Source organism: Rutilus rutilus (genome assembly GCF_951802725.1).
Source record: "Rutilus rutilus genome assembly, chromosome: 10".
NCBI classification, from domain to species: Eukaryota; Metazoa; Chordata; class Actinopteri; order Cypriniformes; family Leuciscidae; genus Rutilus; species Rutilus rutilus.
The window spans coordinates 29541937-29830294 of record NC_140215.1 but is presented as its reverse complement, the minus strand read 5'-3'; the positions used below and the strand labels follow the sequence as shown (position 1 = coordinate 29830294).

The 288358-nt window shown below is 37.7% G+C and overlaps 1 protein-coding gene across 2 annotated transcripts; it reads left to right on the top strand.

Annotated features, from left to right (window-relative positions):
- Positions 1-135808: 135808 nt before the first annotated feature.
- epha3 (eph receptor A3) lies at positions 135809-260838 on the top strand. Of its 2 annotated transcripts, XM_084421091.1 has the most exons (18): positions 135809-136078; positions 144799-144863; positions 152526-153183; positions 193791-193946; positions 199744-200079; positions 210897-211021; positions 221682-221844; positions 223970-224072; positions 224551-224615; positions 226822-226947; positions 229166-229351; positions 233462-233523; positions 236777-236986; positions 243072-243221; positions 244748-244941; positions 250463-250618; positions 255921-256013; positions 259143-260838. In XM_084421091.1, exons 1-17 carry the CDS (start codon positions 135994-135996, stop codon positions 255994-255996), a joined length of 2916 nt encoding a protein of 971 aa, XP_084277217.1. In that variant the 5' UTR covers positions 135809-135993; the 3' UTR covers positions 255997-256013; positions 259143-260838. The 2 variants fall into 2 exon arrangements, with proteins under 2 accessions (XP_084277217.1, XP_084277216.1); XM_084421090.1 differs by lacking the exon at positions 255921-256013.
- The last annotated feature ends 27520 nt before the right edge of the window (positions 260839-288358 follow it).

Sequence of the window (288358 nt, the reverse complement as noted above, 5' to 3'; positions counted from 1 at the left end):
AAACTATTTTACTTCTGAGAGAAATTACTCGAGGGTCTGAGAAACCCTTAAAATGACTTTTTTATTTATTTATTTTTAGCAAAATGAATAAGACAAGTAGGCTAACAAGTGAATTTAGGTCAATGATAAAGCTCAGGTCATATCTAATCTAAAAAAATACAATATTAATTAAATTCATGCAGACAATGTCTTTATGCGGCTCTTCTGTGATGAACATGAATGTTTTAAGTTTATAAATTGGAAGTCATTTTGGTTAAAAAAAAAGGGAAATTGTTTAAAAATAACTCCCTAAAAGGCTAAAAATCTTGGGGAGAAGGTTTTTTTTTTTTTTTGGCTAAAGCAGTTTGGTGAAATCATTTAATAATATTTCCAAATTTTTGGTCTGCCAAACTAAAGTCAGTGTGGTATAACCAACATGCAGGAAGCCATTTTGTTGTCATGTGACAAGAAAATCATAAAACAGGAAATTCACACAACAACAATGATAATATTTTTGACCTTGGGATGGCAAGGCTATAGGTCAGGTTTTCAAATGTTAAATTGTATAATTACATGATATTTGTAAAATGCTTTTTTATAAAAACATTGTTTTTTTTTTTTTTACCATTCAAATGTATTTAAAAATGATTAAGTATAATGATATAAGGTTGTACACTCATATTCATTTATTATTATTTTTTTTTTAAAATATTTAAATAATTTTACTTGATGGTTAAAAATCATTAAATTGACACTGCAACACTGTTATTTTTTAATGTCATGAAAATTCAACAAAGAAAAAAGTTTGCAACAAAAATAAAAAGATTACATTCCTAAGAACCTGGAATATAACTATATTATTAAAACATTTCTCCTTGCCATCAAATTGTACATGAATTAAGCACCAAATCATCATATTAGACTGATTTCAGAAGGATCATGTGACACGGACACTGGATGAATGATGATTCAGCTTTGCCATCACAGGAATAAAATACATTTTAAAATAAGGCTGAATTCAGGGTGATAGGGACACTTTTTGCCATTGAGATGACTTGGGAAGTGTCCTAATTAACCTGAATTCACCCGCTATATTAAAATAGAAAACAGTTATTTTAAATTGTAATAATATTTCTCAACATTACTGATTTTACTGTTTTTTGATCAATTAAATGAAGCCTTGATGAGTGTAAGAGACTTTTAAAAAGTCTAATTTATTCCAAACATTTATATATTTTATTCTACACTGTACTTAGTGCAGAGCATATCCATAAGGTAATATTTTCATATGTTTACTTAAAAAAAAAAAAAAAATGAAGCACCACAATTGTTATTGTTTATTGTTAATAAAAATGTTTCTTGATAGCATGCTACACTCAAAAAATTTACTCTTTACATTAACTTAATTCAATTATTGACAGTGGTTATTATTATATCATTCATTAACATTAACATTTTGAATCTATGTAAGCTCCTTGTGTTGTGACAACACAACTGAATGAGAAAGAATCTATGTGAAATAGTAATGTCCAACCAAATCAATGGAATTACTTCCCTGTAACTTAAACCGGCTAAGTTTAGTGAACATGCTTTAGTTTATTTAAAACTGCACTGAAAAATAAAAGTGTGTAAGATATACAAGATTTCTCAATTGAATCTCTAGACTATAGTTAGCTTTTAGCTATTAATAGCGCTTATTAACATATTAAATGATATGATATCTTTCAACCACAAGGATTAAAGTTATTTGAATCAGTCCACAACCCTAACCAAATGCTCCACTCTTCTCCACAATGGTAACCCACTGTAATTTAAATGGTTCTAATAATTCCAATGTATTTGAACATTAAACACAATTACACACTATCAAGTCTTCCCCTTTCCTCATTTTCTCAAAAACACATAAAATAACACTTCATTTCAACATTTATTCTCTCTTAATTCAGCTATATGCAAAGCATGCTGGGAACTAACAAGCACCACAAGTTTGCAACACAAATCATTCATGTAATCCAACACAAACGGATTAAGTAAACTTAAATTGTACATATTTAAGCAGTTGAACAATCAAATTAAGTTTGGACAAAATGTGTAGCAATTGTGTTGCTTAATCATTTTTGATTTCTGAAGGATCATGTGACACTAAAGACCAGCAATGGCTGCAAAAAAAATAAAAAATAAAAAATCAGCTTTGCTATCACAGAAATAAGCAACATTTTAAAATATATAAAAATGGAAAACAGTTGTACCATAATTAACATTATTACTGTTTTTTCATGACTGTTTTGATCAAATAGTGAGCATTTGATTGAGCACTTGGTGAGCATGAGAGACTTAGCATCTCTTGTTTAAGTTTAATAACTAAAAAAGAGTTTTTGTATTTTCTGATTTCTTTGTGATGCAGTCATTTGTGAAGTGGACTGAAGGTCAGTCCGTTGACCCATACTGTGGTTTGCTTCTGCTGCTTTTGGGCTTTGCATCTCACTCAAAGGCTTAAAAACACTAATTCCCATTTCCAGCAGCAGTAAATGGGTGAGAGAGGGGGGTGCGTGAACTACTTGAGGGATATTAGTGTCATGTCAGCGGGTGAGATGAGAGGTGATGTGGCAGAAGCCGAACTCCACCTGAAGCTGTGGATCGAGCCACTGACCTCATCACACAGCTTGTTAACTGATCACACCCAATCACATCTTAATCTCGACGGGCCCGTGAAGCTGTGCCTCTGGGACCAGGTCACCAGTGGACCTTCATCACTACAACCACTGGCTTTAGTCTGCTCAGTGCACGGTCCAACTGATGGACGTTATCCGTCTCTTTATTGTCTAGGATAATCGTATAAGTGTGCAAAGCATGAAATGCAATCATATAACACGCATGAGAAAACGATAATCTTGAAAATGCACCTGGGTCTCTCAATAAATCTCTTTTATAGTTCATTATAAATCACTAACATCCTTAAACCTGAGATTATATTGAGGTCATCTTGTTGATGATGTTTAAAGTGTTCAAATATTATTTTATTGCATGTGATACAAGCGTAATTTTACTTTGTGCATGATGTTATTTTTTTTTTTTTTTTTTATTTCACCTCTGACTTATTGACAGGGATTCAAGGTTGTTGATTCCGTAATATACAATTATTATGTAAATAGACTTTGAGATTCGTAAGTCCATTCAGAAGCACTCGGGTTGGTGTTAATGGGGTCAGACTGAGTTCAGAGGTCCAGAAAAGTCATCAGACCCCCGATAATCTCTATCCCACCCTCATATGAACACATAAACTGACAATGTCGTGCTCTTAAAATTAGACTTTCATAAGGACACAGCAGCTGCATCAAATGAAGTGCTGGTGACTGTGCTTCTGAAAAAAATTAATATAATAAAACTAATATCTAAATTGTCTCTGAATTTTGTCATTAACACTGCCAGTGGTTTACACATATCACTTTTAAACTTTTTATTTGTGTGATTAATTCATAAATTGCACCTAAATGATTTTTCATATTTAAAATTAAAAGTCCTGGTCTTGGTCTTGGACAAGAGAAAAAAAATTATAATAAATTTGGTAAAAAGTTTCCAAATTTCTTCAAGTCTTAATGTGATTTTCAATACAAAGAAAAAATAAATAAAAATAAAATAAAGAAGAAACAAAGAAAGAAGCCTGTTTTAATAATAATAAAAAAAAGAAAGAATTTATTGTGATATCTAAATTGTCTCTAAATGTTGTCATTGACACTGCCAGTGTTTTTATTTGTGTGATTAATTTATAAATTCAGATTCAACTGGACTACTTATGTGAACTCATACAGCACAAATTATGATGTCCAAAATATGACTGTTTTTAAAGGAAAGATAACAAATATGCTTATTATCATTTGCTGTTTTCATCAGTGAGAAATTTTCAGTTGCCATTGTGCTCATAAGTGCTTGTTTTCAGGGAATTAAAGCACTGCCACGGGGTCATGCTGTTTTTATTGCACAACAAGACTGGACTTCGAATTGCCCTTTAACCCTAGTAGTCAAACCTGATCAACCCACTCATGCAGGAGTCGTGAGATCAGGACGCCGGCCTCAGCGATCACATCATGTGGGCTGAAAGCAGGACATTTATCAAACATTTTTGTTAATAGCATTTTTTCCCTGCAAATTCTTAAAAAAAATTTAAAAAAATAATAATTAGTCTGACACTTTATTTATATGACACCTGCTTTTTTTATTTTTTTATTTTATTTTTTTTTAAGAATTGAATATTCATTGAATATAGTATATTGTCATAACCTTTTAAAATACAGCGTCATTTTCAACACATTTCAAATGATGAGTGTTTAAATACATGCTTTGATGGAAATGATAATGGTGAAAACTACGTTTAATTATTATTTATTTTTTTATAAAATGATAGACTGGTCCATTAAAACCACCATTTATTTAGTCTAAATACCACAAAATTAAATAACATTTTCAGATATTTTTGCATTATTTGACAACATTTGGAAATTTGGAAATGATGCACAAAAATAGTCTGTTCACCAGTGACATTTGTTTAATGTCTCCTTTTTAAACAGTAACTTGCAGGACAATAACTTAAAAAAAAAAAAAAGAAAAAAAGTCCTTAAAGGGGTAGGTTCACCCAAAAATGAACATTTTGTCATCATTTACTCACCCACATGTTGTTCCAAATCTGTATGAGTGCCTTTCTTCTGTTGAACACAAAAGAAGATATTTTAAAGAATGTTGGTAACCAATGGCTACCATCAACTGTTCGATTACCAACATTCTTTAAAATATCTTTACAACAGATGCATAAAAAAACTAAAAAAACTTTCCCAAATAATTCTGCAAATTATACAGGGAACCCTCTCATTTGGTAAACTATAATAGAGGTTACAATTAACAACATGGGTATTATAGCCTATTCAACATGCTATTTATTTTAAGATATAACAATTATACTCTCACATAAAAACTTAAATGTTTGTAGACCTATATATAAATTATTTTTCATATTTATGACTAAAAGTCCTGGTCTTGGACAAGAGAACAAACAATAATAATAATAATAATAATAAATTAGGTAAAAAATATCTATCTATCTATCTATCTATCTATCTATCTATCTATCTATCTATCTATCTATCTATCTATCTATCTATCTATCTATCTATCTATCTATCTATCTATCTATCTATCAAATTATAAACTTGATTTTATTAAAAATATTGATATTTATTAATATTACTGCCTAAAAATTGTTTTGTTGTCTTATAACAACTCAAGCATCATCTCAGGAGATGGTCATTCATTTGATGTTGTTTTGATTTTATAGGTCACAGCTATAATTACTGAGATTGGGAATTTATTTCAGTTAATCTGTTTAATGTGTAAAAATATGACTTCTAAATTAAAATGATTTTAGAGGGCAAATATTTGCTTGGTAAAAAGGTAATGTCTAACACTGGATAGTAATAATTTTTAATAATATTTTATTTAGAATTTTGGAAAATAAATAAATATTTAGCTTGCATTTCTTAAAAAAAAAAAGAAAGAAAAAAACCCTACAAAATCAGGTAAGGAGTCTTGTCCTTGTTCTTTACCTCAAAGACTCCCTGTCCTCCGCTGGGTCAGCCTATTAGATTTTTCCAGACTTGTTTCTTTTTTCTTTGCCTGATCTGTCACAGCTCGTTGATGGGGTTAACAGTGTGAGAGAAAAGCTATCTTGTTGAGCTTACGTTTCACTTTCATGTCCTCTGAATCCCTTTTCGTGCTGAGATGTCAAGTAGGGATATGTGAAGACATTCCTCTAATGATTCCTCCAATTTATGGAAGCAGACAGCCTGTGCCAGGACCCCTGTATTGACTGAGTGACAGAGCGCTCTCGCCACTGAAAGGCACTCCTGTTTGTTATTCCAGACCCTCCTCATCGGACGGAGAAATGTGGCACTGGGGGCCAGTTCTCCCTCCTGCAGTCATCTTTGAATGGCTGCCACCAGCACACAATGTGGGCAGTGCCAAGGAGCGGAAAGCAAAGAAGAGGAGGAAAGAGAAACTAGATTAGCCCTGTCTGCAAGGCCACTGGGCGCCTGCCTGCACCGAGCAATCCGTGGCTTGGCTCTGCTTGAAACACAACTGCCAGTTTAATTGCAATGTTAAGACAAACTGCAACTTTTTTCCTCGATTTTTTTTTTCCTCACTTGTCTTTCTTCCGCTCCTTCTCATGCTTCAAAATCCTGTTATTGAATTTAGTTCAAGTGGACAGTCAAAAGTGTTTCAATTCAGCAGATAAAATTGAGAATTTTTAAATTGGCTACTTTTAAAATAATGTATGAATTTCAATTGATTTGGTCCTGAACCACAGGATATTGACGCAAAAAATAGGAAGTGAAATTGACTAAATGTATTTTTCAAAGAAATTCAACATGTCATAAGATTTTTCGTATGAATTTAGTCCATTAGTTCAACACAACAAAAATGGAGAACAGAGAATTTTTATTTTTTTTATTTTAGAAAGTGTTTGTCCACTATTTATTACATATAAATATTTACATTATCTACATATCAAACATATCAGTCAATATATATCAAACATTATTAAAATCATCTAATATATGTAACTTTCATTCTGCACTTACAGTTTTTCTCAGTCGCTTTGGTGCATTTCTCACATCACTTTTTACATTTGCACAACATTTAGTGCAGTTCTCAAAACAATTAGTACAAACTACAAAACCTAGTTGATAACCTGCAAAAGCGTGTCACTTGCTCAAAATGGATAGCTCATTCCTCAAAAGCAAGTATTCATGTCAATGAAAGTGTCAGTGTCATCAAGATGAAAAGTCCTGACACCATTGTTTATGAACAAGATAGTCAAATGGCTTTGTCATGTTTCCATTATGACAGTTTACTCTGTAAATGTTTTCCAATGCAAAAAAGTCAGATCTTGGTGACACTACCTGAACATGCTCAAGACAGCACTATTATACTATTTGCACAGCCATTTGAAAAATACAGTAAAGTTACACTTTACTGTATTTAGTGAGGTAACTGAGTACAAGACACTAAATATGTTTCACATTTTTACTGCATATGCTCTTTGCAATTCTAATTTGTTCACAGCATTGTGCAAAAGAAAAAATACACCCTTATTTACAACAAACATAAACACCCTTTGGGTAGAGCTGTGCACAACTGTACACAATACTGCAGTACATACTGGAACTGAACATACAACATACATAGTACTGTAATCATTCATGCACATCCAGACGTTCCTCATCAGTGAAAGCTGAGATTCACCTGAGAGAAATTGTTCAATTTAGGAGACATTTTCAAAAAAAAAAAAAAAAAAAAAAAAGTGTAAAATTTGCTTGACAGATTTTGACAACTAGTTCAACATTGTTGTATGTAATGACTCAAGCAATGAAATGAGGACTATTAGTTTTATATTGAGTGACTATTCAGCATTCACATGTATAGTTCATTTTGACTGACATGACATAAGCAAATGATAATGTTATAAAACAGCAGAGAGTTGTATGAAAGCAATTGTTGCATGTCCAAAAGCATTTGCAATTTGTTGGAAGGAATGAGAAACTGCTACTATGATGTGCACAAATGACTAAATGTTGTGGAGGTTGAACTAACTGTTGTGCAAATGTAAATAGTGATGTGAGAAATGCACCAAAGCGACTGAGAAAAACTGTAATAAAGGATATGGACCAAATGAAAATGCTGATGTAATTATTTCTGTTAATAATAAAAGATAATGATCCTGTTATGCTACAACATGCGCTGATGTTGCAGCTGCTGACTCATCACATTAAATACGTAAACATTTTTACTGTACATAGACTTATAGAACATAATACACCACAACACACCAGGTTATTAAACACACAATACACTCGAATGCTACACAAATCCGTGTATACATGATCGTCAGTGCCAGCAAACAGACCGTGTTAACATGACGTCGGTGTATGTGCGAATACGATACGTGTGTGTGTACTCAGTCCGTGCATAGTCACAGGCTTATACCGTGACATTTCCTCCCCCTTCTCTAAACAGCACTTGTGGTGTCCTGGAGAAGAAATCTGCTGTGCAGTTCTCAGGACCAGTCCGATACAAAACTTTAAAATCAAATGGCTGTACAGCCAGGAACCACCATGTTAGGACATTAGTGTCCTTCATTTAGCCAAGCCAAACTAGTGCCCGGTGATCAGTCTCCAACTTAAATTTGCTACCCATGAGGTAGTACCTGATAGAGTCTAAAGCCCATTTGACAGCCAGGCACTCCTTCTCTACGGTTGAATACTGTTTTTCTCGTGGAAGGAGCTTCCTGCTGATAAAAGCAATGGGTCTCAAGTGTCCTTGTTCTCCCTGTAAAAACACAGCTCTAAGACCATGTTGTGAAGCATCAGTCTGAATTTTAAAAGGTTGTTCAAAATCTTGACTTTGCAACACTGGTTCCCTTTCGTTGTCACTCCGAGTTACGTCGGATGACGACGAATGGGGTTTCGCTTAGAAATCCTATCATCTTCGAGTATTAAAACACGAGCCAATGGCAAGGAAATGCCATGGGTCTGCGGAATTTGCATAGCGTAACTCCGCCCCACCCTGGGGGTATAAAGGAAGTCGCGAGCAACATGCAGATATGTTTTCGCTTCGGAGCCAAGTTCAGTACTTCACTCCACAAGCCTTTTGAGTGTCATCTCAAATCTCTTCGAGACGAGCGGCTCTTCAGTGTGTTGGTGTGACGGCGCTTCCAGCGAGATCGCATTTCCTGCTGCTGGTTTGTGCAGTAATCTGCCGACAGTGAGTGTGTTTCTCCCTGGGTGCTTCAGCACTCTGCTGAGCTTTTCCACTCTCTAAAAAGAGCTGCACGCGGCACGTCTTTTTCAAGACGGTTCGCCCGTGTATTTTCTGGATGTGTGTGCGTCAGTCATCTGCCTAACGGTCGCGAGCGCTGTTTTGCGTGTTGGGCTTTATCACGCTTGGCAGCGCTCGTTGATGAGTCATGTTTTCATTGCGGGAACATGACCATCGCGATGTTTATAGATCAAGACTCAATGATCTCCATGTGAGTAGAGTCCCCTCTGCCACACCCCAATTTATCTCTTCCTCGAGAAGGGATACTTTGGCTGGTGGCCAGGGTGATCTGAGGGTTTGGTGTGGCACAACAACCGACGATTCAATTCCTCGGGCCACACCCCCCTCCACATCGCAGACCATGCACTCACAGCATCACAAGGCGGGCTTGATTCCTCTGGAAATGAAGTTTCGACTGCGTTGCCTCCCACGGGAGTGCCATCGTTGCCGGGACCGATCCAGAGCTGTCAGCCATGCTTTCCCGGGCAGCTGAAAGCATCGGCTGGAGTGGCCCCGCCCTCCCCCCGAGCGCTGTAAGCTTCTCCCGGACGTGCATCAGGACGCCTGCGCTGCGCGAGACTCCACGTGACTTTCGCGGCCCGCGGGTGTCCTCCGCCTTCGCTGCTTTCGATCGCACGGCGATCATGGTCTGTATGTTCCCTGTCACTACAGTGGCACGGTCATGCAGTGCTGTGTGTCGCCTGCGCCTTCGATGCAGTGCTGTCCCGGGAGTTCTGTCGAACCGGCCGCAGTGGAACGCTAGTCCTTCCCTGGCCAACCCTGGCAGAACGCGGAAATTCTAACCACGCCCCTATGCTGGGACGCTATGCCTCCCATGCCCGGCCTGGTTGTTCCGCCACGCACACTACTGACCTCGCTCTCGGGCGACATCGGTACCTGCGTGATCCTGGGTCAGGTGATGTCCACTATGTGGTCCAGACATGGGCTTAGCCAGGTTGATGTGGCAGGGTCTGAGAATTCATTTTCTCAGCTCCCCCATGTCCCAGGCTGAGCTCTTTGGCGGTGTGGCTTCGACCACCTGAAGCAGACTCGGGTCCGGCACCGATGGTCATCCATCCGTGCGGCCTCCTCAGTCTGCTTCCCGCCAAGCCCCCCTCCATGCGGCTGCTCCCCTCTGGCCTGCAAACGGACCTGAGCAGGAGGAAGCCGCAGGAGGGCGGCGCTGCCCGTCTCCGCCCCTTAGACTGCCACACCAGCCTAAGCAGCACCTTGAGGCGGGCAGCCTGGTCGGCGGGGTGGTTGAGGACTGCGCCCAACAGTCTTCGATCAATCCACAAGCAGACTGAGGCTTCTGCACTGACGGTCATCCGTCGGTGTGGTCTGCTTAGTCTGCTTCCCACCGACGCCGCCTCCTTGCGGCTCCTCCCCTCTAGCCTTCACTGGCCTGAGCACAAGGGGGTCGCTGGAGGCTGGCACCGCCTGTCTCTGCCCCTTAGCCGGCTAACACCTGGCTGAGCAGCACAAACCTGAGACAGGCAGCTTGGAGTTAGGGCTCAGTTCTTCAGGAGCTGGTAGCAGGACCACTCCTTCCCCCGCTTGAGGGCTGGGTGAAGATCTCTACAAAAGAACTAATGCTCTTTCTCTGAGCCCCAAGAGGCTGTGGATGACAGCACGCGCCGCCCACGGGCCACGCTCCTCTCATCCACCTCTGTCGCCAGACCCCTGCCAGAGCACGCCCCCGTGGGACGCTGGTCCTCCCCTGGCCTCCTCTGGCAGGACGCGGTTTATGGCCGTGCCCCCGCACCGGGCCGCTATGCCACCCACGCCTGGGCCGGTCATTCCGCCTCGCTGCACCCCCGACAGTACGTCTGTGGTTCGAATAACCCCGCTGGCGCAGTTTCTGGAGGCCTGGCTAGAGCTTTCCGGACTGTCCCGCCGGGTCGGAGAACCATCAGGCTCGGCTACGTGATTCAGTTCGCGTGGTCTCCTCCCCGCCTCAGGGGAATCCGCTCACTATGGCTGGTGGCAATGCCCCTGTCATGAGAGCGGAGGTCGCTACCCTACTGGCGAAGGGTGCGATCGAGACTGTCCCTCCAGCCGAAATGAAGTCTGGGTTTTACAGCCCCTACTTTATTGTACCGAAGAATCCGGTGGGTTACGACCAATCCTGGACCTGCGCGTCTTGAACCGCTCCCTTCAAAAAAGAGGACGCCGTTCAAGATGCTCACGGCCAAACGCATTTTCGAATGCGTGCGGCCGCAGGATTGGTTTGCAGCGATCGACCTGAAGGACGCCTACTCCCATGTCTCCATTTTTCCTCGACACAGACCGTTTCTACGGTTTGCTTTCGAGGGACAGGCATACAGTACGCGGTTCTCCCTTTCGGGTTAGCCCTGTCTCCTCGCGTCTTCACGAAGGTTGTCGAGGCAGCCCTTGTTCCCCTACGCGAACACGGGGTTCGCATCCTGAACTATCTCGACGACTGGCTGATCCTAGCTCACTCTCGAGACCAGGTTTGCGAACACAGGGACCTTGTGCTCCGGCACCTAGCTCGTCTGGGCCTTCGGGTCAACTGGGAGAAGAGCAAACTCTGCCCCGTGCAGAGGATCTCTTTTCTCGGTATGGAGATCGACTCGGTCGCCATGTGCGCGCAGCTTACGAGCGAGCGCGCGTAGTCACTGCTGACTTGTCTTCGCCAATTCAAGGGCAAGAATGCGGTTCCACTGAAACTATTTCAGAGGCTCCTGGGGCATATGGCATCCGCAGCCGCAGTAACGCCGCTCGGATTGCTTCATATGAGACCGCTTCAGCTTTGGCTTCACGATCGAGTCCCGAGGTGGGCATGGCAACACGGCACGCTCCGAGTCCCAGTGACTCCGTCCTGCCGTCAGACCTTCACCCCGTGGTCGAACCTCAATTTTCTACGGGCTAGAGTGCCCTTAGAACGAGCTTCCAGGCATGTTGTTGTCTCCACAGATGCCTCCACCACGGGCTGGGGTGCCATGTGCAATGGACATGCTGCTGCAGGTTCCTGGACAGGTCCTCAGCGCCTTTTGCATGTCAATTGCCTCGAGTTGCTGGCCGTACGCCTTGCCCTGCACCGCTTCCGAGCGTTGCTCAAGGGTCAACACGTACTAGTCCGATCAGACAATACCGCCACAGTAGCGTACATCAACCATCAAGGTGGTCTACGCTCCCGCCGTATGTCGCAACTCGCCCGCCACCTCCTTATATGGAGTCAGAAGCATCTGAGGTCGCTTCGAGCCATTTATATCCCGGGACACCTGAACCAGGCGGCCGACGAGCTGTCTCGAGTTCGGCCTCTCGCTGGAGAATGGCGACTCCATCCCCAGTCGGTCCAGCTGATTTGGGATCAGTTCGGAGACGCACAGGTAGATCTGTTTGCCTCCCACGACTCGTCCCACTGCGACCTGTTTTATTCCCTGTCCGAGGGCACGCTCGGCACGGATGCACTGGCGCACAGCTGGCCGCGGGGCCTACGCAAGTATGCGTTTCCCCCAGTGAGCCTCCTTGCGCAGACTTTGCGCAAGATCAGGGAGGACGAGGAGCAGGTAATATTGGTTGCCCCGTATTGGCACAACCGCACCTGGTTCCCAGAACTAGTTCTCCTCGCGACAGCACCTCCCTGGCCAATTCCTCTGAGGAAGGACCTGCTTTCTCAGGGACGGGGCACCCTTTGGCACCCTCGTCCCGATCTTTGGAACCTCCACGTGTGGCTCCTGGACGGGAGGAGGTAGGTTTGAGTACCCTACCACCAGCGGTGGTGGCTACCATCACTTCCGCTAGAGCATCGTCCACGAGACATGCCTATGCGTTGAAGTGGAACCTCTTCGTCAACTGGTGTTCTTCTAAACAGCATGAACCCACGAAATGCCCGATCAGTGTCGTGCTTTCCTTCCTGCAAGAAGGGTTGGAGCGAAGGCTGTCTCCCTCCACCCTGAAAGTGTATGTTGCCGCTATTGCCGCACATCACGATGCAGTTGAAGGTAAGTCTCTGGGGAAGCACGACCTGATCATCAGGTTCCTGAGAGGAGCGAGGAGACTAAATCCTCCTCGCTCTCCTCTCGTTCCCTCTTGGGACCTCTCAGTGGTTCTAACTGCCCTGCAGAGTGCTCCCTTTGAGCCTCTGCAATCAGTGGAGCTTAAGTTCCTGTCTATGAAGACAGCGCTCCTGGTTGCATTGGCCTCCATCAAGAGGGTAGGGGACCTGCAGGCATTCTCGGTTGACGAAGCGTGCCTGGAATTCGGGCCGGCTATCTCTCACGTGATCCTGAGACCCCGGCCTGGATATGTGCCCAAGGTTCCCACCACACCCTTTCGAGACCAGGTAGTGAACCTGCAAGCGCTGCCCTTGGAGGAGGCAGACCCAGCCTTGGCACTGCTCTGTCCAGTACGCGCCCTCCGTGCTTACGTAGACAGAACGCAGTGTTTCAGGACCTCAGACCAGCTCTTTGTCTGTCATGGTGGGAAGCTGAAGGGAAAGGCTCTCTCGAAGCAAAGGTTGTCTCACTGGATAGTGGACGCCATTGCTTTGGCTTACCAGCAGCAAGGTCGACCGTGCCCCCTTGGTGTGACGGCCCACTCCACCCGGAGTGTGGCATCCTCTTGGGCTCTAGCGCATGGCGCCTCGCTAACAGACATCTGCAGAGCTGCAGGCTGGGCGACACCTAATACTTTCGCGAGATTCTACAATCTCCGAGTTGAGCCAGTTTCTTCTCATGTACTCGCTTCAACTAGCCGGTGCTAGATTCTGCTCAGGTGTCTTCGCTTGCTCGCCATTCCTCTCCACGGACGGGATACGTGCGATATTTCCTCAGGTGAGCCTCATAAGCCCTGAGTCTCCTCCAGCACTGTTGACGTCAACGCCAGAGTTATGCCACCGGCAGCTTTCGCGCTTGGCTAGGTGCCTCCATGTGCATGGTTCCCCCTCCGGGCGACCCCCACATGTGTATTCCACTGTAAGCCTCTTGAGCATGTGTCTTTCCCTTGGCAAGCCACCTTGCCACCCCTGGGGTTGAAATATTCCACCTGCGGCTGGACACCCCAGTGACTCCGTATGCAGCCCTTCGGGGTCATATGTGTTTTCCAAGTCCCCCCCTTCGGGTTGGGCATGATTGCATATTTCCACTGAGATATGCTTCCCAGTGTACCTTGGTATTCCTGTGTTAAGTAGGAGTCCTTCGTCCGTGCCAGTCTCACGACAGGGAGCTCAGACTTACGCAGGGCACTGGAAGACAGTCGAGAGGTGGCGTGATTATACGGGAACCCCATTCGTCGTCATCCGACGTAACTCGGAGTGACAACGAAAGGGAACGTCTCGGTTACGTATGTAACCCTCGTTCCCTGAGTAGGGAACGGAGACGTTACGTCTCCCTGCCACTTCCGCTGTACCGCTGGAACGCCTGAGTTCAGTCTCGGCTCCTCAGCGAAGACATATCTGCATGTTGCTCGCGACTTCCTTTATACCCCCAGGGTGGGGCGGAGTTACGCTATGCAAATTCCGCAGACCCATGGCATTTCCTTGCCATTGGCTCGTGTTTTAATACTCGAAGATGATAGGATTTCTAAGCGAAACCCCATTCGTCGTCATCCGACGTAACGTCTCCGTTCCCTACTCAGGGAACGAGGGTTACATACGTAACCGAGACGTTCCTTGCACAAAGCATCCTTTAAATCCATAAACTTTCACATTCTGCAGTCCAGTTAAGCTTGTTAGGCTTGTTCTTTTTTTTCAGTTCAGTAAAGGCTACAGCCTTTTCAGAAAAGTTTAGGATAAAGCATCTATACCACCAGGCCAAGGAGAGACTGCACTTGTTTCTATGTTGCAGGCCGAGATGAGCTTCCGAAAGTCTAAGCAGAATCTGAGTGAACCATCTTTCACAAGCACGATGGCGTTATTCCACTTTCTTCATCATCTCTAACTCTTGTCTCATGATCAGCAGCAGTCTTTCTGGAACTCTGTAAACTGGTTGTCAGATAGGTTTTAATTCTTTCAAGTAGATGTGATTTTGTAAAAGTCCTGTCATACCAGGTGTGTCCAGGAACAGTTGGTCAGGTATGCAATCCAGCAGTTGCTTCCTTTGTTCAGCTGTCAGATGTTGAAGGTTTAAAGGGCACCCACTTCCATGAACAGGTAAGTACTGCTCATCTGCCTCGTCCTCCTCCAGTACTGCCCTCACCATTAGTTCCTTCACGGCAGTCCATGCTGGTTCTGGCGGGGAAGAACGACCATGCCACTTTTTCAATCTGTTGACGTGGAAAGTTTGCAAGGGTTGATTTCTGGATGGCTTTTCAATTTCATAGATTACAGGACCAACATTGCTCCTCACCTGGTAAGGATCTTGCCATTTGGCCAACAGTTTATTATCCGATGTATGGAGTAGCAACAAGACTTGCTCTCGTGGTTGAAAGTTTCTGATTCTGGCCTTCTGGTCATACCATGCTTTCTGCTTCACTTGTGACTGTTGCAAGTTCTGTCAAGTTTGGGTAGATGCCAGTTGTAACTGCTCTCTCATTTTGAGGATGTAAGAGAGGATGTTTTGCTCAGGTGGTTTGCCACGTGGCTTCCCAACTGTCCCTCAGGACAGGTCTGACCTGGTGAGCAAAAAGCTGTTCAAAAGGCGAAAACCTGGTGGATGCTTGGGGTACTTCACGGTAAGCAAACAAGAGGTAAGGCAGCCACTTGTCCCAGTCTTTTCCAGTTTCAGACACAAACTTCTTTAGCATGCCTTTTAAGGTCTGATTAAATATTTCTACCAGACAGTCAGTCTGGGGGTGATAGGGAGTAGTTTGTCTTAATGCCCAGTAACTGATAGACCTGCTATAGTGTGTGACTCATGAAATTGGGACCTTGGTCAGTTAACACCACATTAGGGATGCCTATGTGTGAGAAGTTGTTTAGGAGTGCGGATGCTATCTGTTTTGATGTGACCTCTATCAGGGTGTATGCCGCGGGGTATCTGGTTACATAATCACAGATAACCACAATAAACCTGTTTCCTTTTTTGGCTTCTCTCCACAGGTCCAACAATGTCAACTCCTATCCTCTCAAAAGGCAGTTCATCTGCTGGTATCAGAATAAGAGGTGCGCTAGCAGGTGTTCTGCCAACTGTCAATTGACACTCAGGACAAATCTTGCAATATTCTTTCACCCTGCTATACATACCGGGCCAATAAAACCTTTTGGAAATTCTCATTAGCGTTTTCATGAATCCCATGTGAACTGCCCAAGGAATAGAATGGCCAAGTTCATCTCCTGAAGGGTGCTATCAACAGAATCTTGTGGTTGGATCGCCTGGGTTAACTTTTGGGCCTACGCTAGGGGAACTACCCCACACCAAGATATCTCCTGAACCAAGTCTGCTAGTATAGGCATGTCAGTTCCTATCAAAAGGCAGATCTAGGCAGATTTGGGGCAACTCTGACTTGTCTCCATGTACACAGCATACCGTTACGGTCTCGTCAATCCATGACTCTCGGGGTATGTACTGTGACTGCACTAAGGTACGTGCACAACCTGTGTCTACCAGGGGTGTCAGTGGTTTACTTATCAATAAAACTGAAATGGTGGGTTCCTAATCTGGTTTAAGGACTACTGCAGGGGTGGACTGAGGCATATAATACAATCTGGCAGATTTGAGTTTTCTCAGGAGCCAGTGTGGTCTGTATGATCTGACTCTGCACAGTTGTAACAAACTACATCGCCTTTAGGCAATGTCTGGCGTGTGGCTACAGGTGGTGTGGGCTTGACTTTGAGAGAATAAACTCCCCCCTGACCCCACAGACTTACCTTCCATTGCCGAAAGGCTGGCAGCATACCGGAAGGTCCCGGAAGATACTTTCCACGCTGCAATGTAGGCTTCTACCAGGTTGGCTGCTTCTTCTGCAATGATGGGATTTCTTTCTTTCACCCAAGTCTTCACTTCTGGATACAGCACACGCATATACTCCTCCAAAACCAAGATCTTCATCATTTCTGTCTTGCTGCTCACCTCAAACTGGACCCACTTTGGAAGGAACATTCCTTCCAGAACTCACAAGAACACTGCTAAGAATGGATGTAAGAGTAAAAAAATTCTTGGCTCAAAGCTGCGCTTAAAAGTTAGTTATCAAGCATCTCAGTCGTTATTTAAGTGAAGTGTAGGACAGTGTATACACTTTTTAATGACACATTTTGTAATATTTGCGTCGTTTTATTTCCGTAATATGGATTATTTTCTTATCCAAATTTGTGAGGAGGCACTGCCTCCCTTGCCTCCTTAGAGAAAACGCCCCTGGTGTAGACTACATTTTAAGTGTCAGTCTTAGAGACGATTCACAACACTTTGCTGTGCCACAAACAGGATTTTGGATAACGACATAAGCATGGACCAATCACTGAATAGATTTCCTTATTTAAAGGAACCGTATGTAAGATTGTGGCCAAAACTGGTACTGCAATTGTAGCGGGTAATATAAATTATATAATTCAAAATTAAGTGTCTGTATTAGTTAGCAGACTCTAATAACAAAACAGCATTTAAATTATTTACACTTTGGGCTATATATTTATATATAAGTGGACCAATTGCGCACCAGAAAATCACAGGAACGGCTACTGGAGGTAGTGGATATTCACTGAAGAACACAGGAGCCAATAATGCGGTAAGTACTTTACTTTGAATAATTTCCCCAAATAAAAGTAGGCCTTTTCAAAAGAAAACAATTAAATCAACAATAGGAAAATAAAAACAACAAATAAATCACATTTTTCCAATGTAAAATAAATGGAAAAAAACTCTTCAAATTATCACTTATCAGTTATCACTGGTTTATAGTCACCTGTTACCGTCACAGTGAATTAACCCTAGTAAAACCAGATTCACTGTGTATAAGATAACCCTCTCCTCAAGGAAAACTCATTGAAAGCAAATCACAGTTCAGTTCAATCAGTCACTGATATCAGATTTCGTTCAGTCACTTATCTCAAATCCAACAGGTTTTTTTTTACGATTATTTACTTTAATCTGTTAATTCACAGTTCCATTCAGAAAAGAAAAAAAACATCCTTCCTGAAGAAAAGAATGAAAAACAAATGATGTCTCTGTTGTCCTCTTTCTTCTCCTAGCGTTCGATTGGGTGGCTCGCCATCAACGGAACTTTCCGATGAATTAAAAAAAACCTGACCTATTAAAAAGCCAGAGATCGCAACACAATATAGATATTTATCTGTGTTCAATATCCCTAAGGTAAGTAATTTCCTTATATTACAATCAATATTCGCATAATACAATATTTACAATAATTTTGCATTAACTTCTCACGTGTATCACGTCAAAGCCACGTGAACTACAGCTCCGTGTGAGACTAATTAACTAAACGATTAAACTTTTACATTACAAAATCACATACAAATAACACATACATCTTACAGTTTCAATAAACATTTGTAATCACAACTGTCTTGTGCTTATTTCAAAATAAGACGATAATACTTCAAGATTGACATCCACACGAACATAAAATTAACTGGATTCTTTCAACACAACTGTCTCTTCATGAAATCCAAAACGTTTTTAGACAAAATCAACAGTTTACACCTATTTCCTTCTTTTTTAGAGAATACTCTCTAGCTTATTGCTCTCCTCTCGGTTGCTTCATTAGCGCTGCTTCTACTGACTGACTGACTGAGTTTCTCAGTCTTCTCTCATTGGTCAATTCTATAATACATCTTATTCGAATTATTCCTCTTCCACAATTTTTTTTTTTTTTCTCTTTCTCTTACATTATATTTCCATTAACAATCATATAACTATATGTTACAATTGATTTGAACTACATACAATTCTTATTATTAATCCTGAAATTAAGTCAGGGTTACACAATCACTTTCAAATTACTGTAGAGTGGTGCCGGATGCCGAAACACTACTGACTTCATGATTAGTAGATAGGTGGAGGGTGGGGCATCAGGCCAAAACACAACATGACAACATCAACATCAGTTGAGGGCTGCAACTTCACTTTTAAATGACAATATCCTGGCCGGACTACTGTTGTCAGTGATATAAGTATTTTAAATGAACATGATTTCTTAATGTCTGGTGACGCATCAGGGCCATTTTATGATTAATTGAAATACATTTCTACGGTTCCTTTAAGAATATTCTCAGATATATTCGCATTGAATGGTGAAATTCCCAAGAGGAGTTTACATTCAACAGACATTTGACAATAAATAATTTTCAAGAGAATACACTATGATATACACATTGTAAATGAAAGATAAACACGTTTTCCACAATGTCTTAATTACAATTTTTAAACCGGTGTGCTGTTGACAGATATAGCCTAGATTTTATGATATAATCAGCCACCATGGATTCCAAAAGAAATTGTGGCGGTTTTTAGTCGAACAGCAGAAACATGTTTTAAAAGGCAAGTTCAGCCCAACATTAACCAGCACTGACAAAGATGATGCTAAGTTTGAAAGTAGGAGTACATTTCATGAATTCTCAGCACTTAAGACTAAAATGGCACTTTGAGAAGCTTGATAAATACTAGGGGTTGCACGACTACTGATTTCTGCTAGTCGATTTCTTAACAATACTCGTCAAACAGACCGTGTTAACATGGTGTCTGTGTATGTGTGTATGCGATATGTGTGTGTGTGTTCTCAGTCCATGCATAGTCACAGGCTTATACTGTGACAATGCCTAACCCTTATATTTATACCAATCTTTTTGCAATTTGTCAACAGTCACATTTATATTTCATGTGAACATGAATTATTGTTTATTTTCATATTATTTATGTATTTCAACCACACACTACCCAGTGACAGGATTTCTTGGTTTTACTGCAGATGATAAACAAAATACTTTTTTTCCAGATTTTTTTTCAGTGCAATCTTATTCAGTGTTTTACTGACATAAATATATTTGTCATCTATAGTGATAATACTATAATTTGATAATAAAAGAAAACAAATGAAAAGAAACAAAACATACCAAAAAAAAAAAAAAGAAAAAAAGAAAAAAGAAAGAAATCAGACTCATATAGCTATTATGGAATAATGTCAATTATAAAATGCAATTATATAACTACAATTTGAGCAAAAAGGTATATGTGCTGGCTTTATAATACATTAGCTAGGGCAGGCAGGTGCTTATAAGATTTATCTTCTTGATGTATTTAAATGGCCTAGAAATTTGTAAACACAGGAGAGCTATTTCATTCTCTGTACTTTTTTCACCATTTATGACAGTAGTAATCTGTCGTTTAAAAAGTACATTTAATTGAGAAATATCGGAATAAGGAGATGTGTCCCTCTCAATGTTTGTGAGGTCCACTACTATGAATAATCTGTCACAGTTTAGTACCCCCCCCCCCCCAATATTATTGTTCCCCCCAAAATATGTATTGTCCCTTTCCTCCCATGAACTCTTTACATTCCATGCCTTTACAAGACGGAGCACATGTCTGTGTTTTGAAAGGCAGTGGTAGAGTGATTTCTTCCACTGATACAGAAATCAGCTGTGCATTTATTCTGCTCATGGTTTACACAGGTTCCCATTTTCCCATGAATTTCATTAGAGTGCCACACAGGATCAACAGGTTGTGCTTATTTAGAAATGCAGAAACAACTTCTAGGCAATAAATCCACTCCACTATTGTGGGCTGCTTCAGTCCATCATGGCAGAATGTGACCCTGGTGCTATAAAGTCACACTCGCTCACTGCTAGCCTGTGACAGATGAGAATACTGCAAGTCTGTGGGCATGGCCCAGGCATCCATCACCTCGGACGGCCCGCTCGCCTCCTGATTTACACCTCAGCGTGAGATGGGGCGGTCCGGCAAAGGCCAGTCCCAGCTGCTTCATCACCACCTCCCCCATCAACGACAGCCGAGAGCTCATGCTGCCTTCTGCGTCTGCTGTGTGAGTGCCGTCCATCCATTTATACAGAGAGTGGATTGTGCTCTAAACAGCTTATGAATCACAGCTGCTTTGAAGTGCTTTGATCCCTTAGTTTACTTTTAAAATACCTCTTCTTTGAGTCGGACGAGCACCAAGGAATACATACACTTTTAAATGTGTTTCCTGTGGTCCACACCAATGCTGTGTGTATCACAAAATGGATTTTAACCAGGGGCATTTTCTCTAAGGAGGCAAGGGAGGCAGTGCCTCCTCACAAATTTGGATAAGAAAATAATCCATATTACGGAAATAAAACAACGCAAATATTACAAAATGTGTCATTAAAAAGTGTATACACTGTCCTATAGCGACACCAGCGGCGGGTAAGGTTGCAGAGGAAGGCCGCGTCTCTCTTGCCTCCCCTATATATATATATATATACAGTAGCATACTTTTAAAAATACTGCTGATTATAGAAATAATGCACCTTAAAATAATATATAAATCCAAAATAAATCTTTTTCAGGACACTTAATTACGTGCTAATTGCAATTAAATGAAAATGTATCATCATTTAAATTTAACTTTAGAGTGCTTTTTTGACCCACTTAAGTAGGACTTTATTACATCTTTATACTGTATATATCATTTGGGTAACACTTTATTTTAAAGTTACATAGCACGTTACTACATGTAGCTTACTAACTATAGTAATAACAAACTATGCATAATTACAAGTAACTAACTCCAATCCAAACCCTAACCCTAACCATCACTCTATAGTTAGTACCTGTAGTTAATTAATATTACTCAGTATTTATTTAAGTACAATGTAACTACATCACCTAAAAATAAAGGATAGTGTCCATATGTTACATGTACTTACCATAGTAATAACAGTAAATTATGCATAATTACATGCAACTAACCCTCAACCAAACCCTAATCCTACCCCAACCATATAGTAAGTACATGTAGTTAATTAATATTACTCAGTACTTAAATGTATAATAACATTGTAACAATGACACCTTGAAATAAAGTGTAACCAAATAAAGTGTAGCCAAATAAAGTGTAACCATAATTTGTCTTTGAAATATGCTTAAAGTGTACTGCTGAATGACAAGCATTTATGGTAAAATAAAATACTTTTATTTAATTTCTAAAGAAACTAGTATGTCCCATATTTATTTAGTAAATATATAAAATATAAGTAAAATATATTAACTAATGTAATACTGAATAACATTTAAAATTATAATCAAGTACTTTACATGTGTTTTAGTATGTTAGTCAACACATCAAAATAATCAAAATATCAATACACTTTTTAAAAGTGTTTAAGTATGTTATGAAACATAGTAGGCTAGTTAAAGTGTACTCTCTTTAAGTATATTTAAGTGGCCTTTTATTTAATTAATAATATTATCTGCAAGTACAGTTTTTGTGCACATTCAAAACAATTAAGAGCACTTCTTTTTCACAAGGTTTATAAAACCTGATTCAAGTGTATCACGGTTGTCAAGCCACATATAAACTGTGCATTACTGTAGCAGTCACCTGTGTATGTTTGCCTGCATTTTGAATTTGTACACAACTTACACTATCAGAATTAGTACTACATGTGTTTCATATCTATTTGTTCAATACCGTCTCCCTGGCTGATCAATAAGATCAATAGCAATAAGAATACATCTTTCCTTAACAGTCAGTTCATAATCCAGGTATGACATATTGTATGCGAATATAGAGCAATCTAGAATTTGCATTTGTTTTCCAGTATTTCTCAAGAAATTATGTTGGATCAATTTCTTCAACAAGCTCCAAAGTATTTACCTTAGGATAAAACATCCTGCTTCTTCCATCAAAAAATGTGTGTATTTTCTATCACTCAATACTTGCCAACATCATGTTAAATATTTATTATAAATATTGACAAATCTAACCTTCACTACAGTGAATGAATCAATTCGAAAATCACATTTCAAACTTATTTATAATTCAAAGTGGTAATTCATAAAAATACACAATGTATTAAATAGAGCAGCCACTTAGTTTCTCAATTACCCAGTTAAGCACAGTAACTTGTCAGGAACCACTGAAATAACAGGACCCAAGCAGAGATGAGCGGTGAATGGTGATTTATTAACAACGTGTAACTGTTGCACAGTCCAGAGGCAGTCCACGACAAAGGTCTAGACAGGAGACCCATAACCAGCAGTCAGTGCAGTCTCAGGATGGGCAGGACAGGACTCAAACACACAGACACACAACACAGGAGAAACAAGACAAGAACAAAACCACTAAAACATTAGATAAGTACAAGGCAGGGCAAACACTGTAGTTGAGTAACTGAAAAACTAAACCTTTACATAAGAGAAGAAAACTAAAGAAGGCTAAATAAGGGAAGTTAGTCAAAGGGTGCTTTCACATCTGTAGTTCGGTTCATTTGGTTCGGACCAAGGCGAAAAATTATACTTTGTAGCATTTTTCAGGTGTTTTGGTTCCTTTTCACACCACACTGATCGCTCTGGTCCGAATCAGTTTATGAGTTGATAAAACGAACCAAAATGCAGTCACGTGACAACTTCCACATCACTCACTGGCCAGATGTGTCTTGAACGCATTTCCATAACTGCAATTCGTTTGGTCAGAATTAACGTGTGGGAAAATTCCAACAGAACTCACGGAAGTAAACAAAGAGGTGGAAAATCCGGCAGACAACACGCCGCTGTTTACTATGGAGAGACGACTGCGTGGGCTGATTGTATCCTTGGTCATATTTTATTGTCGACACCACTTTAGACAAACAATAATATTTGATAATGAAGCGAGGATGCGGCTCAAAAATAATGGTAATAATTTCTATCAGGCTCCGCACCTCCTCACAACTCCAAGTTTGTCCGCGAGCTGCCATGCTTAAAGTGCAAACTGTCAACAAACATTTCTCCTCATCACATAATGCACAGCGCAGCTGACTACGGCAACTGGTTTAGTACAAAAATGCGCAGTTCTTTGGCAGTTGGTTCTGTTCGAGGTCGGATCACGTTCTCACTACAAACGAACCGCTCCAGAGTTCGTTTGAAAGCGTACCGAGACCACATCTTCGAGGAGGTCTCGGTACGCTTGTTTGGTCCGCTTTTGGTGCGCACCCGAGTGCGATTGCCGCATTCACACCTGCCCAAACGAACCGCACCATGGGGAAACCGAACTCTAGTGCGATTCAACCAAACTAAATGGGGCAGGTGTGAAAGCACCCTAAGATAACCCCAAAGCAAAAACTGCAAGGATACAAGAAGCTAAAGAGAGAGCTTTGGACAATCACACCTGGATATGACACGATAGGTACTTGAGAAAGGTCCTGGACATGAACACAAAACAACAATACAGCAAAGACAAGCAGCAAGGAAGCACAATATAAAGGGAGTGGAGCAAACGAGGACCAGGTGAACACAATTAGTGAATGAGGACTACAAGGACTAAATGAGGGGGCGTGGCAGGGGGAAACTAGGAGGCAAAACAACATAAACAAAGACAAAGCCCAAGCACACAACAAACATGGAAACATTAAACAAAGAAGAGACAAAGCTTGACTATTAACAAAAAAAAAAAAAAAAAAAAAAAAAATAAGGTACAAATATAATAAAATATATAAATATATAGAAAAAGGTATATGATGTGGAAAAAGGATTCCCTCTCTCTGTACATTTCATAACAATATATTTTTCTACAGATCTCCCTGTTTCAAATGAGTAGAAAAAAAAGATGAAAAAACTTTTTTATAAGGCTTAAAAAATCATCATGTTGTGCAATATACTAAACTCTGCAAAGTATATTATGTCCCTGTAATTAAATCCATATTACAGTCAAACTAAATATAGAGCTCACATGAGAAATGCACTGCATTCCTGCATTTAATCCAGAATGCAAAAAATATGTAGTATGATAATGAGGTGTTCCAGACAGGAATAAAGAAATAAAGAGGCAAATTAGTCACAGCAGGGGAGGACTGCTTCACAACCCATGTGACAAGAGCATGCTCACTTACAACAAAGGGAACAGCTTTGAATATAATAACTGTCATCTACACCAGACTCGCCAGCTTCGGAACTTTTCAGTATACTAAACCTACAAAAGACTTTGTGTGTACTTTCAGCAAACATTATATAATTACGTCTATAAACTCCAGCTAATAATGTTTTAATTGTGAATTCAAGTTTAATAAGCTTTCGTTTTGCAAGTTAAGCTGAACATTAACATTACATAATAGTGATACACAACTTTCTTAGTTTGTCTAACTTGAGTTTCAGTATGTTTAAAAAGTAGCTCATACTTAAGGGGCTAAATTTAATTTTTAAGTATCAGTATTCTTTTCTACATTTGATAGTTCAAATAACTTTTAAAACACGGGCATCATTGCTTGCAATTGCAATAGCAAGCAGCATTTTATTCATGTTGTAAATATTACAACTCTGACCAAGCATCACAAAGCAGATCTGTATCATTAAAGTCCATGCCTAACTACTGCATCCAAACCACACAAGCAAGATTGTTTTCCCACTAAGGGTTAGCAAGACATACCGCAATGTCAACATGTAAACCACAAGATTCAAAAACAATTTCCACCCGCAAGCGATTCACATTATGAGCAGCTTCTAATATCATGGATCTGCCTTTTACCTCTTATATGATGCCAAACAGCTACACATCTGCCATATATAGTAGGCCACTTCCAAATGTACACTGTTTGTTTATTGTTATTGCCTCATATAACCACTATGCTGCTTTGTAATATTGATAAATGTGGCTGGCTACAGTGTGTTGTATATTATATTGCAGTTGAATAAAGAGTAATACTTCTCTTGGCAAGACCTCAAGCTATTTATCTCCGTTGTTGTACCTGTACTTTTTTTCTCAAAGAGAATTAAACTACTTAAATTAACATTTTACCCATTGTGTCTATGTTATATTATATTTAAATACACTTAATTCCAATAATAATATTGCTTACAAAGCTTAATACATGGCTCTCTTGAGCACTTGATTCTCATTGGTCAATTGTGTCATTTTACAGTCTAATTTCTGAATAATTGACTGTTGTACCAAGTAACAAGTCTCCTGAATCACACTACAATCTCTTCTCACACTAAATAAATAAACAAATCAACTGTGGACCAGCTTAAATAAATACTCTGATTTGTTACTGTCAAATTAATTAGTTGTTTACCCCCTCAAACTATATTTATGGTTAACTTTTGATTTAATGTTAATAAATCCTAAATAACCCCCCAAAGGAAAACAAAAACATTAACAAAAATGATCAATTGTAAAAAAACACACCATACTTAATCAATAAGTTACTTAGACATAAATCAAAATGCTACTTAATGTAGGTCAACAATTTCATCCTTAAACAAAAGCTAAATTAGCTATAATATGTAAGAAGAATTTTCTTGATAAAACTACTAACACTGCTTAACACTTTCTAAAATAAAACACTTTGTTAGACAACCACTTTGTTTGTTAACTTACCTTAAGTAAAGACAACTTGAAAGTTATTGTGACATCTTTTTAAAATATGCATAATATTTTCAAATCTTTTAAAAACATGATTTATGATTAGACCAATATACTGTATATATATATAAAAAAAAATCACTTTGAATAAATGACCCAGTTGTTCACAGGTCCATTTATTTAATTAATAATTAGTAGGAAAATGTACAGTCAGCCTGTCATTTTCCCAAAACAAGCCTCTTCAGACTGTTATAACACCCTTATGCTTCATTCCAGAGTCCTATCAGAGTTAATTATGTGATAATGACCAGATGACTTTACATTATTCCTTATATTTACAAGCATGCAATTACATATGAAGTACATGTTGTTTGTTTGTATTATTCAGTAATTACATATGTAATTACATTGTTACTAATATAAAGAACGGCATCTTGAATCATAATAGCGTTGGCTGAATATTAAGTAGTAACTCCAGCCAGATGAGGTCAGTGCAGCATTAAGGTTCTGTTTTGTTTGACAGGGCGAGTCAAATGAAAGTGTCCAACTTTCAGTGAGGTGCTTAGGTTCATATAGCCTACATATTCCAGATGCTGCTTTCAGCTACAGGCATTGAATACTTTTATCTTTTTCCTGTCTATTTTTCTCCAGCCAGAACTCGGGGGCTGCGGAGACTGTGGACGAATACGAATTTCAATGGGCTTTGTATACAGCAGATCAAAGACTTCGGCATGATGTCTGCCAGCGCTGAAGTGCCTTTACTGAACAATTCTGCTGCATCATAACTGCTATAAATAGTTCATAGAAAGTAACCCTGCAAAGTTATCAGTGAGGTAGATCTGAAACTGCTCTATTGCTATACAAAGAGCTCAGAGCAGAGGCCTACCCAGACACTGTAATATTTGTTTTTGTTTCAAAGTAAATTCTACACCATTTTTTTTTCAGTGCGACAAAGCAGATGATATCACAGGTAAAATTACATAAAATGTGATGAATAAATGAACAAATAAATAAGATAATGTAAACCTGTTTCACTGAATTATAGCAGAATGCTGCACCATTTCAGGTTTCACTATAGGTATTGTGTATTGTTATTGTTGTGGTATTTTATCAAACTAATTTATCATATTTTACACGTTGGAACCATTCAATTATTATGATTTATATAAACTGACATACAGTAACTTTCAATGCAGTCGACTGTGTTTCTCTCATATACTCAGGAGAGAAAATTGTGCAACTAACAGAAAATAACCAGCTATTTATTTTTTCTATAATAATAACTAAAGAAGAAGAAGAAGAAGAAGAAGAAACAGTATATAACACACACACACACACACACACACACACACACACACACACACACACACACACACACACACACACACACACACACACACACACACACACATACACACACACACACATATATATATACTGTATATATATATATATATATATATATATACTGTATATATATATATACAGTATATGACATACACAGAAACATACAGATTTATATATATATATATATATATATATATATATATATGTATACTGTAAAGCCGAAAGCAAATTTCTCCTGTAACTTGAAAACATTTCTTACTTAGGCAGGATATTAGGTAAACAATATGTGTGTCATAGTAGCACATATTGCTGTGGGTGTTCGGCATTAAAATGTCAATAATATGATAATTTTTTTCTTCAGTCGAGATGCCATCTAGTCAAGGTGTTTGTGAGGCTGTATGTGAGATGGCAGTATGTAATCATCAGAGTCTCTAAATGTAGTGTCTGTCTAACACAACCTTTTCTCACTTCCACTGCACCCATCTGGCAGCTTTGAAGAGCCGCAGTGTATTACCGCGAGAAATCAGAGCTGGCTGTCATTTCCTTATTTCTGAGTGTGACTGTTCTCTCGGAACAGGCAGCTGGTATCCTGGCATCTGTAGAAGAGATGCGAAATCCAGCAAATACTCACTCAGTGCTCCTAAATTTCATTACCAACGGGGGTCCACCCTGAGAGCTGACAATCTTGATTACTCAGACAGAATATTCTGGCACGGTTCAGTTGATGACTTTTCATGTATATAGATGGAATGATGATGTCCGTCCTCTCCAGAAGTCAGCGTAATTCTCCTTGAGATTTCTCCACTAAAGGAACTTGGACTCTGTTTTTGGACTCTGGCGGCTACAGCTTTCTCTCTGGAATTAAAATCCAGGATGGATTTGGACAGGATTCAGGAAACAAACCCTGAAATTCTGAGGCTGGAGCCTGCTCTCCACCACACGCAACACTGCCAACATTCCTCTGCTGGATAATCAATATCTGTTCTTTCTCTTGGCATATTGGTATTGCTCATGGTTTGGCCAGACAGAGTCTGTAGAAACTGGAATCAACAAAGACCAAAATACTCCGGATTGATGATCCTGATTGTTTTAGCAACAATCTGACGTTGGTGTCTGCCAAAACCATGCTGGGAGATGATGGATTTTAATATTCCAAGTGTCATGAGCATACTGTTAGACAAATTTGAAGTCATAAAGTCATAAAAAATAACTTAAAATACCCATAAAGACAGCAAACCAGATTACACATTTTCAGTCACCTTTGGGTTGGGGGGGGGGGGGGTCTGTCAAAAAAATCACATTTTTATTCATTTCCACAACCAGGCAACTTGGAATAATGTCATACAATATTAAAATATAATATTGCACTCATTGGTGTGACATCACAAGCTGTGCGTACAACAGCATAAGAGCTACTTAGAAGAAGTGGCATGTTCCCCAGTCGCCCATCTATAACAAACCTGGCAGAATGAGAGCGGCCATCTACCTCTATCTGTCAAAATACATTTCTACTGAATCAGAGACATAAAACTGATGAAGGGATGTTACGAAGACAGAGGAAAACATTTTTCAGGCAATTAACTTGACTTGTTTAGGGCTTCTCTGCATTCATCGCCAGCCTCGTGTGCTGTTTATCAGAGGAAAACTTTACTGCAGCGAACTTGTGATGGTCCTGATAAAGCGGCATGTTAATTAAAGCAGGATGAAGATACAGTGTTTGTAATCTTGCCAGTTCCCACTCTGCCTGGCACTGTTCAATGCTTCGCGCTGAAAGGATTGCTTAAATCTGACAGTCTCTTGGATTAAACGCAGCCTGCTAGGATGAGAGAACAACAAACCAGAGGTGAAATCGGGGGCAGGGAAGAGGATTCATGGGAAGGAACCATAAATATATGCAAAAGTCTAAATAATTACAACAAAAGACTGAGATTATCTTAAAAAAAATTCTAATTATGAACACTTTTTACACCAGGGGCTGACAACTCAGAATCTTATCTTATCTGTTTGATTACTATAGTGATTTCGGTTAGAATCTCATTTAGAACTTCTCAGATTTTACCTTAAGTAACTTACATTTAACCTTAAATGACCATTGGACCCGTTTCAATACACCTAAGGCTCAAACTACCACAAATGACTACAACAATTCATTCATTCATCAGTAAAATATCAAAACAAAACAAAAAAATGTAAAAAAATTATATATATATATATATATATATATATATATATATATATATATATATATATATATATATATATATATATATATATATAAAAGGTTACACTGAGGCACTTACAATAGATGTGATTTAGGGGCTGATCATTAAACCTCAAAATACTCACTGATGAAACAATATGTGTTAACATGGTTTTAATATGCAGCGTAATGTTTAACACCTGATCACAGATTTCACAGATCAAATAATACACAGGTTTTAACAGAAGAATTAATATACAAAACTAATATACACAGTAAGAAGATGTTTTTGAACAAAGTATTACAAAAGGCTGATAGATGAGGATTCCATGTGGGACAGAGCCTTAGAACACATCTTGTGTTAAAGGAGTGGCCTGTTGGGTAGTGAACATGCTCCGACATGTTATGCATTGACACTTTGGGCAATATCATACACCCGGCACAATGCAGCGCCAGGCTAGACGCAAGTGTTTTTTGCTAGTTTCAGCCCGACGCAGTTATTATTTTCACGTCCTCTGCCATGTTGTTTAAATAGCAAATGCATTTGCGCCCATCTATGCGCCCATGAGCGTGCTGGTCTGAAAACGAGGTGTGTTCTGGCGCATAGTTGACACGTTGCTATTTTGAGGCAACTGAAATAGACTGAGTATTTTTTTTTGTTATTTAAAAAGCGCGTTAGTAATATGTGCCTATATCCGTTTCCTCGCAAGAGAAGCGTTCAGTTTTTCCCGCTTGCAAATTCCGCCATGTAAATAGCGAATCCACCAGTGAGAGCAACTGGCTTTTAAAGGGAATGGGATAATTTAAGTGCACTTGCGCCATGCACTTTACACCATGCACTTACCCAGTTAACACAGAACGTTCCCCTAATGTTATTTTTTGGTTATTTTTTTAGGAACCAAATACTTACGTTAGGGGAACGTTCTTTTTTGGTTTTATTTTTATGTAACAATAAAATAACGTTCCCAGAACGTTGCTGGGTGGTTACCATAAAAAATAACGTTCTGGGAACCATAAACTAACATTCTGAGAATGTTCTGGGTACCAAAAACTAACGTTATGGGAACCAAAAATTGTTAGCTGGGTAGATCATTAAAATAGGGCCCTTACATGTGGGAGACCTAAGTTTGATTCTGGCATGGGTAATTTCCTGATATCACCCCCTCTTACTCCTCATTTCTCTGTTGTTTCTTCACTTTCTTGTTCGACTAACAGCAAAAAAATTCCCTTAAAAAAGAAGAATGCATCTTGTTTTCTTTGTGGTGGTAATTATCTTCGTCTTAGTTTAATAGACTTTTGACTCAGATGACTCATACAGGAAAGTGTGTCTTTAAAATAGCGCTGGGAGTCATGCTTCCTCTGAGCTGCTGTTGACGCTGAACTGGTGTGTAATCCTTTTGCTGTTGATTCCTCTGCGGATGGCGGATTAATAAGTGTACTGTATGCAGCGGTTTAGACTGTCAGCACACACACTCTCATTCTCTTAGACTCTGTGGGGACACTACTAAGGGAAAGTCATTAAAATCGGATCAGTTTTAGAAATCGAACAGATACAAGATTTACAATAGTCCTGAGTTTTGACTAAGCCTGTTTTGATTTAGAGTTCTGTTAAATCTGAAAAAGTATGAGACTCATTCTGTGGGAAAGCACTACTTTTTGGTACAGGAAACAATTCAGCCATTATGTAGAATAGGCCTACTCGTTTTATATATATATATAATGTTGTAATGGCATCTTTTTATGAATGAAGGCCAGTATCACTGATACTAATACTGGTACTGATCGATTTTTTTTTTTTTTTTATCTCTCATTTTCTCACAACTCTTGAGCTCAAGTTCATTTAAGACGTTATTTAACTTATTAAAGACTGCTCTTATGAGAATACTCGACAAAACAGGCATTTCAGCTTAATTCTGAGTGTTGTTGTTTGTTCAAGGACATTCATAGTGAAACTGAAAAAAAGGTAATAATGACTTTGGTAAGGCAGGATTTCAGAAATGTTAATGCTCAACTACACATGTATTTAAAAAAAAAAAAAAAGGACTCTGCAGTTACTATTTAGCCTTATATACTTCTCAATGCGTTAAGATTTAAATTTTAAATTGGAAATTTTTACATTTCCCAGAGACTTTAATCCTAAGTGTCTTATATTGCATTCGAGGTAAATGGGCAAATGGAAATGAAAGGGAGAAGAAATGGGTCAGAAAAAGACTATCAAAAACTAATTCCACAGACCCGGGCCTTACTCTCCACACAACTATTCCTGCTACTATACTGGTTTTGTATTTTTTTTTTTTTTTTTTTTTGTCTGGCTCACCCAGACAATGGTGGACGGAATTAGTGTAAATAGCATTTGCTAACAAGACAGGCTATTTGTATGTATAGTGTAAACATTCCATTAAATTTTTATGTATTTATTTATTTATTTATTTATTTATTTATGCAAAAATAGTGTAGGGTCACATATTTCTGTTGAAGGAATTATTAAGAATTTATTTATTGCAATTAGTTATTGATGCATATCAAAGTTGGTCTACATAACATAAAATTTATTGTCAAAAATGTAGACATCATGTGGTATGTGATATATCTCTTATCTCAGAGTAATATGCATAAATAAGCCATTTGTAAGCTAATTCAAGCAAAAAGTGTAGACATTAAACAGATGCTTTGTTTAAGCATCCTGGCCAATCTGACCAATCAAATAGCTAGAGGAAACCTGTTTTAAAATGATATTTTTGCGATTCTATTTAGTGACATTTAACTTAGTTCCACTTAGAAGAACTGGTCCTTTAGCATCTTTAGCATCGACACCAACATCACTTTCTTTCCTCAGACTGACGTTACTGTGGAGGTCATTGTTTAAAAGTGAGAGTCAGCAGCTTGTATGTTCACCGCCTGGTCAAAAAGGAGACATGTTAGACAGGCCCTCTGAACTCTGACCACAAGGCCAGACTCTATCTGCTTCTGACTGACAGCTCCTGAATCATCTGGCTCCAGTCAAGGACCACTACCAAGAATGCAAACCAGGGCTTATCACTGAGAAGATATGTCATTGCCACATGGTAAATGAGTCAGGGCTTCTACTTCTAGTTAATGATAGGAGGGCATTAAAGGGAATTATTTGTTATCTTGACTAGACTGTTTTGAGGGCCAAAGCAAGATGCTGATTCTCATTGTCAGATTTTTGTCATTTGTCTCGGAAATAAATCATCTGAGTCTGTTTCATTTAGTAAACCATGCCATGAGAGGAAGTGTTGGTTTTTTGTTCCCTACATTGCAAAAAATAAAAATAAAAATAAAAATAATATTATTATTATTATTCTAAATCTTACTCAGTATTTTTGTCTTATTTTTCAGTACACATTTCTAAACCTTCTTAAATCAAGATACATTTATTTTATTTGTGCTAATGACCTAAGATATTAATTATTGTTTTCTGCAAAAACATAAACAATAAATAATTAATAATAAAAATAAAAATAAATAAGTGAGTTTTTTGCTGAAAACAAGACAAAATATCAGCCAATGGGGTAAAAAAAATTTTTTTTACCCTTTCTGAATTAAGTTTGAATTTCTTACCCCATTTTGTTCTTATTTTAAGCATAAACCCACTTAATTTTTATAAATTTTTGTTCCCTACGTTGAAAAAAAAATACAAATACAAATAAATTATTACTCAGTACTTTTGTCTTATTTTTCAGTGCATATTTCTAAACCTTCTTAAATTAAGATACATTTACTTGAGATGCTTAATGACCTAAGATATTAATTATTGGTTTCTGCAAAAGAAATATCAGCGAATGGGGTAATTATTTATTTTTTTTACCCTTTTTGAATTAAGTTTGAATTTTTCTTACCCTATTGGCAGATATTTTGTTCTTATTTTAAGCATAAACTTGCTTAATTTTGATACATCTTTCCGAAAAAAAAAGACTTAATAGCTTAAAGTCCCCGTGAACCGAAAGTTGCAAACGACTTTTTTCCAGTGTTGTGACGTATTTCCAAGTGAAACGGAATACTGAACAGAGGGCAGGCTTTTACTTTAGCGCTCCTCCTCTCCATCTCTGCTCATAGCAGACTAATGGTTTGAGGGGAGTGGTTAAGCGTTTTCAACCCAAGCCGTCAAATTGACGTCATCAGAAAAGGAACGCCATTCCAGACCGGAAGTAACTTTTCAGAAGTTGATTAAAGATTGCCATGGCAAACTAATTTTTTTCTGTGTATTAACTTGCACAGATTAATTGTTCACCACAAGACTAGTAATATGTGCTAACAAAGTAAATAGGGTCCATTTTGTTTTCATGTCGACTTTAAGTAATTTTGCTGTGTAACCAGAATCTCCAGAGTCTCTAGCTGCTGCATGGGGAGTTCGATGAAGTCATGACTATTTATATCTCGCCGTATTACTGGTGCTAAGAGGCTTGTGCATGTTGTACAGTTGGATGGCATTACTGGATCCACAACTCTGTTGAAACCAGCGTAACCAAGTTCTTAACATGAGCCCTCTGAGGGGCTTCTGACCCAGACATGCCATTGGTCAGGCACCACTATCTCCAGTAAAACATGGGTTGCAAGAAGACACCAAATTTTCTGCGACATCTCATCACTCCACTCATGGCAGTGCAATACAAAATTAATCGTATTTGAAGTTGTAATAGGATTATGTCATTTCATTTAAAGGACATCTGGAGCAATAACAACGTAATACTGAAAGTGTGGAAAGAATCACAGTTCAAAAGGTCAAACTGTAAACTAATATGCAATAACAGTATCTTTCAAATTAAATCAATAGAATATAATGTGCATTTTGCACATACTAATTATTGAAGAAATGCATTTTTTTCCCAATTTGGATAGAGATCTGCATAATGTTCTATAATCCCTGTTCGGATTGGTAACTGTAGTTATTTTAGCATTTAAAAGAGTTTTTATTGCTGTTCAAATCATAAAGATATGGAAGTCTATTTCTGCCTCAGAGTAAAAAAAAAGAAAAAAAAGAACACAATGTGAGATTAAAACTATAATTGTGAAACATAAAAGTCATAATGTCAACAAAGCTTAACAAAAAAAACAAAACAAAGATAAATAACAGCACTGGGATACAGTATCAAGTCATATTATGAGATTTCAAATCCTTTAAAGATATAAACAAAGACTAAATATTACCAAGGCAGTTCACTTGTATTACTAGTATGAATGGGAGAAACCAATTGATATATGGCAGCGCTATAACTGAAGTCCCACCTAAATAAAAGTCATGAAACAGGAGATGAGACATGTAACAGTTCTTTATTAAAAGGGTTGGTGGTGATTGTGAAGATCTGCAGACAGGTGAGTGATAAACATAAGCAGTTCAAATGACAGTCACACTTAAAGGATTAGTTCACTTTCAAATAAAAAATTCCTGATAATTTACTGACCCCCACGTCATCCAAGATGTCCATGGGCCCTATCTTGCACCTAGCGCAATTGACTTTGTACACCGACGCATGTATCATTCCTATTTGACTTCCGTACTTCGTACTTTGATCGATTGCTCCTGTCTGCCTCGCTGCCTGCTGTGAGTGTGTTTGCCTCGGTGCTGTAAGCTCCGTCTTAGCCTCGTATTTCTTTGTTTTGAACCATCATTTACTACAATTTGTAGTTGTTTATACTAAATACAGCTTACCCAACATCTCAGATTGACATCGCTAGCATCCGTTACTACTAACACAACACGCTAATTCGCTACTGCTAGCCTGTTAACGCGCCACCCGTGCGCTCAGCTGTTTTATTTATTTATTTTTTCTCTCGCGCGCTCGCGCCTTTGAGTTCATAAAAGCTCAGGTAAGTAATAATCAGTCAACAAACACGGTGAGTAATGTCTTGTCCTGTAATTGTCACCTGCACTTCATGCCACATGTTTAGCATAGACTTCTCTGTTGGCAATGTAGGATTTATATGTGATAAATGTAAGGAGACAGTTAGGCTGACAGAGAAGATTTCAGAATTAGAGACACGCATCCAAACTTTAATTGAGGATAGTAAGAGTGCTAGAGCTTTAGATACTATTTTGGATGCGCCTAGCATAGTGAACTCTTTACATGATTCGGTTCCAGCTGAAGTAGAGCCTGTGCAGCCGGGCAAATGGGTGACAGTGAGGGATCGCTCTAGTCGCGGATCAAAAAACCACTCTTCCGTTCCGATTACCACAACAAATCGATTTGCCCCGCTCAGTGAAACACCCACTGAGAATTCTGTTGATTGTGCCCTAGTAATTGGTGATTCGATCACACGGAACGTGAAAATAGAGACACCAGCGAACATAGTCACATGTTTGCCGGGAGCCAGAGCGCCTGACATCAAAGCAAATTTAAAAGTGCTGGCTAATGCTAATCGTAAATTCTCTAAGATCATTATTCATGTCGGCACTAATGATGTTCGACTCCGCCAGTCGGAGATCACCAAAATTAATATTAAAGAGGTGTGTGAACTTGCAAGTACGATGTCAGGCACTGTAATTTGCTCTGGCCCCCTTCCTGTTCGCAGGAGTGATGAGATAGTTAGTAGATTGTGTTCACTGAATCGCTGGCTGTCTGAGTGGTGTCCGTGTAATAATATAGAATTCATAGACAATTGGAAAAGTTTTTGGGGCAAACCTGACCTGTTGAAAAGAGATGGTATTCATCCCTCCTGGGATGGTGCTGCTCTTCTATCTAGTAATATGGCTCATAGTCTTAGAGCTCAAACATGACAAATTGGGCACCAGGTCAGGAAGCAGACAGACTGGCTAAACCAACCGTCTGCTAGCGGCCTCGCGTCACCCAGGTCAGATAAATCCCATCACATAGAGCCTCTTTCACCTAGCTATCATCATATAGAGACTGTGTCTGTTCCCCGATTTTGGAAATCCAAAAAATGTTTAAACCTATCTAAGGTTAAAAATTTAATTGATGTTCAACAAATAAAAAACAGCTATAATACAGATGAGCAAATGATAAAGCTTGGGTTGCTGAATATTCGATCGCTTACTTCAAAAGCACTCATTGTTAATGATATGATTTCAGATAATAACCTAGATGTGCTGTGTTTGACAGAAACCTGGCTAAAACCAAGCGATTACATTACTTTAAATGAGTCCACCCCGCAAGATTACTGTTATAAACATGAACCCCGTCTGAAACGCAAAGGGGGTGGTGTTGCTGTAATTTATAGTAATATTTTCAAAACCACTAAGAAATCAAGTTTCGAATATAATTCTTTTGAAGTGTTAGTGCTTAATGTAAAAATATATAGTAAAAATGATAAATCACGTTTGAGATTTGTGCTGGCTACTGTATACAGGCCACCAGGGCACCATACAGACTTTATCAAAGAATTTGCGGACTTTCTATCAGAGTTAGTATTGGCTGCAGATAAAGTACTAATTGTTGGTGATTTTAATATACACATCGATAATGAAAAAGATGCATTGGGATTGGCATTTAAAGACATTGTAAACTCAATTGGAGTTAGACAACACGTGTCAGGACCTACTCATCGTCGTAATCATACTCTAGATCTAATATTATCACATGGAATAGATGTTGATGCCGTTGAAATTCTGCAGCAGAGCGATGACATCTCAGATCATTATCTAGTCTCGTGTAAATTACATTTAGCCAAGGCTGCAAAGCCGACTCCGTGTTACAAATATGTTAGACCTATCACTTCTGCTACTAAAGATTGCTTTATTAATAATCTTCCTGATCAGTTTCATCATTTTAGCATCCCGGATAGCTTAGAAAAACTTGATATTGCAACAGAAACTTTTAACTCTCTCTTTTCCAGCACTTTAGACACAGTTGCTCCTTTGCGCTTAAAGAAGATTAAAGAAAATAATCCAACGCCGTGGTACAACGAGCACACTCAGGCCCTTAAGAGAGCAGCCAGAAAAATGGAGCGCAACTGGAAGAAAACAAAATTAGAGGTATTTCGCATTTCATGGAAAGAGAGCTCGATTGCTTACAGAGAGGCTTTAAAAGCTGCTAGATCTGCTTATTTTTCAAACCTATTAGAAGAAAATAAACATAATCCTAGGTATTTATTTGAAACAGTGGCTAAACTAACGAAAAAGAAAGCTTCAAACACAGAAGGTTCCAAGCAGCACAGCAGTAATGACTTTATGAACTTCTTCACTTATAAGATTGATAATATCAGGGATAAAATTATAACTATGCAACCGTCTACTACAGTATCGCATCAGGCAGTGCATTGTAGTCTCCCTGAGGAAAAATTTGATTCATTCATTGCTATAGGAGAGGAAGAATTTACTAAACTCGTTAAATCATCTAAATCTACAACATGTATGTTAGACCCTATACCGACTAAGCTACTGAAAGAGATGCTTCCAGAGGTCATAGATCCTCTTCTTAATATCATTAATTCCTCTTTGTCTCTAGGATACGTACCAAAAAACTTTAAGCTGGCTATGATTAAACCGCTTGTTAAAAAAATGCAACTTGATCCTTCAGAATTAGTCAATTACAGGCCGATCTCGAATCTACCCTTTCTGTCAAAGATACTAGAAAAGGCAGTATCTTCACAACTATGTTCCTTTCTAGAAAGAAATGATATCTGCGAGGATTTTCAGTCCGGATTTAGACCATACCATAGTACTGAGACTGCTCTCGTTAGAGTAACAAATGATTTGCTCTTATCATCCGATCATGGTTGTGTCTCTCTATTAGTGTTACTCGATCTTAGTGCTGCGTTTGACACCATTGACCACGACATTCTTTTAAATAGACTAGAAAACTATGTTGGCATTAGTGGAATTGCACTAGCATGGTTTAAATCATACTTATCTGACCGTTATCAGTTTGTAGCAGTAAATGAAGAGATGTCTTATCAATCACAAGTTCAGTATGGCGTACCACAGGGCTCAGTACTAGGACCGCTGCTGTTCACTCTGTACATGCTGCCATTAGGAGATATCATTAGGAAACATGGAATTAGCTTCCACTGTTATGCCGACGATACTCAGCTCTATATTTCTTCAAAACCTAACGAAACTTACCAATTCACTAAATTAACAGAATGCATAGCTGATATAAAAAACTGGATGACTCGTAATTTCCTACTTCTAAATTCTGAAAAAACAGAGATTCTAATTATTGGACAAAAAACTTCCTCACGTAATAACCTAGAATACTGTCTAACACTTGATGGCTGCTCTGTTAAGTCTTCGTCGTCGGTTAGGAACCTGGGTGTGCTCTTTGATACCAATCTTTCATTTGAAAGTCACGTGTCTAGTATCTGTAAAACCGCATTTTTCCATCTTAAAAATATATCTAAATTACGTCATATGCTCTCATTGACAAATGCGGAACAATTAGTCCATGCGTTCATGACCTCAAGGCTAGATTATTGTAATGCTCTACTGGGTGGTTGCCCTGCACGCTTAATAAACAAACTACAGCTGGTTCAAAACGCAGCAGCTCGAGTTCTTACCAGAACCAGGAAGTATGACCATATTAGCCCGGTTCTGTCAAAACTGCACTGGCTCCCTATTAAACATCGCATCAATTTTAAAATATTGCTGATTACTTACAAAGCACTAAATGGTTTAGCTCCGCGGTACTTGAGCGAGCTCTTAACGCATTATACTCCTTCACGTCTATTGCGATCTCAAAATTCCGGCCAGTTGATAATACCTAGAATATCTAAATCGACTGCTGGCGGTAGATCCTTTTCCTATTTAGCACCAAAACTTTGGAACAGCCTTCCTACCATTGTCCGGGAAGCAGACACACTCTGTCAGTTCAAATCTAGATTAAAGACACATCTCTTTGACATAGCGTTCACATAATACATTATAGACTTCTATAATTCAATATTAGGCTGCATAGATTAGGTCAGCTGGAACCGGGAACACTTCCCATAAATCCTGATGTACTTGTTACATCATGAGAAGAATGGCATCTACGCTAATTTTAGTGTCTTTGTTTATCCCAAGGTTTTCCCGCAGCCTGCCGGATCCAGGCCGTTTCCAGATCTGATGAAGGACCTTCGCCTGGACCCGATGTCAATGCAGTGCTGAAGGGCCAACTAGTCTCTCCCTATGGAGGATCCCTTTCCCACTCTACAGATAACGCGTCGTCGGGAAAACTCAATTTGCGTATCTACCCCGAATTGATAAAATAAAATAAAATTCTGAATCAAAACTATAAGGAAACACCAGTAATTTGTTTAGGCTTGGTTTGTAGGGAATTCCAAACCTGCACACATATATTCAAACGCACATAATTATAGAACCCGTTCTTAATGCGCATCTGAACGCCATCAGCGTTTCTCACAGGTTCGCTAAAGTCTGTGTAGAGAGAATGGTGTCGTCTTGGCGGCCCTAATTTAAAAACAAATGATCGTTGCGACGGAAGCGAATCAATCAAAACTAACTTTAGCTGGAAAATAACTTTATTAAAGAACCGCTATAAAGCCAAAACAATCTTACGTTAAATTATACATTTATCTCTGTAAAGCTGCTTTGAGACAATCTACATTGTTAAAAGCGCTATATAAATGAAGATGACTTGACTTGACTTGACTATTTTGTACCCGCGCACAGCAGACTTTTTCCTCTATTTTGCACCCGCGCACAGCAGACTTTTTCCTCCACAGACGCACGTCGGTAAACTAGGAAATACACTTGCGCTCCCTGGGGCGGTTCAGCGCAAAGAGGAGGCGTGTTCCGGCGCAAACGTTCCCTGATGCTGTTTTGCAGGTTTAGAAAACAATTCCGCCACTGACCAGGAAAAACCTAGTCTAAAGTCAGTGGCATGTTATTCAGATGCTATTTTAAGGGCGCATGCTTGGCCATAATCAATGTAGCGTGTGCACAACGCGCATACACTTTGATTCTCTCATCTACACAGAAGCAGCAGTTTTCATTTTTGCAAATCATACATTATTACAATAGATAGATAGATAGTTTATTATAAAAGCATAAATCTAGCTTACATATTTAAGTCAGAATTGCAAGAAAAGAACATTTACCCAAATTATTATACGCCTGTTTAACCGAAGTTAATTTGGGTGGGTTTCTCCCATCCCCAGTGTCACTTCTCTGTGTTTTTTGGCCCTGACGAGAACGTCGGTCTCCTCGGCTGTGAACCGCTGCTGGCGCGCGCCTGGCAAATCCGCCGTTATAATAGCAATCTGCCATAGAACAACAACTGCTCTTAAAGGGAATGTGAGATGTCGCTCTGATTGGTTTATTTCACGTTACGCCCAAACCACACCTATGAATAATGAAGCTACTTCAGACCAACCCATTTTAGATTTGCGTCGGGCGCAAGAGTAATTTATCCCGCCGGTATAATAGCAACAGCGCCCAAGACCCGCCCACAAAGTTACTTGCGTTTCGCGCTTGATACTTGCGTTTCAGATCGTTAAAATAGGGCCCCATGTCTTTCTTTCTTCAGTCGAAAAGAAATTAAGGTTTTTGAGGAAAACATTCCAGGATTTGTCTCCATATAATGGACTTCAATGGCAACCAACAGTTTGAAGGTCCAAATGCCAGTCGCAATGCAGCTTCAAAGGCTCGACACGATCCCAGTCGAAAAATTAGGGTAGCGAAACAATCGGTCATTTTCAAAAAAATAAAAAAATAAATATACATATATATATATATATATATATATATATATATATATATATATATATATATACTTTTTAACCACAAATGGCCGTCTCGTACCATCTCTGAGATGCGCCACGCATTACGTCATCACGTTGGAAAGGTCACGCATGACATCGTTAAATATCCAGGATATGCACACGTAAGGACCATTTTAAACAATAAACTGACACAAATACATATAAATATGTGTCATTCAACATATACAATAACTTTGAACGATCCTCCTACTCCAAACTTGTAAACACTGGGTCGGTACTTCCGACTACGTCACGCGTGACCTTTCCAACGTGATGACGTAATGCATGGCGCATCTCAGAGATAGTACAAGACGGGCATTTGTGGTTAAAAAGAATATATATATATATATATATATTTTTTTTTTTGTTGAAAATGACAGATTGTTTCGCTAGATAAGACCCTTATTTCTCGACATGGGATTGTGTTCTTTTTTAGAAAATGGCCGATCGTTTCGCTAGATAAGACCCTTCTTTCTCGGCTGGGATCGTGTAGAGCCCTTTGAAGCTGCATTGAGACAGACATTTGAACCTTCAAACCGTTGGTTGCCATTGAAGTCCATTATATGGAAAAAAATCCTGTAATGTTTTCCTCAAAAACCTTCATTTCTTTTTGACTGAAGCAAGAAAGACATGGACATCTTGGATGACATGGGGGTGAGTAAATTATCAGGACATTTTACTTGAAAGTGAACTACTCCTTCAACTGATGAGTCTTTCAGCTTGTAGGTTGAAGACAAGCACTACGATGACAACTGGTCCAAGTAAAAGAGACTCTGGAAGACGACGATGAAGGTAGGCATAGGCATAGGCATAGGCAGGTGGGGTAAGGAAAGTTACTCTCCTGTAGAGACTGACGAGACCGGACCATGAGTGTGTGTGAACAGGGTGCTTATATGGGCTGATGAGGTGATTGTTGATAGCTGGTGGTGATTGAGGAATGTGTGCAGGTGGTGGACCAGGAAGGATTCTGGGTAATGTAGTGTTGAAGGTGACAGGCACGGTGACTAGAGATTGTGACAATAAAACAGCCAGTCGCCAATTGGTAAAGTCATCCCATCACTGCAACTGCTGTTAGAAGCTCCGTTAGTAAAATGTAAGTTTGGCCAGAAGTTTTTGAGATTTCAGTTCCCCCCATTCAAATACATAGAATTTAGTGTTGCATGACTGAAATAGCTGCCTGGAGGAGTTGGCAATATCCTTGCAAGTGAATAGACTTTCCTTGAAAGGAACTTTAAAGTTACAATTATCTTTTTGCTATTCGGTTGTTGTAGGGAAGTGGGTTTTGACGGCCCACTCCCTGGACATGTTATGGTCCAAGATGGAAAAATAAAAATGATGGCCCAACTCGCAAATGCAATATGGTACAAAAGATGGTGTTTTATTTATATAGAGGTGCAAGTCCAAAACTGTACAAAAATAATTAACATTAGCACATAGAAGATGGGTGCCAACACTTTTTTTGGTAACACTTTAGAATACTGTTCCATCATTAAGGAATAACTACACAGGAAGAAAACTAGTAATGCACTATTAACACTCTAGTAACTACAATTAACTAACAATATACTCTGATTTATGAATTAGTAAGTAATAGTGCTCTGAATGAGGTAGTTCACTATTAGGTAATCAATAACTACTATTTTTGTCATACCTCCCAGAGGACTACTAAGAACTATGTACAGGTTCATAATTAATGAGACTAATGCACAATGTATAATTCATTCTAAAGTGAAGATCATGCTAACCCATTAGTCATGACTCAAGTGTTACCAAATCTATCGGAAGGAATTGCTATCCAAAACCTTACAAAAACCTCAAAAGCTTACAATGACTTCAGTAATTACTAGGGAGTTATCATGTCTTTCACTTTAGAATACTGATCCAAATAATTAGTAATTCCTTCTGAAGGATTTGGTAATACTTGAGTCATCACTAGTGGGTTTCCATGACCTTCACTTTAGAATTAATTATACATTATGCATTATTCATGTTAATTATGAACCTGATTATAGTAATTCTTAGAAGTCCTCTGGGAGGTATGAAAAAAAAAAAAGTTATTGATTAGCTAATAGTAAACTACCACATTCTACTAAGCACTATTACTTACTAATTCATTAATCAGAATTTCTTGTTAGTTAATTGCAGTTACTAGAGTGTTATTCACAACTGAACAGTATATTCTAAAGTGTTACCTGTATTTTTCAAATGTTCTTGTACAGACGTCCTAATTCTAATAATACATTTCTCACACCAGTTCTTGAAGGGCCCATTTTGTTCATTGACTTGAGATGACAGTTAACTGTGATTAAGGGACAAATCAATCTTAAGTACATTTCTATACTGTATTACAGTAGAAATGATACAACAGACCACACAGTTTCTATAATCAGGTACAGCAGACAGAACCAGGCTAATGTGTCACAGCAGGATGTGTTCTGTCATCGGTTAAGCGGCGAGACTCCAGGCACCGCCATTGTAAAAGTGCTTTCCTTTCAATTACCTGCAATGAAGACACAAGGCGGCGTTTTGTACCAATTAGCTTCAGCACTAAGAAGAGCCCGCTGGCAGAGAGAGGAACGAGATGCGCTTGGAGCGTGATTAATTCTCTTCACCTTGCATATCATTTGCATTCGCCTTCGTCCACATCTAACATTACATCTCTGGGTAACTTTGCATTCCTTTGAGATGGTGTTCAGAGTGGCGGTAGCTGTGGTATAACCTCCAGGGTTTATTTGCAGTTGAAGGTGCTCTCAGACCCTCTCATATTCGACTCCCTTTGTGCTCGCAGGCCTGATGAAGCTCTGCCTTTTGAATGTTACATAGTGGCGAAGAGGGTTTGAAGAGCCTTTCAAGGGAACGTTTGAACATCTCACAGAGGAAGCATTAAAGAGCGCTTCGGGACAGAAGAATGTGATATTGTGGATTTTGGCTTTTGGTTCAAAATGAATGAATATATTTGAGATTAACATTTTTCAAAGGTACCGGCGAGTCTTAGTTGTGAGGCTTAGTGGTGAAAGTGTCCCTGTATAGAAGGAAATAAAAGCTGGTGAATAAAATCTGTTTCTCTCTCTCCATCAATTCAATTTAAGAGGAAAATTACCAGTTAAAGCAGAAGACAGTCAGAACACAGCAAAAAAAGAATGAATTTATGTTTCTTCCTGCTCGTTCACAATGTTTTCTGTGCATGTGCACTTCTGATTTTCAGCACAGACGAAAGAAACTATCAGGACAGAAGGCAGACTGCAAAATGTGTGGGGGGAAAAACAACAGACTTCTAGAAAAGAGCTAAATGAATGTGCAATTTAAATTCATATGCATGTCGAATGATTTTCAGTATGGAATTGACTATGTGAGAAAACTCTGAGTGGAAACACACAGAGGTAATTAAGAACATGTGAACTGCTTCTAGTAAGGCAAGTCATGATTTCATGCTTCATTGCATTCCAAAATGTGTCAAATTTATAAATAACTCAAGTACATGTTGTATTGTCCGTCTTGTTGACTATATGCGGACATCACATTGAGAATATGCATGTTTGGTGTTGCACAGGACTGCACACTTGTAATTTTTTGGTCATGCATTCATGTCTGTACCTACGTAGAGTATGTTATTGCTTCATTTGTGAGATTAGAAACATATATTTTAAGTTCACAGCGGCACCAAATGGAACTGCAAAATATGGAAACCCAGATACATTATTAATTTATTCCCTCCCTTAATCTCCTCTTTTAAAAAGTTACCTTGAGAAAAATTATTATGAAAAAATAAATTATTACAAATGTATTTGTTGTATTCTACTGTCTTGTTTTACTATAAAATACAACTTCTAAAGTTCTATGAAATTACAAAAAAGTCAATATACAGTATAGCCTTATATAAAAAGTTATTGTTAGAATTGTTGGTTACACCTTATTTTACAATGACTTTGTTACATGTAACATTTTATGAATAATTAGATGCAACTAACCCTAAACCAAACCTTAATCCTTACCTTATAGTAAGTAGGTAATTAATATTACTCAGTACTCAGTGTTTAATTACACTCTAACAAGGACACCTTAAAATAAAGTGTAACCAAATTGTTTTCTTTAGCATCTCTTTGCAATAAATTGCACAATGAACACTGCATTGTCAGTACATAGGGTGTTTCAGCTCATGTGGCTGAAAGGTCTGCCAAATAGACATAATTTTTGCTCTGCAAGAACAAAAATCACAGGGGCCATTGCTCTTTCATCATCAGATCGTCATTTTTCATTAGCAGGGTTTAATTCTCTGGACCAAGACCCCTGTGCTCCTCATCCATCTCAATCACATTACAAATGTCAATAGTCATTTCGTCCTGGTACCAAAAAACACCCCAATCAGAGCACGGAGAGACACGGCCATGTTGACTCTGCTAACTGCTTGCCAGTCCCATGGCAGTTTCTAATTTCCTCAATTACGTATAAGCAGTGCCTGTCCCACAATCTCCTCTCTCTGACTCACTGGATCAACACAGCCCATATTTGTTCAGTTGAGCTACATTATGCGCTGTGCTGCAGTGTGCGCTCTAAACACTGACACTGCTTATTTGTACGCACTTGGTGAGGCAGATCGGAAATTATAACTGCATTTTCAGGTCCAACACTCTTGGCTAGGCTATGCTGGAAGGTTATGATGGTTCCATGTAATGATGGCTCAAATAACTAGAGAGGCCAGTGTGGGTCAGTGGCCAAGTTCTGGATTTTGTACTTGCAGTAACGTGGCTTTACTCATCATGACATAGTAGAAGAGAGATTATTTTTCTAATTCCCTTTAAGAAGGTCAATAATACCTGGATAAACAATCTCATCTCAATGGTGGTTCCTCAGCAGGCATATGATCCCCAGAAAGAACATATCTTTGCTCATGAAAACTCCATTTTGGATAAATATGTTTTTAGTCAATACCAAACCCTTCACTAGCAACTACCCTGAGCTGTTTCATTAAAGACAGGGTTTAGGCCACTTATGTAGCCTTTATCTCATCAGTTTGCATCGTGTTATGTGTATTTTTTATGAGAAAAATTGCTCCATTTTTTTATTTATTTTAAATTGTGATCTTTTGTTATGCAACTAGACATTTATTTTCTATGATTCTTACTAAAATGGTAGGGATTGGTTCTTATTTAGTTCTGTATTTTATAAAAATGAAACAAATTTCATGTTTAGTTCAGTTATCAGTTTAAATTTTTTTTTGCATACTTCCACTGATGTGAACGGAACGTCAAAATGTCTAATAAGTATCAGAATCGTGAATCATCTTTTCTTTTTTTCTTTTTTTTCGGTGATCATCGTGTGTTAGCGTAAATAGACAATCAGCTTTTGCATGTGTAATTTTTTGTTTATTATGATTAAAAAGTATAAACATACCTGTTCATGTTATATATTTGGAAAATGTAGCATATGACATGCCTGCTAAAACCAAAATATGGGTTTGGGAGGGAAAAATTAAGACAGCAATGTTTCAGTACAATAAATGTGAACAAGTAAGCTGTTTTCTTTTCTGACACCGTGTCTGCACCGGACAAAAGACAATAGAACCTATCATAATTAATTACAGGTGCTGTCTACACTAGATGTGGCGCGATGCGACGCAACACAACATGTCAAATGCCCGTCAGTAAAGGGACGGTCACACAAAACTTTTCGTTCCTTTGACTTCTATTCCTATGCATGAAATGCTGGAGACTGGAAATGCAAGGTCATGAGAAGTTGTTTAGCATTTCGGTGCGTTCCAAAGTTCATGTTCGAATTCCAGTCACATGAAGACTTGTGACCAAAAGAAGATCGACACATCATGGTGTGACCTCTTCAGAAAATCCAAGATGGAGGAAGCACTGATTATAGTGGTATGGCACGATCCCATTTTATACCACATGGATTTAAAAGAATATAAAAACAATATCAAAAGAGAAGCTCCTAGATGGCAATGCTGCATGGAACAGATGGTATACTATTTTGTTATTCCTTCAAGGGTCCTCTGAAGTATTTACTGCTGTACATTATTACAAAATCTTGGTGTGTGATGTCATATTCACAGCGGTCTCCGTTTCAATTTTGTATGCTGAAAGTCTAGTGTGACCACCCCTTATACTGATGCCTCATTCTATGACGTACTTCAATCGCCTGTGCTGTTTCTGACTCAAAGGACTACGATTCAATCACGATTTGTGATTACCGTTTACCAATGTAGATTGTTTCAAAGCGGCTTTACAGAGATACAAGGATAGTTTAAAGTAACAGAGATTGTTTTGGCTTTATAGCAGTTTTGTTGAAATATAATTTGATTTAGAATCAGAACAGAACATATTCCTTATGATTTTAAACCCTTAGTAACTGCTGTAGGCCACTTTTATCAGGGCAGTTAAGCGGGTGACTGCTGTTATATGGAGAGAACGCTTATGAGATGGGCCTGGAAGATCTCAGGGGATCATATCATGATGAAAGCATGACACTGATGAATCCTGTGTGCTTCCCTTCTCAGGCCACCTAATATGAAGGACGGTAGTGATGCCCTCAAACAGGGGGGTCCGACATTCCTCAAGCATGAACTTCATGTCTCTTCCCCTGAGACACTGACCTCAAAAAAAGCAGAGCCAATATAACACACTTAATGAAGATCTGTGTCCAGCGAGCTGGGATTGTTTATGCTCTTTAAAGAGGTAATGAGGTGACTGATGAGCAGCAGGACTTTTAAAGAGAATATATTTGGAGTCATTTCTCTTTTGGCTTTTCTCTGTTTGTCACTACATTGTCAGGAAATTATCATAATATTGCCATCTTTTTGTGATTCATATTTTTTTAAGGATAAGAGCAGGGTTATTCTACAAAACAGTGAATAGTTGATGCCTCTTTTACTGTGTTACTGTAGACATTTTTCTGAATATATCTCAAAAATCCAGTAACTTATTATATTTGAACCAGGGTTGTTATAGTTAACTAACGTGACCGTGATGATCATGGTTCTTTTTAGTTTCATCATCTTGTTCTGTTTAGTTTTTAGTCATGGTTTTCTTTGTCACAGTCATTGCCTGAGTTCTAATTCAATGTTTGTTGTCATGGTTTCTGATTACACACCTGTTTTCTGTTTTGTTAATGATCTATATCTGTGTTTATAAGCCATTTTCTCAGTTCTCTGTTCAGTGTCGTCAAAGTTATGTTCAAGTGTAGTGTATGTTCAGAAGTTTCCTCACATTCATTCATAACATTTTATTGTCTCTGGTTCATTCTGCGACAGTAGTACCATGACAACTAAAACTAATACCATAAAAAACGTGAAAACTTGGGGCGTCATAATTTTTTTTTTTGTATGTTACAAATATTCCGTTGTGTTTGTTGTTAGTTTCGTTTTCATGGCCTTTTTGTTTGTATTAATAAGTTTCCTGTGTTCCTTTGTTCTTTTCCATTAGAGAATTGTGTTGTCATGGTTACTAATGTCATTAGTTTGTTTAGTTCAGCTGTGGCACATTAATTACCTAGTTTGTCATCATACTTAAGTTCAGCCTTTTCCTGTGTTTAGTGTCTGGTCTCATCTGTGTATGCAATTCCCTTTTCTGTTTCTGAAACTAAACTGTGGATTACTATTGAATACTCGTGGTTTGAACTTTATCCTTCCTCATTGTCTGTCTGTGCAACACTTGCTGACAGAAGACTGGACTGCAAGAAATGGATTATGCTGCTAAAGTTGCAGCAATTGCCCAAAAGTTTGGACTTTTTTCATTTCACAGAGCAGTTCTGCCATCTTGCCGTCACCTGACCCTATGATGACGAGACGGCAGAAATCGCTGTTCTGGATCGCGGCGAACTACCACCACCCTGTAGACCTCCCAGACACCTCAGGACTTGACTGGAGGGAGACCATCATCAGGAGTCTGGAGAGCGCCTGTTCCCAATCCAGGACACTGCCAGACCCAGAGAGGAACCCAAAATAGTGAGCCAGAGCCCAAAGAGGAAGGGACAACGCTGACCATAGCCCCGGAGTGAGTCTGACCAGGGGTGTGAGCCAGTGACATCAGTGGCAGAGGGAATACTGGTGGAATTAAACATCAAGGACTGGCTGATTTATTTGGACACAAAGGTACTACCTCCAAACCTATCCCACCCTGTATTATCTGCTTGTCCTTCATCGCTGTTTCAAGACCGGAGTGAAACGGTATCATTGACCTGTTGGGAATTGGAATTAACGTCATTGATCCTGTCAAGCTTACCTCTGTCACCCTCACATCACAGCTCAGCCAGTCCTCCAGCCCTGCCTCAGCTGGATTCCTGCAGCCCTTCGACTTCCATAGTGACACCTTGCAGCAACATGAAGCATCAGGTCGAGCAATCACCAGCCTTGCCTGAGCGAGAGGATCCTTTGGCTCCACCTCAGCCCGTCGACCTGTCGGCTACACCTTGGCTGCTCCCACCCTCCACCAAAGACCCTCAGTCTTGCGGCTACACCGGGTTCCCTCATCCCAACGGCTTCACCTCGGTCAGTCGTCACTCTACTTTCACCACAGACTTACAAGCCTTCCGCTTTGCTCAAACCCCCCCCACAGCTACAGAGGGTTCCTTCGGCTCGGCTTCTGTGCTCAGTCACACCGGCTCCGCCTCAGTCCTCGAGCACTCTGGCTCCGCCTCAGACGCTTGTCACAGTGACTCCACCTAGGTCTCCAGTACCAGCGGTGTCACTCAAGTCCATCGGCTCTCCGTCTGCGCCCTGGGATCCATCCGTCCCTTCTCCATCCGTCGTCAAACGGATGCCGTCGGCCCTGTCCTCCTCCCTCCCTCGACTCCACCGTGGGCTGTCATCACTGCCATGCTCTGGGTCTGCATCAGCGGGCATCCTCCATTGCCGCCGACGGTGATCATCCATCCGCCGTTTCCTGTCGCCATCCCTTCGTCCTCCTCCTAAGCTGCCTCCTTCTCATCTTCATGCCACGAAGTCACACCTTCCAGGAGGGGTCGTAATGTTGTTTGATCTTGGTTTTGCTTTGGACTCTTGTATTCATTAGTTTCCTGTGTTCCTTTGTTCTTTTCCCGCTTCTCTATATTGTCATGTCTTTTCCTGTGTTTAGCATCCGGTCTCGTTTGAGTTAGCATTTGTATATGCAACTTTTGTTCTGTTTTAAGCTGTGGATTACTATTAAAGACTTGTGGTTTGGATTTTATCCTTCATCATCTATCTGTGCGACACTTGCTGTCAATCTACTAAAGCTAAAACTAAAATAAAAATGTATCAGTCCTATAAAAAAAAACTAAGACTGTAGCTAAAACTAATTCAAACTATTAATAAAAACTAAAATAGTATCTCACCTATACTAACATTGATTGGAAAATATTTTTTTCTCCTTTCTTCACTAGGATGCTTTTTTTGTTGCGTGTTTCCAACATATCTCTGCAAATGTGCAATTAATAAACACAAAATATATGGAAATAAAAGCTAACATTTTGTTTATATATACATACTCGTCAAAGATGACCTTTTGTTAAATTTTGTCTAGCGAATGATATGATCTTGAAATGTCAATGTCAAATGAATTTATGTATTAAACAACTAATAATTGAAAAGAAAATCTCTTTCAAAAATCCCTTTATAGTCTCATGACCTTGAGCACAAGACTTCAAAACTTCAAATCAAATCATACTGTACACCTGTCAACCCCGCTACATTTCTGATGGTATAATTATATCCTAACATAAATTATTGTTAATTTAGCTAGACATGGTATGAAATTCATTAACATAGAACGTTTAAAACCAATAATGTACTTTAAAAATGACCTTATCAAACTGGAAAAGGCACACATTTTATAAAATGACCTAAAAGTGAGATGTTGACATTCCTCTTGTCTTACCCAAAATGTCTGTTGGTTGCAGTATTTCAGGGTATTTTTTTCTTTTTCTCTGAGTTCTAAAGCCCTGCGAGAGATCAAACAAAGTCATCGCCATCTCCGCCTGCAGTCTGATCCCTCTGCGCTGTGGAATACTGCCAACAAACAGCAAATCTGCCGTTACAAACCCAAATTAGCACGGAACTGCCTCCCGAGCTTATCACAGCACCATGTACATCATGTGTGTATTTGCATGTTGTGATTAAAAGTGACATCTTTATTGGGTATGAATAATAACAAGCCAGGATTTTCCAGTGATTTCTGACTGCTTTTATGTTCTCAAGAGTTCATGGAGTTCATTTTCATGTGAACTCGCTCTTGCTATCATATGAATAAAGAGGAAATAATTATTTTTGTGCTTTTGACGGTTGTGTCCTATTTCATTTTCTCTTTAAGCGTCTTACTCTTCCTGCTGTCTTGAGTAAAGACATATGAAGACAATATAATGTTGAAAACCTTTCACTACAGACCATAAAATGCAGCGGCACTGTCACTGAACCACGTCAGTTGTGTAATGTTTGCATCACTTACCCAAAACACATAATTTTCACACTCCTCTGCTGTCTTGCTCTGTCCTTGGAATTTTTTTGTTTGTTTGATGGGAACAGTTTCATCTGCAAACAATGTGCGGCCAAAGGAACCATACTCAGTCTCAACAAACACTCTGTAAACCCTGATGTGCTGTGGACCTTTTTTTTTAACAATAGATCAGTGAAAGGTGCTTAACTTTGAGAAAATGTTTAGCCTCAGGAGATTATACAAAATTTGACTATAATATTACTAAATAATTATCAAAATTACATAGAAAAAGTTACGTAATTATAATAAAAATGGTTGCATATTCAGTTGTTGGTCATCAAATGTATTCATAATTAATAATTAATAACAATTAAAACTAAATACGAAATAGTAATGGTCACACTTTAGTATAGTTGTCTTTAACTACTACTGTATGTACTTCACATTCATGTTTTCATGTCTCTTATTAAGTAATTTAGTCGTACGCAGAGTCCGAATATGCCTACTTCCATATTATATAGTAGGCGAAAAACAGTATGTTAACTGAGTAGTATGTCCGAATACATATAGTATTTATAAAACATTATTAGAAAATTTCCCAGATGACCTATACTGCTTCTGGCGAGATTTTGAAGTGTGCATTCAATGGACTTTACTATCCCATAAGGCCACAAGAGAGGATTTGTGGAAGTGACACAACTGGCGCCGTGGTTCACATGACAATGACAACATGGTAGATGTAGTACGTCCGAATGTCATGAATACTAAACACATTCATACTATACAACATACTTTTTTTAACGATCGCAAAGTTTCAACCCAAATGCAGTACCTAACAGTGTGTGATTTCGGATGCAGCAGTAGCCTAGTCATGTTTCCTTTTTAGTCATGCTTCCTGGTTCATGTCATGTGATCCTGTCATGTGCTTCCCCTGTTCCTGTGATCTTGCGATGTGGTTCCTTTGGTTCATGTGTTAATAGCTGAGTTCGACTTAATGCTCACAGATCGATCGGTGCCTGACAAATGCACTGCATTCTGGTTAAAAACGTTGTCCGACTTCAGATCAGAAGATCACGTGTGCCTCAAAGTACCACGAGAGCAAGACGAGACCTGCCGCTTGGGTCAGGCACTGCAGTTGCCCCCAAATCGTCTGCTCGAGCTCTGATGATGACACAGCTGTTTCACGATTGGCCGGATTCACAGAGGAACACAATCGTGTGTATTTCATGTTTTTTCTGACACATTCAGCTCAGCTGATGCCTCCAAATTCATGTTTTTATAACAGTAACTCAATAACTCTTATCATGTTACCTAAATGTTATATTGTGTCATGTTTATCAAAATAAAGCTGATAAAAAGTATAGACCCACTTGGTCTATATATTGGTATTTAAATAGTTTAGGCTTATGTTGAACATTATTCTTGTCCATAAGATGCTGTATTAAGCAGTCCATAAAATATGTCATGCAAGTGTTTCTGTTGCTTCATAAATATGTCTGAAACTGCTTTGTTTTGGCAAATATTGCATTTAATCTTCTGACTTCATGTATTTCTTTTTTCAACTCCTCCACGCCTGCAACCGGCAGATCTCGTCCATCACTGGAAGCCTGGCTGCGTCCGAAAGCTTAAAAATGCTGCTTTTGGAGGATGCATTCCAAGGTAGAAAGGCATCAAGGCATGTCTGAATCCGAAGTTAGCTTCACTTCCTGTGTCCTGTGTCCTGAGAAACATTAATCTGATCATTTTTTTAAGACAGCATCGATATAGGCCTATCCTTTTCTGCCTTTTATATCCCATTATACTTTGCTTTCCATTCTGTGACAGTTAAGCTAAAAATAAAGATGTCGTTTGAAAGTTGGTGGTCAGTTTGTCAACATTTTCCACTTTTGATGTAATTTCTGGAAAGAAATTACTATTGAAGTAATTAAATATTTGCTTAGTTATCATCAAAGTTCTCTCTATTTTGTTGTAGATCATTAAACCGTTACGCTGCCTCAGAAGTCTGTCCAAAAACAGCAGGTACATTTATGCACAAACGCTGCCTGCAAAGGCAACAAGTCAGCTGTCTAAGCTTTTGGACACGACTTTAGTATACAACTATTCTCTCATTGGTCTATGTCTTGTCATGTGACTATCATTTTGTTGATTACTTTCAGCTGTGTTTTGTTCTCTCATCAGTCCTTTTGTATATTTATCCCTCATGTTTCCATAATCTCTTGTCTAGCTTTGTTAAATGTAGACATGGTTTATGTTAGTCATCGAGCACCGCAACCAAAACAGTAGCCACCTTTTACAGTTCCTCCTGAACCAAACCAACGAGCTTATGCGTTCACGCCATAACTACAGTAATTTGTAAGAGATTGAAACAGGTGACGTTATACTCGGAGCGGTTTGTGATTCAAATGTATGTGTTTCAATGGCAATATCATCAACACCGAAATTAATCTGCAGCAGTCAGGTGGTACAGGTCAGTGCTCTTTAAGTTGTTTATGTTCATTATTATTGTAATGTTATGTGCTTTGAGACATGAGGTTTAACACCATCTCACGTGACACTTTTGTTTGAAGGTGTGGCTTTGGAGACGCTCTGAAGAGAGGGTGGGATCTTATGCTTTTAAAGCTAGCTGGCTATTGATTGCCTCTCCGAAAATCGCATACCTTTAATATAAAGTGGAACCATAGTTTTTTACTACAATTCATTGAATAACAATTCAAACTTTAAAGTAAAAAAATATGACTCTGTGTGATGCTAATTGAATCAGGAAGGTTAATGTAAAATCAAAAGTAACCCCCTCTAAATTTAGAGATAATAGTCACATTAAACACTACAAGTCTCACTGTTACTTTTCTTTTCCCAAAACAAATAAAATAAAGTAGACTTTAACAAACTCTTCCCATACAGTCACATGCAAGCTTGGAGCTGAATTCCCTGGAAAGGCTAATGTTTCACTTTTTTTGTAAGCAAGTGGAATTAAAGTTTAGTAAAAGCAAAACTTTTAATTCCAAATCTTAGTTAAGTTTACTTGCATCTAGTTAACTTTAATTAAATGGTGAGGTTGACTTCTTAGACCACATTAGCTGACCATGATTACCAAGTTTTAGGGAGATTAATTAATTACTTTGAGGCAACTTTCAATTAATTATCTGGAGACAATTAATTTGAGGCAAAATGTACTCAAACTCGTACATCCAACTTGGTCAATTTACAGTGTAGTCTTCAAGGAGAAAAGCCCTTAGTCTAGCCCTCCCTCTGAAACCCCGCAGATCTAACTTCCGAAAGCTTTTCCAGCTATTAAGACAAGAATCAGGAAGATCATTACAGAGCACTAATCGCTCCAGTAAGTCCATCTGAGGAATTTGCCCCACAAATACTCACATAATTTTCCAGCAGCTTTTAAAGCCTTTTTGTCACATGGCAAATATTGAGCGATGAATGCATCAACACGAACTACTCCAACAAAACAATTTTTGTGGTAATTAAAATATCAATGAAAACAAGAAACATTTTGCAGCATAATAGAAATGAGATGGAGCATGACATTATTCTCGGTGGAGATTTCCTCTCATATTAGACTTTTCGCTTTAATTTCACTCCATGCAGTTAATGAACCCCTCTGAATGACTTCCGAAGTTTCTCCAGGGGAAATATATCTGCATAATGTGGACACTTTGCAGTTTCCTTGTGTGTCATCAAAGAATTTGTATGTCGTATCCTGAGATTTTATCACAATGAGAAAATTGTTGCTTCTGTAGCAGATGAAAAGAGAGTTCTTCACTGCAATCTTCTCAATCAGTTACTGTATGTGTATATGATCAGGAAGGCTTATGTCCTTCAGATGTTCTGGAACCTTTCAAATCTCTCTGTCCTCAAAATTATTTTTTACACTGACTTATGAGTGACCTCAGAATTTGCATTTAACACCCTCCGGAATATTGAAGCAGCATATTAAATAGCGGGGAGAGCGATAGAAAGAAATTCTCCCCCCACCCCACCGCCAAACAGATCTCATCCTCAAGAAGACTTAAACCAATTGGTATATGGTAGAACAAGAATTAAAAAAAAAAAAAAAACATGTAATGTATCTTTCATTTGTACTAAGCATTAATTCAGAATGTTTCAGTATATGTTTTGTTTTCTGAATATACATTCACACTGTTCAAAGGTGTCATGTTACCTTAATTTTCACACTTTACATGCGGTAACCGTTCACTGCAACCTTTAAGCCAAACATTGGCCAAAGACCAGGGGTGCTAAGATGTTTTACTCAAAATATAATTTTGTGGTGGATAAAGTTTCTTGGAAACCGTCAAGAAACTTGGAAAAGGCAAGAGCGAACAGATTCAGTATGTTGTGTTATTGCAATTATTTCAATCTTACCCATTCTTAGACATAAGGAATGTGTCCTCTCCACAACCTATATAATTATTGTGGTTGATATTTATGTAACTTCCTTATAATTCATTCAAGAAACTCTCTTGGACCAGCTAAGATTTTGCCAGTATTTTATCATCAGCTATCCAGATAGCTTCATTGCACAACATTCTTGACTAACCCATTTGTGCCCAAATTTTTCTGAATGGTTTCATGCATATAGTTGTGTTAATAGTGTCCTATGTGAACATGTTCTGCATTTATTTTCCCCAGGTTTTAGTTTTTTTTCTTGAAAATCGTATTTGAATGTGCGGCAACTATAGTTGCCGGTGGGCAAATATGTTGTATGCACCCCCTCAATGTCAAATATGAATAGGAGGAGAACATTTGGCATCTATCTCAAAATAACTGCTTTCAACAGATCAATCTTTATTCATAAGCAAATTTATTATGTATAAAAGTCGAAGAACATTTGATGCAAACCCAAAAAAGCTGCATCTATCTTATAATCTCTTTAATATGAAAACACAACAAACTGTAATGATAAACGGGTCGGAAGCAATTGCAAGTAAAAGTGTTTATTCCAGTAAGGAAATACTCAGAAGTCAAACAGCATGAAAACATTCAGCGTCGTCGGGACTCCTCTCTCACTCGCTCTCACTCTCGGGCGATCAGGAACACAGACAGCAGGAGAGGTGACGCAGGGACTGAGACGGGCAGTGAAGAGTGCAGATGACGGCTGGTGAGTGGTGAGATCGGCGGTGATGTAGTCCAGGATCCGGTGCACACGAAACACGAGGAACAGGGAGACAAGCACGCGAACAGGATGCATCAAACAACGATCTCACAAACATGAGACGAAAAACAGGGCATTAAATAAGGCTGATGATGACTAACAGCTGTCGCTGATCGGGATGATCAGCGACAACGCCCACATGAAACAAGGAACGTAACGAGACACACCCACCCGACACAAACACATGAGACTAGAATGAGACAGTGGATCTGACAACCGTGACAGTACCCCCCCCCCAGGAACGCCTCCTGGCGTTCCCAGAGGATCCTACCTGTCGCTTGAAATCATCGATAAGGGAGTGATCCAGAATGTCTCGAGCAGGAACCCAACTCCTCTCCTCCGGACCGTAACCCTCCCAGTCCACCAAATACTGGAATCCGCGTCCCCTCCGTCTTGAGTCCAGAATACGACGTACCGAATATGTAAGTTCCCCATCTACGAGACGTGGCGGTGGGGGAACTGGGGTAGGCGGATTAATGCGAGAGTAAAATACAGGCTTTATCTTTGACACATGGAAGGCGGGATGAATTCTCCTGTACGCCGGAGGAAGTTTGAGTCGGACTGTCACCGGACTAATAATTTTGGTGACAGGAAACGGGCCAATAAATTTGGGAGCTAACTTATTAGAAACGGAGCGGAGCGGAATGTTCTTAGTAGAAAGCCACACTTTTTGACCCACGACGTATACGGGAGGCCTTGACCGGTGGCGATCGGCCTTGGCCTTGGTACGCGAACCCACCTGGAGCAGAGTCTCACGGGCTCTGGTCCACGTGCGACGGCACCTCTGGACAAAGGCGTGAGCGGAGGGGACCGCGACTTCGGATTCCAGACTGGGAAAAATAGGTGGCTGGTACCCTAAGCTACACTTAAACGGAGAGAGGCCCGTGGCTGACACTGGTAACGAGTTATGAGCGTACTCAACCATAGAGAGCTGTTGGCTCCAGGATGAAGGATTCTTGGCTACCAAACATCGCAACATTCTCTCCAGATCCTGGTTGGCTCGCTCAGACTGACCATTACTCTGGGGATGATAGCCCGAAGACAGACTGACCGTGGCTCCTAACAATCTACAAAACTCCTGCCAGAATTTGGACACAAACTGGGAACCCCTGTCAGAGACCACGTCCATCGGGAGGCCATGTAACCGAAAGACGTGGTCAATCACAGTAACCGCTGTCTCCTTGGCTGATGGTAATTTGGGCAAGGGAATGAAATGTGCCGCCTTCGAGAACCGGTCCACAACGGTTAAAACAACCGTCATGCCTCTGGAGGGCGGGAGGGCGGTGACAAAATCTAGCGCAATGTGGGACCAGGGTCTAGAAGGGACAGACAGCGGCCGAAGTAACCCATCAGGAGGTCGGTTAGACGTCTTACCCATGGCACAATCAGAACAAGCCAAAACAAAATCGTGAATGTCGCGAGCCATAAGTGGCCACCAAAATCGTTGCTTAACTAAGTGCGACTTACTCCTGGATGACAGGCCACATTGGAGCAGTGACCCCATCGAATGACGTTGGACCGTAACTCCTCCGGAACAAACAAACGACTCGGTGGGCAAGCAGGCGGAGGCGTTACCCCTTCCAAGGCCGTCTTGACCTTCGACTCGACCTCCCATACGAGTGTTGAGATAACTACTTTCTCGGGCAAAATGCACTCGGGAGTCACCGGGCGTTCGAATGGATCAAAAATACGAGATAAGGAGTCGGGTTTGATGTTTTTGGAACCCGGGCGGTACGAGAGAGTAAAGTCAAAACGTCCGAAAAAAAGTGCCCACCGAGCCTGCCTGGAGTTGAGTCTTTTAGCGGATCTAATATATTCAAGGTTCTTGTGATCGGTCCAAACGATAAAAGGTACCCCCGAACCTTCTAACCAATGACGCCACTCCTCCAACGCTAACTTGACGGCCAACAACTCTCTGTTACCAATGTCATAGTTACGTTCGGCAGGCGACAAGCGATGTGAAAAAAACGCGCAAGGGTGCACCTTGTCGTCTGAGGAAGCGCGTTGGGAAAGAACTGCTCCTACCCCCACCTCTGACGCGTCGACCTCCATCACGAACTGACGTGTGGAATCAGGGGCGACAAGGATGGGAGCCGAAACAAAGCGGCTCTTGAGGTTGGTAAACACAGCCTCGGCTGTGTCCGACCACCTGAACGTCGTTCTGGGGGAGGTCAAGGCAGTCAGAGGTGCGGCTAGCTGGCTGAAATTACGAATGAAACGTCGATAGAAATTGGCGAACCCCAGAAACCGCTGTAGGGCCTTACGGGAATCTGGACTTGGCCAATCCATCACAGCCTTAACCTTGTCAGGATCCATGCGCACTCCCTCAGACGAGACGATGTATCCTAGAAAAGAGACAGACTGTGCATGAAAATCGCATTTCTCCGCCTTGACAAAAAGCCCATTCTCTAACAACCTCTGAAGCACTCGCCTGACGTGTTGAACGTGTTCCTGGAGAGACGAAGAAAAAATCAATATGTCATCCAGGTAGACATATATGAACTGGTCTACCATGTCTCTCAACACGTCATTGACGAGTGCCTGGAAAACCGCTGGGCTATTGGAAAGCCCGAAAGGCATAACCAAATATTCAAAGTGCCCCCAAGGGGCGTTAAAAGCGGTTTTCCATTCATCCCCCTTCCTGATACGGACCAAATGATATGCATTACGTAAGTCCAGTTTTGTGAAAATGGATGCTCCCTGCAACCTCTCGAAAGCTGAAGACATCAACGGCAAAGGATAAGTATTCTTTACCGTGATGTTGTTCAGCTCTCGGTAATCAATACAAGGTCGCAGAGAACCATCCTTCTTTCCAACAAAAAAGAACCCCGCCCCCGCAGGAGAAGAGGAAGGCTGGATGAACCGGCTGCCAGAGAATTAGAAATATATTTCTCCATGGCCTCTCTCTCGGGAACAGACAGAGAGTAAAGCTTGTCTTTAGACGGAGACTTACCTGGCACTAAGTCTATAGCACAGTCATAGGGACGATGCGGAGGGAGCGAAGCAGCTCGAGACTTACTGAACACTTCCTTCAGGTCCAGATACTCCGCGGGCACGTTTGACAGATCCGCTGGCTTCTCCTGTAACACAGAAACAGACACAGACGGACAGGCAGAAACAAGACAGGACTCGTGGCAGGGCTCGCTCCACATAGAGATGGAGTTGGAGCCCCAATCCACACGAGGGTTGTGTTTAACCAGCCAGGGGTGACCCAACACAACAGGTGCAACCGGGGAGTCCATGAGGAGGAAAGGGATGGTCTCGGTGTGGTTGCCGGAGGTGATAAGGGTTATGGGGTCAGTAGAATGGGTAATGTTGGGGAGTTGTTGGCCATTCAGGGCATCGACAGAGATCTGGTGAGGAAGCGGCGAGATGGGAAGGTGAAGTTGGTATGCAAGATTAATGTCCATGAAGTTACCCTCTGCTCCGGAATCCACGAGTGCTCGACAGGTGTGCGTACTGTTGGCCCATCTCAGTCTAACCGGAAGGAGAGTGGATGGTGAGGACTTCCCGGCGGAGATCCCGCCCGATAAGCCTCAACTTTACTATCGGGCTTGCTCTTTTACCGGGCATGCGTGTAGATAATGTCCCCGGCCACCACAGTAGAGACAGAGTCCCTGGGACCTCCGCCTCTCTCTCTCCTCCCGGGAAAGCCGAGCTCTACCCACCTGCATGGGCTTGTGATCATCGACGTGACCGACCGTGTTCTCCTCCGGGATGCTGCGTTGAACCGGTCCTGCGGGATCGCGGGTGGCATGAAGATGGCGACCAAGCTGGTCTATGCGAGCATCCACCCGCAACGCCAGCTCTATAAGCCCATTGAGCGTGGGAGGAAGGTCCAGCATATATATCTCTTTTTTAACACGGTCGGCCAGCCCATGCAGGAACATATCCCACTGCGCCTCCTCGTTCCATCTGCACTCAGCCGCCAGCGTGCGAAATTCGATGGAGTAATCTGCGACCGATGAACTCCCCTGTTTAAGGTCCGCGAGTCTTCTGGCAGCCTCCTTACCAGCCACGGCTTGGTCGAAGACCCTCTTCATTTCGGCGCTGAGTGCTAGGAACGAGTCGCAGCAGTGGTCCTTGTTTTCCCACACCGCCGTCCCCCACAGTGCTGCACGGCCCTTTAGTAACGTGAGAACGAACGCCACTTTACTCTCCTCCGTGACGAACGTCCGGGGCTGCAACGAGAAATGCATAGAGCATCGGGTAAGGAAAGCTCTGCAAAAATTGGGCTCACCGGCGTAACTCTCTGGTACAGGAAGGCGGGGCTCCGCCAACGGCCCTCTCTCGGGTATGGTGGGGGGAACGGACGGTGTGGGCGGCGCAGTGGGAACGCTTAGAAGTTGGACCTGCTGGGTGAGCTCGGACACCTGCGTCACAAGCGCTTGGACAGCGCGTCCGGTGTTCGAGATGCTCTCCTGCTGCTGGTCCATTCGGGAGATGCTGTGATCGATAAATTCCTTGAGTGATGCTGCACTTGCTGCTTCCATCGTTAGGTCAGATCGTTCTGTAATGATAAACAGAGCTCCACTATTTACTATTTGACTTACTGAAATACATCTTTTCACAAGGTTTTCCAGTTGTATTCATATCTACATATTATGAAATCACAGTTATAACAATAAAAGTTACTTTTTGTCAACGTTTAGGCATTTTTTGTACTGGAAAAAAATATGTTTTTCAATAATGTTATATTATGATTAGAATAAAATTAACTTTGTCAATGGACAAAATTCATCCTCAAAATCAGAAACTCTAAAGACTCCAACTTTTCTCTTTGTAACATCCTGATCAGGTTTGATTCTAATCATAATGTAACATTATTGAAAAACATTTTTTTTTGTACAAAAACTGCTAAACTTTGACAAAAAGTAACTTCTATTGTTATAATTGTGATTTCATAATTTGTAGATATGAATCTAACTGGAAGAACTTGTGAAAAGATGTCTTTTAGTTTTAAACTTTTAGTACGTTTAGAGCTCTGCAGCCATCTACTGGTTAAAGGGATTATTTTTATTTTTTTAAATTTTTTTAAACTGCATTTTCCAAAATATGGGCAAAAAATCTTACACTAAATCATGTCAAATTATCCATGTTATCCCCATGAATAAAATTTGGAAATGTGGGCACTTTATAAGGTGAATTTAACTTTTTTTTTTTTATATAAAAACCTATTTAAAAAAAAAAGTGTACTTTTTTTAAATATAAATTTGATGGAGTAAAAATGTCCAAATGTGGAGTAAAAACATTAATAAACGGAGTAAAAATTACATTTGTTTAAATATATATATATATATCTTGTAATATTTGTTTTGTTTGGATGATTCTAGAGACCTTCATGATTATGTATATATATATATAATATGTCAATAAAAAATACTTATTAGTAACATGAAAATGACCTTTCTTTGGGAGGGTTTGCCTTCGTCATGCTTCCTGGAAGTAGGGGTAGGAAGTTGACAGCCTCATGTGACAGGAAGCAAGTGAATGCCTATTTTTTTTTTTTTTTTCTTGAAATCCTTTATTTGGTTGTTTGCTTGCATGTCATTGAGACATAGAACAAGGATAACATCTAGAAAAATACTTACAAAAGGAAAATGACAACTATACACTGCGGCAACTATAGTTGCCGGTGGGCTTAAATGGGCTAATTCATCCTTCATCCTTCCTTCAATGTAATTGGTCAGCAGATTTAGAAAAGTTCTGATATAAAGTAAATGTGACTTTTTATTGTTTGTAATATCAAGCCACTTGTTTGTGTCTAGACAGTCTCTGCATTAAAGGCACACTATGTAATTTTACAAACAAAGGTGTACTAGCTTGATGACGCCATGATTTCGCAGAATCATGGGAGTTGTTGTCTTCACCTCTACAGCCGGTGGAGAATACGACGGGACTCGGGCACGACGGGCAGAAATCATATTCATCATGGATGACCGGTAATGTATTAAAGATTTATTAACATTACGAAAGCCGTTGGAGAGGAACGAGGCCGCTGGAGTGATTTCTAATGAGAGACAAGCATGACACACAGCTCGAGAGCAGTGGAGCTTTTACTACGCCGCAGACGCTGCTTCTGCTTCTTCCGGTCATGCGTATGTGGGGTAACGCAGCGCTGTTGTATCATATTAGATTTGAGTGTGATGGAAGTTGTTATAATGCTACTCTGTGCATTCGCTCGGCGGCTACTATATGAGACACTTGTTGCACACTGCAGTGAGCTAGATCGATATTAGGTATGGTAAATATGATACCATAGCAGTAAATCAAGAAAAACGAAATTTAGTTTTTTGTCGATGAATGTATCCAAACAGTTGCTTACCTGTCTAATGAAACACATAATATATTAAAGCTTCTTTGGTGTTTTCATGGTTTCAACAAAATAAAACTAGAAATCGAGGGTTACACAGTTGATGTAATTGATTGGCGACGCACGGACACGGTCCGTTTCCTGGTTAAAACTGCTTATTTCACTGGATTTAAATATTCTTAGAAACTTTCTGGATAATGTAAGTACACAAATCAACAACATATATAACAACATTGTTCTAGTGGTTTTTGGATATTTTGATCCAAAAATCTTACATAGTGTGCCTCTAATAGTGGGACATTTTCAGACTCTTTCTGCAGGTTATATTGTTATGCCAGTAGGTGACGACAAGGGATTGGCTTGAGTGAGTCATTCATTCAATAGATTTATTTAAAATGCAGTTTCGTTCAGAAACAACACTAGTAGCCTAATTTTAGTTATGAGAGTCCCTGGCACTCAACCGGTTCGTTTTAAAACTCTGCTTCATTTATGAACGAAAAACGAAAACGAAATTGAGAACTCGAATCGTGATATCGTGACACTGAATCATTGAATCGTTACACTGAATCATTGAATCGTGATATCGCCGGGAACAAAACATAACAGCACTGCTGCGGTGTCTGTTGTTGGTGTTGCAAAACTTTCAAAGGTTCTGCTGTGGCTTTGTCTTGTCTTAACTTTCTTCGTTGGATGATCCGACTGACAATGTTGTGTCTAAAATGTAAGTTACTCTATATTTTTGTTTATTGACCTGTTGTAGGCTACGTTGTATAGAACCAATATCAAACAGTCGCGCTGTGTCCCTGTTAAACCGCACTGTAACTGTTGGAAATTGCCCAAGTAAAGCCGTTGTTGTTACAGTAGTTCTAACGTGACTTTTCGAATTCAATGGAGGCTTGGACAAATCTTTTGAACTAGCAACATGGATACTAACAGTTCTCTACACCATTGGATTTAGGACACCCTTTCATTACTTATACTTACATTGTTGTCACAAACTCTTGTGACATTGCTTTAATTATTATACATTTCTATACTGTAAATGATTTCACTGCTTGACTGTAACAGGGTATGCCATTCTGTATGCATGCATTTCATTTGTAGCAAAAATAATGCAGAATTGTAATTAGATTTTGAATTCAAGGAAGTACTGGAATGAAATAACAAGAAATACACATAAAATGCTAAAATAATTTTAATTATACATTTCAGTTTTTAGTATGATTTACATACACATTGAACATACACGCAACAAATGGTGTATTTCCTAAAAAAAGTATGTAATATTAATGATCAGTTTTTTAAGCTTTAATTGCCACTTAAATTTTGCCATGAAATTTTTATTTATTTTTAAATAGGCTAATTATTTGTAAATGTTTTAAGATTTGCATTTGTGTGTGTTTCTATTTAAAACAAAATGTAAGCACATACATTTTATTATTTATTTATTTATTTTACGTTTTTCATTCTCTCTTACCTCCCATTATTTTAGTCATTTACAAAATTTGGAAATAGTTAGTATGGACATACTAAATCCTGGATAATATTGGTGTTAATCGTAATGATGAGGTTTGGCCATGGCAGTCTTCTACCCTCTCATGTGCATCTGTGTTTAATGTCATGGGGTCAAATTTAAACTCTGGGTCCAGTATTGTTGGTCTCAGGGTATTTGTCACGGTCCCAGGATTCATTAGTTGTAAATAGAAGGTAAAATCATCTCTCTCCTCAACCTGGTCCTGATTTATGTGTTTGTGTACATGTGTGACACATGATATGGGTGCATGCCCTCTACCCTCTCACACGCTCTATGAGAACCACTCTCTGGACAGGACAGTGAAAAGCACTTTGACCTTTCAATAAAGAAAACTGCTTTAGTGCAGATGAAGTCCCGTTGTGGGATGCTGACAAATTGGAGCTGATGTTTTTCAGTATGCTCTATTAAAATTGCTTTGCTCTGAAATGACATTGCAGTATCAAGTTGGGTTGAAGGGGTCACTGAAAACATCCAATGTTTACACACGGTTCTGCCGTAACCTTAGCAGCCTGGTCTAAGTGAGGCCGACGACTTTTCTGGGCTGTCTCGCTGGCAGCTAGTGTCCTATCTAATATTCATCACTGTTGCAAAACCTGGCCTTTTCTGTGTGAGAGGAAATATTGATTCCACTGCTGAGCGGGCTGGCATTGAGGTGGCATTCTGAAATGAGCAAACAAAACTATTGGAACAGAACTGATTTTTTTTTTTTCTTCTTCTCAGATGAGCCACAGTGATATGAAATCAAAAAGGGCAGACACTGTGTCTCAACGTCAAACCTGGGAAGCATTCTGCAGGGCAGGGAAATAGCCTGTTGCCTTGTGGGAGAAGCCCTGGCCAGTCAAGCAAGTAAGGCGACCAATAAACGGAAGTAAAGTTCAGGCGGCACTCCAGGGTACGTCTAGAGTTTCCACCACATTGTTTCCTGACTGACACTGAAAGGCAAATCAGAGTTTAGGAACAGCTGTCAGCACTCTTCTGTAGGGTGGAGAGGTGGACACTAAGCAGTAAAATGTGTTTTTCCTGACAACTCATCTACAAGAACAAAACAAGGTGCTCCCATTAATTTAATTCGGACCTTCCATTAGCACCAGAAACCAACCCAGATTTATTCAACCCGATCTCACAGGAATTTGTACGTATTTTATATAGGTGGCTAATTCGTACGAATTCGTAAGATTTTTGCTAAATTGTACATATTTTACGAGTTGGCCAATTCGTATGAATTCGTACGAATGACCTACCCCTGACCCCACCCCTAAACCTACCCATCACTGGGGTTTAGCCACCTCGTACTCACTCGTACAAATTGGTCGTGAGATAGCGTTGGGTTTATTGTAGAAACATGCCTGTAGGGACATTTCTGCTAAATATTACATTGCTTCTTGCATGTTTCACAACACTTTCAAAGTGAAATGTCCAATGAGCGGCATTAAAAGCAGTTTTATCCAAAACCTGTGAACCTGGCAATGTTTAATTACATTGGTTGTTGCACATACTCTATCTCGGGAGTTCAAAAATGAAATGTCTCGAAAGTGGTACTAGAAGGTTAATTCTCTATTGTGTTTGAAGATAACATACCTACACTAAACCCTACTCTAAACCTAACCGATAGTGCAAACAAAAGCAAACGTGAGATAAAAATGCATTTGCTAAATGCCATTTTGCTTTCTTCTATAAGTCTTTGTTCTCTTTTATTGTGACTCGTGTTTCACAGGACTCCGACCCGAGCATTCAAATCGCAAATGCAATGCTTTACCAGGTGAGATAATGAGCAAGTTTACTATGACAGAAAAGCCAAACATATGGAGCTGGTTATATGATCCAAACAAAAATGTTCAAATTCAGAATCTAAAAATGTATTAGTTTAATTAGTTTAAAATGTAAACGTTTTTTGAGATCATAACATAGTTTTGTGCTAGTAAAAGTCTTTATTTATGGATAAACTGTCCCTGCATCGGAGCATGTGTTGCAGGAAACATGTTGACAATCCAATTGATACTTTGCCTTGGATCTTCCTTCACAGTGAGTCAGGATTTTTGGAAATGCTGGTCTCCTTTAAGCTCTTTAAAGGGATAGTTCGCCCAAAAATGATATTTAAGCCATGATTTACTCACCCTCAAGCCGTTCGAGATGTATATGTCAATCTTTTTTCAGACGATCACATTTTCAGTTATTTTAGAAAATGTCTTAGATCTTTCAGTGGTTAGAATGTGAAGCAATGGGGTCCAGCTGCTTCAAGACCGAAATTGTGCATGCATCCTTCACAAAAGTAATCCATCCGGCTCCAGGGGGATAAACGAAGGCCTTCCGAGGGTAATCCGTGCGGTTTTGTCGTAAAAATATACATATTTAAAACTTTATAAACAAAAATAACTGGCTTCCGGTGGCGGTCGGCGCGCTTTCATGGAGATGGAAGCGTCGTGACGTAGAACGAACTAGACAGCGCAGCCAGAGAGCAGAGCAAAACAAAACTCTACGTTCGTTCTACGTCACAACGCTTCCTACGCTACGTCCTACGTCATATGCCAGCATCCATCTCCGTGAACGCGCCTAGACCGCGACCGGAAGCCAGTTATTTTCGTTTATAAAGTTTTAAATATGTATATTTTTACGACAAAACCGCACGTATTACCCTCGGAAGGCCTTCGTTTATCCCCCTGGAGCCGGATGGATTACTTTTGTGAAGGATGCATGCTCATTTGCGGACTTCAACGAGCTGGACCCCATTGCTTCACATTCTAACCACTGAAAGATCTAAGACATTTTCTAAAATAACTGAAAATGTGTTCGTCTGAAAAAAGATTGACATATGCATCTCGAACGGCTTGAGGGTGAGTAAATCATGGGCTAAATATCATTTTTGGGCGAACTATCCCTTTAAACCAATCTTTGACTTTACTAACAACCCAATATATATATTTGGTTGTTTTACTGGCAGTGCACTGAGCAAGCCAAATCACATTAAAGCTTCATTAAATATTATTTCTAGCATGGCGTCTCTGTTTAAATATACTGTGATGCTGTTCAATAAAAATCAATGATGCATGTGGCTTGAACATTGACATTGATGGAGCCAGTTTTGCATCCTTGGGTGTAATATTGGAAGGTCAAGTTGCCTTGTCTGATCATTGGCTCAAGAGCCTGGCAGTCTAGTTTATTACCTTATATTCTGGATCTTCACTGCCTTCCTGTTTGATCCAAATTGAAGTATCTTAAGCAAAAGCCTTAGGGTGCTTACACACTAGAGTTCATGCTGCATCAGAGAGTGCAGCGAATCCATTGATTTCAGTATGGATAGTATTTTGCAAGGACATATTGTAGAAGAAACATGTGAAAAGTGGTTGCGGCAGTGATGCTCCAGAGTTGGAAAATGCAACCAAAAGTTGTGAAATTATGATTTAGACATTCATTGACCAATGAGAAATTAAGAGAGGCGGGTCCAATTATGTCTTTGGTAATCAAATTTGCTGCATTCATGCTTGATTCGACACAGTTCTATCCATGCCTTCTAAATGCATCTTTGCGTCAAATCAGAGCATTGCACAGCTACTAATTTTTACTAATCATCCAGAAAAGTAGTCAAGTCAAGTCAAGTCATCTTCATTTATATAGCGCTTTTAACAATGTAGATTGTTCCAAAGCAGCTTTACATTGATAATAGGAAATTAAAGTAGTCAACAACTTGATGGGTAAGCCTTTATCTTATGTAAATAACTGGCAGTATGCCATGCATCATCAGTAGTCTGTACTGTTTTTGGTGAGTTCAGCACTATGTTAGGGGACAGTGTCTGAGTTTTGCTTGACATTGTCGTGATTGGTAAAAAACAGCCTTGGCCCACTCCCATAAAAAAAATCTGTCAGCTGGGTCGCACTTGATTGGTTCCAGAGCATTTTTCAATTTTTGGCTTGCATGTGAACTCAGAACATGTTAGATGTCCAAAGTGGCAGTGTGGTTTCCTTAAAACATGTTCTGTAAATGCAAAACACTCCCAGTTAACTTTATTTTCACTGTCAAATAATTTTGAAATTTGTTTGGCAGTCACAGTTTGCTATAAAAAATGAATGTCATGCAGCTATGCTGGGACAGTTTAAGGATAGAAAATGTTTCTGCCTTTTGTCGCAGTATGTGATCACAATAGATAGCACAGTGAATGTATACAATAGCGGGGGCAATGTTTATATGGTTGCCTATGAATGGGACGCTACATTTTATTAAAATTTGTTGGTTATTGACTATCTTCTATACACTGTAAAAAAAAAGTGTAATTTTACAGGTAATTGTCTGTATTTTTTTACAGAATTTTACCGTTTTGTCATTATACAGCAAATATCTGTAAAATAAAAGGCATTTGCTGTAATTTAAAGGTCCATTGTTAAATTTACAGGTAATTGCTTGTATTTTAGTTTTACAGCAATTTTACGTTTTTTAAAAGGAACTTGTCTGTATTTTTACAGAGTTATGTGTAATTTTACAGAAATTAAGTAATATTTTACAGATTTTTTCTGTGAAATTAGAAAACAAAGAAAAGAAGGTATAACTGCGGAAATCAGCATCTATTCAATATGTTTTCCTTACAGACAGATTATTAAGCATGTGGGGGTTAAAGTGAGGTTTTTTTTAAGGTTAAATAAAAGTATTTGTACCATAGACTGTGATTTGTACAAACAGTACCCTACATAGACTACAGTAGGCCTGAATTATTTTTTATTTCACATTTTATTTTATACTCATTTTGATCATTATTATTCTCAGTATAATAATCTAGTATAGTAAAGTATAATAATAAACAGTCTTATTCTCCCATAATTTCATGTATATTTTATAAATATTTTTCCAAATCTCTGTTGCTTCACATTCAGGGCTTTGTGTGTGTGTGTGTGTGTGTGTGTGTTTGAGTGCGCGCGCGCGATGACGCAGATTCAAATTCATTTCCGCTGTTTACTCCCGCCCACAACAGTTAACGTTAGCTGATCCGTCGAGTTTGGGCAAGCGGGAGATTTGAATTCAGTCTACTCTCGTGAAGTCGATTGTGAGATCAACAGTGGTTCAAAGCAATCGTATTCATCAAGAACAGCCGTGAGCAGGAGCTCGTCAGTCAGTCCGTTTGGATTCTTCGGAAATAACGCCCTTTTCAGTGAGCCTTGTTCGTCACAGCGGACATCATGCCAACCGATCACCGGCTGAGGTAAGAGTCTCATTATACTAAGTTACATGTGAACGATATTTTATATTACATTTGTGTTAAGTTTACAGGTTTCAAGCTAACGTTAGCATTCTTAAATGATGTTCAGTTAACTGGCGAGAGCTGGAGGCCAAAACACTGAAAATGTAACGTTAGCATGCGTCTTTACATTTTCCATCTGTTTTAAGAAAGATCAGTTGAACCCACATCTCAAAAGACCTAAAACAAGCTTTCGTAGACATGTTATAGGCTACATATCAAAGTCCGTTTAATTGTCTATAAAATCTTCGTTAATACGCGATAGTAGGCCTATCTGTCAGTAAATCAATCTCTTAAATGGCGGGACATTTTGAAACACTGTCTGGAAGCTGAAAACTCTTCTCTTAAAAATATCCTTGGTTTTAATTATAGTAACCACGTTTTTGGCGGATTTTTGTTACCATTTTTAATAACCACAGTTATACTACAAATAGGCCTACCATGTTTGTTTGTTTTTTAGTTTTTTCTTTGTGGTTAAACCATAGTTAATTTTCGTAAGGGTTAACGTGGCTATCAAGACTGTTAAGAAAACGAATTCAGTAAATACTGTACTTGATACAGGAAAGCACATGAGACTAGAATATGAACCCAACATGATAAATTGCATATTCTGGCTGCATCTGCTTGCCAACACGTAACGTTAGCTATAGAATGCATACATGTGCATATATTAGGCTTATAAAATAAAAGTTGATAGAATGTTTGTGTTCTGATGAAGAAATGAACTTATCTACATTTTGGATGACCTGGGGTCATCATAGTAGCCTTTTTCATAGGATACTTTTGATCATTGGTTATGAAAATTGCATTGATCCAGATGAACAGACAGTTACACCCCTGACGTTAGGTGTCTCAGCTCAAAACATCACTGTTAGCCTTTCCTGCTCAGCTTCCAGATCATAGTCAGTTGAGGTTTTGCATTGTCCCAGTGGAACATATTCTGACATGTGTAAATGTAATACTGAGTTGTAAAAAATTGTTTTTGTTTTTTTGTGATTTCAGGTCAAGTGGAAAGTAGAATGATCATGGCAAACAAGGTATGGGAAGTCTACAATGGCCGAGTCTTCTGATTCCATATGATTGCACTAAAAGTGGCAGAACATTTAATTTGTTTTATACTGTATTTTCCCATGTGAATATTCATTTGATCCTTGTGAGGCCACTGGAGCTGCACAAGGTTTGGTTTTACTACAGTAAGACCACGATTGTGTTAGATTCCACCCATCTATTTATTTATTATTATTATTTTTTTTTTTTTTTGTAGTGTAACTAGGCTCTGTCATTTAGAAACATGACTTTTCCTATCACTTAATGACACATATCTCTACCTTTCATTCCAGCCAGAGGATCTGACGGTTGCTGCTCGCATCTCAGCCTACCTGATGGAAAATTCTTCCTTCACCTTCAACTCAACCTTGCCAAGACAGAACTGCTTATGGTTTCAGCCAAACCATGCGACCCTGCTGATTTGCCTTATACAACATCAGAAAGATCTGGCCCTTCCTATTGGAGCCACACAACTCCTTGTCTAAGCTCTTGTTCTATCCAGACTGGACTATTGTAATGCTCTCCTGGCAGGCCTTCCAGCATCAGTCAAACCTCTGCAACTGATCCAGATGCTGCAGCAAGACCTAAACTCACTGCTTCAGATCTGTGTGTCTCCAGAAGCTTGTGTTCTGCAAGTGAACGGCGCCTTGTGGTGCCATCATCCCAAAGAGACACAAAATCACTTTCACTGACCTTTCCCTGGACTGTTCCCTGCTGGTGGGATGACCTGTCCAACTCAACACATTTTCAAGAAACTGCTAAAGATCCATCTTTTCATAAACACTTGACCCAATAATACTAAATCTTTGTTTTAATAATAAATAAATGAACTTGTGTACTGTGCTACACTAACTGGGACTTGTCGCTGCACTTGTTGCTTCTGTTGTTCTCTTAATTTTAAGTCACTTTGGATAAAATGTAATTGTAAATATTTGAAATAAGTTATATTAGAGTATAAAGGCATACAGCAATTGTCTTTTAATGTGGATATTTTTACATGTTCTAAATGATATACTAAGCCTGTATTTCCTATCATTCACGTATCTTGATGTTCAGTGTTTGTTTAATGAGTAATACTGTAAATGTGCAGGTATTCCGTACTTGTACGTTTAGTTAATTTAACAGAAATTGACTGTACATTTGCTATTATTAAGTACTTAATTAGAGATTGGTCAAAGTTGTGAAACTGGATCTGCAAAAAAATAAAACTGTAAATATACAAACTTTGTACTTGAATTTATGTACTTATTACATTTTTATACATAACTTCATAGTTATTTTACACAGAAAAACTATATATTAAAAGATAATTACTGTAGATAGACAGAGCATTATTATAAAATAAATTTATAAAACCCTAAATTGACAGTTTAACCTTAAAGTTAAATGTTCTTTTTATGTAATTTGACATAATTTATCTGTTTTTCCACGGTTTAATAAGCCATTATTAACAGTAATGTACTGTAATTTAATTAATTTTGACCGTAAAGTCAATTCTGTATTTTTACGGTTTTTGCCTGTAATTTTGTGAAATGGTTATTTGCTGTAATTTAACGGAACCCGTCTGGAAACTTTGCTGCCAGAGATTTACCGTTTTTTTTACGGGATTTTTTTTTACAGTGTACATTTGAACTTAAATAAGATTTTCCCAGGAAATAGTCAAGAATGAACCTGCCATCCTCCATGATTCTTATTCTTTACGACAACAAAGCACTTGAACATGACAGACTCGTAATTAGGACTGGGGGAAGTAGAAAATCTCTGATAGTCAAGTCAAGTCACCTTCATTTATATTACGCTTTTTACAATACAGCAGCTCTAGAGGAAAGTCATTGTCCAGTTTAAGTAAGTTTTTGATTGATTAATTTCCGTTGTATTAACAAGTTATTAACTTAGGGGCCGGTTACACAACACGTTTTCAACTTTTAATGCGCTCTGGCCGTTCATTTACATGACAACTTTGTTTGTTGGCCTGAGAACGCAAACTTTGACTTTTTTTTTTTTTAAATAACTTTGAAACAAGTTTTGAAAACGTTACCGTTATCATCATGTAAACTTCGAGAACGTGAATCTGTGAAAACGGTGAGGGCATGCACATGCGTATTAGGTGTTTAGTCTGGTATGCGCGTTTGAATTGTCTTTCTTCACAAAGTGACATCGCCAAATTACAAGTTTTTGCGGATCCATTTGAACAGGAATCATTTTGATAACGTTTTTATCTGTACAGAGGGAAAGGGGAGGACTGGGAGGCCTTCACAGGGGAGAGACTAGTTGACACTTCAGGGCTGTGTTGTGGTTGTGTCTAGGCGCTGGTCCTTCATCAGATCTGGATACGGTCTGGATCCGGCTGACTACAGTAAACCTCGGGATAAACAGAGAGACTAATATTAGCATATAGATGCCATTCTTCTTATGATGTAATGAGCAGATCAGGTGTCCCGGCTGACCTAATTAATGCAGCCTAACAATCATTTTAAATGATATGAATTAAATAAATTGATAATGTGTAATGTGTATGCCAGGTTAAAGAGGTGTGTTTTTAGTCTAGATTTAAACTGACAGAGTGTGTCTGCTTCCCAGACAACGCTAGGAAGAATGTTCTAGAGTTTAGGTGCTGAATAGGAAAAGGATCTACCGCCAGCAGTTGATTTTAATATGAATTTCATAGTTGATATGACTGGCCAGAATTTTGAGATTGCAATAGACGTGAAGGACTATAATGCGTTAAGAGCTCGCTCAAGTACTGGGGAGCTAAACCATTTAGTGCTTTGTAAGTAGCACATGGAGACCGTAATAGATCCAGCACGTTGACTTTTGGTAGAACTAATCAACCCCTAGTAATTCTGTAATAAGTGCCCTTAAAGAATGCTTGGGAGTCCATAGGAGCCTATAGCACCCTGCCTACTTTTGTGATTTAAAAGTAATAGAATCTTAAAACAGCCAATATTCATAAGATTTATTTGACTTTCAAATTCCAATACAACCCCAAAATAAGCATTTAGAAAATCATAGCTTTTCTTTCTTTCTTGGTCAGTCTAATTTTTTACACTCTTTTGAGGGAATGCTGATATGCATACATTTGAATAATCAGTGATTATAGATGGCTCTCTGATTTCATGCCCATTTAAAATGAGTTGAAATTAGTACAGCATTAAAGTAACCTGCTAGAAGAGAGAAGAATTGTGTGAGTATGTTCGTGCGTTTTAAAGAGACATGAAGTCATTGCTGTTACCCTCCCAAAGCCTTGTGAGAAGGCCAGGACTGGGGTGAGGACACGTTGCCAGGCCGTCCCCTTTGAAAGGTCTTTAATTAATAGGCTCATTACCTTTCAATCTAGCCTTGCTTTCCCTCAGCAGGAGCTGAAAGAGTCTTGCCTGCATAAAGAATACAGCCCCTGGACTGTTAGCAATGGTTCACTGATGGTGCGCAATTGATGTTGCTGTAAGCAAGAGCACAAACAAAGAGAGAGGCTGCAGTGGTGCAGCGGGCCTCCTCCTGCTTGGGCCAATCCCAAGGAGCCACTGAAAGACCATTATCTCTTCATCTTCATGGCGCAGGCGGTGTCAAGCCCTGTTGATGAGATGCAAGTCTATCAGCATGCAGGACACAAGGGAAATTATACCACCCAGATGATGCTTAAAGACAAGGACCTGAAAATTGTGTTTATGTGTGTGTGTGTGTGTGGAGAGAGAGGCTCCTCTTGCAAACATGATCAAAGGCTTATTTTTTATCCTAAAGATCTCTGAGGAAAAGCTTCATTACTAGCCAGATTGTTTGCGGTTATTTATGAAGGTGTACCTATTTTCTTCAATTTATCATTTTATGCTTTTAAAGTTTGATTAGTCTTCTCTATGTGATTGTCCTCTTTTAATCAGTGCAAAACCATGTTGACCTTGTCTACAAGCAGATTAATCAGTTCGGAATAAATTGAGGCACAATGTGAAGAGTGTGAAGAGCACAATGTTTAAATGACAGCCTACACAGTGGTGAAACAGATAATCTTTTTCAAAAAAGTGTTCATTTAGCCTGTGTGTAAAATTTATAAAATATAATTGTCCTGATTCCCCTGTGTCTATGTTCAAGGGCTCTTCTTTTTGTTATGCTTTGCCTTGATGTTTCTTATTTAATTTCCTGTGTATTAGTTCGTTTTTCCATTGCTGTCTTGTTAGTTTTCATAGGATGCATCCGAAATTGCATACCTTCTTGTAGGTACTTATTTTGAATAAGTAATTACTTCACGACTTCTAAAAAAGTACGTCAATAGTACGAATGTGTGTAGTATGAAACCAATCTTGACGAACTACCGTGTACAATTTGAAATCGCTGGTGTTTCTGACGTCACATACTACCTTGTAACTAATCATATCAACGTGTGATCATCAACGAGTGGATCTCTGAGTGGTGTGAGTGAGTGGAAGCGGGGGTAAATTGCAAATTCATAGAACCGTGTAAACTAAATGAGGCAAGGGTGTAGAATTACAGTCAAGCTATTTTAAGGCATGAAGGCATTTTTTTGCAAGGATTTTTTTTTTAATATGTCATTTTGGTGATCAAAGATTATAAATCATAAAAGTTGTTTATTTTGTTTAAAAATCTTAAAAATGTATGAGGTGGCAAGGTGGGCCTTTTATCCCACATATGGGGTAAAAGGCTCACCAGCATGGGGCAAAAGGCACAAAGTATTTAAACAAATACTTTAGCTAAAATAATATGCTTTTAATATTGTCTAAGTTAATAATTGTTCAAAACAAACACTTTAGCAAAGTTTGTACTAGAGATGCACCGATTACAATTTTCTAGGCCGATTCCGATTTCCGATTTTTCATTGAGTTTGACCTGCCGATACCGATTTTAGCCGATTCCGATTTAATTTTTTTCTAACCACTTTACAGCACACACAAATATTTATTTTCGATATTTTCTTTAACCCTTTCACGCGTAAGTTTAAAATATTCTAACTGACACCCCCACCCACAGAGTGAGTTTTTTCAAGGCGAACGTTCCCTTTAATGTTTCCATGGCGACGCGTCACGCGATACACCGCAGCCACAATAATACTGTATGACAGATGTGTCGCTTTTATTTCGCTTTTCCTTTTTTATTCAAAATATTCACAGACTTGCTTACCATGTCATCAACTAGCCTATCTGATATTCCGATTCTCAAATACGTGTAAGTGAGTGTGTTTGGTCGTTTAAAAACCTTTATAAATAATCTTGATCTATAATATGAGATGGGCGCCGCAATGTTGTCCTGTCAGTCGGATTTACAGCACATGAATTCATCAGTTTCTCCCGAAATAAATGCAAGAAAGAGGCCGGTGAACTGAGAAGAATAGAGTAAACTTTATAGTTACTTCCACTATGTTTGTCTGATATGAATAACACATGTCGGCAAATTATATTTGAATAGATTGTTATTGCTGCTTCCACAGACATCAGTGTGTATTTTACAAACTCCAAATGTATTGTTTTACTCGTGCTTATGTATATTTAAATATCTGAAACCTAAAATAAACATTATGAGGTTGAAAACACTGCTTAACGGTAGTTGTGATATATGACAGCGCTGAACACGTCCGACTCTGGCTCAGCGCCAGCCAACGCGCGAAAGCACAGTTTGAATCTGGCAGTTATGCGACGTCACTGAACATTCTAAATGTGGCACCGTAACGTTACTCTCAGGGGCACAGAAATAAAAATCCCATATGAGGCCATACCTCTCAAAAGGTTAATCATGCGGCACCCGAGTGCATTTGACCGGCATAAAATCGGCATATGTCAGACTGACCGGCCGGTCGCCGGTCATGGCCGATCACGTGAAAATCGGCCAATTCCGGTCACGAGCCGATCAATCGGTGCATCTCTAGTTTGTACTATTTTCCGTTTTTGGTAAATAAAAGAAATAATTTTTGTTCAATAAATATACTGTCATTAAAATGTTAAAGGGTAGCTCTCGCCAAATCGCAACCTAGGCTATTTTTGTTAAACTACACGAGTCAAACATTCGTGTGAAAGCATAATTAGAATGGAAACGCCACTTTTAAGATTGACCGTATTTTCGTTTTCGGTCAAAATGCCTTTTGAATGAGAGTGCATGGGGCACTACAGTGATAGCATCAAAATCGCTATTTCTAAAACACTAAGGAGGCTCGACACAACATGAAACTGTGCTTGAAGTATCACCAGGGGCTCTACACATGAACTCGAGCATTGACAACATTGTTTGTGTACACAAAGTTTACAAAAAAGAAAGGTTTTGTACGACTTTAAAAAAAAATGTCTCAAAATATATTCAATAATTTTAGCAATTCTCATTTGCTACTTAAATCTACAACATAATTTTTTTTATCAAATATTAAATCAAATTAGCGCAGAATCAACTTTGCGCTGCTGCCCGCGATCGAGGCAAGGATCAGCCAAATTTCCACGTGCATCTTCAAGAGCGGATGTTTTGGAAAGTGCTGTGGCAAGTTTTTGTGCCATCTAGTGGTTTAGAGGAAAATAAAATCAAAGACGCCTTTTACCCCAGTGCGCCTTTAGCCCTGTTGTACCTTAAATACCACTATGTTTTTATGGTACCCCACAAAATATTTTATTTATAATTTCACCTACTTAAAACTAAAACAAACAAAGAATTTAACATTTTAATATATATAAAAAATGCCACAAAGCTTCTGTGAATATTTTTATAGTGATGATGCAAAATGAATAATAGAAAAATAATTTGAATTAATTGATTTAGTTTGAACTGATTCATTAAATGTTAATCAAACTTATCTACTGTAACACCTTTTTTAAGGTTTCAATTAGGTAAAGCATTTGTTTCATGCATCTTACATTCACGAAACACTAAAGAAGAAGAATTACGAATAAACTGACAAACTGACGACACTTAGGGAAAATTAAGTAAACTAAGACTTTAGAAAAGTTAAGCACACTAAAACCACCCCAATATTCACAATGTGAATAATTTTGGCAAAAATATGATTAATAAATACATATTGGCTAGGCTTATATTAAAGCTTCCATTCATAAAGAAATTGTTTCCATGGTTGTAAAATGGTTAAATACTTGCAGATGTCGATAAGTGCTCTTAATTATTTTTACACAAACCTAAGATTGACCCTAAAACCACCCACTTTCTAACTGTCTTCCCGCTGGATTCAGAAAGCAAGGGAACTAATTGTTGTGCTTGTTCAGACCACCCCCACATCAATAAAGACAGACAGCCTTTGAATCCTGAGGGACCATTGGCCAGTGCATGGGCTGATGGATTGTTGAGCTTTCTCACCAGACATTTTTATTGGTGCGTCTTTTACTGAAAAGGACACAATCGTGCTCGAGCAGGGCTTTGACAGACATTGTCCACATTCAGACTGCATTGTGCTTGTTCGTGCGTGAACGTATCCAACACGACTCACTTTGAAGAGTCAACAAAGATTGCGTTTCGCATCGGATGCATCTGACCTCTACTTGCCTACGTTGATGTTGGTTTGAAATGAATCATCGAAGTGAAAACTGAAGTAATATTTGCTACTATTCAGAAATCTAAATGAAAATGCTTAGGGGATTCATAACCATTAGCAAGAGAATATAGTGCAATTCAGATGAGTGCACTTGAGACTGTTGGTGTGGAAGGTGAACAGTAGACAAAGTCTGTGCTTGAATATCCACAGCAGTGTAATCGCTCTCTGAAACTAATTAGAATTTTACTGTAAATGAGTGAACAGCTCTTGGAGGGCCAGATCCAGTTGAATAGCTGAATGAGATAATTAGCTTTGCACAGTAGAGAAAATGAATTTTGTCTTTGATACTTCAGTGGTGCTATGGATGTGCTAACCTAAAGAAATAGCATCACAAGCAGATTATTCTGTATTTATAGGGATCAACCATCTATACACAAGGGAAGGGTTTGATGTGAACATGTTAATAGTTCCAATGTGTTAAGTTTATCAGGCGAGTAAAAAATTCTTGACCTTGTGTTGTATTGTGTGCATCTGTACAGCCAAAGTATACAGGATATTGGAAGATGGTTTACTGAGGTCAACACAAAATGTCAAATATGTTTAGGATCAATTTTAAAGAATGAAGCGATCAGATCAGTGAAGCTCAAACAGTCCAGAACAACAGTCTTCATTTGTCATACTTATTTCAGCTTTCACCAACTGACATTTCAAAGAACATCTACAGTAGACGGTTGATCATCATAGCCCTACAGTGAAAACTGACGTATCTGAGAGACTATCTCTCCTTAGTATTGTAATTATTAAAAGTTTACTGTTCCACACTCAAATCTGTTGTATAATTTCAGAAGTCTTGAATATAACACAGTGGTCACATGAACCAATTTAATTGTTAATTCACGAGTTCACACTTATAGTACTTTTTGTGATTTTGCAGCTTGCAAGCCCACTTTCATTATATGAAAAGGAGTAACAGGGTATTTACATAATAATTCACCTTTTGTGTCCATGGAAGAAATGAAGACCTTCGGGGTTGGAACAACACGAGGGTGAGAAAATGATGACAGTATTTTAGTTTTTGAGTAAACCATCCCTTTTTATAACATGATTGAGTGGACTATGTAGTTCATTTATTGAATCGTAAGAATTGCTACTATTATTTTTAAATATTATTATTTAAACATGGAACATTTCTTATTCTTTAGAGGCATTTAGATGATATATGTATCATTTCAGTATCTATTGGCATTTAAATTTGTCTTTTTAGCTGAATGGAGGTAAATTAAATCTTTGCATCTGACATTTTGCACCTCGGGGGGGAAATGCCTGTGGTATTTTGTGTTGTACCTTCTCAGAAGGTATGAAAATCATTCAGATGTTGAATATTTTAGTGAGCTGCTTCACTAATGGAGTTGTCAGTATAGGTCAAAATGGCTCTATTATTTGGATCAAATTTTTTAGAAATTGGTGATATTTTATCACTCTGAGCACCTCGGTGTAGTACGGTTTCATTTCAATGACAGTTTTTTAAGTTTACGCACATTTCCTTTAAAAAAGAAAGAAAAAACACTGCATTGCATAATTCAAAATACAGGGAAAGCACCAGTGGGGAAAAAAAAAGAAAACAAAAAACCTATACAGAAAATTCCTTCATATTAGCATACTACATTGGGCCATATTTATTGGACCTGCAAATGGTGGGGGTGTTAAGAATTGAGCTATAATAACACCTACAAATCTAACTCATTATATATACTTAATATAAACTTTCAAAAAGCGAGAAATGTATATGGTTTTGAAAGATGTTTTATTTAACTGACGTAACAGAGACTATCTCTCCTTGTTTTACAATTTAAATACATGTAATCTCTCTATTCTGTCTGTTTGGGGGAATGGACATTAAGTTATTTATTGCATCACAATTTATTAATGCTTTATAGGTTAGGTAATTGTTTCACTTGTTTATTATTCATGCAACAATACTTAATAATAAGCATTACTATATAAATGATAAGATAATACCTTTGCCTGTGCTCTTATGAATGTTTTTATCATGACTTAACTTCTAAACTAAATTAAAAATAGCATAAGCCGCCTTCTTGGTCAGTGTTTGCATATTTTATTCTGTAACCTTCAGTCTCTCCCTATGGAGGATCCCTTTACTACTCCAGATAAAGCGTTGTCGGGAAAATTAGTTTCGCATAACTACCCTGAAGTGACAAAATAAAATTCTGTATCAAAATTTATAAGGAAAGACCAGTACTTTGTTTAGGCTTGGTCTGTAGGGAATTACAAACCTGCGCACATATATTCAAACGCACATAACTATAGAACCAATTCTTAATGCGCATGTGAACGCCATCAGCGTTTATCACAGGTTCGTGTTTAAAGTCTGTGTAGAGAGAATGGTGTCGTCTTAGCGGCCCCTAATTTAATAACAAATGATCGTTGCGACGGAGAGCGAATCAATCAAAACTAACTTTAGCTGGAAAATAACTTTATTAAAGAACCGCTATAAAGCCAAAACAATCTCTGTTACCTTAAATAAAGCTGCTTTGAAACAACCTACATTGTTAAAAGCGCTATATAAATGAAGATGACTTGACTTGACTTAACCTACTTGTTCAGCAGATGGTACTAGTGTTATACTGTATACATTCATACAGTTTCTTACAGATAATATCAAGATGATCATTGCGTTTGTCATCCCGAATGTGGCATTCTGTCAGCAATAACCTGCCGACACAGTTTATGGACCTTTTTTGAATACTGTCAGTTTAAGTGCAGCCAAAACAAGCCACCCCCCTCCGCCCCAAAAATTAAAGTTCAAATCGTGTGTTTTGGAAACAAGATAAAGATATCGCTAACCTTAACCTGTAACATCACATTTGATTAACTTCCTAAAGTGTCACGTTAAATCAAAAAGAAACAAAGAAACACTCAAGTCCTGTTCACCCAGTCAGCATCTCGCAGCGACATGAATCACTCTCCATCATTTTCACACCACTGACATTAAACAAACTAGCAAACTGTTTCAACTGAAATATACATGCAGTAACTCATAGGAGGAGTTTTAAATGACTAATTAGTCATTGAGGAAACTTCAAATTTTCCGAGGTCCAGACCTCGGTGACCTCATAGCTGGTTACGGCCATAAATCAATGCAATTGATTTTGGGTGCTGCCCCAGAGAACGCCCTAGATGACTGTTTATCACCGTTGCCTGTATATGACATTGCTGGTATTCACGTCTACAGTACATGTACTGACTAAGGTGGAAAAAGATCATCTGAGTTCTTCTATCATTTTACAAGCTGTGGATTACAGTTTGATAAAGGACTCTGCTTAGATCTGGCACGCTCTCTTCATGTTTCACAGCATCACGCAATCCATCTGTTCCTTCTGTGATCTGCTGGAGATTCTCCTGTTTATTTAGTCTCTCCTTATCTTCACTTAGGTTTATGTGGGGTGTGTTAAATTCAGCAGTAATCATTGCGTGATCCAGTTTTTAAGATCACAAAGACTTTTTTAAATATTTTAAATGGCATCATCAAAACATCATTTAGATCCATGGTTCCTCTCTCCTGCCAGCTTATATTTCAAATAACACCGTAAAAGATTCATAGAAGTATTCCATATGACTTGCATATTATATTTCAAGTCGACTTGAGCCATTATATGTACTGTATGTTGGAATAGCATGAGTTTGAGTCAATATTATAATGTCAATGAATGCAACATAGCCATGTGAAAAGATTGTATTGAATGTGCACTTGTAGCGTACTTCAAATCTTAAAAGTCTATTTCAAAAACTGCTTGCAAATAATATATTAATGAGACCAAAGGCCACCAAGTACATAAATTGAGTATACTTTCATGACACGCTTAATTGCACCTTGTAACATGTTTTACTTTAAAGTAGATTTTAAATCATTGTTTTAATGATATTTGGTCATCCTTTAAAGAAGTACAGTTATTTTGATGTGTTGACTAACGTACTAATGCACATGTAAAGATGATTATAATATTAACTGTAGTGTGTTATTTGATATTACATTTAAAGTTAACATATTTTACATGCACTAAATTGCAACTTCATAATTAAATGTAATTGCAAATATATTTAAATATAGTTCATGCAGATTTAAATTTAAATTTTCAATAGACATTAAAGTATATTTTAGTTTACCATTAAATCTTGTCAGTACATTCGGCAGTACACTTTAACATTATTTCAAAGACAGCAGAAATAGTTATGAAATTACATTCATGTTAGTGAGTCAAATGCATATAAGTTCAGCTAATTTTCAATGCAAATTTAAATTATAATACATTTTCAATTATTAAAAATTAACATGCAGTTATGTGTTCAAAAACATTCATTTTTCACTTCTTATTCTTTTAAAGTATATTATTTCCATAGAAAGCACTCTCTTTTTTTAAAGTATGCTAAAGTGTGCTTATGTATGTATTTAGGTGCACTTTTCCTTTAAGGTAAACCACATTTGTCCATTGTTATAGTGTATAGATTTTGTGTCTCAGTCCATTAGGAGCTAGACACCTTATCCCTGATTCAGCTTTCCATGATGAATCATTGCTAGACAAACAGGGAACATGAATCTGAGGATGGTAATCTGAACATTAAAGGATAATTCAGCAGGAAAAAAAAAACAATAGAGTGGTAGAAAGAACAAAAGAGGTGTGTTGACGACATGAATTGCCTCAATCTCCAACAAAGTCCTCCAAATCTCCAGAGCCTGAGCTTGACGTTGTGAAGTAAAGCAGTAAATAAAAGACTCTTGTCAGAGTGATCTTCCCTCAATAAAGCCTAATAGAAAGGCTGGCGTACGTTTATGCCGGGGTTTACTGTACGCCGTAAAACATTGAGCAGGGGGCTGTAAACGTAGAGTAATGAGATGGGTGAAAAATGGCTCTTCCTCACAGAGACGCATCTGGATAGGAAAGGGCTGAGCTCGCTGTACACCTTGACGTCTGAGCTGATATTCAACGACTAATATGGCAACTCAATTATCTGCCCGACCCCTCATTAGTTCCCCATGCCCTGCGTGGAGTTACGGACGCTGGTTTTAGCGGCATTATCCTCATGCACCTGCTTTCTGGGACGCTGCTGGAGCAACTCGGCCCCGGCACTCGAATTCTCTGTCGCCTTTCATTACTCAACCCTATTATATCCCAATCCCCACCCACAGTGGGTAACTGGCAAGCCTGATCACCGTGACGATTTGTTTTCACTGGAAGCCCAGGGTGGGGGCCACTGCTCTTTTTTCCAGAGAGACTCCGATGAAGACATGAGATGGAACACTGTTACACACAGCTGTCAAAGCTGGATAGGGACAGTAGAAAAATGGTGCCACTTGTTTGTTTTGTTTTGTTTTGTTGCTGCTAAAGTTTGAGTGCACAATAAATAAGCCTTTATTTCCCCGGTATCCCAGAGTATGAATATTAATACATGCCTTTTGCTATAAATCCACATGTTTGGAGTCAGTAAGCTATTATTAAAAATTCTGAATAATTTGAAAAGTTTGACTCAGAATTGAGACTGATGGTTGCAAACTTGAAGGAAAACAAATGATTTGTAATAGCTCGGCTTCAGTGAAGCATATAGGATTCTGTGAAAGAGAAGGGTTGATGCTTGTTTTCCTGCAGTTCCCTATAGAGTTCTCTATGATGCAGGCTGCCCCAGTCTTTTCCCCAGGCAAGGGACTATGAAAGAAGATCACGTCAGGATGGCCACTGTGTTAGATACTTCAAAAGGGACGTTTCAATTCCCCCATTTTAGCTTCTGTCAGTTCAGGAGGTTGCAAGACATGAGTTCAGGGGTAACTTCTTCTATTGGGATTGGAGTTGGTTAAAAGGTCAGTGGTTCTCAATGTGTGACTCCGCATAACACACTCATGGTAATTCATTACTATTTTTGATGGTTAATTCATTTGAATTTGTACAGTCTCATTTGTACATTTTTGTATGATCTGATTACATCAGTGGGTTTAGGGATGGACCCTCATGCTTACGTTTTCTTTGTCTCATGAGATCGGGTGCGAGAAAAACAATTCTAAGTGTGGTAACACTTTAGTTCAGGGTCCAATTCTCACAATTAACTAGTTGCTTATTAGCATGCATATTACTAGAATATTGATTGTTTATTAGTAAAGCACATATTAATGCCTTAATCTGCATCACCATATTCTACATCTCTTAATCCTACCCAATACCTAAATTGAGCAACTACCTTACTAACTATTAATAAGCAGTAATTAGGAGTTTATTGAGGCAAAAGTCATAGTTAATAGTTAGTCAATAGTGAAAACTGGACCATAATCTAAAGTGTGACCCTATAAATAGAACACAGCTTCCTATTTAATCATGTACCAGCTTTCTATATTTCCCATTGTAACATCCAGGGTTGTGCGTTAAATCAAACTACATGTTATGTTGACTTGATCTTCTAACAGACTTCTTTCTGGTAATGTTCGACGGACATCTCCAATCATTTAGTCAGTTTAACCCCTGTCACATTCTTACCATTGACTACAAGATAGCTCTCAAATTTGCCTCGTCCAATCAAAAAACGGTGGATAGAACCAAGTCTCTGTCCTATAAATTTTATTTTTTGACGATCTGTTTCACCCGGATGTATGTCACAATACAGAAGTAAAGCTATGTCTCTACAACTGTTTCATTTTGAATTTATTGACTGCAGAGAGCACAGAACCATTGAAATTAAAGAGACATTTAGAATGTGAATGTGAATTTTGCATACTGTTGCAAATAAATGTTATTGACATTTTTTAATAAATACTGTTTTTCCCAATATTAATAGGTTTAAAACAATTGAATTTTAGGACAATTTTGTTTACTATAGTTTTGTTGGTAGTGGGTCGCCATTTGATGTCCTACTATTTATAAAACATGGGTCTTAAGCTACAATATGTAAATTTTTTCGCCGCTAGGGGCGCTAACCTCTTACAATAACAAAGACGTAGGTTGATGACGCATAAGCGGAATTATGGAACTTGTCGTCATGCTGATGGATCATGTTTATGGATGCATTTTTAACATGAGTCCTGCGGATATAACGGAATAAGGACATTTCATTCTACCGAACTCCCCGCAAGTGCAGAATTACTACTCACACAGGTCAGTTTATTTGACGAATTAAACTTGTGCGGTAACGCAGCGCTGTTTCACTTGGTCTACACTATCACACTAAACTGCATTTGAGTGTGTTGATAGTTATAATGTTATTCTATGTGTTAGTTTGTTGACTATATGAGACTAGCAGCTAGATCAACATTAGAATAACATACTGATCATATTCTAACATTTCTTCATGTTGAGCTATATAACATTGATTAGTTTTATGTACATTTGCTCACCTGCTCACCTGTCTAATAAAGTACATGCAAGAGCGGCGTCTCTGTCAAGTTGAAGTTAGTCGCGGATGCGAAGCTCTCGGCATCTCGAAAACGCCACGCTGATACTGATCCACGCTGATTTAGTTCTCCTTTTGTCCCAAAGTCTGCTTGCCATGGTCCATAATGTTTGAACGAAACAACAACAGTGTGAGCGTGCCGCTAGACGTAACGCAGTTGTCCATGTCTGTCGCCATAGTTACTATGGCAGTACGAGCGGAAACCAGGGATAATGTGGATATTGCGTCATTGACAGGCGACAGTGACCAGGGACGAGCCATTATTTAAAATTGAAATTTCTCTGAAATTAAAAATCTTTGGGAACTTTTGGGATATTGTAAGTACACAACTGCAGGAAATATATCACACTGTGCAAGTGATTTTTGGATATTTTATTTAAAAAATTCGTACATATTGTACCTTTAAGGCAAAATCCGTTAAGACCCACTGTACAAGTTTATTCTATAGATTTATCCTGTAGGTTTATATGTACTAGTTTATGCTATAAGACTAAGCTAGGTTGAGCGCTTTTGCAGCTAATTTGAGTGATGTAATCATCATGCAATGTCTGGTCTCCTTTATTACTTATGTGAGCACTTGTGAAGAGAGTGTCTTCAGAGTGTTGATTAAGGACGGTTGGTGGTGGTCTGAGAGAGTGTGAGGGAGAGTGAGAAAGAGTGTGTGTGAAGGAAAGAGAGAGAGGTGATGAAGATGAAGGGCTTGGCAGGGGAGTAGTGGGTGATTCCACAGCTCACAGGCTTGACGATTCCACGGACAAATACAATGCAAATAGGATTTTACACCATGTTGTCAGGCAAAGCTTGGAGCTCCAATCTGGCGAGACCACAGTGGGAACTGGAGGCTAACAATAGCAGACAGTGTTTCACACATAAAGAACCGTATGTTGAGCCAAAGTGAGCGGGCAAGCAAGTTCATAGAAACTGCGGTGAACTTCTCTGTCGAGTTTCACCCAATAAAGGAAACCACTTTTCACATGTTTCCACAAGCTGAACTAAATGTTTGGTGAAAATTAGGTGCAAAAAACATTATGATGTTATGAGATGAAACAGTAATAGGCTGTGGTTCAAAACTAATGAAGTGCATTGTTGTCTACAAAGGCAACTTCTTAACTGAAAGAGAACTTAAAGCGACCGATTTAGACACTCTGCATAGGCAGCAATTCTGTGTCATCACACAACTAGTGTTCCTCACATGAAGCACAAGGAAAAATTGTTTTACATTTGATGTGAATAGAGTTTGCCATTGGCATGTTGCTAAGCTAAACAATGAGATACTAAAAGGGCATAAAATACTTGGGACACACAAATACTGGTTACAGTTATTTTAAATACAACTGTTGTTTTAGTGAATTATAAATGAAGTAAATCTATAAATTATTATAAATGATACAAAACAAGTAATCTTAGCAACACAATCATCTAGTATTTTTTTTTTTTTTACTTTTACCTTCTCTGCAAGAACTTACAACAAAGTTCAGGTTTTTCAGGTCAAGGTTTTTTTTTTTTTTTTTTTTTTTTTTTTAAAGCTATAGAAAACAATGAGATACTTCTATCTGATTTCTGTCAGGAAATTAATTAAGGTCTCTAACTGTCAGTCAAATCCTCCATTACATGCCTACGTGCCCAAACAAATATTATGATTGGATTATATTATTGTTGCAGAGAAGCAATTTAAGTTGGTCTCATTATATGTGAACGTTTTGTATGACAAAACATATAGGGGGAAATGTTTTAAAAAAACGGTAAACTACAGATGGATTATATACAAATAATCTGAAAGGAAATATCTTTCCCACTTTATAAATTCAATTCAATTCAATTTATTTGTTTAGCACTTTTCATAATGCATATCGATTCAAAGCAGCTTTACAGAAAATTAATGTTTCTACATTACAATTTAGAATGATCTGTTATCAGAGGTGACTGTGTCCAAGTTATATATTTCAGAAATGTACATAAAGAGTACAGGAAACTCAAACCCCAACCAGAGAGGACTTTACTACCAACCAATGCTATTTGTGAGAAGTCTGGTGTCGCTGTTTGGTTATTGGTAAACCAATATGAGACATCAGACTCTCTTGGGACCTACACACTTCATTCATAAGGGAGAAAAAGTAACTTGACTTGATGTGCTCAGTGAGGCAAATCAGAGTTTGTATTTGTTGTTTATGAAAATAAATTCCACACTATCATCAACTATCATTGTAAAGAAGTAACAATACAGTCATTTTCTGTGATAGAAGCAAGATTAATGTCATAATTTGTCAAATTGTGTTAAGCAGCCACAAATAGTACAAAAATGCCACACTATATATAAAACCTTCTCCAGTAACTCTAAATTAAAGTTGTTGGCTGGGATCATCATAGCACTTACTAATTCTTCTCTTATGTTAACAAAACAAACCTGTAAAAACCAGAAAAATCTTGTTGAATCCAAGCCACCGACTTTTGACTGAGTTAATCACAGAGCCAGTCATCCATTAGTTACAGCTCTTGCTCAATAGAATGAAAGGCCACAGAACGCAGAATCACTTCTGCTGCTTGGGGTGACCCAAATTACAAACAGATTTATATCAGGATACAGGGTTGGTCGTGCAGAAAAAGACCCTGGACTCTTGTTGTGGAGTTTTATAGTCATAATGGACCATTAAATGGGGTTAAACACTGGAATGTGCATTGCCTAAACAAACTGCCCAACATTTACGACTCCATACAATTTGCATAATCAAGGGTTGCTGGTGCTACACAGTAAGTGTAACAATAATTAGAAAATAATCCGGTTGACATTTCTCCAATATTTAATACACTCAGAATAGTTCATTTTAAAGGGAGGAATCTCACAGAAAACAAATCTCAAAAACTCATTTGTACATGTCAGCTATTTCTCCTCGAACAGAACAGAGATAAAAAAGAGAGCAAATGGAGACTTTCAGTTTGTGGGACTCCTGTAGAGTTTGAGAAGAAATCTCAAAATCTCAAACAGTTTTTCCAATCAAAAACTCTCAAAACTTGAACGTTTAATATGAAAGCATATTTCTTATCAAATTCTTCCATATCAAATTGTGAGGGATATTCTGTGCACTAGGAATGTTAACCGATGACCGTTTGACCGATGGTTGACCGTATCAACGTTAACCGATCAAAGTTGTCGGTTGTCGGTTAAAAAAAAAGAAAAGTGATCTCTAAATTAGGCTATTATAGACAGTGGACTAAACACTACTACAGTTAGCCATCTCATTCCAAGATCTTTTTGTGTGAAGTGAACAAATCCCTCACACTCAATTTTTCATAACGCGCCTGTTTGTACTTAATAAACCAATAAAAACATTTGGCGCGAGGTCACAGCTTTTGTGTTCGCGCGCTCACAAGGTTTGCAAAAAGTAAAGGCTACAGGCTAAAACACTCGAGGTTAGAGCCAGGGCACACGACAGGATGAAGCGTGCAAAGAAAAGTAGTGTGTGGGACCATTTCACCAAAAAGAATGACACAGATGTAAGTTGCAACTTGTGTGATACAGTGCTTAAATACAGTAGTCGACAGATGGGACAGATGATCATCATCTTTCTTTATTATTGTTAGCACTACCTCAAACTAAAGCGAAGTCTCTTCGGAGCTGTCATTTTCTGAAATGCGATCACCTTGTACCAAAACCATTTCGAAACTAAGGAGCCATTTGTCGTCCGATTACATACACTCTAAAAACTGCTGGGTTGTGTTAACCCAATTTTGGGTCAAATATGGTCTCACCCAACGTTGGGTTAAAAAATGCAATTTAAAAATGGACAAATTGCATTTTGGACAAAATCAAAAATGGACAAAAATGCAATTTAAAAATGGACAAATTGCACTGGTTACATTAAAAATGTAAACCAACGGCTGGGTTTGTCCATTTTTAAATTGAATTTTTAACCCAACGTTGGGTGAGACCATATTTGACCCAAAATTGGGTTAACACAACCCAGCAGTTTTTAGAGTGTACAAGCTCCTCGGCGCTGCGTTTGCAGGACTCATGTTTCGCGCTGTAGGGGATTTAAAAAAGTGACGTGAGTGGAAGGGCGGCAGTGTGAGTGTGAGCGGGAGGCAGAGCGGCAGAGAGATGCGACAGAGTTGCGAAATTGCAGGTGCGGCTTGAAATGGCTGTTATTTCAAATAGCGTAGCATATTTTAAACTAATCGGTTAACCGGTTTCAACCGACTAATGAGGCTCGGTGGTCGGTCAAGAATTTTTTTTGTTTTCGCCATCCCTACTGTGCACAGTAGTGTTAGAGTTCTATACTCTAACTATTTCTTTAAATGAAACTCAGAACTCAATTGAATTATAAAGCCCCAAGTATACCTAGCTTTTTATGTGTATGCTAGAGTATGCGTACAGTGTGCAGTATTTAAAATTCATTATCATCATAGAATGTGCATACTGTACCCGCAGTTATTTTTATAACTGCATATAGTTTTTATATCCGTCATGGATTGGCAGATGAGACAGAACAACATCAATTGTACTTAAGTGTACTTTGGGCTTAAGGCTCATTACATACATTTTTAAATGTACAACCTTCTTTCAACTTTCCAATTTTAAATGCACAGGTCTTTTTTGTAAGGCTGCTAAGGCAGCAGATAATCAGTTCCTGCCAAAGCAAACTAGGCAGCCAAACAACTATTTCTCAGAAAACAAACAGAACTGCTGTGAATGATCCACGATCTATGTAAATTCTGATTCATTAAACCACCCATCTCTTTAGGAAACAGCAAGAGGTAAGACCCATAACTTGACCCTCTGTGTGACTAAGATAGTCCAGCCCATCTACCCTCTCTTGGGACTGGCCCTATTTTCAATGTGAGGAAAGAGAACAGGAAAAAACAAAGCTGCATGTGGCACAAAATGGACCCCAGAGAATCTCAAACCAGTTTGCATTTAACAAAAACAAACAATTCCTTGAGCCTTGATCTTAAGGTTTGTGAAGGTTGCAGCAGATGGGAGTCTGAAGAGGAGGGTGGTAAGTTTTAAGGTGCTTGTTCATTAGCTAAATTAAGATTGTGGTCTGGAGGTGACAGTTCAGTAGTCAGTAGATGGTGGGTGGCTCGTGTGTGCTCAAGCGCGATCATTAAAAAGACATGGCTGCTCCTGCCCTGCCTGTACGGTTCTCAACAGGCTGGGCCTCCCCATAGCTCAGGCTCATTGATACCCTTGTGCTTTGTAGTACTTAAGAAAGAGAGCTGTATAACATGTTCATTGAATTCTGAAAGTGTGGAGAGCAGGACCTAACCCAGAGGATCAGCTATAATGCCCCTTTCAACTGAACGTAACCTGTGTCTCTGTATGTGGCATGAAATTTCTTTCACTTTTTCTTTGATAATGTCACGTTGAGAGGTTATGCTGATCAACCTTTAACATTACTGCATTAGATTCTTGAAATTCACTTGTACTGTATGTTCTCAAGTGTGATCTTTTGGAAAGCTTTGCTCTTATGCATTTAAATGCACTAGAGATTGAATAAACAGGCTCTTGTTGAGGTGCATTGGTGGTGACCTGTTTAGACTATAGATGTATGGGCATCTGTCCAGTTCATAGCCACTGAGGCGTACCATGCAGTTCAATAGAGACATGTCCAACCACAACTATCTTAGCCCTTGACTACCAAGCCTGTTGAACTCCTCACCCACCCCTTTAAAGGACATTCACTTCTTTCATTAGACAAATAATAGCATGCCTTGACCACCATTTTGTAGGTCAGCTTGCAGGGCTTTTGTGTGGGCTTTTTGTGCATGTTAAATAACGAAGGGAACCACCTCTAATTAAAGCTGTGAGCATAGGACTAAATGCTTCCCTTTTTGAAGATGAAATGGCTGTATCCGGTGGGCTATATTAAGCTGTTACTGAGCATCTAAATTGGCCCCTATTTTTCAGAACAGCTTTTGTGACAAGAGGCTTTCAGTATCACAAGTAGAAATCGACTGAAATGAGATGTAAATCCGACAATTCTTTTGGCAATGTGTGTTGTAAGGTTTTATTCTTCCAACCAGGACCAAATTGCTGCAACATTACTCTGATATACAGACAATGGTGGTAACAAAGTTGTTCATATAAGGCTATTGTCAGATGCTGGCAGGGAAGGAAATCAGCGAAAGTGCCTGAACAATGGGGGAAGGCTGCAGAATTTTGGTTAGACAGACAAAAAGAGACCTATGAGTTGGCAAAGGACAGAAACCTAAGGTGCAAGACAGAGAGCGCAAGAGCGAGAGAGAGAAGAGGGACCTTTTAAGAGGGGCTTGGTAAATCCTTTAGCTCCATTGTACCCTTAAAACAATTCTTACTTAGAGCTTGGATTTGCATTTGTAATAGAGTTCAGGCCCCTGTTTGTGAAAGCCTTTGGTTGGGCCTGACCCTGTGGTTCAGCCCCACGTTGACACACTGTGTATTGCCCCAGCCCCATCCTGCCACAACCCACAGTGCTATCATGGGAAAATTCACCAACTTGAGGGAGCTTTTGGAAGGCATGGGCTGGAATGAAAAGCTCAAGGCAGCCGCAGTGGTATTTAGTAGGGGAAATTACTTGGGTGTACAATGGAACCCACTGCTGTTAATTACTGCTAACAAGGCTCTCCTAAAAAAACCCAGTGTGAAACATGGGCTTGAAGAGAGAAAGGAAATGAATATAAGACATACAAGTGAGCCTTAAACCTCTCAAAAGCCTTGGCCTGTTCAGCCTTTGGCCAAACTTCGTTCTCGTTTTAGTCGTTTTGCCGAAGTCAGGAGAAACGTCTTACTTGATTTGCTTCTGTGAACTAAAACATCTAATAGCTCTGGGTGGTATTATGGGTGAAATGCTATCCATTTAGCATGTTCAGCCATTCTGTTATTATTTCACTCAGGATGAATCCAAAGGAAATATGAGCCAAGAATAAGTTATGCATTTCCCATATCATGGGATTCTTGAGGTTGAAATCGGTTACACATGTAGTTGCTAAATAGTGTATCCCACTGTTGTTCTCACAATTAGATTGGATTTCAGCCTCAGGAGGAATGATCAGGCCATGCTCAAAATCTGTCAGGCGTTAAGTAAACAGCACTCACTGACTGCCTTGTAGTTGTCATTCAAATATTGACTTATACAATCCAGGGCAGGGGGAAACCAATGTTGGACTGGTTAGCATGATTCAGCGACTGGTACTGTAGATATCCTAACCACAACAGCTTGCTAAAAGAAACAAGAGGCTGTTTTTCACTTGATGTTTATGCAGTTTTTGGATCATTGTCTTGATGCTGTTGCGTTAGAGTATTAGTCACTTGGCATTTATGGAGACTGCAAGACTTGAATCGGGTGTCTCCGATGAGGGAGATGGTTGGGAGTCCCTAGGACAGGTTTGAGAAGTACTGTTATAGACCACTTTGGTGGTAATGGTAAATCCTATTTTATTCTATTTTCAAGCAGTAAGATAGAAAAGGATGTGATATACTGTGGCGTTGTTAGCCTTCAACCCTTTTGACTGTATGTACAACTCACATCTGATAGCCTCATGTGTCTTATTGCTTGTCATATGATCAAATATTAAGCATGCACATTTTCAGAAAAAACATTATTCATTTTAAGCAAATTCTTTAATGTAATCTTTCCACTAGATGAAATAGACTTGTGACGTAATCTAGTTGGTCTCAAAGTAATGCATCAGTATTCAGGACCAGAACTACAGTATATGTTCTATTACTGGTATTCCTTGTGCAATTCAATGAATTTTAATAAATTACCTTTGACCCAAACGAAACAAAATATCACACAGACATTAAGACTGTTATAATTAAGAATTATTGTTTTAAAATTAATTACTCAAGAATTGGGGGAATTAAGAGAGTGCCACACAGCTGTCATTCTCCTGCAGACCCAACCGTTTAAGTCTGGATATTTTCCAGGGAATCTTTTAATTACAGAGAGTGAATTGAACTGTGCTGGGTGTGCAAGATAAATAACACACAGCACAAGCAGTATATGAAACAATTAAACTAATCTATATATTTAATTAAAATAACACATCTGGGAATGATAGTTAGTAATAGACAAGTACCTCACAAATAGAAGTGTTTAACACAATCACTTCAAAATGCTTGCTCATAAAGCATTCCAATAGACAAATGGGACACTCTCGTGGGCCTGATTTAAACACATTACTTCACTAGGTGAAAGCACTTTTATTTAGAGCATTCACATGCAGGCCCTTTTGTCATGAGTATTTATGAGTCTGGATGCACACTGCATTAAAACGTTCTCATGATTTAATACAAAAGTAAAACTCTTGTCAAATTAGTTTTATTTTATCCTCGCTTTTATTTATATTAGAATTTTAAAGTAAAGAAAGTCAATAAAGCAACTAAGCATTTTTATAGAAAGTTGTGCAGGATGTAGCTCTGGTCATTTACAATATTAGCACTGATGCTGATACTAAAATAATAATAATAATAATAATAATAATAATAATAATCAAACATTCTCCTAACATTTTTGTTCTTGCTGAAACATATTTCTGTTGGGCAGCCCCTTCAGCCACCTGAGTAGAAACAGATTGCACCACTGAGACAAGCTTTACAAAAGAATTATACATATTAACCTCCATCTAATGCAGAACAGTTCATTTCTTTATTACATTCTTTATCATATTTTGGTAGACCCTTTGAGAGTGTTTCATTTTATACAGTACAGTACCTCCTGAAAATTGGTGTTTAATAATGGGTAAAATTATAATATTTTTTTTAATAAATAAATAAACCCTGCAAATATTTAGTCCAACTGCCATGATTATCATCGTTTAATCTGGTTAGTTATATAGATATATTACTGTATGTGTTTTATTTAGTTTTTCTTAGTACACTGTAAAAATTATTTTAGTTTAGTTTAAAAAACAAACAAAATAAAATAATAAAACCAGTATTTTTTGTCTTTTTTCAAGTAAAATATCTTCAAAACAAATTATTGCATATTATATGCATACACAGACAAGTTCATACACTTGTAGTGCATAGAAATATAATTTGCTTCTTAGCAAATTGATCTTTTACAGATTATTACTGCTAAACAATACAGAAATCCAGTGGATACAATCATTTCCATTTTTGAAAATCAATGGATAAACTTTAGCTCAGTTGCTGTCGTTCACTTCTGCAAATAATTCTTTCTGGTCTGCATGGCAGCAACATCAAAAGTATGTGGAGACCCGCATACAACTCACTGGGAACATTGCTGTGCACCCTATGGGGTGTTGCATTGATCAAACGTTCAAGGAGTGTCATACTGCGTCTCAATTCGCCTACTTATACTACGCCCTAAAAGTATGTACTCTTTTTGTGGGACATACTATCACGTCATACAATTGCGTCTTTAACGGTTGCTCTTTGTCGCATCTTGCCACAGTAAACTGGCCTGTCAATCATCTTGTCAAAGATAAAATCCTCCACATTTCATTTCCTACCATATCAGAGAGAAATGCAGAAGCATGTTGATCTGCAGTCACGGCAGTCTTTCATGCAACTCTCCTCATATTAATGCATAATGATGCATTTAAAAGTTAATGGCCAAACGGATCTTTATAAAAGTCCTCATTATTATTGCAGATTAAATATAACACATTAAATAATTGTTTTTTTGTTTTTTTTTGTTTTTTCAGGTTAAACTTTGATTAGTCACTCAAACCTTTATCTAAAGCTGTCCGTCTTTTGTCGTTTTTTAACACTTTTTACACGTGTTTGTAGTTTCTCCTCCAAAGCGTAACGGGTTGTGGGCAATATTAGCTGTTATAGTGAGCACGCATACACACTTCGAAAATCCAGGGGAAATAGTAGACCATCCGGGTACTTTTCAACATACTATGCTTTGGGACACACTTAGTTCAATCTCAAATACTGTTTAGGATGGATAGTATAGACATTGAGATGCAGGGTTAGTCTTACAATAAAATTACATTAACAGCAACAGCAGGCGCACAAAGCCTTGGTTTGTGAGGTGTACAGGAAGGACACTTGTGTCTGCAGAGACGCCCACAGCAGAACATGTAAATGATTCCCCATACTACGCTTTGACTGCAGTGCATACAGAGGCCCAAGGTGAGTCGGGCTCCTTACCGCTAAGTGTCTGAGGGCAAACAAGCCCCTCAAACTATTATTGCAAGGGCCGGCTCTGACTGCATTTTCTCAGGGAGCCGATGTCCACCGAATGAAAGAGCAATTTGTGCCATCTGTGGAGAACTGGACATGTGTTTCCCATTCTCCAGGCCTTTTGAGCCAGTCAGAGACCGCATTAACATAAAAGAGAAGGTACGACTGTTCTCCTATTTGGCCCCAATCCTCTCAGGTTGGTGGGAGAAGGCAGGCTCCTAAATGATCTAATTTATTATTATTTAAATCTTATTTACTTTCCGTAGAGTGCATCAGAATGAGGGAGTGCGCAGCAGCTCCCGGGTGTCTGGTAATCGCACCGAGGGTCTCGTTAACCTCGGGTCTGATGATTCCCTCCCCCGTTTTCTTAGACACACTCCCACCGAAGCATACCACAAAGTGGCGACCTAATGGTCCAGTTCCTGACTTAGCCATCCATGTACGGGTACTGCAGGAAGTAGGTGAAATGGTTCTGGGCATGTGCATGGGGCCCTGAAATGTGTAAAACTAAAACCTAGTCTGGCACGAACACTTTTATCCTTGTTCTCGCCGCAGACCTGCTTTAACTCTTTACTGCATGCTTTCAGCATGTGATATTGATGCTAAAGCAAATTTGCTTTGGCTAAAGATCAAGTTAATGGATGTTGCAGAAGTTTATTAATGAACATATACGGGAACATTTACAATGATTTGTCTTCCAGCATGATGGGATAATGGGAAAACATTAGCATCGTTTAGAGCCAAGTTAGCTTTATCCATAGTTTACAGGAATAGTTCACTCTGAAATGAAAACCTTGTCATTATTTACTCAGCTTTATGCCATTTTAAGCTCATATCCTGTTATTTTTGTCAGTCGAACACAAAAGGAGAAATTTTCACAGATTTCTAAATTTCACAGATGTACAGCAACAGCAACTGCTCATAGTGACCACAGCTGTCAAGCTCCAAAAAGGACAAGAAGTCCATTTGCCTTGGCACTATATTCCAAGTTGTCTGAAGCCATGGTTTGACATTGATGCAAACTGTATTTTATTGTAATTAATGTTACACACGAGTTTGAATATGCAGCTATAAATAGATGTTAATTGTGCTTTTTCAAGCTTTTTAGCTTGACAGATTTGGTCACCACAAACTGCCGTTATATGGAAGATAACGTGTCCTTGTTACACGTGACAACAGTAAATGATGTGCAATGGCATGCAGCTAACCCTAAAGCAAACCATAACCCTACTGTAAATTGTTTTAAGTAATGGAGTAATTAATATTACTTACAATTTAAATTAATAATTACACAATAACTGCATTTCTTAAAAAAAAAGAAAAGAAAAACGTTAACTAAAATAAAATATAATGTAGAAATTGTTCTCATTTGAATTCATTTTAACTTGATGCAAAAATATCTAAAACTCAATTTTTTAAAAACTTTATATAGACTTTTTTTTTTAAATGACAAAAACTTACTAAAACTTAAACTAAAATTAAAATAAAAACTGAAAATATGAAAACCAATTAGAAATGGTACTTAAATAACACTGTTATTTATTTATTTATTCATTCATTGTTCCTTTTAAAAATTGCATATAGTTTTATCTTTTCCCAAACAACAGTAAAAGTAGCCTAATTACTGTTGTTTTACTAAATTATTCAGTGCAGTACAGTATTTGGACCTACTTTATATTCAGCGTCTTTACTATGTACTTACACTTGAATTAATCATTTTATAGAATGCACTTATTGTGTACATGTATGTTTTAAAGTTGTACTTGTATAAAAAAAATAAAAAAACCTGCATGTAATTGCATCTGTAATTGCTTCTACAATTAAGTGTGACCCAATATTTTGTATTATTTTACCAATATAGGATATTCTTTAAAACTGCTCTGTGTAAGGTGTGTGTGTGTGTGAGGCCGCCAGTAAGAATGAGAACTTGAATGAGAGCCGGCTCCTCACTGTGCCAGTCAGTGCCCTCTCCTGGACAACCTGTGGCAAACGGGCAGGAGCGAGTCGGAACCCGAGCCGCACTAGACTGAACAGAGACCCAGCTGCTTTAGTGTAAACACCACTAACATGGACTGAAGGTAGTCACTTCTCTTCTTCCTTTGTCAGTGTTACCCACCTATGTGCTTCTTCTCAAACGAAAAACCCCACTTCAAGTAAAGCAACTTGAGAAGGCAGAAATGCTAAAGACATTTAAACAAGAGAACAACAATAATGCGCTATACTTATTCAAAATACACTCAGTTTAAAACCAAACCTCGCAAGACTTGACAGAAGTAAAAAGAAAAAAGCCTTTTGCATAATGTCAAAGATGAAGAACCTTGGTCAGAAGTCATTACCATATGCAGCAGTGAATTTCACCTTCACAGCTCCGCAGAGGAAGTTGGTGCTCAGTCAGATCACCTCTCTGGCGGAAGCACTTACGCTGTGTGCCTGCCAGCTAACAAGACAGTAGGAATAAATGAGCCTTTTGTCAGAGAGTAATGAATAGAATTTTTTTGCAGTTTGATTAAATCATAATGTGTTTCGTAATGAATCTTCTCCCCGATTCCATTATTCTGTGTGTTATCAGTGCTAAATATAGCTGTGTGATAGATTCATTTTTTCCCTCTGCTTTACTCTGAGGTGATTCTTTTATGCATGTGTCAGGTATATTTAACCACACAGAGAATCATCCAAATGCAGCTAAGAAGGTCTACATACTGATTTGTAGCAGAACCATCTGAAACAGTGTCACATGCAGAGTAAAAGTCCATACAGAGGGAAATATAATCTTTTATCCGGTGGTAAAATCATTCTGTTTTACAGTCTCCTTAAAAAATATGTTAACAGCTTCATATATCACCGTTGTGTATTTCATTTTCACTCTATTTTGTTTTGTTTAATGTTTTTGTTCATGTTCATGCAGTATTAGTTTCTATGGTTACACAGTTCTCCTTGTTTGTTGCCTTGATTACTGATTTCGTTCAATTGTGTTCCCTTGATAAGCATGTGCATAAGTACTCCCTGTTTTTTCATTCCTTTGTCAGTTCTCATTTCAGATACAGTGGTTTACAGAACGTTTTCTCCTGTTTAGCTTCAAAATATCTCCTAACTGTTTATTATTCTAATTAAAGACTTTATTTGTGTAACTCCTATGTTGTGCGATTTCTGTAAAGCACAGTTTCGTTACAGCTGCTGTTAGTACAGTTAGTAGACTATTTGGGTTTCAGTATATACAGACATGCAACATTTTGGGTCCGAATTTTTTTATTTATTCATTTATAAAAAAAAAAAAGAAAAAAAAAAGATGCATTACATTTATTTGTGATAGTAAATCAATTTACAATTAAAGATATGTTTTTCAAATAAATGCTTGAACTCAACTCAATGCTTGGTCAACAAAGAAACCTGGAAAAAAAAGTTTCTTGAAAATTGAAAGTTACTATTCAGATTGCTGGATTGGAAAGTTAGCTTGAGTACAAAACAGTAAAGAAGGATTTTATGTTTGTTTTGTAATTAAGATAACTTAGTAATCCGGCAATTAGCAATTTGATGTTAAGTATATTATTTCCTGTGGATAAGTGTCTGCTAAATGAATAAATATATTTTATAGGGGTACATTTAGATTGCATATTGAATTAATTTGTAGGACATTTGAAGTTTCTTATATTTTAAATTACATTGTCACACTTTCTAAACCAGAACCTCATCATTATTGGCCTGTTATCAGCAGCGCAGTGCTTGAGAAGTGACTGTCTGCTGGCCCTGATGTGGAGGCCCACTTGCCACTGATACCGTCAGGACGTTTGTAGTTTTCTCACGTCCCTCACTTCCACATTCCGAGAGGCTCTCTGGAGACTCTGATCTCCAACCACCCTCCCCACTCAACCCCCACTTTCCAGCCCACACCTGCTGTTTCCCCGGCAACAGAGCAGGTGCTCCCTTGGTGTGGCCGGGTCGTCTCCCTTGACAGCCGGCCCTCCCAATCCGTATCAGCCTCAAAAACAACAACAGATTGGCCACACAGCCTCTGCACATCAGCAGAGCCAACCCAATGTCAGATCGTTTAAACAACTGGACAAAGTGAAAACCAATGTCACCTACATACATGTGCACAGCAGGAAACTTTTTATCTATCAATTAATTATTCATTAACTTGGCAGAGGGGTTCTCAAGGATGTTATTTAGGTGGTGTTTTACGTACAACCTACTGTACAAATGACCGATCCCATGATCTATATTCTGAGAACAGACTTTTTCCAAGGATAAGGTTTTTGGTTCTGGACTGTACACTTTTACAAATAAAGGTTCTTTATTGGCATCTATGATTCAATGAAGAACCTTAAACCTTTCCATTGTAAATTGGTTCTTTATGGTGGAAAAGTGTTCTTCAGATTTTTAAAATAAAACTTTACAGTAAGAAAAAAAAAAAAAAGGTTCTTTCAAGAACTGTTCCCTGAAAGGTTCTTTGGGGAACCAAAAATGGTGCTGTGAAAACCCACCTCATAGAACCTTAATTTTCCACGTGGTAGAGGTTCCTTTCCATGTTTATTCTTGTTTTCTGTTGTGTTGAAATATTGTCCTGTTCTAACCTTGCATGCATAGAAATAAATCCAATTGAGACCTGCTGTTAGTTCAGAAGGGTCACTGGTGGCCTGTGGAGGTGTAACGAGAAACAATAGCAATTTAACATACAAAAGTGTTGCATAAAGATTACTAATATGTAATTGCACCTTCTGTATTAGCAAGTTTTATAGGCTTTATTGGCCTCTTTCAGATCCAGTGCAATAAATAGCAAATGAGTGTAAAATGAATTGTTTCTACATAAGTGTAAGTGTAAATAGAAATGCTCTGCTTCAGTCAGCTCACACAGTATGCTTATTATTATTATTATTATTATTATTATTATTATCTGTATACAGACCATTAAAATTCAATGAGCCTATACATCCAGAGAAACGAATAATAGGTCTGGATTAATAAGACATTTATTAATGCTTAGACAGAATGATTACTTTGCCACTGTTCCAAAATATTATGTAAGCAGCATTTAAAGGTGTGCTCTCGATGCAATAGCTGTTCCAAACATAATTATGCTACCCTCTAAGGAGTCGTTCATTCACAGATTTTGGAGCTAATGGATCTCAAGCACATGGATCTCAAGATGTGATTTTTTTAAAGTCAAACTTCTTTTAGATTCTAAAAATGTGTTACTCATGATGTGAAATGACTAAATAACAGTGAGACGTAGTCAACACACTTCAATGGCAATTCGTAACAGTTGTACATTTTGGCGAATTGGTGGTTAATTTGAATGAATGCTTAAACTTGTAATTTTTTTTACTTTCAGCTTGTACTTTCAACTTGTCCCCACTGACATTTTGGGGTTAGGATGGGGTTGGGAGTGGACCTTTATGCTTGCTTTTTTCCTAAAAAAGTTGTACATTTCTGTGCGAACACATTATACAAGATGTACAAAATCACCACCTTGTGAAATAGATCGGGTTGGACAAAAATGTCCGCCAATATACACATATATTTACATAAAAAAATAGCAGACTATTGCTTTTTTTGAAAGCAACTAATACTTTTATTCAACAAGGAAAAATATACAAAATATTCCTATTTCAAATAAATGAAATTTCAAATTCCATTCATCAAAGAATCCTGAAAAATATGTATCATGCTTCCACAAAAATATCGTACAAATTCATATGAAATTGCCACCATGTATAATAGATGCATTTTCTCATGAGATGTTGGACTCAGCCTAAGACATCGGTCTGGGACACACTTACTGTGCATACACCGATATTGTTTTTAAATACACACTGATCACAAGAACACATCCTGTGAGAATGATCCTTAAGATACTGTACCTAATTTTGGACAAATTCTAAGACAGCATGTATTATTTGTGGAAAAGGAATCATTTAATTCACTGCGAAGAGCTCCGTTAAAGAAACATATCATGTTACCCAAAATGTGATGTGATTTTTATGTTTATTAGAGTATCACATTGTTAGCTTAGCAACATTCTACCGCCAAACACTTTTAAACTCAATTGTATGATGAATCTCCTGAGAATTTGCCTTTAGGAGCGTATGAATTCTGTGACTCTGTGTTGCTTTATATGAGAAGTGTTTCATATCAGTGACATATCAAGTTCCATGACAGTTAGCATGCTACCTTAGAAAGTAAATGCTTACGTACAGTGGGCAGTAGACAGCAATGCAGCTCTCTAGGTTTTGGAACAGAGCCTTTGTCCCGGGGTCCTTGTCTCTCTCAATATTAAAGAATGTAAATGGAGCCAGTGTTTTTCACTGAGGTGAGTGTGGGTCAGCAAGACCAAGACCAGCTGGATGCGCACAGGGAAGATTTGTGCATGAACCTTAAGGGGCATCCTACTGCAAGGTCATCTTGAGGTTATTACCCTAATATGGGATAGAGTCACACCAGCAGCATGTTTTTTTTTTTTACTAGGCCAAATGAGATCAGGGGACCTGGGGCCATCATCTGGCCCCACTGTTGTGATAGGCAGCATGTTTGTTTCCTCAGGAGCATGGAGGCTTTTCTCTGGGGGTGGGGGGGGGGCTCCTATCTGAGTATGACCGGGACTGGGGTCAGGCCCTGTGATAAGGGCATTTCTTTCCCTCCTCAGGGGTCAGAGGAAGTCTGGAGATGGAGATTGTCTACATTGGCCAGTCATGTGCAGGTGCCTGTTCGTATAAGACCAAACGTTCATCATTTGCTGTTTGCTTTTTGCCTTCAGCAAGTGAAGTCTGCAATAGATAAGTGTGTTTGTCCAGTCTTAGCTTTAGACAATGAGATTTGCATAATACATTCTGGCAGTAATCAGAATATATAGGGTCAATGACAAAATGCTCATTGTTTTGTCTAGATCTATTAAATCATTTGGTCTTACTTCAATGACATGTTTTGTGATAAAAAAATAAAAAAATATGTTTTGCGGGACTTAAATGTCTAGACGGTGTAACTGTCTGGTCTGGAGAATGTAATATTTAATCAAAAAAGTCTTGAATTTGTACAACCAACATACAGAAGCATTCCAGGTGTAAGGATTTTTCTTTTCTCTAAAAATGTCACATGGCTATACAAATTGTTTATATCACTTGACATGTTTGGAGTCATGAAACCACATTTTTATGGAGCTCCTAAGGGAATGGTGATGGCAAAAATAAAATGGGAGGGGAAATTAATATTATTATTATCTCAATGTGACAAACATTTTGTGAGCGAACGCAACATTTTTGTGAGAATATTTTTTGTGAGTAATACTTTTGCAAGTGTACGGAAAAGCTTTGAAATGTTTTTTTTTTTTCCATTAACCTATTAGCTTTTTGTATGGAACAGACTCACCAAATACAATTCTGACTTTGAATTTAGCACTTCATGACTGCATTGAATGGTGCTGTAAATAATCATGTAGAGCTACACTTTGGCTCTCATTTCTTCAATACTTGCTGTGTCTGAATTATTCATTGGTCCTATTTCAATACTCTGCTTCCTGCTATATTCTAAGATGTAGTCACCATAATGTTGTGTAGTGTGGTGTTTCTACATAGACTGAGTTCCTTCACTCTATTAAGACTCCCCACAGCAAGAATATTTTTGCTTCTTGGGAAGCTGCACTTTATTTTGGCACTTTTGTGAATTTTTTACTTCAGTTATTTTCAGCAGTGAAAGCACAGATCGATTTGGTAGGCCAAACAGATGTACAAAGTGTCTGACAGGAAGTATTCCCCTCCCCTCAGGACTTAATTAATAGAAAGTGAGGTGTTAGAGAGACAGAGATAAACAGAGAAACAGCGAGCGATAGAGGGAAAGGCGAGGTGAGGAGAGGCACAGCACTGACAGACAGGAGAGTGAATTGTGAGTAAAATGAAAAATATGCAGAGTGATGGAGGAGAAAGTGTGTGTGTGTGTGAATAACAGGTGAGAGGACGACAGTTGAAGGGAATGATGAACTAAACTAGAAAAAGGAGGATGAGCTGAAATGGGTACTTGGGTGTGGTGGCTGACAAGACAGACCATTGGGGCAGAAGAAATCCCCTCAATACCATTAAAAATGTTGTTACATCGAGAGCTGTAAGGTTTTGTTTGTGTGTGCCCAAGCTGTGCTGTTTCTCTCTCTATCCCTGTCTCTCTTCGTAGGAGAAATGGTTTCCACCTGATGCAAATAATCAATGCCCTGCTGTGATTGGATGCTGGGAGGGGAAGGAGAGTATTTAAACTGCAACCATCATCAGAGTCGGGTTGGTGGTGGCTTGACCGTGTGCAGTAGCAGCTTTGAGGTCTCATCTTCAACCCCAGACCTGATGTTTTGTTGAAACCAGTAGTTGATAGTGTATCTCTGCCTCATGTTGTGTTCTACTTATTGAAGCAGTTTTCTCTCCTTAGTCTCTTTTTGATCACACTATGATTGAGACTTAAAAAGCAGAAGTGAGTGCTGTTGCTTTCCTCCCCTGACCAATCAGGAAATCGTAACAATGTTAACAAATTCTATCATAATATACAAATACTATTAAAATAACTTAGAGGGTTTTTACCTAGGGGAATGCTGGGTAATATAAGGTAATTACAGGGGTTAGGATTAGGTGTAGGTTCATGGTTATTACCTTGTTATTACCCAGTTATTGTAATTGCCATAATAAGTACATATTTACATGGGGGACAGGACTGTAAAATAAAGTGCTACCAAAATAACACTGATAGTTCTGAATACTGAATGTATAAAACAAAATTCTGGTGCATTTTCTTTCCAGCTATGGTGACTATGAACTGTGGTTATATAAGTTCTGTGTGAAGATTATTCAAAACACCTTTTAAGTTCCACAGAAAAAGTCATGTTTTAGAACAATATGTGGACAGAGAAATAAATGACAAGATTCCCATTTTGGCTTGAACTATTCTATACATCACTGAATATACATTCCAGTCCAGCCGCCCCATATTTTGAAATGCTTACAAAAGACTTTAGCTTGCCTTCACCTCGCAGCTATTGGCTGTCAATTATATAATGTTCAGCTCCCTATAGGGAATTAGAAATGCTGCTCTTGCTCTGCTTACTTTTCTGGATCTGTATGTAGATGTTCTTCATTGTGTCTGTCTATTCTGTCCCCATCTACATGAATTTGATCCTTACCTTCTCTAGAACTGTGGTGCCAGTATTAATTTCTGTTTCTCCTGCCAGTCATTAACAAATCACATCTATAAAGGTCATGAAAAGAGTCAAATAATCCTTGTGGAGCATTGAACTCTGACCCCTGAATTAAATGATCAGTTTTAAACTGGAATGAATATGACAGTAGGGTTAAACACAGTGGTGTTGGTAATTCTTTGTGACAAGTTCCATGACCCTAACTGACATATATTTAATGGTTGTCTGTTCTCATCCCTGCTCTTAATTTTCAACCACTTTCTTTGTTCAGTTTGTTCAGTTTAAACCCCTTTCTTTGTTATCAGTGCAGTTTTGATTGTTGCCTTCTCCTTGCATCCAACAATCTGACCATTTTGAGGGATCATGTCAATCTAACATGTTAATTTAGTAATTACTTTGAGGTAGTTACTCAAAAGTATGCATTACATCAGTAAATATATAATATAAAAAATAAATAATAATAATTAGTCAATCTTTTCTATGTATATATATATATATATATATATACTGTATATATATATATATATATATATATATGAAGAGCTCAGATGTAAAAGCCTCTAAGTGCCATCTGAAATTTTCTTCTAGAATGATCATTTTTATAAAGCTTGTATATTTAAGTTAAGTAATTTCACTTAAATGACAATTAATAGGTAATGTACATTGCCATTTAAGTGAAATGATTGAACTTAAATATACGAGCTTGATAAAAATGATCATTCTAGAAGAAAATTTCAGATGGCACTTAGAGGCTTTTGCATCTGAACTCTTCACACATATATATATATACATATATATATACACACACACACATATATATATATATATACACACACATATATACACACTTCACACATATATATATATACATATATATATATACACACTTCACACATATATATATACACACACACACACACACACACACACACACACACACACACACACACACACACACACACACACACACACACACACACACACACACACACACACACACACACAAACAGGGACCTGTTACCACAACTTACAGTAAATGCATGCATGGTTACAAGTTAAAAATTCTAATTGTATTTTATTTTAATTTTATTGTTTTAATTAAACCTTTTAAGTTGCAAACATATTTTGTTGAGTTCTGCTGACATAATAATGTTGATCATTACATCAACCTAATATAATCTGTAATTTAAACTCAAATTTCTGCGTTTATTTATAAGGTTGCAGTAACTTAATGAAATTGTCTTGATAACTTCGGAAATTAGGCAGCGGATTTCTAGTTCCCAGCATGCTTTGCATAGGACTGGAGAAGGAGAATGAATGTTGAAATTAAAGGACAAGTTCGGTATTTTACACTTAAAGCCCTGTTTACAGATCGTTTCTGATGAAATAGAACGGTTAAGATTAAAATTTGGACACATGCTGCTGTCCCGATAATTTTAGGTTTATTTCGCTTTCCCCCCCACCTACACAATGGCAGCCTATGGGCACTGGAACAATCCTTCATAAAACGCATTAAACTTTCGTTTACAAAGACGTGAAACTCACCGAGTGGTCAGAGGTGTTCACTGATATGCTCACACAAAAATCGCTGCAAAAGATGCTTTCAGGTTTTATCGTAGTTTTTGTCCAACTCCATTGACTTGTATTGGACGAGCTGTGTGAGGTACGGTATTACTCCGCCGCTTCTTCTTCTGCTTCTTCTGTGTATTCAATTCAATGCCAGTGGTTTGCTTGCAATTGGCAAAGGTGCATTATCGCCACCAACTGGGCTGGAGTGTCTATTATTCAAGCTCTCAACGGAAGAATCTACGGGTGTGAGACGTTTGGAAAAATAGATCCACAGTTTAACAACTAATGGTAAAACACCTGTTGGAAAGCATCTTTTGAACTGAAATAGATAAGATGAATTGGTTCCAGGGCTACAACTCTGGTAGTTAAAGCGACTTAATTTTTTGGAGTAATCAACTTTTTTTGTTTATTCTACAAAGTATTAAGTTCCTCTGACTCAGTGTAGCTTGTTGGTTGAAAGTTTTTTTTATTTTTATTTTTATTTTTATTTTTTACTTAAATACACTTTTGTGTATTGAGTGATTCACTCTTATGCTTTAATTCTCTTTATGTGCATGTTTTTCTCAGCTAATATTGATATGATATAATATGATTTGTAAGTTATTCAGCAATTGTTTGATCAATTTATTTTTCTAAGTTTTTGCAGATTGCATCATTTACAGTATTTGTCATTCAACTGGATGAAAAATAAATTTTCAATAATCTCATCAGCCTAAGCTTTAGCACCCTCTTCTCTAACAAGGGTAAGTACAGAAGAAAATGCAAATGACATGAAGGATCTACTTTAAGACATCAACATGCCAGAATTGCAAAAAATCCTGCATATTTCCACACTCCAATGAGTTCAGCAGGATAACCTTAAAGTCCTCATGGATCGCATTAAAGTGCACAAGACCATGTAGCACAAGTCATAGTCTCCACAAACAATAGTCAAGTCTGCTTGAAGCTATTATGTGGTTCCGTGCATTATGCACGTCTGAACTTGATTCATTGAAATTGTATTGAAATGATGGCATGGTAGTTCTAAATGCACATTTTAACTCTAATGAGAAACAAATGTCCATTTGCTCCTATATGGATAGAGTGAGCAAACATAGTTCCCCTGAGAGCAGGGTGAAGTTTCTGCAGTGTCAGGGGCAACGTGTCCTTTGCCGAAACGCTGAAGTCAATTATCTTCAGGCAAGTTCCATGAATAATGGATAACAATCCCAAAATAAGAAAACCTGGGACTAGTGTGACCAGAATCATATGGCCATCTACATATTCATTTTGTAAACATCTTACAGAGATATGGGAAATGTGAATTTAATCTGATGCACAGAGTCAGAATAATGTAATGGTCACCAATACACTGCAGCTATAGGTGCAGTTTTCACAAGCTTAAACACATCCTGTACAGCCAAAGACATCCTTTTACTGCATGTTTGCATAAACTAGCAATTACACAAAATGCATCCTGTGTGAACAGCCTCTAATGAGCATCAACAACACAGTGCCAGTGTTGATGGCGGTTTACAAAAAATTGCCAGATGATATGCCTCTGGTTGCTAATATTAGTCAAAATAAATGCAACACCAAATAGGGTAAAATGTATTTCTTGTTTACAGCTGCAAGACAGCATAAGTATCGCCATGTAAAGCTTAAGGAATTACTCTTCTGTTCCACAAACACATAACAATTTACGTGATTGCTATGTACTGACAACTTTCAATTCTCAAATTCTGAAACATGGTCAAGTGCCCACTATTAAGACACTAAAGATACCTCTTCCTGTTGCAATAACATTGAACTAGAAACTCCAACCTTTTAATTGGAAAGCGTTGGCATCAATGCTCAAATGCGAATTTTATCGCCATAAAATGATATATTGGGATACAATTTTGTCATTGTGACATATATATATATATATATATATATATATATATATAATATATCGGGGTATGATTTTAAAAAGCCACAATAATTACAAAAACATTACACTATTTTGACATTTTGAGTACCCAATCTGACTCCTACTGTTAAACATAACCATTTCTCAAAATAAAACAATTAAAACACAGGATATGACAGGCTTGGTGGATATAATTAGTTACAATATTTTATAAAAAAATTACAAATATTCCATGTTTTCCAAGGCTGCGTAATTGCTTTGTGTGAAGAACTGACCCAAAACTGATCACTGTCTCCATCTGCAGTAGTGCCCGAATATATATGTATATATGTATATATATGTATATGTATGTATGTATGTATATATGTATATATATATATATATATATATATACACAGTATATGTATGTACAGTATATGTATGTATGAAGAGTTCAGATGCAAAAGCCTCTAAGTGCCATCTGAAATTTTCTTCTAGAATGAACATTTTTATCAAGCTCGTATATTTAAGTTCAGTAATTTCACTTAAATGGCAATGAAGATTACCTATTAATTGTCATTTAAGTGAAATTACTGAACTTAAATATACGAGCTTGATAAAAATGTTCATTCTAAAAGAAAATTTCAGATGGCATTTAGAGACTTTTGCATCTGAACTATATATATATATATACATATACAATGGTATTAATATGCGATCTCCATGATCCGCTCAAGCAGATCGGATCATAAGCCAATCAGGACACAGTGCGTTTACACCTGTCCTCATCAAGTGGCTTCTGTATCTGGATAACAGATCGTATCTCGCATTCCTGCAAAAAAAAAAAAGAAAAAAAAAAGGATTGCTCCGGTGAAAAAAACGTTTTCAGTCGGGGTACATTTTACAAATCTCGCAAAATGAGGAGGATGAAGAGGCTGCAAGTACTAATAATGTGGATAGATTCCGTAATGGAAACGTATCCGAGAACGTTGCCAGCTGTGGTGGGAAAAATGCGTGTTTTTTACAGAAAATGAAAGGTTCTTCTGCAACTTTAGGGTGCGAAAGCAAACATTTCAGTATATTTGCGATGTACTTCGCACATGCAGCAATTCCTGGAGAGAGGAGGGGGAATAATGACAGTTATGTGTGGGGTTTTGTGTGACGTCCACCTGTGAATGCAGACATGATGGCTGGATTGCCTTTACATTACACTGAAATCTGATCACAATGCGTCCTCGACTACCTCTGAACCTGGACACGCAGATCGGATAACATTCCGATCTGAAGCACGTTTACACTTGTCTTTTCAATGTGTATGTGGACAACATCCGGATACAGGTTGCATGTTAATGCCCAGTGTAAACGCAGCCTTTTTATTGCTTAACTTTAAATTGGCCTTTGTGTCTGTACAGGCTCCTCCTCCCTCTATCTCCACTTCACGAAATCTGAATTAACTTAACAATATCCTGTTTCTAACACCCATTAAGTGGTCTTGACAGCAGGTTTAATGGAGAAAGCTGTTAGTCTGCCTGTGGCTACTGAGTGCACTGGTGTGGCCTAAGATTACCTTAAAGACATCACCCAGTCACTGCACACATTGGACTAATTGCTGTATTGGTCGCCTAGTCATTTGCAAGTCTCTTCGACCACAGTTAATCGCATGGACTGAGAGACTGAACTAATTATCTGCTCAATGTTTTCCCAACATTGGCAAGTAAATTGGCGGCAGTTGAACTCCTGCAGTTCACTGCCAAATGCAAACATGTAGACTGACCCAGTAACTACGGAGGCTAACGATCGAGCTTAGCAGCTCTAACCCCCAACCCCAACTCTTACCTCAGCTGCATTTGACTTTATAACCAGTTCAATATGACTGACACTTTGGCCTGCGTTTTTTCGCTTGTTAAGGTATTAAGATGTTGATGGCTAATTGGAAAGTGGTTGCGGTTTCATACAATGTAGAAGATAAGTAATGATTCTCATAATGATGCAATGCATTTTTCAAATGGATTGAGGTGCACAGTCAGAGTATTTGGCCCGTATGATGTGGTATAACATGCAGATATGTTGGTTTGGTGCTCAGTTAATTAACTCTGGCATGTGCTAGCTATATTATGTTATTTGCATGATGAGAATCCAGATTTATCAGACGTAATCCAGGAGTGTAATCAATCAAAATAGAGTTTTTTTTAAATATATATTTTTTTACTTACCTTACATGAGAATATCTACTTAAATTATAATTTGTCCTGTACTATTTCCAATGCAAGGTTTTCTGAGCTAGATCGAACATTGTATTTATCATATAACATACACAAGTTTGGAATCATTAAGATTTATTATTGTCACCAAAGGCTGTATTTATTTGATCATTAAATACAGTAGAAACAGTAATTGTGAAATATCATTACACTTTAAAATAACTTTTATATTTGAATATATTTTAAAACGTAATCTACTCCTGTGATGGCAAAGCTGTATTTTCAGCATCTATACTCAGTGTCACATGATCCTTCAGAAATCATTCTAATATGCTGATTTGGTGCTCAAGCAGTGGCAGATGGTATGTTTTAAAGTAGAGGAGGCACACAAAATTGTAGCAGGGAACTTTTTGTAAAGATTTTTTTTAAATGGCCTTTTTGGTCACTTTTAGACCGAAGGCAAATGACACATACAGCAAGGTAATATAAACATAATTTCACTCAACTTACTTGAAGCAAAAAGCCATCCTTCTGTCATTTAAATGGCCGAGTTAAATAAGCACGCTTGGCCATTTAGTGAAGCTATTGCTGCAGCCTATATCTAACTCTAGGCATGGAGTCTTCCTTCATTTTTAATTTGTGGCTGCTGTTCAAATGGTTGTTTGGTAAATTTGTTGACGATCAAATATTCAATATCTCTACTCTCCAGAATTAAGGTAGTTAGTACATTATCAGTGGTAGCAGCTCAAACTAATTTCACATAATTCACATCTCTACGATGATTGGTTGACATACCATGGGAGACTAGCCCCCTCTGTGATGTATTTTTTCTCAGCACTCTAACTGCTGAAAGTGGAATACTTGATGGTGATTGGCTAATTTGTTTTTTTTTTTACCAAGAGAGGCAAAAGTCTCCGGTTAGGGATTTTGCTTCCCCTTCTCTATCCCCTCAGACTCTCCTTAGCACATGTTGGATTCAGCATGTTCGGAAAAGAGCAACGGTGGTTCCGACTTCAGTAATATTTTATGGTGTTACAGTGATAAAATGAAATTAATAACTGTGAATTTTATAAATATTAAATCGTCCTCCTCCCATTGTCACCTCAAAATGTTGTGTAGTGCTGCCACTGTGCTCAACACACATTTCTTATTATTATCAATGTTGATTTTGTAATATTTTGTGGAAACCGTGATACTTTTTTTTGGGAGGATTCTTCGGTGAATAGAAACATTATAAATGTATTTTCTGTCACTTTTGATCGATTTAATACATCCTTGCTGAATAAAAGTGTTCATTTCTATTTCTTTTCTGTTTTTAGAATGTAACTAAACTTTTGAACAGTAGTGTATCACGTTTTCCACAAAAAAATATTAAGCAGAACTGTTTTCAGATTGATAATAATAAAAAAATATATTTCTTGAGCACCAAATCAGCATATTAGAATGATTTCTGAGGGATCATGTGACACTGAAGACTGGAGGAATGATGCTGAAAATTCAGCTTTGCCATCACAGGAATAAACTATATTTTAAAATATATTAAAATAGTAATACAAAATCTGTCACAGAAATGCATGTACATACAGAGTGAGGGACTTAATTTCCTGTGAGTCTTGTAATAAAGTAAACAGCCGTGGTTTGGCGACTGGACTTTCGAGCGACTAACAAGGCCACAGAGACGTTGTTAGAGCTGCACGGTTTTGTGACAGTCACACCAGGCCCTATATGCATCTGTCACAGATGTCCGGAGCATGCTCACACAGCTCTGCTTTGAGTTATTACGGAGATTTGCGCTGCAGGACATCAAAGCCTTATAATGGGAGGTTTGTGATAAAATGCCCTCGGCACCTCCACTTGTCTCTTGGTACAGCCCTTTGAAAAAGCAGCTTTTCTCTGGCCTCTCCACAGTCATTCCTCCCCTGTGAAACCTTTAAGCTTAGAGTGCAATAAAAGGGTTATTACATTCTGAAATGCATAACCGAGCCTCTCCGCTCTATTCATGACGGGGGCCGATGCAGCACAGTTGAAATCTGCTCCACTGGTTATTCTGAACAAGAACCGCCTACTTTGACAGGAAGAGACTGTCTGAATGACATATAAAGAGACCAACCAATTTTGGTTTAGTTTTTGTGTTCCGTTTTGTGGTGTTTATTTGATGTAGTTGACACTACAATAATGGGCAGCATTAGAATAAGCAGAAATACAAAGTAGTCACTTTTTGATTTATTTTAGATTTTTCCTTATCTGGCCAGATGAAATAGCACATGAAAATGTCTCTGACTGTATGAGGCTCTTTTATTCTTCAGATTATTTTCTTCAGGTTTTGACAGGTTTATAAAATGTGGGGTCAGTAGGTTGTTCTTTCCTTTTGTTTTTATTTTAAAGAAATTAATACTTTTAATCAACAATTATACATTAAATTGATCAAAAGTGACAGCAAAGACTTTTGTTCTAATGTTACAAAAGATTTCTATTATATATAAAAACTGTTCTTTTAAACTATCAAATTTTTTACAAAAATATTAAGCAGCACAACCGTTAAAAAGAAATGTTGATAACACTTTACAATAAGGTTCATTAGTTAACATTAGTTAATATATTATCTAACATTATCTAACCATGAGCAATACATTTGTTACTGTATTTATTAATAATTGTTGTTAATGTTAGTTAATAAAAATAAAGCTGTTCATTGTTCGTTCATGTTAGTTCACAGTGCAAAAATGGTATAAGAGTGCAGTTCATTATTAGTTCATGCTAACTAATGCTGTTAACTAATGTTAACTAGGAACCTTATTGTAAAGTGTTACTGAAATGTTTATTGAGCATGTTAGATGCCAGAAATATTGTATCCAGCCTCTTCACCAGATCTGAGGGTCTGAGACCCAAAACCAGTTAACAGCCAGTCTTGTCTGAGACCCAACAATTTATTAACAGTCTTCTATCAGCCAAAGAGGTAAAACATGATAAAACTAATGTTGTTATACAAAACTGCTTCACAAAACATACCATAAAACCATTAATGAAAATTGTTCATTATTTGAACAATAATGTGTGAAATGTTGCTTTACCCGGGGTTTACATTTTAAAAGACACCGTTAAGTGGAATTAAAAGCCCATTTGTTTCCAGGTGGATTGGTATACTGAGACTACTGAAAGTTGAGTAGAAACCAGCCAATCTGATTGGAACTGCCAATTTTCAGATTGGCAATATCAGCCAGCCAGTGAATGAACTGTGTGGTAAATGACTATGCACAATGCACAACACAATACCAATGCACGACTATCATCACTGGTTATAGGCAATAGTTCATTACACATGCAATAAAATATTATCCGGCTTGTTTTATCACAAAAAGAGACGATAAAACTAACAATCGATCGTCACTGTCTCCGACTAAATGTAGCTTTGCATTCAGTCACTTTGTTTGGTTTACGTTCATAACTGCACTCAGAATGAGCAACACTACACACAACTAAACACGCTTTAAATGTAAATACATATGTTGTATTGTTTAACATATTCCATATGTATATGAGAAACACGTTGTATTGAGCTGCCAATTTTGAATAATGCCAAGGGTCTGTGTTTGTTCTACGATAAACCCTGACCGTACCTTTCTATGGCTCTTTTCATGCGGCAGGAGTCACTCAGGCTGCCGGATTGTAAGTGAACCAAAACGAACTGAAGGGACAGTGATAAGCTATGACCTTGGGTTCTGTAGAGGAATCTGGGTTTTGATTTGGTGATTTCCTGTTCATCTTCAGCTGTGTGAGAGGTGTGGAGTGTCTGGCTTTGGCACAGGCCGGGTGTGCTTCTCATTAGTGGTGTTGAAGAGCGGTGGATGAGTGCCATCATAGACAGACGCTAATGGAAAGAGCATGCGTGTCATCAGGCTTAGCAATATTCTCTCGGCAGCATGTATAAATAGAAACAGGCAGATATGATTTGTTTACTTTGTACACTAATGTTTTTCTTTTTCTAGGGACGTTCTAAACATATATTGCTGTGTGGCATTATAGACAATTGCTTACGTTGTGTTACATGGAGAAAGTGCACTTTCAAATACACTTTGTTTTTTTGGCCCAGTTAAGTAATTTAATTTTTTGAAGTAAATTTGTAATTTATTGTCTTTGAAATATAGATCAAGTGTACTGCTGATGGTACTAATAATTATATACTGTACTGATAAGAACTCTCTCTCTCTCTCTCTCTCTCTCTCTCTCTCTCTCTCTCTCTCTCTCTCTCGCTATATATATATATATATATATATATATATATATATAATTATTGTCATTTTGTATTTGTAATGATGAAGCTGCAATGTAGTTAATTTAAAAATTCAATTAATGAGAAACTTAATAAAAAACTTGATATTAATTTAAATGTAATATCAAATAACACCCTTCAGTTAAAATTAAAATCAAGTACTTTTCATGTGCTTTAGTATATTTGTCAGAACATAAAAATAAGTGTATTTCTGTAAAGCATGACAAAATAATATTAAAACATATGGGGCCCTATCTTGCACCCAGCGCAATTGACTTTGTACACCGACGCATGTATCATTCCTATTTTGCACCCACGCAAAGCGGACTTTTCCCTCCACAGATGCACGTCGGTTAACTAAGAAATACACTTGCGCTCCCCGGGGCGGTTCAGCGCAAAGAGGAGGCGTGTTCCGGCGCAAACGTTCCCTCATGCTATTTTACAGGTTTAGAAAACAATTGCGCCACTGACCGAAAAAAAACAGTTTAAAGTCAGTGGCGCGTTGCGCATGTTATTCATATGCTATTTTAAGGGCGCATGCTTGGCCTTAATCAATGTAGCGTGTGCACAACGCGCATACACTTTGATTCTCTCATCTACACACAGACGCAGCAGTTATTTTTGCAAATCATACATTATTACGATAGATAGATAGATAGATAGATAGACAGATAGATAGATAGATAGATAGATAGATAGATAGATAGATAGATAGATAGATAGATAGATAGATAGATAGATAGATAGATAGATAGATAGATAGACATTTTATTATAAAAGCATACATCTAGCTTACACATTTACCCAAATTATCATACGCCTGTTTAACCGAAGTTAATTTGGGTGTGTTTCTCCCATCCCCAACGTCCCTGACGAGAACGTCGGTCTCCTCGGCCTTGAACCGCTCCTGTCGTACGCCTGGCAAATCCGCCGTTATAATAGGAATCCGCTTTAGAACAAGCGCGCCTGCTCTTAAAGGGAATGTGAGATGTCGCTCTGATTGGTTTATTTCACGTTACGCCCAAACCACACCTATGAATAATGAAGCTACTTCAGACCAACCCCTTTTAGATTTGCGCCAGGCGCAAGAGTCATTTATCCCGCCGGGAAAATAGCAACAGTGCCAAGACCCGCCCCAAAGTTACTTGTGCTTTGCGCTTTGACACTTGCGTTTCAGATCGTTAAAATAGGGCCCATGTTGTTGTTGTTGTTGCTTTAAAAAAAAGACATACTAAAAAGTGTACTTAATAAACTCTTAAGTGGCCTTTTATTTCATTAAAATAATATCTGCAAGTACAGTTTTTTAAGTATACTTTTAAGATTTAAGTGCACCAGAAATGTACATTCTATGTAGTTAAGCACACTTCTTTTCCACAAGGGTAAAATGAGCATTATGATTAAAAGAGTCATGATGAGAAATCAAATTTGCCTTGAACTTTTGACTTATAAGAGGTCTTTGTACCATTAAAACACTCTAGAAATGTCATAGCTTAAAATTTCCTCCTCATTATAAACAACGCATTTATTTAACCCTCTGGGGTCCTTCGTTTAACAGTCACTCTCAGGACCTTCGGGTCCAAATGGACCCGGAGGGCGGGATTAATATATATATATATATAAAATCATATATTTTTTTTTTTACTTGTTTTTTATAATATTTTTTCTTTTCTTTTTTGGTGTTTTGAGATAATTTTATGATTTTAATTAATATTTATTCAATAATTATAACCCATTTTTTCCCATTGAATATAATAGACATTTTTTATATATATATATATATTTTTTTTTTATAAAAAAAAATGTGTGTGTGTGTGTGTGTGTTTTTTTGTACTCTTGATGTTTTAGAGATTCACCCCTTCACCGTTGAGTCCTTTTTTTCTGCATCCTGGCTGATTTGTAGATTGTATGCACTAAAAAATTCTGTGTTTTCATATTTTTGACAATTTCCCATTCATTTCCTATGGGGGTAATTTTAGACCAAAGAGCAGAAGTGTGACGTGCTTGGATCATGACCCCAATATTTTTTGTGTGTTCACATACCTAATACCATAAAAGTCACCAAGTTTCGGAAAATTCCGATGAAGCTGTGATTTTTAAAAATTCAAAACAGATTTTTGTAATCTGAATTTATTAGTGTGTATGTGTATAAAAGTGTGTTTGTGTGTGTGTGTGTGTGTGTGTGTGGATGTGTCTGTTTTGCACTCTTGATGTTTTATAGATTAACCCCTTCACTGTTGTGTGCTTTTTTTCTGGATCGTGGCTGATTTGTAGATTGTACGCACAAAAAAACTCTGCATTTTCACATTTTTGCCAATTTCCCATTCATTTCCTATGGCGGGTCCATTTGGACCCGAAGGTCCTGAGTGTGACTATTTTTTTTACAACCACTTAGACTATTCAAATCCTGTCCCCAATTTTTTTGGGTGTTCATATACCAAGTACCAACAAAGTCACCAAATCTCGGACCATTCCAATGAAGCTATGATTTTTAACATTTTTTTATTTAAACGCTTCGGGTCCATTTGGACCCGTGGCTTGTTTTGATATTCTGTGATCTGTGATGTCACATGAGTAAATGCAATTACATATGCCTGCCTCCAGGCAAGACATTGACATCACACCATAGGCCCCGCCCACCGACATTAATTGGCTTAACGGCTGACATTTGCCTATACACTGGATGTGAGTCGTGTCAAAAGCTAAGAGAAACCATTATAATCACAGATGCTGTCTACACTGGATACAATATACTGATACGCAATCAGTTTCTGACATAATCGGCACACAGAACTTTCGGTTTATTTTATTGGCGGCCTGGATCGCATATATATATATATATATATATATTTATTATTATTATTATTATTATTATTAGCATTATTTAAATGTTTCTTGAGGTTCACTTGTAATGTTAATGTTTTTTTGCAAAAAAAAAAAAAAAAAAAGTGTATGTACTGTATACATTTTTGCAAAAAAATTATAAATAAAATTAACATAATAAGTGAACCTCAAGAAACATTAAAATAATGCTAATAAAAAAATTCATGTCATAACCCCTTGCTGATTATAGCTTTATTTGGCAATATATTCTTGTCGGTCACTGTGATTTTGCAAAGTAAGACATTCTGGATCAACATATTCTGTTGATCTTGGAACAACATTCCTGTCCAAAAATGTCCTAAACCTATTCCTACCCCTAGGCCCTAAACCTAAAACATTCCCATAACTTATCCCTAAAATCAGAGAGAAATGATTGGTGAATAACAAAGCACCCTTGTTTTAAGCCTAACCTTGACATAAAATGTAAACTTGTCCTTCAAATCTGTTTAGTTGATTGGAATGTTGTTCCTTGATCAACAAAGATGGTGATCCAGGAACATGCTTGGTGAAATCACGTTCACCTATTATTGTCATGGGTTGCTGTGTAGTATATCCATTGAAGAGATATGTGACAGAATTTATAAAGAAATACCAATGTTTAATGAACACGATAATACGATGATAAATTTGATCATATTCCAATATTATAATACAGGCTAATACATGTAATAAAGAATATACTAAAGTGTATTTCTGAAATATTAAAGTATATTTCTGGGTTCTAGTTCTTTCATACTGTTTAAATTTAAAGTCACTTTAAAACGTTTACATTATCAGTGAAATGGCGTTCACCGAAACCATTTTGGACCTTGAATTCACCAGAGAGCTACGTGCATGATTTACACTGTAATTTCATTTCCGAACTCTCTTGGCGACTGTTGCCGCCAGACTTGTCACTGGCATCTGAGGTGTCCTGAAATAGACTAAGGAAAAATTGTGTGAGGGCTGAAACGGGACATGATGGCTGGTGTCGCTTTGAACTTGGTGAGGTATATTCTCTAATATAAACTGGATTCTTGCGTGAGCTGTATGGCAGATTCTGGGCAAAGTGGTTTGGCAGGACGAGAGCTTCTGCCATTGGCGGCACACCCAGGTTCTCACTTCATCCATTCTGACTAGCCAGCTAGCATTATGCACGCATCATTTGCCCCCAGCGCATCCCATACGGCCCCAGGACAAGAGAATAGAAAGACAAGAGAACAAATCCTGCTGCAAGGTCTCCTGCACCGTGGCGACTTTTAATTATGTGTCATTGGCAAGCACTCTGTGTAGGGCTTTATTTGGTGGTGAAATGTCTTGATGGAGGTAGGGAGCATGAGGAAAACAGTGCAAGAGTTTGACAGTGCCTGAGGTGCGTGCTTGAGAGCTTGCGTGCAATTGCTCAAGTCTTTTCTGAATGCGTGCAGTCTGAATGAAAGAGCTGAGTTGGATCATTAAACCGTCCCATTTCAAACCATCATATTTACTAAGCCAGGATAAGAATCCTATTTGAGCTCGGTCAGACACACCTTGAAATAACACACCCTGACATGTAACCTCAGGTCAGGGAAAACAAACTTGGGAACAGGGTTTGGGATATTATTTGTTTATTTTCCTCTTCATTTAGCACCATTTTCTCCATTGACAGGCAGTCAAAATTATTATTATATTATATTATATTATATTATATTATATTATATTATATTATATTATATTATATTATATTATATTATATTATATTATATTATATTATATTATATTATATAGCTCAGGTGATTGGCTCTAAAACGTTTTCATTTTGCAAATTTTTATTATGATTACGTTTATGTCTTCATATTATTAGTTTTACATCATAGTTTAAATGGCATTTATGAGACTTCCTAAAAGGATTCATGTTACAGTATATTCGTAAATAAGACTCCAGACTCCATGGAATATTTTTAAAAATAAATTTGTCACACCCTAGGACTATTTAAAATGAACCTGTGAAGACAAAAAAGGTGATATTAAATAGTGAAAACCATGAACAAAATGGTGACCAGTTACGGAACTACTTATAAATGATACACACTTATGCATTCATATAAATTCCATTACTTTTGAATATGTATTCAAATTCTTATTAACAATAAATGTTTATATGAATAGTCAGGTCTTGTCTCTTATTTAAAATATCAAATGCTTGTGTATATTTATGACAATCATTCTAGCAGGAAACCATCCTAGCAGGTCTTGAAAAACTAATTAGTTCTAAGTCTTGTTGCTGACCTTTAGTCATGTCAATACTTCGCCGATCCAAGAGAAGAAATGTCAAGGTGAAGCCCTAGGACTTCAGAACTTCCTGGTTCTCTGTTGTGTTGTATTTGCAGGCCATGCGGGCAATTACTTCAGCCTCCCACGAGCGGAGGCGAGGGGCAGTATTCTAATGTGCTAGTGAAGATAAATACTAGTAATCTCCTCCCTGTCGAAATGCATTGCTGTTGACTGGCCAGGGTGCTTTAATGTTTGCTCAACAGCCTTCTGCAGGGAAGCAAATCCATAATGCCTGGAGACCCTGATATACCACACATATACAAACACGAAATGATGTCTGGTTATTAGCAGAATGGCTCAGCATATCAGCTGCGGTTCTCAAACTCATGAAGATATAGGAACTGTTTAGCACAAAATTATACTTGGTCTCGGCTCTAGGTTTTATAAAACCTTTTTTTCCATTTTTCTTCAGTGTGGGATTGTCATGTCTGTACAAGTTTTTTTCTCAGTTGTCATGTCTTTTATTTTGTATATTGTCAAAATCATGGTTCCTGTCTAGTGTCATGTGACTCCCTCTTCCCCTCATGTCCTTTATAAACACAAAGTTAAGACTTATGTTAAAAAGTTAAGGGATAAGAGCCCAACTAAAGCAAACTGATCACCATAATGGTGATTTTCAAACGAAACATTCAATAAAACATCAACACCTAAACCAAAGTAATTCTCATTAAGAACTTTTGTAGATACTGTATATGACAGAAATCAATTCAAACTGGTTAATAATAAGTGATATACTGCAGTGTGCAATGATTGGAAGTCAGTTTTAGTTTCTGGCTGTGTCCCAATTCAAAGTCCACACCTTTGAAGGTCGCAAAGTTCCGACTGAGCGTTGTTAAATGGGACGGTCTAGCCTACCGAGGAATGTTCTTGACACCTAGCAAATGTGACAGTTGCTGTTGATGAGTGACTGTAATGTTTGTACTGTTTTGAAAGTTACATTAAATTGTCTGAAAACTAAACGGATCACAAACAGTCTATATATGTTCACCATGGTCCATTTCTTTATATAATAAAGAGTATAAACTTAAGTATAAAGAATAATCTTAAGTATAAATTATCGTCGAGACAAACTTTAAGTTGGCTTGAGAAAGTTTGGACCGGAAAGTTTTTTGCTAGGCGGTTGTTAGGATGTTATGGGTGGTCGCTATGGTGTTGCTAGGCGGTTGCTAAGGTATTCTGGGTGGTTGCTAGGCGGTTGCTAGGGTATTTTGGGTGGTTGCTAGGGTGTTTTGGGTGGTTGCTAGGCGGTTGCCAGGGTCTTTTGTGTGGTTGCTAGGCGGTTGCTAGGGTGTTCTGGGTGGTTGCTAGGATATTTTGGGTGGTTGCTAGGGTCTTTTGGGTGGTTGCTAGGGTATTTTGGGTGGTTGCTAGGCGGTTGCTAGGGTGTTTTGGGTGGTTGCTAGGCGGTTTTGGGTGGTTGCTAGGCGGTTGCTAGGGTATTTTGGGTGGTTGCTAGGGTGTTCTGGGTGGTTGCTAGGCAGTTGCTAGGGTGTTATGGGTGGTTGCTATGGTGTTGCTAGGCGTTGCTAGGGTGTTTTGGGTGGTTGCTAGGCGGTTTTGGGTGGTTGCTAGGCGGTTGCTAGGGTATTTTGGGTGGTTGCTAGGGTGTTCTGGGTGGTTGCTAGGCAGTTGCTAGGGTGTTATGGGTGGTTGCTATGGTGTTGCTAGGCGTTGCTAAGGTATTCTGGGTGGTTGCTAGGTGGTGGCCAGGGTGTTCTGGGTGGTTGCTAGGCTGTTTTGGGTGGTTGCTAGGGTATTCTGGGTGGTTGCTAGGGTCTTTTGGGTGGTTGCTAGGCGGTTGCTAGGGTCTTTTGGGTGGTTGCTAGGGTCTTTTGGGTGGTTGCTACGGTGTTCTGGGTGGTTGCTAGGGTCTTTTGGGTGGTTGCTAGGCGGTTGCTAGGGTCTTTTGGGTGGTTGCTAGGGTCTTTTGGGTGGTTGCTACGGTGTTCTGGGTGGTTGCTAGGGTCTTTTGGGTGGTTGCTAGGCGGTTGCTAGGGTGTTCTGGGGGGTTGCTATGGTATTCAGGGCGGTTGATATGGTGTTACTAGGTGGTTGGTAGTTATCACAGATGGTTACTATGGAGTTTTTATAGAGTTCTTAGCATGATCTTGGCATGATTTAACACTTAACTAATCGCTATTAGCATGTAGCTATTCACTGCTAGCATATGTAGCATGTTGGAAGTGCTGTTTGCTAGCATGAGTCAAAAGAGCCAAACCTCATCTCTATACGATGTTCTGATACAGAGATATAGGTCTTGCAAAACGGTTGCTAGGGTACTCAAGTTTGGTTGCTATGGAGTTGCTTGGGAGCTGGGAGCTTTAAACTTAAGAAGTTTAAATTGGTTTGAAGTTTAAAGTAGTTTAAAGTAGTTTGAAGTTTATGATAGATATATAAATAAGTTAGATAGATACAAACAAACAAACACACACACACACACACACACACACACACACACACACACACACACACACACACTCACACAGACTACCTCGCTCACACACTCACTCAGACACACACACACACACACACTCAGAGTTTATGAGTTTAGAGTTTATAAGTGTACAAGTTTTTGAGTTTAGAGTTTATAAGTTTAAATGAGTTTAGAGTTCAGAATGTATTAATTTATGAGTTTAAGAGTTCATAAGTCTATGAATTCATGAGTTTATTAGTTAATTAGTTATTAAATTTAAGTTAATTAGTTTATAAGTGTATGAGATTAGAGTTTATTAGTTTAAATGAGTTTCATTGGCTAATATATATAGAATGGCAGTTTGAATTAGTTTTCAAGGGATTTAGATTTAAATTTTTGTCGGTTGGTGAGTTTGAATTTTTTTAGAATGCCCAATGTTAAGTCAATGGGAGTTTTTCCGAGTTTTGATCGTCATTTGTAGGAAAACCGTAAGTCCGATCAGTCTGAAAAGATAAAGCAACTAACTTCAGATCAGTTTGAGTGTGTGAGCCGAGTTTGGAGTATGTAGAGTTAAAGCTCTAGGACGAGTTTGAGTCAACAGTTTTTAACAGAAGAATAATAATAATAACTAGATGCGAAAGTTCGTCGAGACAAACTTTAAGTTGGCTTGAGAAAGTTTGGACCGGAAAGTTTTTTGCTAGGCGGTTGTTAGGATGTTATGGGTGGTCGCTATGGTGTTGCTAGGCGGTTGCTAAGGTATTCTGGGTGGTTGCTAGGCGGTTGCTAGGGTATTTTGGGTGGTTGCTAGGGTGTTTTGGGTGGTTGCTAGGCGGTTGCCAGGGTCTTTTGTGTGGTTGCTAGGCGGTTGCTAGGGTGTTCTGGGTGGTTGCTAGGATATTTTGGGTGGTTGCTAGGGTCTTTTGGGTGGTTGCTAGGGTATTTTGGGTGGTTGCTAGGCGGTTGCTAGGGTGTTTTGGGTGGTTGCTAGGCGGTTTTGGGTGGTTGCTAGGCGGTTGCTAGGGTATTTTGGGTGGTTGCTAGGGTGTTCTGGGTGGTTGCTAGGCAGTTGCTAGGGTGTTATGGGTGGTTGCTATGGTGTTGCTAGGCGTTGCTAGGGTGTTTTGGGTGGTTGCTAGGCGGTTTTGGGTGGTTGCTAGGCGGTTGCTAGGGTATTTTGGGTGGTTGCTAGGGTGTTCTGGGTGGTTGCTAGGCAGTTGCTAGGGTGTTATGGGTGGTTGCTATGGTGTTGCTAGGCGTTGCTAAGGTATTCTGGGTGGTTGCTAGGTGGTGGCCAGGGTGTTCTGGGTGGTTGCTAGGCTGTTTTGGGTGGTTGCTAGGGTATTCTGGGTGGTTGCTAGGGTCTTTTGGGTGGTTGCTAGGCGGTTGCTAGGGTCTTTTGGGTGGTTGCTAGGGTCTTTTGGGTGGTTGCTACGGTGTTCTGGGTGGTTGCTAGGGTCTTTTGGGTGGTTGCTAGGCGGTTGCTAGGGTCTTTTGGGTGGTTGCTAGGGTCTTTTGGGTGGTTGCTACGGTGTTCTGGGTGGTTGCTAGGGTCTTTTGGGTGGTTGCTAGGCGGTTGCTAGGGTGTTCTGGGGGGTTGCTATGGTATTCAGGGCGGTTGATATGGTGTTACTAGGTGGTTGGTAGTTATCACAGATGGTTACTATGGAGTTTTTATAGAGTTCTTAGCATGATCTTGGCATGATTTAACACTTAACTAATCGCTATTAGCATGTAGCTATTCACTGCTAGCATATGTAGCATGTTGGAAGTGCTGTTTGCTAGCATGAGTCAAAAGAGCCAAACCTCATCTCTATACGATGTTCTGATACAGAGATATAGGTCTTGCAAAACGGTTGCTAGGGTACTCAAGTTTGGTTGCTATGGAGTTGCTTGGGAGCTGGGAGCTTTAAACTTAAGAAGTTTAAATTGGTTTGAAGTTTAAAGTAGTTTAAAGTAGTTTGAAGTTTATGATAGATATATAAATAAGTTAGATAGATACAAACAAACAAACACACACACACACACACACACACACACACACACACACACACACACACACACACACACACACACACTCACACAGACTACCTCGCTCACACACTCACTCAGACACACACACACACACTCAGAGTTTATGAGTTTAGAGTTTATAAGTGTACAAGTTTTTGAGTTTAGAGTTTATAAGTTTAAATGAGTTTAGAGTTCAGAATGTATTAATTTATGAGTTTAAGAGTTCATAAGTCTATGAATTCATGAGTTTATTAGTTAATTAGTTATTAAATTTAAGTTAATTAGTTTATAAGTGTATGAGATTAGAGTTTATTAGTTTAAATGAGTTTCATTGGCTAATATATATAGAATGGCAGTTTGAATTAGTTTTCAAGGGATTTAGATTTAAATTTTTGTCGGTTGGTGAGTTTGAATTTTTTTAGAATGCCCAATGTTAAGTCAATGGGAGTTTTTCCGAGTTTTGATCGTCATTTGTAGGAAAACCGTAAGTCCGATCAGTCTGAAAAGATAAAGCAACTAACTTCAGATCAGTTTGAGTGTGTGAGCCGAGTTTGGAGTATGTAGAGTTAAAGCTCTAGGACGAGTTTGAGTCAACAGTTTTTAACAGAAGAATAATAATAATAATAATAATAATAAGTTTAAATAGGATTTCAGTAAGTTGGCTCTCTCAAGCCAACTTAATAATAATAATAAGTTTAAATAGGATTTCAGTAAGTTGGCTCTCTCAAGCCAACTTAACTAGTAAGATATGTCAACATTTGAACCGCTTTAAAGTTTTTTTTTACACATTTGTCTCAGTACATATTTGAATAAGTTGAAACCCAATACTTATGTTTAAAAGTGTAATTCTGCAGTTTCTCTCAAACAAATTTCATCGTCACTGGCGCGCAGTGAATTCTGGGGTAGACAAGGCTGCGGAGGATCCATCTGTTGTATCCTTCATTTCACAGGAAACGAAGGACGCGTTTGAAGGAGCCTTTGAATTGGGACATCCTTCGTCACGCAGAGGTGATGCAATCGGCCTTCGAATGCGGTCTTAGAAGGATGCAGCCTTTGAATTAGGATGCAGCAGTTGTGTTTCTGTTGGTCTCTTCTCTTTTTTCTGTTCTTGTTATTTTCCTTTTCCTCAGTGATTCTGCTTGCAGCAGGTGTTGATCACTACTGCTCAATCATCACTCGATGAATCACTTACTTATCTAATTAACTGTAACACTGCTTCAGTGTTATTTTAACATTCTGTAGTGTTGACCTATATGAACACTGAACAGTGTTAATTTAACAGTGGGGATTTTGCTGTGCAGGTTCAAATCAAGTCATTATGTTTGCTTTTCATCATTGTTCAATAAAACTGCATTTGGGTTCTTATCTCAAATCGCCTTCAGTGGATTATATGTTACAGATTGTGTACTGATATTTTCAGCCTTGGCTCATTAGAAAAACATACCTGTGGCATAATTTTGTATTTTTTTGCAAAATGCAAAATACGTTGTGTTGTGCACGTTTTGCGACAGTTTCAATGTGAAATGTCTAGTGAGTGGCGCTAAAAGTGTTTTTATTTTTTTCCTGGAACAGATAAACGTGAATATGACAATGTTTTATTATGTTAAATGTCCGGTGAGTGGTGCTAAAAGCTCAATGCTACATTACATAAAATAACGTACACCTACAATAATCCCTAAACCTACCCGATAGTGTTAACAAAAGCAAATGCGACATAAAAACGCAATTGTAACCATGTCATTTTAGCTCTTTTATTGTGACTCGTCTCTCATGGGATTTGAACCCGAGCTCTCCGCATCACAAGTACAATTCTGTACCAGCTGAGCTACCAAACAAGCTTATGTCAGTAAAACTGAATATATGGAGCTGGTTAAGTGATGGAAACTCCAAAATATATTAATTTACAAATCATGCACTATGGTAAAAATTGTTTTGAGGTCATAACATGCAAGGAGCCACATGACAACAAGTCTTTATTAATCCATGATTTGCCCCTGTAATCATAATTGTGTGTGAAAACGATTAAAAGTGCTGGCTGTTTTACTGCTTCTTGTGTTCATTTATGTTGGGAACTGAAGTGATATGTACGTATTGGTACATATTTTGCGTTTTGCACGTTTACGTTTTTCCAACGAGCCTGTGTTGGATATTTTCCACTTGCAGTGGTACCCTCAAAGGTCCTGTCAATTTCAGTTCAAGTTCAGTATTTGTAAAGATGTGAATGTCTGTAAAATTGTACATACTGCATACAGCCTAGACTCACAAATGAGATGACCTGGGATATTACAGCTAAACATTTTTGTGGCCTGTTAAATGCCACATATTTTATGTATGCATGCCTGTTTTCCAACATAAAAAAAGAGGCAGATGGAACGCTTGGGTCTATGGGATGTTCCTTCTGTTAGTGGGTGATGTCTTTAGTGGCTTTCTCAGACAGGAACCCCACATTTGGCATGGCTGGCCTCATTAAAGTGCTCTGTCACTGGTGTTGGGGTTTGGAGAAGGGGCTGCCACTGTAAGACACCCCCCATGCAGTCAAGCCCAGCCAAAAGAGCAGTGCAAGACAGCTGTAATTACGCTGTATTCAGTTAATTACCCCCTGAAACCCACATCTTTAGCAGAGGTCTCCTTGAATATGCAGATGCCGCTCTGTTGTAATTAACTCTGATTTGTAGGTTTTCAAGGGCTTCTCTTTCCTTGGCCTTTGATCGAGCGGAGTATATCCTGCTATATTTAGAGAGAACTCGAAGGCTTCCCGCTGAAATAAATAGATAAATAAATCGCTGAGCTTTGCTGTCATCAGCGCAAGTTTAAGGTGTTTTGTGAATCCGTGTTGTTTCACTCACCCACTCGTCTAGTTTGATAAATGCAAATGGCTTTAAATGGGCAACCTATAATCATACACCTGACAGCCACTCATTATTGGTTGATACGATTACTTTCAAATGAGCACAAATTATCATTTGCTTGGAAAAATGGTTTGGCGTGAGTGGGAGAAAAAGCTTTTTTTTGTGTGTGTGTGTGTGTGTGTGTGTGTGTGTGTGTGTGTGTGTGTGTGTGTGTGTATAAAAATGCAGGTATATTTAGTTAAATGTTTTCATAATGTAGCCTACCATTTTTTTCAGTAAGAGAGATGTATTTAGATTATAGTCATCCTAAAAAGTACTTAGACCCTGACACTTGAGTCACTCTGATCTGAATGTAATTCCATTCAATTTAAAATAAAATAAAATTAGATATAAAAATCTAAAATTATAAATAAATTAGAGTAAAAAATGAATAACAAAATAAGTACATATACATAAGAACATACATGATATGTGAATAATATGTAAAAAAAATAAAATAATACTGTATTTGATGATAAAATGAAATGATAAAACTATAGAAATGAAAAATAACTATTAATGTTCTATATTTGACAACCACAAAGTGTCACAATACTTTAAAACACATTTATTGTTGTTAAATTCTTTACTTGTAAAGTGTGTTTGTGTATCTTTCTTTAAAATAAATTTCGAGAAACTTACTACGAACTTAACTACAAAATTAGTGTTGCTTAAAAGGTTAGTTCACCCAAAAACTCACCCTCATGTTGTTCCAACCCCGTACGACTTTCGTTCATCTTCGGAACACAAATTAAGATCTTTTTGATTAAATCTGAGAGCTGTCTCACTCCTTCATTGGCTTCTCTGTAATCAATATCTGCCATCCCAGAAAAGTTAGTAAAGACATCGTTAAAATAGTCCAAGTGACTACAGTGGCTCAACCTTAAGTTTATCAAGCGACAAGAATACTTTTTGTGCGAAAAAAAAAAAAAAAACACTTCATTTAACTATTCATTTTCTTCTGTGTGAGCCTCTGAGTGAGTTCACGAGAGCGCCACGACGCATGCGCGAGAACTGAGAGGATGACGCAGATGGGTCTCGATGTAGTGTTTAAAATGGTTCTAAACTGTGCATTTCCTGGATGTCTGAATCGTGAGAAACCATTGCCTTACCAATGCTGCAAAATGAATGGCTTACATTTCACACTTTCCCATGAAATGATCGTGAGCGTCAGAGAAGAAGAAAGAAAATGACAGAAGAAGAAAATTAATAGTTGAATAAAAATGTTTTGGGGCACAAAAAGTATTCTCGTCGCTTGATAAACTTAAGGTTGAGCCACTGTAGTCACTTGGACTATTTTAATGATGTCTTTACTAACTTCTCTGGGCTGGCAGATGCAATTACCAAGTAGCCTATGAGGGAGTGAGACAGCTCTCAGATTTCATCAAAAATATCTTAATTTGTGTTCCGAAGATGAAGGAAAGTCTTACGGGGTTGGAACAACATGAGGGTGAGTAATTACTGACAAAATGTTTATTTTTGGGTGAACTAACCCTTTAAGTGTTGTCCATAATTATATTTTGTTATTTTTAATATTTTATATGAATTATTGTAAACAAATTATATGTATTATTAAAAAAAAAACAAAAAAAAAAAAACAAAACATACACTTTATTTATAGGCCATATAAGTTCACTTTTGATTTATATTTTGTGTGTGTGTATTATTACTAATCCATGCATTATCTAAAGCAATAGCCCTGTGTTTGTTAATGTGCGCTCAATAATGTGAGCCTGTGCACGCATGCCTGTGCTTGTTTGTCTTGTTTTGCTCTTTCTTTACAGCATTAAATGCAGATCCTGCCATTTGGGTTGTGAAAGTCTTGTAACCTCCAGTCAGAATCATGCCAGATTAGACTTTGTGTCAGGGCCGTAAGCCTAATTAAGGGAGCAATTACACTTAGCTCTAAATGTGAAGTATTGACACAACTAATTGCTTCCGAGAGGTCTCTGTTTTCCTAATAATGTACCTCCAAAGTGGTCTGGCATTAGCCTATTTTATTTGCAATGAAAATACATATTACGGAGTCGATGAGTACTGACTTTTCTTTTGAATTGGCACCAACGCAAAATTCGCTCGGCAGACTCTGCGGGTTTGGATTGTTGCTAATAACGCAATTGTCAGAAGAGTAATCACTGTAATGCTATAGAGTATAACTGAAGCCTGTCATCTGCAAAGACTGCTTTGTATCAGTTTTTCCCATCTCTTTTTTTTATGCCATTGCAGCTGCATGGCTGCGATTCATTCAGCTGCAATTAAAGGCCATGAGTAATGAACTCACGAGAGCAAATTCTCTGACTTTGAGCAGAGGCAGATTGTGTGTGTGGCGAGTGTGATGCATGCTTGTCTTGATCCAGTACCGTAACTCTAGGTCTGTGGTAGGGCCCCCCTGCTTTACAGTCTAGACTACACAAATGTGTTCACTGAGCAGAGCCCTAATAAGCCAGAGACCAATAACGTGCTATTAGACAAAGTGCTCATATACATCTTTTGCACACATGAGGCCTGTGCTATATCATATACCCCACTGTGATTAATCTAGAGCGTGTTTTATTTTAGGCCATTTTTCAAACACAATACAGCATTATAATTCCCAATGTTGTGCTTGCATTAGTCCTCGATGGGTAATTTGTCAGTTCCTAAGATGTATGACATGCGCATATCCAGGCTTTTAAAAGTTAACGAACTGTGAAAAAATAATACTACATTATTATTGGTCATTTACTGTGGCATTATAAAGTTTATGATGTTTTATGGAACATAAAAGAAGATATTTTGAGAAAAGTCTTTTTTCTTTTTTTTCCCTACAGCTTACAATGGAAGTCAGTGGTCACCAAAACTGTTTGGTTATGAACATTCTTCAAAATTTCTTCATCCGTATTCCATGAAAGACAGAAAGTCATCCAGGTTTGGAACGACATGAGGGTGAGTAAAGGATGACAGAATCTTTCGTTTTTTTTTGGATGAAATATGCAATACATTTATTAAATATGAGTGAGTGAGTGAGAGAATGAATGAATGAATAAATAAGTGAATCAATAAATATAATTCCTTCCTTCCTTCCTTCCTTCCTTCCTTCCTTCCTTCCTTCCTTCCTTCCTTCCTTCCTTCCTTCCTTCCTTCCTTCCTTCCTTCCTTCCTTCCTTCCTTCCTTCCTTCCTTCCTTCCTTCCTTCCTTCCTTCTGTCAACAGCCAGAAAAAAAAAAAAAGAAAAGAAAAGAAAAAAAACACACACCATGTTTTTAGGAATATAATGTTGTATTAAATCAGGCAAGTTATATATGAACAAACTCCAGTTTGGTGTATGCAAGTGCTAGTGGTGTGGATGAGAAACATATTAATATTGAGAAAACGGCCTTAAAAGGTATGGTAATTGAAATCTACATACACAAATATATATGGTGCAATACAATTTTGGATGTTGTCTTTTAACTTGTCTGAAACAACACATCCTGAAAAGCCAAATAGCCCCAAATGAATGTATGAAAAAAAACAACAATGGTTTTGCACTTAGCGTCTTGCCTTAAACTCAAGTGTCCTATTATAAAGCTGAAGAAACTGCGTGCTTCATAAGTGATGACCCATTTCATGTGTACTTTTTGAACTATTTGTGCATTCATCTGAAGCAATGCAATGACCCAAATCCCTGCAGTTCAATGTTGATGAATAATGTGTACTCAGCTATTTGCAGGCTGTAGCAATAGCTCGCTGCGACTTGCCAATAGCATTTGTGGAAAGAATGCTAAACAAAGCATTACTACTCTGGGTATCATAATGCATGAATGATAAATCAATTTCAACACAAATTGTATAAATAATCCTCATTCGCATGTATATAAAGCTATCATAAACACATATGTGGTGGTAATATATACTGGCCGCACATTTGCATTTTAGATTCATTATCCTACTCATTAAATTCAGTGGTGTATCTAACAAGTGTGCAGCACAGATGATTCATGATATGCAATAGCAAACTGACCAAATAGGAAACTCATCCTCTGTGAAATGAGAGATAGGTGTGGCCTGAGGGAAAATCTACAGCCGACCAATTGCAATGCAACTGTTATGTTGGCTGGCGAGACAGAGGTGCCATTCCAAACTCTGATTGGCATGATCCAGGAGCAGATGGTGGAGGGATGGCATCCAAAACTGGCAGCCAGAACACAACATGGCTCTTCGACAAAAACAGCAAAGTTGTTAAAGTGCAAGACAAAAAGGGAGGCTTTACGGAGATCTGGAAAACTCTACAACTCTTATTGTTACACATTGGCAGAATTGCAATTGATTACAGAATGTTTTTAATATTATACAAAAATATAATGTTGCATTAAAAACAATAATATGAAATTAACTGTATGTTTTGACGTATTTGTGTGAATTAATTTGATGAGAAAATTAGAGGCAGTATTATCTTATGAAGTGGTGTTGGGTTTTCCTGTTGAAGTTTTTTTTTTTACTGTGCTGAGATCAGCAAAAATTATTGTGTTTAACTTTCACACGCTATAATAAGGGCCACACATCGAGGCAGCGCATGCCTCAGACAAAACCTCAATGGTACTGGGGAAACCAAATGTTGTTTCCCTGTTTTTAATCGCTACTTCAGTTGATTTGTCTCTTTGTTTTGCCATTCTCTTCACTAAATCATGCTCCAGATGTATGTACTTGTTAAACATACTGTTAAATCTGGGATTTGCTTCATCATGTTTGCACTTTTGGAGTGGGAATGGGATTGAATTGACAAATGCTTCAGCTGTTAGAAACATATCCATTAAGACTGCCTGGGCCTTAACTCAGGTGTAATGTTGAGCTGAAACTTCGTACTCAAGACAGAGAGTCAGTGAGACAATGGCTTTAAATAATGTGTTTTTATCCTGCCAAATTATTTGACTGAGTAGAGCCCAACGCTGTGAGAAACAAAATGAAAAGTGTATCCTCAAGCAGACAGGAAAGGGCTTCCCGGACTGCCATTAAACATGATTGTATGTATTTGTATTTTGCTAAGTTTTTCTCTGTAGCTGCAGGGATATATATATATTTTACCATCTGCTTTCTCTGTTTTTGTAAAAGTGAAGAATGCTGTTCTTCCTCTCAACGTATTTAAGTCGCATTGGAACATTAAATCAATACTCAGACTTGATTGCGGTGACAGGGAGTTTTCCAAAAAAGATCCAAAAGTGCAGCTATAAGGAACCAAAAAAATGCCTGTACTATAAAAGCGTTTACATAAGTCTGACAGCTTATATCATATCCAGTGTGGAAAAGGGACCAGTGGGAAAAGAAATAATGAAATACAAGTTAACAACAGGAGAAAGTAATATAATTGTCAGCAATTGAAATCACAGGTCTTGTGTGTATATATATATATATTCCATTTTCTAATCTGATTTTATTCATTTTAAAGTATTAAATTGCTCTGAAAAATAAATGTAATAAAATCATTTTTCACCACAAGTACGAGCAGGCAAGTATTAAATATTTCTGAGCCTGAATGGAAGAGCTATGGAAAAACAGATTTAATATAATAGGGGATTTTTTTTGCTTGTAAAAACGTTCAGACATTAAGCATCCATTGATCATGATGTTAAATTGGATTGAACTTTTAGACCAAGTTTGTCAATGAAGACATTGAATTGTTATAAACAAAAGCAACATATGCTGAAATCTATTACATTGCCATTAAGAGTTATTGTTTCCCTACATATTCATGTTTTACAGTGCATTCTTAATAATGTGCAGTGGAATGTAAGGCTTTTTATTTAAAGCTGACTATTACTATTTTAAAAACAGCGAGACTAAGCAACTGTAGAGCTGGTCTGCAAACTTTACATAATCATTTATTCGTTTTTTTTTTTTTTTTTTTTTTTTAATGAAAGCTATTAATTAGGCTATATACCTATTATTTTACTGAAGAAAAGTACAATTCAAAGTTTACTAAAATTAACTTATTAGTATTAAAATAAAACTTTCATTAATAAATAAGTTCATAATATTCATTAATAATAAAATATTATACCTAATTACAAACATTTTGGTTTTAAATTAATTTATTAACATCCAATATCAAGAAACATATTGCAACAATTATGTCCCCATTACAATAGAAAAATCTTCCCAGTCCACTAGTCACCTCCTGTGAGCGTTTTTATTGAAACTCAAGTGATGTTTACTTCCTTTCTAAGTGTCTCTTGAAAGTTGTTCCAGTTGGTTTTATGTATGATGCCTGTCCCAGGCTCGATCAGCCTCTACAGGCCGGCTCTCCACCCAACAGCTGCTTACACTGGTTTTAAAGGCCTGATTTAACAACACGCAGCATACAGTTTCTGGAGAGGGAGAGAGGGAGAGAGGGAGAGAGAGAGAGAGAGAGAGAGAGAGAGAGAGAGAGAGAGAGAGAGAGAGAGAGAGAGAGAGAGAGAGAGAGAGAGAGAGAGAGAGAGAGAGAGAGAAAAGAATACAGACAGTTAATGTTTGAGAGATATTTGCTCTTTCTGATGACAGTGCAGTTTTGTAAAAAATAAATACAATAATAATCCGGGAATTCAACAAGTAACACACTGTAAATGGCAGGAATATACAGGATTAAGGAGTATTATTTTACAATAAATGACCGTGGTCAGAAATTTACTGTGAAAAAATGCATGCTGGGTCATTTTCTTACAAATGACTGTGAATCAAAAGCAGAATGATGCTGACATCACAGTAATTTACTGTGATTTCACATTATAATGTTGTCTTTAATCATGCCACTGTAATAAATGTATTCTTTACCATTGTAATTGTTAATTGTTTTTAATCCGTGTTCCATTAGCTTGGGATCTTGGACCTTTTGTATTCATACTCAAATTTCGGATCTATAGCCAAGTCAGAAATGTGACAAATAAATGTTAAAATGATGACAAGCTAGAATATGAAATGGTTTAGTTGCATGCAAATTAAAATTTTGTTTTAGTATTACTTAAGCATGAAGATTTACTAATAACTTGTTTGAATCTGAAAGATCTGAACTGCTGAGATTCATCTTTGACATGTGACATCATCTTGTAAACATAACCTAATGAGATATCAACAACAAAAAACTGCTAAAAGTGAAGCAAATATAAGTTAAGCAGCACAGATAAAACCAACAAGAATCAATAAACCACACTGCATGCTGGGTACCTCCATAGTACACTGTAGAAATACAGTACGATGTTGTTTGTTTACAGTAAATTGTGTTTTCCAATACTGTAAACCCACAGTACAAACACTTTTATTTAGTGCAGTAAAGACACAAGAAAATTCCTACTGTGAAATTACTGTGAAAGTAATGCAATTACTAACCTGTAATTAACTGCAATTTCACACTAAAATGTTTAACAGTGCAGAATAAACGTTGTTTATATGTTACGGTCCATATTAAATACATATTTTCATCATTGTGGTATAACATTCGTGCCTATCAATTTAACTTTTTATAAAATACACTCAATATGATGTATTTACAGTATTTACAGTTTCAGCCAGGCTTCTTGAACAAGAAAAGATGTAGGGAGGGACGGATTGGATGGTTGGATCATTGCGGGTTGCAGTTGCAGCGATCTCATGTGAGTGGAGTGTTTTCTCGCCCTCGTGCCCGTCAACATGTCATCAGAGAAGAGATATATTTTTTGATTAAAACATTATGAGGGCACATTAATTAAAGAATACATAATTTGCAATATTCCATAAAAAAAACAAAAACAAAGTGTTTATAGGCTACTTAGAGTTGTTATAGCTCAGACTTTGAGGTGATGTGACAAATGTATAGAGCTTAGTACTGTTTTTGGGCAAATGAAGTGCATTAATTCCACAGTGTGACATACAGTAACTGGAATTTGATGAGCTGCCTGATGTGTTTTCGTCTTCTGTTCAATTTCCGAGAGATGACATGACCTCTGTTGAACCTGTCGGTCTAATAAACGGCTCTGTCTGGCGTGTATAGGACCCAGCGAAAAAGGGAAGCTCCCGGTGAGAACTGGAGAGAGAGAGAGAGAGAGAGAGAGAGAGAGAGAGAGAGAGAGAGAGAGAGAGAGAGAGAGAGAGAGAGAGAGAGAGAGAGAGAGAGAGACTCCTCCTCGTCTCCAGTGTCAAACTTGACATCAGCCTCTGAGCCGAGAATGGTAACTTGTGTCGGAACAGAAGCCCTCACATGAGTGGCATGCTTCACGGAGTTATGTACCTTGTTTTGCCCCCTGAACTGCTATCATGGATTTCAAAACATTAATACTTTTCCTTTTTCTCTTCACGTTTATTTCCAGAGCAGAATTCATTATTCATCCGTCCAATGAAGGTAAGATAACGTCTGGAGTGAGAGTCATATTATACACTCATCTCTGCGTATACTGTATCGTGACTGTCCTAACAATATTGTCAGTTGACTTGAGCTCGTCCATTCAGGGTTGTTTAATCTGCGTAGCGTTGACAGAGGAAATGAAATTCAAGTGAAATAGTTACCTGCTTTACCTCCGATGCTCATCCAATAAGCCGCCGCGAATTTGATCATATTGGCTAATCGCTCGCTTATTCACTTTACATGTCAAACCAGCTGCTTCAAATGAACCGATTTGTTCTGGGAATCAATAATATCGCAGTTGTGCGCGAGACGCATTGACTTGATTTCGCGAGAAATAGCTACAAAGGAATCGCTGCAAATCAAACTTTGAGTGTTGTTTATTATTGTTTGTAAGGGTCACGTCTGGCTACACGATATGAACATATTTTTAAACGATCGATCGGTTGGGAAAGCGAGAACGCGCACCGGCTGAGCGCGAAATTCAGTCCGAAAATCTGCCGAGCATACAGTATAATATTAATATGGGCTGTTGCCGATGTTTAAAGACTCTTTGTGCAGTTTATGTATTTGCACTTTCTTGATAATTCAGAAATTGCTTTAAATATTTAGTATTTTTGCCGAGTAAATGATAGTCTAGCTATAGACCATGCGCTGCAAGTTTGAGCGCCGAGTTTATTTCAGTTACACTTGCGCTTTTGTTGTAGCCTACATGCAATTCTTCAATTTACTGAAAAGCCACAATTTGCTGCAAATGCACCCTTTGGACGAGCTGAGATTTACGTCGTAAGCAGGTATTTGTCACATATTCAGATAGCTTAGGATGTTCTCCGTTTTATTTATTTATTTATTGACATAAAGCACACGTTGATGCTACTTAAAGCATATTTTGAATAAAGCTGCTTACAGTGGAGGGTGGTTTTATGAATAGCCTATTCCTCAAAAAATATAGCCATTTGAGTTTTTTATCGACCTTGTTTAAAACCTCAGTCATGCCAATTGTCTAAAGTTAATCACATGAGTAGGCTAGTTATTAACTATATTGACACATGCTGCCATATTTATTTTTCATTTTCAATCACATATGGCATATTGGATAATCTGTAACTACACTATAGGCCTACAATCTAATGATATTTCAAATGAAGTGAACAATCAAAACAGTGGACTATTAGGCCTTCTGCAAAGTAGTAAATAACTCAAAATCTACAGCCTATTAATATTTGGAGCCAGCAAAGTTAGGAACAGTATTAGCACTCTCATTTTTAATACAACACTTAGGCCTATTATTTTTCTAGGACAATGTGTTTGTATTTTGACATCTTAACTTCCTTTGTGAAACAATTGAAGAAGCGGCGGAGTCGAGATATACTAATATGCCTAAGCAACGAATATGTTTTATGTAATTTTATTAGGCCTATTTACTTGAAATGCATGTGCATCCTGTTTGCATGCATCTCCTGCTTATCCCTAACTGTTCAGTTCACACAGTGATTACAATTTTGTCCCGTTCAAGTTTTTAAAGTCGTTCGGGAAAGAAAAAAATAATAAAAAAATTACGTGAGCCACTAAACCTTCGTGTAAAGCCCTTCTATACCAATTACAAAAGTTTCCGTCAGTGTTGTCGCATATTCATTATAGCATATATATATATATATATATATATATATATATATATATATATATATATATATATATATATATATATATATATATATATAGTATGCCTACATATTTGCATTTCCAAAGCTTCAGGTGTTCTTTTGGCCTAATTAGAAAGAAAAAAAAAATGATTTTTGCTAATCGTGTTCTATTGTGACGTGATATGATGGAGATATTGAGATATTCGTTTGGTCTTTTCATGTTTGAGATTAAATATCAAGGCCCATTTGCTATTATTGAGTTTAGAATTCATATTTTTGTCGGCTGGAGTTTAGACTCTGATCTGTGTAGAAAAGATGAGAACATAAATGCTGTCAACTCAAGGTGATCTTCCTGATGTTTCAGGTTTAGCTGTCTGTTCTGTGTAACAGAGCGGCTTTTCTCTCTTATTGTGATTTATGGGCTGTGAATTACCTTTTGCTCAAATAGTATGTAATGGGACGTGTTTTTCACCAGAGAGTGTCAGTATAGAGCTGCAGCCATTGATATCATTGGAGCAAAGTGCTTTTTTACAGCTTGAAGTCGCCTAATCAGCTCAAGTGTGAATTTAATAATCAAAAAAAGGTATATATATATATTTTATTATGAACATATATGCCTACCTATATATATATATATATATATATATATATATATATATATATATATATATATATATATATATATATATATATATATATATAGTGTTGAACGTCAAGGCCATGATGACCTATAGCGTAATCGCGGTTCACATCCCGAAATGAGTGTATTGACGCATTCTTTACACAACGAGCAAAAAAAAAAAGAAAAAAAAGAGACTCATAAATCCTTTCAGAGGTTATATGTGATTCAAAAGTTGTATCGATGCGAAGCGAGAGTAAAGTAACCTATTTCCATTTATTTTCCCCAGGAACTAAAGTTTGAAACGTGTTCATCTTTGTGTTTTGAATTCAGGTAAAATGGGACACTTTTTCCACTCTTTATTTAATTTTAATATTATTTAATCACAGGCTAACTTTCCTTGGTTAACAAATCCCATAGCCTAACGGTTGACCTGACACCTATTCATTTTTCTTCCTCTCGAGCTGAAATGGACCGATTTACTACATGGACCGTGCACTTTCACCCTAAACATCAGGTCGTAAAATAGGAATACTAATAATGGGCTAATAGAAACTTTAAAGTAAAGTCTTTATTACATAAAATTAATTTTAATAACCAAAACATTGTATAATGCACCGCATCGCGACCTCATTTGTGTCGGGTCTAGTAGTGTTATTAGCATATTTGTCGTTAAAGATGGAAGATAAAATAAACGTAATCGTGAAACAAGTTACTATGTCAATTTCTTTTAACCGAGAAGAATTAAGCATTAACATCATTTTTAAAAGCCATAGCTGATGGTTTTTATTAACGATTGGAAAGTAGTGGGACAATTTAACAGAAAACTACAGCAGGCTAGGCCTAGAAGACAACAACTATAAAACAACACCCATGTATAATATAATTATAATAATAATAATAATAATAATATACTATAACAATAATGAAAAAAAAAATGAAAATAAGTTGACTGACCAAATGACCTCTGTAATTTATTTAATGTAAGATAATTTCTGGTATAGGCTACTATAGTTATTTTTAAAGGAATATGTTGATTATCACAGTAATAGTCTAAAAATATTCTGGACATTTTTTTTTTTGTTTTACTTCTATAGGCTATGTTTGAAAACAACAAATTATCCACTTGAGGCCTACTTACACTGTCTTGTCTATAGATGCACACATCATGCAATATCACATTTAGCTCTTTTTTATGTTGCTCGGGACACAGTGTTTCTATAAAACAATTTTTTTTTATTCCGATTATAAGAGTAAACTAAATATTTTGTTTCATACTTAAAATATACACATTCACCTTTATTGGTTTAAAGTTTATTTAATAGATAGTGGCAATTTTATTGATTAGTAGCATTGAGTTTAATGCCGGCTTAGTATTTTATATATATATATTAAGAAAAAAAAAACATGGAATTTGTTTTTTGGGGGGGATCTGGGCACACTGCCTAGTGAAACATACATCTGTGTAAAGAAGCAAATTAATTTTTCTGCTATTTAGCTTGGCCTTTGTAAGTCAAGCTTGTGGTGGGTAAACTTACAGTCTACTGTAATGCATATCGCCTATTCTACTGTCAGTACACTTACGGCAGACAGTTTTCCGAGCATGTGGGATTATAGCTAACAGTTGACCACATCCTTAGGACGATTTCAACGAAAATAACAAAAGTCTCATTGAAATATCTCAGGAAATCTTCACAAAGCTGATCAGCTCCAGAATAAAGCGTCTGCCAAAAACATAAATATAGATGTAAACGAATCATACAACACAATTACGTTACTATAGGGTTTCCATTTTCTAACTTGTGGCTAAAATGGCGCAGTACACTCCGCTCGCTCAGACTATGTGATGGCAGCACCACGACATGGTGTGGTGTGATGTCATGGTGCACTAGTTTCCAGCTGGGACGTCTAATGTTTTGTGAGTGACGTTACTTTTCGGATGTGTGGAAATTTGCTTTCACATATGAACGCATCAATACGCATACAGTATCATCAATATAACAGTAATGTGCGTGGTCATGCTGATGGGTTTTGGACAAAGATGGTGTGCAAAATAAGCTGTGATGATTCAGAGGGGCTGAGGCAGACACCCTGAGACTCGACTGAATTATTCATAGTGTAGAGGTTAATACTTCATTGCCATCTTGCAACCATGGGCGGAACCTTTGATCAAGCTCAAGCCCTGTAATATGCTTTTGTTTTCTCTTTTGTTTATTTTTGATTGTTAAGTTAGGGAAATTAAGAATGCCAAATGTTCTTGAATCTAAAACCCGAAATGTGGTCCGGCTTAAAAGGAAGCCGTATATGATTGTGATAACATCCCTTATAAGTATTGACCTCTCGGAGAGTTATTTGCGATGCACGTGTGGGGTTCGCCGTGACCCTTGGGGTGTCTGTGGAGGTACACCAGCTGCACGCGAGGATCTAGTGTGGGTGAGAAAAGGGATCATTGGAGCAGCAGTGGGTATTTTGGACACACATATTGAAGCCTGTCGTGGTTACTCGAAAATCCTTTAAAAATAATCCGCCCGACCATGTGTCTTATACACTCACAGTCAGATTTTAATAAAGCCAGGCATGGAGTCCTCTGCTCTCCGAGGTGTTCAGACACCTGACTCTCATCTTAATTCAATAACAGATTTAATGAACTACCTGAGAGGTGAAGAGGACGTAGAGAAGAGAAGGCAGTGTGCCATTTACAGGCCATATGGTTCTCTTATACTCATGCAAACCTCCTTCAGATCGTAATCGACAACGTTCACTGCTATGTTTTAGGTCAGTGGCAATATTCGGTGATCTCTTTATCCCTATCGCTTAAACACAGTAAATATTGTAAGAATTATGTGACAAGGCAATTGTAAAAGGGCGGTTTGTACCACACAAAAATGTTCACAAACAAGATGTCAAAGCAATTACATCTAGTTTTCTTTTTTGACACATACATATATACGTGTGTGTGTGTTTAGGTGTGTGTGTGTATAAATGTTAATTTTATTGAATTTTAGTTTAGTTTATTTAATTTTAAACGGTCCTGCCGTGTGACAAATTCATTTTTAAAAGTACAAATATTCAGTGTAGTTTTTAATACAATGTCTTAAAAGCTGCTTGCATAGTATTTAAAAAATATTTTAGACTTTTGCTTAAACTTTAGAAAAGTAGAAAACTAAAAAAAATATTTGCTATCACACTTTTTTTTTTTTCTTTGTCAAACCAACTTAGATAATTAATGTGGTTCAGATAACATAATATTGTGTGTTTCTGTTGAATAGACCAACCTCCTTGATTGTATTAACTAAACATTTTAATTTCAATGACCTCGATATTTTAAGGCAACCAGGCAACTTACTTTTTTAAGTTAAACCAACAATATTTTTTTACAGTGTGGATTTTCACAACAGGACATTTCAACTTACCTATAATATTTATGTCATCTACCTAAAACGTTTTCATCTATTTAATCTGTAGATTGATGGGTAAAAGTAATGAGCAGTTTTAAAACTGATTCCTTGTCTTCTTTGTTCTGTATTTTGATCTCAGTGTAAATATATATTTCACATTGAGCTGTTCTTGATAGTTTGTGAATGAAACATTACCATTGTCTCCATTGTCAGCACTGTGAATGTATTCGATCAGTGTGCCAATGCTGATGAAAGGAAAACAATAGCTAGTAGTGCTGGGATGATACATTAGAGAGATACCCATTGGCGGCCTGTGGTTGGAATCCTAGATTAATGTCTCACTCCTGTATTGATTTACCTATTTTGTCTGGTGTGGTTGGTTGGATGAAATGGCCGTTGAATCAGCTGTTCATAATTAGCCCTTTGTTTTGTGCTTAGACGCGTTGCTTGACGCTACGCTTCTTGTGGAGAGGTTGGGAATGACGTTGGCTGTGATTTCCTTCTCTTACAGCTGCAGAATTTGCCTCACCCATGTAGCTATCTAATTTTATGGTCTCAAATTTCCCTGGTCGGCTCAATTTGAGATGCCGGCTCGGCTCATTGAGAAATTTAAATTGGAACCAACGGAGCTGGATGCGAGCTGCCATTATCTGACATAAGCAGATAGCTTTATTATACTTAATAGGGATCATCTACAGTTTGAGAACAGCCAGCTGTTTGGCCAGCACTCAGGTGCGGTGCCGTTTTGTGCTGGAATTTGATAATGGGGTCTTCAACAGACTCTCCTCAGAGCCCCTGATATATACACTATCTGTCAGAATTATAGATGCACCTGACTGAAATTTTTTTTTTTGTATGATCTAAAAAACGTTATTAAAAAAAAACGTATTTACATTAGTTTTGTAGATACACGGGAAAATATAAATTGTCCCAGTGTATTTTCTTTTTACAAAACTAAAATGTTAAATTATATTAATTGATTTCAATTTAATGGATTTTAATTAAATTTAATTATATTTTTTATTACATTTTTATTTTTTATGTTTTTTATTTAATCAAGAACGGATTAAAAGTTAATACTCTACAACCTGTATGACATCATCAACCAATGTGGTTAAATGACAAATTTGAAATTTGTCTAGTGGCTAGAAGCTAGTGGATTTCTTCAACGATGCATCGTACTATATAGTAGTTAAGCAGCGAGTTACAGTACGTCATTGTGCAGAAAAACACACCCCTGCTTGGACCAGATAAATAATATAATAAAATAAAATTTTCTATCATAAATGTGAACTTCAACACTTTTAAAAGGCATCTCATTCATGAAGTTGCGTGAATGTCCAGAGTGTTCAGAGCTGAAATCTAGACCCAAAAAATAAAGAGATAAAAAAGTAAAATTTGTGTTATTTAAATTTTTATGACTTTATATTCTTCTGAAATGTGGAAAACAATAAATAAGTAAATAAAAATAAATATTAAATAATTAAATTGTTTTTTGACCGGTACAAGGAACAAACCACATTTATGGACTGATTTCTTACGTGTACTGTCTCTGATTTAGACATCATGTCAAACTTTGTGATAATTTTGAGATAAATATTGGCGTTGAAGCACACTTTATAAAATAAAGGTTTATGTCATCCATGTCCCATATGTCCATTTGTGATTTGGCTGGATGTCTCCTTGCCATCGCTGTAGGGAGAATGAGTGACACCGCTATTAGTTGAGGCCATAGACGCCATGCTGAGTGCCCACATGTCATCTGGGATTATGCGTTTACTGTACTCCGACCGAGGCTTTTGTTCTTTCCCTTTGTGCCCGTAGAAGCCTTGCTCAATCAAACAGGAGTCGTTGTTACGAGAGCAGGAGACACTGAGATGTCAAGAGCTTGTCACGACCTTCTCCGCTTTAGCACACCACGCCGGCAGCCAGACGTTTTAAATAATGCAGTAATATTTCCTCTCTGTTGTCTCCTAGTGTTTTATTTTTCCTTCTCTTTTGTGTTTTTTAGTGCTGGGCAAAGATTAATCGCAATCAAAATAAAAGCTGGCATTTACGTAATAAATGTGTGTGAAATGTGTATAATTATTTTGTATATATAAATACACACAATATGCATGTATATATTTAAGAAATATGTGCATGAATATACTGTATATATATATATATATATATATATATATAATTTATATTATATATAAATATTTTATATATAAATAACACATTTCTTAAATATATACATGCATGTGCGTATATTTATATATACAAAATAATTATACACATTAAACACACACATATTATGTAAAAGCAAGCTTTTATTTTGGATGCGATTAATCGTTGCCCAGCACTAGTTTTTTTTTTTTTTTTTTTTTTTGGCTTTTCTTGTTGTTTATTTAATTTTAAATTAATTGGATTTGACAAGGGTTTGATAATGTGAAAAATGAAAATGTCTACAAAAACAGAAATAAATTTTGAACACAAAGACAGATACAGATGAAACATTGTATGAACCTAATAAAACAATAACGTATGGATTTTTATTTTGCATGAATGAGAAAAACAGTAATAAGTCAAAATGGAAAATAAAGGATATGTCCTTTTCATTTATAAGTAAGTGATAGTAAAAATGAAGAAAAAAAATCATGCTCTCACACAGTGGTAAGCAACAATCTCTTATCAACATATCGAAATCCATTCGGCTTGTCAGATGAAAGAAACTATTTTTGATTTGTTTTCCTTAGAGATACCTATCACTCTGACACACACAAGATCAACGTTTGGTCAGACATTAAAGACCCCGTGCACAGGCTAACAAGGCTAACTTTTCTCCGTCCAGTTAAAGCGTACTGAAAAATGTTGGTTTGAAGGATGAGTCCGTTGACTCCATTGTTTGTTTAATTGGATTGTGGCACAAGAGCAGCACAGCTGAGTAAATACTGTGTTGATCGGGACGCTGCACACTGAGAGCTGTATCCCGCTCCGAGTGGGGGGAGTGAAACCGGATCTAAAAAGGGATAACTGCTCATTTGTTTCTCTCCCCTTCTCTCTCCTTCTCTACAGTTAACCTGTTGGACTCCAAAGCAAGCCAAGGGGAGCTGGGGTGGATATCATCCCCATCCCATGGGGTGAGTGTTGCAGACATAATCCATATTTCTTAGTGGAAAAGAAGAGAACAGAGATTTCATGCTTTGAGGATGTTGTTGGGGAGCCAAAACAATGCGCAAAGTTTTTTTTAAAGATGTGGAAACTATTTCACTTAGGCTTTCACTAAAATTAATTAGATTTTAACAGATGCAATTAGATTTCTATTTATATAAATCATTCGGTAACACTTTACAATAAGGTCCATTAGTTAACATAGTTCATGTATTAACTAACATGAACTAACAATGAGTAATATATTTGTTACTGTATTAGTTAATCATTGTTAACGTTGGTTAATAAAATACAGCTGTTCATTGCTTTTTCGTGTTAGTTCACAGTGTCAACAAATGTTAACAAATACAACCTTTGATTTTAATAATGCATTAGTAAATGTTGAAATTAAAATTAACTAAGAATAATAAATGCTGTAGAAGTTTTGTTCATTCTTAGTTCATGTTAACTAAGGTAGTTAACTAATGTTAACTAATGAACCTTATTGTAAAGTGTATACGCTGTTCAAGAAACATTTCTTATTATTATCAATGTTGAGTTTTTGCCGATGAATATGTTTCGGAAACTGTGATACACAGCCATTCAAAAGTTTAGATTAGTAGTTTAGATTAAGAAATTAATACTTTTATTCAGCAAGGATGCATTCAATTGATCAAAAATGACTGTAAAGATGTATGTTACACAAAATTTCAGAAATCTATCATCAGGATTTTTAAAAATTGAGCACAAATAATAATTATAACGTAGCATTAGCATATTCGAGTGATGTCAGTGTGACAAAATTTTGACCGGCAATACGGTACAGATTAACATATATCATAAACATCTAAGCCCAAAGGTATGTTTTTCCTGTCAGTGTAGAACAACTCTTGGTACTTTATTTTTGTTGTCAAAACCTCAAGGTCACAACTTCCGATAATAACCCTGTTTATTTGTCGAGTTGTACAGGTATTGGTCTCAAGGGCTACTCATACCAAATCATTCTTTCAACTTTATTATGTGTTAAAATGACTTGCTGGCAGTTGCTAAAGGTAATCCAGTAATTTGTTCCATATAGCTGCCAAACCTAGTTTCCCCTCGTTCTTTTTTACTGTTGGCACAGTAAAATGTGAAGCTTTCCTTTCTTAGACGCAAGGGAGAAGAAAAACGAAAGTAAAGAAAAAGAAAAACATGAAGCAAAAAAAGAAGAAAAAAAAGTCTTTTGCATTTTAAATTAAGTGCTTTTTAATGTGGAGAGCATTTATGGAAAATTGAGTAATTGCACTAATTTGCTAGATTAATTTCGAAACGTTCGTAAGTTCAACAGAGAAAGCGTCATTAATCTTTACAATAGCCATAAAGGTGATTTAGGATGAAAAAATAAATCCCTCGCAGATATGTGCCGAATGCTCTGGGATTTATTAAGTCGACGTGTAAGCCATTGTCACGACTACAGCGGAGATCAGACTCTCAAGGTGAATTAACTCTAATTACTCAGGACTTGTCCCTAGTTTGGAGCGATAAGCATTTTGCCCCTGAAAGCTATGCCCTTAAAAATGATTTGAAATAACGTGGCGCTGCAGTGCTGACACTGACGGATGGGCCGCCCACCTTCTGCCAGTGTAAGCACATATCGGCCCGGTTAAAGCAAATTAAGAACTAAGCCCATCGGACGCTCAGATAAGGCCAGTAAATATAAATGGGCCCTGCGCAGAGCTCTTTAAACATGTTTATTATGGCCTTTCCAAATTGCATCAGGCCTCAGCCTGGGATTCATTACCCACGGCAGTCGGATTACTCTGTCTGCCCGTATGAAACTGCTGCGAACTGTTGCGTTGCTTTGAGGACCCTACACAATTGTTTTTGGAGTTGTTAAAAGCATCTTTGCTGTGGCGTCTGTGGAGACACCGATTAGAGCATGATTGGTGGTTGTAGTTTTGGGGTTTGGAATGCCTCGTTTCTCCTCAGGAACAGAAAGAAAAGTGCAAATGACTCTTGAACACCGCCTTGGCTTGGCATTGGCATTGTTTTTAATTCCATTTAAGATTTTGAATGAATCATCTCTCGCTGAGGGAGTATCGGTGGCTGTACTGGATAGTTGGCCAGAAACGTAAATATTTAGAGCTGCAAATATAGATTGACTGAATGTTTTTCATCAGTTAGTGTAGCAGAACTAGTTTTTGAAATTCAAATTCTAAAAACATATTACTAACTAATTGTAGTCCAAATACATGATGAAAATTGTAGTTGTTTATCACAGATTTGAATATGATATTGTATATAAAAATGCAAAGAGAACAAAAAAAGTATGTTATTATGTTTAAAATTTGTCATCAACAAAATTAAGTGCATTAAACATTAAACTGGGGTTTGTAAAGAAACTTCAGGGTTTTTTAAGTTGTGAAAATGAATCATGTAATCAATAAAAATATTACTGTAGTCTGATTTTGAGTATTTTAAAATGTAATATAATGTAATTACAAGTATATAATTTTTTAGATCTGATTACATAATCCATATTACATATTATCAGTTACTACCCAGCAATGTATATATGATTCCAAATTAATATATTATGCTAAACACACACACACACGCACGCACGCACACACAAACACACACACACACACACACACACACACACATTATAATATAGTGAATTACATTTAATTTTTCTATTTTATTTAGAATTTGATGCAAAAGAAAAGATTATTTATACCATTATTCATATTCTTTTTTAGCATCAAATTTTGCATCTTAGCAAAAAAGAAAAGAAAAAAGAAGACAAACTACACATTGTGCACATCAACATCCCTTCATAACATGCTTCCTCGTCTTATTTTGGTCTCTTAAAATCTGCAGTAGAAGCTCAAGATCTCAAGCATCTTAGCATAATCAACTGAGACAAAATAGGCAGCAAACACACACTTTTCATTATGCATTGGGTAAGTCACACTCTGCCAGTGCCCGCAGCGAAAGACAATATTTCCAACATGATGCTGAAACTCATTTAGTTCCCCCCCTGAAAAGAAACCGTGAAAGGTCTCCAGCTGTACAAAGTGCAAAGAAAACCCCCTCTATAAAGGTGGATTAGCACGTCATATGGCCACAGCGGGTGAGCGGGCAGCACACAATGTGTTATGGTAAAAGCTGTGATGAAAAGGTATTGACTGATCGGGTACAGTTGTTGCTGTGACCTAGTGCAGGAAATCCTAGATGGTGAAGCACTTGGCCTCACGTATAAACAAAAGTCTTTTTTAGTTTTCTTTTTGGAGTGATTTGTGTCTTAAATTTAGTTAGGTGTTTGCAATATAATACTGTATGTATGAGTTTATGCTTCTTGAACAGCATTGGGTAAACTTCTTTCTTTCTTTCTTTCTTTCTTTCTTTCTTTCTTTCTTTCTTTCTTTCTTTCTTTCTTTCTTTCTTTCTTTCTTTCTTTCTTTATTTCTTTCTATGTGTGTCTGTAATATGTTTGCTTAATTATACTGAATGTAATGTACACTTGTAGTGTACTTTTTAAACTGTATTTGCATATATAATATTACTAAAAGGCCACTTTAGATACTTAAAGAGAGTACACATTCAACACTTTCATGTTCCTTAACACACTCAAGTTGACATTTATAAAAGTGTGCTTAGTAATAATGTCAAATTAAAGATTGTATACTTTAAATCATTGTTTTAATCTTTTGTTGTGCTTTAACGAAGTACACATTTGATGAGCTGATTAACATACTAAGCACATGTAAAGTACTTATAGTTTTAACTGTACTGTGTTATTCAATATTGCATTTAAAGTTACAATGTATTTTATAGTGTAATATATTTTAAATAGAAATTACATTACAGTATTTTTTTATTTACCATAAATGCTTATCATTAAATATGGCAGTGTACTTTAACCATATTTGAAAGACAATAGAAGTAATTATGAAATGACATACAAAGATTTATTCAAGTCATACCTAAGTGGGTCAAAAAATCTAACCAACAGCTTTTAATATGAATTTAAACAATAATATATTTTCATATAATTGCATGCAATTAAGTGTTCAGAAACTTTACATTCAGTTTGCACTTGTATATTCTTTTAAGTCAAGTCAAGTCAAGTATATTTGTATTGCGCTTTTCACAATACAGATTGTATCAAAGCAGCTTTTAAATAATATTATTTCAGTATTACGTACTCTTTTTAAAAGTATGCTGAAGTGTACTTATTTTTTTCACTAGGAATTAGAGCAGTATTTGCCAGATAACAGTTTACGGTAGCATTTTATTTTACAGTCCTGTTCCACATGTACATACTATGTACTTATTATAGTGATTACAATAACTGGATAATAACTAGATACTAATACTGAACCTAACCTCCTTAACCCATGTAGTTACCTTATATTACCCAGTACTTTCTAAGGCAAGTACACTGTAAGTACACGTAAGTGCATGTACTGTAAAATAAAGTGCAACCTATTTTGCTATAAAAATATGCAAAATGATTTTTATACATACAATGTTTCTGCATAGAATCTTCTTTTTTATTTATTTATGTGTAAGGGAAACAATATTGTGTATTTGATTATTAAATCATTTTGCAATACACTAACAAAAAACAGTGATCTAGTTTTTTTGTCATTCTTTATCGATACTTGTTGGGGGAAAAATTAGCTTGTTACTGGAAAAACTACACTTTTGAATGTAGCTAAGTTACTGTTAAGCTACTGAAAATTGTAAGTCGCTCCCCAACACTGCTATTTAAGAAAGATAATCAATGTTAAATTAATTTAAATGGTTTCCAATTGAGAAAAAAAAAAAAGTGTGTTAAGAATAAAAAACAAAAGTGATGTGTTTTCTTAGTGGATATCAAGCACTCACTGCACAAATTGTGTCGATTAGTACAAATGTGTATTTTTACAGAGAGCAATTTCCTTCACTACATCTCCTGTGTACCCATAAGCATATCCTACCTCTATGGCCTCACCGGCATCCCAGCGTTCAGACTCATGGAGTCCTCACAAACAGAATCCGCTCCGGTTTTGTCCATTATAATGAAGAGAGCGGGATTTGATCTAGAGAAACTGTGCGCACCTATTCAGAAAATGTGCATGTGATACCAGCAAAAGCCTGCAGTATATCTCAGTCTTCGCTAACTAATGCAATTCCATTGTAATATGAGCGAGGAGGATTATAATTTTATTAAATATCTGTCTGAAACATAAGCTCTGCTCCACTTTGTCCACAAGTGCCAGGGAATCTATTGGTTTAAAGTACCAGTTGGCCTGTGTACACACTGAGTGTACACAGGGGGAAGTTGGGCCGCAGCCCTGTCAAATGTACCAACTGCTGATTTCCTCGTTTCTCTGCTGCTTTCCTTGCTGGAGGGGGATTATATTGTAAAGTGATATTCGGAGAAACCCAAAGTCATCTTCAGTCTGCCCGTCGAGTGTTAAGTTGCAAAGCGCAGGGCTGACGTCTCCCGCTGTGGAGAAGGAAATAAAGATTGGTGTCCAATCGTAACCTGGCGCTCTCCGAGAAATCAATGTGGCCTTTAGAAGCTGCTGTCCGTAAAAGAGATATCCAGGCAAGGCTTTTACAGGTTTCCCCTCTCTATAAGCGAGTGTTATGCATTATAAAGTAGAAGTTATTTGAAGGGGATTGGCTTGTGCTGGTAATGATGTCATTCATGGCAGCAGACAGTCCACACTATATTCTCAAGTGTGTGTGATTTACACATCGTATATGATGTTTCATTTATTTTGGCAGTCATGGTTTCAGTACAGTCATTCTTTATACAGTTTGATAATGCGACACAGCCCAGGCACCTGGACTTCATTTGGAGCATCAGCTATGCTGGTGAACACCGGTTGGCTCAGTAAATAACCCTGAGACAAATGACCAGCTGAAATTTCCATTGATTTATTTCAGTTTGCATCATATTTGTTCACTTCACAACTTCATAAAAACAATATCAGAAGCAAATTCCATTGTTTTATCATCATAACGCCTCGTTTAGATCCTGCCTTAAAGCCAGGCCCGCAAATTTCAGAATCGGGATGCCTGTTATTCATAAAGTAATACCCCATTCATTTTTGTCATCTCGATCTTTCAGTGAAACTTTTTTATGTGTTTCTATGTGAACATCTAGTAAAGTGTAATTTATTCCTGTGATCAAAGCTGAATTTTCAGCATCATTCCTCCAGTCTTCAGTGTCACATGATTCTTCAGAATTCATTCTAATGTGATGAGTTGATGCTCAAGAAACATTTGTCATTATTATCATTGTTGAAAATTTTGTTTCAGGATTCTTTGATGAATAGAAAGTTCAAAAGAACAGAATTGATCTGAAATAGAAAGCTTTTGTAACATTAATCATCAAAAGTTTGGGATCAGTAAGAATTTATTAAAAAAATTTTGGGGAAATAAATAGAAGAAATCAATACTTTTATTCATCAATGATAAATTAAATTGATCAAAAGTTACAGTAAATACATTTATGATTCAATTTCAAATAAATGCTGTTCTTTTGAACTTTCTATTCATCAAAGAGTCCTGAAAAACAAATTGTTTTCAATATTTATAATAATAATGAATGTTTTTTGAGCATCAAATCCGCATATTAGAATGATTTCTGAAGGATCATGTGACGATGATCGGGAGTAATGATGCAAAAAAAAAAAAAAAAAAAAAAAAAAGCAGCTTTGATCACAGGAATAAAATACATTTTAAAATACATTAAAATAGAAAACAGTTTTTTTTTAATTGTCATAATATTTAACAATATTACTGTTTTTTTTTTTTTTTTTTTTTTTAAATAAATGCAGCCTAGGTGAGCAGAAGAGACTTCTTTTAAAAATATTAAAAATCTTACCGATCCAAAACTTTTGAACGGCAATAATAATACATGTATATATATATAGGTGTATTTCAGAAATTGGTTGTCCACATAGCATTAATTATGAAATATCCCACAATTTGCATAAAAATATGTGGTTGGAATTCCAGCTGTCAATGAGTTCAGTCAGTTTACTTTTCTTCCAAAATAAAGGCTGTGTATCTAACAATGTGATGCAAAACAGTGCATACAATTCTTGAGGTCTGAAAAGGAACTTTTTTGGGTGTTTCATTAAGCACCCTCACAGTTGAAACACAAATAGGCAATTCTTCAGTCTCAGGGCACACTTGTTCTGCCGGGTAATGAACAGCTCGCAGCCACTCCAGAGGCCTAGTCTCACTCAGCCAAGGGCTTTTATAAACTTCAGCTTGACAGAGAGCCTTATACTGCTCCATTATTGTAATAGAAAACACTGCCTCTCAGTTCATCATTTATTCTGCTTTGTGTACGTTAAACCTCAAGACTTCTGGCCGCATTGTGACTTCGGACACCCCAAGTGACAAAACAAAATGATTTGTCAGGCTCGCCTTACAAGGGAGAGTGCTCAGGAAGTCCTGGTTAATTACGCCCCACATTAATTATATGAACAGGGGAGATGTTAACTTGAAACAATTCATTATTCCAAATGTGTTTGAGAAATAAATAAGCCCGCTGTTCAGGTGTTTTACATTTGTCTCGCTTCCGCTTGAAATGTAGGAGTACAGTAGCCGTTCGCTTTCCTCGGAATAGATTTGATTAACTTCTTTCTCGTTTTTTGCAGTGGGAGGAAATTAGCGGTGTGGATGAGCACTACACACCCATCCGGACCTTCCAGGTGTGCAACGTAATGGAGTACAGCCAGAACAACTGGTTGAGGACCAACTGGATTCCTCGTAATTCCGCGCAGAAGATCTATGTGGAGCTGAAGTTTACCCTGAGAGACTGCAACAGTATTCCCATGGTCCTGACCTGCAAAGAGACGTTCAACTTACACTACCTGGAGACAGATGAAGACCAGGGAAGTAAGTTCCGTGAGCACCAGTTCTCCAAAATAGACACAATCGCCGCCGATGAGAGCTTTACTCAGATGGACCTAGGCGACCGCATCCTGAAGTTAAACACTGAGGTGCGTGAGGTGGGGCCCATGACTAAGAAGGGCTTTTACCTGGCTTTCCAGGACGTGGGAGCATGTGTGGCCCTGGTTTCGGTGCGGGTGTACTTTAAAAAATGCCCGTTTACAGTGAGGAACCTGGCTATGTTTCCTGACACGGTACCCACGGACTCTCAGTCGCTGGTGGAGGTTAGGGGCTCCTGCGTCAACAATTCCAGGGAGGAGGATCCACCAAAAATGTACTGCAGCACTGAGGGAGAGTGGCTGGTGCCTATTGGGAAATGCCTGTGCAACATAGGTTACGAGGAGCGGGGAGTCGCATGCCAAGGTAGAGTTTTTCTCTCACATGCACACTTTCCTCCTTTACAGTGCCTTTTTCATTTCACGGCCCATTTTCTTCCTTTCATCAGCGTAATGTACTAGCACCAGCTCTGTAGACAGCAGCTCTAAATAGGACAACTGAGTGTTTCCCTGGAATACCATTCATTTGTTTATGCTGCTCATTGTCTGTAATGGCGAAGCATTTGGCTCACGATGGAAATGTTTCTAAACTCCATGGTGAGTTGAGTATCTGTCCCGCACTCTGAGTGCAAATGGATTTTTCCCAGATATGGACACACCTCTGATCTGTCAGACATGCTCTGGAGAGAGGAATATGAGAGTTCTGTGTAACCGAGGACAGAGAAGATCTGTGGTGCAGACCCCCTTAAAAGGCATCTTGAAGCAGTTAAGCTTGTGAAACACTTCTCTGCATCACCTCATCAGACACACAAATAGATGGACGTTAGTCATTGAAGATGGATAAGTGAGTGTGTGTGTGTGTTTGATGTAAAGCATGTGAGACTTCATGTGACTTTTTATAGTCTAAAGACACAAATTCTCTTCATATACTCATATTTAAACATTGTAAACTGATGAAAAGATAATATCTTGGCAATCGTTCTTTGTCTCGCATTAGATTCAGAGGATCAGATTGAGTTGTAATGCTAGAGTTTGGGTTTAGATGTAAATGCCGTTTGTGCAAAAATTTTACCTTTAGGGGTACAACATCTTGTCACGGGGCAGTATCCTTACTTAGGGGTACCTTATTTATCCTTAAAAGGTTCAAAGTAGTACCTTAAAGATACAAATGACTATTTTAAGGGACTAATATGCACCTTTAAGGGTAGATAAGGTACAGAGTTGTCCCTTTAAGGGTAATGCCCCAGTGACAAGCTGTTGTACCCCTAATGGTACAGATTTTGGACATTTTTCTAACACTGTGTGGACACTGTGTTTTTAACACTGTGTTTCAATTTAAAAACAATGACCCCCCTACGTTTGCACTATTTGAACCCAAGAATTTGTCCTGAATGGTGCATAAGGAAGTTTGCCTTTTCTGAACCACTATGGCTGGTCCATTACACTATTTGCATCATTAACATTGTTAATGCCCCTTTGAATTTACCACCTAAACTTAATACGCACAAAACCACATTTGCGTTTGTCTGAAGCAGATGCATTGAAAGAATGCAGAGCTGCTCTCAAACACAATTTATACAGAGAGAAGCAGTCATGAGAAATAGTCAGAAACATGCTGGGGAATGGGAATGCGATCAATAGCGATTCAGTTCCAAAAGTTAAGCTGTTATTGCGTTTTATACCAATTATGAACTCTATTGTACTTACTTCAGACCACCTTTTCAAATGGACACCCAAGTTTGGAAATCTGTTTTCACACCTAAAAGGTTTAGTTTGAAAGTGCCCTAAAAAACATTTGGTCTGGTGTGTATACACATGTGAGTTTTGCTGTGGTTCAGGGAGCTGATAATAGATTGGCTGGCAGCTGGCTTGAGCACTGCAGTCCTGCCTATGGTTTTATTTGAGTTACGCCATCTCCCTGGAGAAATCACTTTTGCTCTTCATAAAATGCTCTGCGTCTATCCTCTGTACTCCAGAAGTACTCAGAGATTTTGAGATTTTCACCATGTTCTCTGTCCAAATGTACCCTTGATGTGAGAGTATCCCTGATTGTCAGCTTGTGTTCAGTTAGACGTCTGTGTTTGTGTGTATTTATGTGTCTGTTATGGAATACTATATGTGGAACAGCTGCAAAATGGGTCATGAGGGTGTTTACATCAAGATGCATCTGAGACTTGCATGCCATAGGCGAAGTGATGAGGAAAACAAGACCACACTACAGTTTTCCCTGCTCAAAAAAAAAAAAAAAAAAAAAGAGTATGCTGTTGTTCCTGAGATTTTATTAAACATGGCAATGATAGGCTAAACTTGACCTCTTGTATTGTTATTGGCCCGTGTAGTCGGAGGAACGTGGTTAAATCATTAATAATCTGTGACCTCTGACCTGGTGCTTTAAGATTAGGGATGACGTTCTTCCCTTTGAAGATCAAAGACATTTCGTAACTGATTATTATTACACTCTGCTTGTAATAATTATTCTTTAAATTTGTTATATGGCTAATTAAACTGCAGATAAATTTACATCATTCCAATGTGGTTATGTTGATTGTCAGTCAAATTAAATTACAAATATATAAATAAATATTTATTTAGCTATGGCAACTGATTTGAGAATCTAACTTTTTAGAAAGTTCCTCATTATTATGCGTAAGCAGACAATATTTCTCTCCTAATTCCTTACTCATCAAAGTGATTTATATGAAACACATGTGATTTTGGCGTTTCTCGTTTTACCCCATGACTGGAATGAAACGTGGGATCAGCCAAAACACGATGAAACTGAATACAAATGCTGATGTCTGAGGCCTGACCGTACATTTCAAATAGTTATGCATGGTCATGCATTTTTGCTGGCTAGTTTTCTAGCCTGTGGTTTGGCAGGAGAAATGCAGGACTGATGCCTCTGAAGGTGACTGCTCCATACAATTTATCAATCCAAACACCCATTTGTGGTGTGTAGAACCAGACGCCTGTCAAGTGATTCAGTGTGTCTCTAGGATATAAATGATAATGACAGGGCAATGGGAGGGCTTTGATAAGCACATAAGTGAATGACCTAGTGAATGAGTGGATGAATAAACAAGTGATGTAATGAAAGAGTAAATGAGATGAATGAGTGATTGAATGACTTTGAATGAGTGATTGAAAGAATGAGTGAGCCAGGGTTGTTTTTACATTTACATTTATGCATTTGGCAGACGCTTTTATCCAAAGCAGCTGACATTGCATTTCAAGCTAGACATTTACATTCTTATCAGTTCTTGCTTTCCCTGGGAATCGAATCCATGATCATGGCGTTGCAAGCGCCAACGCTCTACTGTTTGCTACAGGAAACTAAATCTAAAACTATTAAAAACAATTTTGTAATTTGGAATATACTTTATATGTTGCCTTGGCATCTAACTGAAATAAGCTTAAGCATACAGAAGCACTACAATTACTAACTGGAAATAAATCACTAAAAATTTAATTAAATTAAAGATATAGCGGAGAATTTTCTTTTTCCGGGTGGATCATCAAGACTATTGGTCCTCCTAAGTGTCAATCATTCTGGTGATATGTTTATGTAAGGCCGTCGTACGTGCTCGTGCACACGATTCACACGATGGCGTGCGCTCAAAACACAGGTTGGGCTTCCCACTGATGCCTCAGTCACGAAGTTTCTACTTGACAGGTAAAGTTTGGCATGCTATTTGGAGAAATCCATTTAAAATCACTGCTAGTAAAAGTTAATGTAAGCTATGATTAGCTCGTGCATGCTCTCTCGTGCACACGTTTAATAGGCGTTCCCTCTCGGGAGCAGGTAGAGTGTTGCGCATGTGCATTTTTTCAAAAAGTGGAGAGGGCGGTTCTTTTCTAAAATTCGGGAAAATACTCCGCTATACCTTTAAATATAAATAATATTATAAAAAACGAATAAAAATTAAAAAAAGCACACAACAAAAATACTTAACTAATAAACTTAACTATTTATTAATAATTAAATTAAAATGGAAATATAAAAATTCAAGTGAATGCAAAATATTAATGAAAACTATAAGTAAATATAATACTGATTGGTTGGTTGGTTGGTTGATCGATGAGCGACTGAATGATTGAGTGAATAAATGGGCGAGTGAGTGAGTGAGTGAGTGATCAAATCAATGTGATGTCATTAAATAAATCTCAGCATCATTTTTGTGCACTTAACAAGTAGAATTTTTTTTTTTTTTTTTTTATCTCATCAATAAATCTCTACTGTTCCTCCTCCTGATCACCCTTTAATGGAAGTCATCATGTCGACAAGCTTTGCATTAAGAGCATGATTCACCATGCCCTTCTGTTTTCTGAAGAGTTGTGTGAATGTTTGGATGTATTTGACAATCTCTTATTAGTTTCAGTGCAGCCTAATGGACACTAATAAGGGCTTATATTACCAGAGTGTGACAGCTGCTGCGTCGTACACTCATGTGCAAGGAAGGGTCTAAGTCACAAATCTTTTGGCAGGCCCGCTGTGCTAACGGATTGATTACGGCAGGGAGCCCGAGTGTGACTCTGACAGAGATATTTTGAGGTGTGCAGACTTCCATTTCAACACTTCAAGTGTGGATGAGTCATATAGCGGGTTTTGATGCTTTGTTGAGGGAGTCCCTCTTAAATAATTAATAGCTTTTTGTCTTTGTGGAGTACAAACGCTGCATGCAGTTTCCTGGGAAATGACTTTTTAAATGTTTGGATTGAGAAGTTTTACTTGAGATGCAAAAGAGTTAACATTTTGAGTGTTGGATTACAGTATCTGAACTGGAAGTGAATAGCACATAGCACACAATTTATCTTAGAAAAAAAAAAAAAGGATTCAGAAGAAGATTGGGATTATTTTGATATTTAATATTTTAAGAAAATAAAATAAAGCATCATCGCAATTAATTGATTCTAAAACTAGAATCACAATCTTAGAGTGTCATTATCAAATCGATAATGTGGGATTTAATTAAATAATATATGTGCTGTGTTTCAGAGTAAAGCATAGCACTGTGTTCATTTAGTATAGCCATTTTGAAATTAGATTTTAGAATAAATAAATAAATAAATAAATAAATTCATTCATTCATTCATTCAGTCATGTATCATCATTTGATAATGCTACATTATAAAAGGTGTGTCAGGAGCAAAGTGGGACATCTTCCACCAATAGGCTGAAAATTCAGAAGTAGCCATTTTTTCATTTATTAAAATATATTAGTAAAACTAATTGCTGTGTATTGTTATTTTGGTTCATATGAATCAAAATGATTCAAAATCATTCTCTCTTATGTTAATTTATTGGAAAACATGGTTAGATTACGTTTAGATTACTTTTTCTATGGTTCCTTTGATAAAAACTAATTATACCCTTCATTTCAAGTACATGCTTGGCTAATGAGATTTAGGAATTGGATTGTGAAGGCTTAAAAATATGAAGAAGTTTTTACTACTATATTTTGCCTTGCTGTAAAGGGAAGTGAGAACATTAATATGCCTGTAGTATGTTTAAAGGGATTTGCTTTCTGAATGCAAATGAACCGTTTCTCTAAATCAAACACAAACGCATATATGCATGTGCACGTGTGGGTGTGAGCTTTTGTGTGAATGAGTGTGATTTTGTGCGTTAATATGTGTGAACTTGTGGAGAGAAGTGATATATTTCCAACAGATGAAATGAAGGTTACTTTAATTATCAGCATCGCTAGAGCCGTAGACCTAGGGGTGATTCTTAAGTGGATTTTCACATGTTCATTATCGCCAACAGAAAGACTCCACTGTAACGGTGTCAGCACTAAGCGTGTAGAAATATTGCACCATATTTTATTTGCGCTGTTATTCACACATTCTTCATCCAAGTTTTGCCGTCTGGCTGCTGCATTGCACTGTTTAGTTAAATTAGTCCAGGACTGGAAATTACAACTCATTATGATAATGAAATGGAGCGAGTCAATGATCTAAAATCTGTGTGAAATTCTTCTAACCATAATTTGATCTTAAAACAGCAAATAAAAGGAGTATTTGAGCCGGATGTCTGTCTGTTTTGTGAAGCTTCCCATGTTCGCAGCTGCCACGGGGCTCCTTTGAGAGTGCCAATGGTTTACATTCCGGCTGGATTTACCAAGATATACAATCCCTGTGCTCGCGATCCCTGATTAGTTATCAGATCTTATTAATGCGGCGGCAGAAAGTGCAATGGGTTATTTTAACAAGCCCTTAAAGCTGGATGGAAACCTCTGAGCCAAAAGCTGGATTTAATACAGCCTAACGGAGTCTATTCTTGGTTTTCAGGCAGATTTGGGGACTGATCTGGTTTAGTGATGCACCACCTCAAAGCAGCTGTACTTCTGTCCTGATGTAGGTCTACTGGTGTCCCTCACTTTTGAAAAGAATACTTATGCTACAAACCCAAAATCCCACCAGTTTAGCAATGTACAAATTTGCTATTTGTTTATCATTTTTCATACCTAGTCAATCCTTAAGTACAGTCACACTAGGATTTGACCATTTAAATTGACATTGACACCAAATGGAATATCTGCAACATGTCTTGAAGTCTCTTATGTTCACCAAGGCTGCATTTATTTGATCAAAAATACAGTAAAAACTGTAATATTGTGACATATTATTACAGTTTAAAATAACTGTTTTCTATCTAAACTAAATTTTCAGCATCATTACTGCAGTCTTCAATGTCACATGATCCTTCGGAAATCATTCTAATACGCTGTTTTGCTGCTCAAGACATTTCTTATTATTATCAATGTTAAAAAAAAAGTGATACATTTGTTTTTAGGATTACAAGATGAATAAAAAGTAAAAAAGAACAGCATTTATTTGAAATAGAAATCCTTTGTAACATTATAAATGGGTTCATTGTAACTTTTGGTCAATTAACATGTCATTTCTAAATAAAAGTATTAATTTCTTTTTAATAGACAACATTTTTTGATTTAACCTAGTACAACATGGTCCTGGATCAACATCTTTGTTGATCATGGAACAACATCCCAATCAACCAATTAGATTTGAGGGACAAGTTTACAATTTATGTCAAGTTTAGGCTTACAACCAGGGTAAGGTGCTTCTACATCAATTTTATTCACCTATCATTTTATGGATGAGTTATGGAAAGGGTTAGGTTTAGGGGTAGGGATAGGGTTATGACTAAATTTATGGACAGGAATATTCAACAAAATATATTGATCAAAGAACATGCCTTGGCAAAATCACAGTGACCAAACTCTTGAATGACATTGTATTAATTTAATTTAATTTAATTTAATTTAATTTTATTATTTTATTTTCACATACTTTAGAAAATTGAAATACAACAAAAACATCTTTAAATGCACTGTAGAAGTGTTTCAAAAACCAACCGCTCTCACTGCGGTTGTGTTGTTCGTGTGTTCTGAGTGGTGAGTTTCCTTTTGAGTCGGTAGTGGTGATAATGAGGCTGAGTTTTGCAATACCCAAAACATGAGGCTCAGATGGGGAACGTGTTCGCTTGCTCGGCTTTGTTTCAAATCACAGCAGCAGGACAGCTCATTAATTTTATGCACTGATTGCTAAGACTGAAAGTCCCTAAAGAGCATTCAGTCAGTTAGGATAGTTTGTGCTCACCTCGATGGACAATTAAAAACACTCCTGAAAAAGCTTAATACAGCAGTGAGGCCTCCTTCAAGGGTCGTGCTCTCTCACTCAAGCAGATGATGGGACTTTAATAGATCTTCATCTGTGCAGATTTTTCATTTTGTGGCACAATTAGCACACGCTAATCGTAAGCAGTATGAGTAACGGTAGTACAGGGAGTCCAGAGTGTTGTTTTTTCCACCTCTGGATTCTGACCGATTCACCGTAAGTGGGTTGAAATAGTGTTCTGTCGTCTTGGTGGATGATTGTCCTGGCTTGTGGATCAAAGGCTGTATTTGCGTGTCTGTCCAGCGATCTCATACCAGGTGTTTTACATCACTCTTTAATCTTTCTCTGAATGAGATTTTGAGATCCCCAGTCACCACCCTGCCATCCACACCAGTTCTCCTGAAATAATGGCTATTGTAGGTTGCACTGACCAAATCTCCCCTACTTGCAATGAGAAAACGTGTTCCTAATGTGCTGCTTTTTGGCTCATTTCTTTTGGGTCTTTGTTGGAGCCATTGGCAGTAATGAGTGGGCAAAATGGGGCTTCAGACAGGACCTGGATTTGCTCAGGCATCAGAAAATGCACTGCACACTGCACATAATCATTGGGGCTCTGACAAAATAAAGCCCCAGAAATCTCATATTGATCAAGTCAAGTCAAGTCAACTTTATTTATGTAGCGCTTTTTACAATACAGATTGTTTCAAAGCAGCATTACAGTGATAACCGGAAAATAATGCAACAAAGTTTGTCTCTACAAGAAAATAGCGTCACAGTCCAGCTCAAGTAAGTTCAGTGACGGTTCATTTTTGTTGTAAAAAAGTTATTCATTTAGTTCATTTACATATATATAGCCGCTCTGGAGAAAACCGTGATGTCATCATCCAGCTCAGTTCAGTTCTCATATAATGGTGTCAATGCAGGCAGATCAATAATATTGTTGAATATTGTTGAATATTAAATGTCCCCAGGTCATGTGGTAATGTGTGCTTAGTTACAGCCCATTCTTTTGGGAAGAAGAGAAGAGAGAAGGGTTTTAGGGCATCTGATTGGACGCTTTGTTAGTTGAAATAACACAGTTTCTCCTTATGCGCTACGTTCATTTAAAACACTTTGTGTAATTTGAATGTGTGTGTAGTGTTCATTAAGTAACCTGGGTATTTTCTTAGGACTCAACTCATGGGATTGTGCCCTTGATATTGTCTCCTTTAGAAACAGGAGGGCAGTGGTTTGTGCTATAATTCACTATGACAGAGTGTCAGACCCACTAAATAAGCATAGTTGAGGAAAAAGTAGCTGACTCAGAAGCATGTATATCTGTTTGGTGAGCGAAGCCCAATGATCCAAGTTAGTCTGAGAACTAAAAGTAACTAATCTAATCTATGTAGCAGTAGCGGAAAAGAGATTTGTTTTATCCTTTAAAAAAAGAAACATAATAAGACTTGTCCTTGTTTTTTTTTGTTTTTTGTGTGTGGTTTCACCTGGTCTGGTAATCGTTTAACACCTTTGCAGGAAAGACTGGCTTTTCGCACACATGACCGAAGCTTTATTCTTAAGAGCGCTGTCATTTTCAGGTTTGCTGCGGGCCTTTCATGCTGGAATTATCCTGTGTAAACTAGGGTCAGGTCCCAGATGGAAGCTATTATTGTACCTCTGACTCATTGCATTTGGTTTTTCTATCAATTTCAAGCGAGGGGACACTCGCTCCCTGAGTATTTTTCTAGCTGTTTTTCCAACGAATATGTGCGATTATGTGCAAACGATGTGAGATTACTTCGGGATGTGCTTGCAACATATAAACCATGAGAGGTTACTTATCCAAATGGCCAAGACATGAAAAAAAGCAGTTCAGCTGACAGCAGATGGTAGTGAAACATGGTATAAATTAGGGTTGGGCAATATGAACAAAATCTTATTTCACAATATAAGAAATTATTACAAAATTATTCAATGATAACGGTATATATCACAATTTAGTTGTTTTGTTTTATTTATTTTTATAAATAATAAGAATAAAGTAAATTACAAACAATAGGACAAATATAATAGAACAAAGATACAAATGAGGTAAAGTTTTTCAGTTTTAAAATGTAATAACATATACTACAGAATTTGAATAATCAAATGCATGGTATTCACTATATGAATTGCATAGAAATTGATTCTTATTAAATATACAAAAGTTAGTAAAGAGCAGTGAATGATTTTCAATTTGTCATTTTGTTTGATTAACAATAATGACACAGATGGCAGAAGGTATATTAGACTGCTGTCACTTTAAGACCTAATGCACAGGTCTAATATGCTTATGATATTTGCCCATTTGTTTACGTTCACTTGAGACATAACTGACTGTGTTACTTTTTTATACAATTTTGTTGTAAATTTAAAGGTAATGCGTTACTTTACTAGTTACTTGAATTTTTTAATCTGATTACATAATTTGCGTTACTTGTAATGCATTTCCCCCAATTCTGCATACCATGATTTAAATGATATAGCAAAATCTCTAACGATAGACACTTTATGTAGTCACCACAATATATATCGTCATATGGCCCAGTCCTAGTATAAATGCTATTTATTATTCCAGGTCAATAGTGCTGTCCGTGTAATCCAATTGTGAAACCAAAAATATGCTGTTACAGTGCAAAAAGTCAATTAATCCTGCAAACAAATTAATTCAGCAGTGAGTTATTTGTGTAGTCTTCCAGCTGCATTTTTCCTGATGCATCCGAGTAAACACCCAAGGAGATATTTGACTTTTGAAAATCCCATCATTCCACTCTCCATAACAAAAACTAATTAAATCTCAGAAACCCCTGTAGCAATAATACTGTTTCCACCAAACGTCAGCAGAGCAGGAATCTTGTGGGAAAGCAGCCGTCTAAATAACCTGCGTGGGTTTACAGACGATGCAGTTGTATTGAAGACACCATTCTGAAGTCCTGACCCAAGAATTAATTAAAATGAAGAAAGCCACAAATCACAATGCCCAAGACGAGTTCTACAGTGCCAGGGCTGTGTCTCGAGTCTTTTCAGGGCGTCAGAGCTTGTTTGCTTTTCCAACTGTTCCTTTATGGCAACACCTTCCCAAAGCGCCGGAGTAAGAGGCAGTCGGAAGGGTAAGAGGACTCTTTCTAAAGCAGACCCAGTGCTTTTCACTTCAAAGATGGTTTCTGCAGGCCCTGGAATGCAGGCCCCAGGCGGCAGATAGGGCTGTTTATGCGGCATGGACCCCCGATGGTGGATGGGACACGGACTGGAAGGGGGTGTGACTGTGATCGATGAGCGTGGTGCTGGCCTGACAGCAGGACAAGGCCTTTCTGACAACCACTGTTCCAGGCCTGCTTCGGACTGAGCAGCCCCCTCTCTCGCTCTCTCTCTTCCCACACAGGGGGAAGCTCACCATTCACAAGGACAAACACAATGGAAGCCTCTCTGAGTGCTGCGTGTCTGTTTTTCTGAAATCATACTTGGATTTTGACAGCACTGTTATTAATGAGTTCCTGACGAAGGCTATGCTCCTTTATTGCTCTCACATGTTTCAGGAAAGCACCCACATGTTTCTTGTGTTTTTGTCCTGTTTTCCTGAAAAAAAAAACGACTCTTCAAAGGTTTGAGGTCAGAAATAGTTTTTATTTAATATATTTATTACTAATAATAATAATAAATGTTATGCAATAATAGATGTTTTTTGAGCAGCAAATAAGCATATTATAATGATTTCTGAAAGATCATGTGACACTGAAGACTGGAGTAAAGATGCTGAAAATTTAGCTTTGCCATCACAGGTATAAATTACATTTTAAGATACATAATAAAATATGATGTCACAATATTACTGTTTTTGCTGTTTCAAAAAAATACAAATAAAATAATTAACAGACCCCAAACTTTTGAACGGTATCCAAACTATGCTAAATAAAACACGTTTACTTAAGCAAAATTACAATAATAAGACTTACTAAATACATAAATGTATTAAAATGTATTAAAAAATTAACTTTCTCAGAAAATAAGTATCAATATAAATCGTTTAATATTGATACTATTATAACTGTGTCTTTGTTTTACAGTCCGTTTGTATATATGCATTTATAAATAGTATCATTTTGTACATTTTTTAAGTAGAAAGACTAAAATAGTTTTTTTCTTGTAAAACGTATTTATTTTTTATTTTGAAACTGAAAAATATTGTGTGTGTGTGTGTATATATATATATATATATATATATATATATATATATATATTGAATGTCAGTGGCTCATGCGATCCGTCCAATCAGATTGCGAGGAACCTGGCCAGCCATACAGCGAGGGCAAATACAAGTGGGCCATTCTCTGAATTCTCATGCTGTCACATCCTCTGACACTTCTTCTGGAGAGAAGTTTATTTTAAAACAATCCGAGGCTACGCTGCTATTTCCAAGTCAGACCTTGTGTTCGCTCGGTCATTCATGTCACTGAGCTCCCATAGCGGAGCACTCGGATGAGCGCGCCAAAGTCCTTGACAGTGCTCTTTGAAGTTAGATGTGGGTTTGCTTTGTTTGTGTTCGAGTGCTTCGTTTTAATCACAGCGCTGGGCAATGAGACCTCAGCGTGTCTGCCGGGGATTCATTTGTGTGGCGCCTCAGCAGCGTTGTCGATTCGGTCAGATCATTATAGTTAACCAGAGAGAAGAGGGCAGATGTAATGCACATGACAGTGTAACCTTTGTCTCTCATTAGGCCTTAAAGTGCACTTCCATTTACACCACAGAGATTTACAGTACTATTACACTCTTTATATCCTCCTGACCCAGACTGTTTCTTTCAGCGGAACTGTTTCTGGCAATTATCCTGCACCGTAATCACTTTATATACATTGTTTATGCTTTAGGTACTAAAAGTGCTTAATACTACACCTGCATTGTCCTGCACATGTTTGTTGCTTTTGTAAATGAGCGCAAGCAGCAGAATCCCATGGGTCTCCACATGCTTTTTTTTTTTTTTTTAGGCATCTTGGCAAGGGCATTGGTATTGTCTGAATAGTGGAGGGGCACAATATAAAACATATCTGCTTTGCACATTCACCCAGTAGTATTGAAAAGTATAAGCCTTCGTGTAAAGTTCACAGATTTCGGCATAATTGTAACATTTTTGTACAAAGCAGATTTAATGGCTGCATTATTTTTTTCTTTGAACAATGGCCAAGCAAAATGAAACTTTTAAATTATAATAATTATCTCCCAAATAGTAAGGAGGACATGTCCCCTCCCAGTTATATTGGTTGCTACACCATTGCCTCCTGGGATAGCCTCGGGTGTCCATGTGATGAAGTGGGCAAGCTGTGCTCCACCCCTCTCCTGCAGGGAAGAGGCAGGCATCCAACAACCAGAGTTTCCCAAAATACTTCCTCCTCAATAAAGCTGTATTTCCAAAGACCTTCTAAGGGAAATACACAATTTTGTGCAAAACTTGACTCACCATGTGCAAACGTTGCTGCCATACCAGGGTTTTGCCATGCGGTTGCTAAGGTGCTATGGCACATTGTTATGCGATTTCTAGGATGTTCTTACACTACCGTTCAAACATTTGGGGTGTAAAAATGTTTTGGTACAATAAGGTCTCATTTGTTAACATTATCTAATGCATTAGTTAACATAAACTAACAGTGAACAATATATGTTTACAGCATCTATTAACCTTTGTAAATGTTTGTTAAAAATACAGCTGTTCATTTTTTTGTTCATGTTACAGTTGTACAGTGCATTAACTAATGTTAACATATACAATAGTGTACTACATTTTAATATTGTATTAGTAAATGCAGAAAGTAACATTACCTTTGATTAATAAATGTTGTAAGTAACATCAAATCTTGTCCTGCACCACACTGTTGCATCGGGTCAGTGTAGAATCCCTAAATATGACTCTCCTTTATTTTAAAGGAGTAGTTCACTTCAGAATTAAAATTTCCTTTTCAGTCGAAAATAAATTAAGGTTTTTGAGGAAACCATTCCAGGATTTTTCTCCAGTAGACTTCAACGGGAACCAACATGTAGAGCCCTTTGAAGCTGCACTGAAACTGCAATTTGGACCCCATTGAAGTCCACTATATGGAGAAGAATTCTGGAATGTTTTCCTCAAAAACCTTAATTTCTTTTCGACTGAAGAAAGAAAGACATGCATATCTTGGGTGACGTGGGGTGAGTAAATCATCAGGAAATTTTAAGTGAACTAATCCTTGAAGTCTTCTTTTTTTTTTATATTAGCATGTCTTTCCTAGACCAGCCACACAAAATGCCACACACGTTACACAAAAAAGTTAAGTTAAGAGCTTTTTCAAATCCCTGTGACCCAATGAAATGAGCACAGATGGCATTCACACATATCTCTGAACTTGCCTAAAGGGCATAACAGTTGAATCTACAGTATGCTGATTACAGTTACTGTACCTCTAACGCATAAGGACACAAGTTTGTCCAACGAGGTGAAGCTGTCCAATATGCCCTCCACCAGCCCTGAAAAGCATACGTTTCCGGTCAAACACGGCAAAGATGAGAAATGCAGGAGGAAACCAGGTTCCAAAGTTCACACAGGATGGTTTTGCATCGCCCCCACCAGCTGGAGAAGCAGAGAGGTCGACATCAGAGAGACAAACACACACACACACTTTCTTTTACACCGTAGTGTGGATCAGTCTGGTGAGTCCATGCATCATTCCAGAGAGACCACAATTTCTGCACCCTCAGCTTATTAAAGCATTTCAAGCTCCAGTGCACTTGTACTGCTCTCCAACCTTTGAGTCTGCTCTCTACCTTGAATGCCAAGCATAACACTGGATATTCCAGAGCAGCAGTGCGTGGAGGCTACAATAGCCACCCGGAAAAAACGTTGCGCTCTTAGGCTTAGAATGATGAAAGCCGGGAGCTTGAATCTGAGCCGAGACTCAACAGAGATACTTTTTTTCATTTAAGATGTTCAGTGGAGATGCTATCAGGAGCTAAAGCTGTAAAGTACAGCCCCGAGGCGTCATTTTGCTCTTTAATTTATCCAGCACATCTGAACTTGTAATCCATCTGTTGCGGAAAGCTCCAAACAGCACGGACCGCTCTTTGATGCCTCTGCCACTTAAAGAGGGGACAAAAGAGAAGACCTTTAAAGGTTGTGGGATGCCTTTGAGATGTGCATTGACCTTTCAGGAAGCCACTGTCTGTGAGCCGTGTCTTTAAACACATACGGCCGGTGCTTGGGACTGTGGAGAGTGACTCCAAATGCCACAGAGAGCACTCCACTAAGATTAATATACCCATCATGGAAAATTGACCGGCAGACATTTCCAGGCTTGCTTTCCTTTTAATCTCCAGACGTTTTTCCGCTAAGATTCCACTGTTGAGGTATTTGTCAAATGGAATGAAACAGAACCCATAGAGGGTTCAGTGACTGGTTTTTAAGGGGTGATGATCTACCTACTGGATTCCTGAGCCGTCTTGGTAGAGTTTTAATTATCTCATGTAGCCAGACCTTTGACTAACAGCATAAAGTCTGGTCCACAATGCATCTTATTTTGACCAAGAACCTCCCACTCTGTCCTAGTCAGTCCGACATGTAAAACGACCAATCTTGGTTTATATTGTTCTACATGCCATTTAGGGGAAGGTTTATTCAATGACAACAAACAATAGATAAATATAGTTCTGCTTGTATACAATTGTTAGTTTCAGTCCTCAAATCTGATTTGTCATCATTCCATAGGTGCTGAAATAAAAGTCCAGCAGCATTTGGACTTTTCACTGTTTGTATCACTCAACTTGTTTGCTTGTCCAGACATATTTTCAGTCTGTATATTAGTGGTTGGGAGTTTTTAGTGACTCTTTCTCTGGGTTACATTGTTACGGCAATAGTTGTCTTTATGTTATGAGTTGCTGGCATTATTCACTCAACCGATTTGTAAAAAAAAAAAAACGATGATTCATTTAGAAACAAAACAATTGACTGTTTTATGAATGATTTATTATGATATTAAACTGTTTTGTTCATAAAAGCTGATTAATTCTGTTATAAAGCAAGCGACTGTCTTTGTGAGTAATTTGACTCATTCACTTAACTGATTTATTCGAAAACACTTTATGAATGAGTTATTGCATAATTTATTAAACAGATTCATTCATTAATGCTGACTGATTCAGGAACTAAATAAGTGAATGTCTTTACGATTGAGTCATTTTAATAATTCACTCAACTAATTTGTTCAAAAACGCTTATTAATTCAGAAACTAAACAAGTGACTGTAGTTATAACCAAATCATTATGTAATTTATTCAACAAATTCATTCAGAAACGCTGATTCAGTAAGGAACAAAGCAAGTGATTGTCTTTATAAGAGAATAACTGATACATTGATTTAAATGATTCTTTCTAAACACAGATTTATTCAGAAAAAAAAACAAAAAAAAACAAAACAAGTGACTGTCTTCATGAGTGAGTCATTGACTTATTGATTCAGTCGAGTCATTCAAAAATGCTTATTCATTCGAAACACATATACCGTGTTTTGCTCTGTTATAGTGTTTCTTCTGTGGGTTTGTTTAGATCTATTTTCATTGACTGAGTGAAAACTAAGTAACTGTCTCTAAAATTTATGTTACTCATGATAAGTTTTTGTTTATTGAACTGTTACTGTATATAAAAGTAATTTTATGCAAAAGCAGCACAAAAATCTTTCTTTCTCTTGACTGACCACTGAAATCTGTTGAACTGATGAGATGCATATTTTATCCTCCTTTAACTTTCCTTGATTCTCTGGGCTTGCCAGTGGAATGCCAGCCCCATTGCCAAAGGCCACTCACCGAGACAGTGTTATACAATTAAACCATAAAGACTGTGCTCATTTATTGTGCTCCTCAGAGATTATAATGCCAAAGAAAAGACTCACTCCCAGAGCAGAGCAATAAAACCATGACATCAGAACCTCTTCATTTCCCAGTAAAAAGACTTGCAGCATTTACACAGCTGAATCCGACGTGTGTTATATTGTATCTATTAAACAAGTAATAGTCATGTTTAATTGCGCATTATATCGGTGTTTTGACACTCACCATACATTAAGACTTAACAGAACAGTCAGATGGATGACTGGAGACCGCAACAGCGTAGTACAATGACTCTAATAAGAAATGGAAAACAGATCTTTCACAATTTAGAAAGTAATATCATTTTGTGATGGCAGACCTAGCCAGAACAAAATTATATTGCCCAAAGTTTCCTTTCAGAACTTAGGAGACTTAATGGAGTTTTTAGTTATGTTTCATTTAAGAATCAACTCTAAATAAAATGCAATAGAAAAAAATAAGTACATATATATTCAGTACGGATGCACTTAATTGTTCAAAAGTGACAGTAAAGACATTTTTCTATTTCAAATATAGTTGTTCTATTGAATATACATATACAGGTACACGCACACACACATACACATACACACACACACACTGGGACTTGTCTCTCTGAAGAACCCCCCTCTGAAAATCAGGAGACTTGCATTGTCCATTTGCAGTCTTTTTAATCTCACTTCTGACTCGGAGAAACCATTGAGATATTAATGAAATCACATTTGTGATTTTTCTTTCATCTGGGTATTGACGTCAGCATTAACAGCCTGCCATGTTTAATGAGGACAGACCTATGAATGCATTGATTTACATTTAAATAGATATGACTGCTTGTTAAGTGTCATTTGCATGTAGTTAGCATGCAAATGAGAATCTCATAGTGATATCTGATCACACTGCATATGATTGTTGAACGTTAGGTGTTAATCACAGTATCATACATAAAACATGCAGGTTTTCAGATCTTTTAATATCTTTCCACAAACTTGAACTTGTTTAGTATGACACACATGATGCGTTTCCTGTTGTTTCCCACAGTGGCATTGCAAATATACGTTTTTGACACACACCAGCTCTGTGCAACCGTCACTAAAGGAATACTAATCTTGTATAATTGTTTGCTCAGTGTAAATTACAGCTGAGATTTATAGAACAATGTGCAAATGGAAATTGCATGCTGTGGATCAATGGTAATTAATGCACCATAGTGTAGAGCATCAGAAAATTGTCTCCAGGTGTATGAATAATCGGCATGGTTATTACTCATCACTTTAATTGGGCTAATTATGATTGCTGCTGTATTTAGGATAAATCAATGCCAGAGGAGGTCTCGAAATGCATTAACAGAGTGGAGGGAAGTTCATCCAAAGCCAATATTTTTGCCAAGTGAAATCCATGCCAATAAATAGAAGCCATTTATCATCATGGCCCACTCTTATACCAGTTGAGCCGAAGGGTCAGTGAATCTGCGTCAGGCTCTATTTATGACTTCATGAAAGCCATTTACATGCATGTTAATTATGCATATTACAAATAAGCATCGGTTGGCCGAAAAAACATCCAGATTGAGCCTATATTGTTTTGTCCTGCTGGAAGGAATGTGTGGACGCCAAATATCTGCATGGCATAAAGGCTCTCCAGGCAGAGTTATGGGGCCCACTGGCTCTCTGACATGTTTTTTGCAATCCTGCACCAGCGAGAGTGGTCATGGGCTTTGCAGGGCTCATTGTCCAAGCCACAGCGGTGAGCGTGGAGAGGTGGAACAGAGCGAAATACCATGTGTGTGCCCAGTAGGGGGACATTCCTCCAATCCTATGATTTCCTCATCACATTCGTCCTCTGGAAGCCCCACTGTAATCACATTGTTCTGGGCCTTAGCCCCCTAACAAACCCCCTAATCAGAAGCATGTCGACTCCACCACCCATGTTACATTGTGAAAGAACAGACATGTTTTGGGTCCATCTCTGTATCAACAATTCCTCTCCACATAACACCTCTGGAATGACTGTTATGCAGGGCCAGATGGAAACTACAGGGAACAGGAGAATAATGCAGAATGGATTATTAAAATACCAATAAAAACCAGTAACAACACATTTAAATAAATTCTGTAGCAAATTGGAAGCCAGTGCAAACAAAGTAAAACCGGAGTAATGTGCTCTTGTCACCAGTTACCATTTGCAGACAGGCAAGAGATGCTTGTTTAATACCCATATAGAGTTAATTACAGTAAGTAGTACAGTAGTACAGTTTTTGTTCATGGAATATTGCAGGATTCATTATAAATTATTTATCCTTGCACTTCTCTCTCTCTTTTTTTTTCTTTTTTTTTCATAATCTTATAAAAAACACTAACCTACGAGCACACAAATTACATAAGATCTGTCTACCCGATCTCACAGGAAAATGCAACTATTTTACAAGGTGGCAATTTCGTATGAATTCACTGTGAATTGTCCGAAAATGTGTGATACTATGAGTGAAATGAGTGATACTATTTAAAAAAAAAAAGAAAGTAGGCTAAGCATGAAGGACCCCCTAAACCATTCATATGAATTAGCTACCAGTTTGCCAGTGTGTAACATAGTTACGAACTGCCATGACATTATGTTGGATGTGTATAACTTTGAAAGCTTTGACAAATAAGAAGGCAATTGCTCCCTTGTTAGTTTCTCATCTGTGTAAACTTTAAGTGTGTACTTATGCAAATGGAATATATTTCACTAGAAACAGGGTACTATTTGTAATTCAGTAAAATGAGTTGAAGCAATGGTAGTTTATGGACTGAATAGTTTTGCAAGGCTTATTAATAGAATATACAGTATGTAACTTTAAATATACCATATACATAATTCATTTAGTTTTAATACTTTTCTGTAATGTCAGTTTATAACACACTAAGAAAATAATATCTTAGTCTGCAATCATCAGCTGTGTGAAAATAGAAGGAATTTTGCTAACAAAACTGCCTTTCAGAGAGCCTAATGCCCATTTATTCAGCATTTCATTTGCTTTCTTCCCTCAACACACATGTGGGAAAGACAGCGTGTGTGCATGTGTGTATGTTGGCATGTATGTGTCACGCTGTGTGCTCACCACAGTGGGGTCCGACAGCATCTCTGTGTGTGCGGCAGCAGAGCCTTCAGAAGATCGATGGGAGGCTTATGGGGAGGGTCGCTGTCAGCTTGTCTGCTGTCTGTTCCCCAGCGCCAGCCAATCCAAGTGGCCCAGTCCTGACAAGGCCTGTTTGAGTGTGCATCGATCAGGCTGTGGTAGAGGGGCCCGCCGAAGGGATTGTTTTTCACAGTAAAGTGTGTTCTAATCTCCCCTCTGATGTCTTAAGAGATCTATCAGTGTAACTAATAGTGAGCTGCTAAAGGCCAGAGACCAAGGCTGCTCCCTTGATAGGCCTCCATCTATAAAATCTCCCTCGCTTCTCGACTTTACAAACCTCACACTCTCCCACCAAATGGTTGGATGTCAGATGAGTTGAAGGAATGTTTCAGGCTCTGTTCAAGCTCTATTTGATTGCATTTGTGGCATGATCTCAATTATTACAGAAATTATTTTGACTTAAAAGTACAAATCTGGTCATCTGATCTGGCAAAGTTAAGTAAGATTACTCTGTTCAATCATCTTTCAGAAATCATTCTAATATGCTGATTTGGTTAAACCTTTCTTACTGTAGTGATAGTTGAAAGTGTTTGTGCTGCATGATGAAGTGTGGAAACGAAGTGTGAAACTGTGGTATTTTTGTAATGATTATTTGATGAAGAGAAATTTTTAAGCATTTATTTGTAATATAATTTTTTTTGTATCATTTTAAATGTATTTAGTTACTTTTTAATGTAATGACTCCTTGCAGGATATCAATTTCTTCTAAAAAAACAAAAAAAACAATTACAGGATCCCAATTTCAAATCCCAAAGATTTTGAAAAACTTGTAGTGTAAACATCTTTGAGTGTATTTATGTAATTATTTAGACACTTAAAGGGATAGTTGACCCACAAATGATTTTTTTAATAATTTGCTCACCTTCATGTTGTTCCAAACCTTATGAATTTCATTCTTCTGCTGAACACACAAGAAGATATTTTGAAGAATGTTGGTAACCATACAGTTGATTGACCCCATTGACTTCCATAGTGTATATATATATATATATATATATATATATATATATATATATATATATATATAATTTGTTTTTTGTTTGTTTGTTTCTACTATGGAAGTCAGTGGGGTCCGTCAACTGTTTGGTTACCCATATTCTTGAAAGAAATTCATACAGTTTTGGAGCAACATGAGGGTGAGTAAATGACAGAATTTTCATTTTTGGGTCAACTATCCCTTTAAGCCACATTTAAAAATGTATTAACATTATATAACAAAATATACCACAATAATAGACATGGGCAGAACAAAATTGTACTTTAAACAATGTAGGTCTGATTTACAAAAAACTTTGAAGAAATTAGTAGAGATATGTGTAGCATAGATACAGCACACTATACATTACCCTGAATATCTTTCAGAGGTTTCATGCCGGTGATTATTTATTCCGCAAAAGCACTTATTGTACAAACCCGTTCATTTGTAACCACAAAATTGTTTCTTGGCAGACTGGTCAATGCCAATTAAACATGGTTTTCATTAACGTCTTGATTAATGTCAGTGCACAGTGCACTGAGAAGAACTGAAAAGTGTCAGTGTGTTTGTTCTGTTTTACAGAAAGAGCCATGATGTATTGTAGCAGTGAAGATTAAGCCATTGTTTCCCACTCAATCCAACTTTATGCCGACGTCTCAAAACTTACCACAAAATGATTCTTTATCTAAAGTTTGTGTTCTGCTGTATGAGCGTTTCTTCGAGTAGCAGGAACCCTGAGGATACGGGAAGAGAGTGTGAGAGACAGAAAGAGAAATTTAGAGTCTAGGTAGGTTGTGAGATTGAATCTGGGAGATGTGTGAGTTTATAACAGTAATTTAGCGAGGACTGTCTTGAGGTGTGATGTATTCTCTCTGCACTACAAGGTGGTTAGATTGAAGGGTGAGCAGAAACAATCTGAACACTGGGGAACACATAAGAGGCATAGCCTCATGTCCCCTTTATATTACAAATTTAGCAAGAACTAGAATCTAAAGTTTTGTCTTCATTGGTTTTCTTACTTCTGTTTCAAGACTCACTGAGTGTGTTGCACCCTCATAATGCGATTATAATGGGATTTTGGCAACATTTTGATTTAACTTTACCTCATGTAAACAAGCAATACTTCGATCAAACTAATGCGATTGAGCTCATAATCGTAGTAACCATATTCACATTAAACTATGTGGTGAATGGCAATTGTAATCACACCTTAAACACCTTAATCGCATTATTACCGCTCTGACCAAAGTGCGTATGTGCTCGGACATAAACAGATTCCGTGTGTTGTTCACACAACTTCATGAATAAACTATTCTGAAGTTTTCTTTTTAAATGAATTCATACGCCTACATGGCTTGTCCTACTGTCATATACGTGAGCTGTTTAATGCATTTGAGACGCTTTTCCTTAGCGCACAATGGTAACACTTAGTTTAGCGTCCAATTCTCACTATTAACTAGTAGCATTTATATTACTAGGATATTGGCTGTTTATTAGTACTTATAAAGCATATGTTAATGCCTTATTCTGCATGACCTTATTCTACATCCATAACCCTACCCAATTCCTACCCAATACCTAAATGTAACAACTACCTTACTAACTATTAATTAGCAGTAATTGAGAGTTTATTGATGCAAAAGTCGTAGTTAATAGTTAGTTAATATTGAGAATTATACCCTAATCTAAAGTGTGACTCGCACAAGTTACATATTACAGTTGTATACTTAGTCTACTTGAAAATGTAAAAAATGTACGCAAGTATGAACATTTTGCATAAAGGATTATCCTGACAGCAAGAGTCTATGTTTAACTTTGCAGGCTTCAATGAGCGAGTGCCGGCACAAGCATGTCTGTCAAATAGACAGAGCTGATTATAATGGGAGCACAATAATTCTAACGTTATTCTAAAATGTTTTGCTAACATATTTTGCATTCAAAAGTGTAAACACTTCAAATCTCTTCCCCCAATTACAACAGTAAAATTACAGTGTGTGCAATGGCTATTTTTTAAAGGCAGACATAGTTTGCTCAGTAAACTAATTCCAATACCTTTTAACTTTGAGCCAAACACCAAACACACTCTCTGACCACATTGCAAAGTTCAACTCATCCAGCTGACTTTTCATGTAAAGACCTCAGTTGGTGGAAACACAGATCTGCCAGAGAACTGTGTCAGGATATCTCAGTGACTTCAAGGAGACAAAATCACATGAGACCATGCGTATCAGCACCAGTGATGAACCCAGGTGAGCAATCAATCCTGTGGAGGAGGACCCGGAGCAGAACACTCTTTCTGACCTTTCTCTCAGGTAATTGCCCCCCTGACTGGTGCAAACAGTCTGATAATTGCCCCTCTCCTTGTATAAAGACGGGGTTTTGTGTAAAATGTCAGCCCTCCTCAAGCATTCCCTTTCTTGGTGCGCTCAAGATATCTAAGGAGGACCCAGAGGAGCTTGCTTGTCTCAGAGACGGTCCCTTGGTGTTTGGCTCATTTCAAAACCTCTGCATTTCCCCTCCTCTTCTCTCACTGTCAAAGCGCAGGCATCAAGCAACCCGCCGCATTCACATTTAATCTCTGACAAAGCCTGAGGTTGTTTGCCAGCACTTGTGCTTTTCAGAAAAAGGTTTATTCTAGTCTCATAAATTCTACCGCTCTGCTGTGTCATCAGAAAATATCCGTGGTTCAGGAACCGAGCCGCAGGAGGACATTTTATGTAACACACTGTTAACAAACAGAAGAACGTAGCGTGAGCGCCTGTCAGTGCGAGCGTGGGTATATATGAAGAAAGAGAGGGGCATTCTCAACAGCTGTCTGAGGGTAGGTAAGAAGAGACTCTTGATGTTTCGGTGTCGTCCTGCCATGGTGTCTGTGGATCACCTGCGGTGGCGCGTCTACTCCGACCCTGACAGCCTCACAGCGTAGCTCCTTGCAGAGGTCCTCTGATTTATGGTTACACTGCTCCCTGTACCCAGCCTGCACGGCGCAGCCCCTGGTGAGACAGCCTTTCCCCTAGAGTGGCCCCCTCAGAGAGACGAATGGGGACTGGCTGGCAGGCAAGTCTTAACAAATGTGCGGACACCCTGCGGAGTGGCTCGACACAGAAGATTGATTTGTGGGCCCCTCTGCCCAGGCTGGAACGGGGCACCTGCCGGAGAAATCTAAATAGCATTCTCGCTCTGTTAGCTGCCCGTAACGGCATGGGCGTCAGACCCCTTCCTGACCCTCGCAGGAGCTGCTGATCGCTGAAGAACCTGATCTTTTCTCCGGATATTTTATATTCAGGCAGCCAAGGCCTCCTAAGGGGCATTCATGCTTACAACTTCATTATGAGCAAGTGACAAATCGTCATTGCAAGAATCTGTATCACTGGCTACGTTTACATGCACAACATTTGTTTCAATCGGACTGAATTCATTCCGAATGATGAATCCGAACGTAGTGTTTACATGAATGCTAAACATGTGATTGGGTTGATGTGCGCGTTTATATGTCACCAAGCTTCGAATCGGAATAGATGTTTTTACATGCGCACACTGCACGAATATACAGAGTTTGCGCATACTAACTATTTTCCTACATTGGTTCTTTATTTGTCTTAAACAGCAGACTTAATATTTATCCATTTCTGGTCATAATTTGGAGTAAATGAGCATATGAACCGTTGTGTCGTGCTGCTTATATTTATCTGCACCCAAAACCAGTCGTCTGTGGATGAGAATCCAAATCAAGGACTGGTGGGACGTTGTCCTGCTCCACTTCACAGATGCAGAGTGAAAGGAGAATTTTAGAATGACTGGACACTCATTTATATGACACTTTATTCAACAGGAAGATCAGCTCGTTCCCCCGCGTCATTACGCTATTTCAACATCATTGCACATGCGCAGTCCTTTCAGTTTTGTTTTTCAATCCAATCAAGTGTTTACATGTTCTCTCGATCGGATTAGAAAAGGAATAAACCACCCCTTTCAATCCGATTGAAATTTCATTCGGATCGAGCTCAATCAGATCGATTAAGGTGTTTACATGAAGGCTTTTCAGTCCGATTGAGCCATCAATCCGATTACTAACGGATTATTTGGTTGCATGTAAACATAGCCACTGTAGAACAGGGGTGTCCAGTCCACAGTCCTGCATCCTCAATTGAACACACCTGAAGCTAATCAAGGTCTTCAGGGCGACTAGAAACTTTCAGCCAAGTATTTGTGGGGCAGGTTGCTGCTGAACTCTGCCTGACGTTGGGCCTCCAGGAAGAGGATTGGACACCCTGCTGTAGAAATATGAAATTCTATAAGACTTGAGGCTCATACAGTTCCAGCAACTATCCAACTATTAGGTAACAGTTTGTTCTACATATTAAGTATTGAACTTTAAAATGAAATGCAGGCTCATTGTCATACTTTTACCATGACAAAAGTGGCTCTGATGCAGCATTTTATTCACACAGAACCACGCCTAAAACCTAAAACTTTAACACTATCCCCTTTTCTGCCTTGCAAGCATCGGTATTTCCTTAAGGAAAGGCAAATGTAGTTTTATTAATGATTTGGTCAGAACATTGGGTGTGGGTTACCAGGGTCCCCAGGTCATTTGGAAACAAAATGGGTTCTTGATAATGATCTCCAGTAAATGAGTGATCACTCATCTGCTATTTGAATAGCTTCATGTTTGGGCTGGAACAGCAGGTGTGAAGTAAGCGGGAAGGTGACCAAGAGGACTGGCCATATGGTTACAATGAAAAGCTGTGGTTTGGCAAGGACTTTCTAGAAATTCAACAGATTCTAGCGCAGTGGCTGACATCCTCTTGCCGAGCATTACTTTAGTTCCCTTGATAAAGTTACTGAACACACACTGGCCAAGCAAGACTTCAGCTGTGTAAATAAATTGCGAAAATAAAATTGCATGTCACTCTTTGTAAGAACGGGTATTAATCAAGGCTATGATGTATAAAACTGGGATTTGTGAGATTACATTTACACATTTTTGGCTATACTGTCATCATTTACTCAGCCTCATGTCCTTCAGAGCTTGACAGCAATCGTCCCCGTTGACTTTCATTATATGAAAAAGAACACACACATATATATCCCGCTTACTTCACAATACTTTTTGTGTTTCACAGAAAGTGGACCCTAGTCTGAAACATGAGGGTGAGTAAATGATGATAGAATTTTTATTTTCAAGACAACTGTGCCTTTAATAATGATCTTAGGTCTGAGAATCCTGATATTTTGTTTCCTGTTCATGGAATACTAATATATATTTTGGTCAGAAGTTGGTGAAAGAGGAAGTGAGCTGTCCTCACTTGGAGCCCAGTGCTGTTTTATGAAGTGTTGGAGATGACCTATTTTAGCTCTCTTGAAAGGAGGACACTTATTCCTCACACATGCTGGTCATTCGTGCAGGCTTTAGTTTAGAGTGCTCTCTCCTCCATTACCTAGCACACAAGAAAACATTCAAACGTTCTGCTCCAAAAACCTAGTGAATGCCTAGGTATGGTCTCCATTGCGAAGACTTTTCCGAAAGGTAATTATGATGATAACATTAATTACGCTGCCTCCTAAAATAGCTAATTTTAGCCAAAATCTAAGGCATCCTTACATGCGTTCTTTGTGAAGAAGGCAATCCTTTAATGCATTGTGACACTGATATTGTCCCATCCAGCTCTGTGAAAAAATAAATAAAAATCCAATATGGTGGAGGGCGCGGGAAATGTTTCGATTATTTTTACCAATATTTCATTCACATTTGTTTGTATAGTGTATTTCTATGCTTATTGTATGCTTGTATTGCTAGCTTAGCAACATGTTAAAGGCCCACTGAAGTGCCTTGGAACACTCAGCTTTGTATGATGCGTTGACGTCATTTCCACTGAAACAGGAAGCAAAGGCGAAACATATTGAATGGCTGCTCCCCCTTTTCAAATAGCCTATAGCGTTTAGGTTACCTCACAGATTGCAAATCGTACTTGACAGCACCATGGAAGCGAATCCAGGCGCTGGTTATACATTCGATTCTAGAGAGCATTTGATTGGACAGAAGTTTGCGGTGATGTAATACAAATCCGTGATCCATTTTAGCGGAAGTGAGAGACTGTAAGTTTTGAATGCTTATATCTCCTAAATGCGAAATTGTTTTGGAGCACACCAGCTTATTCATAACCTTAAGGCTAACATATTCATACTAAAAGCTAATTTTGATTTCAGGGGGCCTTTAACATCAGACTACTGGAATGAGTTGCATTTTCCATAAAGTGTGGGTAGACTTCCATAGAGGGTTCCAAATTAGTCAGGATTCTGCCTTAAAAAGACAAATGTCTACATAGATAGTAGAAGTATGGGAATGAAGCCAAAAAGCGTATGCAGTCTCACACGGATCCCATATGCATGTATTCATTGATGACGTGGGTGGAGTAATAGCATAAGCATTTGAATACTTTCTTCGGCCCATTAGATTTCTAGGCGTTTCACTCTTTTTTTATCACCAGAGATGGGGAAGCGCGATGGGGAAGAAAGGGACCTACGCTGAGCAGATAGCAAATCTGCCACCTGAATTTTTATGTTCTGTCAGCGTCACGGAGGTGGGCATATGGAACACCTCCTTGTTGTCGTCTGTTGGCAGCTAGTCCTCCCACACAGGGACACAATGGAGAGATAGACAGTAATTCTTCTGTGGACGGATCCCTGTGTTGGCCACGGTTATCGCACTTGAGCTCTGCACGGAAGCGCGTCCTCTCCACAATAGCCAGAGGGAGGTCATTTGGATTAGAATAGGAGGTTTTATGGCTGGTGTTGGGCACTGCTCCTCTGTGAAAATAATACCTCTGTTATCAGTCATGCCTGTGGCTGACAGTCAGCGTACATTAAAAGTGGCCAGCACAATCCCTGAACCCTTGGCTGACCTGCCATCTCTTTGTCTGCGGTGGAGATTTATCAGTGGCAGCCGATTCCGTGTGGTCCTGCAGCTCCAGAGGAATGGAGGGTCCTAAGGGCCCCCCGAAAAAGAGGCGGCCATAAACCTGCCACAATAGGGGATTAGGTGGTGGCCGATGCAGGGCTCCCATTGTGCTGGCTTCTGTAGCAGAGCAGTACATTCAGTACAATGGCACCAAGGAAGAGGGATGGCTCCGACTGGAGGACTCGCATTCTGAGAGGCTTTGAAAATTATGCTAATAGGCTTAGTTGTTTCAAAGCTACTTTCTCTCTTTTTCTTCCCTCTTTCTTCTTCTACTGCTCTCAATTTGCTAAAGGCATCATGGTGGCTTATTGAGACGTGTCAGGGGATTTCGGCGAAATGATGTCCTAAAATTACTGGCTGACCCAGTCACATCTAGCGCCTTAGCGAGAAAGATGCAGGAATATTATTGCATACGTTTCGCCTGCTTTTGTACTGTATTAGAGCAAAATTCTTGTAATATATTAACACAGTAATATCTTGTGGCTTACTTTTTAAAATAAAACAGCAGAAACAGCAATATAATAAAAGACATCAATGTGCAATAAATAGTTACCATGAGCTGTTAAATGCAAATGCAGAAATGGCTATAAAAGACCCAAATAAATATGTCAATTATTACTTATCACAAGAATTGTAATATAATAACCACAATTAAATATTTATCTTCCATTGAATATACATTTTATTTGTTGTGTGAATGTCTGACTTTTTGAAGTTTCAATTCAGTACAGATTTTAGAGCCCCAAAGGCATTCGATTGCTGAGACAACTTGTTTATGGGTAGTCTATTTGGTGCCTGATTAGAAATGATAAACAAAAAAAAATTACCATGTATTTAGTCTTGATCATAAAATTGCAAAGTTGCATGTAATTGCATACCAAAGCTTAAATTAATCGTATCTAATTATTTGTGTTTTCAGTTAACCATCCATTTGCAATCAAAAAGCTTAGTCTGCTAACTTAGCATAGCGCTAAGTTTAGTGATTAAGTGTAGTAAAGCACCTTTGATTAGAAAAAGATACCACGAAAACATGCTATGTTTTTGATTAGGCATTGAGGAAGAGGGATATAGGATTCTACGAGAGGATAGGATCACGTCACAGAAACTGTCCTTATTTTACTAGCATGTTTCTGTATGACTGTGTTCACTGTGTATTTGTTTATGCTTGCAGATATCAGGAAGTGTTTAACGGCCCCAACATACTCATGCACGTTGCTATCCGCAGTTGCTATTGAGGCTCCCAGCTGTTCCCTGCGTTAGTTTATAGTCTGTGCACATGCGTCCAGCTGTGAACATAGAGCTAAGCTTTCCTTCAAACACACAGCACACACTGACCTTAACTGCTGACAAGAACACTGGTGTAGAGTTAAGCCTTGGAAACTACAGTCCTTGCAAAGGTGGTCCATCACCAAGAGTTCAGTAATTCTGTGGTCCTATAGCATCTCTATAACATATACTGCCCAAGCAGTGCACCAAAAGCCTCACATAAAGAAGCCTTTAACTATATATATATATATATATATTCTGCCGTTCAAAAGCTTTGGTTTGTTTATCCTTTAAAAAATTCTCATACGTTTATTTTTGTTATTTCATATAGATTTAATGACTAACATGAACATTATATTTGTATTAAGTAACATTGTTAATGGTAGTCAATTAAAGGTAATACATTAGTTAGTTAATAAAAAAAATAATGTCCATGGTAGTTTACACTGCATTCATGTTAACAGATACAACTTTTGATCTTAAAAATTAAATAGTAAATACGGTGAGATTTAACATATCTATAATATTAATAAATACTGTAAAAGTACTGTTCATTGTTAGTTCATGTTAACGGTATGATTATTGATTATTAATGTTAACAAATCAATCCTTATTGTAAAGTGTTGCCACTAATAATAATAATAATAATTACTATTATTATATTGTTGTTGTTGTTATTATTCAAAACAGAAAATTTCAAAATAATATATTTTTATTTTCTTTTTAAACTATTGTAAAGTCCTTAAATCTATGAAATGGCACAAATAAACGTATGCTAATTATGTAACAAAAATATAATCAAGTTTTTCCTTTTCTTTTTTATATAGTTTTTCTTACTCAATTTTGCAACCCTAAGACTTGCACTGCGGGCATTCTCTCAACAAACTTCTCTGTCATCACTGAACCAAAATCAGCACTGAAAATAATAATTATATATATATATATATATATATATATATATATATATATATATATATATATATATATTAAAAGTGCTAGAAAATATTTTGCTCATTATTAACATTAGTTAATGCATCACCGAATGCTAACAAATATAGACCTTACTGTAAAGTGTTACCAAATTAGTACATGCATACACATTTTGTACAAGTAGTAGTGCCAGAGTTTTCTTTCACTTCTGAGTTTTGCTTTTCTCACTCTGCATATATTCTTATTAGTTGTATTTGGATTCCTTTTTTCAATGCTTTCAGCCTCACAATGAAAGGCAAGACGAGGGATCGAGCCTAAAGGGCTCGCATGAGATGGTACATTAATGCAGATGAGCATGTGTGTTTGCGTGCGCTTGCGTGTCCATCCTGCGGCAGGGCTGCCGTGACAGTGTGTAAATAGGAATTGTTGCCTAACAAAGATGTCACAAGAAGGAGAGAGTGAGACACTCCAGGAAAGTATGCAGCTATTTCTCCTTTAATAGAGCAGTGAGACACAACGTTGTCGTCCGTAGCGACATGATTATGCCATTGAACAGGAATGAAATGCTTTTTTTTAATGAGATGAAGCTGCATCTCTATCCCGCTTCACAGATGAGATGCTTCGAAATTCTTCGTTTGCTGGCTCTCTAATTATGAAGTATGCCTGTTAGATTGTACAGAGCTCTCACAATGAGTGACCTGCTCTGCTCTGAGTCATTACTGAATCATAATTAGAGCACTTTTAGCGCAAGCACAATATTATGATTCTCTTTGACAGATTTACAAAGATGAATCAACCACAGAGGTCTGTAATTCATTTATAAGGATCTTTAAAGGCAAATGCATTACCCAATGTGGTCATTTGCTGTGTGATAATTGTATTAAAATGGCGTCGCTGTTTCTCATTCCTAGCGGAGCGCCTGCAAAGCTATTCATTAGCCTCGCCAAGTACATTTGTAACATATCACGGTGCGTCAATGGTGTTTGGAACCCAACACCAAGGAACTTGCGAGCATCACTAAGATACAGTAATGTCAGAGCAAAATGTTTATTGTTCCTTGATGCAGTGCGTTCATCACAGCCAGAACTAATCAAGTCAAGTCAAGTCACTTTTATTTATATAGCGCTTTTTACAATACAGATTGTATCAGAGCAGCTTCACAGTGATAACAGGAAAATAATACAACAAAGTTTGTTTCTAGAAGAAAATTGCGTCATCGTCCACCTTAAGTAAGGCAGATCAATAATATTGTTGAATATTAAATGTCCCCAACTAAGCAAGCCAAAAGCCAAGGCGACAGTGGCAAAACTCCATCAGGTGCCAGAAAAATCCTTGGGAGAACCCAGGCTCAGTTCTCCTCTGGCCAACGAACGAACAGTGTATGATTATGATTCAGGCAGCATTACATGCCAGAAGTCAGATTGGATCGGAACATTCAGAATATTTATCCAGTTCCATCTGGTTGGACAACGGAGTCATCACGCCGGTATGGAGACGAGTTTATTGAGGATCAGTGCCAATGGCTGTCGTGCCGATGAGGCCTTCACATAGCTGATGAGGCTGGCACTTCAGGGATGCGTTGTGGATGGATCCAGGCGCAGGTCCTCCATCTGATCTGGATGCGGCCCGGATCCGGCTGACTACAATAAACCTCGAAATAAACAGAAAGACTAACATTAGCGTAGATGCCATTCTTCTTATGATGTAACGAGTACATCGGGTGTACTCGTTACATGTTACTCGTTACTGGAAGTGTTCCCGGTTCCGGCTGACCTAATCTATGCAGCCTAATCAAAATGAATCCCCGAAAACAAATTACGAATTCACTCTGTTAGCTTGCCAGCGGATGCATGTGGGAGCTGCCGAGCTGGCGCATTCTACGACACTAATTCATATCAGCTTTCTCAGGCCTCTGTTGGTGTTTGTGCTGGTAACTACAAGGTAATGTTTCTGGAGTGGAGGCTCATTCATTTCAAAAGGCTCTTAAAGAGGCTCCTCACATTGGAGCTTCACTTTGGGAAATGTGCGGGCTAATTAAGCGGTCTGATCTCAAGCTGATTTGAATGAGAAAGCCCCGCTGATGAGCGGATCGGGAAGGTGCGGGCACACTGGAGGCATTATAGCCGTGCTGCAAAAGCAGGGCGGAAACACATGTTTGGAACTGTAAACAGTCCCAGAAGTGCGGCACGCATTACAATGCTAATATCCATCTTCAGTGCGATGGGCTCCAGCGGGGGCTGCGCCTCTGCCATTCCTAAGGCAGAAGAATAGCTGTCCCACAGGATGCCTGATCAAATCCAATTTTACCTGGAGCTGGGGTGGGAGAGTGAGAGGAGACGCGAAGAGGAGAGTAGGAGGGGGGCGAGAGTCCCTCTGACCTTGTGGAATGGAAGGGGTGGGAGCGAGTCTATGGAACCAGGAAATCATTTGTTTAGTCAACACTCTCAACTACTCGCTCTGTTTACCGCTGGCACCATCGAAGTGGAGCGAAACCTTCACTGACCTTTCCTTTCACTCTGAGAGAGCTGATGGAGAGCCTGGCTCCCTCTCCACAACACATTTATCCACTTTGTGAACTGTAGAGTTTTTCCAATAGTTGGTTCCCAGAATGTTCTGGGAATGTTAGGGTTGGGTTCTCAGAACATTCCCAATACAGAGATTTTTTTTCTTTGTTTTCTTTCTTTTTTTTAGTAAACAGGAACATTTTGAAAAAGTTGGTGTTCCATATGTTGGTTCTGCAATATATAATGCTGAGATTTTAACAGTCAGCCTAATCTGTTCCCTGTCAATGCATGTCGTGAAAACTGTCAAGATCAGGGTTTTTTTTATTATTTTTTTTATACTATCATATTGACTTTATTATCAATGTTTTGAATTAGCTTTTGTTTTTATATGTTTAGAATTTTGTTTTAGATTTAGTGATATTATTATGTGCTTTGGCAGTTTTTTTTTTATATTGTTTTTTTAATATATTAAATTATTAAAATATTAATATGAAATATACAATTATTATTAAATGTTATTACATTTTTTTTTATATTACATATATTAAATATTTCTTAAACTTATTTATTTCAGTTAGATGCCAAGGCAGCATTTCAAATTTTCTAACATTTATTACTACTTTATTTCAGCTTTATTTCAATGACCAAAAAAATTTGGTTTAGCTATCTTTATGCAAAAAATAATAATAAATAAAAATATTTTGGGCTGAAATGGGCCTGTTTGTATGTAAAATCTGGGTCATGAAACTAAATCAGTTTAGAACGACTGTTATCGAATGCAAAAGCTGAACAAAAAGCATGCAGATGATGATGTGACATTGATGTCCTTGGCCTCATATGTGTTCTTGAGTCATTTTTTTTATATAAAAAGGCCCATAAAATGGGGTGGTGTCACTGGTGTTGTTTACAAGGCAGTATTGATTCAAGGAGAGGTGGCCTCATTCTCCTCTGAGAGCGCCATTGTAGAGGTTCCAGGACAAACAGAGGAGCGCTGATCACATTTCAGGCCTCTCTGAGTGCTACAGCTGAGCTCTCCTAAGTGCCCGCGGTTACAAATGGACCACTGAGTGAAGAGAGCTTGCTTATGCGAACACAATTCAGACTCATATGTGAATCTGTGATTTATGAATGTGTGTTTAATTGTGCATTTGTGCTGAGGAATTTGTTTGTGTATTCCTCTGTGTGTTTACCCTCAACACATGATCACATGTAACTTGTTAGCGCGTTTAGAAGACGTATAAACTTTGAAACTTTATTTAGTCCGTTGTGGCTTGAAACTTTCGGGCCGCAAACTGGATTTGTAATGCGATGTGAATATGCTTAGAGAGGCACTGTTAGACCTCTGGCTGTGCAGGAGTGCCAGGCACGCATTGATCAAGGTCAAAAGTCATTTGAATGGAGAGCTCTAGAGGTGTCAGTGTTGGCAGTGATTGAATTAGCAGTGGAAGTGAAACCCATGCATGCACTTTAATTGGGTTTGGGGCTTTTCCCATGATGCTCGCTTAGTGGTTCTCAACTCAACATCTACTAATAACCTTCATTTTAAACTTTATACATGAAACTCTTCTGGAAATGAACGAAGCTCTGCTTTCCAAGTAGAAAGGGACAAAAACATCTTCAGATCTGTGATGAGACAACTGGATTGCACTTTAATTAAACATGATTATATTTGTGCTGTTGCATAAATATTCAAAGTTAAGGATGCACTACTTGAAAATGGATTCATAATTGATTACATAAATAAATCTATTTGATGTTAGTTTTTACATTTAAATCTAATGTACAGTAAATTAATTTGTTACAGTTATATAATAAGGCTAGTGAACGTGTCACTGAGGGAAAATTTTTTTTTTACATTTTAATAAATTATTATTAGTGTTATATCTATCTGTCTATATCTATCTATCTATCTATCTATCTATCTATCTATATATAGATAGATAGATAGATAGATAGATAGATAGATAGATAGATAGATAGATAGATAGATAGATAGATAGATAGATACATAGATAGATAGATAGATAGATATAGATATCTATCTATCTATCTATATATATATATATGACAGATGAAAGTTTTTTATTTATTTAAATATAGTATTACTATATAACTTTGTATGTATGTATATATATATATATATATATATATTATAATTATATGTTATAATTATTTCAGCAGTTATGCAGTATTTTTTTTTTATACTTTGAATATTTGAAAAACTTTCATCTGTCATATTGAAAAACCAGGAAGCCATTTTGTTGTCATGTGACACCAAGAGCAGGAAGTTATATCACAAAGAGGAAATCTGAAGACAATTGTTTGTAAAGGTCAGTAGGTTGTCGAATGGCGTATAGAATAACTTTATGATATTCATGATTATTATTTTTACCTGAAAAATATGTTTGAAAATGTTGAAATTTCTGATTTTAACTATTATTATTATTATTATTATTATTACTACCAGGGAATGTTACTTTTAAAATGTATGCATTACAATATTGTGTCACTCCCTAAAAGATATTTAACTAAAGTACCTTGCATTAGTTGTAATGCATTACCCCCAACTCTGATTATTTTTATTTAATCTGTAAGAAAGGTATTTTGTTACATGTTGCTAACTAAATTTAAAAGATTCCCCCTTTTTTATAGTGTTAATTTTAGACTTTTACATCAGAAATGTTGTAAGTGATAACGGGAATGGAATTTTGACCTTTGAGGACTCTGTTCTCGTCTCCCCAGAGGAAGGACATCTACTGTGGGCTTTTCTTTTGAGAGCCAGCGAGTCAGATACAGTTTCACAGGCAATTAGTTTGAACAGGGGGTGCTGAATGAATGCATTTGTTCCTTGTATCCTCTCCCTCACTGCCAGCTACTGTATAAAGACACTACCGTAAGTGAATCTAGCCAGCACTTACCGTCATGTCATCACATTATGCTTCTATTGATTGATAGGATCCTGTTTAGTCACAAGGAGGTCTGTCCTTATATCATATCACCAGTTACCCATGACATGGTCTTTTCAGCTCAGAGGAACATTTTATTTTTTAATTGTATTTTATCACAAATTTTATCACAATTTTCCTTCCCATAGGAAAATTGTATTTCTCTGAGGTTCTTTCATTGTTCAAGTCATTAAATGGAGATATCAATTTTGTTTCACTTAAGCATCACCTTAGTCTCTGATGTTTCAACATTGAATAAAAAGAATTAAGGACATTTTAAAATAGACACACATTGTCAGTGCAAAAAATATATTACTTAACACAAAGATTAAATCAAGTTACATTTACTTAAGAAGCTAATTTAATTTATTAAGTCTTATTTTCTGGAAGTTAGTTCCAGTTATATTTCCACTTGAGCTTGGTTGGGCACGATTACAATACAAACCATTTTCGGCCCGGAATTCTCAGCACTGTTGGCTCACTGAACCGCTGGTGAATGCATGTAGTGATGTCGCCACTCAGGATTGGTCACTTGTCGGTTGCCTGGCTGCAAGTTTCTCTAGCTATGTCCCAATTCAGAGGCTGCATCCTTCGAAGGCCACGAAGTTTGGACCGAGCATTGTTAAATGGGACGGTCTTGCCTACAGAGGATTGATCTTGTCGCCTAGTACTTCTGACAGCTGCCGTTGGCAGTATCATTTGTACTGGACTTTTTTGAAAACTATAATCAGCTGTCTGAAAACAACCTGTCTAAATATGTTCACCATGGTCTATTTATGTACATTATAAATAGTATAAATTTGCATCTTAGTAAGATATGTCAACATTTGAACCACTCGTGATATATATATATATATTTTTTTTTTACATTTGTATCATTATATATTTGAGTAAGCTTCTGTAGCTGGTCAAGCTCGCTGTAAACTCTTGCAACGACTGCAGGATTGACGCATTTGAAATGCATTCAAAAGAGCTCTGTTATCAGCCCTGCAGTGGAAAATGAAACCATATCCGTAACGGCTGGGCCAGATCGGCACGGAATGGAACGGTTAAAGGGATAGTTCTCCCAAAAATGAAAAGTCTGTCATCATTTACTCACTCCCAAATTGTTCCAAACCTGTATGAATTTCTTTCTTCTGCTGAACACAAAATATGATATTTTGAAGAATATCAGTAGCCAAAGAGTTAATGGGCCCCAATGACTTCCAAAGTAATTTTCTTCCCATACTATGGAAGTCAAGGGGTGCTGTCAACTGTTTGGTTACCCATATTCTTAAAAATGTTTTCTTGTGTGTTCAGCAGAAGAAAGAAACTCTTTGGAACAACTTGAGCGTGAGTAAATGATGAAAGAATTTTAATTTGGGGGTTTAAATCCCTTTAAACTGCCCGCCCACTGTCTGACAGTGTAAACTTTCTTCAGAAAATGTTGGCCCATTTGCTCTTCATTGAATTGCTAAAGCTATTGATTTCTCTATCCCATGCTAAGGTTTCTTTCACAGTTCTTTGATTTGACTCGACCGCCCCACCATCAAACATCATCATGATAGCAAAGAAAAGATCGACAAAGTAATAAGATCATCTCTCATATCCTTATTAAGAGTCGCTCTTGGGAGAGCATGTGTGTGTTCTTGTTAAGAGCAAGTGCGAATGGGAGCGTGTGCTGGGAGGCCTGGATGAGAAATCACCTCTGTAGCGATCTCACTCCCTTCTCGAGCCTGTTAGCCCGGGAGTGAGCCCCAACGTCTCCTCGCACCACACGTGTAATCAATAACAGCCCCCGAGCTCACACACACAAAGCGCTTCCACCTCAGCACGTCGTGTTAGACACACAAACGTATATATCATCCCACACTCACCGCTCCCCTGTACATCTGAGGCGTTTGGATTACATGGAGGAAGTGCAGGCACAGCTTTTGGGTAATGTCATTCATAGCCTTTCACTGCAGTATGAGAGTTCGGAGAGATGAGAGGATGGTGTCGTCGAGAGCCATTGGCTTCCCTGGCTTCTATTAAAGAGCTGTCAGGTATAAGAGCTCTCGTGATGGAAAGTGGGGCACCTTTCTCTCCATCATCACCTGCTTCGCTGACCCAAGAGACTCTTTGTCTTGCATCTCCTTTGTTTATTTTTGGCCTGTGTAATTTATTTCTATTTATAAGTAACGCTCACTGCTTGTCAAGGGCGTCGCAAAATCAAGGCTGATTGGAAGAAAATACGTTTTTTTCTTTTTCTTGTCTGACCAACCACATAGAAAAGAAAATCACAACTGAGATCTTAAGTCTTTCTCCTAGAGAACAAATGGAAATGTTTTCCTTATTACATATTTTCCTGAAAAAACATTAATCTAACAGATGAGATCTGAACAATGTCTCAAAGTCTGCAATCAAAATTCTGAACATGAACTCTCATCAGTGTCCTCCAGGACCAAATTATGTGAGACATACTATCCATAAGGTACATTTTCTTTCTGTATGTCAACACTTCTCTCATTTAGGTCTATTATAATTCTCACGAGTGATATTTTGGTATAGTATATAACAATTTGTAATAGTTTTAGCTTAGTTTTAGTTGAGAATGAGAACCCTTCATGGTAAAAAAAGAGCATTAGCACTATAGATGTGAAGAAAATAAAAAAAATTTACTCTAATTTAAATAAAATTGGGATACATTTAAAATACTATCAAACAAGTTAACTATACCATGTATAAACATATAATTATTAAAAATGTCATAATTCCATTACAGTTAGACTAGTTCTTAAAGTAGTTGAAATTAAACCAACATAAGAAAACTGATTAAACCTTAGTTAATTAATAAAACTATACAAAATGAAGTAGCACCAACAAAATGAAACAGATTAAATTTACCTTACTAAATTAATTAAATTAAGTTGGAATGGCATGAGAAGATTTAGTTTAGATCATTTAAATTTAAATCTACATTCATTTGACCTAATCCAATTGTGTGATAATGACTTTGAATTAAATGAATTAAATTGTGTTTAAAAAAAGAAAGAAGGGTAATTCATTCATTTTCTGAGTGTCTGAAAAAGCAACCTCTAAGCAATAAAATAGTCATCTGTGGTCTTCAGATCTCTTCTGACTACACAGGTGTGTTTTGATCACGTTTGGGACTATGTGTTTTCTGATTTGCAGAAGTAAATGTATGTTGGATTAGATTTCCTGTGACAAATGCTATTAAGAGCACCTGATTTTTTTTCTTCACCAGACTTATTTTGTGCAGTCCCTAATGGAGGGCCTCAGATGAGATACAGGTTAATGTAAACCTGCATTCTCATGCATCACAGGTACTCTCCATGCCGTCTTCTGCTCACACTGTGCATAAGAAAACCTCTCATGAGAATCTACAGGCATGTAGATGCGTGGGAATGTTGACTGTGAGATAATAAACATAATAAACATCACTTATATGTTGGAAGTGGATGCATGCATCCCACCCAAGAAAGCCTTTATTAAATGGTGTGATGATCTTCTGCTGTATTCCCAGGGAAGAACCTGGCCTTGCTGCTTCTATAATGATAAAACCCCTTTGTTTTTCTTGCCCTGAAGTAGAACTCAATTGATTCTAGGTAGACGGTGCTGACTTGAAGCTTTGGTTCAGTAACTGTATCAGGTATTGAACCTGCAACAACAGGGGAGTGGAATACAGATGTGTGTGAGCTCTAGTAATTAGCCAGCTCATCATGATTTTTCCTCTTCATTATGGGTAATGGAATGGGATTCTCATGAATAGGGATGGATGAGCTGATGAGATACACTTTAATAGCAGAGATATTTTTTTCCATTATAAGAGGTGTATTTGCATAATTCATGAAACAGCCACTGAATGTGACATTAAAGGAGACTTTAAAAGTATTTTTAAACATACTTTATCACATATCTATGACTTTAGCCTTTCAAATGTTCTCCTTCCTGAGGATAAAAAGGTTTTCCAATTATATTTCAGTCAAAGATAAACTTTGAACTTTAAACATACAAATGTTCCTCCACGAATAGGACTACTCTTTATAGTCAAGTTGTTTTGAAAAATGTATTCCATATTCAAGAAAGGCAGAGACTAATCGGACACTATTTTACAGCATGCTTGGATTGGATCGATCTCTCAGATTGACAGGTCTTGATTTACCGTGCACCATAGAAAGAGCGCTGGAAAATCATCATTCATCAACCAGGATCTTATTACTTGTTACTTATTCTATGTCATTATAAATATGATGATGTTTTATTGTGACATTTACACATGTAAGCAGTCTTTATGTTCAGTAAAACACTTGTTTGGAGAGTTTTTTTTGGACTATTGATAAAAAGGATGCCAGCACTGTTCCAAATGCCATAACTTTTGATTGCTTTGAGATATCAATGCAAAATTTGACCCAAATGCATGATTGTGAACGAGCCCAAACTTGATTTTATGACCTGTCATATATACTTTCTAATAGTCATCATGCCAAGTATGAATAAATCAATAAATTGCATCACTTGTTCTGGGGTTGTGTCAGCAGTATAACATAAGAACCTCCAAACATGATCAAAATCTTTCTTTTGTTTTTTTTCTTCCTTTTTTTCCAAAATGTGAAAGGTTTTCTATCAAATAAGACCATGAACTTGATGATACCTTTTTTTTTTTTTTTTTTTTTTTGTTATAAGCCAATGCTTTTAAGTATGACACTTAGATGTAAAATCATAAAAAAATTGCATTCATGGTGTAAGAGGTAATAAATAATAAGAAATTAGTATTATAATGATTACTGAAGGATCATATGACACTGAACACTGGAGTAATGGCTGTGATATTAACACAGAAAACGATTATAATAATGTTTCACAATATTTATATAGTACACAATAGTCTTTACCGTAATTTTGATCAAATAAATGCAGCTTTCGTAAGCATAAGGGACTTATTTTAAAAACATAAAAAAACATAAAAAAACAAAAAAAACTGAACAGTATTTTACAGTCATGAGGGCCTCTTTTTGATATAATTTCCTGTTTCTGTTTGGCCTTTTCTAAGAATGTATTTGCTTATTCTTCATTATGACATCAGGACAATTATATCACCCTGAAACTTCTTTGAAAACCTAAACAATAATAATAACAATAAAAAGTTAATCATGATTGTGTATTCAAGTCATTTTCTGTATAAATTCCATGTTATGCATTTCTGAATGCATTTCATAAACTACATCTGAACAAATATCGTCATATAGGAGCAATACAGTGAATATGTATGGCACAGCTTTCAAAATTTGTCATGAAATTTGATGAGAAACGCTTGAGTTCATATTGAGACTTCAGACGTTGATATCTTGGGAAATCTCTATATTTTTCTAAATCTCTTGAGGAGACACTTGTAAGAACTAAGAAGCCGTCTCCATTTGCTCTTCATTTAATCTTGTTGCCGTCTAGAAACAATATTTCTTTCCTATGAGGTCATAACTTTCGCTCGCATATGCGTGTGGCCGACCGTACGCACATCTCAGCGCTGTTGGTACAGCTATTAGTTTGTTTAAGTCCACGCAGATGATTAAATGTCTTTCCATTGTGTCCGCCGATGCATATGGTCATGTGAAATGATTCGCTCCATTAAAAGTGGCAGCAAAGTAATGGGGTAATGAATGGTCCTGTTGGCTAGAGTCTCCCAGCATCCTAATTTGTCTTCCCTCCTGTTGTTGTCTCCACAGCCTGCCGGCCCGGCTTTTATAAGGCCTCCTCCGGGAACGTCAAGTGCTCCAAGTGTCCTCCACACAGCTACACACACCAGGAGGGCTCCGTCCACTGCGGATGCGAGAAAAACTACTTCCGCGCAGAAGAGGATCCCGCCTCTATGGCCTGCTCCCGTACGTGTTGCTAACCTACTGAAGTACATTTGTTCCACATTCCATAGGTTTAACTTCGCATTTAAAGAGATAGTTCACCCCAAAAAAGGAATTTCTGTCATCATTTACTCACTCTCATGTCATTCCAAATCTGTGGTACTTTCTTCTGTGGAACTTTAAAGATATTGGGCCCTACCATCTCTACGCAAGTGCATTTTGCTAGTTTCAGCCTGAACCGCAGTTATCATTTTCACGTCCTGCGTTGGTTAAATAGCAAATGCATTTGTGCACCCATTAGCGTGCTGGTCTTAAAACGAGGTGTGTTCACTATTCGTTTGTGCGTTGCTATTTTGAGCCAACTGAAATAGACTCCGCTATTGACCAACAAAAACCTGGTCTAAAGTCAATGGTGCAATATTTTTTGTTATTTAAAGAGCGCGTTAGTAATGTGCCCCTATAGGTGGATCCACAACTCGCATACACTTTGTCCCGTAGATGATCTGCTTACGCGCTTTAACCCTGCGCACGAGCAGATCCGTTTCCTCGCTAGCATTCAGTCTTTCCGCTTGCAAATTCCGCCATGTAAATAGCAAACCGCCATGGATCAAGCACAAATGGCTTTTAAAGGGAATGGGAGATGAGACTCTGATTGGTTTATTGATTGTTACGCCCAAAACACACCCATTACTCATTAAGAGAATAGGGACAACCCTTTTAGACAATGCGCCGGGTGCGCCGACCATTTTCCCCGTCGTTAAACTAGCAAAAGTGGATTTACACACGCCCTAAGTGTACTTGTGACTTGCGCTTTAGACCATACGCTTAGATCATTAAAATAGGGCACATTATGTGAACCAAAACTGTTTGGTTATCAACATTCTTCAAACTATCTTGATTAATGTTTTGTGTTCAGCAGAAGAGAGAAAATGACAGAATTTTCATGTTTTGGCAGACAATCCCTTTAGATATATTAAACGGCAAATAGATCCACAAGCATTTACAAGTTACGTTATTGTACAGATAACTATTTATGTTCCTGTTCGCCACAGAGCCCTCAGAAGCGCCGGAGCTTTTTGAAGGATGGTGTTTGTTCAAGGATTGATGAATTTGTGTTTGCTCGTTCTGACAAAGCTTCCGATACCCCCTCTGCGGCCTTCAAGCTATCCCACCGAGAATAGTCCGTGTTTGCTTATTTTTAACCATTTCAGCCGACAGGCCTCCTTGGGTTTGCTCACTGGAGCAAGCTAACCCATTCTCTTTTATGGAGTAGCACGCAGATGGTAGACAGATGCATACAGCGACTGCCAAGCATTCCAAAACACATTATCCATAAATCATTGCATTGCTATCAGTGCTGATTCATATCACATAAAACCACCAAGAGCCTTATTGAATTCTGCGGCCAAGTTTAATCGGGTGTATCTTACGTGACATCCGAAGTAGTCAGCACGTCGGATCATGCCACGCTCATGTGAGTCGCATTTTATTTAGGCTGTCAGAAGCAATACTGAGTCTTCATTTACACTAAGCACTCATTGCCAATGTTAGTTTAAGACTTTGATGGGTACAGTGAGGGGGGAAAACGCTTGAAAAGAGTGTATGACTTTAATTCCTCCACTTCATATTGTCATAGCCCTCGAGTTTATACATTTATCTTGATAGAATCTGCTCGGATGCAGGCAGTGGAACAGATACGCTTTAAGTGCAGCTCTGAGAGCGGAACTGCAATTAAAAGAAGACGACGCACGATATTATCTGCAATAATTGCGGAAGGTCATTTTGAGTTCTTCAGAGATGTTTTTTTCTCACTGTTTTGCGTGAATTATTCAGGTCATGGCTGCATTATACGCACAGCTAGTTGTTCCTTAAATTATTGGTTTGCAAAATTTGCAGTTTATGTTGCATTCTACGCCGTGTCAGTGAAGGTCGGCATTTAATCACTGTTGAACGTTTCAAAGGCATACATATTTATGCCTGTTTTTAGTACGTATAAATGGACTTGTTTATTTCTGTCGGTCTCCTTTTTTATGACCTCATAAAGGCGATATTCTGCAGCGTAAATCCTTGACGTGAGGAAAATGTCAACACCGGACATGTTATATAATTGTACCACTTATCAAAACTGATGCAAACATCACAGAGGATGTCATGGGTCTGTCATGTTATGGTGGTGATTGTTGAGGTCCACTTTAATATGAAGGCTGTAGTCACACTTCTGTCAGACTGAACTGTCTGTGTTATGGATCGCTTACCCTGGCACCGCTAACAGGAGAGCCAGTCTGTTAACATTACCTGCTCACTGTGATTTCTATTAAATGTCAGGATCAAAGGACGCCTTGCTCTGGCAAAGATGTTACCTAGTGACATATAACTACTTTTTCCTCCGTCCTATAAAAAGAGACTTTGTTTTATGTAAGGCAATTTTTTTTTTATCTGTGCTGGCACAGAAAACCTCCTTTTTTATGATACTAATTTTTTTATAGAAAGGAAAGATCAGGGATGAGTTGTAGAATAGAAAGTTCACTATACTTTAAAATAGGAAGAGGGATTGCTCAGACAAATATGAAAATTCTGTCATCAATTACTCACCCATTATTTCGATTTTTATTTTATTTAAGCTATTTTGCTATTGCCGGAAATTATTTTTAATACTTTTAGTTAATAAACACGTTGCTGTTCTTTTTCAAATTAAAGCTCACCGTAATAAAAAATTCTGTTACATTTACGGTAAAAAAACAGCAGCTATAGTTGCCAGAAATGTACAGTAAAAAATACGGTAGCAACATCTTAGGTTTTACAGACTTATATATATATATATTAGGGCTGTCAAAAGATTAATCGCGATTAATCATATCCAAAATAAAAGTTTGTGTTTACATAATATATGTGTGTGTACTGTGTATAATTATTTTGTATATATCAATACACACACATGCATGTATATATTTAACAAATATTTGCATACATATACTGTATATATTTATATATAATTTATATTATATATAAATATAATTTTTTAATATATAAATTACACATTTTTCTTAAATTTTCTAAATTACAGATTATTCCTCTTTTTAGTCAACTTTAGCATGGGTGTCTAAACTTATGCATAGCACTGTATATATATATATATATATATATATATATATATATATATATATATATATATATATATATATCATTATCTGATATAATGTTAATTTACTGGCATATTGAAGTACTAATATCTGTTTTGTACCATTGTAATACACTGACAACCACCAATCACATGGGTGAGCAGAGTCATGTGATGAATTAAAGCTCTTCTCAAGTAGCTTTTCCACAACCTGAGAAAGTTAATAAATATATATATATATATATATATATATACAGTATATATATAGAAGCTGCACAGTGTGATTGACACAAACACTTAACACCATCATGGTAACATATATGAAATTTTAAAAATGCAATAAACATTAATTTAACAACATTAAATGTTACATAAAATCCTAATGTACATAACTGATTAGAAATGTACCTTTTTTCACTGTAAATTATACAATGATTTGTATAAGAAGACTTTCTTCTTTCTTTTTTTCACGTCCAAAAATTATATACCTATATAACGGTATAATGTCCAGTTAGATCTATCACAGTTATTCACCCTATATAGTACGGAAACTTTCTGTTGACCAATTAACAACAGGTTGACCGGTTTTTCACCGTACCATTTTACCGTTAATATCACGGTAATCTTTTACATGAAAAAAAAAAGAAGAAAGTCTATTTTTCAACAAACTAAAGTAGTTTTCAACAAAGGATTTAATCAGCATTCTTTGTCATAAACACATCAGAAATAGTGGAAGAAATAGCTTAGCTTATATGGGGGGCCTTTAAATATTGTGTCGGACAGTAAGGGGCTTTCAAATCAAAAAGGTTGAGAACCTCTGGTATTTAAGACTTATGTGCTATATTCTCTGTCTTTTAGAGGAAAAAAAAAAGAACAGACTGATAGTTAAGACATTCAGTTCAAGTCTTTCCCTCCGCAAGAGCTGGAAAATATGATTATAATTTATAAAATTACATTTTGAGTGAATTATTCCTTAAGGATTTTTTGCTCTTCTTTCTAAAAGTGCTTTTAAAAAGGCCAGTGTGGTGAATCCTGTATTTGACCTTGAAGCTAAATGTCTGATTTATTGTCATGTCAGAATCAAGCGAAAGCAACAGGGAGTGTTCTGGAATGTTCCGGCAGTGAATTTGTGGGAGAGATTCCTTTGTGTAATGTTCTGTTTCTTAATGTAGTATCAAATCCTACCTCTCCCCCACTTTCCTTCTCAGATAAAATGTCTGTCAAAATGATTCTCAGGTTCAAGAGGCAGGAAACCTTCTCTGAGCTCCAGGGCTTCAGTGTGTGAATTCATGTCAGATCAAACCAATCAAACACAAACATTACGCTCTTCATTTCTTCACTTACCACCATCTTTAAGGCAGATCTAGGAGGAATTGTATGTAATTACACCCAGAGGTCAGATATTAAATTCTTGAAACATTCTAAAATGATTATTTATTACAATCTGTCTTTGAACTGGTGTCCATCTCCTTACTTGTATCTGAGATTTCACTCTCATACACATATACGTAGAAGTCGTCACTTATTAAAATAATAGCTTGATGCCTAGGCCTGCTATTTCAATCAGTATAGAGCCCGCTGGCTGCACTTCATACCCAATTTTTTTTATCGAGACAATCTTTAAAGTTAATATAACAATCCATCGAGGACACTTCTGAGCTCCGGAGTAATTCTAGAGGCGTTGCCAACATTTTAACAAGGGGAAGGACATGCCTGCCTAAATTCCGTATCCATCCATATCTGATGACTTTAACGATTAAACCCACACTTTTTAAAGTAAACGTACTTCCCCAGAGGGCCGTTTTATTGCTCTTTCATAGCTCATGAGATTTAATGGAGTTCTCAGTTGTGTTTCATTTAAGTATAAACTTTGTCCCAGATCTTTCTCCTGTCATCCCTTAGCAAAAAAGAAACTTAGGCTATTTTTTACATTCAAAAATTTCAAAAAATAATTCAATAAATGTAAATCTTGAAAGAATTAAATGAAAAATGTTTGAGTTCATATTGAGACCAAGACAATTTTGATTGTAAAATTGGTGTCTCCATTTCCTCTCCATTTAAAGTCGTCATGAAGCTGCGATTGTTTTTGCTTCACTATTGTGACATATATCCAAGTAAAGTGGCTGCTCGAACAGGAAAAAATATAGGGCGGGACTTTATTTTGTCAATTGGAAATTGATTGGATTGTTGTGGATCATCGTCATTTACCATTGCGGTAACACTTTACAATAAGGTTAATTAGTTAACATTAGTTAATGTATTAACAAAAATGAACTAACCATGAGCAATACACATGTTACTGTATTTGTTCATCTTTGTTAACGTTAGTTAATAAAAATACAGTCATTCATTGTTTGTTCATGTTAGTTGAGTGACAGGTTGCCCCGCCCTTGTCAGAGAAGAAAAGAGATGGCACTGCAAGAGCGAGGGGAAGTTATTTTGATGAAAGATTACATGGGCACATGCATTAAAAAATGACTGTTTGCATGGACAAATTATTTATAATAAACACCACACTATTCCATAAAAATTAAGAATTGTCCATTTTGATTTCATAGTGACTTTATTGGTTCATAGTGTCAGTGTTGGATATGCAATTCGGTTAGAGCACAAATAGATTTGAATTGTGTTGTCTATATTTTTTATAGCTTGATAATTTTTTTTTAAAAAGAGTAAATATTATATCATATGTTCTTTTCACAGGACCTCCATCTGCTCCACGCAATGTGATCTCTGCCATTAATGAGACGTCAGTGATTCTGGACTGGATCTGGCCGGCTGACAGCGGAGGCAGGAAGGATGTGATATTTAACGTAGTCTGTAAGCGATGTTGGCCGGGTCCCAGACAGTGTGAACCCTGCAGAGGGGCTGTGCGCTTCCTGCCCCGTGCCTTCGGCCTCACTAACACGACAGTAACCGTGGCAGACCTTCTGGCACACACCAATTACACCTTTGAGATTGAGGCCCAAAACGCAGTGTCCTCCCAGGCCCCCACGATCCGCCATTATGCTGCGGTCACCATCACTACCAACCAAGCAGGTGAGTCTGTCATCCTAACTGATCCTATTGTTAAAGGAATAGTTCACGTCACAAATAAGTCTGTTAACTATTCACACTCATGTTGTTCTGAACCCGTATGAGGTTCGATCAGCTGTGAAACACAAACAATTTATTTATGAAGAATATCCTGATTGTTTTCCATGTAATGAACTTGGACTGGAACTGTCAAGCTTCAAAATGACAAAAAAAAACACTATAAATGTATTATAAAAGTCCATACGTATTAGGTCCATATGAAGCGCTGCACACCAAGGGCCAGATTTACTAACAGCTTTCGCCAGCACAAACCTTCTTTTGGTGTTAAAAAAAACTACTGTCAGGATTTACTATAGACACGTAGTGAAAAATTAACCCTAAAAAGGCGTGGACACAGTTATTTTTCCAGCTGACCTTATTGCATATGCATTTGTTGGAGTTTCCCTTTTAGACTAAAAATGTATGGGAGGAGAGTATTTAAATGAATAATGCACAGTGATTTACTAAGGTTTGATCTAGTCAATTTAGTATGAATGACATTTCAGACGTACTACATTCGCCATGATGTTACTGTCATGTCAGCTAGTACTTAAGTGCCATTCATAAATCCTCTCTCGTGGCGTCATGGGATAGTGAAGTGTCCATCGAATGCGCACTTCCAAAAATCCGGGAATACCATGAATTCAGACATACTACTCTGTTGGCGTTACTGTTTTTCACATACTATATAGTAGGGGAGTATTCAATTTGGGACGTAGCGCTTGATTATAGCTGGTTCAGGTGTGTTTAATTGGGTTTGGAGCTAAACTCTGCTGGACAGTGGCCTTCCAGGAGCAGAATTGGACACCCCTGATATATTGCCAATTCACTGCAGAGAAAAATTTGGAAAAATGAGCCTATACCTACGTTATTGCAAACCTCCAAAAATGTACCTATACATACAATGACCTTCAGATTCCAGCTGAAATGAACACTAGTGGCAGTAAAACAACTTTATTCTTTTTCACCCAAATTATGATTACAAGGGCAGATTATTGATTAATAAAGACTTCTTTTCACACGGTTCCTTACACAATGCAATATATTGACCTCAAAACACTTTTTACCACATCTCATGATTTCTAAAGTAATACATTTCAGTGTTTGCATCACATAACCAGATCCGTGAGTATGGCTTTTACTTTACATAGTAAACGTACTCAGTATCTCACCTGGTACAGCTCTGCACTTGCGATGAGAAGCGCTCAGGAACGAGTCATGATAAAAGAATTCAAAGACTTGTAGAAGCTACTGTAGCTAAAATGGCATGGTTGCTTCAGAAAATGTTTTTATCTCATGTTTGCTTTTGTTAACACTATCGGTTAGAGTGTTGGGTTTAGTTTAGATGGTAAGTTATTTTCAAACATGATAGAGCATTAACCTTCTAACTCACTGGACATTTCCATTTCCGAACTGCTGCGATAATACAACCAACATAATACAAAACTGGCAGATTTACATTAATCTCTAATGGATAAATCTGAACGCACTGTTAGCGCCACTCCATGGACACTTTAAAAGTGTTGCGAAACATGCAAGAGTCAACGTAATATCTTTTTGCAGAAATGTCGCCACTGGCACGTTTTTACATTAAGCCTAGGTGGTACAGTATACAGTATATATAGGAATATAGCACACAAATATTTAAAAATAATGATCATAAAAAAAATAAACATTTATGCAGCCCCTGCAGTCCCCATTAATTTTTATAGATCAGCCAGGATTTTCTTCAAATATTCACCTTTTGTGTTCCATGGAAGAGAGAACATCAGAGAACTTCAGAACAACATGCAAATGAATGTGTGAACTATCCGTTTAATTCTCCCATGTCTTCTAATGGAATATTATTAACACAACATTCTCAAGAATATTCACTTCATTCAAAGCCATGTCTTAAAAGAAAAAATGTCTTCAAAGATTTCCATTGATTGAGCGAAACGTTTTAATGGTCCCGTAAGATCGATTGAGACGTGTGCACAAGACAATTCAATTTCCTCTCGGCGATGTGCAACAAAGCTCAAAATTCCATTCGTAAGGAAGAAAAGAACCAGTTAATGCCTCTGCAAGTCAATTGCTCATCGCGCGCTATCACAGCTGCATATCATTCTGCAGGTGCTGGCCTCTATTATAGCTGACTGAAGGTCACGACTCCTCAGGTTACTAAAGCAGAGGGATGCTGAACGACAGGCCATCTGCCTCTCATTCCACGCAAGCTTCCTTTGTGAAGACTAGTGTTTCTGTTCTCTAGCCCTGTGGGGCTCAGGCCACTGTCAGTTCAGTGCTGTCTGTGGAGTGATAGGTACAGGTTCTGCCGGATGATTTAGAGTAGGCTTTGGTCCACAGCTTACAGGCTTTGGGCTCTGGTGTCATGAAATAGTAGGCAGAAGACTACTTGGACTACTAGAGGTTCAAAGGCTAGGGATTGATAGTTTTGCACCCTTTTACCAGTGGGAGCAGTTGACTTTGCCAGAGACCTCATAAAATCCTTACTGTCATTGTGAGAGGACTGCAATTTCACTCAGTAGATCTTTCATCTTCTGTCATAGAGCAGATGCTGATTTATCTGTGAAGAAAGGCATCTTCTTTCAGAATGATACAGCACCACAGGCCTAAATGTATTGACCATCAACACCGTCATCAACCTTCAAGTCATTGAACATTCATGTTTTCCTCAATATTTTAAGTATTTGTGGGTTATTCCTGATATGCAGTGCCTTACTTTTGAGAATGAATATAAGCCTGTGTTATAATTTAAATTATTTGTATAAAAGAGTATTCCAGACATTCAGACTTTAACCACAGTAAATCATTAAAACCTATTAAATGTTAATTATTAAAGAAAATGAGGAATGACTAACTAAAAAATGCATACTTTAATTCAGCAAAGAGACATTAAATTGACCAAATGAGACAGTAAAGACATTTGTGATTTTACAAAAGATATATAATATAATCACAGGAATAAATTACATTTTAAAATATATTCAAACAAAAAACAGATATTTTAAATTGTAATGATATTTCACAATATTACTGACCTCTTGCAAAACTTCTTAGTAGCCATTACTCATTTTCTGTCCTTTTTTAGGATAAGAAAATACATTCTTTCAAATTACATTTTGGATAACAAAAGATTTAATGATTTATTGTATCAATGGAAAGTGAAATTAAGGACACAGGAAAAATCAATAAAAACACTATTCCTAAGAATAAGGAATAGGGTTTTGTTTGAAACATTTCAATTAGAGAAGGGGAAAAACTAAGCAATAAATATTGAAATAATTATGTTACTAATATTAATACATTATTTATATTAATTAACAATTATTTTTAGGATTTATTGCATAGCACCTGAAAAAATAAATAAAAATGAGACGGTATGCGAACCAGACTCTGTGTGTGTGTGTTGTGTGTGTGTGTGTGTGTTGCTAGGTCACAGCTCCATTTAAGGTTTTTCTTTTTTAGACAAGGATTTCAGGTGACAGATTGATGGGCAGTAAATATGGACTTAGCACTTCTCTCTCCTAGTCCTTCAGTGATGTCTCGGAGAAACATTTTCAAAAACTTTAAATTGCATTCTTTTCATGTTTTTGTCATTTGCTGTTATGTCTGTTGCTTTCTATGGCCTTATTACACTCTATTTGGGTGTAACAATATACCGTGCCACAATATATCGCAGTGCAAAAATGCATTAATATATATCGTGGATAGTGACAATATGTATTTATAGTTCACCCAAAATTAACATTTTGGATGAGAAAAAATTTGAGTTTACAGAGTTTCAGTGTCAGTGCTACATTAAACTACTATATATAATGTTGAATATAATGTATGATAATTCAATGGGGGAATATTTGTGGGTCCTGATAATGCCAAATGTCTTATGTTACCAGTAAAAAGTGGCCTACATTATTTTAAATATATCTAGTCAGTGACAGAGTGCAAGCATATTCGTCTAAAATAATTCTGTATTTTCAGCTTCAGAATCATGTATATTTTTATTTTGGTGTCACTGTGCATTATTCACATTGTGCATTATTTGGTGTCACTATTGTCCTGTGCATTGGGTTACCTGCACCAAGTCCAAGCCTATTCATTTACACCCACAATGTAATATCAAATTTAGCATTTTGATCAACAGTACATTTTTCGTTAACCTTTTACCATATGCCTTGGAGTATCGCAATAATATTGTATCGTGATATGTATCGAATCGTGACATAAGGGTATCGTTACACCCCTACTCTCTAACAATTTATTAATCTCATCAGACATACACACTCCCACTCACAATTCTTTCAGAGGACACAGTACAAAGAAGCATAGTTTAGGCACTTAGGCGCTTTAGTTTAATGGTATTCATTTCCGAGCAAAGAGACTGCACTACACCCTCACTTTCTGTTTTTTCACCTCACTTTTTTAGTTCAGGCTGTTTCAGAAACCTAACCCAGGAAGACTGTGACCCCTCTCTGTTCTTCTTGCTCTTAGACAAGTAATCCAGCTTACTTTACTGTCCTATAAAACACAGCCAGAACAAGGAGGTGGATGTGTGAACGGCCAATCGGGCCTGCAGAGAACACATTTACGAGGGGCTCAGAGGGTTGTCAGCGCAGCCCAATCCATCTAAACGGAGCCAGCTTGTGCTCCGCAGCCCAAGGGAGACAGAACACGTAAGCTGCCCTCCATGTCAGGACGGTGCTCTCTGCTTGGCTCTCAACCTCATCAGAGCTGTAAAACATTTGTGTTGAGACCTGACAGTTCTGGTTTCTTAACAGGCTGCTTCACCCGACCTCTCAATCGTGCCAGGGCAGAGCAGAGATTTTCAGCAAAGCCACAAGCTTGTGCAACCTAACTTTTGATAATGCCAAGTTTACACTGTGCCAAAAAGTTAATTTTGGACTCCCTTGTACAGTAGTATGATGAGTAAACTGGAGAAAAAAATAGACTTGCATATTTTTTACCAGATATAAAACAGTTTTGCACTTTTTATTATAATTATTTTATTAAAAATGATTATTTAACTCACAAGATCATACTGTAGGGGCCTCTCTTCATCTCACAGTGAAACTTCACCAATCACAAAATTATAATGAGAAATTGTACCCAAGCGGAAACCTTCCGGTCTCTCTCTTGAAACCGACACGGAAGTGACTTAAACTGCAATTCATCGACTGGCCACTAGAGACAGGCTGCAAAAGAGAGTCAATCATAGACCCCCCATGGGAATATGCCCAACTTTACACCAGAAAAAAGTATGTTTACAATTGATGTTGTTAATAGCAGAAGCCAATTTTTACTTGTGTTTGGCACTTGACAAGTGCTAATTTTGGACCTTGATCTGCGTGGAAGTGTTCAGCTGGATCATGGCATTACAGAAGGTTTTCCATGACTCATTCATGCATTCTTGAAATATGTTGTTGCGGTTGCGTCTTCTATTTGGCATGTGGATTTTTTTTGGGGGGGGTGAAGGGCATGGAGAAAGAAAAGGAAGGTCTGGCTCAGACATGGGCACCCACATTAATGCCATGCCTATGTCCCACATCCGCAGAGCCATGTGGAGGACATTTTGAGACCGTGTTCTGCAGCATGTCATGGTCTCAACAGAACTTCACTTGGATTATTGACAAAAGCATAAGTGCTGGAGAATTATCGTCAGCCGCACCTGAAAATGCAGAGATATGAATGCAGTCCACTTCTGAGGTTGTGGGTTCAAGCAGAATGTAGCAGAACAGCAAGGTCCCTCCCTTCTGCAATTTTCGTAACTGAATATTCTTGCAGTGTTCCACATACATAATCGTGTGGTTCTTTTTGCTGTCGCTTTCTTCTAAGAAGGTTTGTGGGAACTGATGATTTCCTCTGTTCAAAAGGAGAAAGCCAAGAAATATACACAGTTCCAAAACCTAGTAAACATCCTGTTGAAAGATCTACTGCCGCAAAATTAGCACTTCTCACATGAAACACAGAACAGACTCAACTCACAATTGTTTTCAATAGAGTTTGGCATTAGCATGAGGCTAAGCTAGCAAATCAAAACGGGGAGAAAAATAATAATTAAAAAACAGAATTGGATAAAAAAAGTCACATTATTTCAACTATTTTATCAATACTTACAGTACCATTATTTAATAAATTATAATAAACATTTATATCACTTTGTCCACCATTTCAGATTTTTTCTTTTCGCCAATTTTTAGCTAATTCTGTGATTCAGAATTTGGTCAAAAGAAGGTACAGTATATTCGACTGCAGACTAATCATGTTGATGATCTTTTGGAGCCTTCACATCGAGGCTGTAGGCCTATATGGGATTGTTGCCCCCATGCCCTCATTAACTATTCTTTACATCACTCCAAAAATAAACTGTATAGAATGATTGAATAAAAACCACTGATCAAAGGTGCCGTCAGAGGTGCTGCGGACACCATCTTCTTGCAGGATATGGGATTCATGCAACGCTCACATGGGTATTCTCTATCCGTTGAGAGTACATTGTACATGTATATTGTTATTGAGGTGCATTATGAATGAATGAATGAATGAATGAATGAATGAATGAGTGCACTTCATAATGTCCACTATGGTTCCAGATACCACTCCAAATGGATGTCCTCTGTAATAGTGCTCCATATAACGGTATTGGGGGTGATTTTGGATAACAATTATTAAAACTATTATTAAAATAAAACAAAATTAACAAAAAAATGTATATATTGTGTATATATATATATATATATATATATATATTTGATATACACATTAATTTGATATATATATATATATATATATATATATATAGTAGGGCTGCACAATTAATTGCACCGAAACCGCACACGATTTGGCAAATGATGCGATTATTTTATGCGCAGCTTGTCAGTGCAGTGGCTGATCGGTAGTAAATGCTACTCCATCTGAACACCAGAGGGCGCTCTCACACAGACACGCCAAATATGCCCCGCAGAAGTACGATAACACTATCGGGCATCATACTAATAAACAGAAGATTTAAACGCGTTGATTGATTAAACATGAGTAATAAACACACGACTGCCTTATTCTCTGTAAGAAGCCACATCATCTCACAGAAGGATGCTCAACTGTCGTTATGAAGTGAGTTTGGAGTAAAAGCATGTCTTTTGTTGGAGAAGAGGTTCATAAATGCTTCTCATGTTTGGAAAGATGTTTGACGCTGTTGCTTTTTCAAATGCACGTTATAAGTGACTCAAACTCACAGTGCTTTCAGATGGAGCAGCGTTTACAGAGCCGTACATCAATGACAAGCTGCGCATAAAAAAAATAAACATTCGCAACCTTTGCGATCTAAAAATTGCGATAAGCCAAATCAGTTTAAGTGTGATGGAATACATGGAAATTGTGATTAATCGTGCAGCCCTATATATATATATAAAAAACAATATAACCATAATTAGCTCTTTACTGTCGCTTTCAATTGGAGGAACCAATGTTTTTTCTTTGATTTTAAGACAAAGTCATTCTGTTCACATTGTGAATGCTGAGAAAGATACACAGTGTCAAATGAGCCTGCTGTCCAGACATTATAAATCATAGCTTCCATAAACTGTGGCCACTAAAACTTCAATAATACCTCCCCTATCAGAGTGCAGTTGGGAAGAGGGTTGTGTAGGGGGGCTGCAAACTGAAACAGACTGTGCCCATCTGGATTCATTAACAAAGAGAAATAGACGGGGGGAAATGAGTTCCAAGGGAAAAGAAGCATTTCAAGACTGTATAATCACAATCAAGGAAAGCTTGAACATTTGAAAGAACAACATGTTTTTTCCTGTGGTCTAATAAAATTAAAACACAGGCAAGTCAGATGCCTCCATGGCCTCATTGCTGCCTCGCAATTACAGAGCCGTAAACTTGAAAAAGAACACGAGTGCCAGGCTGGAGGAAAGCAGGGCCAAACTCTGACTTGAATTACGATCACAGATTGTGACCATGTGAAGTGCCAGAGTGGAGGGGAGACTTTTGAGACAGATGCCTGTAGCACAATTATAGATGTGCAAAATATAATAAAAAAAAAAAAAGACTACATGATGGGTAACACGAATTACTACAGTAGATGACTAATCTGCCTCAAGGATACCCATAAATAATTATTCTGGTTTACCCTGATTAAATTCTTATAAGGGGTGTTTCTGTGAGAAAACAGTGAGTTTTGAGACACGTTTGTACAAGCTAAAACATCATACAGTCTCTTGAAAATGCAACACTCATTGTGGAACCATCAAAAACTGTGGGGATTCATTAAACATGATGATTTTAAACAAACTTATCCAGTCTCTTTAAAATGGAATCTGTGGGCCCTCAATGAGATGAAAGGGGGTGCTAGTAGGTCCATGGAAAATAGTGTAAAAAAAAGTTGTCAAGTCACCTTTATTTAAATAGCGCTTTACCACAGATTGTTTCAAAGCAGCTTTTGCAGTGATAACAGTAATGATTCAATAAGTGATTCAATGATGCAAACAGAGTTAATATTGGCTGTACAGCAGCTCTAAAAGTAAACAGTGTCATTGTCCAGCTAGTGTCAGTTCAGTGTTGATTCAGTTCTGCTTGTAAAGATCATCACTTATTCATAAAGCAGTTCTGCACAAAAACATTGATGTCATTGTCCAGCTCAGTTCAATTCTCATCCAATAGGTTCAGTGCAAGCCATAGGCAACAGTGGCAAGGAACCCAAACTCCATCAGGTGACAGAATGGAGGAAAAAAAAAAAACCTTGAGAGAAACCAGGCTCATTCTGGGACCAGTTCTCCTCTGGCCAATGAACGAACACAGTGTCATTATGATTCAAGCTGCATCCCAAGTCAGAATTTAGATCCGAATCGGTAGCATTAAAATATTCAACCACTTTCAGTTGTGTTAAAACTGTGTAAAGAAATACATAAATAAATAAACCACTCAAAAGTTTGAGGTTTTTCTTCTTTTTGAAAGAAATATAGGGCCAGATTTAAACAGGGCAAATAAGCGTGATAGCACAATCCTATAAAAGTGCCAATAGGAGTGGAAAGTTCTGTGTGTGATCTGCTGACGATTCACTGACAAATTAAAGAACACAGACACAACCAGATCATTTCCATAATGACAAATGCAATCTACCAAGGGCAGTGCAAATTCATGTCTGGTTTAATGCTGCGTTCACACCAAACGTGAATCTGCGTCAAAATTCGCGCCTGCCGCGTCTAGTTATACGCGTGACCACTTTGTGTGCATTCGCGCGTCAAGAGCGAAATTGACGCGCGTAAATTTCGCTTCAAACTTTTGTTTTTACGCGCGTCAATTTCGCTCTTGACGCGCGAATGCACACAAAGTGGTCACGCGTATAACTAGACGCTGTCACGCTGTCCATTTTTTCCTGCACATGTCCTCTGAATAAACACATTATCTTGTTAGCAAAAAGTAGCTGTATATTAGGGGGAAAATAGTTGTAAAAACTTCAAAAGTGAAATGTGTAACTTATTTACAACTTACCAGGTTGCCCAATCTCCTTACCGACACTCTTCCAAGCGAGGTCCTTTTTATTCCTGTCTCTATAGAAATAAGAAGTACTGTCGTACAACTCAGGCCGACTGCTCACTGCCAAAATTAAACTCTCTCCTCCATTTTGAATGAGTGACTCCGAGCGGGCCTGCCGCCACAGCATCAAGCAGGCTCCTGATTGGTTAACGCGGCGCGAATTGACGCAGAAGTTCCGATTTTTCAACTCGGGCGGCAGACGCGAATTCGCGTCAAACGCGTGAATGCACAAAAAGCACAATTCGCGCGTAACGCGTCATTCGCGCGAATGAGGCGAATTCGCGTCTACCGCGCCGCGCTAAACGCCTCATTCGCGCCGCAAGATCTCCAGACGCGCGTAAACGCGTCTTACCATTGACTTAACATTGAAATCACTCGTGCCAGACGCAAATTCGCGTTTGGTGTGAACGCAGCATAAGACAAGGGCATTAAATAATGGCGCAAATACCAGTGAATTAACTAGCGCAAACCTTAGAAAATCACATTGCATGATCCATTTAAATACTCTCCTCCCAAACATTGTTCATCTAAAAGGGAAACTCCTACAAATGCATATGCAATAATGTCAGCCAACTGTGTGTCCACGGCTTTTCAGCGCAGATTTTTCACTGTGTGTCTTTAGGTAATCCTGACAGTAGGTTTTTTTTTTTTTTTTTTTTTTAACGCCAAAAGCGGGTTTGACTCAAGCTGTTAGTAAATCTGTCTCTAATACTGTTATTTAACAAGGACACATTAAATTGGTCAAAATACATTTTGATAATATTTCACATTGTTGCTGATGTATTTTGATCAAATAACTGTAGACTTGGTAAGAGACTTCTTAAAAAAAAAAAGAAAAAAAAAGAAAAAAGAAACCTCCCAAACTTGTATCACATCACATTTGGGGGTCATTGGCATCAAAAAACGAAACAAAACAAAAAACAAACTGAAGTAATGAGCCATGCCTCAAACTTTGAGGTATTCACTTGACATAACAGTGGCCGTTGTTTGCAGGGACCAGCCGTTGCCCGATTGCATCAATTTGTCTTTCAGTCCTCCAACTTCCCTAACTTTGAAACCGGCCCCCAGTGGAGAGCAAACTCGATTAGGTCCACAGGAACCAGTTCACAGGATGCAAATTGTTGAATGAAAATGTCAGCTGAACTTCCTGTGACCTTATGGCTTTATGTGCTTGTAATACAGAGTGGAAACAGCTAATCCGCTTTTTTCGATTTTTGTGTGTTCCTCTCCCTCTCTATCCGCAGCTCCATCTGCAGTGACTGTCATCAGGAAGGACCGAACGTCAAGAAACAGCATCTCACTGTCTTGGATGGAGCCAGAGAGACCCAATGGGATCATTTTGGACTACGAGGTCAAATACTATGAGAAGGTGGGGGCCGTTTAATTTTGACTCGCTGTGGGCACTCACTGCATTAACGTTTTAATTTGAAGTCATCAAGTTCTTTTATTTGGCCTCATTAGGAATCTTGGTCCAGAGTGCACATCCATATACCTGGGAGCATTTCAAGTCATTAGTGAATGTGGTTTAATTTGATTGTTTGAGGTGAAATAGATTCTGTCTGCTCTGCTGAGAGACGTTTGCCTGAAATGATTTATTTAACCAGGTACTAATGTTCTCAAAATATATGTCTGTTGGACAGACCCTTCAGCCACCTGAACAGAATCACCCACCTGTTCACTATTCACTATGAAACTCTGTTAGAACTCTATAAACCAGTGGTGAGTGGGCCTCTCGAATTACATAATTTTACAATACATTGGATAAAAGTAATTTGACAATTAAGATTAGTTGAGTCTGATTTATTGTTAACCAACAGTTTCATGAAAACAACAATATCAATTCATAAATAAAATCACCAATGAACCAAATAAGAACAGTAAACAAATATAAATAAGGTGGAGCATATGAAATGCTGGGCAGGACTTGAGACTAGCGTGGAATTGTATTACTCAAACCACTGCCTTCTGCTGCTTCGGATGGCTTTTAGAGGGAAAAGCTGGCCATAACTGCTGGTCTAGGATCAGTTTTCTCTTTAATATTGGTGATTTGGCAAGCGATCCCCTGCATTTCTGTGTTTGCGTTCTGAAAAGCATAAAATGTTTCTATTTAAAACATGTTTTGCAGTTTGGAGCAATGTAGCCAATCACAGACATGTACGTTGTTTTTCATGCTTGACCAGCGGCCACATACAGGCTCCAAAGTTTCAGAAGTGAAATTCATGTATTTAAGCGATTATTATTGTCATGTACGCATTATTTTTTTTCTCCTTTCTTTTTTCGTGTCTCATTTGATTTGGTGGACCAGCTGTCAATCTGAGTGGATCCAGTGCTACCCTGGCCTTTATGTAGCCTCGCCACTGCTATATAAACATAATGTATAATATCCAACACAGGTTCATTGGAAAAAAAACGTACATGTGGCAAAATATTAGCAAAACGCAAAATACGTACCAATATGTACATTTCACTGCAGTTTCCAACAGAAATGAACACTAGAAGTAGTAAAACATCAAGCACTTTTAATAGTTTTCATACACAATTATGATTAATGGATTGATAAAGACTTGTTTTCACACGGCTCCTTGCACAATTATGTTACAACCTCAAAACACTTTTTACCATAGTGCATGATTTGTAAACAAATATATTTTGGAGTTTTCATCACTTAACCAGCTCCATATATTCGTTTTTTCTGATGTACTAAGCTTTCTCAGTAACTCAGCTGGTGCAGAATTGCTCGGGTATGAAGCCCATGAGAGACGAGTTCAGCAAAAGAGCTCAAAGACAAGAGTTTAAAAACAAGCTAAAATGCCATGGTTACGATTACGTTTCTGTCACATTTGCTTTTGTTAACACTATCGGGTAGGTTTAGGGTTTAGTGTAAGGTGTATGTTATTCTAAAATGGAGCATTAATCTTTTAGCGCCACTCATTTCAACTGCGGTGATATGTACAAACTCCAACGTAATAAAACGTTGCCATATTCACGTTCATCTGTTCCAGAAAAAAACTAAACACGCTTTTAGCGTTTGGCAAAAATGTTGCCACAGGTAAGTTTGAATAAACTAATATATATTCTGTATTAAAATATCACAAAAATACTTACACATTTTTATATCAAAACTAAAACACAGAAATTAAATTATTTACAATATAGCTGTTTTAATTATTATTATTATTATGGTTGTTGTTAATAATAATAACATGAAATATACATATATAAAAATATGCAAAAATAACAAAACCAGTCTAGAGCCAGTCAACTTGAATCATGCAGTCTACAAATTTTATTATTTAAACAGTAGACAAATTATTGTAATTATATAAATCATAATAATAACGCTTGGCCTCTGTGAGCTTACAATTAGCATTGTGTATTTAAGCCTCAACATTCAAAATCAACGAATATGAACATGCAGATGGATTATTATTAGTAGTTTTTTTATTTTATTTGTGACTATCTATTTAGTTTTATTTCGAGAACTCTCAATCCTATCTGAGTCTGCCTTCTGCACCAATTTTCTTTCAGTCTGTGTGGGAAGTGCACAGGCAGTTTTAGAGGAAGCATTGCTTAGTACTCACTGACCAGGTCAGTTCATTTTAAGCCTGCTTAACAATCTGTGAACGTGCCAGATGATCTCGGCTTTGGTCTTGTAACACTGGAGACACTGATCTAAACACCACCTGCCCATTAAAGCCCTTGTGGACTACAAGCCCCTGCTTGCCCATCTAAAAAAAAAAAAAAAAAGCCTTAACACAACCTCTCCTCTCCTGTCACAACCCACTCCGGTCGGCCCTTCCGCTGGTTTCCTACAGATGCCATATGATTAATGAGCCGTAGTCTTGATTGAGGGTTAGTTTTGTTGTAGCGCTGCTCTTTTAGGGTCAGTTTTCAGAGGACTCTTTCATGCTGTCAGATCTTGTGATGTCTTCTGCTCATAGGTGAAGTGGGTAACGTCTCCTTCGCTATAAAGAAAGCGCGACTCTGGGTTTGGAACTTAACTGGGCCCTGACTTTGTAGGGGACTCCTATCCCGAACTGGCAGGGGATCTGAGGGTGTGAAAGAAAGCCCTAGAACAGTCTCCAATGGCAACCGTCCAGAATTCCACCCGCAGAAAAAACATTCCATTAGCTTTGTGGATAAATGGCTTGACTGTATGACCACACATAGTGAAATTGTAGACAGGATTTGGTGGTCTCCAAGACATGGTTCATCTTCATCATGACAAAAAGGTCTTACAAGTTCAGAATTGAAAGCTCATGCCAATACTGTAGACAAGCATGCAGATCATTTCAGTCTGTGCTTTCCACTCTCCAAATACTAGGGCTGAGTGATATAGCAAAAAGAGAAATTATATCTAGACATTTATCAGCCTTCTGACAATTTATAATACATCTTTTGAGATTTATGTATTTACTTTGAGGTGGCTGATTTCAAATGAATTTCAATATATTTTTTCAACCCAACAGTCATTGTGGCCAAATTATAACACAGTTAAAATACATTTTGAAAAGATGCATTTTTAAGATTGTATGTTTAATTATTTATTTGAAATGTTATGTGTTGACATAAGTTTATGATTCATGCAAACACATGCTTTTTGTTAAACGTAATGACCCTGAAATGAAACTTAAACATTTACATAATAGTTGCTTCATTTTATATTCTGGCAAAATGAGGACTACTCTTCAAAAGTTTGGGGATGGTAAGATAAAAAATAAATATAAATTAACCAAGGCTCACCAAGGCTGCATATATTAAATAAAAAAATACAGGAAAAACAGTAATATTGTGAAATATTATCACAATTTTTAATAAGCTGTTTTCTATTTTAATATATTTTAAAAATGTATTCCTGTGAAGGCAAAAAGGTGATTTTTCAGCAGCAATTACTAACCATTGTCACATGGTTAGTCCTTCAGAAGTCATTATAATATGCTGAAACATTTCTTGTTATTATTATTATTATTATTATTTTATTTATTTTTTTGTGGAAACCGTGATCAACATTCAAATGATCAGCATTAATTTTAAATATATATGTGTATATATATATATATATATATATACAGTATATATATATATATATATATATATATATAATTTTTTTTTTTCACAATATAAAAGTATTTACTGTTACTTCTGATCAATTTAATGTGTCCTTACTTTTTTTAATCCCGTTGACTTATACTTTTGAACGATAATATATTGTGAATATTCAAAATATCCCCCAGTCATAATGAAAGAATATCTTACAGTAAGCATTATCTGTTAAGTTATTTTGACAGGGCTTTCAGAGTTAACTGGGGATTTATTTCCAAACAGGGAATATTATTACGGCCTTAGATTTACCGTACGAACATAAGCACTGAAGAAAAAAACAAGCGTTATGTAACCTAAGCTTAGCATAATAAGTTAGCCATAGAAACAGTTTGAATTGCTTCAAGAAAGTTAGGCCTGCATGTTTCACGTGGAAACTTTATGAGTTGACCTTTTGAGGATAGCAGCTCAACTCTCTTGAGCCGAGTTACACACTCAGAATGTGTTCATCATTTACATTAAATCCAAATATGCTGATATTGGTTTTCCATCTGCTGGTGAAAAAGGAGTGTTTGTTAGATTCACTGGACCCTGTGCTTCCTAGTGAGGACTTTTGTGATGTGTCTTTCTGTGAGATCAGTGAGGCCCAAATCTGGCTGTGGAAATGCGTTCGCTTGGCCCTAATCCCCTTATTTGCAAGCAAAAGGCAGCTCATCGTGGGCTATTTTCCCCGTCTGGCACAGGTACACTCGGGGGCTCCTGAAATCCTCCATGTCTCATTTGACCCTGGGTGGCACAGTGTTCCCCGTTCACAATAAAATCTAGTCCTTCTCTCCATTGATTCCTGTTAATTACACAACCTTGTGAGGCATTGCTTCATCAGGCATAGCTGGAGTCGCCCAAATCCTACACAACTGGTGCTGCCATGTGGAAAAGCCAGGGACACCCTCAGTAAAACCCTTGGTGCCCCTTGATCTAGGCTGGCAGAGGATAACAAGCCACCTTCACCCTCACAAAACACACACTGAGAAGGAAAGGGGGCCCCAAATCTTCTTACCGGATTCACTGACGCACTGGCCGCAGACTTGAACATATAAACCTCATAAAAGAGAGCCAGATTCGCTAAGTGACTTTTCAAAGAAAAATGTGGCATGAACGGGCAGAGTTCAAAAACACCATGATGTTTACACTGCATAATGTTGTATAGCGCAAAATCAAACAAACTGCGCTTAATGGATTCTCAAAAAGGCATCGGGATGCATGGTAACCGGAGTGATGCAGCTCCTGTGAGAAAGCAAGAGGTCCAATCCGGAGGTCCAAGAGGTCCATGTTGCTTCACTTAAAATAAATCTCTTTTTGATTATATGCCAGAGGGGAAATACTCTGCTCTTTGTGTATATATCAAACTAACAAAGCTATGAAAGAGGAAAGAGCCTTACAATTCAAGCATCTCTAAATACTTGAGCGCTCTGGCTCATGTTTCCCTGACGTTACAGCATCCCGGTCGCTCTCGTCTTTTTGGCAACACTCACAAATCTGCGTTTTCAATGTTCTTCATGCAAGTGAAACGGTGCACATTTATGATTTTTTTTTTTTTTTTGTCCGTTTATCGTATTGATCTCACAGTGTATTTGAGAATGTTTATTTCTCGTCAAACTTAGATGGAAGGAGTGCTTTGGAAAAGCCATTTCATATTTACAGAATTTCTTCTTTAGAGGAGAGGAAGGCTGTAAGCCCAGATTGCAATATTTAGACTGTCAAAGTAGAACATGACAAGCATATTAAATTCCACCAATAGCGCACTTGCCGAAAAGTAACAATTGCACGCCTTGTCAAACCCCAGAGCTGGGAGGTGGCTGATGCGGACCTAGGACATATGGTAAGAATATATTTTTTGCAGCGAAAATTTAGACACACCTGTATATGATTTCCAGCTGATCACATGATGTCGTGAGCAGTGAACGGTGACACCCTGTGAAAAGATTTATGACTCGAACAGAGACGCATACAATATGACACAAGGTATTGGTTTCGTCTTCCGTGGCAGAGTGAATTTATATTCGAGGCCTCCTCAAACCATAAAACCTGATGCGCTCCATTTGTGGCTTTGCATTCAAAGTCCAAAGATTTGAAATGGTTTCTGTGCTGCGTTCGAGAAAGAAGTGGGAATGATTGTCGTCAGATCCAGATCAAATGTGATGTTTGCATTAGTCACTGGGTTTCCACTAGAGTCCCGCTACATCATATGGATGTTTCTTTCCATCATGGGTTGTGTCAGTAGACGTCCTACCGCATTTATAAAACTGCTAGATATACAGATGAAATCACTTTTACAAACAAATGTCCTCTGGTGACACTTACAGGCTCTTCAGGGACCCCAGAAAAGAGCTGTTTTGGATTAGTTCTTCGTTCAAAAAGTGCTGTGAGAGGAGCCGAAATACCAAAATATTGCTTCTGGGGCTGTATCATACAAACTTGCTATCTTAATTCTTGACTTAAGATTTAAAAAGTTCTATTTCCGTCCTGAAATTGCCATGGTTGCTAAACAGATAGGATTTAGAGTTGGGATGTTTCTGTAATATCAGCATTATCACATCGCAAAACTTCCAAAGCTCAGCCGCACTGACAGATGTAAAGTCAAGTACAAGACCATCTATGGTCTAACTCCACCATCGCTGCACGTACTGGCTCTTTGTGAAAAGACATGTGAATAAAAACCATGCAATCCTGCTAAAATATGGCTTTTCATTTGTTTTGAATGTTCTAAGTAGCATGTTCAAACTAAACCAGCGGTCTGGTTTTGATTTGTATAAGTCTGGTCAACGTCAAATATTATTACTTACGTGGTGAAATGTATATTTAAGCCGTTAGGACGCATATTGTGCGTGCATATTTGTTTCTTTTATTTTTTGCTTATTATATTTCTTAGGCTTTAGAAATGTTAAATACATTTGAGGTCATGATTTCAACATTTTAGCCAAATTATTTGAGTGACTTGGTCTGTAGGTAATGTTTTTTTGTTTGTTTTTTATAATACTTTAATATACATATAATTTATTATTTATTATATAGTTATAATTCCACAATTATTTATATGACAACATTCTATTAACATTAATCATAATTTATCAAAATCAAAACAGTTCATTTCTATGGGTTGCTGTCTCTTATGTTCACCAAGGCTGCATTTATTTGATCAAAATAGTAAACGTCACTATATTGTGAAATATTATTAGAATTTAAAACAGATGTTTTCTGTTGTAATATACTTTTATTAAAATGTAAATTTAGATGCATTATTTATCTCACATGATCCTTCAGAAATCATTCTAATATGCTTATGTGGTGCTCCAGAACAGGGACGGACTGGGGCTAAAAAACAGCCCTGGACTTTTCTCCCAAATAGGCCCATCAACCGGCCATTCGCCTCTAGCCGTGTGGGACAGACACTAGCCAGGATGTCCTGATACTATGCCACAATACTGTAGCCTATCAGACAGGTATTCACAGCAAGTAACATCTCAAAACCAATGATGATAATTGGGGTTGTGTTTATTAATGAAGCCTCAGCCTTCAAATAAAAACAAAAAATGTACAATGCCATAAAATACAAATAATGAAATGTCACTGGCTACAGTAACCCAAATTACACAAACTTGTAATTATAAAACATATAGTTAGGCTACTGTATACCAGGGATCTCCAACCTTTTTGTGTGCAAGGGCTACATCTAGAAGGAATTTTTATTTGTTATACTCCAATATTTATTATACATAACATGGTGAAGCTTTTTTACTTTTCACCATCATATGGGAAATAATAAAATATCTTGATATTCTGGTTCAGACTTAAAAGCGTTTAAAAAAAATCCTGAAAACTTATGAAAATTTAGTTTTTTTAGTTGTTTTTTTTGTTGATTTTCTATAAACCTATTGTACGTGTTATCAAAAACAGTAGCCCAAACATTTAGTATAAATATAAATGAAAAAAATAAAAAATAATAAACTGCCATAACTTCTAAACAAAAACATTACTGCATTACAATACATTTATACATAACTGTATTAATATAACAGCATTTTTAATAGTTAATTCATAGGTTTTGGTGTGTAATGTCTTCTAACTGGTTTGTTCTCGGAACAATGTTTCGCCTGTTTTTTGTTTTTTTTGCGTCAATATGTTGAGAATATCAGCGCTGTTTCATCTGGCTTTTTACAAGCTTAAATCACATAGTCATTTGTGGTTTATAATAGAGATAGAGAATTCTGCGCTGAATTGAAATGCTTCTCAGTGGATCGCGCAGCTCTGTGTAATAATGTTCGCGTGATCGAGATCAGCTTTGTCCGCGATCGCTGTTTTTTGGGCCGAGCTGATAATGCGCTGCTCAGATCAAACAAGTTTTGTTCCGCTTTTTAAGCGTTTGCCATTTGATGTTTCTCATACGCAACGCAAATGACAGCATACAAAGAGAGTTGGGTAATTTTGTAGAGGCAAAAGTTCAAATTGAAACGTTTAGTTGAAAAGGTCGCAAAATTATACCATTTATTCGAAGTCTGGAACCCCGACGGCAAGCCCGACGGGGCTATTTATAGAATGTGTTTAGCGGGCAACTCACAGGCACCACGTTGGAGACCACAGCTATTCAAATATAATGTAAGCAAATTTAAAAGTGCAGCCTTATAAAATGTCAGTGGCTATAGGCCGACTCTTCTTCCTCAGTTGTTGTTTTTTACACGTAGCATAAGTGATCATATTAGTGCCCCTGCTGTTGGCTGTTAATACTGCTTTATTAGACTTTTTTTTTTTGTGCCGACGGCCCTCGGTTGGACGGCCGTTCTGGACTTTTCCAGAACGCACAGATTGTCAATCCGTCCCTGCTCCAGAAACATTTCTTATTATTATCAGTGTTCAAAATGTTCTGCTTAATATTTTTTTAAATTATTTTATAACAATGCAAAAATCTTTAATATCAATTTTGGTCAATTGGTCCATTTTGGCCATTTTACATCTGTTTTAGCATTTTAAGAGCCTTGTTTCTTGTCTATTTGCTTACATTGTTATAAATGTGGCTATTATTGCTGTTTTATTGGTTTCTGATTAGTGGATAAGCAGAGGATATTCAAAGAAATCCAGCGTATGTAACTGTACACTACATCTCTCATCTATAGTGACGTCTGACAATTATGGCCCATACCTTGGCGCATCAAGAATCCTATTAGCATGTGTAGTCTAGACATGAAACCCAATAGAGCTTGATCTGTTACATGTTTACCGACCCTCGAAAAGATGCTCTCAAATCTCATTTGCCATTAATTACTTCAGCGTGGGGAAATTCAATATCTACAGTGTGGACAAGTGAGCTATTCTTAGAGGTCAACAATAGAGCAAAACACAAATGAACTTTTGACGTTTTGCCATAACACTAGCTATGGCCGAAGACTGATAAGTTACATGGATGAATGTGCTGGATAATGCCGGCAAATGAGTGATCTTTCTGTTTGTGGGATGTTTTCCCCCTTTTTCTGGACTCCTACAATAAACAACTGAAACCTCCGCTCTTTCTCATTCCACTCCTGCCTCTTTTTCCAGTCAGAGAAACATCTGGAAACAATGGTTTGAAAGCAAAGACGCCCCATAAATCAGTTGGGTTTTTTTGCTTGTAGAGAGGATCAACGTACCACAGAAATCTTTAGGAAAGCCATAAAAATGTGAACCGAAGGTGGCAGTATATTAAGATGAGCTGGCACTGTCCCAGTTAGCCTTAGATGCTCCCGATGGGCATGCATTTTCTCGTCCAGAAACGTCCCTTTCCTGTCCGCTCGTATGGTCAGATGGTCTTTGTATGTCTCTAATGAGATATGATTTACTTCAAATGCTCGTTTAAGACAAGGCTCTGCGTAAGTGGCCCTGAGTTGCTCTTAAGTCCCTCTAAGGCAAGTCAATCCATATAAGTAACAGTCCCAGGCAGCTGTTTTCAGTGTAGGTGGTAAACATGCCTCTACTAGAATAGGAAATTATTTTTATATAAAAAATTCTTAAGCTTCAATAAAAATTAAATTATGCCCACTTAATCAATTCAAATCCCGTTGGATAAAAACTAGTCCTGGCCCACATTTTCTTATTAAATACTTTTATTCAGCAAGGGTGAATCAAATTGATCAAAGGTGACAGTAAAGACATTGATAAAGTTATAAAAGTTTTCTATTTAAAATGGACGCTGATCTTTTAAACGTTCTGTTCATGAAATAACCCTAAAAAGAATGTGTCATGGTTTTCACAAACAAAATTTTAAGCAGCACGACATTAAAAATAAAATAAATGTTTCTTAAGCACTAAATCAACATTTTAGAATATATTTTGAATGAGCATGTGACTGACTGGAGTAATGGTTGCTGAAACTTCAGCTTTATATATTACATTTTAAAAGATATTAAAATAGAAAACAGTTATTTTAAATTGCAATAATATTTCACAATATTACTATTTTTACTATAAACTAAAGACAATTGAGTTATGATCTCTTAAAATTGTTCACTCAGAAATTGGTAGTAAATTTCAGAAAGCAACGGCAAGTACACATTGGATTTTTAAGTAGAATGACTGAAATAGTATTGTTTTCTTGCAATTATACTCAATAATCTTTTTTTTTTTTTTTTTTTTTTTTTTTTTACAGTGTATTTTTGATCAAACAAATACAGCCTTGGTGAGAATAGAGGCTTCTATCAAAAACATTAAAAACCCTTAACGACCCCAAACATCTGACCAGTGGTGTATATGGGATTATGAAGTAAAATATGTTGTGAAAAGCACTTCAAGTTGATATTATACATTATAATAACCAAGAATATCATAAAAGATGCATTTGAGTCACCATTAACCTCATTCATTAATCTAGCATTGTTATTGCAGGCAAAAGATGCTCAGATGTTTATGCTATGCTGAAACTAATTTATCTCCTTTCTGTTTTCCTCTTGGTTTATTTCCTACAGCAGGAACAAGAAACCAGTTACACCATCCTGAGGTCGAAGGGCACAAATGTCACACTGAACGGCCTAAAACCCGACACCACATACCTGCTGCAGATCAGAGCGCGCACCGCTGCCGGTTACGGTGGGACCAGTCGCAAGTTTGAGTTTGAGACCAGCCCAGACTGTAAGCATTTACTTACTTCCTATCATACTGTTCTCTATTTACAGTCACATTCCCCCAGTCACCACCGCCGGATCTATTCAATCCATTCACAGCTGTGCAGAACAAAGAACAATATAGACAATAGTCACAATTCTCTTGGTTTCTCATCTCACACACTGTCTAGCAAGTCATTCACACAGTAAACCACTTGGTTAAAACGACACATGCTGCATCTTTTGTCCCGTGATGGCTGGCAGCTGTTGTCTGAAACACTATTAAACACTTGTAAACCCTATATTGTAGAGCAGCATTGCTGAAGGCCTTTTTATCTAATGAAACATTTATAGGAAATCAATGCACACTCATGTAATGAAATGATACTGTGAGTGGCTCTCCACAGGTTTCTGGGCATGATCAGAGATCTATAGGCGCCTCTACACATATAGCTGGTGCGAAATATACACCGTGGCACAACTGAGATCATAACTCATGCAGAAAAGGTCTGAATATGGAATTATGTGTCTCAGTCACTAGATATTCCATAATGAAAGAGATAAATGTGTATATTTTGTGTTAAATATTCATTAGCTGAAAATGAGTAGCATCATAAATGTTAAATGATTGGTAGAGGTTTATTTCTCAACATTGATTTATTAATTAATCTGATAACTCGATTATTGAGTACTGGGGAAAAAAAGCTACAGATCTAAAAAGAAACAAGGTTCCTTTCCCTAGGACCAATTTTGGATTAATTTGTTCAGTATGTTCAGAGGTATTGATTTACATCAGCATGCAACCTCCTGCTGCTTCCATTCTCTCACAAAATGATTTTTTTCTTTGTCATCACTCACTGGGTGTCAACACCATCCAAAAAAAAAAAAAAAACTGCTCTCATGTCACGTTTATGATAAATATTTAAAATCTTGCATTCAACTTTGTTTAAGGATGGATTCAGAATACAGGATTGTTTCAAACTTACTGTCATCTCCTGAAGGAAAACAGACAGTGTTCATGGAGCTAACAAAATAACTGTATTTTTCACATGACACATGTATTTAAATGCAGACACAGTTTTGTTTTTCTGTTGTTTTACTGTAGCTACATCTACTTCAAATGTGGAAAATTACCTAAAAATTGCACACAAAAATATGCACACAATTGCTTAAAATTTAAATTCACTAAAATAAATCACCAGAGCCTGTGTGACCCTGTTAAACTTTTAAAAAGAGTAAATACAGAAATAATATACTTTAAAAAAATAGTACATACTTAAATACGTACTGAATGAAATGGTTTTGGACACTTAATTGCATGTTAATTGCAATTAAATGAAAAAAGTTTAATATGCTAGTTAAAATTTAGTACATCTTTATATGTAATTTCATGATTACTTTTATTGTTGTTGAAATATGGTTAAAGTGTACTGCTGAATGTTCTGGTGTGTGTTTCCCAAAAGCATTGTTAGTTCTGTCGTTATCAGCATCGTTCAACGAGTCAGTGTTTCCAGAAAACATAGTTCTGACGAACATTCACAAACAGCATCGCAAAGTTGTGTGTTTGGAACGACAGCTCTCGAGCTGTGGTTAGAAGCAGAGTTTCTTATTTGCATAACATGTGGAAACAATAAATCCTTATCTTGAGCAAAATAAGCAAGCTGACATTCAGTACAATTTATATCTTCTATTTAGAATCATTTTTAAAATGTGTACATAATGGTTACAAATTGTTACAAAAAACATGAAAGTGTACTCTCTTTAAGTATACACTTAAGTGACCTTTTATTTCATTAATATTGTATTATCTGCACGTGCAGTTTTCAAAAAATATACTTGTAAGATTTGAAATACCCTACAAGTGCACATTCTATACAATTAAGCTCACTTCTGTTTCCACAAGGGTATATAGACTATATTTTTGATTTTTGTTATATGTCAGCAAGTATTCAGTTATGATCTGAGGACAGGGGGTTTAAGGGGTTAGTGGCAGATAATGTCATTATTTTGATCAAATAAAGAAAAACAATCTAATTAAATGTTACATTTGTGTTAATTGACCTTGAGCAGCAAAGAAAGCACTTGAAAAGCTACATAATCTGTCTAATGTGTACATAAAAATCTTCCTTTCTCTCTCTCTCTTTCTCCCCCAGCCTTTTCCATCTCCAGTGAGAACAGTCAGGTAGTGCTGATCGCTATCTCCTCCGCTGTGGCCATCATCCTCCTCACTGTAGTGCTCTACATTGTGATTAGCAGGTCTGTCTGTCACTCAAACCACAGTCACGCAGGGCTTTAAGTGTGCCCATCTTGAAGCTGTCACTTTGCTGTCTCAAGTCTCTCCCCAGGACCCTTGATACCCCCCCCCCCCCCTTCAGATATGAAGTATGAAAATGTGTGCCCCTTCATTTCTGCTGCCTATAAATAGTTGACGATTCACTTGGCAGAAGTTGTTTTTTTTTGCCCCTGCTTTGCCGAATGTAACGGGCACCCTGAGAGTCAAGTGTCATGTCACGAGGGGCTGATTTTGGCAGACTGCGCTGCACTGAATCTATGGCTTATTATAAGACCCCAGAACACTGTCATGCCTCATAGCAAAGCAAAACAGTCAAGTTTTTCCTGGCTCTGACTTTTGTCTGTTCAGGTTTTAGTTTCTTTGTACATCGTTTAGAGAAGAAAAATGTTCCAATTAAAGCTGTTAAGAATAATTAACGCTTTTCATCACTTTAATTGACAGGTTGTGTAGATACAGCAAGTCCAAACATCCAGATGAAAAGAGGCTGCCCTTTGGCAACGGCCACTGTGAGTATATATATGTATATATATATATATATCTTATAGACTGTATTCTTCAGTCTTGCAAGTATGCAGGATCTTTCCAGGCATTTAATACCCATTCCTTAAAAATATAGTAAAAATAAAAACAAAGTTTTGCTGTGGTATTTATTTTTAAATGTCAGACAGCCCACAAAAACCCAGTAACGACTAAGTAATATCCTTTGCTCCAGAGTTACAGCAAGCCAATTGTCCATATGCTACCATTTTTCACACTGGCAGAGGTATCAGGAAGGAAATTTAATGGAGGCCCACACTATTTCTCTTAGATTAACCTGCATGAGCTGCCCTGTAGGACTATAGCTTGGGTAACTGATTAGGTCATCCATAATAGACCTATCCATCTTGTAACCCAACAAATTACGTTTCTTGACAACCTTAGCTTCCTATCCTTTAGATTCAAATCAACAACCTCTGTGACGGAATATGGTATTTTTTTTCCACTGGACCTCCCAAGCACAAGCATCAGTATTTTTACAGTGCAAAGTTAGGGTTTTTTTCTAACATCCTAACCCAAAATACAAACAAAATGTTGAAGATAGTTGCAGTCTTAAAGTCACCATAATCTCATAGGGTCCTATTTCAACGATCTAAGCGCATGGTCTAAAGCGCAAGTGCACTTAAGTCTGAATCCACTTTTGCTAGTTTAACGACGGGAAAAATGGTCGGCGCACCCGGCGCATGGTCTAAAAGGGTTGTCCCTATTCTCTTAATGAGTAATGTGTGTGTTTTGGGCGAAACGTGCAATAAACCAATCAGAGTCTCATCTCCCATTCCTTTAAAAGCCAGTTGTGCACTATTTACATGGTGGAATTTGCAAACAGAAAAACTGAACGCTTCTCTAGCGAGGAAACGGATCTGTTCGTGCACAAGGTTAAAGTGCGCAAGCAGACCACCTACAGGACAAAGTGTGACGTGCGTTGTGGACCCACCTATAGGGGCACATTACTAACGCGCTCTTTAAATAACAAAAAAATAATATTGCACCATTGACTTTAGACCAGGTTTTTGTTGGTCAATAGCGGAGTCTATTTCAGTTGCCTCAAAATATCATCGCGCCAACAATGTGCTAGAACACGCCTCATTTTCTGACGAGCAGCCCTTGGGCACACAGATGGGCGCAAATGCATTGTGAAAATAATAACTGCGTTGGGCTGAAACTAGCACAAAACACTTGCGCCGCGTCTAGCGCTGCATTGTGCCGGGTGTATGAGAGGGCCAAATATCTTTAATGTAAAAACATCTCTTTTCAGATCACGTGTGCAAAATGACAATGACCCAATTAATTTCTGATGAACAAAAGCAAAAAAAATTCTACCCTACCTTTTTTCTCATCCGAGAAGCTGTTTCACTCAAATATGTCACAATACAGAAGAAAAGACGATCACAATTTCCGTTTCATGTCAACTTTAAGGTGTGGTTGCATTTTATCTCTGCGAAATTTCACGAGCAAAATCCAGTCATTTGAATGGGAATCGGAACGATGAAGAATTTCGGCTGATGGACATCTGGTGGCAAAGAAATTTGTTTATGCAAATTTTGCCTCTGGTTCAAATTTGGTGAGACACAAATTCGCAGTGCCAACCAATAGCAAGCCTATTGATTCAGCAGTGACTGCTGTATGGGCAGAGATTCATAACTTAGAAATAAAGCAAAACTGAAGAGAGACACTCATTATGGTGGTATCTCTGTCAGTTTTGTACAACACTACACTTATGTAATTATAAAATGGTCTGAGGCTTTTAGAAAGCAGTTATTTAGAGTTGGTTTTGTTGTTATTATTTCTGCATCATTGACCATATTTTTTTACATCTGGTCCTGCCTTCTTTCACCTGCGATTTTTTTTATTATTATTTTTTATAATTATTTAATAAGAAAATTGGAAAACCTCCCATTACATTAAGAGATTATTCACTGAATACTGAATTATGATTGTTCTTCTTTTCTACATCTATTTGCATGCCAAACTATTACTGGTCATTTATTTCTTATACCTATTCATCCAAATAGTTGCCTTTACACTGCAAAAATGGTATCACGTTGTTTGTTGATACTCACATGTAGTTGGCAGAAGAAAGAAGCAATTAATGTCACAACAACAGCAAAGCTACACGAAACCGGAACAGTAACCCCCTGCCTCATAAACTCTGGCATTATTTTGTTTTCTTTTCAGTGAGACTGCCTGGAATCAAGACCTATGTGGACCCACACACTTATGAAGACCCGAGTCAAGCCGTGCACGAATTCGCCAAGGAACTGGAAGCGTCTTGTATCGCCATAGACAAAGTCGTTGGGGCAGGTATGCGGCGTCATCACTCACTCTTTGGTGCAATGAAACAAAGTTGTTAAACTTGTAACAAACATGGCAGGTGGTGTAAATGAGAATCATTTAGCACCACAGCTGAAGGTGTGTGGCTTTGAGATGGGGAAAGGGTCCCTCCCAGTGCTCATCCTCACTGCCTGAATGCCTTTAATAGACTGCCTGCTGCCAGAGCAGAGGAGCATGGGTAAGCAGAGCACACCTCCGGCTGGGATATTATATTTCACCCCCCACAGCTCTCTCTCTCTCTCCCCGCATCCCTGATGTCTTTAACAGCGAAGCACATATCAAGATAATGCCTTGTGATTCATGGCTCTATAGACAATGCAGCAGAGCCCAGCAAATAAAGGAACCGTTCACTTTTGATGCACCAACGTACTGTCGGCATACAAACATCAGGGCTTACGCACTACAAATAAGCATGTTCCCTGGTTCAAATGTCACTTCTGCGTTTTACAGCTTTCATACACTTTGGCAAGTGATACAAAGGTGCAAAAAGGTGACTTGGAAAATGATCTATTAGCGTGGTTTTGGTAGATCTTCATTTATCTGCAAAGCTTATCAGCGCGATCACTGCTGAGGATTAAGCCAGGTTGATATTTAAGATGGTCAACATCATCTGAGCGCTGGCCAAGTCCAGCGTGGCGGTTGTTTAGACAGCTTGCAATTATTCCGGCTAACTTTTTCCAGACATCAATCCTGGATTTCACCCATCTCTTTAAACTTGCATGGGAAATAAAGTAATTGCACATCGAATTCTGCACACACGACATGGCCCTGGCCTGGATGTCTAGGTGGTGACATCATCTTTACCCAAATATCCATCCAAGTCTCTGTCAACATCGTCCATTGTGGAGATCTGAACCCCTGCTGAGGGCTTTGAAGTTTGCCTTACACCTGCGCATGTGCCCTTGAAATCAATTTAAAGGTTTAGTTCACCCAACAATGAAAATTCTGTCATTAATTACTCACCCTCATCTCGTTCCAAACCTATAAGACTTTTGTTCATCTTCGGAACACAAATGAAGATCTTTTTGATGAAATCTGAGAGCTGTCTTTCCCTCCATTGACAGCTACGCATCTACTACTTTTGATGCTTCAAAAAGTTCATAAAGAGATTGTAAAACTAATCCATATAAATTGAGCAGTTTAGTCCAAAATGAAAAGATTGAATTTAGGCTTTTATCACATAAAAAACATTCATCGGCTTACATATCAGTTGTGGTAAACGGAAGCTCAAGCATGTTCACTTGACGTGCGAGAACCAATGAGGTTCATTCTAATGTTACGCAGCACGTTTGAGCTTCAATCTGTTTATCATACAAAGCGATCAAGTCTCTTCAGAAAATGTTAACTAAACTGCTCAATTCATATGGATTAGTTTTACAATCTCTTTATGAACTGTTTGAAGTGTCAAATTGGTAGTTGCTAAGCTGTCAATGTAGGGACAGAAAGCTCTCAGATCTCATCAAAAATATCTTCATTTGTGTTCTGAAGATGAATGAAGGTCTAAAGGGTTTGGAATGACATGAGGGTGAGTAAATAATGACCGAATTTTCATTATTTGGTGAACTATCCCTTCAAGGCTAGGATCATCATTATGCTCCACCTTAAAAATAAATAAAATACTAACTAGTCATATGTGTCCTAATCACAAAGACTGATATACAGTGAAAACAGTAATATTGTGAAATATTATTATAATTTAAAATGAATCTTTTATATTTCAATATATTATAAAGTGTACTTTATTTATGTGATGGCAAGGCTAAATTTTCACCATTATTACTCTTTAGTTTCACAAGATCCTTCACAAATATGGGAATATAAACCTATGAAGGATCTGTATGTTTTTATAGATTTAAAACAAATAATGTAAAACACATTGCTGCATTTAATAATCTAAAATAAAAAATGGCAGAAAACAATATTATTTGATTCCTTCTCATTTATTTCCAACCCACATAAAAAACACGCTTTATGAGCACATTGTATCAAACATTTTAATGGAAACATTTTTTCCTAATTTCCCACAGATAATGTTTTGTTTCTTAGACAGTCAAAGCTTAGATGTAATTCTTAAATCTATCAACTGCAGTCAGGAGAGGTAATACGCATGAATACAGTTTAATTAGAAGAGAAATCAGTGCTTCTCCTGTCAGCTTTAATTATCTCTAAAATAAGCATCTCTCACCAGGGGAGTTTGGAGAGGTGTGCAGTGGCCGACTGAAGCTCCCGTCTAAGAAGGAGATCTGTGTGGCCATCAAGACTCTCAAAGCCGGATACACAGAGAAACAGAGACGGGACTTCCTCAGTGAAGCAAGCATCATGGGACAGTTTGACCACCCCAACATCATCAGGTTGGAGGGTGTAGTCACACGAAGTAAGTAACATTCCACTCACTGACTAAACACATTCAGTGCGCCCACCTGTTTACAATTTATTTCTAATACTTTAGTTCTAATACTTCTAATATTCCATGTTAAAAGGAGAAAGATGAATGATTTAGGTTTTTTTGTGTGTGTGTGTGTGTGTGTGCATCTATATGAAAAGCATGTGATAATTCTCCTTTGCTCTACAGTGAGTTGAATCTGTTCGGATTTGAATCTTTACTGTATCATTTATCATGTTTAGATTTTTTTAGAGATGTTAGTTCAGAGCTCGTCCTTTTGGGAGTATCTCATATTAAACATTAGCTGTTTCCAGGTATGGAATATTAGTGAATGTCATTAAGTTGGCAAATCCATTGCACAGAAAGCCACTTTTTTATTGACCTCTTTCTTGTAGCGTTGGGCCAATGTCCAGAACGAGAGACAATTCACACAGGGCTGTAAATCACCTGTGGTTGTAAATCTCCCTAGATTAGTCTTTATTATGTAGCATGATCAAAGCGAAATTCTCTAATCCATTCCACAATCCTCTTCAGGGACTCATAGGCGAAAATAGAAAAAAAAAAAAAAAAATGTTCGCACTTTACCTTATCTAACTTCAAACAGACTGCTTGAGTGTGCAAGCCTCGAAGTGTATTCCATTGACGGAGAGCACAGATGACATCTTCATTATATATTTGGCATCTTCAATATATTTGATATTTGAGCATTCAGTCGCTTGCACATTCTTAAAAAAAAACAACAACTATGATGTGCGTAGCCTGATTTTTGTGTGCAGACTGATTTTTCTGGGACATTTTGGCCACATCAACCTACAAATGTACTAATAGTCTCTGCATATTAAAATGATGGAGGAAAGTATTTTACCCTAAACAAATAACATCACCATAAAAACAATTGATGTTTCAGTTAATTTAAATAAGACATTTCGCAATATATATTGTTCAAAAGCATATGTTGAAGTTTTTTAATTGTTGAAGTACAAGTTTTTTTTAGTTTTTTTATTTTATTTTATTTTATAATTATACATATGTTACATTTTAAATATAAAAAGTATATTAAAATCAGATGTTTTATTTTAGTCTTTATTTTGTTTTCATTCAGGCAAACTTAAAGAAAAAAGAAAAAAAAAGAAAAGAGATTTCCTCAAATGTTTTACTTAGTAGTGAAAAACAGTCTGTTCCCGGACAAGTTTTGTTTCATTCTATTTTAAGTAGTATTCTGAAAGGAATGCCACGGTTTCCTTTCATGTCCATAATTCCTCATAAAATGAGGATTATGTTGGTTGAGTAAATCTTACTGTGCTCAGGCTTCAGAGTTTTTGACTGTAAATAATGGGAAACTTCATTGTAAATGACTGTCAAATGTGGCTGTTGCTGGGAAGGAACGAGGCTTTGTAGTGTGTGTGTGTGTGTGTGCGTGCGTGTGTGTGTGTATTTAGGGAGGTGGTGCACATTGCGTGTGTTTGAAAGTAAGTCTGGGGTGCCGGGTAAGGGGCGTGGGGCCAAAGGAGGTTGGCAAGTGTCTTCAGCCTCTGACGTGATGTGATTTATTAACTCTGCCCTGTTAATTCTTAATAATCCAGAGACTTTCACACCCCATTTAACCTGCTGATTTTGGCCCTGCGTAAGGCAAAATATTTGTGGAGCGGCAATTGCTGCTTCACAGAGACGGAGGGGCCGGGATACTGATTACGAGCGGGATTTCAGGATCAAAAGTTTACAGGATAGATGTGTGGTTTCAGGAGGACGGATTTTTTTGCTATCAGAAACCATAAAACAACTTAACTGAAATCTTAAGACTGGTCCATTACAGTTTGTGTAATGTTTTAAATGTGCGCAGTAAAACACTGAAAGTTATGGAAGCTTGTGTCCGCCACAGAATAAAACATTTTAAAAGGTAATTGTGACTTTTCATCTCGCAATTGCGAGTTTATATCTCGCAATTCTAACATCTTTTCTCAGAATTGTGAGATATAAAATCGCAATTGCGAGTTATAAATTCCAATTCTAAGGAAAAAAGGACTTTTTAAGACTTTCTAAGGACTTCTTTCACAATTCTGACATTATAAAACGGTATGGCGACTTTATATCATGCAATTCTGACTTTATATCTCGTGTTTTAAAGTCAGAATTGTGAGTTTATTTTTTCGCAATTACTATTTTATATCTCACAATTTTATAACAACTTTATTGCAAAGTTGCAAATTTATATTGCAACTTTATATCACGCAGAAAGAAAGTGAGATGTAAACTTTGCAATTGTGAGAAAAAAAAGTCCGAATTGTGAGATAAAATTAAGCAATTACCTTTTGTATTTGTTATTCTGTGGCGGAAACAAGCTTCCATAGAAAGTCTATGGTTAAAAGTCGCTGCATAAAAATTAGATTTTTTTTCATGTTTCTAGTAAAAATATTTAGTCATCAATAAAAGAAGATACATTTGGTTGGCCAGCAGAATTGAGAGTTAATAAGACTTTATTATTGTATTCAGATTCATAAAGAATATATCTTTACTTAAGTTTATTTTTCTTACCTTATTAACAAATACATTTTAATGTAAATGAAGTTGCAATAGTCTTTTCTTTCCTATTATGATACCCGAGTTCCCAAGTAAATTAATCTAATTTTTAAGACGCAAATTCTCAATTCTTCTTTTGCACTGTTCATCCACTCTGTGGAATAAACTGCTTGATGTGAGCAAGACTGTTATATTCATGAGTTGTGCAGTGTTGCTCTTCTCCACTCATTTTAATTACACACATTTCATAAATTCCATTCATCACAGTGCTGTGCTGTCAGCTGTCGGGACACTGGGAGGAGAAGAAGACTAAATTATGACTTCTGCACGTACATATCGTGACAACACAGGCTGGTCATAAGGCTATTATTGATATAAAGTCGTTTTTATGTACAGGCTTTGAAATAAGGCACAGATAAAGTGCAGATGATAAAACCGGTGATTTATGAGCAGCAGGACAGAGAAAATAAAGCTGTCAGACAGTGACAGTTGACCTTGTGGTCCGTTCAAGTTCAGTCCAAGACTCTTTTCATCCTGCAGGAAACTCTCATTTACCTGAAGTCCCAGTAAGTCATGGTTATGATCGGTGACCTTGTGGTGTCAGAGGTGTCATGTGAAGAGGTGCACCTCTGCGCTGATACCCCTGCTCTTGTTATGGGCTTCAGACAAAAATGTGTTGAAAACCTGGTGTGTAGCCAACAACCTGATCTGTGTTCACCCTCTTAAACTCTATAAGAAAGATTCAGCTGCTTAACCCAGAGCCTTTTATAACACCCACATCTCAGTGAATCTCAGGAAACCTGTCAGGAACTCGTCCAGGTCACATTTCAGCCCAAAATAAAATAAAAATTAAATGTTTTTAAATATAATGTAATAAAGCCTACTAAGATTTTCTGCAATTTCATGGCAATTATTTCCCTTCGTTTTCTTGTTTTTTGTTTTCAGTTTTTTTGTGCAATTCCCATTATTATCAATGCCGATTTGTCATTACTGTAATTAAAAAATACTGTAACATGATTTCTGAATGATCATGTGACACTGAAGACTGCAGTAATGATGCTGAACATTCAGCTTTGCGCCACAGGAATAAAGTTATTTTAAATTATGATAATATTTCACAACATCACCGTTTTTACTGTATTGTTGATCAAATAACTGTAGCCTCAGCGAACATAAGAGACTTCTTTCAGAAAAACTTACCGACCCCAAACTTTTGAACTTTTTTGTAGAGTAATTTGCATAATTATCATAAAAAAAATAAAATCTTGACAGGTTTCATGACCAGTTCGCTCATAAATCTCTTCAGTGTCATCATTGAAATAACTTTGAAAGTAGTTATGCTAAGCATATATGTCTAAACGTACGGTCAAACTTATCCATGCCTTTGAATGTATTATTTTTTTTTTTCTTGAAAATGTCTGTCTTTGAAGATGTTTTCTTTTGTCCAACATAAGCTCATTAGTTTGCAAATTGGGTAATTTAACCTTCCAAAAGAAATGACAGCATTGCAGAAAAGCACAGCTCAATTTTGGCACATCTTTTCTCGATTAGACTAAGTCATGTCTGAATTCTCTCTCTCCTCAGGTAAACCCGTGATGATAGTGACCGAGTACATGGAGAACGGTTCCTTGGATGGCTTCCTGCGAGTGAGTGTGACACACTGAGCACATTTAATGAGACTCCATTATGTATGAACAGAAGAAAAGCACAGAGGGCTCATCCTAAAATCATTTAAAAACCCATCTGCGTCTTAGCCTCTCCTGCGTTCTCACAGTACCTGCTTATCACAGCATGCCTTCAATTCTCCCAAGCTCTCTCAACATTTTATTCTCATTTGTACAAATAGACACAAATTGCTCTCCACTGCCTCACCTATGTCTCTATTTGCTGCGGAAAGATTGTTTTTTTTCGACGGTGCCTTTGTGTTTAACATCACCCAAATTCATCACATTGGTATTCGTAGCCTAGGCACAGGCCTCTTTAAATAGACACTGACACTACCTGTGTTTCAAGTGTTTTGTAGTGTCTGAATTTCACTTGAGCCTATATGTGCACAATGGCCTCATTCTCTCACACAGAACAGACCAGGCTTGTGCTCAGAAGAAACGCTCATAGAGAACGTGGATTCGCTTGCGATCAGACTGAAACGGCACTGGGGAGACTGGCTTGCCGCCTGCCAACCCATCCGTGCCAGTTAAACAGACTGGGCATGCTCTGTCCTTCAGATGACTTCCTCTTAGCCCATCGCTCACACTGCGAAAATAAACAAGCAAACAACAGGCTGTAGGATGGCCCATCTGAAAAGTGCTGATAAATGCGCTAATGAGATCATTAAATGGGTCAGCTTAACCTTTGGCTGTGGCCATCCTGCCTTGGCTCTTATACACCTGACATATGAATTTATCAGCTTTGTGTCATTTTTCAACAGTTTACCACCAGCAGGGCATGCCAGACAATCTGCTATTTGTAGAACAAAATGAACACAGCAGAATTTGATGCATTGGATGGAGCTTGCCCTCATAAAAATAACTGAAAATTGGGAACAAATTCATTTTTATCCAGGAGTGTAACCGTTTATTTAGAGGTTCGATGCAGAGTTTCTAAATGTCCAGTGGTTTAGACGTGGGCACTACAATTAATAATAAATATACAGTGTGATTGTGGAGTGAAACATTTGGGCTATGTAAGTAAAAATCCTAATAATTTTCTCCATTGAGAGATTTATTTTTATTTATCATGAGCTCCAGTGTGATATAGAAGCCACAAGTCGGTGTGTTTTAAATTTCATCTTTAAAAAATGGTGTAAAAAAGAGCCTAGTGGAGAACTACACTACCCATAATCTTGAAGAGAGATCCACCAATCAGAGAAGTCGAAAACGTATAAGTCTGAAAACTAATTTTTTTCTTATAAGTCTCTTATATGCTCACCAAGGCTGCATTTATTTGATCAAAAAATACAGTAAAAACATTTATGTTGTGAAATATTATTAAAATGTAAAATAACTGTTTACTATTTGAATATATTTTCTAATGCAATTTATTTCTATAATGGCAAATCTGTATTTTCAGCAGCCCTTACTCAGTTTTCACATGATCACAGAATGATTCACATGATCCTTCAGAAATAATTCTAATATACTGATTTGATACTTTTTTTTTTTTTTTTGGCTTCTTTGATGAATAAAAAGTTCAAAAGAACAGAATTAGTTTGAAATAGAAATGTATTGTAACATTATAAATTATTTTACGAACTAGCAAAAAACTTCCAGAAATCAAGAGCATCGAAAAAGTGGACACTAACTGATACACTCTACTGAAATGAGTATGCAAAGGCAGGTTATTAAAACAACCTGAGCAAACAAGACATGGAATTAGCAGGACCTATATGAACTCGTTCCACGTGTGTCTGCACAGGATCCCACTCCTAGAAATGAGAGAAAAGTTGCAGTGTTCTGCAGCAATTTCCTGCGCACTGCAGCCTGGCCTGCACTCTATCAAAGAGATCTGTCATCCTCCCTCCAACACGCTTCCTCGCCACTGCTCGTCACTATTATTAGCAAGCCTTTGAACCTCTCTGAGCTCCTTTCTCTTCCAGGTGGTCCAGGATTTATTTTAATCCAAACTTAGTTTGTATGCAGTACATAAACAAACACATAGAAAGCAAGTGAAAACAGAGTGGACAGAGACAAGGAATGAAAGGAAGAAAGAGCAAAACTCACAATGAGAAACAAGAGAAATAGATCAAACAACAATACAGGATTTGACATTGTTTACACCTAATGTCGTTCCAGACCTGTATGATTTTCTTTGTTCTGTGGAACACAAAAGTGAAAACTGAATCTGAAACTGAAAGCAAGACTGGAGATTCAAAACTGACTTGAGCTTCAAAATCATAAAAGTTGTTCATGTGACCAATGCAGTATAGATCAAATATTTGGAGTTAATAATCTTTAGCTTTGTGTGAGAAGAATATATATATATATATATATATATATACTGTATATATATATATATATATATATTGGAGTTCTAAAATAGCTAAAACTAAAAACTAACATTAATATTAACTATACAGACAATTGTTTTAAATTTAAACATACAAACAAAGAAATAAAAATGTCAAAAACACCAGGAAATGACTAAAAAAAAAAAAATCGAATTCAAAATATTAACAAAAAATATAGTAGTATATTAATGATAGTACAATTTCACTGATTCGTATTTATTGTAACTGCTAGGAAAATATTAACCAGAACATTCTTTAAAATTTTGCCTTTTATGTCTTACGGAAGAAATAAAGTCATACCCGTTTGGACATTACATGTAGATGAGTGAAAACCTTTGGAACTATTCCTTTAAAACTGCAGTTTGCCTCTCTTTGGTATAGAAAGCCATTTCTCCAGAGCTCCCTGACAAATCAATGCTATCTCACTCATCCGGCCAGTCTCTCCCTCTCCTACTGAAGCGCTTCCTCCCATGGTGTTTATCTCCAAGTCCTGAGCATATCATTCTTAGTATAAAAGGCCTATTCACACGCAGCAGTGTAAACACTGTGAGCCTGCCAGTGGGCTTCAGTTCAGATATGCAGTCAGCGATGTGTTCTTGTGTACATCCTATTTATATTCTTCAACAAGTTGCAGCACACTGTGGATAAAACCAGCAAAGACAGTCGAACGCTCATATTTATTAAGTCAAGGATCTGCTACTCTCAGCAAAACCATTTCATGAGTCGTGAGATGGAGTTAGCTCATGACAGATGTCTTTGGAAAAGTCAGGCAGTGTTTTGAGATATGAGTCACCAATGTTCCATTGTGTTTTATAACCCATAGCATGACTTCTGTTTATACAGTAGATATAAAACACCTTATTTGACTTTTCCCTTCTTCCCGTCTCTGTCAGAAACACGACGCCCAGTTCACAGTGATTCAGCTGGTGGGCATGCTACGTGGCATCGCATCTGGTATGAAGTATCTGTCGGATATGGGTTATGTGCACAGAGACTTGGCCGCTCGCAACATCCTGGTCAACAGCAATCTAGTGTGTAAAGTGTCAGACTTTGGCTTGTCCAGAGTTCTGGAGGACGACCCAGAAGCTGCCTACACTACAAGAGTAAGTCACAGTCACTTTTGTTGACAGTTCAGCAGTCACATAAAAAAATAAGCAATAACAAATGAGATGGATTTACATGTTTTATATATTTAGATGTCATATGTCCCATAATATTTCAACTTGACATTTTTTGGAAGTTGAAATATACTCCAGTTGCCTTTTTGACTATGTTCAAACGATATGTCAATATTAACTTATTTTCACCTTATACTACAGAGTTGTTGAATGCATGAATCTGATTGGTTGTCAGAAACTGATTGGTTTCCTATTTTCTTGGAAACGCACAGCTAAAGTAGTTACAGGCAGGTCTTGACCGCATTACATGTCCATATTACTTCGGCAAATGATTTTAGTTATTTCAAAGTTCCTTACAGCCTACAACAGCAAAAACTAAAACCGACAATGACACTGACCAACCAAATAACTATAGTAAACAATAGGATAAAACGACAACTTATTTCCATGTTTTTATTTTTTTGCCACAAAATTACATTTAATGTACATACACATGTACACATGCCTGCCCGGCTGCGTGTGGTGCACTGATTGCCGCGAAGGACCTTCACCCATTCTGCATGGTCTGCTTGGGCCTCAAGCATGCGAAGAGGCTTTGGAGAACCCGGTGAACTGCAGTCATTGCCTGATGCTGCCGAAAAAAATCCTGCGACGCCGCCTTAAAGTTGCCGCGACCCAGTGTGTCGAGCTCGGCTTTTCTGACTCGGATGGGGGACATGGTGACGATGACACGCTACCGGGGGCCTCCCGGGGCGCGACATCTCTCATCTGGGCTGACCAGCCCAATCCTGCGTTCCCCGAAGAGGACATCTTCGCGGGCAACCTCCCACTCGTCGACGAACCGGCCGGTTCTGGTGATGACGACGACTCGGACCTTCTCGGGGGCCTAGAGGACGAGGAGGCCATCCGGCCCTCTCGCGTTCCCCAGGCCAACGCCCCCACGGCCTTGCCTCAGTCCATCCTCCTGGAAGTGTATGAGTGAGCGGCCGCTCACCTCAACATTGAGTGGCCGGCTCCACAGAGCGCCACCGACCAGGGAAGGGACATTTATGACGGGAAAGTGCTGGGACCCCCTCCCTGTCCGAGGAAACAACTCTTCCCCGTCCTCCCAGCATGCGTGAAGCACATGAGGCACAACTGGATTGACCCGCTCGATCTCAAACATGGTCTTGTGGGTCTAGAGGTGAAGGATATGGCGGCTCTTGGCATGGGTGATCCCCCGCTATCGAGCCATCGATCGCCAAGCACCTCAACCCAGTCCAGGGTGGGCTGCTCGCTCCCCCAAAGCCAGTCTTGCCTAACAAGACGGACCCTTTTTCTGCCTCTGTGCACCAGGCCACTTATAGATACTTGGCCTTGGCTGTCAGGGCCCTGAATGTCTCCTCCCTCCTCTCCGCTTACCAGGTGGAGATTTTGAACGACTTAGGCCAACAGCTGGACAAGGGATCCCCCCGCGCTCTGGAAGGAGATCATTACTGTTAATGATCTTGTCCTCCATAACACTTGTCAGGCCATCCAAACCTGCGGGCGCTCCATGGCGCTTTCTGTGGTGGGAGAGCGCGCACTCTGGCTGAACCTGTCGGGCCTCCCTGACAGTGAGAAGAGGCGCATCGCGGGCTCCCCTCTTTAGCCCTGTCGTCGCATTGATGCAGCAACGATGTGACGACAACTACCGTCGTCAACTACCGTGCTTTACTACCGGCTGGATGTCACCAGAACCTCGGTAGCACATTCGATTTTGGGGGTGGGGTCGTCTTAACCCTTACTCCTCTTGTGTGTGCCATACACGTTTCATGTCTTGCCTGTACACAGCAGTTATGTGTGTGCGTCAGTATGGCGGGTTCATGATTATGGGACGTGTCAGGCACCCCCCCTTTGGGTGACCATCTTTCTCTGGCTTACAGAACCTTACTGTGAGTGTATTGGGCAATCGGGGAGCTGTCCATGTCTCTCCCATAGGTGGATCTCGAACACGAGATGATGAAAGAGAACAATAGGTTACTGTCATAACCCGGGATCTCTGAAACAAATGTCTTGAAATAAAACATCTGAACATCATTTCACTTTGTGTTGTGGCCGCACTACCATCTCGGGTGTGCATTATTTTCAAATAGGCTAATTCAAAAGCCCGTCATCAAATATCACATGTTTAACATTTATCTCAGTGATTTCAAATTGATCTGAGAGGATTGAGAAATGCTCTAAACTGTACACTGCCATTCAAAAGTTTAAAGATGGATGGATGGATGGATTTGGGAAAGGAATGTGTTTTAGTGCTTTATTAGCAAGCCTTAACCGAATGTTCTCTCAGCCGTGATTAGACCCAGACAGAATCTGCACTCAATCTGTGGAAGGATTTTAAATAAGGTAAAATGTTTTAAACAGAGTTGAGAGAAATTCACTCTTTTTGTAGCTGAAAGCATTACCAAGACACACAAGGAATAAGGCATGTGTAGAACTTTGTAAATGATGGGCTTCCCAATTTTCTTCAGAAATCTGTAGAGCACATTCTGTGTGGGCCAGGCCATGGTTGACCAATGTAGCTCACTGTCTCCTCTCAGCCAGCATGTCTGAACGTCATTCCCTGGGATTAATAACCATATTTGTCACTCTCATCCTTAAGAGCAGCATTCATTATCAGAAGAGATAACTAATGCATAAATACACTTAGAGTCAGGCATAAATCTACAGCATGTGAGGCTTGAAGAGATATTGCTGCTTAAATTACCAATACAAGTGTCACCTAACATAAGTGTTACACTGATATATAGCATATGCTGTGGAGGGGAAGTCCAACATGTTATTAGTTAGATAAACCCAAATTGCTTGGGTTGTACTTGTGTTAGTCAGACAGCCAATGTAAATGTATGTTTTCACCGTTACAACTAGACCCCCCACTGCATCATTGTGCGGCTATGAGAACCTCAAACCCACAAGAATGCTGGCAACTTTCACTTTCTACTTCTATTAAACCAAAAAGATACATTGTGTCACATTTTACATTCATTAGCAGTGATCTTGCAGGGACTGTTTGTACGCACTCAATGGGGAGGCCTGTGCACAAGTGAGTTTATTTTTTAAAGGATTTGTGTTTGGAGAATGTGGGGTAGGAATTGTGTGACTTGGCCAGGTTGCTGGTTGGCTTTGGCTCTACCCTGTTCTCTCTCAGTCTACCTCCTTCATGAAGGTTGAGTGTAGAGTTACCCCAGCAGCCGAGCTGGGTAAATACAAAGCAGGTCCTCTGCTGTGGACAGGATCGATGAAGGTGGTGGTCTACCACAAACCATGAGCAAAGATAGAACAGTTCACTGAAAAAAAGGTGTAGAAACAATTTTCACAATCACAAAGAAACAGCAAGTAACTGTCGGATATGGGTTATGTGCGCAGAGATGTCGGATGATCTTGTTGAGATCTCTTCTGAAACTTAAAGGAGTCATAATGTTGTGTTACCTTGGATACCCAAATGCTCTATTATAGTATTTTAGGCACTTCTAAAAAAGAAAAGTGGAAAAAAAATCAACACAGAGCCCCTCAGACCCTTATTTCTAAAGGCATTATTGTCTCGCGAGATCTGATGCAATGTTTTGGCTGTCGTGGACGGTCATTATAATAATGCAAATGAGGGGCGCGTTGATTGGTTGCAAGAATGTATTTTACTACTTCCAAGCGGTACAAAAACATAGACAAAATACTGCAATAGCTCAATAAATGTGACGGTACTTATTGTTAGTGAAATTGTAATCACAACCAAAGAAAAAAGAAAAAATACACCATTGCCATATACATTCTTACAGAAGCCCCACTAACTGAAAGCTATTTTCAAACTGCATGTTTTGCATGAGTTTGGCTAATAATGTTTAGTGGTATATTGTTTTCATACTTGCATTTAAACAGTTTTAGCCACTGAGCATGGACTCCTGTACCGTCACTACTGTAGCTGCTAGTGTAAAACAAAGTCGAAAGATGTGGCTAGCATTCGTAGAGTCCATTCCCCGTGTTTACCTCGAAGGTAACGTTACATACAATAGCCGCATTAGCTGTTAGCTGCTATTTGTTAACCACAGTAGAGCAATAAAAACACAGTCTTACCTTTTCAATTTCTGGCAAGTCCCTGATGGTGGGGATGGCACCTTTTCCCAAACGGAGCTTCGAGGCCAAGTTCGCCTGATACTGCCCCAAATTTGTAAAAGATTCCGGTGTAAAATGTTTAGCACACACACCTAACGATACGCCACTTGAAAGAGTTGTTTAAAAATCATTAAAAATTAAAAATGAATTTCATCCACTGTTCCCTGATAGTTTCGTCCGTTTTTGGTAGATAAAACACATTTGCATGTTGTTTGTGGCAGTCACCCACAGAGCATCTCAGCGCACTCGATTTCTCCATCTTTCTCGAGTCAACTAAACTGAATCTGAGGGGGAGAGGGGCGGGCTTCCCGCGGCATAGGTTTGCGGTGTCCATATTTGGTATATCCTCCCCCGTCTTGACGTCAAGAAGGGGAAGAAATCAAAATCTCGTTTTTTCGTGCGCGTGCACGTGGCCTATTTTACAAACCCCGAGGTAAACAAACGCTTCACTTTTAAATATCGGCTTCCCGGCCAGTGTATAATCATTATGCAATCATAACATACATTGATTCTCGTGGAAAAGTGAAATTTCTACATTATGACTCCTTTAAAGGAAACAAATGTGAGCGATCCAGTGTCTCTAGCTAAGGAGAAAAATATGAGCACAGTGTGTGATGTTGTTGAGATCTTTCCGGATACGATGTTTTATTAATAAAGTTCGGAAGGAGCACGTTCAGATAAGTAACCTAATTATCATGGGAGGAGCTGATCCAGTCAACTCAATTAACATCAGGAGATATATATATACAGCAGTTTTTACTGCTGTTATATGACAGTTTTCCAGCATCCTTCCACTACCCCATCTCTTCACTTACTACTCCTATCCCAAACCTGGGATGGGGGAGTACTCTGGGTTCAGGTCAAATTCCGAGCTCGGAGCCCTCCCCTCGGACAGCACGCCAAATACGCATATCCTTTACTCTATTTAATTATATGTAAGTGTGCAGACAAATGTAAGCGATCCAGAGTCCCCAGCTAGTGTGTGATGATGATGATGATGATGAGATCTCTTCCAAAATTAGGAGACCATTGTGAGAGAGTTAGAATTTTCTGTCTCAAGAAAAAAAGTGTGTGAAGCAGGAGACTCAAGCAAAAGCCTCCTCTTGATGTTAATGTAACCTCATTTATGTCTAGCAGAAACATTTAAGATGTGAAAGAGATCACTTTTTTTTCTTCACTCTGGGTAGCTTCAATTTCAATCATCCACACCATTGCAGTCAAACACAATACATGCATTGTCATATGCGAAGTCATTTAGAGTAGTAGATACACTATATTACTATACTATATTTACATGCATACAAAAATTTCGCCACCAGAATAGTAAGCGCGTTGCCCAATTTTTTTAACCTTGTGTACTTTGCACATGTGCATTGAATTTGTTTTCCTCTAATCAGTTGGTGGCAACTGGTCCGGGCCATTGTTTCACAGTAGAAAAACTAAACTAAAGAGACAGAACAACAACAAAATACCAACAACAACTGACGCCTGCAAGTGCTTTTGTGAGGGGGTTATGAGAATAAAAAGCTATTTTTATCGGTCATAACTTCTGTAGAAAAATAGTGCAGACACTAGACAAAGATGAAACTTTCTAGAGCGCATGTGTCAACCTCCTGCGTTCATTTAGCGTTTTCAAATGGAGTATACTTTGAACGGCTATGCGTGTTGTATAGTCAATCCCATTTCAAACACGATCAAATCTTAATAGTACCTCAGAGCTTGAAATAAATGTTCATTCATTAGATGCATGGAACTCTCAAAAATCCCCTTTCTACCAGCTCTGACACTTTACATATGGGCTGTTTTAAACACCGATGCATACAGATTACATGATTTGGCATATGAAAGTTAGAGTGCATGCTTGTTATTCCAAAATATGTGTTTGGATATTGTCACAGATGGCAATATGTTTCCTTGACAGATGGATTTTGTCTGTTTATAGGGTGGCAAGATTCCAATCCGATGGACCGCACCAGAGGCCATCGCCTATCGTAAGTTTACCTCGGCCAGTGACGTATGGAGCTATGGGATTGTCCTATGGGAGGTCATGTCTTACGGAGAAAGACCTTATTGGGAGATGTCCAATCAGGACGTGAGTAGAGCAGCTGTCAGCATGCAATCTGATGTCTTCCATGCCAAAGTAGATCAGTGTGGCATATGTTCAATGTTTGTTTTGATTTAAAGAGTCTTACAAAAATGCACATTTTGTGTTCCACTGAAAAAATACAGGTACAACGGGGCAAAAGGCATACCCTAAGAAACATTTGCTTTTCACGACTCCCATAGTGTATGATTGAAGAAATAATTTATGTTTTTATTGAACATTAAAATGGAGTAACAGATTTTGTGTGGAAATAAATCATAAAAGTGGTTTGTTTGTTTGTTTGATTGTTTAAAAATCATATAAATGTACGAGGTGGCAAAGTGGGCCTTTTCAGGTAAACCCTGCCTTTGTTCATGACCACTCCTAAAGCCCCAGTTGGCCCGCTTTGGACCAAGGTATTCGGTGTTGGGGGTGAGTAAATAATGACAGAATTTTCCTTACTGGGTGATCAATATAATTAAACCAGCAAGATTTTTCTTGATCAACCAGCAACCAAGCTACTTTTGCTGTTGAACAGCATGGCTAGACCATTCATGCTGTTCTAAACTGCTCTTATTAAGAAAAGAAAAACAAAAAAGGAAAACTCAGCTTCACAAGGACATAAAACCAAACACACATTAAGCAGCCAATGGTGAAAATGTGCTTTTCGATTCACAGGCGGAGTGAAATGCTAGAGGTTTTTCAGAAAGTTAAGAACAAGAGCCATGTGTGGAATTGTGGTTAATGTGTAGTGGTTTGTTATGAAATCTTGTTGTGTTGATAATGTTATTAGTTCTTTAGCACTGACCCTGCGCAGTGGCCTAATTGCTGCAGTTCAGAAACTTCACCCTGAGCAAATAAGACCCTGAGAGTTTATTTGAACTGGATTGTGGCAGTTCCGATGATGAAAAGCAAAAGGGAGTCACAGTTCTGGGGCAGCTGATTTTGTGTTGTTGCATGGACGGATATGCTTTGTTTTTGTTTTATCGTACTGCATGGTGACATTGGGGAAGAGGAAGAAATATGTCCTGACTTAAGCACTCAAAAGACAGGAAATTGAATAAAATAGTTCAGCATATTACAGTACCTCATCTTTTGAAGGAAATAGTTCACCCAAAAATGGAAATTCTTTACATAATTTACTCACATAACCACTGTATGTGTTTTTCCAATCTTGTGATAGGAGAGGAGTGATGTTAAGGTACGGTCACATTTACCAATATACGGTAAATTTTCATGGGTGAAATCCAGTCATTTTTAATGGGAATTCATAAAAACAGGAATTTCGCATGAGGGTAAAAGATTTTGCAATGGGGTCAGATGAGTTTGCCGCTTTGACCAACAAAAAGCTGCTTGTTTTGAAAGTGACTTCTGTGTGAGCAATAGTATATCATACAATGATATACTACTGACAATAGACAAATCTGAAGGAATCTCAACGTTGACAAAATTTCACCAATGTTTTGCTAATGTGACCACACCTTTAGACAGAATGACAGAACTTCAGCTTGACGATATTTTCGTATGTGCCTCAGGTGATAAAAGCGGTGGATGAGGGCTATCGTCTTCCCCCGCCCATGGAATGCCCTGCTACCCTTTACCAGCTGATGCTGGACTGCTGGCAGAAGGACCGAAACAACCGGCCCAAATTTGAGCAGATCGTCAGCATCCTGGATAAGCTCATCCGCAACCCCGGCAGTCTTAAAATCACGGCCAGCACTGCGTCCAGGTACGTTGCTGTCCTCGTACCCAGGAGGATTTAGATGCTTGTTCTGATCCCAAATCGTCTTTCGCTCTTTTTTTTTTCTGCTTTATGTCATGCTCAGATCAACTTCTCATGATCCCTAATGAGAGGAAATGTTTCTCTCTTCCTCCTGAACTCTAATTCGTGTCTTCCCCTCAGGTCTAGAATAATCACATACTCCTACAGCTGGTCACTTACAGTTATGATTAAGATGTACATAAGACCTCAACATTTTCTACAGATTATTTTTCTAGATAAAATCAGTTTATTTATGGAGCCAGTTTGCAGAAACAGTCCTCAGACAGGCAGTGTTTGTGATAAACATTTCCTGACATCCTGTTTCTCCAGTATCCAGAATGCAGTACTAATGTTATTTAAAGTATTATACACAACATGGCCAAAATATATACAGTAGACTTCTGGGTAACGGGTTTGTCAAGAGCCCCTGATTTGTCTTTGTGCTAATAGTTTGGGAAAGATCATTTTTCTCTTCCAGCATGACAATACCCCTGGTGAGGTCTATTTTGTAATGGTTTGACACTTTCAAGTGGTGTGGAAGAACTTTCACAAAGTCCAGAATTGAAATTTAAATATTGCACTGATATTTAAATTCTTATTGATCGTAATAAGCTGTTAATTTATTTTCATGTTTCATGGCCTGTAACTGTTTTAAAATTCTATGCTACTTTGTATAAACAAATGTAAAATAAAACAATAAAAGCTAACACTAATAGTTTTAAAAAGCTAGGCATCACAACATTATAATGTATAGTTTGTTCAATTAAAATATTTAGAGATGCTAAAGATTACTTTGAACAGTGTTATCAAATTATTAGTTTTTAAATATTGATTTTAAATCAAAATGTAAAAAATGATAATCTAAAAATAAATACACACACACACACACACACAAATATATATTACAAGTCATTCTTGTTTTAGATTTAGATTTGTTTCTTTATTTCTTTATTTAATTATTTTTATATAAAAAGTATAGTATATAATATTATACTATATTAAATCTGTGTATTTATAGGCCAAACTTCAAGTTTTATATATCCATTTTATTTATCCATTTTACCTTTTTAAATATCTATTCACTAAAGTGTATTTAGCCTAAAAAAGGTCGAAGACTCTTGTTTTCCTCTCTTTTCCTCTCTGTATTGCAATAAGACTCAATTGACCAGAGGGTTCGTCCGGCACGAGTGTGGACGTAAGTGCTATAACCAGGAGCTTTATTATTATGAAGTATGTAACAGTGACTAATGGTTTCTTAAGAAAGTGAAAATGGGTCCCAGGGAGTTTGCATGTAATTTTCCTGATTGGCTTTTAACATGGCTGTATGGGGGATCAGCATTGGGCCAAGGTGATTTATGGCTCTCTGAGCGAGACACACTCTGAGGTTCCTCTGCCGCCGGTCTGAAGCCACAGCTGCGTCCAAGCCCTTGCACCTCATTTATCTACATGCCCTGCATGCTAATGGGGCGACACTCCTGCTATTCTCATGGAAGGACCTTAGACATTAAGGCCAGACCACTTTAAGCTGGAAAGATGGTGTGCAGATGCTCGGAAGTAAAATGTTGGCACTCTTAGGACAAGAGTAGGTGCACAATCTCAGAGCCTCCTCACAGCAAGAGATGCATTTTTGTCCGTGACGAAGCTACCCAGATGTTTCTCTGTGAGGAACATCCTCCCCCCTTTCCTATCCCCAGAGAACTTTAAAAACATGATACTAAGCATCCTCGGTTATTTAGAGGTCACTACACCAGAGGGGAGAGAGGAAAGCAAAAGAAAAGAGACCCCGAGTGTTTACCTCTCTTCTTCCTCACCCTCTGGCCTGTTGTGCTCCTGTCGAGTGACGCTCAGATCTCTGACGCCAGCAGCTGATGCGGTCAAATGCAGTGTGTTTATGGCAGAGTTTAAGCTATCATTTCTGTACCCAATAACAAAGATTTTTCTCCTCGTCAACTGCTTGTTTCTTTTTCACCTTGTGAGTTTTAGTGAGAATGTGGCTACACATCACAAACAAACAACATACAACAGAGGACTGGACATCTCTTGGTTATCAGTATGGTGCTTCAGAGATTTAAATATTTTTTTTCTCTAGATCATATTGTCAAATCTTTACTCTTTTCTACCGTGTTGGCCATTATGTTTAAGATGTACAAATTATTTATCAGACAGTACTAAAGGTTTAGGTCACTTCAGAATTAAAATTTCCTGGTAATTTACTCACCCCCACGTCATCCAAGATAATCATGTCTTTCTTTCTTCAGTCGAAAAAAAATTACGGTTTTTGAGGAGAACATTCCAACCAACGAGTTGACGGTCCAAATTGCAGTTTCAGTGCAGCTTCAAAGGCTCTACACGATCCCAGCCCGAGGAATAAGAGTCTTATCTAGCCAAGCGATCTGTCATTTAAAAAAAACGAAACAAACATTTATATACTTTTTAACCACAAATGCTCGTCTTGCACTAGCACTAGCTCCATGCATTACGTAATCACGTTGAAAGATCACGCGTGACGTAGGCGGAAGTACAGACCTAGTGTTTACAAAGTGAACTTGCAAAGACTAAGTCAAACACTTTTGACGTTTTTCGCCCTACCCTACATTTTCCGCCTCAACCGGTTACCACCTGACCTTTCCAACGTGATTACGTAATGTGTGAAATCGTGGACATGCAAGACGAGCATAATGCGTGGCACATCACAGAGCTAGTGCAAGATGAGTAGTTGTGTTTTTTTTTTAAAATGACTGATTGTTTAGCTAGATAAGACCCTTATTCCTCAGCTGGGATTGTGTGGGGCCTTTGAATTGAAGCTGCACTGAAACTGCAATTTGGACCTTCAAACCATTGGCCCCCATTGAAGTCCACTATATGGAGAAAAATCCTGGAATGTTTTCCTCAAAAACCTTAATTTCTTTTCGACTGAAGAAAGAAAAACATGAATATCTTGGATGACGTGGGGGTGAGTAAATTATCTGGAAATTTTAATCCTGAAGTGAACTAATCCTTTAATGCTGTACGCGTACATATAATTTAAGTAGTCCTGTCCATCCTTTAATATATCAATTGTATTTAGTATAATGTTTCCGCAGTTAACATGTTAGTAAATGTGTCAGTACATTTTTAATGAAAGAAAACAATAGTATTCCCACTGGTACAGTAAATATTACTGTAGGTTCTGCAATTTGTGTGGGTGACACCACCCAAGCACAAATGTATTCTAAAAATGTGAAACACAATGCATATCTGCAGTATTTCAATAATAAAACATATTTTCCCACACATTATGTACATAATTGGTTTTAATAATTTCTAGTCAGCTCTGAGGGTTCTGATATATTAGAAATTATATATCATATATTTTTAGAAATGAGATAGAACTCTTTTTAATTAAGGGGAGTATGCAATACTTTATTTACTTTTTATTTTACTATTACGACTTGTGCCATAATTTAGATCATAATTTAGTTTTCTCTGACCCTTAGTTTTAAACTGACGGTTTTTTTTTTGTTTGTTTTTTTTGTCCTAGACATTATACTAACTATAAGTAACTGTGCTACTACCAATCAACTAGCAGTCATTAGAGTATTAGTAGACTGTCTGCTTAATATCTGATAACACTTTTATTTTGATGCTCCCCCAACAGACATTCAACTGACTATAAGTAACATTGCAAGTGCATGTCAACTTATTCTACTAACCGTAACCCTAACCCAACCAACCTAACTAATACTTCAATGAGAGTTAGTTGACATGTAGTTGCAAAGTTACTTATAGTTAGTAGAATATCTAAAGTGGACTTTTTTTGACAGCTGCTGTACCTTAGAGGCTGCATTTACATTACATGGTGCAAGTGAACAAATTCAGATTTTTTTCCTCCCATGTGGCACAGATCAGATATGACCCATGAATGTGTAAACAGAAAAAAGCATATTGATTACGATATTCTCAGATTCTCTTATTCTCTTTCCTGACATTAGGAAATGCTTTCTAAAGCTCCTGTGCACATCAGTGCAGTCTTGCAGACAGCTCTATTCAGTGAGCTGTGTCAGCACTTACTGATCCCCTTTGCCAAGTTACTTGGATCCATTCAGCATTCTTTTCCAGTCAACTCAGCGTACATTATTCTTTTATTTTCATCACACAGTAATGAACACTGGGAACATGTGGATCTGAGTGGACTTCCTGGTATTCTAATTTGTTTATTGACGTGAATATAAACAGCGGTTCCCATAGGGATTGTGGTCTCCTTTCCGTCTGTTCCCCTGGTTCTGATCAGGTGCTCTTGGCCCTGAATTGTGGATTTCAGATGCTTTGACATCACATACATTTTGATAGTTTCACCTGAATTAACAAAGACTAGAGCATTTTTTTATTTATTTTTATTCAATTGAGTTATTTTTTCAATTAACATATGTTATATGATTTATTTAAATATTTGTCTTTACTTTCACAATGTGATCTGGAATTGTTTTCATAATGTTGTCTGGTTACATTATAAAATGTCCACACAGTATTTGTCCATCAAAGGATTACATATAAAAAATAATAATAAAATGCAAACAGTATATGCTAATAACACGTTAAAAGTATTGTGTTTGTTTGAGAAGCTAATTATACTCCAATAATACATATTTTCCTGTAGGTTTATAAAGGTTTTGTTTAACGAGTTGGCCTTTTACCCAATAAACAATTGAAACAAGCTTTGGTATGTGAACAATGGGAAGTCATCAGAAACAGAGATGTCTGTGTATTCGAATAAACATTCCTAAATGTATTGGTTTCTTCCTGGGGAATGCTTGCCATAACACAGATGGAGAGAATCAGTCCCACTTCTCTGCAGGTATTTCCTTATGGAGACCTTGAAGGCAAAGCTTGCATATCGGATTTGAAGGCCTTTGTATTTACCCTCTGCTTGCACTTTTATAAGCTTGTTTTCTCCATAAATGACATTTGTCAAATGTGATGGAAATTGCAGACGCCACAACTTCAGTGTTGTATTTTTTTCTGAGTCAGCAAGTTAGAGGAACAGTCATGGGGTGTGTTCAAATAAAAAGTTGTTGTGCATCAGCTCTGCAAATGAATGTTACTTGCGCTTCATAAGGGTGAAGTTTGTCATTTATTGGGGCTGCACAGCCAAATACTTTCCAGTACCATTTAATGATGCCACTGGTGCAGAAATTACATGATTAAGGCCCATGATTAAGGTCCGAAATTTCCGCACGTTAATAAATAGATACGACCTCATATTATGTCAATCACGCTTGCACACTGCCTCCAAAACTTTCATCCGTCATAAAAAAATTCGGATCAGGTTCGATTTTCTGCGTTTTTCGCATCCGTAGCAAGCATTCGAATGGTGTTTTGACAATTCAGAGCCACCGAATCACGAATACGAAAAAACGCATATGAAAATTTCAGGAATCAGTGTACAAGGACCTTTAATCTTACAACTAACAGTACTTCCTCTGTTCCCCTGTTTTTCATCTCTTCCCAGACCGGTAAATCTGCTTCTGGACAGGACCAGCACTGACATCACTTCCTTTCACACGATGGGTGATTGGCTGGAGAGTGCAAGGACGTTGCCCTGTAAAGATGCGTTCACTGGTGTCAGCTACAGCTCCTGTGATACACTGGCCAAAACCTCAGCAGAGTAAGAGCCTTTCCGGTTTTTGTATTATAAAACTAAAATCTGTGCTGTCAGTCAAAAGTTTGGACTGATTAAGATTTTTGAAAGAAGTCTGAACTTATGCTCACTAAGGCTGCATTTATTTGATTATAAATAAAGTAAAAACAGGTATATTGTGAAATATTATTACCATTTAAAACAACTGCCTTTAATTTGAATATATTTTCAAATTTACATATAAATGTAATTGTGATGGCAAAGCTCCAGTCTTCAATGTTACATGATCCTTCAGAAATCATTCTAATATGCTGATTTGGTGCTTAATTATTGGTCCTCAATTATTAATAGTTCTTATTATTATCAATGTTGAAACTTACCCCAAACTTTTGAATGGTAGTCTATCAAGGTTTCCACAAAAAATATTAAGTGGCAAAAACTTTTCAACATTGACTTTGACAATAATAAGAAATGTTTCTTGTACACTAAATCAGAATATTAGAATAATGTAAATGATCATGTGACACTGGAGGAATGGCAGTTGAAATCACTGGAATAGATTACATTTTAAAATATATTTAAATAGAACATTTTTTAATTGTAATAACATTTCACAATATTACTGCTTTTGCCTGAGCATAAGAGACTAAAACATTAAAAATCTTACCAATCAGAAACTTGTTACTGGTAGTGATCTGTATTTGCATAAAGAATCATAACAAATATACAAGCATTTTGTTTATATTGTGTATATCACCAGTTTTGAAGGAACAGTGCACTCTATCTAATTTTCTTGTTGTTCCAACTCATATGATTCTCTGTGAAACACAAAAAGGGAAGGGGTTTTTTGTTGACAATTTTGATGGGTCTAAAAGCAGTTTGGTTTGAGAAGCTAAATGTAATGGCTGGCCTTTTATTGTCATTCTCCTATTACTGAAGAGTTTTTATGATGCATTCTGTATTTTTGAGTCCAAGGCAACAGACAAGAGATATAATTTAAGATTATTAGTGTAAAATAGCCTAAAACCATTGTTGAAGATGATGCCAAATTTATTTACAGATCAGTTTCCAGTAAAGGAAGCCTAGCTTTAACCCTTTAATGGTGGCCATAACATTTGTTATTAATCTCCAATGACAGTGCTTTTGTAATGTTTTCTTCTATTGTATTCAAATGCATGCTAGAAAAAAAGAAGAAGAAAAAAAGAAAAGTAAAACACCTTTTGCCAGAAATAAAAGTGCTATCCTCCCATAATCCCCAGCATTGGACAATCTCAGCTGAGTCAAAACTAAGTTCTAATAATAAAGACCCTATTGTGCTCCACGATGTGGATCTGCGTTTATGGGAAATGCTTTGTAGATGTTGAATAGGAACCTTGCCTGGCCTGGTTAGCATCTCCTGAGACCACATTTCAATTCAAATGATGAGGCATTTGACAATGTAAATAATTTGACATTCATAACTTCAAAATGATCAAAGACCCGGTCTCGGAACAGTGGCAGTGCTGTGCTGCACGGTGTACCCTCAGGACTAAACATCTAAACACTGAGCAGTCTGTAATTGTTTGCTTGTCTTTATATTTTGTTCAAATGTCAGTATAAATAATCACATGCAAATAGCGGCCCTCATCCATGACCCAGATTGGGTTATTTAACATGCAGTTTGTTTGGCCTTCTGTAGTGAGTGAACACCACTCTTTGATCTGACCACAGAATCGTGCGTGATTATAATTTTTGTGAATTTTAAGGTAAAATATGTTAATTTATATGTCTGAACTGCTGAAAAGACCAGGAGCACCATTATATGTTTTGGATTATGTTTAACCACAGTCAACTGCACTAACCTTCACCAATCAGCTTCATCAGTGAGACCGTGCAAGATCAATCAGCTTCACTAAGTTTTGCAAATAAACAGCAACCATCACTAACCAGCACAAACCAGTACAACTGATAAAACTACACCAGAAGTTTACACTGCTAATCAGGCTAAAAGCTGCACCAAATTAGATAACTCTTTTTAGTAGACTGTCTGATTAATATCTGCCTGATTAATATCTGCTAATACTTTATTTCCCTGGTCATTCAGTGTCATCCACTGACATTCTACTGATTATAGGTAACTTTGCAAACATGTTAACTTATTCTACAAACCCTAACCCTAATTGAACAGTCTACTAATACTCTAATGAGAGTTAGTTGACATATAGTTTCAAATTAATGTGAGTAGAATGTCTAAAGTGGACTATCATAATAAAGTGTAATTAGTATTAGACCGCATGAACCATCCAGCATCAAATCTGCATTCAACAACATAATCTAGAAACAAATTAAAATCACACCAGCATTTACCTCCACCCATCAGTACTAACCAGTCAACACTAACAAGTACAAAAAAATCAACATAGACCAACTCTACACCGGCATAGGGATTTATATTAGTCTTTTCAGCAGAATGAATAAGGAGTGCACCAATTTGAGAGTTTTAGACGAATCTGTGGTCATAAAGATCAACGTTTTCATCCCCAAAAAATTGCTTCAAAAATTGTTCAAACTTAAATAAGCCCTATAAACATTGCAGTGTTTATAAAGGGTCTATCAGGGACACGAAGAGTCACAAGAGAGACATAATTATTGATGATTTATTCACTTATCACGTTACCTTGGTTGTGCGCCTCTGGTTTTTGTTGTTGATGAGGCCATAGTTAGTTTACCAGATGTTTGGCCTCTTATTGCAATTTTATGTTAAATTGAACAGAACGTTATGCTTTTTTAATCTGTCATTGAAAGTTTTACCTTATTTAGCTCAAGTCACATTAGACTAGACAAATATGAATTTATATGGCAGGCAGCATTCAATGGTTATACCTTCTTGTGTTTTTGTTTTTAAAAATGGTAGTTAATGGTAACACTTTTTTCATATTGTAGGCTATAGTAAATACGTTGTAAATTGTCATTTAAAACAAAGTTCTACTGAAGGACAAGTGTGCTAGTATTTTGTACTTATCAGAGAGATGAAGCCTAAAAATGACACTTAAAGGAGAACTCCGGTCAATTTTAACATTGAGCTCATTTTTTTGTACATTTGGAGTGCTGTCAATACAGAGAACAACGACAAAAATCGGTGTTGCCTACACCGAGTTATTCTATTTTTAAAATTTGCACCCTATTGACTTCAATGGGGCAAGTAGTAAGCCTGCTTTTTAGCCTCTTAACATCCTTTAAGTGTCATTACAAGTGCACAGAAAATGTGAGTGATTCCTTCCGAGTGAACACGGGTGGATCTGACTGCAGTAGATGTTAGAGATATTAATAAAAATGAAGTTAATTCAGCCAGCGCTCATACCTTTGTTTACATGCTGTTTTCGGTGGAAGGCCATAGTAATCGATTGTCGAGTTCACGCGCATAGGTTTAGTACCTATGATCAACGCGCGTGAACTCGACAATCGATTACTATGGCCTTCCACCGAAAACAGCATGTAAACAAAGGTATGAGCGCTGGCTGAATTAACTTCATTTTTATTAATATCTCTAACATCTACTGCAGTCAGATCCACCCGTGTTCACTCGGAAGGAATCACTCACATTTTCTGTGCACTTGTAATGACACTTAAAGGATGTTAAGAGGCTAAAAAGCAGGCTTACTACTTGCCCCATTGAAGTCAATAGGGTGCAAATTTTAAAAATAGAATAACTCGGTGTAGGCAACACCGATTTTTGTCGTTGTTCTCTGTATTGACAGCACTCCAAATGTACAAAAAAATGAGCTCAATGTTAAAATTGACCGGAGTTCTCCTTTAAGTAAACTTGGCATATACTTACAAGTACACAAAATGTTGCCCTATACTTGTATTTGGTCTATACTTGTACTTAATCTTTTGATCGAGATATACTTAAGAGAAGTATAATTTAATATTCTAAATATGCTCTGCTTGTAGTTGTGTTTACTCCTTAGAGTGGTCTATAAAATACTTTTTCCACACACATTGGCTTCTTTTAGGTAGTACTCCACCATATTTTACACACAGTACTATCTAATAGTCTTGCATGATCAAGTGTATAGTTACATATCAGCTTTGGGTGGTTAGAGCAAATAGTTGCTATTAGAAACATTGATAGTTTTTCTAAGGTGTGCATAAAAACTGGTATTAAACTGGTAGTTTACTAAGAGTACGCTTCAAAGTTCAACAAATAAGTTTACTTGTAGTAGTTCACAGTATAGTTGCATACTCAGCACACATGCACCATTTGAATTAAAACTAAATCGTATGTGCAAGTTACGTTTTCTTTCATGTTTTCTTGCACTTGAACGGATGAATTCACACAAAATTATATTAAAATGCCCATATAAGCAAATATTCCCATGAAACAGTCATTTATGTCACAAGTGAACGTAAACAGTTGAAAAGAAAGCTCGTATGTCTTTGTCCTCAATGTTAATCCACCAACAAAAGACAAAGAAAATCACTCACTGCTCTTGACTGGTTGAGCAGCTCTAAATATTCACTGTGCTATTAAATTAATGATAAAATATGATATGATGAACAATAATATGAACAGTGAAAGTAACAATGGCTCCTACAATACAGGAGCAGAATATTTGCTTATATGGGCATTTTAATATAATTTTATGTGAATTCATCCGTTCAAGTGCAAGAAAACATGAAAGAAAACGTAACTTGCACATACGATTTAGTTTTAATTCAAATGGCGCATGTGCGCTGAGTATGCAACTATACTGTGAACTACTACATAACTGAAGGAAATATATACTTGCTAAGCCAACTAATTTGTTTTTTCTTTTGGTTTCTCTGCCCAATATTTTTGGTGCATCCCTACTTAAAAGTATAATAAAAAAAAAAAAAAAAAAAAGTGGAGCAATTTAGTCCCAATAAGTATTGAAATAGTACACTTAAAAATATACTACAAGTGCATTGATTTTAGTGTATTTACTACATAAAGTATACTTGAAAAAATTATACTCTAAATTTACTTTACTCACAGTCTACTTCTTTTTTGTAAGGGATGCTTTAAAAACAGAATGATTTGATCAACCTGGGTATGCATGTATGATTCCTTCAGCAGTAAAGATGTTTTACAGCTGTTATAATGGTGTAGCAGAAACTCTTTTCCCCCTTGATTTTAATTTGCGCTACTGATGACATGCCTGCCCAAAGAATCACTGAATTAGTAAAAGTTTTGTCTCACAGAAATGTTGCAGGCCTGTCTTGACTGGCATTGAGAGCATTTGTTTGGCTGATGTCAGTGCATTAGTAGTGCAGTGACGATAAACAGCCATGTGTCAGTCTATCTAAAGCTTTATTTTGCCCATAGAATCTGTCTGACTGAAGTCAGACCAGCAGCCACGTGCCCTGAGTGGGAGCCGTCCATGGGAATTACAACACTTTAAAGCTTATAGACTGGATGGTGGGTTTCGGTCATAGCTTTTCTATTGCTGGCTGCTCAAGCTTTTGTTTGCACTAATGTTCACTTCGGGAATAAATCGCTGCTGCACTTTGTAGAAGTGTATCTAACAGAACTCATACCTGAGGTGTGCATAGCCTAACCTAGGTCGTGACATAAACTTGCTTGCACTAATACGTTGTAATGATGTTTACTGCACAGCTTTTGCATCCCCTGATCTGACAATACTAAGAATTTAATGTTTGTTCGGTAACACTTTCTATGAAGTCCATGCTTATAATGAATTATAGCCTCATTTATACTTATTTATAAGTATTGCTATTCTATAAAAATGTTTTTAAAGATTCATTAAGACCTATACTGCTTTATAAGGACACGTATAGTTACGTTTATATAATTTGTATAATTACTTCTAAGTCATGCATTTGCATTTTCAATGTGCATGCTCATAATTCAGTATACACTGATTTATAAATGATCAAATATAAAATAGTTCCAGAGACACTTGTTTGCTGTACCAATTAGTTATCAATTATGCATTTAATGGCTGATGTTTGCATTAGAGGACATGAATGATCATTTGATTCGTTTAAATCTTTATCTCCTCAGCATGGTATTGGTTATAGCAGTTTGGAACTATACTTTAAAAAATATTGTTGCAGTGTTTTGCTAGTATGTAACATTAAAAATTATTTAAAAAAAATAAAAATGTTTGTATTAATGATTTCAGTTTTTTTTCTCCATTATTTTATTACATGAATTATTGTCCATTAGTTACATTTACAAGTAAACAACTTAAAATGTATAATGAGCACATCTTCATGATTTCTTAACATTTGCTTTAGATAAATTGCATTCTGTTTTCACTTTACTTAAAGCCATCAGTGAGGCATTTACAGAGGTTAGTAACTGTATTATCAATAATTATTTATAAGAACACAACACGGCAATAATAACAATATATTCACTTATTTGACTGAAATAAATCTGAATTACTAAAAAGTCATAGTAACTATAATATAATAACATTATAGCAATGCAGGCTGCATCTTTATAAATACATTCATTGAACCATACGACTGACTAATTAATACTTATAAATCAGTGTATAATGGATGATGAACATGAGCATTGAAAAAGCAAATGCATGACTTATAAGTAATTATAAAAAATAATATAAATGTAACTATAACTGTTCTTATAATGCAGTCTTGATGAGTCTTTATAACTATATTTATAAAATAGTAATACTTAATTATAAATAAGTATAAATGGATTTAATTATAATTAATTATAAATGGAGTTAATTATAATTAATTATAAGCATGGTCTTCATTGAAAGTGTTACTGTTTGTTCTTTTGCAAAAGCTCCTGTACTTGAGCTCATGAAAGTGATTGGTTTGTCACATTTTTGCAGTGCAATCTGATCTAATGGGAAAACGTGACTTGACATAGGTTTTTGTAAAACCTGAAATACGCTCTACAAATAGCTGCAGTTTCAAGGTGAAATGTCCATTGAGTGTAATTATATTTTATATAGATGTTATTGTTAATGTTAACAAGCATATCACCAAATATGTTCTAGTGTCTTTAAATCAGTCAGTACCACCTACATGAATAAATGTTTTAATTAAATGTAATTATATACCCAAAATTCAACCTGAGAATAGACCACTGCATTTTCTAATGCATTTAAACTAGTAATAGCACACACAGGACATTCTGTCCATTTCTGTCCATTTCCTGAGAATCAAACCCATGAACATGGTAAAAAAAAAAAGGAAAACCGGCGTGTGCCAAGTCAGATCCTACGTCATGACGCAGAGCCAATTAAGATTGGACTACTGTTACACGTGCTTCAGGGCGTTCAGGGCGTTCCCCAAAGTGTAGCAGCACAAGTTCCTTCGAAAGGGAACCAATTTTTTACGTTTGCAAGACATCAGGCCATCCTTGTTGAGTCCTGAACTACTCTACCATTCAAAGAAATGAATACTTTTATTTTTAGCAAGGGTAAATTAAATTGAAAGTGAGAGTAAAATACATTTATAATGTTACAAAAATGTCTATTTCAAATAAATGCGGTTCTTTTGCACTTTATTCATCAAAGAATCCTGAAAAATGTTAAGTAGCATAACGTTTTTCAATATTGACGATAATAATACAAAATGTTAATTGATTACCAATTCAACATAGAATAATTTCTGAAGGATTGTGTGACTGAAAACTGGAGTGATGATGCTGAAAATTCAGCTTTGCAATCACAGGAATAAAATGTTGTTTAACTACAATAATATTTGTATTCAATATTACTGTTTTTACTGTATTTTGATCAAATACTGTAAATTAAGTCTTGGTGAGCATAAGAGACATCTTTCAAAAATGATCAAATATTTTACCGACCCCAAACTTTCAAACAGTTATTGTTTTTGAATGGCAAGGTAGGCTTATACTGTATGTTAAAAAAAGCCATAAAATATTTGTGGAACAGAGCAAAAATGTAATTCATTATTCCCTTATAACCTTATAACCTGTGTTATGGTACCTCAGTGAGAGTAAAACGTTCTTTTATTGCCACTTCTGGACATTTCACCTGTGAACAACCACAATTTACGTTGTTTAAAACCTCATTTAGATTCACGTTTTCCCTACGAGACCAGGTAGGATATTTGTGCACGGGATGAACTCATCCATATGGTAAGTCTGGAGAGTCTATTCACGATTGTAAATAATGCAAGCTTCTGTCAGCTGTTGCATGGATCTCATTAAATGAGAAATGTCGTTCTTTTTCCCTCTGGGGTAACCCTGACAGTGCTGTTCCTTTCACATTACAGTAGAAATAACCAACTCAGAAAATGTAGCAGCTTCTCCAATTTCTCATCACTAGAAGCTGTAAATCAGCCTTTTCTTAAGTTATAACACAAAGTCTGTCACGAATCCAGAGAGCAGCTCCTCGACTTATTGTATGCATATGGCAGCATGGTGTCCGCCTGGAATACTTTGTCCTGCATGGCTGACACATGCAGTCTGAGGCAGAGCGACGATGCGGGCTTGTCCTTAATGTCAACATATGTCAAACTGTGAGAGCTATATTACCCACACTCACTGTCTCTCTCTCTCCGCTTTGACACACAGGGACTTCAAGAAAGTCGGTGTGACGATCGTTGGACCTCAGAAGAAGATCGTGAGCAGCCTAACAACACTTGAAACACACTCAAAGAACGGTCCAGTTCCTGTGTAAAATTAAAAACGAGTGACGGAAAAGAAAGATACTTATATGAGACTGATGCTGCTTTGGCTTTAACAGACCGGAAATAGACATTTGAATGAAAAGAGGAAGTGGAACTACAATTCTTGAATACACGTGCAAAGCAGAACAACCTTCCTGGAGAATGATCACGTCTTCCCGGGCACGAGGTGCAGAGACGAGGAGCGAATCTCCCAGCGATTAACATGTTGTGTTATCGGCGAGACGCGGATGAGCGCGGGCCTCGTGTTTAGGAGTCTATGGTCATGCAACATGGCTCTTATAGACAAAAGACTCCTAGAGGATGCAAGCCGGTCTGCTCTGAATGGATTTAGTGAAAAGCTCTTCACGTGTGGCAGGGGAGCATTAAAAAGCCTTCAGGAAAAAACTTTGCAAAAGCATCCATCTTCCTTTTGGAAGGTACTGTAGCACTTCAGAGAGGCAATAGTTTTGGGTGGTTTTGGGCCACTTGTGAAAAAATCCCCCTTTAATTCTTCTGAAGAAAAGCAGGAGAAATACAGCTGGTTACTGTTAGAGCAATCTGGTAATGCTTGTTAGGATCTGACACATTTGGCTATATATTTGATAATAAACCATTTATCTGCAAGTGCAGAGAGCCATTCTCGAGAATCAGGGATGGAGTAGAGTAGAGGCGTTGGGTAAACTTGCCATTTAAAAGGTTCATTTGTTAATGTAGCCCATGACATATGTTTGTTTGTACCACTGTGTTCAGATGATACATGAATTAATTATCAAATAAAAAGAAAACTGTTTTCTAGAATCAGTAACAGTCAGTAAAACATAATGTACCCAAGCATTTTTATGGTTGCATCACATGAGAAAACCAGACGCAATACCAGCAGTGTGTTGATCTCAGAAGTCTCAGATATGATGTATATGAGGGACATGGGCTATGTTCGAAATAAAATACTAGCTTACATACTGCCTGTTTAATTGGTGAAACAAAAGGGTTTTGCAAGAAGATTAAAGTAATATTGTGACATAACCTCATCAATCTGCTCGCTTAATTCAACAACAACCAGTTATCATTTAGAGAATTTGTAATCCAGATATGTGTTCAAATAAAATTTTATTTGAAATCACATTGACTTGATATGAGGTGATTACTCCACCTCAGAAACTACTACTCTTTGGTTGTGGCCACAGATCACTCTGATTTTTCAGCCCCTTCATTCCAATCACTGGACTACATTCTGGCAACACCAACTTTTTACAATCCAGTCAGCTCCCAATTGAGTAAACAAAGTCCCAGTCCTCTTTTTTTTTTTTTTTTCTTGTTGATTATCCTGGAAGTCAGATTATGGAAGTAGAATGAGTTGTGAATTGTGCTTCACATTGGGTTTAACATTTGGCAGCCAATCAAATAATGAGTCAAGAAAGACAATTAAATGTCACATGTGATTTTGTTTTTTCAAACCACTTAAAGGGATAGTTCATCCAAAAATAATATTCTGTCATCATTTATTCAACCTCATGTTGTTCCAAACCTGTATGACTATAAGATTCATCTGTGGAACATAAAATAAGATATACTGAGAATATTTGTTTAAGTCAATGAGCACCAAAAAAAAAAAGTATCTTCTTTTGTGTTCCGCAGATGAAAGAAAGTCATACAGGTTTGTAACGCATTGAGGGTGAGTAAATGCTGACAGAATTTACAAATGTTTGGGTGAACTACCCCTTTAAACGCAAACTCCACCCCACAGCCTCTTTCACTGGTCAGCTCTATCAGTCACCTGTCATGACATGACCAATGAAATCTGAGGGGCGGAGTTTGAACTGGTTTGGGGAAAAGAATAGAACAAATATCACAGCAATGTGTCACACCGGAAATGGAAGATTAAATCAAGCGTGTTGCATTGGATATAGTATTGTGTGCAGTGTACTCTGTTAGTATACATTAGTATATCATCTGGATATTCCATGCATATAGAACATATGACTTCTGTGCACACTACATACACTATATACTTTGAGAATAGTAAGAGTATTATGGTAGTGTACTATTCCGAACATAGCCATGCTCTGTAGTAGTGAAGTTCAGTTTGAGTTCAGGGGCCTCATTTGAAATGTTGCGTAGAAATTGTCCTACATTTGATCTTATGATCATTTCTCAAATTACTATTGCTATTCTGAAAGGACAGCGGCTATCTGATGATGAACACTCAGGATTCACAACTCTCATCTTCAAAATAGGTTCCTGATCATTTATTAATTTGAGACTGGATATTGCCATTAGGCTTAATACACTTCTAAGTGGCTCAACCTTTGCATATCATCATCTGAATATTTTCTTAAGACATCCTCATCTTAAAATCTGTGGTGCACATGACAGTCTGACCATGTACTGCACTACCTTATGAAGGAACAATCCATTTTTCCTCTACACCCCTTTGATTCTGCCTGTAAATGTTGCTTTACCCCTGCTGTTAGCATGTGAACCGGACCTGTGATGATAGCAATGGTGACTCTAGAGGTACTCTCATTTACCTGGCCATCCCTGTACAAATGTCTGTATGTATGTATAAAAGAATGAACAAGATATCTGTACAACCTTTACGGAATTCCATTGTATTATATTTTGTTATTTTGTATTGTATTTGTTTTTACATAAAAACAATTATAATGACTTATTATTTATTTCTTAACAACAAACCACCATACACAGTGCAGATGTTCTTATTTCAGTAAGCATTCAGTAAGTTATGACATGTTTATGTTGCAACCTTATCAGTGTACCTTATGTTTTATTTGTTGAAGATGTTTTGAAGAGCAATACTGTTTTGCGTCCTGTTCCCCTTCTTTAGATTGATGTGTGTTTGTGTGTGTGTATGTGTGTGAGTGTGTAGATGGCCTTGTCTACTAATGTAAAATGATTTGTAGTGGAAACATTTATATTTTTATAATAAACATTCTCAAGATATTTTCTAAAGAATGAATGCTAAGCAAAAAAAAGTGTCTCACTTTGGTGCTTGTTTTGCACACACGCACACACACACACACACACACACACACACAGGTTTGTTTTGCTATACTTGTGAGGACATTCCATAGGCGTAATGGTTTTTATACTGGCCAAACTGTATTTTCTATCCCCCTACACTAACCCTACCCCTAAACCTACCCATCACAGGAATCTTTATGCATTTTTACATTTTTAATAATTTTAAAATAATTTCTCTCTTATAATTTTCATTTTAGTATGTTTTTAAAGACAGTTGAAATATGAGGACATAGGAAATGTTCATTGAAAGATGTGGCAGCATGAAAATGAAGCACAGAAAATGTTCAATTTAGCACAGAAAATGTTCAATATAAAATAATTCTGATATATATATTTTTTAAATGTAAAAATCTGTCAAGACAAAAAATGTCAAGAGGTGTAGTTAAAGTCTCTTATGCTCGCCAAGACTACATTTATTTGATCAAAAAAATATATGAATATGAAATATTATTACAACTTAAAATAACTGTTTTCTATTTGAATATATTTTAAAATGTCCTTTATTCCTGTGATGGTAAATCCGAATTTTCAGCAGCTATTGCTCCAGTCTTCAGTGTCACATGATCCTTCGAAAATCTCAATATATGATGATTTGCTCCTCAGTTATTATCAATTATTAGTACTTAATTATTAATAATGGTTCTTATTATTATCAATGTTGAAATGTCTAAAAAACATGTTTTTTTTGTTTGTTTTTTTCAGGATAGTTTGATGAATAGAAAGTTCAAAAGAACAGCATTTATTTAAAATAGAAATCTTTTGTGACATTATAAATGTCTTTACTGTCACTTTTGATTAATTTAATGTATCCTTGCTTGCTGAATAAAAGTATTAATTTCTGTCTTTAAAAAATCGTACCTCAAACTTTTGAATGGCCATGGTTTCGACAAAAATGTTTTGATTTCTGAAGAATCATGTGACACTGAAGACTGTAGTAATGATGCTGAAAATATTGTTCCCTTTCATTCTGTCACTCCGAGTTACGCCAGTGACTGACAAATGGGGGTTTCGCTTAGAAGCCTATCACCTTCGAGTTCTTACAAAACGAGTAAATGGCAAAACAATGCCATGGGTCTGCGGAATTTGCATAGTGCAGCTCCACCCCACTGCGTGGGTATAAAAGGAGCAGCGCGGCAATCTCGCATTACGTTTTTGCTTCGGAGCCGAGTGTTTCTTCACTTCTCTCCACTGCAAGCTGTCTACGAGTTCTAGATACGAGACGAGCGACTCTTCAGCTGTGTTGGTGTGACGGCGTGTTCCAGCAAGATCTCACTCCTGCTGCTGGTCTGTGCAGTGATCTGCCAACAGTGTGTGTTTTCTCCCTGGGCGCTTCAGCACTGCTGTTGAGTTTTATCCTCTCTAAAAGAGCTGCACGCGGCACGTCTTTTTAAAGATGTTTCGCCCGTGTATTTCTGGGTGCGGTAGACAAATTAATTCTGCTGATGGGCACGAACGCTGCCTGGCGTGTTTTGGCTTAAATCACGCTCAGGCAGCATTCGTGGATGCGTCATGTTCTCATTGTGGGAACATGACCATCGCAATGTTGCAAACGAGACTCAGTGACCTCCTTAGAGGTAGAGACCCCTCTACCACACCCCAATCTATACTTTCCACGAGAGGGGGTACTTTGGCTCTGAGGCTCACAGTGTGGAACAACCCGACGAATTCTCCTCAGGCCACACCCCCCTCTTCCACATTGCAGCCAGTGAGGTTTCCGGATGAGGTCGCTGGCCAGTCTTGTGGGGGGCCCAGCGTTTCATTCAGCGCCCCGGCAGATGACGTCATGTCTATTGCCGCATCACAAGCCCACCTGAGTCATCTGGAGATAAAGACTCAGCTGTGCTGACTCCTTCAGAGGTGCCAACATTGCCCTAAGTCTGATCCAGAACTGACTGCCATGCTTTCCCGGGCAGCTGCGAACATCGGGCTTGTGTGGAACTGTCCGCCATGTCCCAAACGCGCTCAAGGCTTGATGACATCAGAATTCCTTTCTTCCCGGAAGTGCATGAAGAGGTCATGAGATCGTGGAAGTCTCCTTTGGCTTTTCGCGACTGCGCAGCGGCCTCTTCCGCCTTCTCTGCCCTTGATGAGGCCGCAGCCGAAGGGTACACTGGGGCCCCCCTGATGGAGCGTTCTGTGGCGATGCAACTGTGTCCCCAGAGCGCCTCCACCTGGCGTGGTGACCCTAAGCACCCCTCCAAAGCCTGTAGGTTTTTGTCTACTCTGGTGGCGAAGACCTATAGAGCTGCAGGGCAGGCTGACTCCTCACTGCATGCTATGGCCATCCTCCAGGTCTACCAGGCCAGGGTGCTCAGAGACATGCACGAGGGTAGGGCTGATCCAGGGCTCATGGAAGAGCTGTGTGCCGCCACCGACCTCGCTCTATGAGTGATGAAGGTGACCGCACGCTCCCTGGGTCAGGTGATATCCACATGCGTAGTCAAGGAAAGACACGGTGGAGGGCCGGGGGAGAATCCTTTGTTCTCCCTTAAAGAAAGAACTGACATTCCCATCTCTGAGCCCCCAGAGGCCGCGGATGGCAGTGTGCGAAGCTCTGCCTCGCCACTTTCGTCCTCGTCTCGTCTCGTCCTTCCCTGTCAATTGCCTCAAGTTGCTGGCAGTACATTTGACTCTGCACCGTTTTCGAACGTTGCTCAAGGACCAACACGTACTAGTCCGTTCAGACAGCACGGCGACAGTAGCGTGGTCCGACAAGGTGTAAAAATAACCAGACAATTCATCTGCATAATTTATTCATGCTGCAATGCATGCTGGGACGATTGTTTTGTACTATGCTGGTACCCAACATGAAATGAACAGCATACCCAACAGCATGAAACTTTTGATTGTCACCACTGTTGAGATTCATACACCGATTCTTGATGTCTGTGTGTGTCTGGTTGATCTAGAAGTTCAAAATGTTCTGAGAAGAAACTTTTTAAAATTCTTTATATTTTCTGGATGTCAAATCACAGTGATGCAATAATCAAAAATAACGGTAACACTTTATTTTGATAGTCCACTTTAGACATTCTACTAACTATAAGTAACTTTGCAACTACATGTCAACTAGCAGTCATTAGAGTATTAATAGACTCTCTGCATAATATCTGCTAACAATTTATTTTGATGGTCCCCCAACAGAAATTGTTCTGACGATAAAGTAACTTGGCAACTACAAGTCAACCTATTCTACAACCCGAACCCTAACACCTAACCATAACCTAACAGTCTACTAACAGGATACTAATACTCTAATGACAGTTAGTTGACATGTAGTTGTAAAGTTACTTATAGTTAGTAGAATGTCTAAAGTGGACTATCGAAATAAAGTGGAACCAAAATAACAAAACATCATTCAAATAAATACATTAGACAATAAATGAGATCAGTGAATTGGGCCACTAGATGATGACTGTGACCATTAAAAATCAGCCATTGTCATCTGATCCTGTTTTCTTTCAGCTTTTTTGCCATAGCAAATGTATTTTAAAAACACAGCTATAACAGCCAAAGAAAAACTAATGTTCAAAAGTCAAGGGTCAAGAGCCCAACTAAAGCAAACACTGATCACCATCATGGTAACATCAAATGAAAATAAAATGACATCTAAACCTCTGTCACCTTTTAATAAGAACTTCTGTAGAAGTCTGTTAGAAATAAAGTCAATCTGGTTAGTAATAAGTGAAGCTGGTAATGCTGTTTGTGGAGTTGTTTAATCTTCTTCTGCTGAGAACTTTTGCTAAGATTTAATGTCTTTTATCTTGATTTCATCTTTTTTTTCTGTTCTTCTTGTTTCTCTTTCCTTCAGTGATTCTGATTGTTTACAGCACGTGTTCCTCAGTGTCTCAATTAACTTCTTGAATTAACTGAATTAACTATGAAATGATTTACTCAGTCAGGTGGACTATATTAGTGAACTAATGTAGGGAATAGTGAATAAGGGGAATAGGGTGTGATTTGGCACGCAGCCTCTGAGAGTCGACTTCGACTTATATTGCTGTTTTAATGGAAAACAGCATGTTACTGTAAAATTTGGTCGTTTTTATACAGCAATTTTTTACAGTGTGGGCGACACCCAACACTTTCGCGAGATTCTATAATCTCCGGGTAGAGCCAGTGTTCTCTCACGTACTCGCTTCCACTAGCCAGTAAGTAGGACCTGCTCGGTGTCATCGCTTGCTGCGCCATTCCACTCCACGGACTGGATACATGCGCTATTTCACTCAGATGAGTTCTCTTAGACCCTGAGTTCCTCCTGCACTGTCAATGTCGTCATCAGAGTGCATGCCTGGTCGGTCAGCCCTCGTGATTGGCTAGGTGTTTCCATGTGCATGGTTCCCCGCTTGGGCAACCCCCACATGTGTATTTCCACGGTTAGTCTCCACCGAGCACGGGTTTTCCCTCGGCAAGACCTCTTGCATCTCGAGGTTGAAACATTCCACCCTGCGGGCTGGATACCTCTGAGTTTTCCATATGCATCCCGCTCTCGGGTCATAATGTGTATTCTAAGTCCTATTCATTTTCTATTCTATTCGTAGGGACGGGTAGGTGCTGTGTTACATATTCCATCTGGGGTATGCCACCCAGTGTACCTTGGTATTCTTGCGTTAAGCCTAGCCCTTCGTCCATGCTAGTCTCACGACAGGGAGCTCAGACTTGCGCAGGGCACCGGAAGACAGCCGCTGTGGCGTGATTGAATTGGGACCCCCATTTGTCAGTCACTGGCGTAACTCAGAGTGTCTCGGTTACGTATGTAACCCTCGTTCCCTGAGGAGGGAACGGAGATGTTATGTCCCCCTGCCACAACCGCTGTACCGCCGCGAGTTCAGTCTCGGCTCCTCAGCATAACATAAGGCGAGATTGCCGCGCTGCTCCTTTTATACCCACGCGGTGGGGCGGAGTTGCGCTATGCAAATTCCGCAGACTCATGGCATTGTTTTGCCATTGGCTCTTTTTGTAAGAACTCGAAGTTGATAGGCTTCTAAGCGAAACCCCCATTTGTCAGTCACTGGCGTAACGTCTCCGTTCCCTCCTCAGGGAACGAGGGTTACATACGAAACCGAGACGTTTTCATAGTGAGCATAAGATACCTTTTTCCAAAATATAAAAAATGTTAATTATTCCAAACTTTTGACCGGTATTTTACTTTCTTACATATATTTGTATCTATGTGTGAAAACAACATAAATATGAAGATTACATTTCTCAGACGTTCACACATTTTAAACTAAATTATTTTTATATAATATGTATTTTATACGTATTTTTCTTATTCATTACCTCAGGCATCCTTATTTATCATTGACCCTATAATAGTTGTTTGTCCAAGGTGGGTGGTACAACAGCAGGTGTTCATTTACGCTCCGTGCACCACAGAGATGACCTTAATAAATCTATTAGCCCCCCACTGTACGGTGCATGTGTCCAGCCATCTGAGTGCACAGCATCTAAAGAGCAGCCATGTGGGGCTCCCTGAGGCCTAGACATAAGAGTGTGTTTCAGTCTTATCTGAGCCTAGCAGAATCTGTGACCCAGATCAGACTGCCTGCCAGTGTCACCTTAACACCTGCTGAGAGGATTCACATGCATCGCCCCAAAACATAGCAGGATATAGAGCAGATATTCACACTGTTAAGGTGTTGATGAAGAGCGTGCACAAATTTATGTATTTACGTTGAAAAATTTACGTTGTGTTTGGTCTCTATCTCTGTTCTCTACTTCTATATCTTGTAAGTCAAAATCAATTCATACAGGGCATTCATTAAATAACCCTCCTGAATAATGTTTAAAATGTATGAATTAAAATGAATTTGGCTGAATGATTGAAAATGAATATACTATCAGCATATATATATATATATATATATATATATATACAGTGCCCTCCACAATTATTGGCACCCCTGTTTAAGTTGTGGTCGTGGACTTTTTAAACAACATAGAACCCAAATGCAAAAAAAGAGAAAAATCCAACCTTTTACTTAAGTACATTACTTTGGTGGTTAAAAAAAAAAAAAAAAAAAAAAATTTAGAAGAAAAAAAAACCTTAAAATCATGTGTCCCACAATTATTGCCACCCCTGATGTTAATACTTTGTACAACCCCCTTTTTCCAACAAGACAGCACTTAATCTCCTCCTATAACATTTCACAAGATTGAGACCACAGAGAGAGGGATCTTTGACCATTCTTCTTTGCACAATCTTTCTAGATCATCCAGTGTCCTGGGTCCTCTCTTATGCACTCTCCTCTTTAGCTCGCCCCACAGGTTTTCGATTGGGTTGAGGTCTGGGGACTGAGGTGGCCATGGGAGGACCTTGAGTTTGTGACTGCTGAACCATTTTTGTGTAGATTTTGCCACATGTTTTGGATCATTATCCTGCTGAAAGACCCAATGACGACCCATCTTCAGCTTTCTGGCAGAGGCCATCAGGTTTTTATTTAAAATGTCCTGGTAGTTCAAAGCGTTCATAATGCCATGCACCCTAACAAGGTTCCCAGGGCCTTTGGAAGAGAAACAGGCCCACAGCATCACAGATCCTCCACCATACTTCACGGTGGGCATGAGGCGCTTTTCGGCATACTCATCTTTTGTTTTACCCCAGACCCACTTAGAGTGTTTGTTGCCAAAAAGCTCAATCTTAGTCTCATCTGACCAAAGCACACGATCCCAGTTGAAGTCCCAGTGCCGCTTAGCAAACTCCAGACGTTTACGTTTGTGAGTGTTAGTGAGAAAAGGCTTTTTCCTTGCATGCCTCCCAAACAGCTTGTTGGCATGTCTGATGGTTGTTTTGGAGACTTTGTGACCCCAAGATGCCACTCTTTGATGCAATTCTGTGACAGTGAGCTTAGGACTTTTTTTTACGTCTCTTACCATCCTCCTCACTTTGCGTTGTGGCAAGATAAACTTGGGACCTCTTCCAGCCTTGTTTGTCACTGTTCCAGTTGTTTTAAACTTCTTAATGATTCCTCTGACTGTAGATACGGGCAAGTTAAGGCGAGTGGCTATTTTCTTGTAGCCAATGCCTGACTTATGAAGGTCGACACACATCTGCCTTACTTGAATGGTGTGTTCTCTTGTCTTTGCCATGTTGACAAATGGGTAAGAGAATTAGGCCTCTGTGTCACATCATATTTATACCCCAGGGAAACAGGAAGTCATGAATTACTAATTAAAAGTTCCTAGATACCCTGACCAACTTTAGCAACTACAGAAAAATATATAAAAAAAAAAAATCAATTACATTTTTCAGCGGAATTGTTAGGGGTGCCAATAATTGTGGGACACATGATTTCAAGGTTTTTTTTCTAAATGTGTTTTTTTTTTTTTTTTTTACCACCAAAGTAATGTTCTTAAATGAAAGGTTGGATTTTTCTCTTTTTTTGCATTTGGGTTCTATGTTGTTTAAAAAAAAAAAGGAGAATTTTTAGAAGTCCACGACCACATCTTAAACAGGGGTGCCAATAATTGTGGAGGGCACTGTATATATATATATATATATATATATATATATATATATATTACATTTGAAAATCATAAAAAAAAAAAAAATAATATCTTGGGTGTACATTCTAGTTAAAGGAAAGTCTAGGAAAGTATTTTATTACTTTTTACTTTACGATTAGTCTAAAATCTTTTGTTTAAAATTCAAAAAGATTGTGTTTATATAAATTAATATTTTTATTCAGTAAGGAAGCATTAAATTGATCAAAAGTGGCAGTAAAGCTCTTAACATTGATCCAAAAAAACAAACAAATGCTGTTCTTTGGAACATTCTATCAAAAAATCCTGAAAATAAAATGTTTCCACAAAAAAATTAAGCAGTTCAACTGTTTTAGCATTGATACTAATAAATGTTTCCCGAGCATCAAATCAGCATATTAGAACAAATTTTGAATGATCATGTGATGTGACACTGAAAACTGAGTAATGATTCAGAAATAAAATACATTTTAAATGATATACAAATAGAAAACAGTTAATTGTAATGGGGAAAAAAAATACTCTTTGTTGCTTTTTTTTATTCTTGTTGTGCGTAAAAGACTTCTTTTTTTTTTTTTTACTGACACCAAACCCCAAACTTTTTAACAGTATGAAACCAACACGAATACAAAGATTTAATTAACAATGGCAAAACTTAGTTTATTAACAGTATATGAAACCAACATGAATACAAAGATTTAATTAACAATCGCAAAACTCATTTTAAAATAGATGTTGTAAAGATTTCCCCATTGACCCATATCCATGACATACTGCAGCTGTAATTTATTTCCTTTCTTTTTTAAATAAATCTTTTCCTGGGCATCAGATTATTATTAACAGTCAACAATCAGAGGCACTATCTAATTAGTGGGATTTAACTGCTCTGTAAGTCTTACCACTGTTCCATTCCAAACAAACTAAAATAACTTGCAAATCACCAAGATATTTGGCAAACACTGTACCCATTGACAGCCATGAAGAAAGGATTTAATTAGAGGATGTAATTTTTGCCCTCCGTCAGCAGTAAGTCTATGACTCCTGTAGTTTCAGTGCAATTAAAAAAAAAAAAAAAAAAACCCTGCTTTTTCCTTCTCTTTCCATTAGTCTTCCACTCATTGGCTTGTTTGTTGGAACGGAGGCCTATTTTAACCAAGACAACCTTATTTGGAATAGACTTCAGTATTTAAAAAGTGACATTTTTGGAACGTATTGCCGCAACATACAAAAAAAATAAAATATCCCCGCAGTAAATCTGACAATGAAGAAGAGTGTTTGGGAAAAGTGACAACACTTTTTTGGCAAAGCAAAGGCTTTCTAAGGTGACACACAAAGAAGGTTTATGTAGTTTTAGGATTGCACATATGGTTAGCAGCTCCACTAGTTTGCAGGCTTCTGTTCTCAGAACATTATGGATAGTCTAAGAAGGCCATGTTACAACCCTCTGTCGATAAAACATTTCATACCCTTACAGATATTGTTAGGCGGGTAATTTATTGTGTGTTTTTAATGCAACCTATCTTTAGAATTCCAAGGCAGTCGAACATGGCCGTTCCCAGGATGAATGATGCAGGCTCGGCTCTACCTAGAGAGCTTGAGAAGGAGCAGATGTGCTGATGCAGATGTGCCTGATGTTCGCAGGCACAGGAAGAGTGGGCCGTTGGTTCAGAGGGAATGAATTCAGTATGTGGGATGCTGCTCAATTTGTTCAGCAGGTGATCTACTGCCGCTCTGCTCCAGAAGGACTCGTGTGGGTTGAGGATAATGAAATGAAATGTAAAGCAGACGAACAGGTATAAGTTTTGAGTCAATGCCTTTGACTCACTGTATCTTTCCCACATTAGTATAACGAGGCCACAGGAGTGCTGTGTGTGATAATATGGTCAGACAGTGTAGGAGAACTGCATTAGTCATGTGAGATTGCTCTTTTATGTGGTCCTCGGATACAGAGCTGTGATTCCTATGAGGACGGTTAGCGAAACACCTTGTGCAGTGATTTGAGCTAAGTCAGGTTCAAAAGGCAGAAACCTCTAGTGAAAATACTACTTCTTTGCTTTTTTTTTTATACAAATTTTATTTTTTATTTTAATAAAATATTTCTTACAGATTAGTTTAAAAGATTTGGAATTGAAATGTTTCTTGCATTTGTTATGCAAGTTAATGACATGACACTCGTTTTTGTCCAGATCGTACATTATTAGCAATTCATATGATGATCTGAATACAGATCTGAATACTAAAGACATGACGGAAAGGATGAAATTCAATTCACATTTATTTGTATAGCTCTTTTCACAATACACATCGTTTCAAAGCAGCTTTACAGAAAATCAGAAAGTCCACGTTACAGTTTAGAGTGATCTGTTATCAGAGGTGTGAGTTATGTATTTCAGAAATGTACATATACAAATCAAATCAAACAATGTAATAATTTAAGGCAGAAACAATGCCTTAAATTTCATTGAAATAATGAATTGTTAGTTTCAATAGGAACAGTTAAAAACTTTTATTATTAAAACAAAAACACTCAGGAGAACAATATCCAAGACAGGGGAACCAAAAGTATGTTTTAGTATGAATGTGTGTAGTAAGTACGTTCGCCATGTTGTCATTATCATGTGACCTGCCAGCGTCTCTTGCATCGCTTCACTCTGCCATCCACAAATCCTCTCCCGTCATCCGGGTAATTTTCCGGGAAATGAGTACTGTGAATTCGGACATACTGCTTTTGTTACAGTTTTTCGCCTATAGGGAAGTATACGATTTCAGATGCAGCCAGTGTGAAAATGTCCATGAAAACAGAACATAAACCTGACATTGTAATTTAGCTATCAAATAAATATTTTAACCAAACTGTTTTTCGGCTTAAATAAACAGTATATAAATAGTGTGTGACTGAATTGATACATTTAGACAGATAGATAGATAGATAGATAGATAGATAGATAGATAGATAGATAGATAGATAGATAGATAGATAGATAGATAGATAGATAGATAGATAGATAGATAGATAGATAGATAGATAGATAGATAGATAGATAGATAGAAAGGATATTTTCTGTATTTTTACAGAATAATTTGTAATTGTACTTAACTCTGTTGCCAGACTTTTTACAGGATTTTTTTATTTATTTATTTTTATTATTGTTTTTTTAGTTTTTTAGTTTTTTTTTTTTTTTACAGTGTATAGAACAATTCTATCTAAAACAATAGTGGATTTAACATAAACAAACAACAACATTTAAATGAACAATCTAATGATACAATTTATGTTTTTAATGTAACCTTCTCCCTTTAAATACTTTGGTCAGCTCAAGAATAATTTATGCAATTTTGTTTATTTGAAATAATTAAAAGAGCAGTTTCTTCTTGTGGTTGAGGTTGATATGGGATTTAGAAAGTAAGTAATAAGTAATGCAATACTCTTTAGAGAGAGCACTTAGTACAGTAATCATATTTCTCTGTTGAAGATGTAATTAGTAACTAGTAATTAATTACTTTTTAGAGTATCTTACCCAATACTGAATGTAATAATGGACTGCACAGTACATGTCATAGAGTTCAACTCTAATGATTACAGTCTGATTTCATAGCTGGCTTCATTCCAGCAGGGTTGTGTGAGTAGGTCATAATAATCCCATGCTATGGAAAGTTACACTTCAAAGTGGTGAAATTTTAGAAGGTTTTGGTAGTCTTTGTCATGAATTTCAAAACAAATTGCAAAAGAGTCCACTGTCCTCAACAGTGTGGTTACAAGTAGGGGGATTAGGGGCGCTCCACCGAGACAAAGTAGGTGGCAAGACTTTGAAGTCAAACAACCTCTAAACTTCCACTCATGTGCAACGGATCAGATGACGAGAATGACAAACAAGACAGCTGAGTTTTCTTGAAAAAAAACCTCAAGCTCTTTCAAAAGCCTCCAGCTGTTTGCAGCTGTAGCACAAAGCAGAACAGCACCTTGCAAAGCCATAAGCAGCCTTTCTTTTGGCAGTCCCGGGCCTGATCGAGCGTCGTCCACACAGGTCACTTCCTGGAAAGGGTCTTGGGTCAGTGATAAAGTTGGCATGTCATGTGTTTATCATTTACTCTTGTTTTTCTGTCCTCAAAGACACTGGGATTCAAGAAGAAAAATGCAATGTAACTGCTTCAGTAGATGCTTGTGCGTTGTGCTCAAAAATGTTTTTTTAGCAAAACATTCCGATAACAAATTACATTTACTTGAGAACCAAACGGATAATAATTAAATAATAAATAATAACTGTGTAGGATAAAGGCATGTTAATACCGATAACAATAAGATATAGTTTTAAAAATAGTTCTACATTTATAAGAATAGGGACATCCACACCACAACTATAATGATAACAGTACAAAGGAATAATATCATTGGCATGATATAAATCATGCCACTTTCACAACTTTTTTTTCAGCCTTGACAGCCAATTCTGCTTTAAAGAGTTTAAGAGCATTTAAAGTTGCAGACGACAGAACTGCAGCATGTGCTTATTATAAACACAACGTTATTGTGCATTGGCGTAAACGTTAATACAGCTACAGTATCATTATAGTTATCGGTCATTGTGACGGGGCCTTAAGACTTGTTCCTGAATATACTGTATCTGAGTTTACTTGTCTAACCTCATTTGCAAATAGTTTTGTTCTTGTTTTAAGCATTGTATTTATGTTTAAATGGAAAAAAAAAAATTGCAAATGGAATCAAAAACAATCTTAACTGAATTCACAACATTCACTAAATACACATCTCTTGCTTCTTGGATGAAACTGATCTTGTTTTAAGGATATTTTAACTGCAATCATGTTGATTCGGAGAACATTTTGTCGTGTGTTCAAAAATGAATCAGCAATATGCAGATGAAAGCAAAGACAACTAAAAAGACAATTAAATCTGTCGGTTGGTGTCGAGAATGAGTGAAAGCAGGACCTCAGGGCCAGAGCGCTGCCCTAACAGTGTTTCATCACACACACTGCATGTGCTGGAGAAGATGTGCGCTGTGTGTGCCAGAACGGATGATGTCTGAGACATACATTGAGGAGGGAGTCTCTATAGTGCTGTGGCTGGACTGGCTCGTCAATCTCCAGACCCAAAGGGAAAAGTCAATGTCACTCCAAGTAGGAAACAGGTCGGGGGATTAAACACGCTTCTCTGTTCTTGTCTGCTTAACAAATGATCTGTCGGATGCGCAGGGGAAATTATCATCACAAATGCTCCACAATGAGGTTTTTCCACTTACTGCCGAGGAAAGAATCCTTTCTCTCCATCTCTATTTCATACAAATATCTAGGTAATGGATATTACCCTGTGACATTCTACTGCTCAATTAATATTACATTTTTGGGAAGCATGTTTATCACTCTTGATGGCTTTTTTTTTCTTGCACCCCCCCCCCAAAAAAAGTGAATCCTTGATGTAATCAAATGATAACTTGTGTGAAACTCATATATTTTGTTTGGCTGGTTAGCATGGCCCTATTTGTCCCTGTTGGAAGAAGCAGTAACTGCATCATTCTGGATGCAAAAGCATTTTTATGACTACTCTATATAAAGACTACTTGAAATGAGCAGTCTATTCTGACTTTTTTTTTTTTTTTTTTTTTGAAGCAATATATAAATTGCTAAATTAGCACCTGATTTATAGATTTATTTTTTACTTTTTTTAGAAGGCTCTTAACCCTTATAATGCATTCAGGTCCAATTTGAAACAGAAGAGACGTATACAAAACATGCATTGTTTTTAGTACAAGAACATTTTTAAGATACATAACCATTTAAGCAACACCTATCAATGGAGGCTTTATTGTCATAGGCTATTTAGCCTCTTTCTCATATCTCACAGATACTTTCAGGACTGAATTTTGTTGATAAACATTGATATGCACACTTGTTTCTGACAGAGGAATGAAAATTCCTTTGAATTTAATTTAATCTATTGAGTTAATGGATTATTCTCGAATTTTGTTCTTGTAAATTCCATATAATGATACAGTATATTCAATGAATTGTATATTCAAATACAGTTTCTCATGAATATCGAAAGTTTGTAAAAAATTTAAATAATTTCTAACTTTTGTAATTAATGAAAAGGAGTAAATGTAGTAATAACATGATAATAACATGGTAATAACCTAGTAACTATAGACATTAAAACTTTTTTGAGCATTCAGTCATTAATGGGAGTTTATTCATCAGATACAATATGCTGTCCGAACAGACCCGGGAAATGAAAAGATTGGATGCATATTTTGAGGGTTAATCAAATTGACATATTTTTCTTTGTCTGCTACTTTTCATATCAAAGCTCAATGTAGTCACTATGAAGTTGTCATGTTCTTTGTTTCCAAAGTGCCATGAGCAAAGATAGCAGCAAACAGGTTGTGTGCCTCTGGCAGGAGATAAATGAAAATGGTTTAAGCAGATGTTTTTATTCTTATTTATTTATTTATCTTATTTTTCAATTCATATCTGAAAAAATGTACCAGATGATCCTGTGATTGATTGTGTTGGATCGTCTGAAGTGGGCAAACTGAAAACCACTCAAGCACACTTACTCATTTCCAAACATTTGCCACAGAGATGAAGAACAGACGTCTTCATTTCCATGGTCCAGAGCCGGCATCCTTTCCCATTTTGGAGAATTAGCTTGGGTCCATTACATCACTGCTGTTTTGCAATATGCATGTCGACATGAACTAATTATGAAACCCTAATCTGTACATCCCACAACAATACATCATCGCGAGGGTTTTTAAGTGTGACAGCTATTGAATGAATGTGTAATTACATTTGTCCTGAGTTTGCAGATTAATACTATGGTTGTCTTCAGAGTGAGGCTAATAAATACAGAGGGCAACAGCTGGGTCTGTGATGTCTATCGCAAAAGCGCAGCCTCCATCTTCACAATGATAATTGATTTCAGATAAAGGATGAGTGATTTGAAGAGGCTGCCCATCACACAATAGCCAAGCCCGTACCACAGCTCGAACTCGTCTCTGGGCAAGATATTCCTGATTATGACATTTCATTGGCGGCGCGGAAGCTACTGCAGTTCAGGCTTTACAATTGGCCACCCTTCCAAAGCTCCCACTCTCTGATCTCATATTGGAGATATATTTCATACAGTGCTGCCACAGATCAAAAGCAGTTAACTGAACCCTATAGAAGATTTACAGGCTTCTAACAATCATCATCTTTCCCCTTTGACTTTTATGGTATGGACTAGAGGCCGGTGAGAGAGTGCCCTTTTGCTGACTGATCCTTCAAAACTTCCCCGCTGACCCTGAGTGTGACACTTAGAGGTGCGACTGCAGTGATCCACATAGCTCTTGACTGTTTGCCGCTTATTACCAGCTATTCCTTTAATAAGCATGATATTAATCACTATTCAAGAGTCTAGACTTTTGAGTTCAGACCTTTTGGTTGGTGGTTGATCTTTGTTGCAGCATGCTAATTCTGCCACTTTATAATTCTATTATTTTAAATGGTTAAAACACTTTCTCCAATCTCTGCTTAAAACCCAGACTCAGATACACAGTAGTTGTAAAAATGCATGTGGCTTCATGTGGTAAGAATTAAGTTAACAGGTTTTAAGTCCCTGCAACCCTACAGAGAGTGAGCGGTTTGAAGATTGGATGAACATATGTATATTATATATATAATTTTTTTAAAGTGAATTTACTACATTTATATAAGGATAGTCAACGTAAATTTCAGTTGTGAAAAATGTTTTATACCAGCAGCATAAAATAAATGAATAATAGAATAATAATAATAATAATAATAAATATTTTTTTAAATAAACAAATAAATAAATAAACAAATAAATATTTTGAAAAGAGATGAATAAATATAAAATATTAATAGCTATTTTATTATTAATAATAATATTTATTAATATTTGAATAAAATGTATCATTTTTCATATTTAAATTAATTACAATAAACTAGTATATTTATTGATCACATTATTTTTCCTCACACAGTTTAAACGATTTTTAAAATATATAGCTGCTTTTATATTGTAGTTTACATTGTATTTTATATTGCATTTGATTGTGCTAATGACACAGACATCGCACACTTCACTTTTAAGACTAATCAACCTTGACAGTTTTGACATGATCTTGAACTGCACAATTATCTAAAGGAATGTGAACTGAAATAGATGTTTGTTTCTATTTCAGAAAATGCTACAGTGTGTTGGGTTGTATTTCAGTGAGGTAAACTGTGCTGAGCAGGTCAGGCTGCGGTACTGAAGGCCAGTTGACCAGGCAACATCTGGACACCAGGGGGACGGGGTGAACGAGGCTCCCCTGCGGAGAGCAGCGTCCAGCAAACAAAGACACTACAGAGATGCCTGGAAATGCATGCTGGGAGGAGAGCCCACAAGAGCAGAGCCATTAACCAGCCTGAGAAGAGCAGGGGGAATCGACTGTATGCAGGACATAACTCACGTGTAAAACAACACAGAGCTGTGACTGTTTTGACCTAAGGGTTCTCGACATTGAGGTTCACAAAGCCCTACATTCACTGAAGAACTGCTATAATGTTTGCTTTGAGGCTTCCAAATCCACTCATCTTGAGGAATGCAGTTGTTTTTGTGTTTTAATTCAATTCCTTTCATTAGCTTGTCTTGCCTCTCCCTGCATGTGCAGTGTGTTTCCATGCTCTTCATGACCAATCCTTTCCGCCTTCCACCATGAAATCCGGTCCAGCCTTAAACATAGCAATTCCTTGGGAATTTTGAAACCCTAATCTCACTGCTGGACTGATTTCAAATCAGGCTTTTCATATCTGGTCAAGACAGTGTCCTTCCAAGATGAGATTATTAAATGTATATGATAATTTCTTTATTTGTTTTCTTCTTTTTTTTTTAGCACTTTCCATTAAAAAAAAAATTCAAATTCTTTTTTTTTTTTTCTCTCGATAAATGGTTGTTAAAAATTGAGGTATGTAACTTTCATAAAATGTTGGTCAGCAGGAGGTCAAGGTTATTACAATTATTTTATGAACAAAAAAAGTGATCAGTTGACTTAACTTTAACCCGTTGCCTTAAAATTATTAAGTAAGCAAACTTCACCCGTAATTGAAAAAATTCAGTTATGTGAACTTGACAATTCCGCATTAAGTTTAGTTACTTCATAATTTTAAGGCAATGGGTTTCCTCGCTTTTTTTTAAGTCACTTTTTACAAGAAACCATTAAAAAACTGCTTTTGCCCACGATAATATTTAGCGAATTTTGTTGATAAACATGTTATGAAAAGTGTTGAGACACGGTTGCTTTATTTATCTCATGGGAAAGTGAAAAATGATTTCATGTTTGCTTCTTGGATGAAACAGATGTTGTGGCGATAACAAACTCTTTCATGAATCACAAACCACTTATTATGCTATTGTTCATTAAGTGTAACATGTTTCTCCAATTAGGCGCTGTCACAACAGGGTTTGTTCACTCGGAGTGCACTGCCAGACAAAAGCCTCCCGTCGGGAAGAGAGAGCGTGTTTTTCATGGATTCTGCATTGTTGATCCCCAGCACAAAGGTAAAGCTATTTATTCCCCTCTTAATTATTCCTGACATTTACAATTACTGACCATTTGGATTCTGGCTGTGACTCTTTCACTAGTGCTTTGGATTGTCAAACACTGTTAGGAGGGCTTAGATCACAGAGGGCTTTATGGGGACAGTGTGCACAGACTAGAAACCTTTACAAGCATGTTGTGACATGTTGCCAAAGCTTCTCAATTTTCTATTAATGTCATAAGCAGGCCACTGCTTGGATTATTTAATTGGCTTGCTAAAATATAGATGTTGCAATGATGAACCCGTTGTAAATACAGATATCTTTACCAGGCTCTCAGCTCTTCAGAGGCAACCACAAACGGGAAGGGAAAAGATGAGTTGCATGGGAAAGACGAGAGTGGTGAATGGAAACAGGATTTGTTTTTTGGGGTCAGAAACTACAGCAATTAGATTAACCTGTCTCATCTGAAGTGAGATGTCTCACTCCGATCTCAGTTTCAGACAGATTTCTTGTGGCAGGCCCTTTCAAACAAACATGCCATGCTACCCTTTGAAAGGAGGTATGACTCTTACAGTTGTAATTATGTGATGGTCCACTAACACTTTTGCAATCGAGATAACAATCGAGTCAGCTAAAATATTCAATTTTTGTCTTTCAGTTGTAGAAATTTTATGCAGCTATTATTATTTTCCCAAAAAATAAAAAGGTAATTGAGACTTTGTATTACAATTGCGTTATAATTTGCAATTGCCAGTTGAGAATTCTGAGTTTACATCTTGGATTTTTTTTTTTTTTGCTTAGTTGGGGACATTTAATTTAATAATATTGATCTGCCTGCATTGACACCATTATATGAGAACTGAACTGAGCTGAACGATGACATCATGGTTTCCTCCAGACTTTCAATCTTTCAAAATCCATTATAAATTTCCTCCACCTTCAGAAAGAATGTTGATTTGAGATGAGGTGGAAATGGTGAGAATGATAGAGTAAAATGACAATTCCCTTGTGATAAATCTTTATAAATTGTTGGACATTGTTAGTGGACAAAAACAAATAAAACTAGTGAGACTGTGAAAAGTGTGTTTTAAAAGAGTTTAATTTCTCAAAGTCCACCGGACCAAAAATGCCCATATAAAATAATACCTTCAATGCCTTCAAACAGCATTATCATGATCAGAAAAAAATCTCTAGCTGGAACATATTAAAATATCTGAGTATTTGAACTCAAGATATGAAGTCTAATACTACTTAATTCTCCTATTAGTCAAAGTTTGTACATGTTCCTCATCATAAAAGTTGTATTTGGACAAAAAGCAAGCTGGTTTGTTATTATCCAATCTCATCTGGAAGTGGCTTTCATTTGCAAAATATTATGAATCCAATGTGTGGTTCAAATACATCTGAGCTAGCTGATAATACTGAATCCTTATTGAAGTCTGCAGTGCAACCAGCGTTTTTGAGGCCTCACTCATGCAAGATGTAAACAAGTCAAATGGTCTGCACAGCAGGTATTGACACCGTAATCATAGCCTTGGTTTGTCAGTTCCGTTTAGAATGCAACCAATCGGAAAACTTGCTATAACAGTTGAAAGTACTCTACGGAATCCTTTTGTTTACAGTGGTTTGAAAAGCATTCTGCTCATGTCGGGAAGCTTAGCTTAATATGATGGGATGTTTAGATTGGTCCAATATGTTTGAAATAGTGTTACCCTCTGGATAGTCTTTTAATTGTGCTTGGTCTTATTAGAGATCAAGTAGTGCCCTTGTGAAAAGAAATAGCCTCCACTTTAGCATACTTTTAAAAAGACTAGGCCTACATGCATATCACGGACAAGAATATTACCCTAAAAGGATCAACTTGAGTGCGAACTGAAACAAAAATTGATGCACCTCTTGATGGAAATAACATCACAACATTTATTTCCATCAGGAAATGCATCCATTGTTGGTCAAGATCTAGTATTGACAATGCAAGAGTCCAGTACTCTGTAAAGTCTACAGCACATCCCAAAGGTTTTCAATAAATTTAAGGTCTGGACTCAGAGGCCCTGTTTACACCTGGTATTAAGATGCATTTTGGTCGATCGGATCACAAGTAGATGAGGGAGACACATTCTCGTTTACACCTGGTGTTTTAATCCGTCTCTTTTGTCCACTTTCGAACACTTCTGTCCTGATTTCTTCGACGGGAGGGTCTATTGGCTGGTAATTGAATGTTTTTTTTTTCAGATCTTTCGACCCAATGGATAAAACAGGCTTTTGCAATTTACGATAAAAAAATATACGGAGAGCAGCAGCTTCCGTTTTTTTCTATAGTATTAGAGCCCGTCCCCTTTTTCAGCAACACTGGTTCCGGCATGTTCTTTTTTTTATATTTTTTTCCCATTGGGGTTTTAAAATAAAGTCTTTGTTGAAGACTTAGTATAACCCATGAACCAAGTGAATCAGCTACGAGGTGAATCACAAGACTGTTCCTAGTTTTTCACCAGGAATTCCACTGTTAAACACGATTATTCGGCCGAAACAAATATTATGGATTAACAACATTGTAGCTCACAGTTGGTTTATAAGTTATCGTTCAAAATCAATTTCCTTATGGAGAAAATTAATGGAGTTGTTACTTCCTGAACCCAACTGTTGCATTGAATGAGGGTCTGCAATCTTACCGGAGGTGTAGTCACACCACTTAGTGTAAGAGGTGTTGTGGATCACACTTTGTGACAGAAGGCCAGTGACGGAAGGCACTCACAAATGTAAATGCCAATCTCATGCACCTGAGAGCCTGAAGCGCTAATTTATTTCCGAGTGTAGGATGAGAGGCGAGAAAAGATATGTGGCTGCTCACAAGCTCCCAACTAGAGTCCTGCGTGGGACTGTTTTCTTCATCCCACTCCCGCCCGCGCCCGCCAAATTTCTGACCATTATACCGCCCACTCCCGCAACGTATGTGTTACACTACCAGACACTCCCGCAATATGTATGTCCACTCCCGCCCGCACCCGCAAAACTCTGAGAATTTATTCCCGCACAATCATAGAGATGCATTGATTTTGTGTCTTCTCCCGTCCCGCAGGAAAAAACACGTATTTGTATTGCTATTATTAAAGAGATTCATGGGGTTGTTTGTTTCGTTTCCCTGGCCTGCATGTATTCTGATGCACTGGTCAGGAAGATGAATAGTAGCCTGGCTGGGCTATCGGGGACATCTAAAACGCTTAGGCTGCCTCCCGATCCCGCAGTGTTTTTTTTTAGCCGCCCATTCCCGCCCGCAGCAAAATTCAAACCGCCCGCTCCCGCGAGATTTGCGTTGGGTCCCTTCTTCTTCAAAGAATTACTGCACTTCAAAATAAAGTGTCATAATGTGGCCCACAGCCTACTTTCAAATAATCAGTTTTAAACAATCATCATCAGTGATTCTCTAATCACTTTTAGATATGGGCTTAAAGCTAAATTGCTGAACATATAATGCAAGTTTGGTTCTGTTCCCTATGCAGATGTTTTCCTAGCATTTTTAAGCCATCAGCCTGCATATGCCTTTTCAATCTAGACTGAGCTGACTTTGATGTAGGGCACAGTTTTACCTTCGGAACTTGCAGTTTACTTTCAGCTGAAAGACTGATTGCAGAGTGGTAAGTCACTTTGCTTGGAAAAAGAAACTCTGGTCAAGTCAATGAAGGCTTTCATTGGTGCATATGCTTCTAAATGGTTCATAGAACGCTTCTGGACGTGTACTTGCATAAAATTAATCAAAGACACTGAAATAATGCATGAGGCTTATTTGTAACCTAGGAAAATATTTTCTACAAATTAGGCCGAGGTCTGTTTTCTTTGGTCACACCTAAGGAAACAGAACAGTTCCAACTCTCTCCTTAAATTATGTTTTCCCAGCAAGTTTGAAAACAGACGTCCCTTGAGATTGTCTAACAACCAACTTACACTTCAATTTAGAGCATTATTAATATCCAAAATGAGAATTTATCAAACTTTAAATGTCAGTGACATCGAAATACATTTGGACAAATGATAAATCTGTTCCTGTTTCTTTGAGCATGTGTGCTCTGGAATTAAAATCACATGTAAGCCGGAATGACAATAATTAGCCCCAATTCTACAGGATATAGAAAGATTGAAGAAATAAAGGCAAAAGGCTTGTGTAAACAATATCTGTCATGTGGGTGGGTATGGCTTACGATCAGAGATAAATTAGTGGAATAAAGTACAGGACTGAATCTTGGGGGATTGCAGACTGTAACCATAATGCCACGCGCAAAGGGCAACATGTGTGCGGAATGATTGCCTTGCTGAAAGCGAAAAGAAACATTATGCGCCTACAAGGTTATATGCCTCACTACAAATGCTTTAGAATGTTTAGCACTAAATTTTTCACTAAGATTTGTGTTTTTGGTCATTCATCAGATGTCCACAAATCTTTATGCATCTGTTAGAAGCATTTTCTTTCAGAAAAAAAAAAGAATTGTGTAGAGGAGAACATGGAGTGTAAAAGAAGTGTGCTTAATTATTTTGAATGAGCACTTGTAGTGTACTTCAGATCCTAAAAGTATATTTAACTTTAATTGCAGATAATATAATATTAATGTAAAAAAAAGAAAAAAAAGGCAACTTAAATGTATTTAAAGAGAGTGTCTGAGGCTGGGATTGATCTCTGGTCTTCAAGTCAACTGAACAGCTTCTTTACCACTGAGCTACTGTGGATGACAAACAGCAGATGGACCCAAGGGCAGGCGAATAACTTGCAGACTTAGATGACTGAACAAAAAATGTTGTTACTGAAGAGTCCAAGTTTAAAAGTACAACAAAAAGGAAGCCTAGCTTCCAGAGAAAAAATCCAAGAAACAAAAATACAACAGACTTAGCTTTCCTGGCAACGAAAATACTAGCATAGTAGGCTCAAGACTGAACAAAATTGAAAGAAAAAGGCATGCTTAAACAGGCCAACACAAACAAACTAATGAACCCCACAGGTGGGAGAAATCAAATACTAATGAGTGGCAACAATAATTTTTTCAGAAGCTGGGGCCACCTAGTGGCTTGGAGAGTCATTACAGCTCAGCACCAACTAGAGGCAAGGAGAGTCATTACAAGCTGGAGCCTTACAATATGAATTTGTTTCCTGACACACTTAAAGGGATAGTTCGGCCAAAAATGATATTTAACCCATGATTTTTTATGACGTAGGACGTAGCGTAGGAAGCGTCGTGACGTAGAACGAACGTGATAGCGCAGCCAGAGAGCAGAGCAAAACAAAACTCTACGTTCGTTCTACGTCACGACACTTCCTATGTAGCGCTACGTCCTACGTCATACGCCAGCATCCATCTCCGTGAACGCGCGTCGACCGCTACCGGAAGCCAGTTATTTTCATTTATAAAGTTTTAAATATGTATATTTTTACGACAAAACCGCACGGATTACCCTCAGAAGGCTTTCGTTTATCCCCCTGGAGCCGGATGGATTACTTTTGTGAAGGATGCATGCACTTGAAGGAGGTGGACCCCATAGCTTTACACTATAACCACTGAAAGATCTAAGACATTTTCTAAAATAACTGAAAATGTGTTTGTCTGAAAAAAGATTGACATATGCATCTCGAACGGCTTGAGGGTGATTAAATCATGGGTTAAATATCATTTTTGGCCGAACTATCCCTTTAAGTACACTTTTAAACAATTTAAAGTACATTTTTATAATCTTTTGTGGGGTTTAAAGAAGTACACTTTTTTTATGTGTTTTCTAACTTACTAAAGCACATGTAAAGTTTAGCCGTATTACGTTTTAAGTTAACATTTTAAGTTGCAACTTCATCATTACAAACGCGTAATTGCAAATTAAATACAATATGACATGCAAGTTTCAATAGAAATTACATTAAAGCATAAATGCTTGTCAGTACATTCAGCAGTATTTTTTTTTACTGTATTTCAAATACAATAGAAGTAATTATGAAATTACAATGTAATTTACATATACAGATGTACTTCAGTGAGTCAATAAAGCACTCTAAAGTTCAGCTAACTGCATTTACTATAAATTTAAACTATACTACATTTTCATTTATTTGCAATTAACATGCAATTAAGTGTCTGAAAATATTACATTCAGTTTGCACAGTTTCAGTTTATATTCTTTTAAAGTCCATTATTTAGATAATAAGTGTTCTTTTTAAATGTATGGTAAAGTGTACTTCTTTTTCACAAGAGTTATACAGTATGACCACCACACACCTGAAGGAACATTAGAAGTAAAAAAGTAAATTTGACTTGCTCCAAAAAAACAGTTACAGGCAAAATATGTTTCAACACTCACTGGTCAACCCTAATGCATGCAACATGACTTTGATATCTTCCTCCCTTAAAAACAGAGTGAACTCTTATCCAGCTGCTACTTGTGTTGGATTGACCTTCATGTCAGTCAGAACAATGGAGCGGAGCTGCACCTGAACTCATGAGAGATCTTGAACAGAGCTTTCATTCACCAACATCAATAGGAACAGGTGTTTCTGTTACACTGAGATGGATTGGCTTTGTTTGTGGATGAACACTTTCATGAACAGACAAATCCGCTGCACAATCTAATGGCTATAGAGAGAGTACTGACATCAAAAGAAGTATAAATGGTTTATATTAGAGTGATGCACTACATCCCTGCAATCTGTTCCTCATAAGACAACCAGTATTAGCCACCGTCATTTAGCTAATAACATCAGTGGATTTAGTTGAGCAGCAATATGACAGCAATACAATGTAATTCAGCCAGTTAAACAAAAACAGCATGGCTGGACTGTCGCCAGCAGCGGCTTACAACATCTTTCTTCTGAATGAGTTTCTGTCTATAGGTAGATGGGTAGGTACTTTATTGATCCCATGTGGGAAATTGAACTGGGGTAGCAGCAATACAAGAAGACAGTATACTCACAGTTCGCAAATATAACAATAAAAACAGGAACAGACTATAATATAAACCGTGTAAAAAAAAGAAAAAAAAAAGAAAAACACATACTATATACATGTCATAAACAAATTTAACCCAAAAGTTTTTAGTTTTTTTTTTTTATAAAAGTAGCTTTATTTAAATATATATATTGTATAAGACCCTATAAAACAGTGCCAAGAAAACTATTGCACATATTTGTTTGAAGTGTTGATTACAGTTTTTTCCAACTGCTTTCACACAGTCACCAGTGCTAAGCTACGATTCATCTCTTCTCCGGGCTGGGTCTGGCCACAATACTTTGTCCACATCACAAGATACGTTTTCTCTTGCTAAACATAGTGGGAAGTATGTCCTAGCATGGCGTATCCAACCTTGGACAGAGGCAACCTCTATGTCTCAACATGCGTCCTCCATTTCCTGGAGAAGCGGCATGCGGGTATAAGGTTGGCGATCATACACTTTCCAGCGCCAGGCTGAGAAGAATTCCTCTATGGGATTTAGAAAAGGTGAACATGGGGGTAGGATCACAAATTGTGGATGGGTGGCAAACCAGTTTTGGACCAGAACAGCCTGGTGAAAACTAACATTGTCACATATAACCACAAATCTAGCAGGCTCCTGATCTGGATCAGGGACAAGCATTGTGTAAATTGCATCCAGAAAAGTGAGCATATGGCCGGTGTTGTACACCCAGTGTGGCATTGTTTTGAGTGATGGCAGCACACATAGTTATATTACCCCCACGCTGTCCAGGGATATTCGTAATTGCCCTCTGTCCTATTACATTTCTTCCGCGGCGCCTGGTTTTGGTGAGGTTGAAGCCAACCTCATCCACATAAATAAATTCATTGCGAATTACATGGGCATCCATCTCCAATACTCTCTGTAACAGACAAAAGGATCCACAGATTAGTATATGGTATGTCTGAAGTACTGGAAGTAGTGTTGAATACATACCTTTACAAAGTCATGTTGCAGACTCTTGACTTGAGTTTCTCTCAAATGGCACCTTGTAAAGTCGTTTCATCGTCACTTGGTGCCGTTGGAGGATGCGTTGTATGGTCGACAGGCTTACTGCATTGATGTTGTTAAATATTGTGTTATTATTCAAGATATGCTCTCTTATCTCTCGAATCCTAAATGCATCGTTATGGCCAAAACCATATTTAGAATTGCAGTCTCTTGTACATCTGTAAACAAGCGTCCTCGTCCTCCATGTTATCTTTGCCTTTTCTTCTGTACAGAATTCAAACATAGTATGTGTTCATCATAGGAACTGTAAACAATTTACAAAAAAAAAAAAGTAGTACAGCATGATAACCAACCTCATTCATTCAATGCAGTGTAGTAAATGGATGGCTTAGAGTTACAAATGTTTACACAATACTATGCAGTCATACGTATTTTACAGTACATTACTGTAATGCTAAAATAGTCATTAGATAGTTGCATACCTGTTCTCATTTCTGAAGGTTCAAATTATGGACACCACTGTAAATCGACTCAAGTTGGGCTGGACTCTCTGTCCTCTCAGTCCAGCCTCTCTCATGGTCAAACCGTGGTTGATCACATGATCAACAAGTGTTGCCTTATCTCATCAGAGATGGCTCTCCTTCCTTCTCTTCTTTGCCCTCGTCCTGGTCCTCTTCTTCCACTTCCTCTTCCACTTCCAAATCTTCGTCTTTGAATTTGTCCTCGTTGTTGTCCCCTGCCTCTCCCTCCTACTCCTCTTGCTCTCTGTCCATTGTTGGCATCCATTGTTCAAAACAGGTAATCTGACCTTTGACCTATTTATAGGCCTATACTACAAGTAAAGCAGTGATTGGTTAGTGATCAGTTAAGCAATTAGTGTTTGCACATGTGAGGAGTGTGTGTGTGACCAGGGCTGCGTTCAGCCCCGATAAAACGTTGCACAACGTTTTTTAAACAGAAACAGTGATGCGTTGAACACACTGTTCTGATGACGCAAGAGTTGCAACTATGGCAGCTGAGAAGGCCATTCTTTGTGTTCTTTGTGAAGAATTTTCGGAGCCTGATGAAGTCGGTATAAATATGTGTTTAATACTACAAAATATGCCCGATGTTACAGTTACTGCACT

Coding starts and splice junctions, on each gene's coding strand:
- epha3 (XM_084421090.1), top strand. CDS start 135,994: ATGGATTTCAAAACATTAATACTTTTCCTTTTTCTCTTCACGTTTATT. Junction 229,352..233,461: donor GGAGGGTGTAGTCACACGAA/GTAAGTAACATT, acceptor CTCTCTCCTCAG/GTAAACCCGTGATGATAGTG. Junction 244,942..250,462: donor ACGGCCAGCACTGCGTCCAG/GTACGTTGCTGT, acceptor ATCTCTTCCCAG/ACCGGTAAATCTGCTTCTGG.